The sequence below is a fragment of the Mesocricetus auratus genome, unplaced genomic scaffold (assembly GCF_017639785.1).
Source record: "Mesocricetus auratus isolate SY011 unplaced genomic scaffold, BCM_Maur_2.0 Super-Scaffold_100007, whole genome shotgun sequence".
In the NCBI taxonomy this organism is placed as follows: domain Eukaryota; kingdom Metazoa; phylum Chordata; class Mammalia; order Rodentia; family Cricetidae; genus Mesocricetus; species Mesocricetus auratus.
Window position 1 is genome coordinate 42,890,228 of NW_024429191.1, and position 288,358 is coordinate 43,178,585.

Genomic DNA, 288,358 nt, shown 5'->3' on the forward strand with positions numbered 1-288,358 from the left:
GATGTGGAACCCGCGAATAATAAAGATGTACTATACTTGTACGCATCTCATGACACCGAGACACTTGAGTGGCCCCTTTCCTTCGGCACATTATTAGTCATCCACATTGTGGCATGTCATCAGTACTTCACCGGGGTCTGGAGTTGGACATGAGATCCCAGAGAGCTCACTAGTCTCGGTGTGAATGGACACTCGTTTCATGTCACTACTTGGTGTCATCATGTATTGCTGCCACTCTGAACTCTGTTGTCATCACTACTACTGTAACCACCCCCACCCTCCACTGCTTCTCTTAAAGACAGAGTGAGCCAGGCACTGTACTAAGGATTTTAATGCAATTTTCATCTATAGTTACATAATACCAAGCATTAAAGATGTATTATTCGGCTGATGTTTTCATAGGGCTAAACATTTTTAATGTATTATTCTTTCAGTCTTAGTACAGCACTGGGGTGGGAGGGAGTCTTTCTTTACCCTCAGCTGTTGGTGGGCACTGCCATACTCGCTCTACTCTCTAACACGTTCCTTCCTGCTACTGGCTACTTTCCAGCCCTTGACCAGGAGTCCAGGCATCCAGACTTCCTAGGGCTTCAACAGACAAATTGCTGTAGGAGTGTGTTTTTATTTCCCAAGTTGTAAACTGCACCAAAATAGATTTTACACAATTTACAATGTGTTTGACAAGCAAACAGGTTGTTGCTGCCAAATTCTGATTTTTAATTGAACTTGTATTTGAGTACTGGGGACAATAAATATGCTACCCATGGGGGTATAAAGCCATAGTAAAGGCACTGGAGATCTCCTGGGAAGGCCAGAGGGCAGTGAGCATGCAGGTTTCCAGGTGCTGCACTGTCTTGGGTTATTTGTGGAAATGTATGTGAGGGGCCACAAGGAGCTGAGGGACTCATGGCCACCATTCTGATAGCTGTCGGGCAATAAGACAGCTATGACTTATATATATGTGTAAAAATCCATTCAAGAGAGAAAACACGCAATGTTTGTGTTTCCGGTCTGGCTTAATATACTTAACACAATGACTCCCAGTCATGCTTATACTTTGTCAAATGATATCATTTCACTACTTCTAACGGCCGAGTAAAACTCCATTGGGCATGTATACACTGCTTTACTTTATCCATTCATCTCTCAGGGGCTGTTGTATTAGTTACTCATCCGGTTGATATGACACAATACCTAACAAACTTAAGTGGAGAAGACTTATGTTGGCTCATACAGCCCATCGTGGAGGGGAGTCACAGCTGCAGGCGGCTGAGGCAGCTGCTCCCAGTGTGTCTGCAGTCAGGAAGCACAGAGAGATGAATTCCAGCATGTGGCTTGTTTGCTCCTTTTTTCTTTTTTCTTTTTTTTTAGTCAACCGAGAAATAATGGTGGTCTTTGTAGCTCTAGTACCAGAGGCCCCGATACTGTCTTCTGGCCTCAGTGGATTCTACTACATATGGTGTACAGACATGCATGCAAGCAGAACACCCATACACATTAAATGAAATAAAAAGTCTATATAAGGAGACAAACACTTTGCCACCCACTCATACAATGCAGCCCTTGTCTAACTGAGATTCTGTGCCCTTTGACCACCATAACTTCAGTTCTGGACTCCGCGTGCCCCTGCAGCCACCTTTACAGTCTTTGATACTATGCCCTAAACTTCTTTGTCTCTATAGGTGAGAGCATGTGGCATCATTCCATCTCACTGAGCATGTCTTTGTTTTGGTGTCCATTGATGAATGGGCAATGATGGCAATGATGCTGATGGTGACAGAGATGAGACTCATTCTCACAACAGGACTTCCTTCTGACTTAAGGGTAGCTAGTATTACCTTGTATGTGCTTGCAAGTTGAAGCAGCTGATGGAGTTGAGAGAAGGGATATTCATTAGATGACAGACCATCCATAACATAAGGAAAAAGGAGTCGCGGTCCCAGACGTAGTTAGGAAATAGGACTTTCTAGGGACATGAAACAGCTCCTTCAGTGAACAGTCGAAGTGTGGACCAGGCTGTGTAGCATGAATGATAAAAAGTCAGAGACAGATATTGGGGTTAAAGCTAAAGATCAGAGAAGCAAAGTGGCCAGCCACTAGAGAGTTCTACCAATGCTTAGACTGAAAGGGTAATCCTGTCCTCAGATTGCATCTCCAGACTGCACTGCTCCTCAGACTGCACTGCTCTCCACCAACCTCAGAATGCAATAATCCCTATCTCCTCCCACCTTATATTCTTCTTTAGAGCTTGAATTAAAGATTCCAAGTACTGAGTTTACCTTTGTGTGAGCTGTTTCTCTTTTAGACTGGATCAATTTCATATATCTCAGGGTAGGTAGCCTTGAACTAAAAGAGATCCATCTGCCTCTGTCTCTCAAGTACTGGGATTAAAGGTGTGTGCCACCACTGCCTAGTCTCTATGACTGACTAGTATGGCTGTTGCCATGCCCTAATACAGTCAGGCTCTGTGTCAATGTCAGTGGTTATCTATTACCACTGAATGCTATGCAGATGCCTGGTGTATGGTCCAACACCTGAGGCCACATTGTTGCCTGAGGGTCACACTGACATATAGATTGGAATGGACTGTGCTGTCACCCAGGGTCATGCTGATGTCCCAGCCCAGGCCAACAAAAGACCATGTCAGGATCCATGGCCCTACTGCAGCCAGAGGCTATGTTGATATACGTGGCTTCTGTTACCATCGAAGGCAGTACAAAAATATGGGGTCTGGGCCAAAGCCTGAGGTCATGTTGGTGTCCAAAGGTCATGTGTCCACTGTGGCCATGCAGATCTGAGAACCCTTTACAGCAACTTGGGGCTATGGTGACACCCAGCCCAAACTGCACCTGGGGCCATGTCTGAGTCCAAGGCCTGCTGCAGCCATGGGCTGTGTTGTCATTGATGGCTCTGCCTCAAATTTAACTTAGTATATTTGTTGATGTCATCTGCAGCTGTGTTTGTAGATTTGTGCAGGTCTTTGATGCAACCTAGCCTTCCTTTGCAAATAGGAGGTGGGAGAATCCTCATGACAACCACCCACGATGGTTAGTCTTCATTGTCAGTTTGACTGGATTTTTTTAATCACTATGGAAACATGCTTTTAGGTGTCTGTGGGGTTCTTCCAAGAATGATTTAAGTGGGAAGGAAGCAAGCCATGCTGCATGTAGATAGCAATATCCTGTTGTCTGGGATCCTGGACTGAATCAAAAAGAAATAGTGGGCTGAGTGTAACATCCACCTCTCTCTGCTTTCCAACTGTGGATATCATGTGACCAGCTGCCTCACATACCTGCTGCCATGCCTTCCCCACCATGATGGACTGGACCCTCAAACTGTGAACCAAAATACAAACCTTTGCTTCCTTAAGCTGTTTTTCCCCTAGGTATTTTGTCAGAGAGATGTAACAAAAATAACTGATATACCTCCCGCCCACAAATAATAAATGAATAAAATGAGCAAGGGGGAAATTGACCTATGAGAAGACATGGGTAGCTCCTGGCAACTTCTGATAGTCCAACGTTGTGACTCGGTTTCAATTAACTGAACTCACAACTCAAAAAGGTGTTTGTACACTCATGTTACCAGCACTATTATGTACAACAGCCAAACCACAGAAGCAACACATGAATCAATCAACAGGTAAATGGGAAAACAAGATGCACCATGGTGTATCTCACAGCAAATGCTGTGTACAGGCGCCACTTCTGACACATGCTCTAAGGACAGGCCATGAAGAGAGTCACTGAGGGAAGTAAGGCACCAAGGAACGAGCAAGTACCAGATGTATGCGTGGTGCTTAGGATAATTAAATCTTCAGAGTTAAAAGGGAGGATGGAGGCCTCTGGGTTGTAGGGAGAAGGGAAATGATGTGGCCTGTGGGTGAAGATTTACCGCTTGGGAAGATGGCATTTCTGAGGTGGGCCCTGGTGACGCACACACAACAGAATGCAGATGCTAGGATGGACAAGATGGTAACTTTTGTTGTCTGTATTTTTCTTTTATTGTTATTATTATTTATTACATTTTAAATTAGAAACAAGCTTGTTTCACATGTCAATCCCAGCTCCCTCCTCCTCCCCTCCTCCCACACCCCCTGCCAGCACCCTCCCAGCCTCCCACCCCATCCCCACTCCAGAGTCTGTCATTTCATTCATGGCAAGGCATAGACCCCTCCTGCAAGAGTCCAGGCTGAGAGAGCATCCCTCTTTGTGGTATGGTGTTGTCTGTATTTTTACAATAAAAAACATGTTAGCCAGGCATGGTGATTCACAGTAAGACCCTGACTCAGCAAAAACATGAGCCTCGGTGGTATGGTACTTCCGTAGTATCTGCTGGGTCCTAGGTTTGATCCTTACCACAACAGAAAAAGGAAAACTTAAAATGACAAAAGTCAAAATCAGCTCTCTAAACTACAGCCTGACTCCTTGCCCTGAGCTATCTGGATACGGTCAGGTCTGATGCTCTATTTTCTCCTGGTCATCATTTTTGCCCCCCCGGGGAAAAGAAGGGAAGTAAAGCCAATGTGTTATTCTTGCCCTTCTCTATTCAACAGCATATTCTTGGAATTCTGAGTGACAGGGGTCTTTGGGATGGATCTTCCAGGGGGTGCAAGGCCTTGACCCTCTCAACATTGCAGCTCAATGGGATTATGTAATATGGGGAAAGGCACCCCCCACCCCACCCCCGTCTTCCCACCCCCACCCACCCCCACCTGCTTTCTACCCACACACTGGAATGTAGCTTCCTGCACACAGGGCGAGCTGCTTCCGGGTATGGTTTCACTTGGTCTTTCAAACAAAGCACAAAGGCAGAGCTCACCTGGGTGAAGCCAGAGGGAACAATGAGCAGGGTGCCTCAGAAAACATGCTTTCCTCTGTCTCAGAGTGTGTTAATTTGTAGAACGGACGTTCCATGGCAGGAACAGCTGTGTGTCCCTGGTGGCAGCGTCGGAAGCCACTCTTCCATAAATATTTAGATAACCTGATAGGTGCCAAGCGTGGTGTTTGCCTCTGAGACAGGGCACTCAGCCAACAACACCATCAGACACGCATACCAGCTGAGGGACTTCCTTGTACCCACTCAACTGGCAGCCACCTTTTATTATTTTTATTTTTAGATATAGATGATGATGCAGATGACAGTTTAGAGATTCAATAAATGAGTCTCTGCAGATCAAATATGTCTCAGCTATAAAACTTGCCTTTCTTCAGCTAACTGGTTCAATCACCCTGCAACCACCCCCATTCAAGGGAGAAACACACCTCTGAGCTGTCCTTGTGACTAAGCTAATTGCTTCATTTATGTAACTACTGTTTGTTGATGATATTATTGTTGACATTATTACTGTTTGCAAGGTGCTTGCTGTGTAATATATGTGTGTGTGTGCGTGTGTATGTGTGTGTGTGTATGTACAGACTTGATTCCTCAGGGTTCTCTAGAGGGACAAAACTTACACTTTTATATAAATTAAATTACAAAGGGGGATTTACTAGGTCTTTCCATGTGGTAGAGGCTGGGTCCCACAATGGAACATCCAGAGAGCCTGGAGGTTGGTTGTTCAGTCCAAGCAGCTGGGAGTTTCAGTACAAGAACCCAGTTAGAGGCTACAGGCCCAGGAGACTCCTGGGGAATGTCTGAAGAAGCTGGAGTCTGATGTCCCAGACTACTGCTGAAGCAATAGGCACACTGGCTAGGGAGCAATAGTGCTTGCACAGGCTGCCTGGAATGGCTTCCATTCTTCTGACCTATTGGATGATGCCTCCCACATTCAGGGAAGGTTTCCCCCTCTTAGTTCCTACTCTGCATGACGATGGCCTCTGGAAACTAATCCCCTTGTAATGTCTCAGTCCACTCAATTTGGCAATCTAGGTGCTTGTGTTAGCTGAGATAAACAATGGGCTTATTCTTGTGGCTAAATTGTGCTCCTATACAAGCCCATCTCCTCCTGGCTCAGTAACAAATGGTTACAGCCTCACACCAGAGACAGCAGACCACATTTTGAGTAGCCAGGGGAACCCAGTCGGCTATCCTTCCTCTTCACTTACCACCCACATGTGTAAGATCAGAACCGTTCACCAGAGATCTTAGGAGAAGGCAGCGCAGGCCAAACACTATCAAAGTGTCACAATTGCAAAGGAAACCTTAAAGGAATGAAAGAGTTTCCAAGTCCCAGCCAGCCCACCCATCCCAAGCGGCATTTAATATCTCTCAGGTACGCAAGCCTCCATGGGAACAAATCCTTTCCAGGCAGATGTGCAAAAGAAACATCTTCCAGAGTGACAGCTGAAGTCCTCTGTAATTTTGCCTAGCTTTGATGCCACTCTAGAAGCACGCAAAATAAGCCCAATTATGGTTACTATCTCAAAGAGATAAGACTTCAAGATTTATCTTTTCTTTTACATGGATAACCTGGAGCTATAGCCACGGGAGAGTGTTCAATTACAAGATACTTGAAATAGAATACTGTTTCAGTCAGTCAGAGAGGGTAGAATTTGGACTGAAGAAAGTGAAATCCACGTGCCAAATGTGGGAAAGTAAAGAACCACAAGCAACAATTTGAAGTAACTGAAATTTGGGAGCCGGAGTAAGGAACTTACAGAGTCCGGAACTCAGAGGTCTCCAGAGAAGTACCTGGTAATTGCAACAAGTCATCCTGACCTCTTGCAAAGCAGGTGTCCTTTAAAGACTCAAACCCCAGCAAGGATGCTAAAGACAGCAGAGTTTAATAGACAGATATGGGGTCCGGGTTAGCTCCGGCCCTGCTGCTTATGGACCTGCGTGAGGACCTAATGCTCCCTGCTTGTGCTTCTGTCTCCTTACCTGCCGTATACGACATCTGCCCAATCAAGATCATACGAGAATTAACTCAAATTTTAAGCAAAGTTCTTGGCATTGGGTATGCATTCCATAGAGTTAATGCTAACTTTAAACATAGTATGTGTGCTTGTGTATGTGTTCATGTATGAGTGTGCGAGCGTGTATGCAGTTGTGAGCAGGTGTGCAGATGCATGCAAAAACTAGAAGTCAATGGTGAGTGTCCTCCTCAGTCATTTTCCACCTAGTTTTTGGAAATAGGGTCTATCACTGGGTCTTGGGGTTTGCTGACTCATCTAGACTGACTGACCAATGAGCAGAGATCACCTGTCTCTGCTTTCCCAGCATTTACATTACATGTATCACTATACACAGGTTTTTACAAGGATGCTGGGGATTTCAACAGGTCCCCTCTACTCACTGAGCTATTCCCTCAGCCTCTAACCCTGGGTGAGTGTGTGGTGTGTGTGCATGCATACATGAGCATGCGCCTGTATACATGTCATGTGTGTGAGCACACATGTTGCAAGTGTGCATCCACACATGTGCATGTGTAAGTGGAAGCCTAAAATTGATATCAGAAGAAGTTGAATGCCACTCCAACTTATTGGTTAAGTCAGGATCTCTCCGTTGAAGCCAGAGCTCACTGATATAGCTAGTTTGGTCAGCCAGCTTGATCTGGGCATCTTCTGTTTCCACTTTTCTAGGTCTGGAATTCCAGGTGGCCACCATGTCCACCCAGCACTTATGAGGGTTCTGGGATCCAAACTCTAGTCCTCACCCCTGCACAGCAAACATTTTTCACTCTGAGCTATCTCCCCCGACCGTAACCTTGATTGCCAATGCATCACTGCTGCAGTAACAATCTTCTTTCCAAGGCCTCGGTTGGTTACTTCAGCTGGTAAAGAGAACCTCCTTCCTTCCCAAGCCTCATCTCTTTAGTTCCCTAGGATGTTTCCTTGGCATCACTTTTCCGTGATTCTTGCCCCACCCATCTTCAGCAGAGGTTTGGCTAACGTGGAACCCGGCCTAAGATACTGACTCTGATTAAGTTGACCCTGAAGAGGAAAGGAAGCAGCCACAAGGGAGCCAGAGCAGGAAGCAGTGATGTGCACATGTGTGAGTCCTTGAGCCAGGACTCAGATATGCATACACAGGAGAAAGGTCAAAGAGGACCATGGGGCTGCAGGGCAGTTGAACATAATCTAACCCAAACAGGCAAATATCAAAAGTGCTTGGGAACTGAAGGCTTTTCAGCACCATGTGTCCTATAGTCATTTTCCAAGCATTTTGTATTTCCGGTGTTCAGATTATAGATGCTTAGTCTATAAAAATGTTTCAGTTTCTGAAGAGTTGAGAAATTCGAAGCCTAAGTGGTTCAGAAGAGAGGTAGGTACTCTGTGTACCTGCCACGAGCATCACTGTCTTCTGTGAAACCATCCCACCTAAACTGCAAATGTCACAGGCACCTGCTAAGTTCATTAAGAGACTGAGGCATTTCTCCCAGATTCCCAAACAGCTGTGATCCCCATGTTCCAGACGGGCTTTGTCTTGGGCAAATAGAAATGTCTACAAAATGGCTTTTTCCTTTCTCACACAGACCCATTTGCCACCCATGTGAAAACATATTGGACAGAACCAGATCTGTTTTGCCTGGAACTAAGAATGTACTGAAGGGCCTTAGGGGATTTTCTCATCTACCTCCAGCACTGAGATTCAAGGTTACAGTTACCTCTGAGAAGGCAGGGCTGCACACCCAGGGGTGCAGAAACCAGATGAGGCTTTGGCCATGACCCCACACACAGCAGGTACCCATCTCAAAGAGCCTGACAATTGGTGGTCCCAACTACAGTGCAGGTGGGCAGGAACTCTGTGCTCATCTCAAGAAAAGATTATGCATCCCTTATCCAAAATGCTTGGAATGAGGAGTGTCCCACAGCTAGCTCAGATCTGGGAAGAGTTTCATTGATTTTTGCCAGTTGAACACTCTTGAACTGTGTGTCTGCCCTGAGCCTTAAAGGCAGAGATGGAAAGTCAATACAGTTTGTGACTTCAGTGCCTGTGAGGTTCAGGAAAATTTCCATCAGCTTCACTCTTTGCGGGGAGGGGGAAGAGGCTGGGGTTTGGGGTTGTTTACCGAAGCACTTCACATGTTAGCCAGATGACATGCTTCAAAGTCTCTCAGAGTGACATGAATCTTAACTATATGCCTAGAATGTACAATTCTAGCACCACTGTGTTTGGTATTTGTTTGTTGTGACAGGGGCTCATGTAACCCAGGCTGGCCTCTAACTTACTTTACCATGTAGCCAAGGATGACCTTGAACCCTTGATCCTCCCATACCCAATGGTGCGTGCCAATGCAAAGGTCACGTGTGCTTTTTATGATGATTTCCTTTGTTTTTCTTCCCCCTTAAGGAAAACCCATCTCTTGGTCATTGTTGCCTAACCCAGCCTTAGGCCTAGCATAAGACAAGTTCTCAAAAATTAGCCTGTGGAACAAATAAATGAATATTCATTATTAGTACTCATATTTATCAGTGACTTATAGACTGCATGGTCCTGAGCAAATTTCTTGTCCATAATCTATGGCAGAAGACCTTACTTCTCAAAGTCTTTGGAAGCATTAAAAAAAAACTCAATGCCTATAAAAAGCATCCTGTGGCCTGTCCCTCCTTGGTGGGTACCTCTTACTGTGTCCAGTTCCCTCATGCTTATGTTCAGGCACAGGGCAAGACACATGCTCTTGGGAGGTGCATCTAAGAACCTAGGGTCTGTTTCTCAGACAGGAAGAACCCCCGCCATAGCCCTGTGGGGACAGTAAATGTCCAACAGAAGGTCACTCACCCACACACCTGCATGTTTTCGCATCCCTACCTGCAGGAGATCCACCCTGATATTCCCAGGCCCTATACGGGCTTCCAAGGACTGCCGGATGGAAGGCGAGGTGGAAGTGGCTACCAGTAAATAGAAGGGGAAACAGAGAAATGAGATTGCTTCCCCCTGAAAGGTTCCCATGCCATTAGAAAAGAAGAGCAGCGTTCTCATCCTCACCACCAGAGCCAACACCCTTTTAATCTACTGTGCTGTCCAACTGTGATTCTCAGTGATTGCTGTCTCTCCAGCCAACTTCAATTCCCATAAATGCTTTACTGAGTCCAAAGAGGACAGATCTTTGAATCTTCCTAATATTATTAATAAATGTTAAGAGGGTATAACATGAAATTAATGGGCAAATTTAATAATCCCCCTATTAGGGCTGCCTTCCCACGTGGTCCCCAGGGGGAATCGTGCATGCTTAGTTTCTGTAGACGATATTGTTTAACGGAAACTTTGCAAAAATGAGAATGAGGCCTTTGGTGAGCAGGGATCTTTAATTTAATTTGTTTTTACTGCCAGAACACAGGGAGTTACTCACAGCAGATTGCACCAGCAGGCAGCCCAGCAGAATTAAGTTTTGCTGTCAAGATCACCAGGGTAATGACTTCTCCAAGGCCTGGTGTTTGGAGAGAGCAGTGCTTAGTTAGTGTGGGTATTGTAAATGGCATTAGCAAAACCCTGAAGGAGCAGTGACACGGCAGAGCCACCTTGTAAATACAGAAAGCCAGGTGGGTCTTCGCTGACCTAATGGAGAAGGGGCTAGCTGAAGACTGGGGGAGGGGTAGAACCCCACAAAGGAAGCAGAGGGAAGGGGGAAGAGGGAGAGAAGGAGCTTTGCTTTGCTTTGGCTCTTTTCCCTTAGTGCATGTCTCCAGCTTGAAACAAACTAAAGCCCGCTGCTGCAAATGCCCAGGAGCCTTCCTGATGTGGGCTCCGCCACTCCCATGCCTGTGATACGGAGCCAGCCTTTGTAGAGCGAGACTGGAAAGGGAAGATGAAAAGCTAAGTTGCATGCCTCTACATTCCCTTCCCCTTCCCCAAGAAATAGACAGAAAGACTCAAATACTTGCACATTCCTGTCCCTTTTTTACGGTGACCAAAATTTGGTGGAAATAACTGGGAAATCCCAGTTGAGGAAACACATCGTGGTAAAAGCATACAATGGAACATTAGTCAGCCTTTAAAAAGAATGAAGACCCCTGATGGTATTGCACCAAGTGAGCAATTCTGGTGGTCAAAGTTACATTTTAAGTTTTAATTACTATGCCTAGGAGATCCATGAAACAAAAATGCCTCTGATCTACAGCCCCTTGCTCAAGGGCAGATAGTTCTTGAAATATTGGAGGCTATGGTTCATGGGAGATAACAAGCCACATGTTTTACTCCCCTGAATGTGCTTAATCACATTGTGGACAATAGGTTCACAGGCAGGAAATACATCAGGATGTACACTTGCTCCTGATTGGATGTAGGCTAGAGGTACATCAGGACGTATGCTTGTCCTTGATTGGACCTGATGGGAAATACTTAAGCTGCTGTAAACCCTGATTCAGGGTCATTTTCTGGAAACCCAGAGATGGGCCTGGCTAGAGCTCATCCATCCAGCCAGTATTTAATTAAAGCTTGCTTCAAATTTGGCTTTAAATTGTGGTAGTGGTCTTATTCTCCACCAGTGGGATTAACATAATATTAAACAGAGGTTTAAGACAAAATTCTCAGCTCTGGAAGACCCAACAGGCTAGCCCCAGTCACCCCAGCATACAAATTAAAAAAGAAATAATGGAGCCAGGCGGTGGTGGCACATGCCTTTAATCTCAGCACTCAGGAGGCAGAGGCAGATGGATCTCTGTGAGTTCGGGACCAGCCTGGTCTTCAAAGAGAGTTCCAGGACAGTCTCCTAAGAAATACAGAGAAATTCTGCCTTGAGCCCCCCAACCCCCAAAGAAAAGAAATAATGGTACAAAAAACAGAGAGAGAGAGATGTATGTAACCAGGACATGTGTTTGCAGGATTGAATAAAGAAGTTCAGTGAAGGAGGTGTTGGGGAGTTGGGGGGTGGCATACACCTTTAATCCCAGCACTTGAGAGGCAGAGGCAGGCTAGCCTGTTCCACAAAGTGAACCTGGTCTACAAAGTGAGTTACAAGACAGCCAGGGCTACTCACAGGAACCCTGACCCAAAAACCAAAAACCAAAAACCAAATGAAATTTAGGTTTAACTATAGGATGCCATGGGAAGAATAAGAAAGCAGTTGTGATCAGGGCATGGCCTGGTTGTTGCCTCCAGTTGGTTAGACAAGGGTGTCCACTAAGAAGTTGCTGTATCTCCACTTGACAAGACAATCATGTTGCTCTTACATAAGCACTCGTGCTCCATACAGCAGCCTCTCCCCCCTAGGTATTCACTGTCAGCTGGAGAACGAGCTAACCAGCTGTTCTCGGAACCCAAGGCCAGGTCTAGGGCACCGACACTGACCTTTGTGCCTTCAGCTCTGGTTGGGGAATGAGTCAGGCAGGCATTCCTTGAGTGATGAGCCTGCCTACAAAGAGTCAAGCAGGAGTCTGGCCTGGAGTTAAAAGAGAAATAAAGAACAGACTTCCATTCCACTCTGAGGTCCCTTGCATGGGGAGTCGGTATTTCTCAGAAAAGCAGTTTGTAAGTGCCTATGTTAATAAACTAAACCAGTCACACAAAGGCAAACCTATATGATTCTACTCTCTTGCAGTGAGCCCAGGCCTTAAAGACAGAGTCAGGTTGGGAGAGCCTGGCCGGGGAGCGGGTAGGGAATCAGTGTTTAGTGGTCATGGAGGTCCTGAGCTAACAAATAACCTTGAGAGAGAGCTAGTGCTGAGTTTGTCAACATTGAGAATCTGACCAGTACACACACACACACACCACAAATGGTTAAAACCATCAATCTTATACTATATATTTTGACATAATAAAAAAGGGGCACCCACACTTTGGGAATCTACTTCCTGTTTTCCTCCTTCCTGTTGCATCTACCTTATTTCCCTCTCCTTCATTTCTAATTCACCGTCCCATGCCCATACAGGGAGCTGAGTACACATGCCTAGTTCCCAGTGGATGTTCAGTGAGATAGAAGTTTCCCTCCCACTAGGCGTCTATACAGCAAGGAAACTGTAACAACACAGTCAGCATCTTCCCTTCATTCTCTTTTTAAAGATGTTTAAGGTTATGTGCACTAAAAGGCGCAATGCTTCTATGAGAAAACACATGATTTGGAGCGTACACCAAGATGTGTGTGCTAACAACCTCAGCGGTGGGAGCAGGCTTTGAAAGATAATGCTTGTTCAGAAGATAGTTTCAGTCAGAATTTGGTTCAAAACAAATAAAACCAAGGAACTAGATAGCAGTTAAAAGCACTGGCTGGTCTTTCAGACCTCGCTCAGTTTAGTTCCCAGCACCCACATGGCAACTCACAAGCGTCTGTAACTTCAGTTCCAGAGGATCACACTCCCTTTCTGGCTTCCACAGGTACCAAGCACAACACTGTCTGCTTCTATCCATATAGTCAAAACACCCATACAAATAAAATGCAATGTAAATAAAAGGAGGACTGATGAGCAAAGGAGTCAAGACTGGACTAATTTAACCCACAGAAACAGCTGATCTGAACAAGGGGGAACTCTTGGGCCCCAGACTCATGGTTGGGAGGCCAGCATGGGACTGAATCAGATGCCCTGAATGTGGGTGTCAGTGAGGAGGCTTAGGTAATCTATGGAGCCTTGGGTAGTAGATCAGTATTTATCCCTCACATACAAATTGACTTTGGGTGCCCATCCCACAATGAGAAATGCTCTCTCAGCCTGGACTCTTTGGGGAGGGCCTAGGTCCTGCTCTGAATGAAATGACAGACTCTAGAGATCCTCTATGGAGGGCCTCTATGGGTGGGGGGACTAGAGGGATGACTCCGGCTGAGGGTCCTTGCTGCTCTTCCAGAGAACTTTGGTTAGGCAGCTCATAGCCATCTGTAACTCCATTTCCAGAACTTTTGATTCCCCTTTCTGACCTCTAAAGATACCCCCACACACACATACACACTCACACACACTAAAAAAATAAAAGCGTAAAGGTGTTTTTTGTGGAACAAAAGCATGAACCTGGAGATCACCATGTTAATAGAAATAAGCGAGACTCTGAAAGATAAATGTTGGAGAATCCAGATTTAGAAAGAGAGAGAGAGATGAAAATAGACAGGGATCTACTTGGGAAGAAGGCAGCCAATGGAGAGGGAAACAAGATAGGGTAATGGGGTTGATTATTGTATGTTGTATACCTGTATGGAAATATCATAATAAAACCCTGTATTTTGTACAAAACACATACTAGTAAAATGGAGGAAGAATTGGCACTAAAAAGACAAAAGAGAAATCAACTGTTTTCACCCCCACCCAAAAGACAGGTCCACTTCTAATTGGCATTAGTCTTCACAAAAGCCAGAAACTGAATCTGGACCATATCTCTACCCCATAGGGACAAATGCCCAAATCTATTGGCCTCATATCAAAGAAACCTCAGTTTGCCTCATGTCTGGAGAAAGCATCACCAAGTGGAGGGAGGGCCATCTCAGACACAAAGTCAAGGCTGGTGCATGAAGGCTTTGTTATTGAGTTCCCTGTACTCAAGAAGAACCTGCGAAAACTTGTGCACACTTTTCAATTATAAAGGCTCCAAGCTGGACAGTGGTGCTGCACGCCTTTGATCCCAGCTCTTGGGAGGCAGAGGCAGGCGGATCTCTGAGTTCAAGATCAGCCTGGTTACAGAGTAAGTTCTAGGACAGCCAGGGATACACAGAGAAACGCTGCCTCAACATAAATAAACAAACAGACAAATAAATAAAAAGACTCCAATGTACTGAGAGTTAGGAACCTACAGACAGCTTTCTGTCACCTTTGACAGGATTTTGAGTTAGCTTTATCCTTACCCACACACTCTCTATGCTTGCTTTGTTTTTCAAATTTGGCATGGTCGTTTTCTTTCACAGTGAAACTTATTACAACAATACTCAAGAAGTTGCTTAGCACATATGAGATTGGCTGTTTTGATAAAGGGCAACATTTCCGAGTGCAAACCTCCTACATTAAAACCTGCTCTGGTCTGTATCTCAGACCACCATGCAATGGTGGTTATTTAATGGCTGACAAATAACCTGGCTCTCCCTAACACCTGGTAGTTATTTGTAACTAGATTTTAAGGAAATTTAACCAAGAGTTTCCTGGACAATGGGTTTAGGAGAAAATGCTTATGAAATAATGAAACTAGACATATGAACGAAGAAACAATCAAATACATACATATTAAACAAACAAATATGTAAATACTAATATTATATATGTACTTATACATCACCATTTTTACAGGTCCAAATTAAGGCCAATAGAGAATGTACATCTTTAAAAGATTATGTTACTTTCCACTCCTTTGTGATTCAAAATACAATAAAAACACTCATAAACTTCCCTTATTGCTATGACGACTGAGGCCTTGGTTTGAACTACCTGGTTTGGTGCAGGATTAAATGACACACGTTGGAAGCCCTAGTCATGGGCCACCCAGGTGCCAAAATGAGAGGCAGGTGTCAGGACCACACTTCACATTCCCACAGGCAACCTGCACTGCAGGAAATGCAGAATCGGAAACAATTGATCCTTCATTTTCAAACACCTTGCAAGGCCCAGTTGGGTGGGCCGTTTGAATGGAACTGTCTCATCAAGTTGAGCAGCCGGTCAACTAACTCTACAGATCCCTTTAGCTGGGGCTCATGGCTTGTTTGATATCTCACATGCACACCACTGTGATGACTAGGTTGGACCAGTGCCAGCACTGCGTTCATCGATGGTGCATACAGTCCTCTAATGACTGAGCTTCCTACTTTCCTTACATACTAAACTAAAACCAGCTAAGATTCTATCCCATCTTGTGGCCAGAAGACCCTGTTCTGGGTCTGGAGGGCAGCAGGTCCCAGATTCTAAAACTTTAGTGCAATTTACAGTGCACTTCAGATAGCAGGCACAAACCCGGTAAATTATAGTCCACGACGCTTGGTGTTGTGCAGGTGAAAAGCTGCAGGCAAACCACACCACACTAACCCTGTATTCTATCGACCATGCAGCCAGAACACTATAGTGATACTGAGGGAAGTCTGGCAGGGCCTCCCTCACTCCCTGTAGCTGAGAATATTTGGATGTCACTACAGGATCTATTCTTGATGAATTATCAATAATGGGACTCCATTTTAAGAGCCAGGCATGCCTATAATCCCAGCACTTAGGAAGCTGAGGCAAAAGGATTATGAGTCTGAGGCCAGCCTGGGCTACACTGCTGATCCAAGCATCATCATCATCATCATCAAATATCTGTTGTATTCATCTGTTTAGGAAAAGTATCATACAACAGCTAGCAATGTGATGGTAAAAGCCTTCCAACTGAGCTTCAGTTGGAAGATATGCAGGGCATTTGCTGACCAGTAGTTACCAGAAGTTAATGAGGACTGCCTTCCAGCTCATCTCCCTGTCCATACAGATGTCTGAAATAAAGTCTAGCACACTTCATGGGGCATTCACTAAGAGCATACCCCAATGCTTTATTGAAAGGCCACTGTCTGAAGGCATCTCATCCATCATCACACACATACTTATTGAGATGCAATGATGCCAGCCTCTGAAAAAAGTAGCAGCAGACATGGTCCCTGATGCCACAGGGACCATGCCATTGCTCAGCTAGTCATCTACTGGAGTGTGCTATGGAGAAAAATAAGACAAGTGCTTCTGGCTGATGAATAACCAGTGTTCCCTCGTGGACAGAATAGAGGTGAGTATAATTGGTGATGCTCAAGCCAGCTGAGCCAAGGGACTGATAAATTCGCATGCAGCATCTGGACTTTCCATAGTGGAATATTTCAGTAAGACGGTGAGTTAATTGTGTTAGCAGTGAAGTTGGAAATAGAAAAGTTGAACAGCAGTGGTAACAGTCCAGACAGGCATGTGGACAACAGTAAAATATAGTCCTCATCAGCGTGCAGGTAAATATTCTTTCAGATTAAAAGACATACTGAAGTTAGAGATGTGGGGATGGTATAGAAATTCATAGCCCTTTGCCCGTAACTAAGCTCAGCAACCTCAAGGTGTCATTAATGGAAGATTTTAAGCAGAAGGCCAATGAATACACTATGTCATGTGTTAGGTGTTTCCATTAAACCTTAGAAAACGTCCAAAAAATTAAGTCCCCTGAATGGGCCACTGGAAAAACAATGGAAGAGGAGAAAGACAGAAGAAGGAGGGAAGGCAGAAAGAAGGAAGGTAGGAGGGAGGGAGGAGAGAGAGAGGAAAGGGGAGGGAGGGAGAAGAGGCGAGAGAGTGGGGAAGGAAGGAAAGAAGGAAGCAAGCTTGGTAACAGGAAGTAAAGGTTGGTGCTGGCTGGGCTTGGCAGTCACTGGGGTTTAGGCAAAGGTGCCACATCCATGTGCCCCACAGATCTCAGCACAGCAGTACCATGCCGCCACCACCGGGCTACCCCTACGTTTTTATGGCTGCTCCCTGTCCACTTGACCTTGGCCTGGCTCTATATCAGTCACCTGGATTCCAGGGATAAAGCGGCTGCATGCTGGAAACTTGTCACCATCCCTCATTGTCACTGTGGGTTTAGCAACTCTAAATGTCTTCAACTTGTCTTCTGGAATAGTCCTCAGGATGGGAATTCCTGAAATACACTAATTTATGTGTCTTCTGGCAAGACAGATGATAATCAAATGTATTTAGTAAGTTGATTTCTTTGCCTTTCTTTTGGTCTAAACTTCCTAGAATCTGTATCAGTGTCAGTTACTCTGAGTTGATAATCTCAGGAATATGGTCTAATATCAGTGTAAGTGATCCTGTTTTTATCCCCAGAGCAAAGCAAAACTACGGGCTAGAACTAATAATTGTCATTCAAGGCAAGTTTCTTGAACTATGCAGATTGGAGACTGCACATTAAAAGTCACCATATTCCTGAGATTATGGCATTTCCTTATAGCAAGTGTTCCAAACCTGAGATTCATAAAGGAAGGGATATTTCATGTGCTCTACTGAGGCCAGTCCTAACTCTGTCTCCTTACTCTGCCTTGAAAGTTGCAAGCCACCAGTATGATCTCCACCGTGCTACTTCTGCCTATTAGAACTAAACATTTTTATTATCTCTCATTCATAACCAGATTAGATTATTTGACTCATCTTCTCCCCAAGTCATTTGTGACAAGGACAAAATGGCTCAGCGCTTTTGCTTTCCACGTTCATCCTCTATTATCTTAAAAAGAAGTTGTGAGAACATTTTCTTTGGGGCTTTACATGAGCCCCAGGAATACTGAGATATTAAAATGAAGCTGTAGTACCACTCTCCGCATTGGCTATTTCTGTGATGCGCTGACTAAGCAGCTGACATAAACAACCTGAGGGAGCAAGGCTTTACTTTGGCTCAGGAGTCAGCGACTTCTGCCCTTCACACTGGGGAGCCATGCTGGCCTGACTCAACCCTTAGTGGAGGGGTATATGGAGGCTTCAGAAATAGAAGCCCCAGGACAGGAACCAGGGGCCCGCTACAATCCTCAGAGGCCCTCCCCTAGGGACCTTCTGCCGGCCAAGCTCCACCTCCTAAGGCCCCAGAGCCTTCAAATGGTGCCACCACCCGAGGACCAAGATTCCAAACCGCAAGCCAGTGAAGAACGTTCCAGATCCAAACCAGAACATATACAAGAGGTTTTCTTTCTTGAACATTCCTAATAATAAATACTCAATTTGTTGAAGGGTCGGGAATGGTGAGCATGGTTTACTGAGCTCCTGAGTCTAGAACTGGACACTCTGAATTCAAATCCTTACAGCTGAGTGATTTTTAAAGAAGTTATTTAGTACTTCACCCTGTTTCTTACCTGGGAAGCAGGGCAGCTAGAAAGCAGCGCTAGCATTTCTGTGAAAATGAAGTGAGTTAATGCTCAATAAAGATGCCTAGCTCAAGCCAGCCCCTGTAGAGGCCATTCTAGCTATTAAAGCAGTCTCTCTCCACACAGGCAGCCTTCAGCTTTCACACAGCACACTTTGTGATCGTTTGAGTGTTTGGATTCTTCCGGTTCTGAGGATAGCTTAAAATAATATTAAATAAAGGAGCAGACAGTGTCTGAGCCAGCAAATGGGTGTGAACGTTTGGGCCGCTCACAGTCCAGCCAGCTAACAGAGCAAAACGTCCTTGGTTTGGGTGGGAATGTAAAGATCATGAAATCCAGAGAGTGTGGCATCCCCCTCAGACTGGGATGATGTCTTCCTCACCACAGAAAACTTCCCGAAAGCACATGGGTGAAAGACTGGCCTGATGTTAGATGTTCTCCGAGGTTCTCATTATCGAAAAAGTGTGACTTCTTCTCACACCTCATTTAGACAAGCAATCCCCCTCAGCAGCAAGAGCACTGCTGACAAACCCATTTGTTTGGGAGAGCAGAAATCTTGACAGCATCCTTGTGCAAACACTTGGAATAATCCTCTGGAAGCAGCCCTGACGGAGGCTCTGGACAGCAGGCCACTTGTGAACTGACATAGCTACAGGTGGACAATACTGGGGGGGTTCCAGGTGATTTCACTGTGTAGAGCAGACAAAACCAGCTATGGCAGTGGGCTCAGGGAGCATCAGTAGGGAGGGGCTGCTTGGGAGTAAGGAGATTCAAGATTGCTAGAGGCAAGTCTGCTCTTGGTGGTGGTGCTGGCCCAAACACTGTCAATCAGTGTGTTCAGCCACTCAACTGAACAGGTGGAAATTAATGAATTAGTAATCGTCATGTAGTGTGTGCTACACCGTAGTCAAAGACAATAGTGCCGGTTGAGCATCCTATGTCGAAAATGTTTGGAATATCAGATTTGGGGCATTTGCATAAGCGTGATGAGGTATTTGAAATGTGGGACCCAGGCAAAAACCCCAAATTCGTTTCTGCCTCCTATGCTCTTTATGCCACACAAACGGAGGGCAATTGCGCACGTTTTTCATAATTGTATGCCTAGATAAGTCTCAGCCGAGGCATTTTGCACTTGCGGCATCCTGTCGGCATTCAGAAAGTTTTGTATTTTTCATTCCCAAATCAGGGGCACTCAATTTGTAATTAAAAGCAAAATTCAACAGAGTCACGGTAGGTTCCTCATTCCCTCTCTCTACAAATGTTAAGTACAAAGACATGGTCAGGTCTGAATATGTCATCGGAAGTTTGCCCAGCTTCAACTGCTGCTGAGCAGGCTGTATTCACTTACCCAGTGCACAGGGTTGCTGCTCAGCAAGACCCCACTTGTAGGTCTCAAACCTAAGACAAATGGATACGGTGCCTACTTATATTAAAGTGGACCTAGCCTCCAGCAAGCCTGCCTTACAAACCTCCCAGACAGAGCCATCAACTGGGACGAAAAAATCAAATACTTGGACTCACAATAGCAGAGAATCCAGTCCATCGTGTCAGGGAAGGCATACTGAGTGCAGCATCTTGGCAAGAGGACCATGCGCTCAGCAGAGCAGGGAGAAGAGAGCCTGGGCCCAAACCAAGGCCCGGTGATCACCGTAAGGCCTATCCTGTAGGTTTCAGAGTCTTCCAAGCAGCAGTACCAGCAGGAGACCAAGTGTTCACACAAGAGTCCTTTGGAGAACATTACACACCAAAACCATGACAGTGTGTCTATTAAAAACAAAAACAAAGTTTAAAAAAAAAGAGGCTGGGGGCTGGAGAAAGAGCAGAGTGGTTAGAGCACTTGCTGCTCTTCCAGGGGACCCAAGGTAGGTTCGTGTTGAGTGGTTGGCAACTGCTTGTAACTCTAGCTTTAGGGGACACAATGTCCTTTCTGGACATTACTCCCACACATGTGGCATACACTCAAACAAACACACACAGTTTAGTGGTTAAGAGTGCTGGCTGCTTGTAGAGAATCTGGGTTTGATTTCCAACACCCATATAGTTGGTGGCTCACAACCATCTAGTCCCAAGTGATGAGAACACGCTTTGGCCTCTTTGGGCACATATACATAAAAGAAATATATTTTGAAAAATCCCTAAAAAAGAAAAGAAGCCTGGGTACCTCCACACCTTTGCTAATCACTGCATCATACTTCCCAAGAAATCTCCTGGATGATTTCCCTCTCATCCACGAGTGCCCTCCCAGAGGCACCTGTTGAGAACTGGCTGTGTCCCCCTGCCTGTCAAAACGCACATCCTATTCTCGCAAAGAGCTCTTTGCCAAGAGTGTTCTCAGACAACCAAGGGCATGTAATTGAGCTTCTGAAAGAACATGCCCTCGGGTGAGTTTCAAAGAAATGCTACAAATTAAGGTAATAGATGATTATGTAAAACATGAGTCAAAACTGTCAGAAGACCACAATCGCGGAAATTATGAACTTGGCATGTGGGTCTACGTGGCCCCATGGCTGCCCACTGAGTTCCCTTCCTCCATCACTTCAACTAGAGGTTTGGCTGCCTTTCGAGGTTGCTGTAATTTATATGTCATTGCACTATAAGCTTGAATTTGTACGAAAACTCATGAGATATATTCCTGAGCTGAGGGTAAAACCCGTCCGAGCAGGTGGCAGGTCTGGTGATCAGGATGTCAAACGAAGAATGTGTTTTTGACCAGTGAAACTGAGAACTTTCATGGGGGGGCTCCTGAGTGCCTCTGGAATCTCACGTTTACTCATTGGGCAGAACTCTGCCACACTCACTAACCAGAATGGCTCCCACCACTTCCCCTCTGCTTTCTTTGAGGGCTCTTCCTGGCCACTAGAGTCCACGTGGACAAGAAAAGCCCAGAAAGTCCCAACCCCAGGAAAATCCCTAGAGGATGACTCCAGGAGCTAACGGACTGCCCTTCCCTTTCTCCTGGGAGAGATAAACTGCTCTCCAGGGTTGTTGGGCATTCCTGTGGAAGTTTGAGCCCAGTGGCCCAGCGTGCAGTTCCGTGCAGCAATGCACACTATGTCAGCTTCCAGCTTCTGTTTTTTAAGATCACCTCCAAGCAAACTACCCGCACAGCAGCTTGGCCTCAGGCCCTGCCTCTGCACACTAAAGCTAGGACCTCAAGAAGCCCACACCGAAACCTGCCTCTTCCATTACCTTGGCCTCTTTCTCTGGTTCCTGTTAGACATGGCTGAGAAGTGATCAACCAACCCTCTCAGACGAAGCACCTGATCTTGCTGCCTGGGCCTTCTCTTGGGGAGAATCCAACTGTCCCTAGGACAGTCTATCAATAAAGCACTAGCAATAAAGGACTCTTTCCCAGAACAGTCGTCGGGCATTGCTTTTACCAGGCCACAGCAGGGCACTGAGCTCACCGGGACTGGGGATTCCAGCCCCCGAAACGTGTACTGTCAGGCTGTATCCAGTTTTCTGTACCTCCGGGGTCTCCAAACAGAAGCCTCAGAGGACCCGCTCCTGGGTTGGGCAAGCAACTGCCTCCATAGCTCCAGCAACCTTGCCTGGGTGGCTGTAGGCCCAGAGGGCTGTGTAGCTTCCTAGGCCCAGCCACACTCATGGTGACCAGGGGGACAGCGTAGGCTCTGGCCCTAGTTATCTGTGTCCCTTGATCTTGGTCTGGTCTTTTGGCCTTTGACCCGGCTGTCTGCTGGTTTCAAGCATTACCCTGTTCTTGCTGTTGCAGTCACCCCTTTGTTCTTGTCGTGCTGGACTGAACTGGCTGTCAACACCACAGCAAACACGGGAAAGGGGCGGGGTGGGGGAGATCCACTGGCGCAGTCGAGTGGTTAGAGAGAAAGGTTGCTTTTCTTTGTTTCTTCTCGAAGCAAATAACTTGTTTAACTTGGATTGATTGGCCATTTGACCTAGGCTCACAGGGGCCCTGGGGCAGCCTGATAGAGTCAGTAAATAGATGGGGAGAGTACGGGTTCAAGGCCTCTTTTCTTCATCCTGCTTCACATCTGCTACAAAGAAAGAGGAAACCCCACTGCCTTATCTTCCTTCCTTGGAGTTTGTTAAACGTTCTGCTCTAAAAACATTTTCAATATTTTGCTTAATAATCAAGATCTCCTAAGGTCTCCATCCAGCCTTAGGTATTACACTAGGCCTTCAAAACTTACTCTTCCAGATAAGCAGGGTCTGTGGCCCCTCTCACTGTACCACTAACTCAGTCTTCTGGCTTAAAAAAAAAACAACAACAACAACCCTTTCTATACCCAAGGTAGATAGCAAACACGGGAGGATGGACCCTGGATGGCATGAGCCACAGACATGTGTACACAAAGGTACGTGCTCCCCTACATGAGTCACACAGGGATCAAGGCCAATGACCAGAGCACAGAAAGTGGACTTGGCAAGAAAACGAGAAAAGGGGAACATCTGGAAAGAGCAGTATCTTTTAGCTTAAAATGAATGTGTTAGAAATCTCTGTGTTGAGTCTGGACAATTGCAACTTATTGTTTGTTTGTTGTTTCATTCTCTCTTCTCAGTAACGAAAACGAAAACATCTAGCAGCTCTGAGTTTATACAGATTCAGTTTTCAATTTTATTTATTAATGTATGGGTCAGAGTGGCAACGGGCAGAGGGTTCGTGCTCTCCCACTACCTTGTGGGATTCAGAAGTTGAAGTTGGATCTCCAGGATTAGGAGCAAGTGCCCTTACCTGCAGCATCATCTTACTGGTTTAAATAAATTAATATAACTCAAAGCTTGGGTGTTTGGAGCCTGGACGGTAGGTTTGTAGGCCTGCTCTCACTCCACAGTCCAGGCTGGCCTTGCCTCTCTAAGACCTCCCACCTTGGTGTTGTACACCTGTGATTGCACACCAGGCTCTACGATTTTGAATTCATATTCATCCTTCACATTTTTGACAAGTTAGTTAAAAAACCTTTAAAGTGCTCATTCCTTTGACCCAGATATTTACACTTTTTTAAGTCTATGCCAAGAAATTATTTTACACTTATTTCTCTCAAGATTCCCAGTGCTGATCACAGCAACAAAAACCTGGAGGTGACTTACATTTCCATTATACAATTAGATTTGAACACACATCATGGCACAAACCGTCGCAGAATGTAAAGTTAGACTTGAACACACACTATGGCATATACTGTCACAGGATGCCATTCAACTATCAAAATTACCATGAAAATTGCAATGCACAGGGAGTGATTTTAGTAAAAACTAAGAAATAAAATCAGGTAATGTGTGGTTTGGAATTTGAGAAATATGCACCCATGTGTGCTTCTGTACACACATAACCTCAATGTACCTGTATGTAATGTATCTATGAACACTCACAAGGAAGGGACAGGAAGCCTGGGGATTTGAACATATTCCCCAACTGACAATTAGTAGCAAAGAACAGAAGATTTTGTAGTAGCTGGAGCCTGTTCATCGGCTGGCTGGGAGCATCTGCTCTGGTAGCATATCACTGACACCCACACCCCTGCATTTTTGCAGACTTCTTGAACACAGAGGATTGCAGACCTGTCGGGAACAGAAAGCAGACAGTACACTGAGGACTGTCAAAGGCTGACCAAACCCGGGGCTCAAAATACAAGAGGAGGTTCCACTCCAGCAGTTACATTTTCTCTGGAATGATATTTGTTACATAAATATGCACCCCATGTATGCATGTAAACAAATTAACAAATGTTTTGTGCATTTACCTATTATATTGTCCAGTAAACCTCTTATCGTTGTTTATAATTCAAAAGTCACATCCAACTATAAAACTTGCATTTGTGTTTTAAAATGAAGCAGTTGTTAAAATGCATTTCTGTGTAAGTGATTGCCTCACAACGGTTCAGACTTTACAAGCAGAGCAATGCAGTCATGGTGTCAAGCTGCCAGGACTTCTAGAAAGTTCCAGAATTAGCTTGTTGCCTGCTGTCTTGGCTGATACTTCTGTGACTGTTAGAATGATTAGGAGGGACACAAAAAATTTTAGGAACTTGTCACTATGCCCAATTTTTAAAAAAACACTTTCAGCATTCACTCAATAAGTCATGCTAATCGGGACTCTCTGTGTTTGGAATTCAAAAGAATTTTAATCCCCAGAAAAAGTCAAGCTCCTTGCTCCTTGTTATATGCCTGCCTACCTTGAGCATCTCCTACACAGTATCCATCACAATTATGCTCTGTGCATTCCTTTTCTCTTTTAAAGCAGGGTCTCACACAATAGCTTAGACTGTGCCTCAGTCCTCCTGAGTGCCGGGATTTACAAGCATGCCCCCATGCATGGCATATGTGTGTCTTTGCTCATAGCCTGTCTCCTCTAATAGACAAGGACAGGGTTGGTAATGTTTCTCCTTTTAGTCCACACACTGTTTGCACCTGTCTGTGACCTGCACTAATATGCATTTGTCATTTCTCCTGGGACCCTTCAGGATTTTCTAGTTCTTCTAAAATATACCATGAACTGTCATAAACTCCAACAAACTCACTGTCCTACAGAAAGTAGAACTAATTTCTCCTGCTAATTTTACCTTGGTTCCCATCATCCAATCATTATCTACAGCACTCTTCCTTGCCTCTCTTAACCACAGGTAACCACTGTTGTATGCTCTACATTTTCACTTTGACAAACCAGTGAAGTCCAACTTTGAGTGTCCGGCTAATTTCAGTTGGCACTATACCCTCCAGCTCCACCCACATGGCAGAATTTCAACTTCTTTCTGGCTAGTCCCCATCATGTATTCCTTCCAGATTCCTCACCAGTCCTCTACCAATGAATGACTTGACTCATTCTGTATCTTGGCCCACACAGTACACATACTGCAATGAGCTTGGGAGTCCAGCTGTATCTTTGACATAATGGTCTTTGTTGAATATTGATTTAGTGTCCCACCACATCCCTGGCACTAGCACAATACAGGGTATCAGATGCTGACAATGTCTAGGCCCCTAACACCGTGAATAATTTTGAGTTGGCATGTGACTTGACAACATTCTACTTCAAGTGGTCACTGACATCTAGAGTGGTGCCATAGGACACAGGCAGATCAGTGCCTCCCAGATTAAGTCTCAGCTGCTGAGGGTCAGGGGTTGATATCTCACTCAACCTACATCTCCATCCTTTATATAGAGCATACTGAAATGATCTGTGTGTTTTTCTTAGTGACCACAGCAAGACTGAGCTCCTCTCCAATTTGATCATCATGGACTCCCATCCTTGTAGTCCTCCATTTCAACCTATCTAACCCTTGCTGATGAGTGACATATCAAATAGCCCACCTTGCACCCTCATTCCCTGTCTCTAGCCCTGCCTAGAGGGTGAACAAATGTGAGGCATTTGGCAGACTGTGGGGATGAGACAGGGATTTGTTGAAAGGGAGGATGATTGAATCCATTCTCACCATGCCTGATTGAGGAGCAATGTGTAGCAAAGCCTTTTCTGGTATATAAAATGACATTATTCATATAAACAAGCCCATGAGAGAGATCAATAAAAGCAAACTCAAGGGTGAGCTTGCATCCCTTGACGCTCATAAAACAATGCAATGCTGTTTCCAAGTTACACGCTCAGCTAAACAAAACAGGTCCCTGGGAGCCCAGACCCTAACCCTATGGCTGCTTTCTTCCATTAATGGAAGTATTCATTTCACCCAGGAAGAAGGCTTTGTTCAAAAGACTTTATACAGACTGAGATGGTTGTATTTATGTGTTTAGGAATATGTGTTAAATGTGTGTGTGTGTACATATAGCAACAATTAATGAATAAGAGCCCATGAATTTAAAAGAGTATAAAAAGGGGCATACAAAAGGCTGTTGGAGAGAGAAAAGGGGAAAGTAAAGGATAAATAATCAAACAATCTCAAAACATTATAAAGAAAACAGTCCTGTCCTCACAGTGTTTCCTCAGACCCCTACTACTGACCAAATAAAGGTCACTATTAAAAATTAAAACTGAGGTGGAACCAAATGGCCCATGTTTGATTTAGTCACTAGGAATGTATCTGGGGCTTCACCCTTCACAAGTCTCCAAGATGCTCTGGATGGTCCCTTTCAACATCTGTGAACAGCTGGAGGGATGGCCAGGGCTGGGATCAGCTCTTCGAGGCCTAACGTAAACAACTGGGAGACACTGATTAATTTCTCAAGAACTGAAAACAATTAAGGTAGCAATAATCCTTTGTGCACATACACCCCATTTGTACAGCCATTTAAGGGGAAGTGAAGGAAGTCAGCCATGACATTGAACCCAGAATCCCCATCGCTGCCTTGCTGACTGCAACAGTCCCCCACCTTGAAAGTCATTATGAGATCACCCTGCTGCCTGCATTTAAAACGTCTCACCCCCTGCAAATCTGAGAGATTTCCACTCCCAGTTTATGAATTAAGGAACAGTGTGCTTTGTGGTCCCATGGTGTTCAATAGCAGGAATATATCCCTAAAGAATAGTTAATGGTCTACAGGCTAAAGAATTAAAAGCAAGGGCTCTGTTGTTATGCTCCATATCCCTAGTGGCATAGCTCACCCCATGTCTGCCAATCCAGTACTGTGTAAATAAAATGTGGCAAGTGCATCAGTCCATCGTCACCAAAGGCCTGAGGCTGAATACGTGAGAAGAGGTCTGTTTAGCTCAGTTTTAGAAAGCTCACAGGCAGACAGCACAAAGTGTTTGGCTTCTGAGAGGCCTCTCAGCCATGTTAGAACAGGGTGGAGAGATGAAAACACTAGAATGCCAGACAGAAATCCAGAGAAACAAGAAGCCAGGGGACTCGAGGGCCAGACTCACCTGATCTTAAGAGAATGAGTGTGTTAGAAAGGATGTACTGATCTCACTCATGTAAGCTTACCAGAGAGCCTTCTCGTGCTTTTAAGAGACCAAAGTGAAGGTTGTGTGGCAGGGGGACATAATTATTCCCTGTGACTCCCAAGAGAATGCGCAGGAGAGGGCAACATGTGAGGACCCCCTATGCTAAAACCCAGGAACCTGCTTACAACAGCTGAGGAGGCACTGAAACTGGAGGGAGCTGACCCAGGTCTAAAGTGTCCCTCCACTTGCCTGGAAAATGAAGATGATTAAAATAACCCTTTGTAAGCTGGATGGTGGTGGCGCATGCCTTTAATCCCAGAACTCAAGAGGCAGAGGCAGGCAGATCTCTGGGAGTTTTAGGCCAGGCTGGTCTTGAAAGAGAGTTCCAGGACAGTCTCCAAACCTACAGAAAAACCCTGTCTCAAAATAAATAAATGAATAAAATAATTAATTAATTAACTAATAAAATAACCCTTTGCCAGGGAATGCCAAACAGTATGTACCATATCAGACATTATTGTGTCTCTTTTTATTAAAACCTCCTAGAAAATATGCAAGATTTCAATTTGGATGCTCAAAACTTTTGGAACTTTAAACTAGGTGGGAAATGACCTGCACATACCCCACGGGGTCTCTCCTGAGCAGCAAAAGTGCTCTAAAGGAAGCTGCACCAGCAAAGTAATGCGGGGAACGCCAAACCTCAGCAGCACACGTGATTTCTAGAGCTTCTGATGGCTTCGTACACATATGTGGCCACAGCATGGCCATGGTGATAGTTTTAGAGGTAGAAACAGGAACAAGACCCTCTTTGGATTAAGACTTTATAATATCAAGGGCTAGGGAGTGGGCTCAGCAATTAAAAGTTGCTTTTGCAAGGAACTGGGTTTGATTCCCAGCACCCACATAGTAGCTGACAAACATCCTAACTCCAATTCCAAGGGATCCAGGACTTTCTTCTGAGCTCCAGAGGCATCAGGCTTGCATGCCCATGAAGGCAAGCATTCATACACATAAAACTAAATAGGCCTTTTTTAAAGTGAAAGCCTTTCCCACAGTGCTCAGAGACAAATATGAACTGTGTGCACGTGCACTGCTCTTCCCAGACCTCTGGCCATGGCTTTTGTTGTTGTTGTTTCTTTGTTTGTTTTTGCTTTGTTTTGTTTCTGTTGGTAGCCTGAACTGGTTTCAAATTTATGATCCTCCTGCTTCAGCCTCCAAGTACTAGAAGTATAGACTGTGGTGACTTAAATACTTAAATGAGATTTGACCCATAGTTTCAGAGACTGAACTCTTGATACCCAGTTGGTGGTACCTGTTTGGAATGTGTGGCCTTGCTGGGGGGAAGTATGTCACTGGAGACAGGCAGGCTGGTTTCAAAGAATTGGGATATCCCAGCTTGCATCTCTCTCTCTCTCTCTCTCTCTCTCTCTCTCTCTCTCTCTCTCTCTCTCTCTCTCTCTCTCTCTCTCTCTCTGCTTTGTGCTTGCCATTGAAGATGTGAGTTCTCACCATCATGCCTGACTGCTGTCACTCTTCCCGACGGTGATGGACCCTTATCCCTGAGGAACTGTAAACCTAAATAAACTCTTCTATAGGTTGCTTCTGGTGATGGTTTTATAACAACCATGGAAAGGAACCAATGCACAGGCCAATGTCACATCTGACCAATTACTTTCCCTCAGTCCCCAAGCAAACCAAGTCTTTTCCTGCCTCTGGAATTTTGCAATTCTTCTGAGCTCTGTCCAGAACAATACTGTTTCCCTCCTTTCCTGACCAGGCCATCTAAAGCAAACTCCTCACCACCTGCTGTTTTTCCTCAAATGAGCGGTGTGTAAATGGGGGCAGACCTTTTCTTTTGTCCCAACCGTCCATCCCAAATAAGCACACAAAAGCTTGTATTAATTACAGAATGCTCGGCCTTCAATTAACTCATTTCTATTCTACATTTGCCACTTGGTTTGTGGCTTTACCTGTCCTCTACCTGTTTCTCTGGTGGCTGGCTCGAACCCCGCCCCCCACTCCGCTCTTCTTCCTCTCTGTGTTTTCAGCTTGGCTTTCCTGCCTGGCCTTATTGTGCCTTGCTAGAGGCCAAATCAGTTTTATTACCAACCAATGAGAGTAATACATATTCACAGAGTAGAGAAGGATTATCCCACGGCAGCAGTGGGCTCATGACTTATTTCTAGAATTGCTTCCATTCTTTATCATTCACAATAGTCAGTCTCCATTCACCGGGCACCTTTGTGTGCTTGGCTGGCTGCCTATGAGAATGACCTGGGGCCGTCCTTTGCATGATAACAGCATGAGTGTGCACAAAGCACAGGGCCACTGAGCCAGACCAACCAGGGACTTGATCTCCACTTTGTCAAGTGGCTTCTTTCATCCTGAGCCACTCCTGAGGCTCTTCTCTGTAAGTCATGACTTATAGAGAACTAGGCTAGAGTATTGGTGCCCCACCCCTCCTTCAGCTGACAAGTTCGAATACACTGAGTCAAGCTGATATTCAGTAGCACTTCACCATAGCTGTAGTTCTATTTATTATGAAGCAGACCCGTAACAATACTGTTTAGAAGTCTCTCAGTGTCATCCGTGGACTCCATAAGTAACCATTAGCCCACTAGATGGCTGGTTAGAACCACAGAGGACAACCTGGGGGACTTCCTGGCACTGAGGGAGATACATGTGGCCCTGGTCAGCCGTCAGGTGTCTATGTGTTTGCTAGAGTAACAAGGAGGAATGAGAAGATGCAACCTGGAGAGTGAGTGCTTGGAGATCCCAGAGCTTGTGTCTTGATCTTGCATATCTAAGAACTGGGACTCTGAGATGTGGACAGAGGATGGAGTGGGAGTGTGGAGGGAGGACATGACTTCAGAACCTTGAAAGTTAAGCCTCTTGATTTTGCATCTAGAGACACTGCCTTTGCAATGCAGTCACAAGACCTGAGATTGAAACTCAGAACCATGGGACTCTGTCACAGGCTCTATATAAACAGAAGTATAGAGGTGGTTGCCAGGCAGTTGAGAGTGGGCAATCTACCATAACTAGAAGAAGGCGGGTGACTTGGAGAAGTCAGGAAGGTTGGTACTAAAAGGAATCCAGCCTGGGTCCTGAGCCTGAGCAGTGACCAGAAAGGGGTATCATGGGAAGGAGACTTGGTGGGGGGTGACTACATTTCTCAGTGGGAGTCACTGCTGCTTCTAGGTTCTAGCTTCTTCTTGACCCTTGCTCACTGTCTTTCTATCCTGACAGTAGGGTCTTTAAGCAGAAAAAGCCCCCCATGAGTCTCAGCAAGGACACATGTCCCCTATAAGCATCATCTTCAAGAGCCTACCCTCATGCCTTGTTCTCCACCTGGCATTCAAAGCTCGCTGGTTGGTAGCATTCTACACATTCACATTTCCCTCTGTGAGGCTTCGCTGGCTACCCTTCCAGCCCATCCTTCCATCTGCCTTGGATAGATGCTTGCACCCCTCCTTATTTGATGTTCTAAGTCTGTGCTGAATCATACACTTCTCATACTGGTGGTTAAGAGTGAGTGGCTCTGAGTTCTGTGCTGGCCTGCTGGCCTCAAAAGCTAAGGAGCAGGGTTCCATCAGGCCAGGCATGCCTCTGCTGTCCAGTGGGAACAGTGGCTGCTGCACACACTGAGCTTAGTGATCTTCTCTGTAGTTTTTTCTTTCTTTCTTTTCCTTTATTTTGTTGGTCAATTTGTTCTTATAGAATATTCCACAATGCATTCTGGGAATCATTTGAAGTACACAGTTTGGTGGCATTAAGTATGTTCTGCAGTCATTACCACCATCCATCTCCATAAGTCTTCGTCTTGCAAAACTGAAACTCAGGGTTCATTAAATAAAAATGAACCCTCTCTCTTCCCAGCCCTTGGTAATCACTGGCCGTTCTCCTTGCTCTCCCCAGGACTCTGGTTGCTCTAGCCAATCAAGAAAGTGGAATTATAAAATGTTTTTGTTTGTTAGTTTGTTTGTTTTGGATTTTTGTTGTTATTGTTGTGTGTTTGGGGGTGTCTTACTATGTAGCCCTGGATGGCATGGAACTCACTGTGTAAACCAGACTGGCCTAAAACTCATAGAGATCCTTCTGCTTCTGTATCCTAAGTGCTGGGATCAAAGGTGTGTTCCATCACACTCAACTAAGCATTATTACTTTGGTGACCTGTTCATTTCACCTTCCATGGTGTCTCCAGGTTCACTGTGCTGCAGTGAGATTAGATATTTTCTTCTTCTGGAGGCTGAACGACATTCCATTGGGTGCTGCTGCAGCTGCTTGGGTGTGACTTCCGTCTCCCAAAGGTTGTTATGTTGGGAGCTTGGTACTTGCTATGACAATGCAGAGCTGGTAAACCCATAGGATGAAAACTGGTAGGAATAATTTGGTCCTTGGGGGGCAGAACCATGTTCAGAAGAAACTAATGCAGTTCTCAAGAAATCCCAGTTAAGTTCCAGGGAAGTGAGCTATTGTAAAAAGAGTGAGCTTCTTGGATGAACCTCATGGATGCCCCACACCTGTCCATACATGGTGGAGCTTAGGATCAGTGGATCATTTTTAAAAAGATATGGAGTACAGGGTTTGAGGGTTATGGAGGAGTTGAAGGAGGGCAGTGGTGAACATGATCTTATTTCATTGTATGTGTATACAAAATAATCAAAAACAAAGGAGAATAGTTAAAAACATGAAAAGAGTCAACCTGTCCCCGAGGTCCCTTGATTTCTCATTAGACAATCTCTCTCATCCACACACAGCGATTTCCCCATCACTACACCTAAAAATGTGGCTGCTCTTTAAAAAAAAAGTTTTCTAAATAAAACATACTCAAACTTTGTGAAAGTGGCATGCAGAAAATTCTTTGATGGAGTTATACACAATTCATTGCTTATTTTTCTCCGTGAATCTAATGGTTCTTAATCACACGTTGACCTAATCCTAACCGACTCCTCAGCCCCAGCAAAGCTCATTTCAACTCACCTTGAACTGTTTTTTGACATGATTAATACCCAAAATCCTCCGAGCCTTCAGCACTCGTTTGTGCTCACTCTAATAAAATGGGATCTTAAGGTAATTTGGCATCAGAAAGATTTAAGAGAGATGAGATGCGAAGTAAGTCTCAGAATGTGTAGCCTGCCTCTGAGGATTGGAAATAAGTAACAGGGGGCAGTGTGGTTTGGGTTAGAAATCACAAAGAAGCACCTCAAAACAGAACAACAACACAAAAGGTTGGGGGGGAGAAGAAAAGAAAATAGTTCATTAAAAGTTAAAAATAACAGAAGCCAGGTCATGGTCAGAGAGGAGTGTAGTGTATTATGTCGGCACAAGAAGTACCATGTCAGCATTTTGTTTCAGGTGCAAAAATTAATTAATTTCTTTAAAAACATGAAAGTAGAAGGATGGCTGGGCAGTGGTGGCAGATGCCTTTAATCCCAGTACTTAAGAAGCAGAGGTAGGCAAATCTCTGAGTTTAAGGCCAGCCTGGTCAACAGAGCAAGTTTCAGAATGGCCAGGGCTACACAGAGAAACCCTGTTTCCAAAAACAAAAAACAAAACAAGCAAACAAAAAAAGTAGAACTGTGTGGAAAGAGGGAAGAAACCAAAGGAAAGAAACAACAAAGTGTCATGAGGGAGGGCTATTAATTTGAACAAAGTACATTATACATTGGACAAATATGTTGGAATGATAGTCATTGTTTCACAGAAGAAAAATGCACTAACGAGTGTGTGTGTGTGTGTGTGTGTGTGTGTGTGTGTGTGTGTGTGTGTAAAATAGGAGTCTGGGAGATGGCTCAGCTGTTAAGAGCACATACTGGTCTTCCAGAGGACCCAAATTTGATTCCTAGCACCCGTATCAGGCAGATCACAACTGCCCAAAACTCCAACTCCAGGATACCCACTGCCTTCCCCTGGCCTCCGTGGACACTGCAATTGTATGCATACACCCACGCATAGAGACACACATGCAAGCATAATTCAAAATAAAATAAAACCTTTTTTAACTTGCATGACCTGTGCAAGGTGGTTCATGTCTGTAATCCCAGGGTTTGAGAATTGGAGGCCAGGGGACCAGGAGGTCAAAGTCATCTTCGATCTCACAGTGAGGCAGAGGCCAATGGGGCTACAAAAGACCCTGCCTCTGAGCAAATGGAAACTACAAAGCAACAGCGTTAACAAGACAGTGTCATGTGAGGACAGGTTCAGATCCACCTACCGGAGGAGTTATGACTGCCAGGAGTGCACACAAGCAAAAAGGACCAGGGACATAGTAACAGTCCCTTGGAAGCATTTTCCCCCAATGTTTTCTCCCTGCTTTAAGTAGTTAACAAAGAAGATGTAACTTGGCATCCCACTTCTTCAGAAGATGTCATGAAAGTATTTTTCCCTCAAGTAACTATTACTACAAAAGAAAAAACAACGTTGGGGGAGGGGATGTACACATCTGTTATCCCAAGTGAAGCTGGCCATGACTAAAACAGAAACAGCTACCTCATACAGTCTCTGTAAAAGAAAAGTGATTGGACATTCATCCTACCAAATTACTTCTATCCTGACTGAGAAAACTATCCAAATTGGTAACACAAACTAGTCATTAAAATACTGTTTATAATAGTAAAAGTAGAAAATCAGGAGCATTTAGAATTTCTAATAACACAAAAAAAGGATAAACAAATACATCAAATATATAAGATGGATAGTCTGAATGCCATAAGAGTTGTTTTCATAGAACAATAATCGATAGAGGGTAATAATTTATGATATAATGTTGGATAAAGTAAAATCCAAACCCATGTTTTTCCAGTTTTGTAACCCACATATATAAATTCATGTGTTACCATATATTAAAAAATAAGAATATTGACCTGAAGGTGTTCACCATGATTACTTCTACTTACTTTCTAATGACTTTTATGTTCTCAGTATTTTTCTGTAATTTCTAAACTTTGTGTAAGTGGACATTAATTATTTTTAATCTGGAAGGAAATAGATGACTTTGAAAACGCCTCTTTGGATTACGGCACAAAGATCATTAGGGTTTTTTGGGGGGTGATTAACTCAGAGCATCCTACTGTCCTCATAAAGGAGAGCTGTCAGTAAATCATAGCTGTGTGGCAGTTCTTAGTTGGGGAGAAATGGTCGTACTTCAAATGAAACTTTCTTGGGTTTAGTTTTAATCTTCAGTCTCATAATCCCAGGATAAGCACCAGGGCTGTCAGGCATGTGGCTCAACCCTCCTATCCAGGCTGAGTTTTTGGCAACATTTTGAAATGTGATTTCACCAACACTGGGACTGCAAACGATGATCAAAGACAATGGAGAACTGAGTTTTACAAACTTTTCAGGTCAACTTTTCCAGTGTCCTGATTCTACTCCTAAGTAACGCAATTCAGCCGGCTGACAGGATACCAGACGCAAGAAAAGACGAGATGGCCTGTAGAAAGGCGGAATGGAATGCATTTAAGCATCTGTAATGAGACCCCAAAGTAGCAGAGAAGAACAGGACGGAGGAACCCTCCACATGGGGGAGAGTTGCTGGAGGTCAGGGCCAGACTGCTGGACTAGAGGGGACACTGTCCTTTAGAATTTGCAGTCAAGCACTTCCTACTGGGTCTCCTGTGAGCTCAGCGTTCACACGATGGGAATTCCAGAAGACCAGAAGACTGGCCATCACTCTGCAAGCATACGGTTACTGTGGAGGGCCTCTAGGAAACCCCCAAGGTCACATCAACACTGAGTGGGGACTTGGCCTGTCAGAAAGAACAACAAAAAAGAATGGGTGTCTTGTTGAAATCCACAATCCCCAGGGTACAAAACATCCTCAGGGGCTGATGAGATGGGAGCTGCCTGGCCAGTAACTCAAGACCCAGAAGATGAGTTCCTCTCTTGAAGAATTGGCCCTGAACTTGTGTCAGTTTCATCTCCCCTGATCCAGGAAGCCACAGAAATGAAAAAGAAGCATGTGGGATGAGTTTTGGATGACATTGGTGTCTACTCAAATAGGATGGTTCAGCAGGCTGCTGAGCAAGGGGCAAGAGTTTCCAGATTGTAAGACCAACGTCTGACACTTTAATGGTGCAATAAAGTTTTTGTTGTTGCTTTTGCTTTATTGGTTGTTGTTGTTATTCTTTTTGAGGTGAGGTCTCTTTATGAAGCCTGGCTCTCCTGGAACTGGAAATGTAGACCAGACTAACCTTGAACTCAGAGATCCACCTGCCTCTGCTTCTCATGTACTGGAAATAAAAATTTGAGCCAACGTGTCTGGCACTCTATACTTTTTTACGTTTTACCGGGTAGTAAGCTATATGGGCACAGAATCAGACTTAAGGGGTTCCCTGACTCAGCACCTTCAAAGCTGTTTAACTTCTTTCCTGCCTGTCATTCAACACTGAGTGTGTGTGTGTGTGTGTGTGTGTGTGCGTGCGTGCGTGCGTGCGTGCGTGCGTGCGTGCGTGCGTGCGTGTGTGTGTGTGTGTGTGTGTGTGTGTGTGTGTGTGTGTACGTGAGGGCTGAGAAGCCAAAAGAGGACATGGGATCTCCTGGAGCTGGAGCTGCAGGCATCTGTGAACCACTTGAAGCCCTCAATGTGGAGGTTGAGAATTTAATTTAGGTATCCTGCAGGAACAGTGCACCATATCCTTAACTGCTGGGCCATCACTCAAACCTCGTTTTTTAATAGTCTATACTATATTATTTTATTTTTTTAAACAGGGTTTCACTAGGTAACCCTGTCTGTGCTAGAACTTGCTATGTAGATCAGGCTGGCCTCAAACTCAAGACTCACAGAAATCCATCTGCTTCAGCTTCCTGGGTTCTGGGATCAATGTAGTCACTGCCACACCCAGCATAGATTAGACTCATGGCAATCCTCCTGCCTCAGCCTTCAGAGTCATGTGATTAGGGTTGTGAGTTACCACATCTGGCTATATAACCTCATGATTTACTTCACCTCTTTGATATGTCCAGCCTGTGGCTAGAGAACATCAGAGGTTGAAATTGGCAGTCAGAGTTGCCTAGGGTATTAGGCATCTGATTTCATATGGGTATGGAACATGCCATGAAGACCACTTGCCTTCAACTTGATTTGATTGGATGGTGGTGTATACATTTAAGAGGTGGATCCTGGGGTGCAGAGCAGTCAAGTCCATCGGGATCCCAGCTTGATAAAGGTTGTAGGGTGCGTCTGTCTCTGTCTTATACATTCCAGCTAGGAGGTTAACAGGATCTTCTCTGTCACATGCTTTCACCACAATGTGCTGCTAGTGATCACTTATTGATGTCTCAAAACTGTGGAGCCTAAACCAATCTTTACTCTCTTTATGTTTATTATCCCAAGTGTTTTGCTAGCAACAGAAAGCTGACCAATGTAGGGCTCAACCAGAGCAAAGTTCAGAGTAGTCTCTAATTCCAGAGAAAATGTGAAGACTTTTAAAACTCAATAGTAAGAGAAGGGGCTGGAGGTCTGTGAGGCAAGAAGACTTGGGTGGATATGACTTCAGCCAAGGCCACAAACTGTATCATGAAGGTTTTCTCTGGACAGATCAAAAGCAGCAAGAAGCCCAATAATGGGGACATGACATCCAAAGACTTCTGCTTTGACTCTATCCCCACTTTGACATTCACAAAGAGATGCTAAAAGATGAGGTGTTCACCCTCATGTACCACAGCTTCCTGTGTCTCAAGCAGCACCTCCCCCAAGAACAAGGTGATGGCATGAGCATCCTTTGCATGTTTGCCATGGAGGCCAGGCCCATAATGTCTTTTGAAATGATTGTTCTCTGACTATACTGAGATCTTCAAAGCCAGAAACATAGACCAGGTGGTGATCATCATCAAGGACAAGGTGGAGAAGGTAGACATCTTCGTGTTCAACACTACGCTACATACTTGTGACAAGTGGCTGGAACCGAATGCCTTATCTTCCTAGACATGGCCACCCTGCCTGCTGTGGACAGCAAGGACCAGCAGTACAAAGACTACAAAAGTCACTGGTGGGAGAGAGTGTATGACGTTAGTGTTCTCTCCTCTTCCCAGACATATCCATCAAGGAGCCCTGGAGAGTATGATCAACCTGAAGCAGCTGGTCACCAATTCCAGCTTCATAAAGAAAGTGGCTTTTACACCATCAGTGTGGAAACCCCAAGGAAACCCCAACCTTTACCTCCTGCTTCTACCTGCAATGAAGCAGAATGACTGTGTGCTTACACCGGTAGCTTACTTAAACATTGAATTTACCTTCTTTTGCAAGCAGACCAACATTTCCACCAGCCCCAAGTCCTCACACATGCCCTGGAAGCAGTGTACATGAAATACTTCCTGGTGGTGAAGATGGCAAGAACTTTTGATACCTAATTAGTAAGTGACCTAACACCAAGAACAGCTATGACTTGGACTTCTCCCATCAACCTGGACTTTGGAACTCTTCTGCTCCACTGACTACCGGATGTGCAGAGGTGGCACCTGGATGACCGTGTGGAGCCTAGAGCTATGGCATTCTTAGCAGTTTTAGAGTTGCCTCTCCTGGCCCTCCCACAGAGGAGGCCTCAGAAACTTGGGCTGTAGGGATTGGAGACACATTGTGACTATTTTTCTGGTTTTTCATTACTTATTTTTTATATGGTTGTGTTTATGTCAATAAATCCTCAACTGGGAGAGCTTGGCTTCCTGGGACATTGTTGGTTAGAGTTCCCTCAAACACACACACACACACACACACACACACACACACACACACACACACACACACAAATCAAAAGCTGTATTTATCTGTGTGTGTTTCTACAGACCCTGGTAGGCTAGTGTCAATGTCTGACTTCTGATGGTTCTGCTTGAGTTTCATCTCCTTAAGCACTATGAGCTCCTGTGATCTGACAGTGCCCATGCTGGGACATCTGAGCAGCAAGCCAGCTGGGAAAGCAAGGATTAATCAGCAAGTCAGAGCCCTGCCCAACCAGCTCCCATTTCTACTCTTAATGTCTACATTACTGCCACAGCATGCTCCTGCACTACTTTCCCATCAGAACGCTGCTCTCCGCCCAAGGGTTTGAGTCATAAGCCCAACCCATTTGTCCTCCTGGGGACTTTTTACCCCTAAATTTTCCACTTTGCTTTCTGTGGTTCCCAAAACTATTGGCTTCCCTCCATTTCCCACTCATTTCCATATCCTGGTCACCACACCCCTCCTCTGAGTCCTTGAGAGTCCCTAAGGGACTTCTTTTGCCTCATTCCTAATTCTTCAATCTATTCTCTAGCGCTGCCAGCATCATCTTTCTAAAGTGCTAATCTGATTGCAACACGAGCCTCCCCCAAGTCCCGCAGCCTTCCAAGTCCTTGTTTTCTTTCACAGCCAAATAAAATAACCAGACTAGAACTGCAGGAAGGCCACGCTTATCTTTCGAATTTGAGGCTCACATCTCCTGGGGGTCTTGCCGAGTATTGCCTCAAAGCTAAAGTCTCTGGTATTCTATTGTAAAGGGTCACAAAACTATCACTGCTCAGCCAGGCTCTGGAGTGCACACTGGAAGGAAATTGGAGCACCCTCCCCTCCCCAACAAACCTCTGAATCTGACTGCATATTGAAGTGCTAACCCCCAGTACCTATACTGTTTACCTTATTTGGACATTGAACCTTTGCATACGTAACTAAATTAAGATGAAATCATTCCCTGAGACCTCCCTTCCTTCCTCATCTAATCTAGTACCAACTTTCTGCTTCTGCCCACAATGAAGAAAAATCACTATGTGTTCACACTGGTAGTCTACTTAAACATGGAATTCCCAAACTAACCTAAGACTATGGACATTTTGCCTACTTGTGAGACAATTCTTCCTATACAGCATAGCTAGCTTTGAGCTCACAAACTTGTGATCCTCCTGCCACAGCCTCTTGAGTACTAAGGTTGCAGGCTAGTACCACCACCCCTGGCTTAAACTTTCTGATGGGGGTGCAAACACTAATTGTTTTTACCCATAAGAAAAACTAGCAAGTATTATGGGGAGTAGGAAGTCATGGTGTAGAGAGGAAGCTGGGGTTTGACAGAGAGTAAATTAGCCAGTGGAGGAAAGGATGGTGGGGAAAATTCATCTTCCTTTGGTAAATGGCCTCTTCTGGGAGATGAAACCTCACTGTGGTTAAAGCATGGGGACCAAGGAAGAGAGGAGGCAAAATAATCCTGGATATAGATATCCAAAATGCAAAAGGAACTAAGATTTAGTTATTATATGTATTAAAAGACTTGAGAAGGGGGATCCAGGTTGGCCTTGTTCTCCTGTACTCAGGTGATCCTCCTGCCTCAGTATCCTGATGAGCAGACAGTATGTCTGGGATGAAATAGGAGGTTAGCTAGGGGTTTTCACTGAGAGTTCAACTGGTGATTTAAAGGTCCCTAATCTGTTGTATACGGAATCGATTGGAAGGCAGAGGGGACTTGCAAGGGAGGTCATGGAGACGGCTCCCATCCACAAGAGCTCAGAACACAGAACAGTGTAGTTTCAGAGGAGACAGAATGGAGAGAATGGATTTGGAAGCTCATACGCAAGTCATCCTGACAGGACTTAGTGAGGACTGAAAATGGTGCCAGGGACAGAGGCAGAAAGTGACCAGGAGACCTCGGCTCATCCACTTAACCTCCCCTCTCCTCTTCTGGGAACACTGTCCACACCGCATCCTTGTTGAGTGCCCTGTAGTTCTACCTGGCCATAGTGATGCCTAGACAACTGTGAGGCTGTCTCCAGGGAAGGTGGTCATGGGGATGGGCAAACTTAACCTGAAAGCCCTGACTGCTATGATTGCATCCTACACCATTCGTTCCTCTGGGAGTCTTGATGAAAGAGAAAAGTGGACTGAGAGCAACTCTCTGACTTGTCCTACATGAGATTCCCCTGATCCTGCCTTTAGAAGTCAGACTCCCTGGTCCTTTGGCCTCTGGAACTTGTATCAGTGTCCCTCCAGGGTCTGTTGGACTTTTAGCCTTGGACTAAAGAAGGCAGAGTTGGTCCTTCCACCGCCCCATTTCTGAAGTTTGTGGCTTCATAGACTGAGACACACTGCCAATTTCCCTCTCCAATGGCCTGAAGTAAAACTTAGCCTTTGTGATCTTCTGATCCAATCAAAGAAATATATTTATTCAATGTTGCTTCCTGGAGAACATGATAAATATTTGGCAATACCCTGTTTCCTCCTAGTCACAAGGCACTCCAGGGACACAGTTTATGGGCCCTGCCACTTCACCATGGGGAGTAAATTCCTTAAGACAGGATGTGCATCCCTAGCATAGCATAGCAGGCCATGAGTGGACCAACTTGACTCTGACCTACTCTTGCTCCAGTTAATGGGGAAACCATCTCCTCCATGTTCTCCTCTCACCTGGGACCTCCTTTTATGAGTCTCTAGGAACTTCTAGCTGTTTCTTGCTCTAAAGGAGGCTGCAGCCCCTCTTTGCTCTTAGAGACCACACCACATGAGAATCAGGCAAGCCCTAGATGCTCCAATGTCAGAATCTTGGGGATAAATTATGAATGGTGTCTCCACAGCAAAGGAGACGCTAAGGAGGAAGCTGGAAGGGGTAGGAGTGGAGAAAGGGAATATTTTAAAGGGATAAAAGCAGGTTTGAGAGAATAGTCTCAATTCCTTGCTGTTGCTTTTCTGAAAAATCCTAACCCATGGAGGACTTTCAGCCACTTTCAGATCACTCACTCACACACACACACACACACACACACACACACACACACAAGTATCAGATGGGAATGAAAACATTCCAAGTCCTCAGCTGGGGAAGGTTGGGAACAAAGCTGTAGATATGTCTACAGTTGACTTTGTGTAGTTGTGTAGGTACTTTGTCATCTGTGCACATAAAGATAATGAGTGAGTTAAACTAAATGCCAATGATGGGGATTGCAAATAGAGAAGCATATTATCCTGGAAGAAGGCCAGAGGACCAGGGATTCTGTCACCTCAAATAGCCAATCAGTAACGTTCAGTTGCAAGGGATAGGATGTGATAATGATAAGTTATCGATTATCCACAAAATACCGGATGTACTGATGAAGTCTGACTCTGCAAAGCAAGGAAAAGCAAAATCTCTTCTGAGAACTGCCTAGGTCATGACTCCACTTTCGCCCAGTTCTAGGCACACATCATACAGACAGCTTTAGCCGTGTACTGGGTACCATCGGAAGGCTACCAGCCAACAGTGTGGGGATTCTCCTTAAAGGAGGTCCATCTTACAAGGGGTGACCTCATAGCTCACCCCCGCACACACTTTTTGATGTAAAGCACGTAACAGAGGAAAACATACTTGATTTAAAAATTGCAACTTTCTATTTTTAGCATGATATGATGTCTGTGTTCAAGCACTGGGGTTCTTAAACTTCTGTGTCACCCTGTGGTTTGAGGATGGGCATTCCCCCACAGCGGCATGTGTTTGAACCCGTGGTCCCCAGCTGGGCGGCACTGTTTCAGAAGGCTGAGGGACCTTTGTGGAGCCTTGCTGGAGGAAATGGGTCACTGGGATAGGGCTTTGAGGGTTTGTAAACAACCCACTGCCCGTCTGCTTCTTGGTAGCTCAGTGAAATAACTGCCTCTGTGCTCCCGACTGACTTCACAGTCCTTCTGTGGTGGGCTCATCCCTCCCTAAAGTGTGCATCAAGGTGAACCCTTCCTCCCTTAAGTCAGTTTTCATCGACTATTTAATGGCATGCTTGGGAGGTTGCTGAAACATATTTTTTTAGTTAGGATTCAGGCGCTCTGAGGACATGCCTGCCATGTTTCCCTGATGTGCTGATGTCATCAGGGAACCACACTTTGAGGACAACTATGTACAGGTGACTCTTGGCTGTGGCCATTAGGGTCATGAAGACACTTTAAGTACAGACTGAGCGTCTTTATCCAAAATATTTGGAGTTTTTCATATTTGGGAGTATTTGCTCCTGAATAGTGGACTATCTAGGGAGTAAAACACAGATTTAAACAAAGGTAGTCTCTTGTGTTCCATATAGACCTCATGTGCACAGCCTGAAGATAAATAACACTCACTCCCTGTACTTGGGTTTTGATGGTGACCAGTCATGAGGGCATACCTGGAATCACTTACATGGGACATCATGTTGGTGCCGGAAAGGTTTTGTTTTCTGAAGCATTTTGGAATTTAGATTTTTAGACTAGAGGTACATCACCTGACTACCTATTTAGAGTCTCAGCTCTTAAAGATGCTAAATGTAAAATGATCTGGGGTCTGTTTGAACTTTAGAATTGAGGCTAGGTTGTCTATTGCCCAAATTCAAAAGCTTCTGTTCTAGCATGCACTGTCAGGTCCATGAGTAGATAGACTGTCCACCTGCCTCATTGCCTCTCTGTATAAACTCATGGGATGGGATGCTGAGTCACAACATGGCACAGGTCACCTCATGGTGTATTCCTATGTGAAGGAGCTAGTCTCCGTAAACGTGAACTGTGGCTGACCAGCTTGCTTCTTCTTTTCTCTCCATCTTCCCCAGAAAACTTTCTAATTCCTGTCTCTGTGACTACCCAGGGGGTGCTCTTTATGAGAGTCAGTGCTTTCCAATGTTGGAGAGCTGAGTATACAAATGATTTGGGGTCTGTTTGAACTTTAGAATTAAGGTCAGGTTGTCTATTATCCAAGCTCAAAAATGTGTATCTGGGTTCAACACCAAACAACACTGAGCTGGCAATTTCTCCAATAATCTTATGGTCTTCAGGCAAGATCCTGAGTTCCATCAAGTGTTCATCTTGCCAGCAGTACCGCTGCCAAGAGTAGTGAACCCAACCAAGACCAGTGGGGCTTTTGCTACACTGCCTGTGCATTAGTAAGTACTATTTATTCTCAAATGCTTTATTACATCCTTGGGGAGCAGGCATTGTTTGTGGGGTTCATGCTGACTTCAAATGCACAGTTCTACCTCAGCACCCGAGGATTGGAATTGATAGTACTCCATCATGCCTGGGTGGCTACCAACTTTTCATATGGCTAGTACTCATGGACTTCCACTTAAAATTGTAATATTCCTTTTGAAACTGAGTCAGATGACCCGAGTTCTATATTTAAGTCCCATGAGGTAAAGGGGAGAATTACTTCAAGTTGTTCTCTGAGCACACACACACACACACACACACACACACACACACACACACAAGCAAATATAATAGTTTTTAAAATTAAGGTTTTGTTTTATGAAACTACACTTGAGTATAGTGTTTTGCAGTTAGGGAAGCAATGACTTTGAAGGCAGTCAATTTTATGTCTTGTTCAAAGATGAAAGCAGAAACTAAACAACCCTGATTTTCAAGTGGTCATTACTGGTTTATCATTTAGGTTTTGTGAAAGAAGTACGCTGGTTTCACTCTGGCCTTCTTAAGGAAGCAGGGATGGCTCCCCATGTTCTGAGAGTTCTTCTCTACTCTAAAGCCTGTTGGTAGTCCCCTCTCTCAATTCCTGGGTCAAAGTGAATTAGCCCCTAAGTTGGAGCCCCTGAATCTGTTGTTTGCAAACAATACTAATACCACTAGGATAGATGTGCACTGTCTAAGTTTTTTCTGATAAGCACTATCCATCTATAGAAAATCACCGTGACAAAGCAGCTCTGGTTTGATCAGTCATTTTGTTTATGTGGTGAGTGTATGCAAAGTGGATCACTTGATGAGCTGACATTTGCACCTGGGATACACGTTTGTGTTTATATGCTGTTGGACAGAAAACCCTGTACATACTGATGTTACCTTACGATAAACATTTGTGTTTACACACTATTGGGCAGAATGCTCCTTATATACAGGTGTTGCCCTGTGATACACTTTTGTGTTTACACACTATTGGACAGAAGGCCCTGTGCATACAGATGTTACCCAGTGATACACTTTTGTGTTTACACATTATTGGACAGAAGTTCCATACATACAGATGTTATTCTGAAGCAATATTTGTGAAACATGCAAACTTCTGTATCTGAGACAAATAAAACAGGTTTTCGTTTTTTAAATTTAGTACCATAAGAATCACTCAAGTTTTGTTGCAGTTGTTGTTGGTTTTTTTTAACATTAAAAAATCTATAATCATGTAGATGTTATGCTATCTCAAAAAGAAAATAAAGTGGTTTGGGAAAAATTGAAGATCTAGGTTGACTTGCTCAAGCTCTGTCTTTACCTCACAGAAGTGTGAAAAAGGAACACTGTTATTTAAATTCACCCAGTATGGGTGCATGCTCACACCAGACCTTTATAGGACAGGTGGCTGCTCATATGTCCTACCCACTGTGACTCTGGAAGCCCTTGACATGGTGGCTTCAGTAGCTGTTAGAATCCTGAGTAATGGACGATATAAGGTGGGGTGGCGGAAACTTCCCCCAGAGCACAGGGCTCTAACACTCTGTCTCACTATAACAGCCATTCACCAAAAAATCCAGCAAAAATATTTACGGGGCAACTGGCGTTTGCTTTTTTCACCTTTAAAATCTGAAAAACCAGGCTGGTAAGATACCTCAGTAGGCAAAGGTGCTTGCTACCAATTCTGATGACCAGAGTTCAAGCCCTAGGACTACGTGATAGGAAAGAACCAGATCTTGCAAAACACACACACACACACACACACACACACACACACACACACACAGAATTATTTTAATGTAATAACAGATTAGGCTGACAAATCAACCCCATCTATAATTCCAGTATTCAGGAGGCTGAGGCAGGATTGCTGAGTTTGAAGCCAACCTAGGCTATAGTGTGAGACTCTCTCAAAAACGTAAACAACAAAGAGCCTGAAAAATCTATCCTTCTGCCTCAGAATGACTTTGTGCGTTGCAAGCATGGCCATCTGCACATGACATTATTGAAAAATATCACTGTCTTCTCCCAGTTGTCACACATAGCAAATGAGGAACATACCCACATGTTGGTAAAATATATTTTATTTGTTCATACAAAGGAAAAGTATGAATTACCAGAATTTCATTTGCCTAGAAACATCTTTCTCTGTGTAAAATTAATTTGTGTTATACATAGAACAAAATACTTGCTTTAATTCTTTGTACATATTGGCTATTCTACCATCCACATTATAGAAGACAAACTGCTACAACTTGCACAGCATGTTTGATTACTGGGCTGAATGAAACTCAGTCATAAATTAATGTTATAAAAATGAAAAAGAAACTAACCACACCTTCAAAACTCATTAACCATTCTTTCTGGAAAACCGAAAAGGGAAATGACACTGACGTCTGCATCAACACTTCAGATGCTCACTGATGTGGTTTTGGAGCCTTCTGTTTTCCTCTCTTTGGAAAACAGCCAGGCAGGATCTGCAACTGAACTTCCCCCATGGACTGAAGTGCATCAACCTGTCACTCAAAATGACTCCCAAAGAGCCCCCTCCCCCACCATCCAATGAAGAGTTTATTCCGTAGTCATTCTGCCTGAAATACCTTTGTGGGTACTACAGAGTAAGTGAACACACCTTCTTGCAAATGTCCCCAAAGAAGGCTTTCCATGGATAGGAATAATAATAATGATGGCAATAACAAAATCTCAAAACTTTTGTGGACTTTGTGTGTGTGTGTGTGTTGTTGTTTTCAAACAAGGAAAGAAACAAAACTTTTGAGAAAGAAAGTACACCAGGAATATGTCAGAGCTTTCCTGTAAACTGGAAGAAAGCTCAGACATGTGGTGGGACAAACTGCCAAGAGGAACTGGTGCCGCCCAGCAGCTCAGGAGTGAAGCTCAGGGGCCCTGCAGACGGCCAGGACAGGAAGAGACCATGGCTTAATTTTCCATGTTGCCTCACTTCTGCAAGAAGAGGCCACGTGGGTCACTAATAACTTTCACATGATGAAGCAGCAGCCTGGGCAGATGCAGCATCCGGATCAGTTAGGAACTGTAAGCAATCGGGGGCCGAAGAAGAGGCACACAGGCTGTTTGATTTATTTGACTAACATTGAAAAACCTCACCCTGCTCCATCAGTACTAATTATCGACATCTGCTTAGATTCGAGGCCTTAACTGAAACAGCATCTCGACTCACTTCAGTGTTCCATTAAATGACCCTCCTATCTCAGCGTGTCCTGTCTTTGTTATAATCTAAAGCAAGGTGTAAACAGCTTAGTTTTAAAAAAAAAAGTGTCCAGCTTGGGGAGAGGGCAGGAAGGCTCACACGTTTTCCTCCCACTTGGCTGGGTACGGTTCTCCGAACTCTCTGCACTTCTCTTTCATGGGTTACATCAGACTCTGAAAGCAGCCAGAAAACCTTAATGAAGGCCTCTGACATGGCCTCTCCTTGTGAGCAAGACTCTGCTGTATGTGAGGGAAGGTGTGGTGAGCGCCTTTCACACAGGCCTTCCACACTCAAGCAAAGGCAGGCGATACACTACTGTATAGACAGAAGAGAATGAGCAAATGACCATGAAATGTGCTGGGGATGTGGTTCAGTGTTTGCCTAGTATGCAACAGGCCCAGGATTCTACCCCCAGCTCTGCAGAAGAAAAAGAAATGGGTGTAACATCTAAGGAATAAACACAGCCAATGACCACCTTCTTCCTCCCCTAAACTGCCCAGGGACTATTTTGTTGCCCAGAATAAGCTAATTCAAGCTGGGCTATAACTTATAGAAAAATCACAAGTTTGGTTACCAAAATATCCTTATAGACCATGGACAACCTCTCCGTAGTTTGTAAAGGTATAGACGTACTTTCCATGTAATTTTACTCTTCCAATCAAGTTAGCCCATAAAGTGTCCAAAATAATCTTTTGAAATATCATAGTGCAGTCATTTCAACCACCTAAGCATTTGTGATGGAAGTCTAGCTCAGGTAACATTCCTTTTGGGGTAGAAGCATTCTGGTTCAGGAAGTTGAGGATTAACTGAACAATCATGATGCAATGTCACTACACAGTTACATAACCGCCACTAACCAGCCAAAGGACCCCTCCCCCCACAAGGATCCTGCCAACAGAGGGAATCATCTGCACATTAGTAGCAGAACTGGCAACCTTCCCGATAAGACCCCACTGTCTTCAGGGGGAAGCTGCACCCTTCAGACTTGAGTACCTACAAGTAACATGGAGCCATCTTTCCTAGCCTGGGCCCTCTAGGACCATCCTTCAGACCCTGCTGTGGTCATTGCCTACAAAGCATCTCTGGGATGGCCTAGGTATGAGAGAGGTATCTGGCTTCACATTCCCCTCTTCTGGCAGGCTGCTTGTCATATCTGCGTGTTTTGTTTTTTTCTCTCTACTGAGGCCGTGAGCCTACTGTCCAGCAACAGTTGGGTCTACATGTAGCGACACCTCTATAAATGCTGATGTGATCTCAACATCCAGCACCCTAGGTTTGTGCCGGTGGCTCTGGATGGAAGCCTGGGAGACTCTTTGGTGTGTCACTGTTTGACTGACTGACTGAAGAAAGGAACAAGGTGTGGTACACTCTTATACAAATGAGATATCACCTTTTTTTGTAAAGCAGCATCTCACTGGTAGGATCCGGGAAAGGGGTCCATTGTTTTCACACATTTCCAGCTGGTTAAAATGAACAGAGGGATAGAGCAGACAGGGTCATAAGGGCATGGGTCCCTGTAAGGGAGGTGAGAGAAACTCACCTTGGTGCTACATCAGAGAGGGTGATGAACTGCTAATGTGAATGTGACACAATGTCACTACACACTCATCACCACACTTCAGGCTACAGCATGCTGAGGCAGCTCAGTGCTTCCAGAAGGTGCCCAGGCAAGAAAACAATACAATCAGCTGAGGCAGCCAAGACCCACGGAGATAGCAGGTGGAGAACTCAAGGTGATTGAAGGCTGAATACCCGTAACGAAAATCTCAAGTTGTGCTTTTCTTCTTCTTAAATACAATGGGGAGGGAAGGAAAACACGGAAGCACCATCAATTGTGAGGGACAGAACAAAATATCGGAGTTAAACACTTTGGAATGTTAACAGACCGTGACTCGAACTCTCTGCAGAGTGTGGCTAGGCAGCTTAGTGAATTAATTGCTTGTGAATTAAAAATAAATTATTATAAAATAGATTTCTGTACATTTTACATACATATACTCTTTCTCAATAGATAAGCCCCAAGGGAAGATTCAGTCCCAGCCAAAGTCGCGGCCGGTCATCTGGTAGAACTTGCGGTTGAAGGGCCGGTAAAAGTCACGCAGCTGCCTCAGTACCTCCCGCGCAATGACAGGGTGCGCACGACCCTTGGTCTTGCCCAGGCAGTGCGGCTTGCCACTGCCCTCTGCCTTCTTGAGGCACGGGAAGCCCTTGGTCTGGTTGAAGTAGAAGTGCTTGTCAGTGATGATGCGCTTGAGGCCCAGGAAATCCTGCACACGGCGCAGTTCACCCGCTGGGTCGCTGACCAGCCGCTCCCCGCTCACGAAGAGCATCTGGCCCAGCGGGAAGTGGCGCAGCCAGGGCTCCAGGTGCTTGGCATACAGGCCGATCTGGATGGCGCTCCAGGACGTGTCGATAAGGCCCGCGCTGCGGTTGCGGAACGTCAGGCTCTCGAAGCTGGGGATGTCCGGCCGCTTGGACAGCGTCTGCGTGTAGTCCGAGATGGCCCTGGTCACCGGGTCTCGCACCACCACGATGAGCTTGGTGTCCTTGGACATGGCTGAGATGCGCGCGGGTGCCTCCCTGGTCACGAAGTAGCTGGGCGTCTTCTCCATGGTGATCTGGCCTTCCAGGGTTCTTGGCATCAGGTCCCTGCAGGAGGCAAAGAAACAATCTGGGGTCAGAAAATGGAATTTCTTTAGCCCCCCCCCCAGTATCACATCTAATCCCGGCTCCCTCTTATAACTGAGGCCGTTTTTCAAAACAAAAGTGAAAACGGGATTTTAGAAGTGGGGTGCATTAATGCGACTCCAACCCCAGGCTTGAAGGTCTGAGAGCTCCCAGCTGAAGCTAAATCATCTTCCTTCTAGACAGAAGAACAAGGTGCTGGTGTGGATGTTGCCTCTCCTTAAGTTAACTCAAAGTATCCGGTTTTCACAATGCCCCACCCCACACACACCTGATCAGTCCTTCACATGCCCACCAAGCCCAGAAATGTAACTTGACAAAATGGCCAAAATCAACCAAGCAGGCTTATCCAAAAACTCAATGAAATCAGTATAAACTGACAAGAAACATACCACATGAAAATCTCAAGACACAATTAGAGAAGCTTCAAAAAAAAAAAAAAGCTTAGATTCTAGTAGGGCATAATAGTTACAAGATATCTACCAGAGTATTAATTTCAGCAGAAGCACTAGATAAGCACAGTCAACACAGGGTCATGGTATCTGGACTGAGTTTTTGCAGTGGCAAATGATAACCATTTTGACGACATAAATCAGGGATGTATGTAGCACCTTGGTTACAAGACGTGAAAACATAAGGCGGATGAACTGGCAGCCATTTGTAGTAGCTTGTGTTATTCTATAGACTCTGCCATGTGGCCATGCCATGACTGCTCTGAAACTGGGGGGTGGGTGGGGCCAAGGCCTGGATCTAGGATTGAGGAGTCTGGATCCTGCCAGTCTACTTGAGAACGTTTTCAGTAGATTAGACGAAAAAGATAAAGGAAGCAAAACAGCAGCTGTCAAAGACAAGCAAAGGGGAGAGAAAGAACCAGGAACTCTGGGTAAGGAGGGTGACAGGCAAGAATGAGACCATGACCAGCAGACATGCCTATGGCAACACCTTTGCCGGTGGCAAACTGAAGGACATAGAGAAAGAGAGGCGCTGAGTGACACATCGTCCTATGATGAGATGTCCAGATGTCCAGACAATTCTGAAAAGGCTCCATGATGGCAGAGGCCACGCCCCCCAGCACCTTTGAGCAAGCGAGCATGCACACGCCCCCCCCCCCCACACACACACATTGATCAATCCCTAGCGTTTAACATGGTACACAGAGTCACCACAGGTACCCACTAAATAAACAGTGATGGGTAAGTGGTCTTGTTGATTGGTAAGCTCCAGCTTATTAAAGGCAAACATCTGAGCTTTGTTTCCCAGTGTGAGTGAGCTGGACTGGGAACTCCTCTCTACTGCTTCACAGCCAGGAAATGACTTATTTAACATCTCTGAGCGTTGGTACCCTAATGTGCAAAACAGGAATAATGCCATCTACCTGCTGAGTTGTCAAGAGAATTAAAGGAGGCTTTCAGAGCCACAGTGGTTTAGCTTAAGGCTTGAAGGCTGTGGGTCTAGAGGTCAGGTCTAGGTTCAGATCCTGGCTTTGCTGCTTGTTACCTTGACCATCTTAATTTGGAGGACCTCTTCTCTTCCTCTGTGAAAATGAAAATAGCAGTAGCTAGCTCATGGGGGGCTAATGAGGTCAAAAATAGTAATCAACATGCTTAGAGCATACATGACATGCTCACCGTGTCTGGTGCATGTCTGATAAGATCACTCTACCCCAACATTTATTGTCCCCATGCATGATTCCTGCCAGTGTAGCTATATCAAAGGAGGAATGTTAATTAACTAGACACTAGATTTGGTCACAGATCTAAAGTCTACTATTAGATGTGGGGTAGAGATTCTAATTTGTTTTCGCCTGTGCACAAGGATGAAAAAAAAGAGACAATTTTCATATCATTTTTTAAAAACTTTTCCTTCTCAATAGAACATTCTAAATGTCTAACTTCAAGCCATCATACGGCCTCCAGCAGTAATCAGAGCACATTTTTAGAAATGACGGCACAAACTTCATTACATAAGGCAGAAAAGCTTTTGGTTTGCTGGAGAGCGCTGCTGCTCCTCCTTCTAGGACAAGCCCACTGGGAGTTCCACACCAGCACACTTCACCTGGCCTAGAGGAAGCACCGCACAGCCCCGCTGGGTGCTAAAGCCAGATTAACCCACTTTGCCCACTTAGTACAGGGTAGCAGTAGCAGTGCCATCAGGCTAAGGTAATCAAGGATTAAAGAGTGCCAGCTCTCAACTTACTTAGCCTGTCTCTAAAAAGCAGGTCAGCACACACACGGGCCAGGTTTCTTTGTGCTGAGCTGTCTGTGCCTGGAAGGCTTATAAGAAATCAGACTCAAAATGAAAGCAAGATGGTCCTGCTGAGAGGCAATCGGAGTCGGGGAACCCCCCCCAAACACACACACACACACACACACACACACACACACACACACTGAGCAGAGCCACTGGGAATGGGAGGACCTAGGGTGACGTCTGTCTTCAGAGATTCACTCTGACTTGACATAGTCTTTGAAGTCCGGCCCTGGTGTAGCTCTCAAGACCATGGTGTATTAAAGTGTGCGTAACCCTGGATGGTGACTTGCCCATCTATGCGACAGCTTCCTCAGCTGAACACTGACAACAAGGATGATGTCCTGCTCATATTGGTGTTTAGGAAACTGGGAAGCTGACCTTGGTACCTAGACTGGTGCCTCACTGGCCCATCACCTTCTGCCAGGATCCTGCAGAGCAGAATATCTGCACACAGAGCTCTGGTCACTCAGCCAGCTCTACCCACAGACAGCAATGGATACAAGGATCTGCTGTCAGTCTGCCTGACTCTACAACATCCCTAAGGAGGGCCTGGTGGTAACTGAACAAAATGTCCCAATTTTCATTTGTGAGTAGGAAGCCACGCAGCAGGAGTAGTAAAAAGGAATCGTGGGTGTGTTACAAAGTCCCTGAGTTATGGACACTTCCTGTGCCTAAACCCCTGCTAGTCTGCTAGAGCATTAGGGGATTCTGACTGAGGAAACCCCTGTCTCCAGACATGCCTCATAGGACACTCCTCGGGCTACAGGACTTTTAGAGTTGTTAAAATAACAGAGCCAGGGCTGGGCGTTGGTGGCACATGCCTTAATCCCAGCACTCCAGAGGCAAAGGCAGGCGGATCTTTGTGAGTTCGAGGCCAGTCTGGTCAACAGAATGAGTTCCAGGACAGGCTCCAAAACAATATAGAGAAACCCTGTCTGGAAAAACCAAAGGGGGGTGGGGAAGAGCCAGGGGACCTGGGACACTCAACCCCCATCCCCACTGTGACGGAATCTGAGGCTGCTCTCCCGGGTGGGTTTCATGAAGACAGTGGGTAGTCAAAAGTGAGGGTGGATTTGGGTTCTCCACCACTAAATGCTTCCAGAACCCCTCTGCAGACTTCAGGCCCATCTATATCAGGTCCTGGAGCTCTGACAGACCTGGCATGGATCTCCATACACACAGCTACAGGTGGGCCTAAGGGAAGGCTCAGAAGCCTGAGTCAAATTTAGTCAATTACTGAACCTTCGTGACACCAAGCAGGGAACAGAGCACTACCTAAGAATATGAAGAACTCCTTCCATGGAACTTTCCAGGGGCTTATAGGAAAGTGCTTTCCCTCTACTTGGAGCTGTTCTTTTCCCCACATCCAACCTCACCAGCAGGTTCTGAAGCCAGGTTCTTCCCATGCACCGCACCACACACACACATACACACACACACACACACACACACACACACACACACACACACACACACACACACACCTCCTACAACTTTCCTGAGCTCAACAGTGGGACAGAGAAGAAAGGATAGACAGACAAGGGTAAGACCTTCCCTCTTGAGTAGGCTGCCTACCCACCCCAGGCATCCCAGAGGCCACTGCAGCCCCAGGCTGGCCCCCACAGAAGCACATCCCATGGGGTAATTGGGCTGCTCATTACGAAAGCCAGTTTCTCAAATGGATAGTCACAGCTAATAATTATGCTGTGCTTTGGAGGCTCACAAAGGAACTTTCACATGCATTATCTGATTTAATCCCTCACCACAGGCCTTTGAGGTAGGTATTGTAATCCCCAATTTACTTATGAAGAAGCTGAGTCTAAAGCAAAGAGGGTGATGTGGGGGTCACGGTGCTAGGACTGCTGGTACACCCCATTCCATCCATCCCCATGTCTCCCTTTCAGTAATCCTTGTGTCTGAACAAGACTAAGAGTGCACGGAGCTTGGTGTGTCTCTCTTTTAGATACCTGTGTTTTCGTAGATTAAATACCTCTGGTGCATAGATTAGAATCTTAATGGTAGATACTTAAGTCCCAATCAGACCACTGCTGATCATAATTGCTCAAAGAGGTATCAGATTTCGAAACAACAAGCCTCTTTGGCTCACATAGCTCCATTGTTATGGTACCTGAAAAATCACCAGTGGTTCCAACAGCCCCTGCCCTCCAGTACCCCTGACTCAGGCCCTCCTCTGCTCTCTGCCACCGGGATGGGAAAGTACACCTCCCTGAAAGCATAAAAACCTGGTACACATCATGAATCAATGCTTGTGAAGCAGACGGCACAGATACCTCAATCCAAGGCTAAGAAAGAAATACTACCCATAGTACACTCGTGGAAAAGCCTCTTAGGGTGGCCTGGGAGACACTGTCTTGGCATGTGTACATGGAGACAGAGTGACAGAGAGCGGAAAGGATCCACTCCTCCAGTGAAACCTGCAGAGCAAGGCAGGCTTGTCACCCTATCTTAAAGTCTAGATGTGTCCAGGAACTCCCAGGGACATGGGTAGCCCGAAAGAGCCGGATCTCAAAGCAGTACACTGCAGGCGAGGTGGGCTGAGAGGGGCACGGGCTTTGAGTTCATGGGAATCTTTACAAGGAAGTCGTGTGTGTCTCAGTGCTGGCCAGGTTCTCCTCTAGGTACAATCAGAACCACTGAGGGTGCTTTAGCGAGGACTAAATGCCTGGACTCCACCCACAGAGACTGAAAGAACCAGGCCCCGGCGGGGCGGGGCTCCAGCACAGGACTCTTTTTGACAATTCTCCTGTAGAGACAGGATGGGGAACCTATGGCCTTGGAGTCAACCATACGCTTTGTTCCCCCCTCGCCACCACTGGCTACTGTGAAGAAAAGAGGGTGGTTCACAATGAAAATCCCAGTATTCTGACCTGGGAGCTGGAGGCCAGCTTTGACTACACAGTGTAGTCCAGGCCAGTCTGGGTTTGTGTCATCTGATCCTGTCTTAACAAACAACCAACCAAACAAGCAAAAAACCCCAAACAGACAAAAAAGTGGGGAGGGGGCTGGAGAGATAGCTTGGTAGTCAAGAGTGTGTAATGCCTTGGAGAGGACCTGAGTTGAGTTTCAGAATCCACATCAGGAGGCAGCTCACAACTGCCTGTAGCTCCACACAATTTGTTCTTATCCAGCCCCAATGGACACTAGTAAACACACACACACACACACACACACACACACACACACACACACACACACACACACCACACCACACCACACCACACCACACCACACCACACCACACATATGCATATTTGGGCACACATATATAAAAATGAAATGAGTTTTTAAAAAATGTTCATAGGGTGCAATGTTGTAAGCAGACATACAAGTTATTTGGTGAATCTAACACTATCTAGGTCAAAGTCCCAGAGGTCAGGTGGGAAGAGGGACCCATTCTCTTGGCTGTCATTATACTTAATAAGAGTGAGGTTGTACACTGGGCGGTGGTGGCGCACGCCTTTAATCCCAGCACTCGGGAGGCAGAGGCAGGCAGATCTCTGTGAGTTCGAGGCCGGGCTGGACCGACAGCCTCCAAAACAATACAGAGGAACCCTGTCTCGTAAAACAAACAAAAAAAAACAAACAAACAAACAAAAAAAGAGTGAGGTTGTATGGTCTTGTAGGCAATAATATATAAATACAATCAAGCTTACTGCAAATACAAGCAAAGAGTGCTCCCTGTCATTTCTCTCTCTCTCTGTCTCTCTCTCTCTGTCTCTGTCTCTCTCTCTCTCTCCACAGATCTGACTATGAATAAAATGAAGCATACCCTTACTCATGGGACAAAGAAAAGCCAACAGGTAAATCTCCTCTTTTTGTTGCCAAAAGTCAGTGCCAAATCAAAGAAAGTATAAACTCCATCACCCCGTTTGTGCTATTTCTCGAAGTTGGTAGTTTAAACCTCCCTATTTCTAAAAGTCCCATAGAATTCAAATAAACGTAAAAATTGGCAACTAGACCTGGGCATGGGCATGGGCATGGTGGCACATGCCTGGAATCCCTACACTTGGGAAGCTGAGGCAGGAGACTGCTTCCAGTTAGAGGCCAGTATAGCTGCCCACCACAAAAAGCAAAGTGGCGGGAGGGGTGGGGAAGAAAAGGCTATTGAGCTGTTTTCACTGCCTTCCTTTCATGGTGATGTTAGACATTGAACCCAGGGTCATGCATGTGCTACCTAAGTGCTCCATCACTATATTATGCCCTATACCCTCTTTTAATTTAGATGCAGGGTCTCATTAAATTGCTTGGACTGGTCTTGAACTTGTGATCCTCCTGCCTCAGCTTCTGAACTCACTGGACTTAAAGGACAGTGTAGACAGGCTTGGTCATCCTTTCCAATATTCAGGCAGGAGGAAAAGGTGAACTAGTGTCCCAGCCTAGGGTCAGGGTAGTAAGTACTCAGTGCCATTTTCTGCAGATGGAGAACCCAGCACAGGCATGGAATCCATGACTGCCGGTTGGTTTTCCCCAGAAGAGATTCAGAGCTCACTAGCAACATCTCATGCCCTAGTAGGGCTTCTAAAACTGGCTAGAAGCAGGTTGTTCAAAACAAAGCCCAAGGGAGTAAGAAATGAGAATGGAACAGAGAAGTTCTACAAAGCACCGATTTGATGTTTCCGAGGCACGAAATGCTGCCCCAATATCTTCCTTTCCCCCTCCAGCAATACCCCACCCCCATCTGACCATTGGCAATGGAATTTATTGTTTGACTGGGAAAAGGAAGATTATTAAAAATGGGTGTAACCCCCTCGCTGTAGCCTGACAGATGCTGGACAGTCACACAAAACAGCTGAATCGAGTTAATGACCTTCAGAGTGTGGGATAGGTCTGGCCTTCAGGCAACCGAGGAGAGCTGAGCAGGCTGGCAGGGGCTATGGTGACCCTTCTTCCTCTTCCACAGACATTCACATCTTTGCCCAGTTACAGAAATACCCCATGCTTTCTGAATGTCAATGAATACTTTTTCTTCGTCTAAAACTTTGACTTTTTAAACTTAAAGAAAAAAAAAGTCCATTTGTGACCAGTACAAGAATGTTGACAAATACGCGGCATGAAACAGCCACCAATACAATTACCAAAGAGCAGCCCCAGCGTCCCCGAGCTCCTGTGTTGCCAGCACTTGCTCACCATCCCTTCACAGGTCCCCTAATACAGGGCCAAAGGCTGACCACGTCCTTGATGCCATTCCAGGGACAATCAATACAAGTGGAAGGAGAAAATGGCCACTAAGCATCTGTTGGTTTTGATAAAATAGGTATGACTTCTGAAGCATTGAACTAAAAGTTATTCTGTGAGGCTCTCTGCTTCTAATCAGTATGACCTCTTGGCTATCTCCCCAAATCCTCAGGCCTTGAATTGCACATCTGTTAATTAGCCAGCAGAAGAAGCCAAAATGGCTCTGCCCATTCAGTTCCACAGTTCTGACGGAAAATTCAAGGCCCAGGCCAGGAAACTGATGAGCTGCCCATTTAGCATTTCCAAGAAACCCATGTCTAGCCTGTGACAGTTCATACACATGTAACAGATGAACCAAGGTTTCTAGGAAGTCTATGTCCCACACCCCTTCCAAAGGAAAAAAAAAAAAAACCCGTTCCCCCAGGAGGTCCCAGCAACGAGGAAGCTGCCTCTAAAACTGGGAAAGTGTTCTTTTTGAGTATTTTGCAAACCCATAAACACTAGCAACCGAACTAAAAATGTCCTGGGGTCTATGGAGGACTAGATGGGAGTTGTTTCAGGGCAGGAAAGCCTCCTAGGACACTAAAAGAGTGGGGATTGGAAGTTTTAGCCAGCTTCCCATTGCTGCGAGGGTAGGAAAGGTTGGTTTGGCTCATTGTTTCAGAGGTTTCATTCAGTGGGCCCTGGGCCCTCTTGCCTTTAGGCCTGTAGCAAGACAGAACATCAAGGCTGTGGAGGCTTGTGCCTGAGGCTCAGAAGCGAGGATGGGGTGGGAGAAGGCCAAAATCCCGCTCAGGCCCAGCAACTCAGCTTCCTTCTACAAGGGTAACATTCTGAAAGTTCCAGCAGCTCCCAACAGGGCAGAAGGGTTTAGGCAGAGGGCAACGGGTTCTCTAGGCAGGCATGCTCCAGTGCTTTTCAAAAGAAATTCTAAGGAAGACAATGCACCAAGGTCATTAGTCCTCATCACAGGATCCGCCTGTGAGAAAGCTCTCCTCTGAAGGCCTGTCCCCTCCACCTGAAGAAGGCTCCCCCAGATTCTCTGCTGTGTCAGCACTGGTGATATTCGAAGTCACAGGGGGTGTGAGTGAGAGGACCATCCTCCCTTGTCCTCTTCTATTGGAAGACAGTACCCAGCCAGGGCTGTGAAGGGAGCTAGGCTGGGAAAGCTAGCAGGGACAGTCAATGAGAAATGGAAGCTGAACCGGGCTTGTTTCTTCTTCAGACAGCCTCCTCTCTCTTCCCCGGGGGTCTCCATTTGGTGGAGGAGGACGATGCTATCAGTTATCAGTGTGGGCCTTCATCTGGGCCTTCTCACTTCCTCTGAGGTCTGGAGTCCACCAGCAGCTGAATCCCTTCAAAGGGCCACAGTTCCATAAGTAACTGTCTCCCTTTGGGCGAGATGTTTGCATATCAAAGCACTCCTTGGGAGAGTTTAAAATAATTTCAAATGAAAGTGTAAATAGTCTAGATTTCTGGTCTGGCGGAAGTGATGTCATGATTCTTTAAAAGTTCATGGGTCCTTTCACTTTTTTTTTCTTTCAAGGTAATGGATTGGAAACAAGAGAAATAACAAAGGGTAGCTCCCCCTGTCCGGGCCCCAGCCCCTGCCCAAGGATTTGGCCTCCATTGTCCTGGAGTTTCAATGCTCTTCTGAAATAAAAGCTTCTCAATGCTGGGGGTGGGGTGGGGTGGGGGTGGAGTGGGGGTGGTGGTGCGAATGAGCATCTCACTGCCTGGCAGCTGGAGCCCCCTTTCCTTGAGGCCTTTGCCTGGGTCTTAGCCCCCACCTTCCGGGAAGGGGCTGGGTCTTGGAGGGGGACTGAAAAGCTAATGGGCTTTTGTGTTCCAGGTCCCCAGGCTTCTGCTTCTGTTTTCTGAGTCTCACTGAGGCCTGAGAGGGACAAATCTGAAGGATCTGTGTCCTGTTTCCTGGAAATAAAGAAACTTTAAAAACCATTAGAAAGAAAGATTTTTCTGGCCAGCAGACTTTGTAGAAAGCAAAAGCAAAAACAAACAAACAAACAAAAAACGAAGCAACTGGAGACCCAGAAGGAGAATGAAACGGCCTAAGATCCTATTTGCAGAGTCTCATCACACAACCATTGGTCCCTAGGGTCAGGAATACCTAAGGATGAATGCAGATCCAGCCCTGTGACTTCACCTTCCTACTAGGAGCCAAGCTTAGGCAGTTTGCTGTGGTTGGTGTGTGTGTGTGTGTGTGTGTGTGTGTGTGTGTGTGTGTGTGTGTGTGTGTACAGACTCACTCAAAAGCTTCAGACCCCGTGGGCTGCCCTAGTCAACACAGAGCCTGCCTGTGCACCAGCTGGGACCTTGAACTAACCATGTCAAGCCTTGGCCTCAGGTTTTCCATTGTATGCATATGCATGCAAATGATTAGCCAGTGAAAATATTCCCCAACACCCAGTTCCATGACCTGAGTTCAGTTCCGGGAACCAAAGGTAGACGGAGAAAACCAGCTCCCAAAATGTGTCCTCTAACTTCCACATACACAAGCAGGAGCATGCAGGCATCTACATATAGACAATGACAATAATCATAATAAAACAAGTTTTTTTAACTAATGGATAAGTTTAAAAGTTGTGTGTGTGACCCTTACAACCAATGCCTTCACGTCTGCCTTCTCCTATAGCGAGCATTAGGTTGACATAAGCCGGAGGAGGGGGATAAATAGAAACCATCAACACTTGATGGTTGAGTCCTCTTTGGGGGGAGGGTGGGCATCAAACAAATTCCAAGAAATGTGACCGGGGAAAGATCAGCCCCCCCATTTCAGCATCCATGACAGGCTAACATGTGCTTGCCTGACCTTGCTGCTCCTGTCCTGGTCACTAGAAGGTCAGATGCCCTCCTTGTGGCAAGGAACCAATCAGAAGTTAGCTGGCAGGGCTGTGCTTTCTGGCTCCGGGTGTGCTTTACAGACAAGTGCATAACGAGCTAATGGGTTTATCCTTAGATAACTCAATAAAATACTCTTTACTTTTGCATCGAAATGGGGTTCGGAATTTAGGCACAACAAGACCAGTGTCAAATATACCTTAGATCTAGGCATCCACTTGTAAGCTGTCTGTTTGTAGCAGCAAGGAAAGTGTTATGGTCCAGGTCTGTGAAATGGAGACATTGGTTCCTCTATTTCCTTCCTTCCTTCCTTCCTTCCTTCCTTCCTTCCTTCCTTCCTTCCTTCCTTCCTTAATCTTTCTTTCCTCCTTTTTCCAGCCTTCATATTTTTCTCTTCTTCTCCTTCTTTTTTGTCTTCTATCTAACACAGTTTGTAGGTGAACATTAAAAGCAACAGAATTCTCTCAAGGTGGGTGGGGTGGGTTACTCTCATTCCCTCTGATGTCTCCTAGCTCTGGAGTGAGGGATGGACAAGTAGAGAGAAACAGACACTGCACAGGTTCAGTTCTTAAGTTCAAAGGCGTATTTAAAAACAAACATTTGAGAGAGTTCTGATTTCCTGTACCCCCTTTCACTCCATGCCCCATCTTCGAAACCCCACACAGGATGCCAGCCATAAAGGTAACAGAGGCAGCTTTTAATACAGCAGATAGCCAGATGGGGACAGAGGTCCATGATAGGCAGGTAAAATGTCATAATCCAAGCCACCAGCCTCCTGGGAAGTTAAGTAGGTGATAATGGCTAATTCCCTCTTCTCCTCCCCCTCTTCTGCTTATCCAGCAACCCTCCCCATCCAGCTTTTTCTGCTTATCAACCAAAAGTCTACAAGGAAAGAGCTTCAGGGAATCGAATGCAAGTCCAGTCCTTTTATTGCTGACTTTAAAGGACCCGAGGACTTTTTAGAAAGCAAAGTAAGTATCTTCCAACCTGGAAAGCCTGGGAACACTGCTACCTGAGGACCAAGGACCTGCTGCTGTCTCTCATCTTGCACAGCTTCTCTCTGGTTTACATCCTGGTAGGTTTGTCTGTGCTCTTGAAGCTGATCAAGGAAAACCCTTAGTTTAACAGTCACTGGAAGCCCCAGCCAACCTCCTTCTAGATGAGAGACCATTTTCAGCTTACTCTGGTTGCAAGGTCCCCAGAGTCAGTATTCAGCAGGGGGAAAGGACTGGGCACCCCATCCGGGCTCACTTTTTCATTGTTGTAGTCAATCATGATTTCTAGAAGCTTGGTGGATTTGCAACAGATCACTATAGACTCCAATTTGCTTGGTATATTTCACATTGGAAGACAGGAGAAAGAGAAAGCTTTGGTGACTGAAACGATATCTAACTACTGTACAGGATCTGACTGTGCCCGGTCATCATCACTTATTGTATCCCATGGAAACTTTTTAGAAGGTGGGGCTGCCTGACTGGTGAGTCCTCAGTTAAAATCTCCAGCATCTCTTCTGTGTTCAAAAGGCAGCATCCTCATCCTGCCCCCACACCCACTCCAAGAGAACAAAATTAGACACAACAAGGAAATCAAGTATCACCACACAGTTACTGAGGCAGCTGTTTACCTAGCACAAGTCTCACTGAAAAACTAGCCTGGTAACTTTTGTTTTTAAAGTCCATATATCTGGGTTTTTTATTTCTTTCTTATTTTATTAATCTGGGTGTTTTGCCTGAATATATGCCTGTACACTACTTTCCTGTCTGGAGCCCATGGAGGTCAGAAGGGGTACTGGATTCTCCTGGAACTGGAGTTACAGACATGAGCCATTGTGTGGGTGCTGAGAATTGAACTCAGTCCTCTAGAAGAACACCCAGTGCTCTGAACAGCTCAGTGCTCTGAATCGCTTGGCCACCTCTCCAGCTCCAAGCCTACTATCTGAAAGCAAATATTTTACTGTGTCTTACTGTCTTTGTACCTATTAGACTGTGAATATTTTTGTTTTTTAAACTTTTTTTAATTTTATGTGCATTGGTGTTTTGCCATAGGTCTTGGGTCCCCTGAAATTGTAGTTACAGACAGTTGTGAGCTTCCATGTGGGTGTTGGAAATTGATCCTGGGTCCTCTGGGAGAGCAGTCAGTGTTCTTAACCCCTGAGCCATCTCTCCAGCCCCTGGACTGTGACTCTTAAAGACATCTATCTTTGGAATAACAATCAGTAAGATAACAAAATATCAGTGAGTACTTGAAAACTGTTGAGGCATCCATAAGGAAGCAGTGAGCTATGCTTACAGCTCAGAATAGAAGGTCATGGGGGCAGACATGTGAAGAGAATTGGGGGCAACCTGGAAGGATAAATTATCACGAGGCCTCAGCCTCCAACTCTCAAAGATGACACATTTATGTATCACCACTCCCATTACATTAAGTGACACAATTACATTAAGAGGCCATCAACATTAAGAAGGTCCTGGGCTTGAGTGTCAATCAAAAGCAAAGAATAAGTGTGTTCTGAGATCAGAAGACCTATGCTACTTGAGAGGCATGAGCAAACAGCCAGCAAGTGTTGGCCGGTAATAAGCTATGCCCTTTGGTTCAAACTCATAAAAAACAATAGTTAGTGACAGCAAAGAAGATGGCTGTAGAGAGCAGCCACAAGATGTTCCATTCTGCTTAAGTTGTCTTTTGTTAACACCAATTTATATGCCTGGGCATCCATCAGGTGATGGCCGGCTAAGATGATCAAGATCGGGACAGCAGCAAAAGGGAAGCAGGCTGACCTTTAAACAGCATGGCCTCCATGGAGGATGAGCTGTAAGGCGACTTCTAGGATGACTGTTCCACAAGCAGGAAGCCTTCCAATGGATTGAGCCCATGTGGCCTCCCAATGGATTCAGCCCATGTGGCTCAAAATGAGGAAAAGCACCCACAAGGGTGAAACTAAGTTCCTAGAAAATGTCACACTTATGTTGGAGACTGAAGACTGACTGACTTGAAATTTGTGACTATGAGAAGTTGGAATGTTGCAGATTAAAAGCTTAAATAATCATGGGATATCTTTGTTCTCGATAGTCAACTATCACTCACCCCTTTATTTGAATTGATATTCTTTTGACAATCAGACAAAACCTCTAAATGTACTAACTTTACATGCCACCACATGCCATCAACACCCAAAGTAGGAATGTCATCAGAGAGCCACTCAGACCTATAGCAGAACTCTCCTACCCCTCCCTACTGTGCTGATTTCCCCACGAGTGTATCTGGAAATGCACTGACTCATGACAGTGTTCTATGACTATAGAAGCATATGCAACTGTTTTAATGGTAGAACATTTGAGGCAACCTGAATTTCTGTTGCCAGGCCATGATAACTCATATTTGGCTCAGAAAAGGAATTTCTTCTCTCTTTCTTTCTTACCCTTCATCCCTTCCTCTGTCTCTCTCAATGACAGGTCCTTGTTTTGCAGCCCACACTGACCCAGATCATGGTCCCCATGCCTCAGCCTTCCAGGTGCTGAGATTACCTGTGGACACTAGCACACCAGGCTTAGAGAACAAACTGGTTCTTACTTCCTTCCCATCAATGTTGGGAAAAGACTGAGGTTGCCCTCACCCACCCTGCACATCACTTCTACTCGATAATTCTATAGACATCTTTTTAAAAAGACAATTCTAAAACCCTTCTAAGCCTTTCACAGTGTTTTAAGAATGGATTTAAAATGCTCGCTGACCGCATGGCATTTTTCCAAGTGAGCTACAAGTTCTCAAGTTGTTCCCTCTTCAACCAATCAAGACTAGCTAAGAACTGTTTCTTCAAGGCATCATGATGTTCCTTGCTCCTGGAAGGCCTTCCACCCCCAGGAACAGCCTAATGAATCTGTATGCAGCCCTTGCTCCCTTAGTAGCTGTGATCTCCTAATAAGCATCAATCCTCACCATAGTCTTCATCAGTGTGCTGTGTAGACCGGGCTGTGTGTCTTGTTTGCACTCTGAGGAGGATGAAGGATTGTCAGAGAAATGAAGAGTAAACAGACAAACAAGCAACAGGTAGAATCTGCTTTTGCTCTCAGAGGCAATGAGAAGTCACACAATGCAGGGGGTGAGTGGCATGAAATAACAACTCAGGAGTACAGGGGACACCAGGAGGTGTCTTCAGAAGATTTGAGATTTTAGCTGATTATCAATAGCATGGGCCTGCCGAAGACTAGTATAAAATAATAAATAAATACAGAAGGGCAGAAAGGAATTTGGAATAATAAGCAAACATTAAGAGATGTCCCCACTTGAAAGGTGTGCATTGTCAAGATTCCAGCCTTGGTGACTTGGGTACTCCAGAAGTTGCAGACAATATGTCCCATGGAGATGAAGATCAAGTCTCTGGTCCAAGTTCCATGGATCCTCCATCCCACCTCTCTATGACAAAGTCCATCATCCATTTGTAAATTTATGCCAACATTCCCTTACTACAAGGAAACGGACAAATTCTTTTGACTTTTCCCTTAAAGCCATAAGATTCGCCTGTTTCCTTCACTAACAATTGGGTGAGATGAAATCCTTAATGTGGTCTTGGTCTGTCTGGAACATGAGTCATGCTCCTTCCTTCTTTCCTCCCCTCCCTTCCTCTCCCCTTCTTTCGTCCCTCTCTTCCCTTCATTATCCTGTAACAAAAAAGGCTGGACGAACTTTGAGGGTTAGCTGTGTGTGTGCCAGTGGCCAGCCTCCCATCTCAATACCAGAACAGTCAGCCTTCCTTTCACCCAGACAGGCGTCCATCATAGAGGGGAAGCCATAGCCACCAAAGCTCCTGTCTGTGAAGAACAGAAATGAACCTCATTAAATATTACAGCAGGCATGGAACCTGAGGCAGGAGGATTTTGAGTTGGAGAAAATCCAGAGCTGTGCTACACAGCAAGACTACACTTGCATAACTGCAGCTTGCCCTCTGAGGAAGGCTGAAAAGCTGTAGTCACACCAGAGGCAGGAATTGAGGTCAATTCCTGGTTCTTCTTCATATCACTAACTATTGGACTTCTTTTAGTGTCATATTTTATATGCTTTACCACACACGCGCACGCATGCACGCACGCACGCACACACACATGCCACTTTACGGACCTTCCCAAGAAGGTGTGTTAAATGAAATGGTGTGAGCCTGAAGGTGCAAGGCATGGCGCCTATGTGCTCTGAATTCGTCCACCTGAGGAGCAGTGCCCCTTCCCAGGAAGTTTTGGGGGTGGAGTCATTCAGGAAAGATCATAGACTGAGAAGATTCAGGCTCATGGCCCAAGAGTGAACACAGAAATGGACAGAAGACTAATGCCATACCAGATTCTAAGCTACCAAGCTGCTGCAAAGCCATTTGGACTTGGGGGCGAGCAGAGGCGCCGGGAAGGGGGGGGGGTTATCTGGTCTGAGCTAGGGATTGCCTCCCACAGAGAGGCGCCACTGAGCCTCTGGGTTCTCTGGGCTCTGACAAAGGCAGATCAAACTTCTTGGTGTTCTCCCCTGGGAATCCACTCCCAAGTCCCTGGGCTGAGAACACACACTAAGCCCATAAGTAAACACCACCTAAAGGAAGGATCAGAGCCCGCTTTCCTCCGCCCCATTAGCACGTTTGGGAAACAAATCAAACTGAAAGCTCTCCTGGGTTTGCTAAAGGCACAGAGTAACTTGTCATTCCGAGGTGTCAAAAAGCCCAAGTGACAGACAGCCAGGGACCAAGCACTGTATGAAGAGGCCCTGATCCAGCCTCCTCAGCTAGAGTCTTCCAGTGTGGTCCTATCTCCACAATGCTGTGGGTTAGTTGTGCCTTCATTGATGCTATGAAGGAAAGGTCTGTTTCTTCTCATGGTTTGGATTGAGGGTACCGTCCATCACAGAGGGGAAGTCATAGCCACTGGAACTCCTGTCTGTGAAGAACAGACATGAGCCTGATTAAATGCTACAGCAGGCAAGGAGGGTGTTTAGTCAGGTCTGGTGGCACGTGCCTGGAATCTGAGGCAGGATAATTTCAAGTTGGAGAAAATCCTGAGCTATGCTACACAGCAAAACTCTTGCTTGAAAAAAAAGGGTGGAGAAAAAAAGAAAAAGAAAAAGAAAAAAAAGGGTGGGGTGGGGCAGGGCAGGGGCCAAAAAACAAAATGAAACTAATTAGAGCAACTGGATTCCGTGCCTTGGGCCAGAGTTCCTCGACCTTTGGGAGTTACAGAGAACCTTTTTGCAGCAAATAAATGGAAATTGGTCCTTAGTTTTAGGGGTGCCCAGACACAAGTAAAAATCCTGATGTCAGCCCACCAGCTGACCACTGGACAAGAGCCTGTTCACATGCCAGAGTGGCCATGGATGGATTCACCTGAGTGTTCAGATCCTGTCACACTGGGACCCGTGGACTCAGCTCATTGTCAGATTTCTGTGTGAGGCTGGGCCATTGCATTTTATTAAGCTTTGAAAGGATGAGGTCTGCATGGTTCTGGCAAGTCTCAAAGACACTGCCCTGCATGATACTCAAAGTCCCCGCTAGGGAAATACAGCAACCTGCCTATTACCATGGAGTCCGGCAGATGAGCCATGAAAAGGATGGACACCAGAGGACCCACTGGTTCTTTTGTTTTAAAGGTGGGGACAGTGCAGCTCAGAAAGGCAGGACTCAGACTCTAGGATGCTGAATTTCTAAGGGTCATGTTTATCCTAGGGCTATGGCTCTTAAGAAGGGTTATGCCCCAAGTAGTGGTAATCTGAGCTAGATAGTTAATGAGCTAGAATAAACCAGCCTATGAGATCAAAATGTACAAATACCATCATCACTCTGACCCACCCATTATCACCAACCTCCTTTCTAAGGATCTCTGCCCTCCCTGCCTGCCAGTCAAACCTAAAAATGTTTGATTTCAAGTTAATGCTGCTTGTAATGATAAGGACCACACGTTATAATAAAACAAATTCCATTTATAAGTATATAGATGGAATTACACATTCATATCCATGAGATGGTATATTTGAGATGGTATGTGCATACAGCAGGGGCTGGTTATCAACAGGCTATGTATGTGACAGGAGTCCCATGTGGCCTCAGTGGGTCTTGGGCTATATACCAGGTGGGTATATATAAGCGTACTCAGATGCTGACCCAAAGGGTCTGATGGCATAATGAAGCATTTCTCAGAACATCATTAAGTGGAGTGTGGTATGCATGTGCGCATAAGAAAGACAGATTAATCTAGGAAGCAGGAGCTGTGTGGCCTTTCCTCAAGCCAGCAGTCACAAAGCTAAAAGCCTGCAGCTCTGCCTACCCCAGTCCACGAATCCCTATTCCACAGTACAGGCTTTCACCCTTTTCTCAAGTGTGTCATCGTTCTACAGAAGGGAAACACTTGCCCAAATGTAGAGACAGAATTTCAGGCCAGAATTGCTCAATGCTGGCTTGGCTGGGGACAAATGCCTCTGAAATAGGGAGCTGGAGGAGTTTCACAGGCACTGAGGGCTGGCTGGGCAGAGGAGCTGGCCTGAGGCTCTCTGTGTCCCCAGCTCTCCTCCTCCCTTCCACTCAACCCCAGCTGCAAAAGGAAGAGAGAGGTCCAAAAGCTAAGGCCAGAAGCCAGAGCTCAGTTGGTCTATAGAAGAGGGGAGAATCAGGAAGCTGTGCCAGACAGGCTGGGCCCACTCACACCAGGAACAAACGGCTAATAAATCAGTCCTGCTAAGCCACTGAGGCGAGGAGTGAGACGCCATCCCATAGGCTGGCTCTCCTTCTAGCTCATTAACTATCTGAGATTAACACCAAACGGGGGTGGGGAGTGGCCTCTGAGCTGAAAATTAAATTAGCCTAGCTATAAACCAGAGAGTGGATGTGTCTGTTGAGGCAGTGATCCCAGGGAAAACCCAGCCACTGGCTATGTCCCTATATCATCTTGTCCCCTGACCCAGCCTCTCCTTTGGTAGTCAGATAAAAGTGAAAGTCGAACAGGTTGTATCCCATGCAAAAGAATGGAGAGAAAGAGCTGTTTTGGGGTGGAGTTTGCACCAAGTACCCTTGATTCTGAGATGCTCCTGACTGCCTACCAGGTGCTGGGAGTACAGGCGTGTACTACCGCTCTTGGACACAATGTAGAGTTGACATTTTAATAGATATTTGGCACAGAGGCCTGAGGATGATGACTCATGCCTATAGAACACTTGGCTAGCATGTGCAAGGGCCTGAATTCAATACTCAGAAAGACGTCTAGCATTGGGGGAGGAGGGGACAATGAAAGGATATTGAGATCAAAAAGAAAGGAGGGGGCTGAAGAGATGGCTCAGTGGTTAAGACCACCAAATGCTCTTCCAAAGGACGTAGGTTCAATTCCCAGTACCCACATGGCAGCTCACAACTGTCTGTCACTCCAGTTCCAGGGGATCCTATGCCTTCATGCATACATCCAGGCAAAACACCAATGCAAAGGAAATATAAATAGATAAATATGAAAGACAAAGAAAGGAAGGAAGGAAGGACCAAGAGCATGGGGTTGAAAACGAGGAGCCAGTAAAGATGAAGAGGGAATCGAAACAGCTGTATAACCACCAACCCCTGGCTCCTGCAAAGGGGAGGAGGCTGACCACACCCTCAGTACAGGTGGTAACCTCAAGAGGCACCCACTTACTGCCAGGTGGGTACCCTGGCTCCAGCACCCCCCTCTTCAGCATAAGGAATGCAGTCAGAGTCTGCAGCTGCTCCGGCTGCAGGTCCCACTTGGAAGTAGAATTTCTAATTACAGGGCTTTCCTTTAATGACAGGCTCCACCCCAACAAGCAAAAGAACCTCTTTGAGGGCATACGCCCTCTCCCTCATCATGAAGGCTTTCTAGCAATGGCCTCTTATTCTGGGCACCATCTTTTTTGCTCATGAGAAAACCCAGTCCGTGCTAAACACTGTTCAACAGAATTGCCATTTTGGCTTCCAGGTTGAAATACATGGGGTACGGGGATGCCACGGGACAGCCTGCATTAGTCACCCTATTCTCGTCACTCAGCATGGTGACCAAATGATGATGAGAAGCAGCTCTAGAGAGGAAGGGCTTATGAGGGGACACAGCCTCCTACTGAGGCAAAGGCCTGAAGGCAGACAGCTCCTTTTTGTGATAGGAGTATGCAGGCAGGAACCCTCACCTCATATCTTGGCAAAAACACACTGGTCAGAAGGTGTTCCATAATGTTCTTGAGACAAACAAAAACCAAGTGCTCAGTGACTTACAAAAAATAGCAAGCTGCAACTCTCTCGGTCCTGTTGCTAAGATAAAGTGCCCTGAGCAAAAGTGACTCAAAGGAGAAAGTGCTTGTGTGGCTATAGTTCCAGAGGGACACACAGTCCATCATGGCAAGAAAGGCATGGTGGCAGGAACAGCAAGTTGTCTAGAAGGAAGTACAGTGTGAACACAGGAAGTACAGTGTGAACAGGAGGTGGAGCTTGCTAAAACACTTCCTCCAACCAGGTCCCACTTCCTGAAGGTCTACAATCTCCCAAGCAGCAGCAGCAGCAGTGTACAAATGTTCAAACACGGCCTATGGAGGGTGTCTCACATTCAAACACTATAGAAACTATAAAGAGCAAAGCCTAAAACAGGGGACATCCAGATCACAAGCAAAATCCCTGATGAAAACCCCTCATGCCTTCCTGCTTCCTGGGCCCGTTGTTGGTCCCCAAGGTAGTCCTCTGGCAGGGAGAATTCCACAAGTTATTCTATGGGGGAATGAGAAGCAGGGATTTTTTAAACTGGAGGAAAATCCCAACAATTCCAAATCAGAACACAACTGACAGGAAAGCATCAAGTGGAAAATTCTGTTTTTAAAATAAATGTTATTCTTAAGAAAATATTGAAAATAATAAGCAAATCACACACCATAATTAACCAGACCCAAAGTCTATGTGACTTAATGGACATAGACACAGTTAGAACTATTATTTGAAACAAGCTGTGAAGGAAGTTTCACACTAAACTTTGCACTTTCAGTACCAAGTATGTTATTTTTTAAGATTTACTTATTTATTTATTATGTATACAGTATTCTGTCTGCATGTATGTCCACAGGCCAGAAGAGGGCACCAGATCTCATTACAGACGTTATGAGCCACCATGTGGTTGCTGGGACTTGAACTCAGGACCTCTTAACCTCTGAGCCATCTCTCCAGTCCCCCAAGTATGTTTTATACACACCCTGAACCAAAAACCCCATGAGAATTTGTATTAGAAAAAGTTAGTTTTATTTCCTCTCTCATAACTTATGTCTATCACTTGCATTCAGTCTTTTCTCATCCCCTAATATTTAGCATATTTAGCATCCTTCTCCTTCTCCTTCTTCTTGTTTTTCGAGACAGGGTTTCTCTGTATTGTTTTGAAGGCTGGCCTGGAACTCACAGAGATCCGCCTGCCTCTGCCTCCGAGTGCTGGGATTAAAGGCATGTGCCACCAACGCCCAGCTCTTCTTTTCTTTTCTACATTTATACTGTTACCCACACATTTTTACACACACGTGCGCACGCACACACACACACACACACACACACACAGAGAGAGAGAATTAACTAGGTTCTGTATATGAGAGAGAAAATGCAGTTTTCTTGAGGTTACATGACTTTACTTACTATTATACACATTAGGTCCATCATTTTCCTGCAAATTTCTAACTTTATTTTTCTTTGCAGCAGCTGGCTAGTATAGTATATAGACATAAATATGTAGGCAGATACCAAATTTTCTTATGTAGTCATCTCTTGACGGGCAATTAGGTGGATTCTAATTCTTTGCTATAGGGAATAAAACAGCAATGAACATAGAAATAAAGAACTAAATTCTTTATAAAGGTCACATGGCAAAATAAAAGGCCAGCTCTTTACTTATTTATATTTGGCAATGCCTCCATGCAGCCTGACTATTGACTGCTGAGCCTCCTGCCTTGGCCTGCCAGGTGCTAGGCCCCAATGTTGATCCTGTCAGGTGACCTCCACCAGCTGCTCCAGCCTTCCACATCTAGATCCACAGGACCCACTATCTACTCCCCAAACTCACCTTCCCCACAGGAGGCCACATGGGTAAGAAGAGGTGGCTTCAAAGTTTTCCAAAGGAGAGAATGCCCATATACCTAAGTAGGCCGCTCTTGGCAAATATTCTTTATTCAGAACACAAAATCCTCAGGAGCCTGTTTTGGAGTTTCCAGTTGCAACTGGAAGAAATGCAAAACTAAAAATAACTAAAAATGAATGAGTGGTCATGCCCTGGAGGAGATGGTAGGAAGGGAGGCAGGGGTGGGGCAGCCCTACCCAGGAGCTACACCTCTTCTGGGGTCTCCTACAACCTCAGCACGCCAGATACGAGGGCATAGTTCTAAGGCAGAGCTAATTAGCAATTGCAATCACTTTCATATGCCCCCATGGAAGGTTCCAAAAAGAACTGAGTTACTCTGTAGTCAGGGCAGGGACAGGCCTAAGTCATGTAGGAAAGAGAGCAATTGGGAGCCAGTGTGGCTTCTCCAGGCCTCAGAAGTCTGAGACATAGAAACAAAGGTTGGCTTTGCCCATGTGGCATTCCTTCACTGGCCTCCTGGTTCACTGTGCTGGCAGAGAAGCCCTGCCCAGGCATGCCGGAACTCTAGCCCCACAGCAGACTATGACCCGTGTGCTTCTGCCCATCCCGGCTCTAGAGAAGATGGGAATAAGAGACTGTGGCCATTCCCTGCAGAGCCTCAGAGCCCAGGAGGAAGGAGACATCCATGGACCTAGAGCACTTGGGTACCCAAAAGCTATGCATGAACATTATGGTGAAAACAAGGGGGAAGAACACAGCATCTGTCCAAGATGCTGAGCAAGTCTGGTCCGGCAGGCTTAGTGCCCGCTACCTCAGGGAGACACCAATTTTCCTGTTGACCCTGCCTTGACATATCAAATGACTTCATTTCCATCAAAGATACATAAGAAGAATTCAGACATATAGTTCAAACAAAGCTGGTGACAGTCCTTGACATAGGAGAATCTGGTGGCCTGAAAACTCCCTATGACTGGTAAAATAGAGGATTCTCCTGCGTCTAGATGTTGCCTATACCTAAACTCTGGCTTTTTGTGTGTTCCAACAGACCTTCAGTATTCCACCATGACTTTCAGACCTGAACCCTATCAGCTTCCTTAATGACCTGCCACTAAACTCATATCCACCCTTCAAAATTCTACCCAGTAGGATCTTTTGCTTGGGTCTGCTGCATTTCTCTTTGTCCCATATGCCTCTCATTAAGTCACCCTAGTCAATACTGTGAGCTCCCTAAGGATACAGAATAGTCAACAGTTTGCTTACTTACTAAGGGCTTACTTCCGGCCTGATCCAGTTTAGATGTTCAAAGCCTGGTGGAGAAAATCATGAATAAATGGCAGGTGTGAGAGGCATGACTGGTGGTAAACCTAACCCTGTAACTGCCTGAATCTCAAAAGGCCCCAAGGAAAGAGAGAGAGGGCATTCAGTGTCCCCGAAACAGACATGGAACTTTAGAGGAGCAGAAATGAGATAAACATGAAAAGCTAGTCAAGGGCCAGCAAACAGGATCCCGTTGTGTGCCCGGCTGCTCACTCTCTGCCCTGTGGACTGCCTCTGCCAAATGTCTGCCTCTGAGCAGGGGGTGGGTGGGGGGGGGGCATCCTGGCAGGTGTTAGACTGTCACCAAGTAGGAGGAGCCTACCTAAGACAGTGAGCCAGGAGAGAAGAAGGTGATCCCAGCAGGCTGAAATGCAGACACCCCTGAAACCTAAGTGTATATCAGCAGTAATCAACCCCAGGTTCTCCAGATAAAAGGTCCCACCTGCCTCCTGTCCTAATGACACCTAATCTGGGGAGAGCTCCTCTGTTTCCAGTGCTGTGGGACTCATGGTGCCTTCCAGCACTCTCTATGGCTGCAGACACAAAAACAGAACATGTGCTTTTTTTTTGTTGTTGTTGTTGTTGCTGTTGTTACTGGCTTTGTTTCCAGCCCGAGGCTGCTGGTGTTTCTAAGTGCTGTTCACATTATTTAGTGAAGAGCTCAGTACTGCGTCCAGGAAGAACAATGATCTTGGGACCAGGGCAAAAACACACGGAGACCACAGGAACACTGTGCTGAGCAGGGTGGAGACTAGCTCCATCATTTCCAACACAGGCAAACACCCTGCTCTGTAAACACCACAAGACTCGCCTTTGAAAGCAGACCTAAGCTGTTCATGGAAAGCGGAACCTGCAATTACTCCGCTCTGGAGAACAGCAGCCAGAGGAGGCCTGTTAAAGAAGCTGGTGGCAAGATCCGACTTGAAACCCCCACTAGCAAGCCTGCTTCCCACCTCTCAGCTGGCTGCTTCCTAGCCCTGCCTTTGATTTACTGCCCATTGCTTCTCCTTCTTTATTGTTCATTTTGTAACAAATATTTTGGTTGCATTACATCTTAACAGATACCCCTAGAGGTAGGCTTATTTATATATGGGTTTTGATTCGAACAATGGGAAGGGGCTACCTATTCCTAGGGTAAAGATGGAGGGGAGAAAGCAGGGAGGGAGAGAGGGAGAGAGGGAGGGAGGGAGGGAGGGAGGGAGGGAGGGAGGGAGGGAGGGAGGGAGGGAGGGAGAAAGAGAGATAAAAGCAGAGACTGAGAACAGGATCAGGAGGTCAAAGAACTGCAAGAAAACGCAGAGGCTTGTTCCACCAACATACTCCAAATTGGCATCCAGACAAACACGTCACAAGATGATGGTTGATAAGAATGAAAACAGAATACATACAGGATACTGGCTCAAAAGGAGATGCTGGGTTAACATATATATCATATATGTCATATATGTGGACAGAGAGAGAGAGAGAGAGAGAGAGAGAGAGAGAGAGAAAGAGAGAAAGAGAGAGAGTTGCACATTCCTATAACGCCAATAACTTTGGCCAGAGATCTCACTAGACAGAGAGCAGGCCGATGTGCAGTGTGTGACCACTCCATGTGGCAGGGTTGGAGGCATAGGTGTGTCCCCCACACTGTGTCATCGGTTCAGCCACACTGTTGGGTCCGCCTCAGCTGTGGAAAGGGGATGCTGGCATCGCAGACAGGTGATCTTCTTGGGTATAAAAGTGTCTGTAGCAAAGAACTGACCATAAGAGTTACCAACAGCTGGGAAAATTCTATTAGGGAACTAAAAATTTCAAGACAGAAGTTTCTCACTGGAATCAACATGGGTAGGGCACCTGGCTAAGTAGGCCTGTCCCAGGATGGTTACCAAGGTTCAAAATTCAAATGAAGTGAAATGAGTGAGAAGTGATACAAACCCCATTCAGAAGGTCTGTGAGGAACTGGGCTGTGGAAATTTAACAATGAAAAGTGCGTTCTTGACATGGACCAAGGCATGCAGTTCCCTACAATGCCAGTTTGCAAATGAAGGAAATAGGCTACATGTGGGATGACAAGGACAGGGACAGAGATGAACAAACTGTGTCCCATGCCCAGTACAGTACTCTCTGGACCCGTTGCCAAGGTAGCACCAGATCTGACTTGCTGTACACAGTTCCCAACCTCAACACGGGCAGGATGTTCACAGGCTATCAACCCCCTATCAAAAGCCAGGCTGGTGGCAAGGCCCTTATTCAAACCAGCACAGGCTCAGCCACTGTAAGAAATGCACTCCTTGGTGGAGAATAGGTCTTGGAAGAATGATGTATGTGTAAAAGTGAGGATGCATGGAAAATCTCTGTGCTTTACACTTGCTTCTGTTGTGAACCTAAGGCAACTGTTCAATAAATATGCCCTCGTTAGATCAGTGGGGAGGGGGACGTAAATGCAATTTATAAGAGCACATTCATTATTCGTTCAGTCTGGTGGCACACACCTCTAACCCAACCTACTCTGTAGCCAGAAGGACCTCAAGATAAAGGTCAGCCTGGGTGACTTGACTGGAGCCTGCCTTGGAATTAAGCTTTGCTCCACTGCCTCCCGCCCCCCCCCCCCCCCCCGGTTCACACACAGCCACCCACCCGCTTGGAGTTTCTGAGAAGCTCATGGGTGGAAACAGGATGTTTCTTCTTTGTGTATCTGTGTTAACTGGCGGAGCTGGCATATGCTAAATGCCTGGAGCCTCTGGAACAAACATATGGGAGGGCTCCAGGGACTAGCCAAAAAGTAAGCCAAAAGTAACGACTGGGCTGAATGAGGACCGGCTTCCAGAAAGCCCTGGAAGGGATCTGAAGGGATCGGTGTTTCTGATTGTGTCAGCCTTCCAGCTTTCCTCTCTTCCAGAGAGACTGCACTTTAGAGCAAGAATGGGCTGAATCTTGATTTTTTTTTTTCAGCGCCATTTGCAGCAATAAGCAAGAAACTCCTCCCCTCTCCTCACTCCAAAATGAAATTAGTTTCAACTGAACGCTTACAGGCCAGTGTCCTACAGGTGAGTCTAATGTGTCAGTTACACAGCGCAGCAAGGCTAACAAGAGGCTAGAATTGGGCAGACATCCAGAGGATCGCTCCGAGAAAGCCTGTGGGCGGGCCGCCGTGCAGACCCGATGCCATTGGTCTCTCGGTAGCCCTCCCGACCAATCAGCGCGGGCCGAGGCAGCTCCGCCCGGCTCAGCCCCACAGGTGAGGACCCGCCAGAAGCGCAGGCGTAGCAGAGACCAGCTGGAGTGGCCCCATTACACACAAATGTCACCAGGCCTGGAAAGGGGGCAGGGGTTCCTCCCTTATATCAGGAGAGGGCGTGGAAAGCGGCTTCTCTCGGCTCCTCCCCGTACAGTTTTCACTCTTCACTGGCTACACCCAAGTCTCAGTGCTCAGAAACGTCTTACAAGCATATGTGTTGGGGGGGAGGGAGAATGGGGAGGGCTCTAACTATAAGGCTGCAGGAAGCTAAGCGGCAAATTCTGGAACCCAGAAATTCTAGATCCTACACCCCACTAAGCCGCGGATACATGGAATGGTTACGTTCTCACCCAAGAAGGTTCCAAGCAGTCTGGATGGACTGAAGTGCCAGAGACCTGATGTTAACAGAGTGCTCAGTGTATATATATCTGCCCTGCTTCCAAAGAAAATGTTTCCTTCTAATAACGTACATCGTGTTCTTTTAAATATGGGGAAATGTGAACTCCTCTTCATCAAAGGTCTTTAATCGCGTCTATTTCCATGGCTACACACTAAACTTGTACATTTGGTTTTTGACTGACAGCATTTGTATGAAGTCATGAGGATGAATGTGATGTCTTAATTCCTGTATACACTAGGGTTGATTAGCATATCCATCACCTTAAGCTTTTATCATTTCTTCGTGGTGGGGATATACAAGTTTGTCCTATTCTGTTATATAACCCATTATTGTTAACTGATTTCTCCCTGCTGTACCACAGAACTTAATAACTTTGTGGGGCAAAAAGGGAGGAGTACCGGTTCATGTATGCATGCTTCTTACTTGTCACAGTGAAGTTTCTTACATGTCACAGTGACTCAGTAACTTAAGCTATTTTTTTTAAATATTTGTCAAACAACCACAAAATGTGTGAAGTGCATGCATAAAAGAATTTTAAATAGCTATGATAGAGAGCCTCTCTTCTGGCTCAAAACTGTGCTGTGGGGTTTCATGAGCAACAGGGATATTGTAACATGTAGCCTCTTGGTTATAACGGAATTTACTATCAAGTTACTAAGAAAATTATTGCTCCTCAAAGATAACCTCCCCATCTCTGAACAAGAAAATGAACTAGCCTGATGTGCACAAATAGCAGTTTTATTTGAGGTTAGTCTGAGAGCATGGAATAAGACAGCCCTAACAAGGTAACAATGTAGATAAAAAAGTTTTCTGGCCTACTAGTCTCCGATGATACTGGTATCCCATTTCTTTTTTCTTGTCACTTGAGGAAGGAGGCTCTCATTACCCTTGATGCTGTGCCACATACTCGGGGGAGTCAAGTCTCTCCCACCAGCGCTGCCCTAAAGTTTCTGTTTCTCTCTGGAATAGTCCTATTACAGGAAATGCATTGAAACTGTCTTCACTGGACTAGAAGCTGTCCTTGTGCTGGGCCTGTAGCATGGGCATTCCGTGCTCACAGAGCAAGAACACGAGGCACCCGAAGGAACTCAGAGCAGTGAGCGAGAGCTGTCTTGGTCCTGGGCTTCATTCAGTTCTGATGCTATGTAAACACACCACCTCCCATCTAAGAGAGCTGCCAGTTGTTTTTGTTTTGCATGAAAAAAATGTTTATTTCCTAGTGAACTTTCAATTGTAAATCATTCTAGTGACTGAAATAGAAATTTTGTAGAAAAAGAAAACCTCGGGTCTCACAGTCTCTTTTAAACTGAAGGGATTAAACTGAAGCATGTGTATTTAGAATGAGAATTAGAGACATACTGATTTTTCAACACACACAAATCAGAAAAAACGGGAGCTGGGTAAGATCACTTGGCACTGGCAAACAGAATACTGCTGACTAGGAAAATACATCTCGTCATTATTAGTGTACATTAAACTGCTGCTTTTTAAATAATGATATCCTTAAAATGCAAAACTTAATGTGGTCAGCATTTAACTCCTATTTACGTAGTAGACTATCTTTTAAGAATGTCTCCTATGATATGGGCTGCAAACTAATTTTCACAGATCTGCTGCATAATAACATACCATTTGGAAGATAATAAGTGTAATTTAATTCATACATTTTGGCATTTTATTTATCTAAAACTAATAGGCTGCTATTAAATATTGACAATTTTATTAACTCAGCATCTGGAAAAACACTTATGATTAGGTTAATTTATGCTATATTTTCCCCCCAACTTGTAAAAGATTAATCAACCATTTTATAGTGTAATTTAGGTGCCTAATTAAAAACAGAGCTCAACATATGCTACGCTGTCTTGCTGGTAAATCTTGACAGCATTCTAACACAATGGTTTGTGTTTCAAATTGTTGCATCTCAATGCAGATGTCTGACTTCTCCCAGCAATCTAGAAGTGAGCCTCATACTTGGTTTAAATTCCAGGATTGAGGAAGTGCAACTATTTAGAAACAGATTATCTCCAGTGAGATCTTAGCCTCTAGTGAATCAGAAATAAGGCTGGGCACCAAGTTTTTAGAAACAGACTAGGCATATGGAGGTGGAGATCAGTTAAGAATATAAAGGAAATTACTTGCTATTTTTCAGCTGTCTCAGAGACATTTATTGCTGGGTTTTAGGACCTCTAGGAAAATCTCAGAGTTCTCGCTACATCTGCCTTTTGATTAATAAGCACAAAGTCATTGCTGTGTCCTTCTTGACTTGGAATCATTCTGTCTTCTTAAGTGAACAGATTAATTCCAAGGAGCTTGAGAACATGTCACTTAACCTGGGCCTCCCAGTCTGAAAGGGGCAAATGGCATTGAATAGACCACTTCCTCCGGGAGACACTGGCTGTTTTCTCAGTCACTATACTTGAGGGGTATTTTTGTCATTTTAATGACTCCTTTGATTCTAGCTGTCCTGTGCAGAGAAATAAAAGTGCCAGAATGGTATGATTGTCCTCATCTAGTTAGAAACCAGTGCAGGATGGTTCCAAGTCAACTGTCCCAGTATTTGAAAAGCTTTAAGATAAATGACAAAGTGGGCACTCTGCACGGTGGGGGTGGGGGAACTGGGGGTGGGAAGGAAACCCTCAAACTCTATTAGAACAGAAATCACTTTGAATAATTGCACATGACTAACGGCATGTTTTGGTCACTAAAATCAGGGAGCCTGGCACAGAAGGGCCTTCTGTGGAATAAGACCTCTGGCACTTTCTAGCTGTGAGACATTGAGCAAGTTGATTAACCTCTCTGTGCCTGTTTCCTCGCCTGTCAAAGTATCCACTTTATGGAATGGTAATGAGGATTAAAGTAGCTAACTGGAAACAGTACCCGGCACAAACATTTAGTACAGTGTAACTACAACATCATTACACCCCCCACCCCCCCCACACACACACATGCACGCACGCACACGGGGGGGGGGGGGTGGAGGGCAACAGCTGAAGTGCCAGCTTGTTTTGTACAACTGAAATTGAAAGGGAAACCAGTCTGTGAAGGGAGTTCCCACCACTGTAAATTCCGTGGAGCAAATGACAAACAAGGACTACGTTAATTCTTAAAGTCGGGTCATCAAATTCGTGGAAATATACAAAAAAATATATACTTAAGCCGAATCAAGAAGAAATGGTTGTTTTTTTTAAAACGGTTTCATTAATACTTTTCCAGTTTAAATCCGGGTACCACACGGGTTGGAAATTTGCTCCACCTGAGGGTTTTAAGTTCCTGATCCCCCCCCCAGCCCCAAACCTCTCAGATACCACATCCCTACATGAGGGAAAAGGCCACATCCTCTTAGATATCACCATCGGGCAATCACCGAGTTTGAAGAGTGATTAGAGAAGCCGGGGTATGAACTGGAAGGTCAGCTCAGAACTCTTATACAAACTGCGACTCAAGCAGCCAGAGGCTGGAACTAGCTCGCATTAGCTTTGTGATTTTTGCAAACTTGGGCGCTGTAAAGAAACCCGATGTCTGGGTGGTGATACAATCAGCTCCAAGCTGCCACCTCTGCAGGTTCTGGCCTCCCTGGAGTCTGGGTCACCCATTGGCTGATGGTTTCTTGGTAGGGAGATACAAGGACCGCAAATTTGCTGGCATCCAGGAAAAGCTACTAGGCCCTGGGTCACTGGTTAGGTCCCTGGCGGGGCTGTGTATTAACCCATAAAACTCGCTCAGACACAGTCACGACCTCATTCTACAACCGATTGCCAGCTGACCCCAGAACTCAACCACCCATTCCACACCCCCTCCCTTTTTGTGTCAAGTGCCTTTAAAAAGGCCTCTCCTCGCTCACATTCAGCCTTTGAGTACTTGTTTTAACCATGGTTCTGCCTTGCAACTCTGGTTAATTATTATTTATGTTGTTCTCCAGCGCTAGCCTATCTCTGGACAGAGCAGGAGGGACCCTGCAGGTCTGAATTGGAGCGCAGCCCTGTGAGCCTGGTGGGCTCCAGTCGGCCTAAGTGCAGCGCTCTGGGTCAGCATTTCCGAAGCTTTCTGGATTTAAAGTTTCAGAGTTGCTTTCAAATTAATCATGAAGTCCTTACATTGGCCCAGGCACCCAGAATAGTCTAAAATGATTTACAGATTTTAAGTAAACAGCATTTTAAGCATTTTTTTCCCTTTAAGAAAATGTTCAGTAACTGCCCGCACGCCGATCCCTGGTGGGACAGCCCGGGAAGGCCGCGTTCAATAAGTACACTTGGGCCATGGCAGTTAGATCCAGCAGGTCACCCGCTATGGGGCCTGTGCCTCCCGGTGCCGTCAGAAGGAAAAGGACCCTGGTCTACCGCGGCCTGGTTGAGCGCGGTGGATCAGGGGCTGCTGGCGTTGGGGCTTCGCGCTGGTCCCTGCCACTCTCTTGGCCTGCGCTCTCCGCCCGTCCGAGCACAGCCAGGGCCTCCAGCGCCCCATGGGCGGTGGCAGGTGGAGACAGCCACCTCCGCCTCCGCCTCTGCCTCCGCCTCAATCTTCCAGAGGGGATTTCCACCTACTGCCCCAGGTGCCTCTAAAACCCTCAATGGTGCGGTGCTTCGCCTGCCAGTTCCTCCCAATTCGGCCTCAAGTGGGTCTGACCAAAAAGGCCTGGGCTACCTCGGGCTCCGCTCTGCCAGAAATGGTTCTAATCATTAGCCTGCCACCCGGTCCTCGCAACATTATCCCAGTAGCGGGGTGTGTATGGGGAGGACAGTGGGATAAAGGCAATATTAACACATCGATGGCAATAGCCTACGCTTCAGCGAGGCCCCCAAGGTAAACTGCAGCTGGCTACACCGAAGTATTTGCCCAGGGCCCACCCAGAATCCGCGTTATTCCCAGTGCCCGATAAGAGAACCCAGGCCCACTGGACGTGAACCGGGGCGTTGTATGTGAGTCCCCATTCTTAACTCGCAGTGTCCTGGGAACCGCGAGAAGGGCAGCCGTCACAGATGGCTCAAATCCCGAGGCTTGGGCAACTCCTCACAATTAAAAAAAAAAAGCATAAAGGACAAAGGGGAGGGGGCTAGCGAGGCTGGGAAAGGAGATGCTTTAATCCTCGGGGGTCAGGCCCTTTCATTCGCCATACCATCCGGGTCCTGGAAAGTATGGTCGAGGCAGAGAGCGGGGTTCGGTTCGTGTCTCTCCTTGTTTTCAGAAGTCGTGACCCTCTTTGAAAGTAATTGGGACTGGAAAAAAAACAAAAAACTCGAAGGAGACGCGAAGGTTGGGTGGTGACCTAAGGGTCTGGGGACCCGACCGGGTTTCCGGAGACTGGAGTGTGACCCCTCCAGCAGCTCACACCAGACCAGCAACCCGGGATGCAGTGGGCAGAGGTCGCGATTGTGACCCCGGAGTCTGGGTCCCTTAGGAACTGGACTCACATCCGGAAGCCACGACCTCGAGGCAACCCCCATTTCTCAATCAACGGTCCAGGGATTTTCTTTGAGCCCGGACATGCACTGGGTCCGCCGAAACTCGCGTCCTTGCGGAGGCTCTCTCGGCAGGCACAGAGGCCCGGGAGCCTGCGGACTGCAGTGCGCGCCTTTGCCCGATAGGGACCAGCACAGCTCCACGACCAGCGCGCTGCAGCCAGCAAAGCGGCGCAGCCACCTCGCCACCCTCCCAAACACAAGAGGCTTGCTAGCCAAGCCGGTAAGACCCCCTTCGGGTTCCGGTAACAAGGAGAATTGTAACAAAAAGTTAACAGACTCTAGGAGGCCTTGGCGCGGCGCCTTAGCCTTCGCCCTTCTTCCCATCTGGGCAGCAGAAGCTACTCTAGCGGTTGGTGTATGGAGGAGGCTGCTACCCAGAGGCGCATAACACTGCCACAGCACTCCTTCCCAGGTCCCGGGTTGCGAGAACGACAACAAAATCCTAGCCACGCGAGTTATTCGAGTGGAATGTCGCCACCGCCGGAAGGTAGCCGGTTCCTCTGGCGCTTTCCCAGTAGCTGCCCGGTATCTTTGCAGGTCGCCTGAATGATTCTAGGGCGCAGCGGACCACGGAACCACCGGCGTCCCGATACAAGTTTCTGTAAGTTGCTGTCACAGCCTAGCAGGGCGCACCCAGATTCTCTGCCACCGCCCACCCGCAATGTGAGGTCGCTCTTTGGTCCCTACCCTCCTTCGACTGCCCGAAGTTGTACCCCTGCTACCTCCCCACCTGACAAGTAACGGCTCCATGGGGCTCACGGTAGGGATCGCGGCCAGCGCAGCGAGAAGAAACTTACCGGTACCAGGCGAGACCCTTGTGGTAGCTGCGGTCGAAGAAGTGGGGCTCCGCTCCCACGGCGCGCACGTCGGGGTGCACGCGCAGGAACTCCAGCAGCGCCCTCGTGCCGCCCTTCTTCACGCCGATGATGATGGCCTGCGGCAGCTGCTTGCTCCCGGAGCCGCTGAAGAAGCTGGAGATGGGGCTGGGGGAGTCCGGTGTCTCCGGACTTTGCTCCTCCTGGCTCCCGGCGACTACTGTCTTATCGTTGCCTGCAGCCAGTGAGTTGGCCGGTGGCGCCCGGAAAGGCATCTTAGGGGATGTCTCATTCGAAGCTGTGACCAAAGCAGGCTGAGCATGAGCAGCGCGGGATCCCGAGCCCAGGAGCAGCAGGCCGGGCGCGGCGGTGCAAGAACCGGCGCACGAGTACAGGAACATGTAGAGCCAGATGCAGAGCATGGCGAAGAGCAGCGCGAGCTTCCTCCTCACCGGCGGCGGCGGCTGCGGCGGCTGCGGCAGGAGCCGGCCCGGGACATCGAGGCAGGACCGGCCGCCGCTCAGGCGCTGCCCCATGCGCGGCCCGCGGGCGCGGCCAGGGGCATGGCTCAGCACATGGCTCAAGTCCTGCCGGAGCAGAAAGCACCGGGAGGGTACCCTGCCGCTCTGCGCCCAAGAGATTCGGTTTACTGCCCTCGTGTGCGCGCGGCTGCCGAGGCTGCGGCTCTTCCCCGGGTGGCGGCGGCAGCTGCAGCAGCGACGGCTCTTGACATGTTGCCCACCAGAACCCGGCACTGGAGCGCAAAGTCCGGGCGGCGGGAACTGCGGATAGACTTGCTGAGGATGATGTACCCCGCACCCCGGATACTCTGGACGGGGCGCACGGCAGCTCGCCGGGGCTGCCTCCTCGCAGCCAGGAGATTGAGAGCAGCCCCGGCGCTTGCCCGCAGAGGCTGCGGAGGAGAACTGCGCAGGAAGAGAGCCCGGCACTGAGGTGGAGTGGGCGGTCCCGGCCTTCCGAGTGACGGGCGGCGCTACCTACCAGGAACCGCGAGCAGCATGCAAATGTCAGAGCTTCACCCAAGTCGAAACATCCAATCCTGTCTCGGAACGTGGGGGTGTGGAAAGGGCTCGAAAAGGGGGGGAGAGCAGTCTGGGGTTACTATTGGCTTCAGAACCTAAGGGGCGGGCTCGGGGAGGCGGGGCCACCGGCTGGTGACAGGAGCAGATGGTGAAGATGCTGGAGTGACCCAGTGCAGGAAGAGGGCCCACCCAGTTGAGTGCCGCTCCCCTGTACAGGCGCGCTTTTCTGCACTCGATCCTGGAGGCACCCTTGGCTGTAGTCGCCTTATGCAGTCCCCATCCAAAAGTTCCGCCATCTGGTTCCTGAGTTGCAGAGCCGAGATTGGGATGGAAGAGGGAAAGCCTACTGGACATATATCAAACCCCAACAGTGGCCCCAACAGACCCCGATTTAGGAAGTTTAACCAGGGGAAATCTGGGCGAAAGTCACTGACAATCTTTTCCCCAGTCTATCTTAATATTTGTTGAGAGCGGTCTCTTTGCGCTTGCTGGTTAACTGGGGCCGGCTAAACTCTACTTAGTGCTTTCCAAACTGTCTTGAAAAGGCTGGGGAGGGAGGTGGTTTGCTTAATTTTAAGACCCTAGCTGTAATTTTAAGTCACATTAGGAGGTTTTATATGGGTATCTGTTCCTTGGCAACACTAATTTGATAAATACTCTAACTTCCCTTTCTTTTGAATAAATAATAGCGCCAACATCTGCCCCTGCTTAGGAAATTGTTTGGTTTTCTGACCTATGACATTGATTCTTTGGCGTTTTTCTCCAGTAACTTTTTTTATTTGAATGTCAATATGAGGCACATCCACCAATAGTTAAGTGAGTAGCACTTATTTAATAGTGAAAAGCCATTCCGAGGTTCTTCCTAGTTTCTCACCTTTGCCCAGGAGAGAGGCGGGGAAGAGGGTCTTCGCAGAAACTGTCAGCGCTGGTGCACCAAGCCTGGGCGCTAGTGCTCCGCGGTGCCCAATTCCTGCGCTGGCGTTCAGAGTGAGGAAGGTTGGGATGCTGAAGTTCACCCGAGTGGCTTGTGTGCCTTTCAGTACCTGGAACCCACTCTCCACAAGGCCGGCGGTTTCAGAGCAGAATTTTCATTCCTTCGGACCCCCCCCCCACTCCCCGCGCGGGCCAAGGAGGCCCAGGAGGTGACTCACTCTGCGGCCACCAAGTGCTGCTCTTCCCGGTGGGTACAGGCTGGCTAAGCGGAACAGACCTTATCCCCCACCCCCACCCCCAGCTATCTGGGACCAATGTGCAGGTAACCAGAGCACATACTTTCCCTTCCGGAATAAATGTCCCCAAACCTCCGGAGCTCTTGTCGCTCCCACGCAGTCCGCCTTCCGGCCACTGGGACCAAGCTGAGAAAGTGAGTTTGAGTTACGCACCTCGGATTTGAAAGTGCATCCTAGCCATAGCAATGACCAAAGAGGGAACCGATGACAGAGCGGTCACCACCGGACCTGTGCGCTTCTTCTATGCTCTTTAGACATCCCTATGTATCTAGCTCGAGCCCAAACCAATTTCTCACAAAAGTGCTGCGCGAAGGGGGAGGGCATTTGGTCGGAGAACACTTTTCTTTCTTCTCGTTTATTGCAGCAGTTAGAATTCCCAGGGTTCTGTGCCATCGTCCCCCCCCCTCAACCCCCGCTGCCGCCATCGCTACGATGTTTGTTTTTCGAAGTGATTTAATCGCTCTCGTTTTTAATCGGTAAATTTAATTTTATTTTAAATTTATAATACAGAGAGCAAATGCATTTGTGAGCAATAAACCGACTTTTTTTTGTTCTGAGATCGAGGGGAAAACATCATCGGTGTCTCCGAAGGGAGCGTTTTCAAGTTCTCGTTGTTTAGATGGGAAGGAAGTTGCTGATTTGTGAGTAGTGAATTGTAATTCCCACGTGGCTCCGTTCAGGCCTGACTGAGTGTGAATAAAAATGGTCCCTGTCCTGTGGGTTAGCAAAGGCCATTAACTGAGCAAGTGAGCGATTACAAATCGAGGCCACCGGATATATATTTGGAGTCTCTTTTTCCGGGGGTGGAAGGAGGAAGGCAGCCAGTGGAAGTAAAGACGTGGGCGTCGGAAATTGTCAAGAGTGTGGCGCTGAGCTGAGCGCCCCAGGGCTAAGTCGCAGCCTGGCTCACTGGGTCCCACTGCAGAAAACAATAGGGGAGTTCTCCCTTTGCGCCTCGCCAGGGCATCGGCAACCCAAGGTCAGATAGTGGGCGGAGTCAGAATGGCAGCACCTGCAAGCTGCAGTCGGCAAAAGCACGCTTTGGCCATTTTGCCTTTAGGCTCTTCAGGAGCTGTCCTGGAGCCTTTGGGAGTTAGTCCTGTGCCGCTGCTCCTCTCGACTACAGCCTCAGCAGATGTCATCTCCTGCATAGCCTTACGGCCCGCAAATACAAGACCGGAGGTTCGCTCCTGGGCAGAACTGAAAGCCAAGCTGACTGAGAGCCCAGATGGACCCTCTTCCCTCATCTGTCACTCCTGGGCATCCTACAAGAGCCACCACCAAAACCGGAAGAAAAGATTGCCCTCCAATAAACGTATCCACAGTGTTTGCTCTTTGGAAAATACGTTAGGGAGAGAATTCAACTTCAGCACACCTGTGGGGTTTATGTTTTATTTGGGTTCCTTTATTTATGATTACCTAATGGAGACGCGTAACCAGGGTCTGGAGGGCGGTTCTAATTTGCAGGGCAGCGGTGATCATTGCCCTCTTCTCCCTTGTCCTGTTCCTAGCAACCTGTTGTGACCCCAAACTTTCTAAAAGGATTGGCTTGAGCCAAGATTCCGACAGAACACGTTCCCGAGCTTCCATCCAAGGCTCAGGACTGCTGGTCTAGCAGCTGCCTGTGCCAGCCAGCTAAGCCTGCGACCAGCCTCCTTTCTGGTGACTCCCCCCACCCCCGACTCCGCGGGACAGCAGAGCAGGCATTTCCTGGGCGGCCTGAAATGGCGTCCCAGGGTCCCAGTTCCTGCCACCGGAACCCTCAGCATCTCCCTTTGCCAGCTCAATCGTCCCAGTGACTGAGCAGCTGCGAGCTGGATCTGCCTTCCGTGGTCAGGCGGGAGGGAACGGCGGTGGGTGCGGCCGCGGGTACCCTGCCCGCCCGCCAGGGAGCGCTCCGGCCTGCGCCGCTCTGGATTGATGGCCACAGCCATCTGGACTCTGCAGCGCCTTAAGGAAATGCTTAGACTGGATACCTGTGGCTTCTGGCGCCTCCTGGATGTCACAGGCACCGGGATCCTCTCCGTTTCTTCCAAAGGCTAAGCATAGGGAGGGGAGAGGGGTGAGGAATCCCTGGTGATGGCAGGGTGGGGTACAGGGGGGCGGTGGTTCGCCAAATAGGCCAGAAAAGCTTCCAAATACCAGGTCCCTTTGTGTGGGAGGAAGAGCCAACATCAGCCCCAGCGGGTAGCTGAGCCCAAACTCTGACTAAATAAAGCCTGGGGTCATTGGGGGGGGAGGGACCCAGCAGCCAACCTCACAAGTGAGATGGTGTCCTCATTTCGTAAGAAAAAGATGTGTGACCCCCAGATTGAGCTAGTGGCCCGTGAAGTGAGGATGAAGTGGAGTGCTCACTCCACAGTCGTTCAGTACGGTGCACCAGACCCTGGCTGGGGATTCCTAGCATCCTGGAGACCTGAGCAGAGAATGGAAAGCCGGGAGGCCAAGAGATGCGTCCCTGTTCTGGAAGTCAGTTTCTGTCAGGAAGTCCTCTTTCCACAGCCTGGCGGTAGGCAGGTCCCACCCGGTGGGCTGTTCAGACTGAGGAGGGCAAAGAGACCTTTACTGGGCTGTGCCTTGCCAAAGCGGGGCCCTCCAGGCCCCTTAAAGACTTCTCCGATTATACTTTTCATCAGAGCTCTCAATGGAAGGCCTAATTCTTCCCTGCCAGGACTCAGGCCTGTGCTCTGGCAGTTCTGTAAGGCTTCCCCTAATCTGCCTCCCACTTCCTGCCTGCGGGACAGTAGAAAGCCAGGAGGCTCTACTGAGCCTTGGGACACCAGGTCCTCCGTTTGTCTTCAGTTCCTTCCTCTTACAAGTCGACCCCCAACACCCAGGCCAGTTCTGTCTTCACTCTCCCAGTCAAGACGCTACCCTGATGGGGGTCAGAGGTAGAAAAGACCAACCCCATTAAATTTTCCCACCACAAACTGTGCAACAACCCTACTAAGCGTCTTCAGGATGTCTACCTCCCCTGTGTCTAAAACAAGCTTTCTTCTTTTATTTGTTTATATTTTGTTTTGTTTTGATTTTTGAGACAGTGTCTCACTGTGTAGCTCCGACTGTGTAGAACTCACTATGTAGACTATGTAGACCTAACTCAGAGATCCTCTGCCTCTGTCTTCCGAGTGCTGGGATTCAGGAAGTGCTAAAAGAAGCTTTGCCTCTCTCCAACAAGATGAGGGGTTCTGGAGCTTCACTGAGAACACATGGACTGCCCGGCACTGAGCACGCCTTCACTACCAAGCTCCTACTACCTGTCCACCAATTCTCCCCTTCTTTGTGGGATGTATGTAGAGGAAGCTTCCGGCTACACAAGAATGACCCCAGCAGTGCTCTAAACCTTAGCATTTCTCACCGGAGAGATGTGTCTTTCTTAATGTACCAGCCAAGGGCCAGTTATCCATTCACCTGCCCTCCCTGATTGCAGAGTCTCTACTGAAAGCAGCAGGGTTTAAGGGCAGGCAGGTGCAGTCACAGGGGGCGGGCCCCTGGTCCCTGATTGGCTGAAGCCTTCTGAGCTCCAGAGCCCGCTCTAGGGTCAGCAAAGGATGAAAGATGTGGGCCCCTGTCCCAGCTCCACTTCTGGTCTCTGTCCAAATCTGCTCCCTGACTATTTTACAGTGGGGATCGGGGGTGAGAGGGTGGAGCAGGGCACTCTTCTTTTGCTTCCTGTACACTTTAGAGTACCCACCTGTGGCCACCATCCCTGGTATGGTTACCTGTGGCCACTATCCCTGGTATGGTTCATAATCAGCACCCAGCTGCTCCTATCCATAGCAACATCTATATACAGTTTCTATCCCCTCGCCTGTTCCTTTTTTGTTGGGCTACTTTTATTTATTAAGGATAGAAAAGTATAGAGCTCCCAAAAAGTCAAAGGTGTAAGAAATACAGATTATGTTTCTTTCAGAAACAAACCTTGAATCCTCTTTCCAGACACAGCCATGGTTGCTAAATACACAATGCCATGTTTACACTGTTCAACATTTGTTTTTACGTGTATGAGTGTTTTGCCTGCATGTATGTATATGTACCACGTGGGTGCCTGGTGCCCACAGAGGTCAGAAGGCGGCATCAGATCTCCTGGAGCTGTAGTTAGAAATAGTTATGAAACACTATGTGGGGGCTGGTAACAAAGCAACAGGTGCTTTTAATCACTGAAACATCTCTCCAGCCCTGCACTTCATTTTTAAAAGCTGGGAGTATCAAATAGCAACTCTAGCTTGACATGGGTGACTGTGCCCTATCAGTGTGTGTGTATATAGGTAACTTCAATGCTACATTATTGTTATGGTTGATGGCCAGTATAGATAGGGCATTAACTAAAGAACCACAGTTTGCATTGGGCTTTGGCCTTAGTGTTGAACATTCTGTGAGGTTTGACAATTGCATAATGACAAGAATCCATGAGTATTAAGAACTCACAGAACAGGTTCCCTGCTCTAAAGGTCCAGGATCCTGACTGCCACCCCGCCCCCGCCCCAACTTTTCTCTGTAGTTGCATTTTTTTCCAGCTGTCACTGCAGGGCTGTCTGTGATTTCCTGAACATCCGTACCCAACTCTGTCATTAAAGAGGTGTGGCCTTGGGAGCCTCATGAACAGGACTAGTATCCAGGAGATAGGGCATCACAGAAAGTTTATCCTTTTTGGCCCTTCCCCCCCATCTCTTTGGTCACTTAAGACATAACAGTCCTCCTCCAAGGGAGAAAGCAAGGAGGACTACTGCTCCTGCCAGTGCTTCTGCCTTGGAATGTTGTCACCTTCATGATGAAAGAAATAGAGGCCATTTGGAGTCACTGTCTCTTTTTACATTTATTTATTATTTATTCAGGGGGGTAGGATGCATGTGTGCCATAGCACTCGTGTGGAGGTCTGAGGACAAGCTACAGAGGTTGGTTCTCTCCAGCTTCCATGTGGGTCTCAGGGATCAAACTCAGGTCCTCATTCTTGACAGCAAGCACTCTTACTCTCTGAGTCACCTCATGGGACTCTGAAGTCACCCAGTTTTGAAGTGGATTCTTATGAAGCAACTGGTAACAGGATCAAAATATACCCTCAAATTTGAAGAAATTTTAGATTTTTTCTTCTTTTTCAAATATCTGGTTGTCTGTAAATGTGTTCGCAGGAGCTTGTGGCTGACAAGGTGTTCTGATCTGCCTTCCTTCCCAATTACCTACAAAACTCTTCAGTGTGAAGACTCGAATCTTCCAATTATAGTGAATTTAGTTTTTCAAAGATTATTTTTATTTTGTGAGATTGACTGTTTGCCTGCATGCTTATATGTGTACTCTGTAAATGCCAACAAAGGCCAGAAAGGCCACCCTGGAGCTGGAGTTACAGGCAGAGGTGAGCTGCCGGTGGATGCTGAGAACTGAAGTCGGATCCTCTGCAAGGGCGGCTATTGCTCCTAACCACTGAGCAACATCTCCAGCCCGTAGCTTTATCACCAGCACTGCTGCTTCCCTTGCATTTGTTCTGCTCGATTTCCTGTTTCTGGTGCATCTGCGGCAGCTGGATGCTTCCTTTTCGGAGCTCCTCTTAGGCGCTCCTGTACAGGTGCCGCTGAGAAGCCACACCCTCCCTGCATGAGGGCTTTCTTCCTGGGGTGCTTTACTGTATCCCCCTCAGTTCTGCTTGATGGGTTTCTTCTCTAAGCTAGGACCCCCGGGGCATTCCCTCTTTCCTGTGGCCCCTCAGTGGAGACACCTCCTGCTTGCTGTGGCTGTAAGCCGGCAGCAGGGCAGTCCTGAGTGATGACAGCAGGCCCTGTCTCTGTGTGCCTGCAGGGAGGTAGTGTTGTCAGTTTCTTCCTTGGAGTGGTCAACATGGACAGGGGACTGGGATGCAGTCTAAACTCCGCTCATCTCATACCACCAGCTGTAGCTTCCCTCCAGAGCGGGGAATCTCAAGTTCCGCCCCCACTCCCAGAGCCAGGGCTCTGTGGCTTAAGCCTGTCAGTGCTCTGTGCTCTACCACTAAGCCCCATGCCCAGCTCTACTACTTCTCTCGTGGGAGAATTTGGAGCTGAACACATCTGAGATAGCATGTTCCCAGAGTCCCATTCCACAAGGTAACCAGTGGATGCTTTTCTGTCCCATCTCTCCTGAGCTGGTGGCATTGAGTTCAAGCCTAGCACTGTCTCCTCCACACTTGGGGCTTTAGTTGTTTTTGTTTTCATCTTACTTCACTGTACCATGTCCTGGCTTAGTCCTCTTTTATCAGCTTTCCAAATGTCAGCATTGTTCCAGCTCTCCCAGGCCTCTTTCTCTGCTCAGTCAGTCCCACTCAGGGCTCATTTTTGTCTTCACTCCTACTCCAGTGACATTTAACAATTTATGGGGACACTTTTTGGTTGTTGCATCTGGTAGGCAGACCCTCACTCACAGCTAAACATGCTGCAAGGTTCAGTAAGCCAGCCTTCCCAAACAAGAATGCCTTGGCTCCAATGCCAATGCCCACAGGAACACAAGGGACCATACTGCATAGGGATGCAGTATGATTCTGTCTAGCCCAATGACCTTAAACACTCTACATGTTCTAATGAACCCCAATGCGCATCTGTAACCCAGACCTGATCCTCAGAGTAGCCACCCAATGGAATTACAACAGTTCCACTTCAATTTCTCAGGAAAACATCAGAACAAGGATGGACATCTTGTTCCACCCTGATTTAAATTGAGAATTGTTGGGGTTTTGTGATGTTACTCTCTTTTTAGTTTTGATTGTGGCTAACACAAAATTTACTTGGTGCATGCTAGAAAGTGCTAGTTCAGTGAGTTTCACCTTCAACTCTAATGTGCAACATTGCTGTCAGTTTTTGTGCACAATTAAGGACTTAGTACATTCCTGTTGTATGCAAACTCCAGGATTCTTTTTATCTGGAAAAACTGAAACTGTGTCTCTTCATGTACTGCTTCTATTCCATTCCTAACTGTGGGCCACCATTGTGTCTCTGATATGAATGGGCTGCCCACCTTCACATGAGGGCAGCCATTCAGCTTTGCCCTATAATGGTTAATTTCACTTACTATAATCCTCAAGGTTTACTCTTATGACATATGTTCCTCCCTCTATTTCTTTCATTTATTTTTGTTACTTGAGGTTAGACCCAGGGTATTTCCACCCCTTCCCTGATACAGTTTCTCTGTGTAATCCTGGAACTCACTCTATAGACCTTGTTGGCCTCAAACTCAGAGATTCTCCTGCCTCTGCTTCCAGTGTGCTGGGATTAAAGGTGTGTGACACCATGCCTGGTTTTCTTTTTTTTTTTTCTTTCATTATTTCATTTCCTCCTTTCTTCTTTCCTTTTTTCTCTCGTTATTTGGGGAGGGAGTGACCCAGGGTCTTCTATATGCTGGGTAAGTGTTCTGCACCCCACCAAGAATCCAGGGCTTGTTGTCACAGGTCTGTAATCTCACCAGTCAGTCATGAGGCTGAGACAGAAAGATCAGGGGTTCAAGGCTAGCTCATAGTGAGTCATGTTTCTTTAGTAGTAGTGGTCCTCATGGATGTGAGGTCCTCAATATGGCATTGGTTTTTGTTCCCTAATAATTATGGTACCCAAGGATGCTTTCTCTCCTTTCTTTTCCTTTCTTTCTTTCTTTCTTTCTTTTGCTTTTGTTTTGTTTTGAGACAGGGTTTCTGTGTAACAGCACTGGCTTTCCTGGAACTCACTCTGTAGACTAGGCTGGCCTTGAACTCAAAAAGATACCCCTGCCTCTGACTCCCAGGTGCTGGGACTAAATGTGTGAGTCACCACCGTCCATAGAGGATGCTTTCTTTACACAGGCTATAGATTTTTTTTCTCCAGGCCCTTAAAATTTTGGACCAGCCTGTATTTTTCACCCATAAAAATTAGCCCTCTTCCTGTCTCAGTCATCAGAGCCACAAAGCCTTCTACCTAAGAAGGTGTTAAGAATCTGCCTTCATTGGCAGATCCTCCCCACAGAGAGACAGGGAACTGTGGAGCCACACCCAGGAGTCCAGATGCCTCAGTAAATTGCTCAGGGAATCGAAGGAGCTTTTGAAGTAGCAGGTGGCAGTTTGTGAGTCTTTGAACCAGATTCTATTTACTTATTGGCGAAAAAGGAATCGTGGTGTTTTAATCGAAGGGAAAATCCTCAGAGGTACCTGGAGCATCAGAGAGGTTCTTATAACATGTCTCCCCAAGGTCTGCGTTCATGTATCCATTCACCATGAAGGGGAGAGCAGCATGCTAAGTTGAGGCATGAAGATAATGAGGGAATGCAGGTCAGTTTTCCACTTAGCAATACCACAAAGGATCAGTCACTCCCTGCTTGACGTGTAGCCTCTCATCCAGCCACCTCAGTCACCTCCTGTCATCCCCTACTCCCAGCCCTTCAGTTCCATTGGTTGGTTGCTCTGATGAGCGCCTGTCCCATCATGGATTTGAGAATGCCATCCACCTTCTGCGTCCTTGTCTCCATTCTCTATGTGCTCTTCGCTTTCCAGCTACCTGTCTTTCACACATCCCCAGCAGGAAAGGAATTGTAGGAAAGCAGCTTTCTCATTCCTCAGAGCCTCACTCATCCCATTATGTTAGCCTTACTTTCCTTGTGGTGCCCACTAGGCCTTGCAAAAGACACTGTATAAGGACAGGGATTGTATCTCTCTCCTTTGTGCTGATGTCTCTCTCATGCTTAGAGTCACATAGAGAAGGCACCAAAACTGTCATTGGTCTTCTTGATGTGAAAGAAGGAGTAGGGTGTCCTCCTCCAGGCATCGTTGAACAGACAAGCAGAAGCAGACAGAAGCAACTCTGTCAGAACCCTGGAAACAGCTCAAAGCTTTGCACTAATTATGTGAATGACAAATAATAGCAAACAATGTCGTCCTATCTTCAAAACTGGGAAAGCAGGGTGTGCCACCCAGACTCAGCTGAGCTCCTCCCAAGAACACTGGCAGTCTTGGTCTTGAAGGAGCAGCAGCCTGACTTCCCACTTTGGGACTCTAGTTTTTTGAATGGCAGGAAACAAATCAGAGTGCAGGTGAGTTCTAACTTAGCTGGAGGAGCTTGAAGGAGGGTTTTTTATTGACTCACCTTTCTGGTGGGCAGAAAGGTGGGCACCACTTATGAAGCTAGAGGGTGACCTTCAAAGACCCATATATGACAGCAGTCGCTAGGGTTTGCCTATGATCCCAGCACTAGGGAGAGCCAGGGGCAGGAAGAGACTGCAGATGGAGACTGTATCTCAATAATAATAATAATAATAATAATAAACCCCAAAAACCAGACTGACCAACCAAAGACCCAGAAATGTCTGGAAGAGACATGATGGGCTAGGACTTACAGTTAGACCACCCAAGGCTTACAGGAAACAAAGACATAGGAAACCTGCTCCAGATATGGCAGGGTTTAAAGAGTCACACACATGCCTTGGGCTAGCTGAATCTGGGAAAAGAACAAAAAGGCTTTAGGATTTTGTCTTAGTCTCCTCCATCATTTAGAGCAATCCTTGTTGAGAGCTGAGGGAGTGTCCCAGAACAAAGTCAACAGCAAACACCAGCAGGACCCCTTCTCTTTTGTGTGCAAGAGTAGTCTGTGTACACATTTTACTTCAAGCCATTCAAGGAAATCTATGTCAAAACATTAGCTAAACACAAGCGAAAAGAAGAGGCCAATGCCCACACACAAGTAATCGTCTTTGCAGGGTGACTTAGAAAATAGTAGTTGTTGTTTTTAAATGAACAATTACAGCCTTCAACAATCAAAGCAAATGAGCAAAACCCAAAGAAAACAAACAAACCAATAAAAACCCAAGGAAGGGAGATCATCCGATCTCTAGAATTACAGCACCATGCAGTTAAACACCCAGTTGTTGGAGGCAACAAAAACATAAGGCACCTGGAGACAGGAAGACTTGACTCACTGAAAGGCGCAAAGTTAGGAGACAAAATACTCCCAAAGGAGCCCAAAAAATCATATCTATTTAGCAAGGGTTCTAAAGCAACTATCTTAAATATGCTCATACACAAACAAGAACTAAAATAAAACAACAAATGAACTAAGTGAGAATATCATTAAAGCATAAGAAATCTTAATTTAAAAAAAAAAGAGAACCAAATAGAAACCCTACACAAAAACCTCATAGAAGAGATTCAAAAGCAGATTTCTCAGCTCTCTCTTCTCTTCGTTTTTGGAAGCAAGCTCTTGTTGCATAGTAATGGTGATCCTCCTGCCTCAGCCTTCTAAGTGGTATGAATACAGGTATATACCACCATACCCAGACCCAAAGCAAATCTGAGTAAGCAAAACAAGCAAACAAATAAACAACCAAATGCATCAGACTCAAAGATAAAATTGCAGACTCTTGAATAAAAAAGAATGAAGAAACATGAACATGAGGGGCCTGTGGGCACAGTGAACCAACACCAAATAAAGGAGTCCAAGAATGAGGAAGAGACGGGAAAGAGACAGAGACAGAGAGAGACAGAGAAAGATTGGCATCCAAAACATGACGGTGGGGCTGCAGAGGTGGTTCACTGGTTAAGTGCACTGGCTGCTTTTACTGGGGGCCCAGGTTCAACTCCCCACATGGTGGTTCATACCATCTGTAACTCCAGTTTCAAGGGGTCCAGCGCTCTCTTCTTGTCTTGCACACATACACTACAAAGACAAACATGCAGATAAACACTTATACAACATAAAATAAAAGTTTAAAAGAGAGAACACAATGAGAAGCCATGGCCCACATTTGACTAAACTTATGGACCTATAAATTGAAGACTTTAACAAACAGGGGAGCATCAAGTGTGGGTAAAGGTGGAGATTTCCACAATGGAAGCCCCTGCATGATGCTGTTGAGAACACTGCTGGGAAAACATGGGCAACTCCTCATCATTTCACCCTGGGATTACTGTGGGATTCAGCAGTTCTGCCATCATTAGTTGTATACCCAGAAGAACTGAGAGCACGGACTTAAAGATGCTATGCTTTATTATGACAGCAAAGAAGAGGGAGGAGGCTAGCTCTGAGTCTATGACTCGATGGCATGAAACACTGGTGTAATGACATTGGCATGAAGTGGACAGCTGGGTAAACTCAAAGTGTCTCCTTGTGAAGGGCACCGTGGTGCAGTCTGAGGATGCCAAGAGCATTGTCTTAGGGTTTCTATTGCTGCAATGAAACACTGTGACCCAAAAGCAAGTTGGGGAGGAAAGGGTTTATTCAGCATACACTCCTACAACATTGCTCTTCATTGAAGGAAGCCAGGACAGGAACTCAAACAGGGCAGGAACCAGGAGGTAGGTGCTGATGCAGAGTCCACAGAGAGGATACGGCTTACTGGCTTGTTCTCCATGGTTTGCTCAGTCTGCTTTATTATAGAGCCCAGGACCACCGGCCCAGGGATAGCACCACCCATGATAGACTGGTGCCCATTTTCTCAATCACTAATTGAGAAAATGCCTTCCAGCTTGATCTCATGGAGGCATTTCCCTAGCTGAGGCTCCTTCTCTGATGACTCTAGCTTGTGTCAAGTTGACACAAAACCAGCCAGTGTAAGCATGTTCAGAGGGGACCCCCAGAGGCCAAGGGCCTAGGATGCTGCACTAAGGTAAGCCCTTTAAGGAGCAGGATACCGTCCACTGCCCTGACTGCTGGCTTACTGTGAGGACTCAGCAGAGTGGGTGTGGGGGTCACTACTACCACAGCGCACCACCTGTGGTCCGTGCACAGTGCACAGTCAGCCTCATGGCCCCTCTGCTCCCTTCCTCTCCCAGCTGGCTGCTTCTCTGGTCTCTGCAGTCTGTCCTCTCCTGCAGCACAGGTTCCCACAGTGGACCCCAGTCCAGTTATCCCCACCAGGACAGCCAGGCCCCCGATGGACAGAACTGCAGCTGTGGGACACTGGCAGGTCTCACTTCTTCGATGACCCTGGTCTGTCCGGACAATTCACAGGGTGCGGGAAGAAGCAGCCTTGGAAATAGCCAGGTGTTATCGGCTGTAGTTCTTCTCTTGAGAAACACAGAGATGGAGGGATGATGCGCTGTGAAGTGGAGAGATGTCTCCTCTATGAAGATCTCTAGGGACAAGCAGTGGGCTAACTGAGCACACAAGCCTTTCCCGGCAGCTTTAAAGTTGGCTATGGAAGGGAGAAGGTTATCTAACCAGTGTCCTCTTCCTGCTTTTCACTGGCCGGTATTCAGTCCCACCTTCCTTCAGCCTGCTTCCAAACTGCATCATCTTCCTCCTGCTGGATATTTATGACGTTGGGTCCATGTGCTTCACAGAGTATGCCATTCAAATTTGAAAGTAAAGATGTATAGGGGCTTTAATAGTAGCCCTCCCTGAAAAACATTATGACCACTCATTACCAGGATGTACTCTAGTGAGAGGGGTCCCTGTAAAAGAAAGGGAGACACAAAAGATGGTTATGTGAAGGTTGAGATGGGAGTAGCGTTCTCACAAACTGAAGGGCAGCTGGGACTACCAGAAGCTGCAGTTGGGGGATAGATTCTCACCTAGGCCTTCAGATCAAATCTGCAGGTCCCACACTGGAGAAGGCTTTCACTGTTTCAAGCCACCAAGACGATGGCAATGTGTTACAGAGCCCCTAGGCAAACACGGGACAGGGGATGAATGCACAGGTGTCCTCAGAGACAGAGTAAGGGAGCATTGGAGAAAATGTGACGGAGTGACATTCACGTCTAATGTAAAACTGCTGCTCCAGCCTGGACGGATGCAAGAACCAGCTAAAGATCAGCCATGCCTGGGGGTGGCAGGTGAACAGCGAAGCTAGAAATCCAAGAAGGCTGGGAGGCTGAGCCTGGAAGATCAAAGAGAGACATTTGTTCATTAAAAATGGATGATGTTGTCAATGGGGATTACTTCAGGAGACAGAGAAAGGAGAAAGAGTAAATAGGTTGAAATGATCTAAGAGGGAGAGATGCATTCTGGGGAAAAGGGATGGTAGCAGTGAGCACTTGTCAAGATTTGCACAGGTGAAAGGCTTGGATTTCAGGTGAGGCTACTGGGAAGCAAGAGAAGTGATTGCCTTAGGAGAGGGGAAGGGTTTGGGGATGGAGCAGGAGCTCCAGGCAAAGATTATGGGAAGCTGGGCAAGTTTCCCTTGGATAAGAAGAAGGGATCTGGGATGGATCAGTTAAGGCCAGGGCCTCCAAAGGCCAGACTGAGGTCTAAAGTAAGGGTCAGTTTATCCTCAGTACAATAGGGCCTGACCAGTAGAAGGAGGTAAAGGGACTGTTTGGTTTGCCATTTAGATCACAGCAAGTGGCAGGTAGTTTAAACTCGGTTAAATTTGGGGGCAATTTCTTTCTAAGAAGCAAGAGTTGGTTTCATGAATGTACAGGTCAAAAGTCACAGAGTTTACCCATTTCCCAGTGGTTCAAAGGCAGCATTCAGTAGAGATGTTTTGGGGTTTTGATCTTTCCCTAGGCTAGTGGTATGCAGGTGTGTGTTCTCTGGCAAAGCTTGGCAGTGGCAGTGCCTCTTAGGTGAGTCCCTTAGTTCTCCAGCAGGTGAGAGCTTCTCCCTGGTTTGGGGCTTTCACCCAGCTACACCACTCCTGAGTAGGTAGATGCCTGAAGAATTGTAAATCAGCATTTCATAGAGACACTTGCACATCCACGTGTATTGTGGCACAATTCATAACAGCTGAGATATGGTATCAACCTGGATTCTCAGGAACAGGTCAGTAGATAAAAAAACAGGGGCGGGCACACACACACACACACACACACACACACACACACACACACACACACACACACATATATTGAAGTTTCATTCACCAGAAAGGAGGAAGGATGAAACCTGTCTCATTCTGTACAATGAATATGGCTGCTAATAAATGATTGGCAGACAGTGATGGTTTTAAAGGGAAAGAGCACTAGTAGAATATTCGAGTCTACTTTAGGAAGCATTGGTTATCTTATGAAGGAAGCCAGGGTGGGGTGACCTGGGGTTAGCATTAGCAGAAGTAGAAAGGGCCTGATGCCCAGTAGTAGGGAAAGCAAAAAGGGAAATGCAGCCAGACCCTCTACGGGCAAACATGTAAACATGTCTACACCCTGCGCTCATGGTATAATGACTTAAGCCAAAACTATGTTCTACATCAGAGCCTCCAGCTGTGTCTACATGAGGCCAAAACAACTGAATAATTCAGCCAGTTCTGGTAAGGATGACCTGCAATCCCAGTGACTCTGGAGGCTGAGCCCAGAGGATGGCAAGTTCAAGGCCTGTCTGGTGTATAGAATTAATTCAAGAACACTCTGGGCAACTTAGTGAGATCGTATCTCAAACTGAAAAGAAAAAGTGAAAAGACTGCTGGGGATATGGATCAGTGGTAAAGCACTTAGCTAGCATGTTCGAAGCCCTGGGTTTGCTCCTCAGTACCCCTCCCCTCCACACACAATTGTATAAAGACAGGGTCTCTCTATGTAGCCTTGGCTAGCCTTGAGCTTGATATGTAGACCAGGCAGGCCTTGGATCACAGAGATCCTCCTGACTGTGCCTCCCAAGTGCTGGGACAAAGACAGGCAGCACCATACTTAACTGCTTTGAAACTTTTAATTAGCAAAATCATGCTATAGAGATGTGATATTGTGATTTATAGTATATATGTATGTGCATGTGTATACATACATATATATATATTTTTTCTCTCTCTCTCTCTACACACACACACACACACACACACACACACACACACACACACACACACACTCTAAAGGTGGAGGAAGTATCAATGACCACAAAGTTAACAGGACACCTTGGCAGTCTCCTTAGAGGTGAGGGGCTGGCTGCCAGGGAAGCCAGTTATGTATTGGATGGGTTGGCTTCTCCATCTCCTGGATGGGCTGAGGGGTGGGCTGGATGACATCATCACCACTGGTCTATGCCACAGCCAGTCATGCCTACATAAACTGAAGGCTTCAGAAACAGAGCCTTCCAACCCAGTGAGCCTAGGAGATGCTGGGAGGTGATGTGTCCCAGGCAGGTGAGCTGACTAATACTTGAGTCACCTTGGGAGGTGGGAACTTCAGCTGAGGAATGCCTCCACCAGATGGTCCTGAGAACCTATCTGTGGGTCATTTTCTTCATTGAAAATTGAGACGGGAGGGCCCGGTGCATTGTGGAACATACCATCCTTAGGCAGAAGGGCCTGGACTACACAGAAAAGGTAGCCGAGCAAAACAGACTCTCCTCCCCAACTCCCCACATTGTCATTTTGGGTATTTTAGCATAGCAACAAGGTAAACAAGAAGAGCAGGTAGGGAGCCCTCATGCTCCACACCCCTGGTGTCTGCTATGTACCTGGCCCTGCGTGCACCCTTGCAACTTGTGGGCTGTTTTAGCGAATGAGCAAACCAGAGGAGGATGTGTGGGTGCTTATCATTTATAGATGCTTGGCCAGAAGTACAGACAGTAACCTCGGCCACAGAGTAGCCTGTGGATGAAGGGACCAGCCTCCTGCTTTAGCAGCCATGACAGGCTGCAGGAAAGGCATGTGGCATGTCCACACTGAGGAGGGAACTCTGCTTTACTTCAGATTTACACACTGATCTCACCCAGAAAACACACACACACACACACACACACACACACACACCATACCTCCCTACATCATAAAAACTACACATGCATCACTCATACACCCCACCTCTCCATACACCACACAAACAACACACACACACACCTCTCACACATGCATACACATCACTCACACATCCACACACCATTCCCCACTCCACACAAATTACTTACACAAGCCACTCATATACACAAGCATGCACCACCACCACCCACACACTACACAAACTATACACACAAATCCATACAACACACCACTCACACATACACACACCACTCATACACCATCCCCCATACCACACAAACTACACACATATTCACACACACACACCACCCCATACCACAAAACTAAATACATGCACACACATACACATACCACTCACACACACACACACATCCTCCACCACCCCCACATGCCACACAAACCACACACACAAATATACACATACACTACCCACATCACACAAACTACACACACACCCCATACCACACAAACTACATACATATACACACATGCAAACACCACTCACACACACATGCACCATCACCATCCACACACCACACAAACCACACACACACAAATATACACATATACCTCCCACATCACACAAACTACACATATACATATACACACACACCTATACCACACCAGTTATACACACAAACCACTCACATATCATTCACACACACCACACCACACAAACTACATATATACATACACACACATACAAACACCACTCACACACATATGTACCACCACTACTCACACACCACACAAACCACACACACACACACACACACACACACGCACAAATATACATATACCTCTACACACAAACTACACATACACACACACACATATACACACACCACACAAACTACACACACACACCCCTAGAATGTTTAACCGAAAGTCTGGCACCCTGTGGTTCAGTCAAGTTGACATATAAACCCTCCCACTCTCCAGGTCTAGAGGAAGGTTCACATTCTCCTTCATGTGTCCACAGCTTAATCCTTTAACCAGGAGCATCCTTGCAGAGTAATCATTTAAAGGGAGGTGTGTTCAGCCACCTTCAGTTACTATAGAAAACACCCAGGCTCATCCACTTCCACTGTTCGCTAGTTTCTCTCCGTGGTTGACCCACGCCATTGTTTATGTGGCTGTCATGAAGCAGATCGTGATGGAGAATTCAGAGTGAAGCAAAGATGCTCACCTGATCAAGGCATGAAAGAGAGAAACCGGAGCCCCACTATCTCTTCAGGACTGTGTCCTGACAGACCCGAAACCTCCCTAAGTAGACGAGAGTTGCTGGGAGGAGGCCTTGCACTGGATAGACATTACTTGGGGACTCAGATACTGTCACTGGGAGCTGTCTCTCACCTTCTCTTGTGTTGGCTGCATTCCCAGACAGACTTACCCTCTGGGGTATCAGGATGGCAGCCAGGAATTCCAGGCTTATATTCTCACAAGTGCATGGCCAGGAGTTCAAGTGGAAAGCCTGAGCACTGCTCTCAAGGTCAATACCTGAAACACATACTCAGTGCTGAATAGGTCATTGTGGCCAAGAGGATACTATACACTCCCACTATCAATCCCATGTGGCATGTCACCTATGGCACCTGGTTAGTATCAACTTTATCCAAACCCTGTCAGCTAAGAACAGAATAGGGGTGTTTGTGCCCCAGAATGTCAGGGTCACTTTAACAGAAGACACATGGGTGAAAAGCTGGGGGCTGAGCCCGACTGTGCATTCACAAACTAGATTACAAAAAACTGTAGCTCTTTGACATGGTAGTTTTCCCTGGGGGTGGGTGATTTGTCCCCAGGGTAAAGGAAATACTTCGGTTTGTCATAGCTAGAGGTGCCGTAGGAGTGGACAACTGGAAGCTGCTAAAATCCTGTGCACAGTGGACAGTGTTTCCAAAGCAGCATTATTCAGTGCAAAGTGTCAATAATGCTGAGGAGGAGAAGCCATGCTCTAGGACTGGAAACACAGCCAAGAAAGCCGTGATTCATCGCCAGAAAAGAGGACCAGATAGCCAGGTGTGCTGCAATGCCAGCAACTGAGGAGGCTGAGGCAGGAGGATTGCCACAAGCTTGAAGACAGCTTGTACTGACTCAAAGAGACAAAGAGTGAGAACAAGTAAAAGTGAGAAAGAGAGGGAGCGAGGGACGGGGAAGGAGAGGAGGAGGCAGAGGAGGGGAAGGAGAGAAGGAAGAGGGAGGGGGAGACATCTGTGTGGTGTGATTGTGCAGGAATCATACCTGTGACTAATACTTGTTGGTATTTCAATGGGGACAAAGCCTGAAATCTATTCCTGATTCCCTTAGCTCAGCCATGTCTACCATGTCAATCATTAAAGTGACCATTTTAGATCCAAAGAAATTAGGTAAGAAAATCCTAGTGGGCTTTCTATAAGTCAAGGTTATGGGCAATCTTTAACACAGCAGATAGTGAAGACTGGGCAAGGACCAGCAAGTAGCTACGGTTCTACATGCCCTGCTTGGAGGAAGCCAGCCACCACCTGTTGTCAGTGCTTGTTGACAAAGGTGGCATCCGGGTCAGAGCTTGTAGCTCACGTCTCTTGGAGTTTGCTATGGCTGTCTACCCTGTGCATCCTGTGTGTACTGTGGGAAGCTAGGTCTTTGTTACAGTGCCTGTTGCTGTCATAAAATGTTATGATCCAAAGCAACTTGGGGAGGAAAGGGCTTATTTCAGCTTAAATGACCTCCTGATCACAGTCCATCAGGAAGGAAAGTCAGGGCAGGAACTCAGGCAGGAACTGAAACAGGCCAAGAAGGAACCCTGCTTACTGGCTTGTTCCTCCTCCTGGTTTGCTCAGACTGTTTTCTTATACAACCAAGGACCAAGTGCCCTGGAGTATCACCCACAATAAGCTGCTCCTCCCACATCAATCATCAATCTAGAAAATGCCCGGCAGCCTTGCCCACAGGCCAGTATGATGAAGGAGTTTCTCAGCTGAGGTTTCCTCCTCTCCAATGATTCTAGCTGTGTCAAGTTGTTATAAAATTAGCCAGCACCACTAGATAAACACCCTTGCAATTCCCCTTCATGGTGTCTACCAGCATGCCCCTGGCTGCCCAGGACTATGAACCAACTCAAACTGTTTTAAACCACAAAGCAATGGTTTACTATCCCACCTAACACCAGGTTCAAAGGTTTTGGTTTTATTTTGCTGTGGGTCTCCCTGCTCCACTTGTCCCTGCAGGGGCCACAGGTATCCTCTCCAGGTACCACATGCCCACAGGCAGTGGAGAGGTCCTGTTCCTTGCAGATGAAGAGACCATTCCAGAAGCTTCTCACATACCCCATTCAAGTCTTACTAGCTAAAGGCAGGTCATATGCCTGTCCCCAAACCAGCTCCTAACAAATGAAGTGTGCTCACACTGGCTAGATTAGGAGCCTAGTCACTCAGATCTGAATGGAAATGGAAAGTCTATCTAATGATCACCATTCCCGTTTATCAAGTGGGCCTCCAAGGTTGCCTTCCCTGGTAAGTCAGCTGCAGAGGCTGGCGGAATTTCTGTTGTTATGGTTGTAGGTTTTACAACCCTGGGTGATGAAGAAGTCACTCATCACAGCTCACAGAAGGGCATTCAGGCCTTTCATTGGCGTGGTGTTTGAAAACATTCTTCAAGGATGGATATCTCTAGCTGGGTGTGGTGGTGTGCATCTGTAATCCCAGCACTTGGAAATAGGAGGATCAGGAGTTCAAGGTCATCTTTGGCTATTTACTGAGTTTGAGGTCATCCTCGACCATGTGAAATCCTATTGCAGAAGACCAACCTACTCCCAAATGGGTATAATTAGCAAAGCTGGTGCTAGAGAGATATTTCATTCATTAAATTCACTGGCTGTTCTTCCAGAGGACTTGGGTTTTATTCCCAGTACCTGCAGGGCAGCTCATGACAGTTTGTAACTCCAGATCCAGAAGATCAGGCATCCTCCTCTGGCCGCTCAGGGCACCAGGTACACATGTTGGACACATGCACATACATACACGCAGGCAAACACTCATATATATAAAATAAAAATAAAATAAATCTTTGAGGAAAAAAGAATATCAGGGCTTGGATTGTAGCTCAATGATATAGCATTTGCAAGGCTCACACAGAATCAGAGTTGAAAGAAACTTCTGTCAGCAACTTTTTTTGGAAAAGTTGTTTATAACTCTTTGCCTCAATAAATTTTGGGACAGAGTTCTAATAGGGAAAATACATTAGGTATCCCAAGCACAGACAGAAGGAACCCCAAACACACATTTTCCCCCTTGTGGCTGGGTGAGGCATTTGGAGCCAAGTGAGGTGGAACATTTGGATGCCTAGAGAGACTGCCTGAGCTTTTCTTTTCCTTTGCTCCAGAAAACAGTAAAATGAAAGATAACGGCCTATTAGTCTAGGGACTGTTGAAGAAACCTTAGTCGCCTGTGATGAGCATCTGGTCTGAGCTCCAAACAGAGACAAAAACAAAACAAAACAAAACAAAATTTTAGGTCAGGCATGGTGGTCCATGCCTTTAATCCCAGGAATTTGAAGGCAGAAAAAAGGGGAACTTTGCTAGTTGGAGGCCAGCATGGTCTATACAGCAAGTTCCAAGTCATCCAGGGAGATGAGAGACCCTATGTCAAGCAAAAAGTGTACTTTTAAAAATAAATAAAATAACCAATAGATTTAGAGGGAATTTGTTACTGTAGATAGCCTAGCACAGCAAAGATGAAATACCTTCTAAATTTAGGGACAAGCAAAGAAGTAAGCTGAGATGATGCTATGTTCCCAAGATGCTGGCACCTGATTGACAGTAACCATCAGCTAAAGGCTGCCTTCTGGAGAAAAGGGGACAAGAGTCAGTATAAAGACCAGACAGCAGGGGGAATGGGGTTAGGTGGTAATGGGGCATTATTCACCTAGGGCTTCGGAGGCCATTTGCACTGAGGGAACTGGGGAACTAAGTGTAGAGCCTACATGTGGCATGAGAAACAAGATTGTCAATGATCCTTCCACCTCTGGTGCTAAGAAGAGATAGCAGACTATATACAGGGTGAGAATGAAGAAAGCCATTGGAGCAACTCAGGTGAGATGCTGTTGGTGGCTCAGTGGAGAGTGGCCGGATTCGGGGCACATTCCAAAGGCACCCAGAGAAGGTTCCTGAAAGTCAGGCCTGGCACTGGATGGAAAGATGAATGTGTAGAGACTGGAGTTAAGCAAATGCAATCATGCAGTTGCTTCCACTGGGAGGTGGAAGGCAGAGATCAGGACAAGGAAGGCACGGGAATTTGTGATGTACTTTGGGGACAGTACTGGTCTAACGGAACTGCAGATGGGGTTGGACAGACAAAACTAGAGGTAAACAGTGACGTCTGAGCTGTTACTAGCAAGCAGATGGTGTCTTTGCTTTCTTATTTATAATGCGTACCATAGAATAGGCTATTTACAAAAAATAGATGCTTATTCAGTTAGCACTTCTGGAAGCTGGGAAGTCCAGGAGCACAGGGGCAGTTTACATGTGTCAAGGAGGGAGAGCAGAGGGTAGCATATGGGAGACAGAGCAGATGTGCAAGCTCATGCTTGCTTCCTTTGACAGAGCTACCAAAGCCTTCATGGGAGCACCGGTGGCATAGCTTCCCCTACTTCTAACTGACCCCCAAAATCACCCCTTCCAAATACTGTGAACTGGAATTCTCCAAATACTTGAACTTGAGGGTTACATTTCCAATATATAAGCGTTGAAGGCAGCATTCAAGCCATGGTAGGCTCAAGACTTGATGGGAACAATGGAAGTCTGAGTAGAGTCAGAGGACAAGCAAAGGGCAAGCTCTGCAGCCTCCATCACTGATGGAAGCGAGGATGAGTCAGCAGCACAGGCTGATGTAACGAGTGTAGTGTGAAAACTTGAGAAGCTGTGAGATGATGGTTGGCCCCATGCTGCCAAGAGGGCAAGGAGGATGAGGGGCCGTGTCCACTGGACTTAGCTGTGTGGAGGTCACAGTGAACACAACAAGACCTGCTTCAGCAGAGTGGTAGTTCAGGTAGCTGGTGGCTCTTGGGACCATGCCAGAATTCATCCGTCAAAGTCCTAGCCACAAATGCCTTTGTAGTAGGGAGGAAACTAAGGTTAACTGAAGACATAAAGGTAGGGCCCTGCTTGTTAGCAGTAGAATTGGTGTCCTATGAGGGGAGACACCAAGGAACCCCCTCCTGCCCTCAGCAGACACCAAGAAAATGCACATGAAGACAGAGTAAACAGGTGGTTTTCCATGACTCAGGAAATGGGGGCATTTGCAGAAACAGAATGGCTTGACCTTGGACTTTGGGACTCCTGATTGAAACCAGGGCCCCACTCAGCTGCATGTTGGGAAGTGCACTGTCACTTAACTGAATCTCCAACCCTGACATTAACAGAGGGTATCTGAAATTAGCTAGTACCAACAGTTCTTGTGAATTCTGCTGCAATGGAAAAGAAATGAGTGGCAGTCAGCTGAGGAAGCAGAGCTAAGATAGGGGTTGCCTTGTTTGTACTTAAGCTGGGAACAAAAACAAAATTTGTGTATGTTTGTGAGAAAAGACCCAAAAGAAAATAAGAAATTCATGTTGTAGAAAAGGGAGAGGAGGGGGTTGTGGACAACTGACTGGAGTATGTGAAGAGCAGGAGGTGAGACTCACCAGGAGAGAATGGCTTTCGGTGAACTCAAGGACAGTGGGCTGAAGAGGAGGAGAGGAAGGGAAGGGGTGAGGTCTGAAGGACGAAGAGTGTGCTACCTGCAGCTGAGGAGGGAAGCCAGGGCGGGGTCCAAAAGCTCGAGACTTGACTTCTGTCCTTCAACAGGAGAGGTGGCGAAGACAGGCAGTCTGCATGCTGGGCAGTTTTCTAGCACCTTCCTCAGCCAGATGCAGGTTGGGATTAGAACTCTCCCCAGGGTCAATTCCACTGCCCAGTGCACATGATAAAGCTAGAGTGTCAGCTAGCATGATGCTGGCATGGGCTGTGCTTGGGTTGAGCTATGAGAGAGCTCTATACATTTTGGGACACAAAACAGTCCCTCAGCTTCAATCCTCACTGTGCAGGGACAGTGTGCGTGAAACATGTTTTTACCTGGCTCCAAAATATACTGGGGCCTCCACATTCATGTGTCCTCAACTCACCAAGAAACTCAGTATGTGACAACTATGTCCCGGAGAATGTGGGGCCTTGCACAGTGGGCACCACTGTAGGTCCACTAGGCTCTGACAGGAGCTAATGGATGGGGCTATGTAGGCGTTTGCAAACGCACAGATGCATCTAACTTACCACAGGCAGGGCCATCATGTACCATGCAGGCTGAGGAGAAGCACAAGGAATACAGAATGTGGGGTGTGGGTGGACCAGGGTTATGGAAGAGTAGAAATGAGAACGTGAGGCCTGTGGTACTGATGGCAGCAGGCAACCCAGGGAGTCCTGGGCTACCCTGGACACTCCATAAATTAGGATGGGTATCCTGGCATCTGTCTGTGGCCAACACTTGATGCGTTTTCCTTTTGGCATGGGATGGGGGAGGGGCAGGTGGCCATCCCTGTGCATTGGTTTGGAAGAGGCTTTGAGGTTGGAGTAGGTTTAAGGACTTGAAGGTACTGTATTGGTCAGGGTTCACTAGGAGGACAGAACCAGTGGGGGTGAGTGTATGTGTATGACCGTATTAGCTCAGTTTTAAAATAATACCAGTGGATCATACCTGAGAGGCTGAGCCTGGTAGTTACTGGGTCCTTGAGACTGGGTGCCTCAGCGGTCACAGAAGTCCCACAAAGGCTTGTGTCTCATTGCTGGGGACTGGGGAGGGGAGACAACCAGTAGTTGCTCAGTCTGCAAGGCTGGCTGCCTCAGCAGTTCCAATCTGCTGCCAAGATCCTGGAATGTTCCTGGGGAGCTGCTGGTCCCTAATCCATGATGAAAGCTTGGACATGCTGGTTCTGATCAGCTAAGGAATCAGAGGCAGCGCAGGGTAAATCATCTAGACAGCAAGAGGAAAGGCCAGGCCAGCAAAGGGGGAGATGCTCTTCCTCTGCCACACCCTTTCAGCTGGGCTGCTACCAGAGGGTCTTCATTCTGTCTTCTCACATCAATCAAGGTGACCAGAACAATTCTTCAGGTGAGACTCCTTACTGGGTGATTCAAAATTGTGTCAAGTTGGCATTAAAATCAACCATAATAGACACTATCTGCTCAACAGGGGCTGAGCAAAGCCCTACTCCACCCCGCCCCTCACCATGGATCCTCCTTCCTGTTGGCACAGGCAGCAGGAGGACTCAGCCACCGACTCGTCTGCAGCTCCAGAGACTCAGCTAATTACAGACTGGAATCGCCTAATTCTTTCTGTCTCCAGCTGTCCAGGCTCGCTCTGTTCTAGCTGTCTGCTGGAATGCCAGTTGCACAAATACATATGTTAGGGCCTTTGATCTTTGAGTACAATGACACAGATTTATCAAATGTTTGCCTCTTTCTGCCTCTTTGACAAAGGCTGATTTATCGGATGCAGCCTTCGCCTCCCTGCCTCTCTTGAAATATGAAGTGTTGGTGAATAACCAAGGTAATATTTAATATCCTGCCAACCAGCCTCTCGCACTTGCTAACAAATGAACTACATCCCTGCCAAATGGCCCACATCTGTTTGGCCTCCTCTGTTTGACTAAACACATTAGCATTAAAATGACTCCTGGAGAATGCCAAGTGTCCCTTTCTAGATGAGGGAGCAGGGACAATTCTGAGGGAGAGGACCATTTCCTGTGGGGAACCTTGCTTGTGGCAGGTGTTTTCCTCTTTCCTGGAGAGTCTGGCAATAGCTGTCCTTGGTCCTGCTGACAGGCCCAGGACCAGAGAGCATTTACTCCCCTGCCTGACTCCTCATGGCAATGCCAGGCCACAGGAAGGCTGAAAGGTGGACCTTGCCTGTTCTCCACATAGCTTCCCTCTGAGACCCCGGGGGAAGCAGGAGACCTTTGCAGGCAGTGTTGTATTCTGATAAGAAAGCTGCTGAAGTTCACATTGGCGTGATGCTCTTGACCCTTGGGATGTGACTTTAGCCCGACTCTGGTCCCTGAACACTGCTTTGGCCTGGGAAATCTCAGAAGGGGGTAAAAGGCATGGCCTGTCACCTAGTCAATGACCTCACACCAAGTTCACCTTCATCTGGGCTGCTTCTTCTTTGCAGAGAGTGCTGGGGTCCATAGGTGGGAAAGGTCAAGCCTTCCTGCCTTACCTATGGCAGGAGAGAATGGGGGTGTAGAGACCAGTGTAGCTTTGGTTTGACTGGCATAAGTCTCCAGGCCCCAGGACTCTTTTCAGCACCCATTTCCTAAGTCACTGTGGGCATCAATCTAGAATGTGTTGTCATTCTCCTACCTTCTTGGTCATGGGAAGGATGACCATGTGTGTGGGCTATAACTGACAGGAGCCAGGTTCAGTCCAAACAAGCATGAACTGGAATCAGGCTGATTCAGGCCTGTATTGCTGTCTCAAGACCTGGGCTCTGTCTTTCTTGGTTTGAATAGAAACTGTCCCAGCCTTCCTGTTCTCCACCATGGTTAGTGGAGTCTTTACATTTTCTTCTGGAGATGCTATAGGCAGAAAAATAGATGTTTATCTGCATCCCCAGCACCTAGAACAGGACTTGGCCTAAGGCAGGCAAGGGAATTATTATTTCTGAGGCTTCAACATTTTAAGGGGAGAGATCTTGCCAAAAGTAGTGCTAACACCTACCTGAGCCCTAGATCAAGCCATTCCTGAAACTAGATGCTGCTTAAACTTCCAACCACAAGAAATGCCCATTTCTCTCCCCCCTTCCTTCCTCCCTCCCTCCCTCCCTCCCTCCCCCCTCTTGTGTGTGTGTGTGTGTGTTTGTGTGTCCTGGAACTTACTTTGTAAACCAGGCTGGCCTTGAACTCAGAGACTCACCTGCTTCTGCCTCCTGAGTGCTGGGATTAAAGGCGTGCACCACCACCACCCAGCCAATCTCTTCTCTTGATTGAGTCCATTTCAGCTCTATTCCTGTCATGGGCAGGATGGATTAAGAGTGAAACCAGCTAGTCAAATGGTTACCTTGTAGGGACACATTGTGCTTTCAGATTATATAGGCTGCATATGATTAGACAATAGACTTTAGCATGGAGGTATTCTTATCCTAGTCTGGTCCTGGGTAGATGATCTGTATTTTGAAGGGAAGTTAGTTCCAAATGGCAGTGTGAGAAACCTGTGTTAATGGGATCCACCATGCTAGTTCCATACACACAATGCACACATCATTCTTGACTGCATCTACCAGACCCTAGTCCCCAGACTCCTTCCTACTTTCTAATAATCAGTCATCTACCCTCAACTGCTGCTTTCAGGGTTGGAATAACCCACATGGGTCTCCATGGTAGCTGCACTAACCACACCCGACCAACAGTGAATCAGGGCTGCTGCTGACCTTGCCAGTGCTTGGTTTGGGGCACTAGCTGCTCTTGCGGGAGTGACATGGATTCTCACTGGTTTGGGTTCACATTTCCTGACAACTAACTCCGTTGAGCATTTCCGAAGTACTTGTGGCCATTTGTGTTCCTTCTGAGAACTGTGCATTCAGATCTTGGGGTAGGCAGGCTTAAGGGAAGCCTTCTCATTCTTCCCATTTGCAAAATGCGTTCTCTGACTAAGTTACCTGGTGGGTTTCCAGCTTGGGGCTCAGGCAGAGGATGAGGAGGGTAGAAAGAGATCCTGTCCTGGGAAGTTTCCAATGGAGGCAGCTGTTTGGTGAACAAGGGCCACCATCAGCCAGGAGGCAGGCAGTACTGGGTCTCCAGCAAGCTGGTTTTCCTTGAGTGCCAACCAGAGGCTTACGTTGCCAGAGTCCTACATGTTGGGAAGGGCTGAAGGGTACACCTGCTGGGGTAGAGATATCCCTGGGCAGCATGCTTCTTCTTCTGACAAGAGACCAGCAACAGAGGGAGCTTATGACTTCAGGCAATAGAAGGGGACATCAGAAAATGCAGAGGAATGTCCTGTGCAGTTAATGAAACCACCCTGTCTCCCTAACTGGAACTCTAGTGATACAGTCTATGGGTCTTGGTCCGGTTCATTTATTTTCTTCCAGTTAAAGAATTAAAAGGCAGGGAACATCTGGAGGATGACAGATAGCAACGAAGAACATTCAAGCACCGCAGACAGAATCTGCAGTTGAAGGAAGCCATTTATCAAGGGTGAGGAGACACACACATGCTGCAGACACAGAGAAAGACCTCTGCAAAGCCGAATCCTATCTTTTACTGAGGGCTGGATGTTTTGAAGCCTTTGATGTTTTCCTCTCCTAGAGAGCTAGGATGGTTGATTGACCCAGAACTGTTGTGTGCCATGTCCTGAGCAGGCCTTGAACTTGAACAGAGGGTCTGCTGGTGGGAGACAAGCCAACAAGGTCTTTGTTTTAAGCTGCCAGATTGTTGTCTCAAGTCAGGAGGGTGAGGTAGAAGCTGGCCATCTTAGAAATTCTATACCTTTATTACCTAGCCAAGGCCCTCTCCCTATATGTTTGTTTGTCTCCCAGTGGGTCTGTGTAACTCCTAATCTTTCACTAGGAATATACCTGGTTCTTATTCCATCCAAAGGCAAAGCTAAGGGTTTCTGTAGGCAGAAGTTTCTGTCCTGCCAACAACTCCCCAACCAATACATGGAGACTTAATCTTGTTTATAAATGCACAGATGACAGCTCAGGCTTATTACTAACTAGCTCTTCAGTTTTACGTTAACCCATGTTCCTTATTTACGCTCTGCCTCATGGTGGTACCTTTATTATCATGGCACGTTCATCTCCTGTTCCCTCTGCCTCTGGTTGGCATCACTTCCGACTCTGCCCTTCCTCATCCCGTCCTTCTTATTCGGCTTTCTGGCCTAACTGCATCTTGCTCAGCTATTGGCCACTCAGCTTGTTTATGAAACCAATCACAGTAGCATATATTCATACAGTGTAGAGGAATATTCCACTGCAGGTTTCCTATCTCTCCCTGTCTGTCCAGATTCAGGCCTGGTATTTCTCACTTGCTTCCTCCAAATCTTCAAGCTCACCTTTCCCATTGTGTGGGCTGAGTTTTCTTCCTACAGCATAAACTTGATCATGCAGCTTAGCTCTCCCATGGCCCCCTATTACCTTTGGGTAAAGTCTATGGCTGCTAAAACGACTGCCTGATGGGGTCCCTCTGCTTCTCTGTTGAATCTCCTTCCTCATCCCTACCTGGTTTTCAAACTCCAGCCATGCTGAGCTGTTCATGCTTCCAGGCACCTGACCTTCCTTCTCCATCTTTGTTCACCACCCTCTGCCACATCCAAGCCCCTGCATTCCTTGTGATGAGGGGTTGCCTATGTTGAGTTCTTTTGTGTAAACAGAAAGCAATGTAATTGACACAATACTGGACCAGGCCACCAAGAAGAGAGAGTTGTAGGCTGACTTCATTTCTGAGTTTGGCTCACATTCCCTTAGAGCTGGGGCTTGCAGCCAGACCCTCCAGATGACAGGCATGAGCCCAAAGGTAAGAAAGGGCAAAAAGGTCAAGAGATAGCTCAAGATCATGGTAAGGCTGAGCAGAGAGGCCACTGTCCAAAGACCTGGGGGGAGAGACCCCTTCTACTTTCTTTTACCACAAGGCCAACACTTTGTCATCCCTGAGAGCAAACTCTGGGATTCAGCTGCCACTGCGGGGCACCTGGATAATTAATTGGTAGCTCAGGATAAGAATGAATGGCTGGTGCTTAGCACACCCCACCCTCCCTGGGTGCTGGTGCTGGCTTTGTTTGCTCTGGGCTCTTCTCTTTGTGTTTGTGTTTGTTGGAGCTGGGAAGGGTGAGGGCGTTGTTTGTGTTTGCCTGGACATTCTTCTCTGAGTTGTTTGTCTTAGGCACCTTGCCTCCCTCTGGGCAGATAGGGTTGGGAGGGGTTACTCAACCACACACTTTACACTCTCAATTACCATGTCTTCCTGCAGCGCCCCCTGGTGTTATCTGAACAAGAGACCAGCTTTTCTGGAAGACCCTGGAACTTCATGGCTTCTACTGAATGGGAGCCACTGGCCTTGTTCTCTGTACCTGGGGTTTCCAGGCTTTTACAGTTGCTCCTCACTTGGTGAACCGGAAGGGTTCCATTTCAGCTGGCAGATGCATGATGGTGGCTCTCATGCACTCTGGAGAGGAGGGAGCTCAAATCTAGTGGTCAGGTCTGGTGCTGCAGGCCCCTGAGGGGCAAGAACAAGATCACAGTACAGGGCAGTGCAGGCTAGAGTGAATTCAAAGGCCAATTTAGGCAACTTAATAAGATACTGTCTCAAAGAAAAAAGTAGATATGGGTTCAGGATACAGTCCAGTGGTATAGTCAATCAATGGGGAAGTTATTGGTCTTCTGTGTGCTGAGTGTTTTAGGTACTGGAGGTGGGGTGATGAAAACCTGTGAGGAGCTTATACTCTAAGATGGTGGTTCTCAAACTTCCTAATGCTGTAGCCCTTTAATACAGTTCTTCATGCTGTGGTGACCCCAACCATAAAATTATTTTCATTGTTATTTCATAACTGTAATTTTGCTAGTTATGAATCCCAATGAAAATTCTCTATGTAGTCCTGTAGCCCACTTTTTAATTGGATCCTTTAGTGTTTTGGAGACTTGTTTCTTGAGTTCTTTGTATATTTTGGAGATCAAGTCTCTGTCAGATGTGGGGTTAGTGAATATCTTTTCTCATTCTGTGGGCTGCCTTTTTGTCTTACTGTGTCCTTTGCCTTACAGAAGCTTCTCAGTTTCAGGAGGTCCCATGTATTAATTGTTGACCTCACTGTCTGTGCTACTGGTGTTATGTTCAGGAAGCTGTCTCCTGTACCAATTCGTTCAAGGGTACCACCCACTTTCTCTTCTAAGAGCTTCAGTGTGGCTGGATTTATGCTGATGTCTTTGATCCATTTGGACTTAAGTTTTGTGCATGGCGATAGACATGGATCCATCCACATTCTTCTACATGCCAGCATCGTTATGCCAGCACCATTTGTTGAAGATGCTTTCTTTTTCCATTGTATATTTTTAGCTTCTTTGTCAAAGATCAGATATTTATACAAGTATGGGTTAATATCAGGGTGTTCAATTCGATTCCATTGGTCTACCTGTCTATTTCTGTGCCAATACCAAGCTGTTTCCAGGACTACAGCTCTATAATAGAGCTTGAAGTCAGGGATGGTGATGCCTCCAGATGTTGCTTTGTTGAATAAAGTTGTTTTGGCTATCCTGGGTCTCTTGTTTTTCCATATACTACAAGCCCTTTCACACCGGGCAGTACCTGCACCTAGTCAGCATCACACATTACATGCCTCTGTGGGCCCTAGGACTAGGGAGTGTCAACACAGGAAGGTTCTGGGCCTAGGAAGGTGAGGAAACACCTGCTTCCATAAGCCTAACCTTTCAGGTTTTAGTCTGAAAGGTTTAGTCCCCGGAGGTCTTACTCTGTTCATGTTTCCTGGGACTCTGAGAGATCTCTAGTGGGCAGGGTTCTTAGGACATGGAACTGCAGGACATCTGAAAGAAGAGAAAGCAGGCAGGCCAGCCAAGAGCCCTGAAGGCTGTGGGAGTCATGGTGTGTGGTAAGTGGGGTCATCCTGAGCACAGGGAGCCTCAGCAGCCTGGTGTGGGGCGGGCACCGCATGGAAGAAGGTGCTGAGCACACTGGAGAGTACAGTGAGATCTGGGTGTCGAGGGCTAGTCACAGCTCTGTGACATCCCGAGTAGGACAGGATGAGGAGACCCTATGGGAGATTAACGGGGATGGTCTGAAGGCAGCTGGGAGACTGCGTGGCTTTGAGAAAATGCTGGATGGGAAGCTGTGTTAGCATTGCAGAATTGTAAGGACTGCGACTGAGGCATTCGGGAAAAGAAGGAAGGTTTATTTGGTCCACAGCGTCGGAGTCCTCAGGTTCTGTAAGCTTTATTTGGTCCACAGCGTTGGAGTTCTCAGGTTCTGTAAGGCAGCTGGTTCTGGCCAGAGTATGTGGCAGACGAATGCTGCTACCTTCTGACCACAGGCGTGATTGACAGGAAGGGCTGGGGTCCTACCATCCCATCAAGGGCTTCCAGAAGAGCCTGTGCCTTAGAGGATCCACCACCCCCACACCCCAGTCTGGAGATCAAGCAGTTAACAGGTTAGTCTTTGGATGCCACCCTAGATCCAGATGCTAACAGTAGCAATTAACAGACAGAGACAATGGGGTCCATACCTACAACAGTATAGTCACATAAAGAGTTAAATTTTACTATCTGCGACACTATGGGGACCAGTGGAAGACTTCTGCTGATTGAGGTAAGCCAGGCTTGGAGAGACCAACAGCATGTAATCTTATTCTGTGTGGCTTCTGCATGATGCAGGTGTGGCATGCCTGCGATCCTAACACTTGGAAGGCAGACACATATCAGGTATTCAAGGTCATTCCTGGGCCACATGAGACCCAAAACTACCATCACAACACAACAAAACAAAAGTCATTTAAACCCGAAACAGAAGGCTGGCGGGCTGGCAAAGGATGAGGAGTTAGAGGAGATGATGGCCACAGTGCATGGCCATACAGGGAGTGAAGGGCATTATTATTATTGTTTTTGTTGCTATTTTTTAATATCTCACTCTGTTGTAAGTACAGTAAATAACACATTTTAAACATCATCACATTTCAAATATCCTCATTATACAGTGATGACCATTTGAGGCAATGGTTATATCAACCAGTTCCACCTTGGACTCATAAATCACATTGCTCTGTGCTCTCTAAGTAGATACAAGTATAATTTGTCAGTTTACAGTTAGGGAAAATGAAAGAAGGAAACACCCACCTGCTGAAGTCTGCTAGCTGCTGGAGGAAGGAAGCCAGTGCTCAGCTGTGGGGCTTGGGAGGCTGAGTAACAACAGGACACACACTCCTGTTTGTAACTGTTTTATTGCGGGAGGAGGAGAATCAACACACTCCACAGACTGAAAGGCTGTGACAAATCACAGATGCCCTTTGCAGACATCCCCATTTCCTGTCCCACAGTAAACAGCCAGGACACAGCCAGGAGGTAATGTTACAATAGGCAGAAAGAGGTACCAGGCACACTATCTGAGTCACTCTAGACGCTACCCCACCCACCCCATTTTTTTCTTGTTTTGGGGAAGTTGCTTGAGATCAACCCCCTAGCGCATGGCTAAGCAAGTGCTCTGCCTTTGGGCCACAGCTCAAGCTTTCCACATTTTGGGGAGAACAGTCCAAATTCAAGACTGTTTTCATGTGGCTTAAACTCCTTGAGGGAATCCCAACAGGGCACAGCTCCCTGGGAAACCATGGAACTCAAACACCCTGCCAAGCTCCACAACTTTAAGGCAACAGGCCTCTTTGTGGACCGGGAGGAGTACAGAGAAGACTGTATTTTGTATCAGAGGCAATGAATTCCCAGAATTGAACCCATGGTCACTAGGAACCCAACTGGCTTTCTCTGAATACCACTGGACATACAGAGGCGAATTTCTGGACTCAGGAGGCACCAGCATGGAAATGCTGTTTACACTAAAGAGGTAAGAATGGGTACAGAATGGCTGCTGGCCCAGCTCATGCTCTCTCCCATTCAGCCCCAAAAAGGTCACCAGTGAATCCTGACACCCACAGCACAACTACAGTGGACTGTGGTGGCTCAGTACCTGAGGGGGTTCTGGGATGTCAAATGCCACCCTTCCAGAAAGAAATGCTCAAACCGTGTCTATACTTCAACGTGAGTGATGAAGACACGTTGTATTTCCGGGGTGGGGATGGGGGTGCAGTCTGGGATCCTGCAGGCAACCGTTTGGAGTCCTCACTCCCAATGTGCAGGCTGTGCTGGGTATTCTGTTACTCAAGGGAATATGTGGTTGAGGATGCTGGTAGGAGAAAGCTAGTCAGGCGCCATCTCCATGGCAGAGAAGGGGTGCTGTAGGCCACAGTATGTGTTCTTCTGAGGCAGCCTGTGAGAGCCTCAGGATATGCAACTACAGAGGCTGGGTTATAAGCACCCGCCTGTTTGACCGGTGGCAACTGTGGTGTGTGTGTGTGTGTGTGTGTGTGTGTGTGTGTGTGTGTGTGTGAAGGAAGGTGTGCATAAGCATCATGTGGGTGAGAGAACACAGGGATGGAGGGAAAGATCATAAAAACCTTCAAGGAGAAACATACTCTTTTTTATATTAACTCACTATGCCAGTTCCTTTCTTATTTGGGAGGCGGTTTGGATATTAATATAAAAAGGACTGTTAAGTGACGACACAGCACCAGATGATCTGTCACCGACTGATACCATCCATTTCTCCTTTTGCTTTCCAGAATCACCAAAATACACTTCCCTCTGGCACAGGGCCGTGCAATGCATTAGTCTGCACGTGTCTGCTCTCAGGTTCCCCACATGCCAGCTTTCAGCTTGGAGCCTCTCCCTTGTCTCCCTCCCGACCTGGCCGCTGCTTACAGGTGAGCATTAGCAATAGGAGCAGTGGTAGGTGCCACAGGCTGCAGAAGAACAGTTTCCTCGAGCTCCGGCGGTCTGCATCCATGTAGAAGCGGAAGCCGAGGTAGGAAATGTACAGGTTGATGGGCAGGGAGATGATGGGGAAGGCCCATGTGGTGATGTCCAGGACGGGGGCAGCAGTCGACAGTGCAATCAGGGCCAGGCAATGCCGCAGTGCCACACGCCGGCAGAGGGCTGGGTGGGTGACGGACATCATGCAGTAGCCTCCTCGGGAGTAGTCTTCACGGAGGCCCCAGCTCAGGGCGTTGAAGTGTGGGAACTGCCAGGAATACAGGATACCTCCCAGAAGAAGCGCTCCTGTGCAGGGGAGTGGGGAGAAAGGGGAGCAGTCAGGGGCTGGGAGATTTCCAAAGGAAGTTTCTCTTGGTCTCAAAGTCCTGCTGAACTTTGGAGGCCTGTACCCAGGTGAGCAGCAACTCATATCCCAGCCCTTCGATCCCAGTGTGCTTTCTACCGCTGTGATAAAACGCCATGACCAACGACAACATCAGGAAGAAAGGGTTTGTTTCTGCTTACAAGTCACTGAGGGAAGTTGGGACAGGACCACAGGAGGAACCTGGAGGCAGGAACTGAATGAAGCAGAGACCATGGGGGAATGAGGCTTTGGCTTGCTCAGCCTACTTTCTTATAAAATCTAGGAGGACTACCTTCCCAGAGGTGACAGAGCTTCCAATAGGCTGGGCCCTACCATATTAATCTTAAAAAAGAAAAAAGAAAAAAAAAAAAGAAAAAAGAAGCCCCAACAGAACTGCATACAGGCCAAACTGATGGAGATCTTTTCTCAATTGTGCTGCTTCTTCCCAGATATTTTATCTTGTGCCAACTTGACATAAAACTACCTAGGACACCTTCTTTGCTCTCCTCTCTGTTTCACTCAGCCTAGTAGGCAAATTGGGAGGTGGGTGTCCTCTAAGATGCTCCTCTGCCTTAGGGAGGGCTGTGCTGCTGCAGAGCGCTTGGTGGGTTAGTGCAGGTGGCTCCTGCTGCCCCTCATGCTTCCCAACACTGTGATATTTGGGAAGTCAGTACCGAGTCCAGTCCTGACTCTAGGTTGGAATCCCTAGCCAGGACACAGGCATGGGAGCAGCATCACTACTTGCTTGGGAGGCCAGTCAGGCCTACTGGCCTCCCCTCCTGGGTAAGGTTTGCTTCCCTGTGGGCCAAATAGAATGCCCAATCACACTGATGCAGAACTGAGCTTGCCTCGGGGCCACACTGAGACTCTGGTTTCTATCTGCATACCTCCTTTACCAGTGAACAACCATTCCCCAGAGCCCAGCACAAGGACATTAAGTAAGAGGAACCAACACAGAGTGTGTTAATGGAGCTCATAATAGGACAATGCCATACAGGTGACAGGACTGCTCACAGAAAGCCTTCCTCTGAGAAGATTTAGGCCATGACCCAGCTAACTGGATGGTAAGCATCCTTGGATCCTGGGAGTAGTCCCAGTTATTTGGAACAGCAGAGAGGCTAGAGCGGGGAAAGCAGCGCTGCAAGAGCGGGCTGGAGAAGGGACCTGGAAACAGATAAGGAGTGGCGTCTCCCTACAGCACAGTGAGGAGAATGGACTCAGGGACTGTGAGGAAGCAGAGGGTTAGGAAGAGAGCAGGGTGCTGGACACCCATGAGTGCATTTAAGGCAGACAAAAGGAGCTATCTTATTCTTGGGCATCTTTAGATTGGCCATGCTAATTTGACACCCTAGCCAGAATGCATTGTGGTTATTAGAACCAGGTACTTTGGAGATGAATTACACATGCTAAACCAACCTACACAACCTACTGTCACCTTACAAATGAGGAGGTTCTAACAGCTCCCTTTATCCAAGGCTTCACCTGCAGTCCAGAAATATTAAATGGAAAATCAGAGAAGTTACAGATGGTTATGAGCTGTTACTTGGGTGCTGGGAATCAGATTCAGGTCTTCTGGAAAAGCAGCCAGTGCTCTTAACTTTTGAGCCATGTCTCCAGCCCAATAGTCACTAAGCTTTAAGTTGTGTGTGTTTCTACCTCACCTAGGGTGTGAACCATCACTTTGTCCACCGTGACTGCCATGTTTATGCCACCTTCCCATTAAGCACTTAGCAATTAATCTCAGCAGGTTTCCTGACAAGGGTACAATAGGGCGTGGCATGATCTGAGGCTTCAGATATCAACCTGGGTCGCTGGTGATTCTTAGAAGCATTTCAAGGAGGGGTGGGGACCACTGGAATCAGTATGGCCCAGTGATTCTTGGCAGTATTGCACATGCAACCAGACTGGGTTGGGGTGAGGGGCAGTTGGGGTCAGTATGGCCTAGTGATACCTGGCACTATTGCATGCAATCAGATATATGCTTTAGGAAATGGTTGCTACACAGGATGTCCAGTAGCCCCCTTCCCACATCAGAGACACCCAAAGGGCAGGCTTGTTGGAAATAACAACAGAGGCATTTTTTTTTAATTCATTAAGGTAAGAGTCTTGGTACCCTTTCCAGTGACAAACACTTATCTTAGTAAGAAATCCTCTCGAGGAATTCGAAGGCAGGGAGGCAAGGTTGGGTTACCCAGTTGCAGCTGAAGGAGTAAATGGTGATGGACCCAGACTTCTTTGTGTTTGGATGGAAAACACAGCTAACTCTGTGACTGTCAGATGGCAGAGTCTCTCAGGGCACATGGTGGTGACTTTAAGGCTCCTGAGCACCACATGTGGGAAAGTCCCAGAAGAACTCATGAGTTGCCTTGGACCCACAGGCCTTGAGTTGAGTATGATATGCATTATGACAGCCACAGCATGGGGTGTGGGTTTGACAAGGGCAAGAAGTGTTTGTCTTGTCAAGAAAAACCCATTGTGGCAACAGAGCATGGGCAAGGAGAGACGGGGGACTCATGGGAGGGATGGTAAGGCTGAGCTCCAGGTGGGTTTTATCCTAGAATTGACTGAAAAAGAACCAACTTGACATGGTTAAAACAGCAGCTGCAATGGGGACTCTTTCTTCAAGCGCCCCTACCACCTCCACCCCCTGCCACCTTTGGTGTGCCAACTGCAGTAGTCTGTGTTGTGCAATAGGAATTTTGGACTGTGCTTCTACTTAGAACAAGACAGCTCAGGCAGAAGCTCAGTTCTTGAAGAGCAGCAAGCTGTTGCTTTCTACAGGAAATTGGTAAGTGAAATCACTTTAGGATTCACAGCTTAATGGACTACAGTCAGAAAACCACCCACAGTTCTGCTGGGCACGCTTCAATTGCTGCTTCTGCTCACAGAGAAGGGAAACAAATCGCTTGCTTCATCAAGATAAGGTGAGTTGGGGCAGGAAGGCCTGAGTCAGCTCAGGGCTGTGTGGGGCCCACCTTCCTGGTGGGTTGAACAAAGAACCGGCTGAGAATTCAAAGTGCCCTGCACATCCCCTCAGCCTCCACTCCCCCAAAGAAGCCTGTTTTTATTGGGCCTGTCTTCCCTGACAGCAGATACCAACTGCCTGCTGGGGACTATCTACTTTGGGGGGCAGGGGAGGGGGGATGTTCCTCTGCTGGGCTCTGTCCAGGGAAGGAGACCGCACAGAGTTGCAGTGCATGGTGAGTAATGCCTTAGGGACAGACAGGGATGCAGGCCATACACAGAAGACTTGGTCGGGGAGCGAGGGATGGCCACAGAAGAAGCACTTCAGAGTGAGCTGGAACTCAGTCTCTCCTTCTCTTCCTTTCTTCCCTTTCACCTTTTGGTTTTGGGAGACAGCGTCCTATTCTTAGTCCAGGCTAGCCTGGAGTTCTCTATGTTGCCCAGGGTGGCCTCGAACTCAAAGCAATCCTCCTACATTAGCCTCCTGAGTGCCAGGATTACAAGCACATGCCACTATGCCTGTCTTCTGCTTCTTTTTAAGTGCGTGTTCCACGTTTTTCCCTTTAGCCACAGTAGAGATCTATGGGCCATCTGTGCATCTGTGGGCGTGGTTCTCTTGGACCTCCTGAGACTGTGATGCTCGTTGCTGGCAACCCCAGAGAGTATCAAGGCACCCAGCACATTACTAACCCTCTGCTTTGTGGAAGGCAGAACATCAACAGTGAAGTATGGATAGCAGAAGAGAATGTTGGCCCAATCAGAGTCCTGCTTTCTCTCATCAGTGTCTCTCTGGTGACACTTGGGAATGTTTTTCAGCTCTCTTCAAAACACCCAGTTATTATTTCCACAAGAAACAGACTGGAAGAGCATCTCCCTCATTTCCACCTCTGCCCAAGTCCAGAAATGTTCTATCGATCACTGTTGACAAAGAAAGCTCAGCAATTCAGTTGCCCAGTACCTTCTCAGATATATAGTCTTCCAAGGATGATTTCTTCTGGGGAGGCCCATTCACTGGCACCCACCATTCACACATGGCTGGTCATACTGGTGCTTTCAGGGTTGGACAACTGCGGAAGCTGGTGGAAGCAGAGCCGTCCCGGAGCTTCAGGATCACAGGTTTTAAAGCCTTTCTTTTGAGCACTAACACAAAGGCGCTTGTGAAGTGGTTGGCCTCACTGCCATAGGCTTGTATGGAGAGGCAGATAAAGGGAGCAGGATGCGGGGCCAGTTTATCAACTTCACCAGAGAGACAAAAGGACAGATTAAAGGTCCTCTGGAAGCAGGAGGAAGAGTGAACACTTGCGATTTGGAGACTTTTTTGCAAGGGACTTGGGGTTGATGAAGAGGATGCATGGCAGGAGTTTGGAGGTTCTCTCTAACCTTGTGAGCATCCTACCTTCAAGCACAGACACTGGGAGAAGCTGCATTTGAAGGGGAAAAAGTACAAAGCTTTGGCCCTTCTGTAACTACTTCGCTGGAAGTTTGAGGCCCCCACAGCTTCTTCCCAGAATTCAAACTCCCCTTAGCGCACATCCCAAGCTCTTCTCAGCCTCAGGCTCCAGTTTTACCTATCATCTCCAGTGCCAATTCTATGGGCATTCTGCACTAGGCACTGTGTGCATCTGAGGCTGTCCAGCCAAGGCCTGCTCTATCCCTGCACCCAGGAGGCACTGGAATGGTACCCTAAAAGGTAACATCACAGTCAACAGTGATATTAATAAGAACTGAACAAACAAGCAGTTAGTTTGCAATTATAATTGCAGATGCACATCAGCAACACAGTTACAGCTACTTTTTTCACAGCCTTTTTCTGTCTTAATGTTGGACACCGTGTAAATTATAGGGTTCTGAATATTGTTTGCTAATATTTCCACAAAAGTCTTCCTTATTTTATTTTGTCTTTTAAAATAGCATTTATTGATGGTTTTGGTGGTACAAGCTTTCAATTTAGGGACCCAGGAGAAAGAGGCAGGCAGATTTCTGTGGGTTCAAGACCAGCCTGGTCAACACTCTGTCCCAGTCTCCACCCTCCCCACAAAAGAAGGAAAAAGAGATGCCTGTTTATCTGAGTTCAGTTGGGCTCTAGGCCTCTTAAGGTAACATCTCACAGAATAGGCACTCATTTTTGAGTGTGACTCAAGTGGCAGCAGGACTTTAAGGGAAATCTCTACAAATGCTTGGGTTCAACAGTACTGGGTATTTAGAAAGCTTTTCATACATATTTGTTGAGGTAGTGAGTGAATGACTCCCCTTTGGCTCCCTTCTCTCATCTGGGACTACAGGAGGTAAATAAAGTAGAAAGGGGGTTAAGGTTTTGCAGTTTACCAGGCGAGGTTAAAACAACTCACTTTTTGTAACTAAAGCCATCCATCTGCCAAGTGTCACCTCCTGATAAGAGCCCATTTCAGGAGTCCTCATTTGTAACTGAATGTTGGCTGACATAATTAATGTTTACCACAAAACACCTGAATTACAAACCAGACTGACAACAAACTCTAAAAGGCCATCACCATCAGCACTGACCATGGAGGAGGCTGCAGTGATGACTCCCAAGACAAGGGGTTTCTTCAGATTTAGGAAAATGACAGCATAATCCCAGCATCTCTAGGAAATGGGGCGATGCAGAGAGGTAGCACTGGGCGGAGGGGGGGGGGTAGGGAGCAAGCCCGAGATAAACTGTCTCTAGAGATAAACACTGCTGAGAGGCCTAATGTGTATGGCTCCAGACCGCTGGCTGGGGGCCGGAATGTCAGCTGCCAGCCACTTATCTGAGCAGCCCCCACAGGGACTCCTTCAATGGGGTTCTGGCAGGTCACTTCTGTCATTGCCATCCCTGCTCCTCTGTGTATGGGACCAAACCAAGCTCTTCAGCTCTTAAGGCGCAGGTTAGCTCTACCGGCGGCCAGAGGCCATCTTCCTAAGTTCTAGCTGTAAAGCATTTTTAATGTTTCCTGCTAACAGTACTTAGGCTTTAAAAAAATTAATAAAATAAAGGCAGGATAGTTAGGTAGGTGGGAGGAAAAGGCCACCTCTCAAGCCCCAAGGAGATGGGGCACAGGTAAAATCCCATCACAGTGGCCCACTCTGTAGACAGAAGGGCTTTGTAAAAGGCAGGCATTTCCTGAGCACACAGAAGCAGTTGGCTGCTGCACCCTGACTGCCTTGATATGACAGCCACAAACAAAGCCGCCGGCTGTGTGACGGGGAGAGAGCTGAGTGGTTTCCAGTCCTCTGTACAGCTATAAAATAGCAAGGATCAAGAACAACTGACGTTTGTTTAGCTTTCACGATTCCTGCCTGCTAATGTGCTTAATCCTCTTCACCACCCCCAAATCCTACCTCACTTGTCCTGTGATGGACAACGGCCGGGCAGATCCAAAGCCCGTCAGGGACCTTCCTGACTGGGGTACCCTCAACACAAATTCTTTTCCACCATCTGGTCCAAAAAAAAAAAAAAAATCAAAGTAGTTGTGGGAAAAGACTCAGCATCCCATGGCACATGCTCACCCCATGTTTCTTGTCCTTACAGGCGAGGGGGGAGGCCAGGGAAGCACTTCAGTGCCTGGTAGCCTATGAAGGGCATCGCCCAGCCTGTGGCCAGCCAGACACTATAGAAAAATCCATGCCAACAAGGAAGGAAGCAGGCTTCTGGAATGGTCCTCACCCTTTCTCTACGGGCTACTGTGGCATACAGGCTTCCCACACCTGTTGTCTGCTTCATGCACTCCCTCCATGTAGGGTCACAGGCCTTACACTTCATATACTGCCCAGTAGCTTCCTCTCCAATCTTGACCTCTATGAAGCCCAACTAATCTTTTGCAGAGACACAGTCAGGGACACTAAAATATTGCTGCTGGCTGCTGTGGGCACTGGTTCTCTGAGGGGTGGGGATGGGAGATGAAGGAATGGAAAATACTCAGTCAATCTGCCTCCCTTCAAACAGCCTTTGTCTATTCCCAACTTGTTGCTATTAGCAAATTTCTCTTTCAAAGGGTGATTAGACTGATGCTTCACTAAAAGAACCTGTAATATGAAATACTGATCAGAGAGGATGAAGGACAGGCTTTGAATGGGTAGAGCGTTGTAAGGAAGGCAAAGAGAGTGAAAGGGAGTGTGTTGGAGGTGAGAGAAGGCACATGGGCCTAGGACAGCAGTGAAGGCAGGTTCTATAAACTCACTAGTTTCCAGTACTGCAGGAGAGCCTGCTGCACATCGCTATGTAAATAACCCTGGTGCTCTGCTGGTTCAACTGCCCATGGGTCTCTACCATCTCTGAATGCATCATCCATATCTCCCAATATGAGAACCCTGGCTGTTGTCAACCTCTGTAGACAACACACACACCACGGTTCCTACAGCTTGAACAATCATCAACACCACTCTCTAGGTATTTCTGAGGTCCTGAAGGCTGGGGCTCTTCAGGATTCTGTCTTTGTGAATATGAAGAGTGTGGTTCCTGGAGCAGGGACATCATAGCACCTGGAAACTTGTTACATGTGACATTCTGAGCCACATGCTCAGAAGCCCAGCAGCTGGGCAAACTGGATGGGCACTGAGCCTGTGAGTCAGTGCTTTGGTTTAGCAAGACAGGAACAGGTCCATAGCGTACCCATTGCTAAAAGGGCACACACTTCATGGAGTGGACACAGTTTCAGAAAGATAGTCTTTCTTTGTATCTGGGCAGTGCTTTCTAAATGATCTTCCTACTGACAGAAATTGTGTTACCTTTATATTGATGTGACGAACACTGAGATAAACAAAAGTTGTATCACAGCTCACAATTCAGACCAGAGTCTGCCCAGTCACTTTGGGCCCTGAGCAGTATATCAGGGCAGCAGGCAGTGGAGGTTGCTCACTGAGAGCAGCCAGAAAGAAAAATGAAGCCCTGGCCCCTGCAAAGATGGATTCCCTATGACCCACTTTATCCAACTCTGCTCCACTTTCTTTCAAAGCTCCCACCACATTGCTATGTTGCTGGCTACTGGGGAGCAAGCCTTCAACCTTAAGCACTTTAAGGGACATGTCAGATCCAAGTCTTTAACAAAAGGTTCTGCTCTGTGCTGTCCATGGCAGCTACAAACCAGTTGTGGTCCTGGACACCTGGATCATAGCTAGTGGGACTGAGGAAATTTAAGTTTATTTGATTTAAAAATCAAACAAGACACCCATGGTTTGTAGCTACCATCCCAAACAGGGCAGTTCTAGAAGATGACTAAGGCGCATTAAATTACATTCAACTTAGCTCCTAAAATGCCAGCAATAGATTTTTATAACACATTCTCTTAGATTCTGTCTTATGAATGAGAAGACAACTCCTCATTGATTTGCTCATTCTGATCTTGGCTCTGTTGGACAAACACTGTGAACTTTCATATACAGAGCTGTTGAGACCTTTTCTGTACAAACTCCTTAAGAGCTGGGTACATGATACATCTTTTCCCTTTTTGAAAGTGTTTTGCTAAGGTTGGCCTCAGTCTTGTGGTCTTTCTTCCCCAGTCCCCAGAGCAGTGGGGGTTACTGGATTCCAAGACGAAGAACAGAAGTCAATGTTGAGAGTTGACAGGGGAACTTCTCCTGGTGGCTTCAGAAATCTTGTGCTTCATACAGGTTCTCTATTATTTTCCAGACTGCTGCATACTCTGTGAACAAGGTATGTCTGGCCCCTCAGCTACCCATCATTAATAAGTCTGTATACAATTAAATTATGGGTTATAGAAAGACCATGTCAACTCAGGTCATCAGGCTTGGTGGCAGATGCCTTTACCTGATGACCTAGTGGCTTTGCTCTTAACTTTGGATGTCCCGGCTCCTATAACTGTATTAGATGAAATTCTTTCTCTTATAAATGACCTAATCTGGCTGGGCAGTGGTGGCACACACCTTTAATCCCAGCACTCTGGAGGCAGAGGCGGATCTCTATGAGTTCGAGGTCAGCCTGGTCTACACAGTGAGTTCTAGGACAGGCTCCAAAGCTACAGAGAAACCCTGTCTCGAAAACCAAACAAATAAAAAAGGACTTAATTCGGTGTGGCAGCACAGGTCAGACTACAGTAACAACCCATCTGTCCTCAGAATTCCCCTGCAAAGAGAGACTGATGTGAGCTATGAATGGGAGATGAGAATACTGGGAGAAAGGTCAAGCTCAGGTCCCAGGTCAGCAGCAAACAGGGGCTCAACTCTGGCTCTAAAGCTCTTTGCTTCTGTTGCCTCCCACACGGATGAGGCTAGAGCTTAGTTTATCACAGAGCACAGGGGCACATACGCTTTAGAATGCTGTATTTGTATATTCATTAAAACCCACCACTTACAGGATATTAAAACCATTCTAGGAGACGATCATGGCAAAGGTGTAATCGCATTTGTGCTTTTGCCAAATCAGAGTGTATGAGCTTTTATGAAAAGTTTCAGAAATATGGCTTACAGGGCAACGGTTTATGGCCAACTGCCTTTTGATCTCTCATGTGAAAAATATGTACTTACATATATTGCAGGAAACCTCACCACTTCCTTCCTAAGTGTCGGTCAAAACACTAATTACTTGACTAATCAGACTGTGACACTCCCCTCACAGATGGTAAAATGAGCTATTTTCACCCCACAAATCCAGCTGTGACATACCATCAAAATATGGGGGCCCATTGAATGGTTTTACTGTAGACAGCAGGAACAATTTAAGCAAATCATGTAAAAGTAAACGAGGAGCTAATGAAGATAATCTGTCCTTTCACAAGGGAAAATGAGCCTATTCCAGGGGAAAGAGGGAGGCTTGTCAGCTAGGTACCATGGCTTTAACAGGGGCCGGGAGGCCAGTTCCACATCCCTTCCCCACAGACTGGGCCCTCCCAAGCAAATCAGCCAGTCTTCACGTGATCTGATTTTCCTCACTGTTTTCAGGGTTTTTCCTCACTTTACCTGCCGTCCTGGCTGAGGCAGCATTGCCTACTGTTTTCTCTTAGGCCTTCCCTATGTCTACCATGTCAGGGTGACATGGACTCCCTCCAGCTCAGGACTGCCCCATCAACACAAAGAATCTTTGGAGTGAAATGGAACTGTAGCAAGCCCCATGGACTGGCGAGTGCTGAGCTCACTTGGAAGACCCGAGCTCTTCCATTGGGCACTCTCAATCCTGTCTGTGGAGAAAAGCCACAATGTTGCACCAGGAGACACTCACCAGCATCAAGGCTTCCAGTTGCCGCCGTCCAGCCCATGACAGGTGGGATGGCTCCAACCACGGCTCCCACCCAGGTGTTGGCGATGCTGATCCTCTTTAGCGGTGTGTAACAACAGGTATACAGGAAAATGTTGAAGACGCCCAGAGCCCCTGTGAGTGGATTCACTCCCCAGGTCAGAAGGGCCACTCCTGGCACAGCGCAACAGGTGGCAAAACACACAGCTAGCAACGGGCTGGAAGAGAGCAGAGGACACAGTGAACACGTTCCCCTTGGCTCTGGACAAGAGCCCGCACTAATGAGGAGCCAGCACCTTCACATCCACTGAAGGTGATGGGGCCTTCTTCCCAGCTGTGGGAAGTCTTTCTGAGACTGTAAAGAAGCTCAGGGAGGAGGTGGAGCCCCCTGCATTCCTCATCTGCAGGTCTCTGTCACTCATCTCTTACAGGGCTGAAGTGAGGGCTTATACAGGGCTACATTTCAGGGCTCTATTCTAACTTGCTAAATAAGGGACAGATGAAAACAGTACAAGTTTTGGACAAAGACAGGATCCCTCTGGAAGCCATCCTATTCAGTTGCTTTCACTTTAGTGTTACCAAGTCAATGACACCAAACAGTAATGTCTGCTTCAGGGAACCTGCAAGTACACCACAGGCTTAAGGTCCTACAGTTCTGTGACAACAATCAACGCCAGGGGGCTGATGCAAACTATCACTGATGTAACTTGGTTTGTGGCTATGACTGGCAATGGGAAGTCACAGAGGGTTTATGTATGTAAAAGAACATTCTACAGTGTGGAAGACTGTGGAGTCTAGAAAAACTGTGATTTCCTGGTTCCTGCTTATATACATGGATTATTTTTTCTTAGAATCAATATAGGTTACTCAAGACTGTGCTTTCTCTGCAAAAGCTACAATTCAACCCCCAAGAAAATCATGTTTGCAGTGTCAAAGACCCACTCAATTACAGGGCCCCAAAATGCCTCATGAGAAGTCCTAGTTACCAGTTAGCAGCTTCTGGGGAGTTCTGGTTTTAAAAATGTCGTTTCTTCAAGGGAGGCAATCACTTGAGATAATACCCTTCTGTTGCCAAGGCTGTGGTGTGCTCCCACTGAGGAGAGGTGCTCTCAACTGTGAGTTGGGCTCTCTAAGAAGGACTAACTTACAGAATGATGTTGCCTTTGAACTCCTTCTCCCCAGCCCCAAAGGAGATGGGAGCGGAGGAGCAGGATGGCCCAGCAGCTCAAGTGTCATGTAATACCAGAGCCACAGAGCTGGGGCATTAGAAAAGAAATCCCACTCTGACTCTCACTTAGCTGGATCTCTTTCCATCAAGGGGTTGTGGCAGAACAGAGGAGAGTGGGGTTCTGAGGAAAACGGGAACACACAGGGGCTGTGGCCATCATGAGGTGACGGAAGAACCATGGCTATCACTAAGATCTGAGTGCATCTGCACCCACCTGTCCCCTGGCCACCTGTTTGGAAACCATAGTCAACTGACTTCTGAAATACTTGGACACCCCTATTCCTCTCCAATCTGTCTGTCCATCATTCCCACCCCAGAATTTCCCCTCTCTGTGACACAGCTATTGTTTCTGCTTCTGCTGGGAAAGATTCTAAAAACATCCAAGAGGATGGTTTACTATCACAGCACCTGGCTAGACTTGATCTCTAGCCTGCGTCTTGTGTGACCTTGAACTCACTGCCCGCCTTTAGCACTCAACAATGGGGACAGACGTCTTTCCTACTCTACACTTCTGCTTCTACTCATTTTCCTTCCTAATCTATTTTATTTTTTAGTCTTTATGTGTGCACTGGTACTTGAGGAGGCCAGAAGAGGTCAGACCCCTCTGGAACTGGAGATGACTGTGAACTGTGTGGCTGCTGGGAACTGAAGCAGGGTCCTCAGCAAGAGAACTGAGAGCTCCTAACTGCTGAGTCTCTCTCTATCCCTGCCCCCATCATTTGCTAAATCTTACTGCCTCCCGATGCCACACATCCTCAAACAGATGTTGTTCCTATCTTCTCATGGAAATCCCACTATGCACACTGTCTTCAACGTGAAGATCTAGAAGGAGTGGGAATCTAAATTGGACATAATACACTTCTACCTCCTCCATCCTGCAATTTCCCATTTCCATTCCTGAAACAGACTTCTTTCTCTAAGGCTGGGACAGACACTGATGGACCTGGAACGGTCTGGAATTCTCCAGATGGAAGATTAGGAAGCTGCCTAGGTGTTATCACACATGCTCAGAAAGGAGAACAGAGGTGGTAACAACTAGGAAAGCATTCGAACAGTTGTTCTTTCAGGTTATAAGAACAGGTCTTCCCATACACCAGACTCCAAAAGGCTAGTTTTATTTGGGGTGGGAAAAATGTGGCTCATAAACATATTTATTTTTCCTGAATTGGACCCTGTGTTTAAAAAAAAAAAAAAGGAGAAGAGGAGGGTTGTTCCCCTCTCTAAGGGCCAGCAGGGAAGTAGTTGGATTCCGGGTGTTAGTGCTATGAAAAGCCCTTTCAGAGACGCACACATGAATTTAATTTATTGAGATAGGCAATTGGGGGTGGAAGTTTAGTTTCTGACCTGTGTTAGAATCACAGAAAATCATGAGGCTTGATCTTGGCATTTAAACCAATGTGCTCAGGGGCATGAATGAAAACCAAGTAGGCTGACAGGCTGCACAAACAAGAATGAAGATATTTACCCAGCATACCCTGGGAAGCCCAGCACAGGAGAGAGTGCCCCAAGTGGCAAACTTCAGAGTCCTTGGGTTCATTATCCTGTTGTGTTTCAGTTTTGCTAAAATCCTTATTGTAAATGTGCATTATGCACATTTAAATCAGAAAATTTGCAACTATAAAGATAAAAAAGAAGAAATTATAAATGACCCCGAGACAGATATGGTTTACGTCTCTCTGGCCTTTCCTGTGCTACAGTTACTTTAAAAGTAAATACACACTCAATTAAGGTTTTGCTACTTCCTTAATTTCCATAAACCTTCATGGTCCCCATGTCACTACTTGGTTTACAACATTAGACAGCTACAGAATGGCTTACTCTATGGATATATGACAACTAAGTTAATCAATATGCCCTTTCTGGGCACAATATTTTTACCATTTTAAAAATTCAGATAATGCTGGGATGAATTTCTTATGGAGACTTCTGCTCATTGCTCCACTTGGGAGAAACTCCTAGATATGAACCTGCTGAGCTAGATGGCATGCACTATCCTGTTATTTTAGAGCCACTAGGCTCTGATGTTGATATGCATATTGTAGAGGGGCATGATATGACACATGCTGCCAGTCTGTACTGCATAGGTGTCACTCTCGCCAGTGGCACAGAAGAGCACCCACCTCCATAATCTACATTAACACTGTGGCTATGACCCTAAAATTGAAGCAAAACCAAGCCAAAAAATGCCAACAGGAGAGGTGGAAAATAGCATCCTAAGTTTCAAAAACAATAATCACAACCTCTCCCACAACAACAAAATCAACTCTTAAAATTAATAAAGTATATTGAGAGAGAATATATATAGTATCTCTTCATTTTTTCTGTTGAGAGTAAGACTCAGTGCAAGTAAAAGAACTTAGCAGGTGGGCCTGGGCTTGTGTTTAAAGGCCCAGAGCTTCCCAGGGGTCGGCTTAGGTCTGTGGGTTCTTGTCAGTGGGGACTAGTCTCCTGTATGAGTCCCTTGGGTCTTCCTCATTGTTCACCTACTTCACTTCCTGACAAGGAAGCACAAAGAACAGTTATCACTGAAGTACAGACACAGGCTGAAATACAGTGAGGAGAGAATGCTCCCTCACTATTGGCTGTAGCAACAGATGAAACAGGGTAACATGGGGTGCCCACCTTAGTGAGCCACGATGGGAGGACAGAGTGGAAATGTTTCAAGGAGGGCGTGAATCTATCCTATGTTTACTTAATTACTAACTAATGCTGGGATTAAAGGTGTGCACTACCACATCTGACTGGAAGTGAAAGTTTATACTGAAAGCCCATGATGGATGAGCGGGGAGGACAGCAGAAACGGCAGAGGAGGCTCTGGGAGGTGGCTAAGTGGGGAAAGTACTGTCTCAAAGCCAATGACCCGAGTCTGACCCCAGGTCTCTTGGTGGAAGAAGGAACAACTCGTGAAAACTGTTCTCTGATTTATACAGTGCTCCCCCACCCCTCTAAATGTAATTCTAAAAATTAAAAAAAAATGTATCCAATGTAACTCCAGCATGACAGGAAGCCAGTAGTCTCTGAAACTTCGGAGGAAGAAGTAGACAAGGACAGTGGTTTCAGGAAGAGAGAATGCAGCTGCTGGTGGCCACTGGGCTATGTTTCAAAGTTCAATTTACCAGGAAAGTGGCAACACCACAGCAAAGTTGTAGAAGTTTGGCACTTTCAGCTGTGTATGTGGTGTTAGGGCCCAGCAAGGGCCACAAGCAGCGAGCCTAGTGCTGTGGGAACACACCCCCAAACTCAGTTTCAATAGACACCTATTTTTCATCTAGAGAAAGTGATCCTTTGTCATCTTGTTAACTAGAACAACGACTCTCTGCTTACATGATGAGAGTGAAGTACCACAGGTCACAGACTGAGGGCAGCCCTTCTTTGATTTCAGGCCAGCTGCCCCGTGTGCTGTCCCCTGATCATTCCCTTAGCAACCGCTCAGAAGGCCCACCTGCATCTCCCGCCCAGGTGGTATCTACACCATGAAGATAAGCTGAGGCAGGATGTGGAAGCCCCTTCTTCCTGTCGCTTTATTCTGCACTGAGAACTGTTTTAAACTTCCCTGTTGCCGTTTTGCTCCTTCCATCCTTTATTCCATAGCAGTCCACGTCCACGTGGAGTGCTACATCTGGCTCCAGGGGTAAGCTGAACAGAAAGGCTCTGGGCCCACCCTCCACAGTGGTTCTGGATGGAGTTCAAAGACTAGCACCAGTGACATTACCTTGGAACCAGGTAAGACTCCAGCCAGGCTTGCTACAGGTCACATATGCCACCCCACCACCAACACAACACTGGCACTCACATGGCAAAGCCCTACTCTCTGGACCTACAGGAGCCACTAAACTCAGTGCTCACTTTGGCTGGCCAGGACAGGTCACCTACTTTTAAGTGCCTTGTGATGTAAGCCTCTTGACTTGTTCCAGCAAAAAAGAACATGGGGTCATGACCTAGAAGCAGTAGTTGCTAGCAGAGCAATAGCATGTCCCTTGATTTTCCTGACTCACCTAACATGGCTTGACTTAGTCAAACAGCCTCAGCTGTGTGTACCATTAAAAGCACTGTTGTGGGATATCCTTTTGTACGCTGTGAAGATGTGTCACTGTGATTGACTTAATACAAAGCTGAATGGCCAGTAGCTAGGCAGGAGAGAAAAGGCGGGATTTCCAGGCAGAAAGAGAAAGTCAGAGGGATGAATCAAGGCATGAGAGATGACAGCAAGATGAAGATCAAATTAGACATATGGTGTTGGAGAAATATTATTTTGTTTATGCTGCATCTGTTTTAACTCAGTGAAGCTGTGATTCTTTGCCTGTCTAAAACACCTGATGGTCTAATAAAGAGCTGAATGGTCAATAGTGAGGCAGGAGCAAGGATAGGCTGGACTGGCAGGCAGAAAGAATAAATAGAAGGAGAAATATGGAGCCAAGAGGAGCAGCAAGAGAACAAGAGGAGGAGGACATCAAGGGCCAGCCACCCAGCCATCCAACTACACAGCCACCCACGGAGTAAGAGTAACATTCAAAAGGGATCAGGAAAAACCCAGAGGGAAAAGGTAGATGGGTTAATTTTGAAGTAAAGAAAAACTGGCTAGAAGTAAGCTAAAGTAAGGCAAGGCATTCAGAAGTAATAATAAGACTCTGTGTGTGATTTACTTGGGAGCTGAGTGGTGGGCCCCTCAAAAAACCCAGAAGAGTAAAATATCACGCAATAATACAGTACAGAGGAGAGGTAACTGAGTCACATAGCAGAATGTAGGTTAATAGAAGCAGGTTAATTAAAGCTGTAAGAGGTAGTCGAGGATAAGGTTTCATAATTAATGAGTCTCTGTGTGATTATTTGCAGGTTTTTGGTCCTGATGAGAAAGCATAAAGCACCATAAGAGGAAGTTGAAGGGGGTAGTAAAAGTGTTGGTGACTGCTAACCCTGAGTCATGGGAGCCCTAATTGTCTCCACTCTAGTGCCTGTTAAACATTTTCATAACAAAATTATTTTAACGTCTTTAAATTTTATTATTATTGTCTGCTTTCCTGATGACAGAATGACTAAGCACACTGGCCAGGATGCAGGTACTCTGAGACTAGGTCAGACCTGGATGGTTAACCACTTATGAATCAGCGCAACTGTCTGTTTGAAGCTGTCTGGCCCTTGTTTCCTCAACAAAAAGGTGGGGTGGTGTGAGGGCTCTTCCCGTGTTGTTACTGAAGTTAGAGTCAAACTCATTTAGGTAAAAAGGTTCAATAGCAAGACCATAAGAAAGGAAAGGGTCTACTCCATCCAGCTGTGCCACCTTGTGCCAAGTTCTTCTTCTGTAATTCAGTTAAGCAGGAAATAGAAATACTTCATGGAACCTCTTATGGAGCACAGAGCACTCACTAGCTGTGCAAGGGGCTTCACCTGTTTGGTTGTTACACATTTATTCCCATTCACCATTGCCTGGACAGTTGATCACTACACTGCTTGGCAACAGAACAGACAGGAAAATGGGGACGTTTGATTTGGAAAAGAAGCCAGACATTAAACACACAGACACAAGTTCCATGAGATCTCACTGTAAAATAAGCTACATGAAAGAACACATCCAACGAGAGAGAATTATTTAAATAGGATATAGGGAGGGGTTTTGAAAATCAAAAAGTGATTCTTTCCCTGGTTTATTTCAAAGCCTACAGACAAGGATGTGTGTGTGTGTGTTTTATTTTATTTACATACAGGCATTTTTATTTGCAGTTACAACTTGTATAAGAATTTAATTTTCTTCTATCAAATCACAAAAAATGAACTTGCAATAGGCAAAGTTGACTGATCTTCAAAAAAATGTTGGTGTTTCTAACCTTCTATCACAGCACCTGTAACAGTGTCCAGAAGGACCAGAGGCACTAAGGTCTCTGAATGGTACTGGTTGGAATGACTCTGTATGAGAAAGATCGGAAATGAATAAGCAGAGGGTATGACAGTGACCAAATTTCAGTAATACAGTCAATAACCGCATGCTGATTTGAGGGTACGAGCATGTGTACAGACAAGGCAAGCAACCCTGTCTGTCTGACAGCGTGGGAGGATGGACACATCAAGAGTGCTCCTTCATACTCAGCCACTCATGCAAAGAGTTCAGGGTTCCTGGCTCACGATGAGGACTGAATGGTATTTCAAAACTGACAGGGCAAGAATGGGGTTTATCCACACATTTCAATGGGCCATACTTTCTTCCATTGGAATGGAACATGGCTTTGTTTACTAAATACTAGTCCTGATGTAGCTCTATTGAAGGAGAAGTTTTTATAGGTATTGGCAATGAGGAGAAATACAAGCTTTAATTTTCCAACTTATTGCACTTAATAAATAAAATTTGCTGGGGAAACTGGGCCCTTCTGTTTAAGCAGTGTGTTGGGGGGGGGTCCAGAAAACAGTGCACTGAATTAAGCTTTATGTTATGAACACAGGTAATTGGCCTATATAAACATTAATCTCATACTTCTTTCCCATTCTTCCCGAATAAATGATTTTTAAATTACCAAATAAAATTTCTTTTCTTCAAAAACAAAAGAAAAGCTTAAACCTTCACCAAATCAAGCCAATTTAACTCTAATTTCCTGCATAAATCCCGCATTTGAGATTTGAAATGGGTTTCTGGGGGAATGTCTCTACAGATAACTGTTCTGAAAATGTCTTCCTGGAATCTTATTAGGAATTTTCTATTTCTGATTAAGTCTCAAGCTGTAGATTTGATAAAGCAGCAGAACACTGGTATAATTTCAAAACTTAAAGAAAATGAGATAGAAAGCCTATTTTAAAACACTAAATTTTAAGCCATATTTAAGAGGGATGTAAGTAATATAACAAACATCAAATATTCCTACTTACTATTGATTATACTAGGCCATGGAAGTTGTATTATATGAAAAAAATTTGAAGGAAGAAAACAGTATATTTGCTTATACTAAAGGAGTTTCAAAAAACCAATTGAAAGACTCTCTAATGTGGGAAGAGAAGAGTGGTCTGCTGTTTGAAATCAGGCAGTAACAAAATATAACAAAAGAGTGAACCCTGTACCGAGCTGACCTCTATGGAGAGCCTATGAAGATGTCCTGAGTGAATGTGTGCTGACACATGGTTATGCCTTTCCCGTGTGAAGATTAGACAAACGGCAAAGCCTTCCAGTGGTCCAAATATGACTGTTCACTAATGTCTGACCAGTGTGTGCTAAAACCAGCAACTATGGCTCCCTCCTCCATGACTGTAGCCCAAGACTGCCCCACACCCTCCTCCATGACCGTAGCCTGAGATTGTCCCACAGCCTCCTCCTCCATGACTGTAGCCTGAGACTGCCCCACAGAGACCTTACTAAGCTCCTCCTGGTATTTATACCACCAAGTTTCTGTATTAAATAAACACCTGCAGCCTACCAGACCCTAGCTTTTCTGTGTGTGTGTCTATCCTTGTCCTTTCTTCACTCCCTTGTCACCCCAATTAGGTTTCTAGGGCCAAGTTGTGTAAGTCATGGCAGACTTCTTCCTTTTTTTTTTTTCCTGAGACAGGGTTTCTCTGTAGCTTTGGAGCCTGTCCTGGAACTCGCTCTGTAGACCAGGCTGGCCTTGACTTTTACCTCCCGAGTGCTGGGATTAAAGGCGTGAGCCACCAACGCCCAGCACCAGGGTAGACTTCTGAGCTAACCTCCTCAGACACAAAGGGTGCCACATTAACTCATCTAAATTACAGGAAAAGCATTTATATAAAGACTGGAGTTTCAGGGGGAGGGACAGGTGATCCCAATGCTGTCTTAGTTACTGTTTTACTGCTGTGAAGAGACATCATGACCATAACAACTTGTAAAAGGAAGTATTTAATGTGGCCTTGCTTGTAGTTCCTGAGGCTGTGTCCACATCATGCCAGGGAGTGTGGTAGTGGCAGGCAGGAGGCATGGTGCTGGAGCTGAGAATTCAAAACTGATCTACAAGCACAAGGCAGGGAGTGACACTGGGCCTGGCATGGGCTTTTAAAATCTTAAAACCCCACCCCCAGTGACACACCTCCTAATTCTTCCTAAACAGTCCACCAACTGGGAATAAAACATCCTAACACATGAGCATATAGGGGCCATTCTTACTCAAACCCCCACAAATAGCTTTGATTCATCTATGAAGACCAGTTCCCAGTGCAGAGGTACAATCTGAATCTACTTAAGCCACTGGGCAGGGTACCCACTGAAGCCCCCGTTCTTACTCATCCTCCGACATCCAGTGTCCACTGCACAGGAGACCTGTACTTTTCCTTTTTTACTTGAGCTGGATGGTTTAACTTTATAACTCTCCCTTTAGTTTTTAATTTATAGGGGGTTATTAACTTGTGCAAAAGAGAGTTAATGGATTTGGAGTCTTTGCAAGACTTTAATAAACACAACTTAAAAAGTGAAGGTGGGCCTTCTGTCCCCACAAGTTTGGAAGTGATGGGGAGCTGTGTGTGCTCCTAGTGATAAGCATTACCTTGCTCCTGCTCCCTCCAACCTGCAAACTTAGTCTGGGACAGCGCTTGCAAATGAAGACACAGCAGGAAACAAGCTGCCCACAGGAAGGAGGCACATGGCCTTACTTAAAGAGAGGGAGCTGTAGAGGCTGAGCCTGGCAGACATGTGGGGGTGCATCACCTTGCTCTGGGAATGTAGGCTTTGCAGTGAGTTTTAGACGCTGGCAACTAAGGCAAGTGTAGCAGGCCCATATAATCTGGGCTTGCTCTGATGACCGCTCCATTGTTTGCTCTCTTGGGTTTAGGAAGGAGAGAAAATGCTCTCCCCAGACTTTTCTCCATCTCACAGATAGACAAGAGCTAAGGGTAGAGCCAGTATACGAATGGCTCTCTAGCCTGCATGGAGCTCTAGTTCATCCTCAGCACTTCCAGAAAACAAATGCTATGACATAGTAACATAGTAACACCAATAAAACCTTTCCAAGACCATTTTTTTCTTCTTCTTCACCTTTCTCTTCTTGAACCCCTCCACCTGTAAGAGGAGAACCCCCATGTCTGTTCTGGGGCTTTTGTGTAAATAGGGTCTGCCATCCTGCCTGCACATGTCCCAGGCCACATTTTTGGTGCAGTGAGTCTGCAGTATCCAATTTGATATTCTCTGTACCTAAAAGTGGTGCCCAATAAAGTCCTACAAACCACAAAAGAGACAGTGCCTAAGCATGCACTCACAGCCACCAATGGGAGCAGCACTCATTCATGCCCAGTCTTCAGAGGAGGGACACCAGCCTCTATGAATCTTGATCACTGTTAAACAAAGCAAACAGAAAGCCGGGAACACAGAACAAGGGCCTAAGATATGATAGCTCTTTATTCAAGTGAATATTAGAATACCTGGGTGTCTTACAGCTGTAAGACGGGACACAGGACCTTAAGGGCCCATCACATAGGGCTGACATCAACACTCGGAACTCAGAGTGCTTCAGTCATGCATGCCTTTTCTGTTCTCCCGACTTCCAGGGAGACTGTGGCGTTCAGAGACTCTCAGTGTACCCCCTTGCTTATCCCAGCAATGACTAAGTCTGATGATACATACTAAGACTTTCCGCTGACTCCTAAACTCCATGCTTCATGATACCGAAAGATCTTACTTCCAGAGCAATCTTCATGACATTAACACCTCTGCAACTAAGTTGAGACCAAATTTGTTTTTCCTGCTGCTTCAAATCACTGGTTAACGTTACCCAAAGAAATTTCTATACTTACCAAATGTTTATGTTCTTATTACATTAGCAGTGTACACACACTGAGAGACTAATCATAACAAGCCTTCGAAGCTGTGCAGGCCTGTGCCTGGTCGGGTCTGTGTCCACTAGACCAGCATGACTAGGTAGTGACTAATACTCACAGCTCCCCTGCAGCCCACACAATGTTTACATTTGCTTAAGTGCTTACTGGTAAAACCTTCAGTAAATTTGAAAAATGTCTTCTGTAAGTCTCTATAATACTTAAGCTAAACCCTGCTCTTTAAGTTATAATGCCAACTAAACAATCCATTCATTTCATTCTAAAACTCAATCTTTATCATTCATTTTCAAGACAAGTATGGCTGACCCCGATTCCAAGGGTTTCCATTTATCCTTTCCAAATAACCTTGTGCTCGGCTCTTATCAGGCAATCTCCCCTGCTTACAGCCCACACCTAAGCTTACACATCATGGATCACCCTCATCTGATCCATTAACTTGGAAAAACTAATGTTGACATCTATTATTTCTGTCAGCATCACCAATCTGGAAAATGGAAAATTCAAAGGAGATGCAATCAAAATACAGATGTCTTTCAGAGTAACAGGAAGAAAGGCTTAGCCCAGGACCCCTTGCCAGGAGGGCTGAAATGTCCATTCTGTCCTTTTCTGCTGTAACTTCTCAGAGACCTTAATTTCATTTAGCTGCCCAGCCCTGTCTGCTAAGCATTCTGTACATCTAATTTCCCCACCCACTTTACAAAGCTTTCAGCATCACATAAACAAAACACACCATGCTGTTAACACCACGGGTAATCAATACATTCTTGATGAGTGGAGTTAACAGGGAGAATTTTAAAACATTTAGAAGAAACAATGGGCCTTCATCATATTAAGAAATATGTGTTTAGCAGGGCAGACCAGGGACAGGGAAATCACTGAACTACCACCCATATAGGTACATTGGAAATTTAAACCAGAAAACTTCAGGTTTGATGAAGATAGTAGATTACAAGTGTGTACATCCCTCTGCACTCTGAAAAACAAAGATTCAGCTTTAACAGAACCCTGAAACAATACTAGGGAAGATATGCTAGATGGAAGAAAAGAGAGAAGAGGATGAAAGCCTCCACTTCCTAGGAAAAACAACCACAGTTACTGTTAAGTTTAAGACTCTTCAGCTGGGTGTGGTGGCACACTCCTTTAATCCCAATGCTTCGGGGGCAGAGGCAGGCAGATCTCTGAGATTGAGGCCAACCTGGTCTACAAAGTGAGTTCTAGGACAGCTAGGGCTACATAGTCTCAAAAAACCCCAAACCAACCAAACAAACAAATAAAACCCCTTTAAGTTTTGAGTATAAAACAGTGATAGGATTTGATGTAAGCATGTGCTGAGGAGGGAGAGAGACAGATTGCAGCCTCAAAGTTACTGTATGGAACCAAGGCCTGAGATGAGCGTCAGACTAAGCCTAAGGTGAAGTTAGGCACAAGCTTCCTAAGCACAGGCAGCCTCAGTGTCCCCTGCCCATCTCTATTGGTAGCTGCCATTGTTTGCTTTTCTGTTGCCCCAGGGATCTGGGTCAGGGGGGAACTACCAGGCTCCTACTTGGGCTACCATGTTTTTTTCTCATGGAGGTGAAGCTTTGTCCTTAGAGAATGGAACTGAAGACTTTGAGGGCTAGGGCTAAGATGGCCAACTTTGCGGATGCATGAATTTAAGGGAGAAAAGGATGCAGAGGGTTGGTATTTAGAGAAAATGCAGTGTGATGCAGAGAAAAGCAGAGGTGGCTGTGAGATTGGAGGTCAGCTGCACCCAGCAAGTGCGAGGGGCGATGTTCTCCCTAGGAGGAGAAACAGAAGGGCTGCTGAATAGGGCTGGCAGACGTCTGTGTAGGAGAGAAGACCCACATGTCCAAGTGCTAAGCCAGAGAAGAGACCCAGGGGCAGCATGGCTGGAAGAGTACTGGGAGAGACCTCAGGGTGAGTCTGGGCAGAGCCTGGAGGACTATTCAGTTCCCACCAACTCCTCCTAGGCACTGCAGCTCTAATCTGCTGTTAGATAACTGCTTGTTCCTATCCTCATAGGAACTGAAGTAAATCTTGGGAGAAGATACTGGGGATATTCATTTCAAACCACTCCTCCAGCTACTTCTGAACTACTAAATCCATTTTATCATATTAGGACCAGTGTACAGGGAGATTGGTACCTCACTGAGTGGGGGCAGTTCAAGGACATTGGACACTGTAACCTAAGGGGTAGGAAGAAACAATGGACTAGTGAGAATAGGAAAACAGAGCCCCACAGACCTTAGAAGCAAACCACCTCTTAACTTTGTACATAACAAACCCTAGTTGTCAACAGAAGTGGTCATTTTGAAGCCGGGGATCACATGCTCCCAGGGGAACATCTGCAGTGGTTTGGCTCCAATTGGGCTACACTCATGGAGATGACAACAAGGTTAAGACAGCTCCATTACGAACCCCCTGGAGCACTTCTCTGCAGACTTCCTTCCAGGCAGATACAAGAGCTCTTTAGCCAAGAGCACCGTGGCTCCGGGAGGCTTCATGTGCATCTGGGACACTTCCTGAGTGATATGCTCATAGTCACATGGTGGCCCCCATGCCACTAAAGAGACTGATAAATAATTCTGCCACAATGGCCCCAGAGTCAGAGGAAAAAGCAGAAAGCCACAGGGTCAAGTGTTTCCACAGGAAAGACATAGAAGCTATAAGATGTGTCTATTAAGTACCTATACTATTGCAAGACACCACAGGCCCAGGAAAGACACTAAGGGGCAGAGCACCATGTCTATATGATTTAGGATGAGTCCAGGGACCCATCTTACCATAAGTATACCTTTCCTTTCACTAGTGAAAAAAAATGGAAGCAGTATTTTCTAAATGGGGTAAGATGAACAATTGCTTTTTTCTTTTTTAAATTCTTTTTAAATTGTAAGTGATAGCAGGGCAATAAAGGAAGTGGATTTCTGGTGCCAGGAAACCCAGGGGTGAGCATATGCTGAGCACAAACTAAACCACTGAGTTAGAGCTAGAACTAGCATTTTGTTGTATTTATTGTATTGTGAATATTTGGTGTTGCAATATGGTCACTGTGTAGTCCAGGGTACCTTCAGGTTGTGATCCTCTCCCTTAGCTTTGTACCACCAGGATCATAGGCTTGGGTCACCATGCCTGACTGCAATTGGCATTTTACGCAGGCCACTGGCAGATGATAATACTGAAGTACCTACTGCCCTCTGTACTTTTCTTAGAAAGGTGAAGACAAAGAATATTCTCATTAAAATGAAAATTTCCATGTCTAAAATATAAAGAGTATGTTTTTATTATTTAAAAACATAACTTACTATTCCTTACTTATCATCTACATCCATTATATCACCCCAACCCCCCAACCCCGTGTAAACAAGGCAACACATTATAAGGATAGGTGAGCAGCACTTGGGCTGCTAAGGCTGTCTTGGGCCTGGATACATGATACATTTTCATTTTGAAGCATGTGGAGCCCAGCCCTACAATGTGTTCAGTTTATGTAGGTCAGGAGAAATGTATTAGACTCTAAATTATCCTTCAAAATCCCCTGAAGTCATCCACAAAGGACACACAAAGTTATGTCCACACAAGTCTAGGAACAATGGCTGTCTGTGCTCACTAAAGTTGGAGACTAGCCTAGTGAAGTTGCAGGTGGGACAAAAGCACAGACTCAATGCATATGGCAGCAGGAGGCCTGCAGTGAGGAAGGAGGCCTGTAGACTCCCTCCAGCCTTTAGGTCTAGCTCCAAGTGCAAAAGAGTTATGAAGAGTTATTCTTTTGCTTGGAGGAGGTTTGTGGACTGGGCCCTACACTAGATCTGAAAGTTCTTGGCCATTACATTCTAATTCTTCTTGGCTCTTTTACCTTATGGATTACCTGAGACTGTAGGTAAACCTGCAGGAATTGATGAAAGCAGAGTACAGGGCCATGTCAGAGAGAAGAGATGTTCCTTGGTGAACAAGGATTGTAGAAGGGGTTGGGATGAGGCACAGAGGTGGGATGGGAAGAGTCCATGTGTGGAGACTCATGGTCCACAGAGCAGGCAGAGGCTTGGGAAGTAGACACCCATCACCCCTTCATCAACCTGGTCAGAGCCACAGCAGCTTCAAAACTACAACTCAGCAACCACCCTCACCCCACCCCACCCCTAGCTATCATTAAGGTCTTTTGGGACATGTAACAGGCCTCCATTTATTTCCCTCCTGTGATCTTTGGCTCCAGAGTCCCACACTTATGACTGGCTTCTGGGTTCCCATGTTACAGCAAATTCAAATCAGTTCTTGTCATGGTTTCTTCTAATTTCATCTCATATCACTCTATTCCTTCTTAGTATATGCCATCTGTTCTACCCTGTCCATTGTGTTCAGTATTGTCTTTGCTTAACACTTTGCAAATTGGGGGTCTATTGGTTTGTCAAAGTGCACTACTCTTGTTTCTAAAACATTTACAATTCCATTTATTTATATACTTGTCATTTACTATTTATTATGTGTTTATGTATACATACCACGGTATGCTTGTGGAGGTCAGAGAAAAACTTGTGGGAATCAGTTCTCTCTTTCTACCATGTGGGCCCAGGGGATTGAACCGAGGTGGTTATGCTTGGCAGCAAACGCCTTTACCTGCTTTGCCAACTGGTATGCCCACCCTCCTCTAATCTTAAAGCTCATATATTCATTCTTTACTCCCGATCTTCTCAGGGCATTGGCATTCTATGCCATGTGTGCTTGCTTGACTGAAATGTTAAGGGGATCAAGAAATACCTAGATTTCTGTATTTCTCTGACATGGGAGATTATTTCTGTTTTCTATTGCCTGTCCACCTCTGTTTACATATTTGCTTATCTGTTCATCATTGCTGTGCTGGCATGCTGGCTAGCTTTCACATGTTTCACATAAGCTAGAGTCATTTGGGAAGAAGGACTCTTAATTGAGAAAATACCTCCATCGATTAGTCTTGTGGGCAAGTCTGTTGGGTTATGTCTTGATTAATGATTGATGTGGGAGGGTCCAGCTCTCTGTGAGTGGTGCCACCCCTGGACTGATGGTTCTGGGGTGTCTAGAAAAGCAGCCTGCCAAGCCATGAGGAGCAAGGCAGGAAGCAGTACTCCTCATGGTCTCTGCACCCATCCCTGCCCTGAGTTCCTGCCCTGACTTGCCCTAGTGATGGAATGCGACCTACAAGTATAAGATGTAACCCTTTCCTCTCAAAGTTGTTTTAGGTCCAGGTGTTTTATTATAGCCATAGAAACCCCAATAAAGACAAATGCCACCAGCACTTGGCCACATGTGCTATGCTTTGTCTTTGTCAGCTATGTTCACTGGCATATCACATGGTTTGTGTCACACAGTGACAATAGAGAGGTCTCACAGTGCAATAGAGAGGCCCTGGGAAGCAGGACTAGACAGTACTGAGCAGTGCTGTGACATCAACATGCACTAAAAGCAATGGCCGACACACAACAAAGGTTCCCAGCGGCATGCCTGGCAGACAGGAAGGAGTGTGGCATGGGGGTGAGGGCAGATGAAAACAACACAACACAGCACTCAGCGCTCAGGATGAGGCTGAAAGGCCTGCAGGAAAGTATACCGAGAAAAGACCTCAGGTAACACGGTAAAGAATTAAAACAAAATTTTCTGTCTAATTACGTTTTGTAGAAAGGTTTTAGGCCAGAACCAATGTGACCATTTAAGGAGGATGCATCTGCCAGCTGAGTGGAAGTAAGAGAGAAGGAGAATAAAGGCAGGGAAGCCAGCCAGGCTACTGAGCAACCTGCACCAACTTAAGGTGGTCCTTGGCAATAGCCATGAGCAATAGGACACAGATTCCAGGACAGTCCAAGAGGCTAAAGGTCAGGAGCATTAAGCAATAAAGAGAGGGGTAACACCAAGTCTGTTGCCTGGTTTTAGAAAACAAATGAAGAAATGAAAGGAAAAGGAGAGAGACAGAGACACCAGCATGTGACGCCTGCAGGGCACCCAACAGAGATGTCCAAAGCTTCTGGGTTCAGAACAGGGATCCATACTAGAGGAATAAACAGGGTAGATGGGACAGGAGAAGAGGAAGATACGGTGGGTTAGATACTCCTTTCTATGTTTGCACATCACCTAGAATTTATCCCTATGTAGTATTTGGCACATTCTACAAGATGCTTAAGAAGTTGGTATCCTCATTGTCCTCAGAGTCTATGATAGTACCTGTCTGGTTAGAGCATTAAACAAACAAACAACAACAAAATCAAACAATTTTCTGGGGATCATCCATGGAAGGGGAAATATAAAATACTGTCATAAAGAGATGAATAGGAATGTAGGAGGATTAAATGGGGAGAAGATAGGAGGACAGAAAGAGGTGGAAATATGGGGATGGATAACTAATACTAAAGGCCTTTGGAAAGCCATACTGAGATCTACTGCTGTAGAAGCTTCCTAAAATACATACAGGTATAAATGGAATTTAAATGGACTTACCATATAATGGGGAAGACAATGTCCCAACTAGACATTTTATACTTCCAAGTAAAACCCTCAGTACCATTAATGTGTTACATCTTTTTGAATTTTGGCCAAAGGAGTCCCAATAGAGCCAATGCTATTGGTTATCCTCTACAACCTGAGAGTAAGACCCCATTGCTGAAGACACCACTTACTTATGACACAGAACATGAAAAATCTAGCTGGTACTCTAGATGCTTCACCTCTACTGACTAACATTGTTCATAATGCCAGAAGGTACTATACATGCTATTGGAGGAGGAAATCAATCATCAGTCTTACCCTGAGAGCTACAACAGGGCCTGCATGCATGATATTGGTACAACAGTGGCACAAACATTATGGGAATAGCCAACATTTTTTATTGGATTTGAGGTTGACTGTATGAGTGAACTCATATCTGATAGTGATAAAGAGGCCAAGAACCTGAGACTAAGTAAGTAGTGGGACTAGGGGAACACTTACTATGATTATTCTGCTAAATAGACATAACAATACAACAAGTTTCAGGATGAATAAGTCAATGACTGTTCTAGAATGTAGAAGAGGATTAATCATGATTTACCTACCTGATCTGTCCACGAACCAGGGGCCTGTTTTTTGTTCTATTCATGTTCGAGTCAAATGGCACCTCAAAAAACTAAAAAGAGAGAGATAAAAAAACAACAACAACAAAGTATTAGACATCATTTAAAACCATTCTGCTTTGGTATTGAAGCTTTTCCACAGTAAACTTTTGCCCTCTTCACTTCTTTTTTGGTGGCAGTGATGCTGCTGGAGATAAGATACGGGATCTTTCAACCACTTTTCTCATCTCAATTTTGATAACATGAATTAATACTTGGCCCTTTGTTAAAGAAAAAATTCTCTGAGACAAATTTTTTTAAAAGATGTACTGTTAAGAATACGTATTTTCATTCTCTTTGAAAACTTTGCTAAATATACAGTTACAATCATTAAAGCTGCTGTTCTAGGTTTAAAGCAGTAGAGTCATTCACACACCCCAGAGCTAGTGCATCAGCCGTCAGTACTGGGCTGAGATCAGGAGGAAATTAAGTGCCCAGGGAAAGAACACAGGTGAGGCTATGATTCTGGATCTCTTGCTCTGCCCGGCACAAGTTGGATTTCCTGTATTACATACATATAGGGTTATGAACATAAAGCTTGCAGCATCCCAGCCTGGACAACACATTCAACAGCTTCCCATACACTAAAGTGCAGTTTTTGCTGTTTACCCATTAAAGGCAGTGCCTAAGAAATTGTTAAAACTTATTTTCCAAACCTTTGATAAACTGTATAAGTAGGTAGTATAATTTGTTATCAGTGCCAACTTGTCAACTTTAGGGGTATAACAATAATCCAAAATCTGGCCAGATTATTTGAGAAAAACCTAGACTAAATGGGCTGGAGGCAAATCAGTAGAAGAAAACAGTAACTCAATAGAAGTTAGTCTATCTCCAGCATGTTCCCTAATAACCCTGGGAGCTGCTCCCACAATGACTTAATGGTCAAATCATATTAGTGCGATAAGGAAGGGCTCTGAAAATACTAACATGAATAAATCTAATTAATGCTGCTTACTCAGTGTTTCCCAAAACTAATTTGAGCATGAAATCTCTTTTTTTTTTCTTCAAGAAAAACATGTTTAACACATTTCAGAAATGTCTGGTCTGAGTCTACTTCAGTGATAGGAATCACTTAAACATGTGTGCAAACCGTAGCTCCAAATGCAGGGCTCTGCACTCTGAGCCTGCTACAGATTAGAGGAAAACACTGCTGCTGAGAGCAGTGTAGGAAGGCCTGGGGCACTTACATGAGCCACCTGATGTCACCTATTAACTGGCATGCGTGTCTTAGTGTGCCTTCTATTGCTGTGATCAAACACCATGACCAGCGACTTGGGAAGGAAAGGGCATATTTTGGCTTATGACTCTCAGATCACACTTCATTATGGAGGGAAAGGAAGTCAAGGCAGGAGCTCAAGGCAGGAACCTGGGTGTTGCAACTGAAGCAGGGACCATGGAGGGATGCTGCTTACTGGTTTGCCTAATCTACTTTCTTAAGGTACACAGGACCACCAGCCCAGGGGTGACACTACCTACAGTACACTAGACCCTCCCACATCAATCATCAAAATGCCTTATAGACTTGCCTACAGGCAATCTGATGGGAGCATTTCTCAGCTGAGGTTCCTGTTCCCAGATAACACTAGTTTGTTGACAAAAAAACACCAACAGGGACAAATGACCTCTTGTCACCTTGACACACTAATATCTTTCCTTTCTTTGTTTATATCCAAGATCTCATACTAATATCAACATTGCAATATAAAACAGATCCCAACTTTTGAAAGTCCCATAGTCTTTAAAAACTCAAACACTTTAAAAGTTCAGCCTAGTAAATATCTCTTTAAAATCCAAAGTCTCTCAAGTGTTCCTGTAAACTCAAAACAAAGTTACATACTTCTTACTCTAAGAAGGAAGAATCAGGACATGGTTATAAACAAATCAAATGAAAACCAAACTCCAACAGTGTAAATTAAATCCTGCAGCTCACTGTTTTGCATCTGGGATTCACTCATAAGGTTCTAGGCTCTAAAGATTGGGCAGCTCACCCCCCTCAGACTCTGCCATCCTCAGCACACAAAGCTAGTCTCATAGGCTCAGGCCAGCTCCACCCCATACTGCCCTTGGTAGTCTTCTCATAGTTCAGTTGTCTGCAATATGCCAGGGTCTCCACAGGCTGTACCTGCATCAGTAACCTCTCCTGGGCATGCTTCATGGACTCTGATCCTGCTACATGGTGTCAAGCTCCAATTTCTCTCCATGACCCCTTCAATCCTAGTGTTTCCACTGCAACTCAGTCTGCATCTTTATAATAGCCTTTCTTGGCTTCTCAGAGTGCCAAGTCTCAGAGATTTTCCACAACCCCTTCTTGCCTTTAAAAATTACCACCTGGTAGACCAAGTTTAGACTAGCACGAGATACAGTCTTGGCTCTCTTTGTCATAGCTTCTGTATGCTGAACTTGAGAAAATTAACACAGAAGATTTTGCCTCAATGATGCTTGTCTCTTATAGTCAAAGCTGTTTTTCAGTCCAGCTAATCACCATCTCTTGTTCCAGTAAAGCAAAGGTTTCATTGCCACAAATTCTTAGTCAACAATCTCAACAAAGAGCCTTGATAGTCTTTGCTTCCTATGAAATATCACATCAGTATTCAGATCTTCTGAGTTCTCACAACAGCTCATTAAGCTCTGAGCACTCCATGGCCTTTCCAGCCCAAAGTTCAAGCACTTCCTCCATCCTCCCAAACTTCCACAGTCAGGTCTGTTACAGCAACACTCTACTTCTGGTAGCAATTTCTGTCTCAGTTTGCTTTCTATTGCTAAGAGCAAACACAACTTGCCAAAAACAACTTGTGGAGGACAGGGTTTATTTCATTTTCCAGCTCTTGGTTCATACCCCATCACCAAGGGAAGTTGAGGCAGAAACTCAAGTCAGCGACGTGGAGGCAGGAAATGAAGGTACAGACCATAGAGGAACACTGATTCCTGGCTTGCTCTGCTGGCTCTTGCTAAGCTTTCTTATAACACCCAGGAGTACTGCTCAGAGAGGGCACCATTTCCAATGGTGGAGCCCTCCTGCATCAATCATTAATCAAGAAAATGTTCTACAGACTTGCCTAGAGACCAATCTGATGGGGGCATTTTCTCAATGGGGGAGGGGGTGTGAGGGGTGGGGGAGTGGGTCACCTTTGACATAATGCTAGCTTTTGTTAAGATGACAAAAAATAACCAGGACACACACATTAAGAATCAAGCAAGGGCCAGGTGGTAGTGACTGTGCATGCCTTTAATCCCAGCACTTGGGAGGCAGAGGCCGGTGGATCTCTATGAGTTCAAGGCCAGACTGGTCTAAAGAGTTCCAGGACAGCCAAAGTTACATAGAAACTCTGTCGTCCACCCCCACGTCCCCCAAAACATGAAAAACTGTATTCTGAGCTATTTAGGAAATCCAGAAAGTCCCCAAGTCTTTAAAAATCCAAATGTTTTAAAAGTTCAGTCTCTTTAAATTATCTAACATCTCTTTAAAAATTCCAAAATCTCTCAAGTGTTAGTTTTTGGCTTGCTTCTCACATATTATTTACTGTAAGTTATGCAGTATCAAGAAGTCAAAAGGCTTGAAGAAAGTGGATAGCATCCTTTGTGTGGTGAATATGAGAGCATAAATGACATTTTGCTATGTTCTATTTGCATCTGAGTGTCATGCTCAGAAGGATGGGCTATGATGGCTCCCTTTCATGTCAGTTTGCCTATACTGGAATTACACTGTTCACCGTCTCTTCCTGCATAGCTGTAGGTTGCCACAGGGCGGCCTGAGTGACATTTAGAAGCAGTAGCAATGTTGATTCTTGGAAAGCTGGTAGGGTGTCAGGTGCTATTTGTAGCTCACACTCAGTTGTACATCTGGTGGCAAACTGCTGGCTTCCAGCAACACCAGGCCTGCAGCTTCTCCAGCTCCTGCCAGATCTCCCCAGGCCGCAGCTGGATTCTGAGTTCTTCCAGTGTCTGAAGATCCTGGGCCAAGCTTGTGTGATGCTCTCTGGCAAAATGTACCAGTTCTTCTGCAGGTCACCTGGAGCATCAGAAGCAGCTGCTTGCAGGAGTTCAGATGGTCTAGTTTGAACTCAGTGACACGCTGGAGAGCACACCCCAGACAGTTGCACAGGTCTCTCAGGGCCCAGTCCTGGGCCCGAGATGCTCTTTTAGTAGCAGGTCCTACTCAGGGCTTTTGTGGCCACAGGGTTAGTCAAATCACTTCACTTTCCAACACAGTGACTGGTCCTGAGAGCTTATCTGAGGTATACTAGACCAGCAGAGACTCTTTGCCAGGAATAGTACAAGGCAGAGAGTGCCCAGGGAAATATGACTGTTTTCTCTCTTACTGCCAGTGGCCACAGAATAACATGCGGGAAAAATGAAATGGGAGGAGAGACCAATGCAGATTCTAGGGAGCAATGATCTGCAAGGTCCTCACCTCTCCTTTCTCCATTTAGGTGAAAGCTTCATGTGTCTGTACTCCAGTGTCCCAGGAGCATGAGGAAGGAGAAATTTCAAACATTGGAGCCATGGCTACCTCACTGTTCCCCTCAGCAGATAACTTACCTTCTGTCTAGGTTAAATTCTCAAAAGATGTTTTAATTCTCAGTCTGTGCCCCACCCCTCCCAGTAGAAATCCATCAACTGTTTGGTCATTTTTTTGTTCTGAACTTTTCCTTTCTTCCTCAGGCTCACAGGCTTCCTTTGTGACAGCCCTCAGCCATAGGCTCCCTGCCCCCCAGCAACCCCAAGATTAGCTGTAGTGCTCACACTCCTAGATTCTACAGCAGTAGAAACAAAAGTCAACCTAGTCTGAAGGACAGGGCCTTGCCAGCTCTTGCACCTTCTGCAAGAATGGCAGATTCACCTTCAGATGATGTTAGCCATCACTGTTCTGGCTCTAGTCTGCTTTGTCTATTCCTGCATGTACACTTGTTCCAGGAAGCGGGAAGTAGGCACTGGTGCTCTCTGGCTTCCATCCCAGTATCTCAAACAGGAAGCTGAATCCCTGCTCATCTGAAGACAAAAGTTCAGAACCAACAGGGAGGGTGCTGGTGGAGACAAGGTGACATACTGTTCGCAGTCAAAGCACAAGAGCTAATTTCTATATAGTAAAGAAAAAGTCCAACCTCAGAAGAAAATGGCAAGATGGCAGGCATAGAGGTACCTGAAAGCTATTTATAATATACTGTGATACTACTACCCAAATCGTTTCCTTTTGTGTGTCCTATACCTCCAAAATACCTTGCCCACAGGAGGAAGGGGTATTCCCCATTTAAGTATCTGATGGGTTTTAGTAAACTTATAAGGATTTTTATGTTGTAATCAGCTTGGGAGTCAAGCCAATAGTTCTAGAGTAGTAAAGGTGCCATTTTATCCTCTTGCAGTTGTACAATGATAACTATTAGATGCTGACAGTGATGTGTGTGCTTTTCTGTTATACCATGGTTTCCCATTAGTGCAGAATTTCTGTTAATCCAGACCGGTGATGCTCAGAAACAAAATACACTTACTAACTAACCTTTCTCACAGACAACACATCCTAAGGTATTCCTGAACCCTGTGAGTTGAAATCACACAGACACAAAAGAAGTTAGGAATACAGCTTGGTTCAACTGATAAACTATTTGGCTATGATTAATTATATCCTATGCAAACAAAAAGAGAGACCTTTATTCTAGAGATGTTTGTAAGCCTGGCTGAGGAAAATATCCAACTAGATAACAAGGTACAGCTTTTCTTCTCTTGCACTAAACAGTGAGAGCAACATTCCTCCAGAGGGCCCCCAGAAGAACAGACCCTGGAGCCTGCTGGAGTTTCGAGCTTGTTTCTCCATCCATCTTCTCAAAAGCTGTCAATGTGTGTTTGTCATTCCAACCTAGCTCACAGCTTTTTACAGCCCGAGATAATATCTCCATCAATCTTGGACCAGATTAAAAGGGATGTTAAAAAAAAAAAGTTCAGGGGGGCACCATGCCCAGCAGGACCCACATATCATTTCTTCTTACAAGTCAGGTAAGAGGCCTAGTCAGCCCTCACTCCTTGTTACCAATTACTAGTCTACCTCCAGTAAACAAACTAAGACTCATTTCCACTGAGCTTTTTCCCAAGAAGAATTTGAAATAGCAAATGTGGGCAATCTGGCATTTATCAAAAGTGGTTATCATATGGGCCATCTCTCTTGAAGGCTTCACCTTCAAAATAAACAGACAAACAAATAAATAGATAGATAAATAAATAAATGGGCACAAAAGGTAACCTAGCCCATAGTAAAGGTGAGTACTGTGTCCTAGAGTCAAAGCAGCAAAAAAGCCCAGCCTATGCTAGCTCTCAGAGACCCTGCTGCAGAGCAACCTTTTGTTCCTGCCAGGGGGAATGGCAAATTGTAAACACGACTTTCTGACAAAAGATGGAAGGAAATGGAAATATTTATAATACCTCTCTCTAAGTAGTGAGGGAGGATGATTTATTACTCTTATCTTTTCTATTTTTCAGTGTCTATACAGACCATGCATTTTCTATTTAGGGAAAAGAAAGGTAACTGAAAATAAACCCAAGCCAGGTGTGGTGGTACACACCTTTAATTCCAGTCTTGCAGGGGTGTCAGTTACAACTACACTGACTGACTGCATGACCAAACCCTGTCTCAAAGCTCAAACCAAGCATTTCTATCTAATTGACACAATACCTAGATAGCCCCTCTTTTGGTTAACCAAATAAAATAATTACTAAACTTATCTACTACAAAACCAGCATTAAGGGACTCCTAGTCACTAATAGCCTGTTCTTACGTCAGAGACACATAAGAAGATGAAACTAATCTCATACACAGTCACTATCCCATCCCCAGGATGCTCCATGGACTCAACCCTCCTAGCCACTTTCCTACCATCACTCTCCCCCAAGCCCTGCTCTCTTTTAGGACACTCCCCCATGCTCCCTTTTGTTTTACATACAGCAGTTAGTGATCTTTCTAGAAGCAAAGCTGGTCATGTTTTTTTGTTTGTTTGTTTTTTGCTGTTGTTTTCCCAGCATAAAACCCTTTGTCCTTGTCCTGTCCACCACCCAGGGAGTGAAGTGAATACTCCAACATGGCTCGAAAAGTTCTCATAGCCATCGCATCTCCGGATTCTTTGGTGGTGCTTTCTAAGCAACTCACCAGCCCTTCAAAGGCTTTCAGCAGTGCAAGGCCATGCCCCTGCCTGTGGGGACCTGCTTACCTACAAGAGGGCTGATTAAGATTCCCTAGATCCATGTTCTGGACTGTGCCTGCATAGAAGCACTTCACTGGGAAAAGTTGCCACGTGGCGGGGGGGTCACCATCCTCAGGGCACTTGTCAAGGTTCACTGGGTCCTCACTGCTCATTGGCAACACCACTGCACCTCCATGCAAGTCCAGTGCTGCGGCCTGTGAGGAGGTCTTTCATCACTCCCAGCCCTCAGGCACCTGGTGCTCTTCCTCCTCCACCTCATCTCTAGTCAGGGCCTTCTTTGTTACTGAGCACTGGACTCCTCTAACAGGACAAACTCCTTTTCCAACTCTTATCCCACCACCATGTGTTACCTCTTCTCCTAATGCTACTAAGCCATGGCTGGTGTCCCTGGTTGAGCTGGCACTCCTGTCCCCTAGCTTCCAGGATCAATGATTCCTTCAGCACAGTTAGTTTATGTCTTCTGTCAATGGGTTATTCTCCTGTGCCTCTAAACGAGCTCCGTTTTCCCCATCCCAACCTTTCCTGTTGGCTTCACTTCCAAGGGCATATCTAATATCTACTTCAGCACAAGGTGAACTCCTGAGAGGGGCCGGTGAGTTGAGTTCACAACGCAGCATGTTTCATCAATGGGGGAGTTCAAGGTTAGTTAAGAGCCTTCTAAAATCTCTAAGAAAGCTCTAAGGAATTTCCACTCAAACAGCTGCCAAGAGGCTGTAATTCCCTCAAAGTCTATTCTTAAAATAGTGAAGTCTAGAGGCTGTTTTGAAAAGTAAATAAATGCACCAAAGTCTACTCAATATTAGTGACACCAACAGAGACTGCAAACCAAAAAAACCCCCTCAACTTTAAAAGATTAGAAAAATGATCAAATTAGTACTACTCCAGTTGTGATTTAACATAGATGTAAGACTTGAATAATTAATAAAATCTTTGCAGAGCTCTCTGCAACTGTGCATTACATAGGCCTCTTATGCATGGTAATGAGATTAAACAATAGGACAACATTTTGGCTCTGAATTGGCTCCCTAAAATACAAAACATTTAAATGTTATCATTAAATAAAGAAAAGCTATATCATAAGCTGTGCAATGAAATTGGCCAACCTGCAGAGGTTTGAATGCTGCTATAATACACATCTGGCCACGGTGGGTGGGGTGGGAGGCTAGAGAAATCATTAAGCAATCTGAGAACTCCCAAACAAAGACACTGTAAAATTCTGTACTATAAAGCAAAGGAAACACTTAATCCCCAGGAGCTGCAGTATGTATTTCAACTGGGTTATCCCTTTCTTTGGAAGGACACGGCGATACACCAAAACCTGGGGTGACACTGGATCTCCACTGCATGCATGTGACACAAAGCCAGCTTGCCTTGCTCTCCTGGCACCTGTTGTCAAATCATCTGTAAGAGATTATTCTAGGCAGCAATGAGGACAGGCAGAAGGAGGGAGGGGGGGGCAGAAGGAGGGAGGAATTGGAGAGGGGAAAGCGAAAGTCTTTCTTGTCTCAGCAAATACTGTGGTACACACTGACCACATTTGCTTTCTATAAATTGCCCCAAACATTACAGTCTACCTATGAAGCTGTAGAGGGAAATGATCTGGTTATTAGGAGACACCAACATTTTATTCCTCATATCTCTGAGAGGCTGTCCTGGGAAAGTCACAGCACACTTCGATCTCAACAAAATTTCTCTGCTATCCATTTCCTCCACAATACTGAAATATTTTCCTCCCAACTCCCGAAAAGTATTTTGAAATAACTACAATCTATGTTTAAAGAATAAGCAGTTTAAGAGTGTTACAAAATGTGTTTCCTTGTGAATCCTAGTGGAAAACTACAACAGTAAATAAAAGCAACAGATATTTACTTGAAACAATAAATAAAAATAAAATAATACTTGCTTTAAAGGGGAAAAGAAAGTATGAGACCATTTCTGAAAGTCCAGGTGGCAAAGGGCGTCACTGACAGGAATACACCAACCAGGTTTTAACAACTGCCCCTGCCCTGTGTTCCCTCGCTTTCACTCTGACGATTGAAACTGCCTCTGCTGTGGCTGGTAAGCTGAGTTCATAGGAGATGTGTGCTGGGACGCCTGTGTGTAAGAATACGGTGGCAGTTCCTACTGAAAGATGTGGGAAGGCTGCAAATTCCTACCATAGGGCAAGACATTTGTCATGCATGATGAGTAGGAATGTTGGATAATTGCCTGGAGCCCTCAAAGTTTGAGCACACCATAGGCTTTTCTCTCAGAAGCCACAGAGAATCCTTGGATAAGCGGCATGTTGTCCTAGAGAATGTATTTACCACCTCACCAACAGGTCTGCTGACAACAGCATGGCCAATCAACCCAAGCAGGAAAAGCTTGAATCAACGCTACATATCTCCAGGCTTTGTGCTAACGTAAATGGTGAAAATGTTTGCTTTTTTTCCGATATGTGGATAAATATAAAATATTAGGTGTTGCTAGGGAAGATGAAGTCATGATAAGGACCAAAGTTCACAATCGGGTTTTCAATGATTCCTTAACTTTAAACTAGTTTTAATTCAGCTTAACAAAATGGCATATTAGGAATTCATTTCAAATTTCTGCTAAATAGCAATTTAACTCCATAAAACAGACATACATTTTTAAGATTTGTTACTTTTTTTATGCGTACGAGTGCATTGTCTGTGTATGTATATGTACCATGTGTAAATGCCCATGGAGGCCAGAAAAGGGTGTCAGAAACCAGGGAACTAGAGTTACAGATGGCTGTGGGCTTAGAACTAAACTCAGGTCCTTTGCAAGAGCAGTAAGTGCTCTTAACTATTGAGTCATCTCTCTATGCCCTAGGTAAACATGTTAAAATGCCCATAAAGTATATATAACAGCAGTTTTTATTAGCATGACTCTCCAGAGAGCTGATGTAGGTTGACTTTGGTACAAATCTTAATATTAAGAGAATCACAATAAGTTTCATATTTCTATGTCATCTATCTAATACAATTCTTTTGGTTTTTTGTTTTATTTATTTATTTATTTTTTGAGACAGGGTTTCTCTGTGTAGTCCTGGCTGTCCTGGAACTCCCTCTGTAGACCAGGCTGACCTCTGCTTCCCAAGTGCTGGGATTAAAGGCATATGCCATCACTACCCAGTCTTGCATACAATTATTAAGATATGAGAACTAAATATGGTGTCCCTTCTTAGGTATCTGTGCCAAATACAAATTAAAGGTAAACATGTTTGTGTTATCACTAAATATTCTGCCAAAGGAAAGGATTTAATAATAGGCAAATGTATTTTGAATTATTATTTTAATATTTGAGAAATTAAGATAATATAGTCCTCAGAAGGGTTGTACCATTCCTGGAGGTATTGTAATAAGTGGTGTACAGAATTGATGGAGCAAACCTCCATTCCATCTCTTTGTTCCAAAAAGTCACTTATATAGTCCTTAAAGAGAGCCTGTAGAAGACATTAAACTTATTAAATAGATACTGTGCTTGATCTTTGCTAAAAGGCCAGGAAGCAATTAATATTTTGAATTTTGAGCACTGAATTTCAATTAGTTGGAAGATGCACCTTGGTCCCAGCTGGAGTTTGAACCTGGAGTGCTGTGCATGCTCTAGATAAATACTCTACCAAAAAGCTGTGTCCAGTCTGCTCTTAATTCTTATTTTAAGACAGGGTCTCAGAAGTTACTCAGGTTGGTCTTGAAGCTTCCCTGTAGCCCAAACAGGCATTGAAAGTGGAATCCTCTGTGTCTCATCGCCCATGTTCCTGGGATTTCAGGCCTGCACCACAGATGGGAAAGATGGCTTTCTAAGAGATGCCTTGTTTATGTGCTTGAAGTGAGGGGACATTGAAAGGAAAAAAAGGCTAAATATGAGCAGAGTATTTAATAAAATAAGGAACATGGAAAGGTTGACTGATCCAAAATGTTAAATTATGTGTAGTAGCAAACAATACAGATAAAACATTCTGCAGCATATATAAGTACATTTACACCAGAGACTTGACTTCAGAAATGTCACATGAGCTGCAAGGTTCATTCTGATGGGACCATATACACACGTATTTACTTTAAAAAATAATCTTAGCACATGGAGGCAAAGACAGGTGGATTTCTCTGAGTTTCAGGCCAGGCAAAGAATCTGTTTCATAAACAAAATGAAAGAAAAGAAAATTCTAGTTTCATGCCATCTGTTTATTTGTGTGTGTGTGTGTGTGTGTGTGTGCGTGTGTGTGTGTGTGTGTGTGTGTGTGTGTTTGTTTGTGGGCACATGTGTGGCAGTCAGAGGGTAACTTTTGGGAGCTGGTTCTCCTTTTACCATCTGGGTTCCTGAGGTCAAGCTCAGATCACCATACTCGGTGATCAAACTCAGATCACCATACTCAGTGGCAGGTGTCTTTACCCACGAAGCCATGTCACAGCCCTGAAAATCCCATATTTAAAAATCTTCCATGTTATATACTGTTTCTCTTTAGTGCAGGAATGAACTTCTATTTATTTATTTAAAGTGTATACATGTGGGTGTGTGTCAGAGGACAAACTCTTTCCGCCATGTGGGTCTTAGAGCAAACTCAGGTCATCAGGTTCTGGTGACAAGCACCTCTACCAGCTGAGCTGTCTCCCTAGATGTGAGACAATGGAATTCTAAGGTAAACATGCCAGAAAAGAACATTAGCAATAATCATGACAATGTGCATAAAATGTAAAAGAATAGAAAGGTAAGTAGATTAACTAGATATAACATGGTGTATAATATAAGGTGACATTAGAAAATAAATGCCTTATTAGAAAGCAGTCTGTGATGCCAAATTCTATAACAATTACCATGCTAATCCAGATATCAGTAGCTTTTATTCCATAAGGAGAGTAAATTAAAACAGTCCCTATTCCTACAAGGGGCAGTCTGTAGATGTAAAATATACATGTCAACTGACATTTAATAATAATTACTTTTAAACATTCTAATATAAAAGTGTGATCTAAGACAGATAAATTAATACTACAAGTTATAGCCATTCAGAAAGTCCAAGGAAATATTCAGGCATGAAAATTTAAATAATATATGACTAGCAGTCTTTAGAGAGGCCCTCATGTAAATGAATGTGATTTTTCAAAATGATGATTCTAATAAGTAACTATATTTGAGGCATCATTTCCTTTCCCGTTTATCATCATGGTGTGACATTCACTCCACCAAAAGTTATTTTTAAAGGGAATCTGCTACTCCATGATATATTGCACAGCATGGTGGCAATTATTAGTAATATGTTAACTATTTTAAGGAGCCAAGAGTGGACTGATGTGGTCTCCTCGCTAAGGGTAAGCATTTGTGGTGAGGATATGCTAATTAGACTGGCTTGGTCACTTCTCAATGCATACATATATAAAGCTATCAATTACACAACACAACATGCTATTATTTATCAATTAATAATAAAATTAAAGTAAGAAATAAGAAAATTATCGCAAGTCAAATAACTGAAAACTATTCAGCAAAGAAATCAGCTATAACAGTGAATTAAATGAAGGAACTCACCGGCGATTACTGATTGGGTACAAAACACTTACAAAAAAATGGCAGTTAATAATCTAAATTTTGTATTGCTTTGTAACAGACCAAATAGATTACTATTAAAAATACAAGGTGCTGAAGAACGGAACAAGATTATGGAAATAAGATATCACCCGGGGGGAAAATCACACTGATGGAGGGAAGAGGGACAATGGGTCAGCTTGTTGCTAGAGATTATACTTGTGAAGCTACAAAGGAGGGCAGCTACACCCGTAGGGGCTACACAGGGCAGAAGGAGGCATGTGCCAGATAAAAGCGTCCAGTGCCGGATTGCTCTGATCAGGGAAAAACGGTAAGAAACCCTTGAGGAGTGGGCAGCATGTGGGGAAAACGACTTAAAACACCAGGAGACTAAAAACAACTAGAGACACTTTAATAGTATGGGAAATGGCAATGCTGTATTTAGAGTCAGTGTTGGGGTCAGAGCTGTGGGCTACGAGTTTTCTGTTTGTTTTCAAAATTTCCTTTATTATGATAAAGTGGAGACAAGCCATAAACTGAATAAATAACATAGATAGATGTGGCTATGTGTTTCATAGAAAGGATTGTAGATGGTTTGGTGTGGGAAGTTTTTTTAAAAGTTCAACATTACATTTTTAAAGCCACATTAAGTATAGATTTTCCAAAAACACATTAGAAATGTAAAAATTTCCTCACCAACCCCTTTGAAGGTCAGTGTGAGGAGGGTCTTTGCACAGATGGCAACTCAAGCTGCCTTGGAGAAGGCGCTGCCTTTTCAGTGTTTCTTTGCTTCCCAGAGCCGTTATCGAAGTACTTTCTACAGAGTAGCTCCTTTCACCCCGGCAGAGCTCTCCACATCTGTGTGCCTCGGAACCTTGGCTCCTATCATCATTATTTTTTCTCTAATTTGTTCAAGTTATACAGCACAGCAAAACAGGCTGATAAGGACTGCAAGCAAAGCAGTTTCTCTGTGTCTCTGTCTTTTCACTTAAATCTGTGATGCTTATGAGTGAAATGTCCAAGTTTTCCAATGTAACTTGAGATCGTGCATGTGTTTGTACACCTGTGGGTGTATGTGTGTGAGGGTGCACATGCACACATGAGCACATGCATGTTGAGGTCAGAGGACAACCATCAGGGGCCATCTGCCTTAGTTTGAAACAGGGTCTCTCACTGCTCTAGAACTTGCCAAGCAGGCTGAGCTGTGCTCAGCGATCCCAGAGATGTGTTTGGTTCCACCTCTCCGTGCTGGGAGTGCAAATCACTGTACCCTGCTGTTTGTCTCATGGGCTCTGCATATCAAACATAAGCACTTTCTTGAACCAACTGTCCACCAGTCCACGATGTAAGTTTTATACCTCTATGCGCTTAATTTAATTGTTTATTTCAACAAAAATGTAGTGAGGTTACTTCTTTAGTTTTATTTATATATGTGCAAGTGCCCCAGGTGGCCAGAACAAGGTGTCTGATACCCTGGAACTGGAATTACCGGCCGGCGTGAGCCGGTGGATGCTGTGGGTTCTGGGAACTGAATTCAGGTTATCTGAAGAAGCAAGTCCTCTCACCTGATGAGCCATCTTCTTCACCTGTGCTGAGGTTATATCATTTGAAAGTCCTAAAGGAAAATTTCACAAATAGTCTCAGGTACCAACATGCTCGCCAAAATCTTGTCTTAATCAACTTTTCAGTTAAAAAAATCACATATATTCTCACCTATGGATTATACAATTAAAGAAATACTATTTCTAATGAGTTAAGAGGCAAATTTGTTTTGAACAAATAATTCATTAGAATTATGAAGTAACTTCATGAGGGTTAATAGGTTAACTTAGGATACACATTCATAATGTCATCAAAGCAATGAGAATTTAGTTTATGGAGTGCTGGAATAAACATAAAGGATAAGTAAACCAAGGCACACCAGTGTAGCCTGCAGTGCCTGTATACTAACAGGCTGCAGCAAGGCACTGGCTCACCACTTTCAACCAGAAATAATTTCCCAAGGGCTCACTAACACCAAGGATGAAGAGAGGCTTTTGTGTATTATGTCAAGAAATCCTCACTCCAGCCCTATCTGGTACTATTGTTACTTTCACTTTAAAAATGAAGACACTGGGGGCCCAGACAGTCAAACCAGCTGAGACCTCAGCACTCACCTCTGCCCCTCTCGGATACTTTGGTTCCCAGTCTCTGTTCCTCATCACTGCTTGCCCTGAGCATCGTGACCCATGCTGGATTGCACAACAGGATGTGGGTAAAATAAGAGCTTCTAAACACACAGCAACCAAACTTAAACACAAGATGAGTCTGGTGTCTTCTGGTGGTGTCTGCACGCTGACTTCTGGACTCACCCACAGGCCTTTGTGCTGCACACCGGCTAGTCATACAGCACTAATGCGAAACACCACCTACAAGGAGCACCCGAGACACCTCAGCTGAGGTCCAGCCTACTGCACAGGACTTTGCTCTTATGGAAACGTACTGGTATAGTTATGGGAAACAAAGACTTTTAACATTACATTTTCCTAATATCATTTCTTTGTTTAGTTCTAGGCCAATGCTTCCTTTTTCTCTACCTCCATCTGTGAGCTCTTACTATGTTAAATTTCTTCTGTCATTACTTGAAAGAGAAAAATTTAAAAACTAGGTGAAGCCAATCAACCAGCCCCAACAACCAGAAGATTTTTGTCTGCATAATCAACAGGATTGTTTTTGGTAGTTCTGGACATCTGGTCCACACCCTTCGCTACGCTGATTCCTTAGAACCTCCTGAATTCCTGGTCATGGGTTTTCGAAAGCTGTCAAATGAAGTGCACAGGTACTATGTTCAAATCTAAAAGTTCCCATGGCTTAAAGACGAAGACTATGAAAGACAGCGTTTTCAGATTTGTACGAAAATCTGCGAATGAAATGATGCTCTTTGTATATACAATCCCATCAGTACTCTGCCTCTTCAACAACACAAGGCCAGCAAGCCTGAGGACCTGGTGGCCTGCTCCTCACAGTCTAGCTCTTCAAGAAGACACAGATCATATCCTTCTGCAGCTCTGATCCAGGTATTCCTCACAAATACCAAAATTGGAGAGCTTTTAATCTAGCCTAAAATAAGTGACCAGTTTGCTAAGCACTAATGAATACAGCTTCTTTTTTTTTTGTCTTTTTTTATTGAAATTAGAAACAAGGTTGCTTCACATGTCAATCCCAGCTCTCTCTCCCTCCTCTCCTTCCACATCCTCCCACCAACCCCCATCATCCCTCCCTCCTCCAACCCCCACTCCTTTCTCCAGGGAGGGTGAGGCCCTCCCTGGGGGATGTCCATAGTCTGTCATTTAATCCAGGACAGGGCCTAGGCCCTCCCCCCCAAGAATCCAGGCTGAGAGAGCATCTCTCATTGTGGGATGGACACCCAAAGTCCATTTGTATGCCAGGATGAATACTGATCTACTACCCAAGGCCCAATAGATTACCTAGGCCTCCTCACTGACACCCACATTCAGGGGGTCTAGATCAGTCCCATGCTGGATTCCCAGCCATCAGTCTGGAATTCAAGAGCTCCCCCTTGTTCAGGTCAGCTGTTTCTGTGGGTTAAACAAGACCAGTCTAAACCTCTATGCTCATCAGTCCTCCCTCTCTGTCACTGGGTTCCTTGAGTTCAGCTCAGTGTTTAGCTGTGAATACAGCTTCTTATCCAACACAACTCCATTTAATATAAAAAATTAAGTTAACTAGCAAAAGTACTAAATAGATATCAATTTTATAAAATCTATATACAACTGATAAAGAAAGATTCTAATAAAGTCTGCCAAAAAAACAAACATTTTCAAGATGCAGCAAGTCATTACCCTGCTGAGAATATTATTCTGAGATTCTGTATGGCATCATCACTGGGGAAACGTGGACCAAGGGCACACAGAGCTCTAGTTTTTCTTATAGCTGTACATGACTCTCTGATGCTCTCAAATAAGTATTTTAATTGAAAATACTGAGCTGTCCACATCCAGCTCACACTCCGAAGCAGATTCATCCCAAGGATTCAATGACACTTCTGTCTTGTAGCTATTTTCCTCAGTGATGTTCTGCACTGCAGGCTGTCGTGGAGAGCATGCTCAGTGCCTTGTATGTGCATGCTGTGCCTTTCTTGAGATAGAAACGTCAATGGCCATACACAAAGCTAGACACCTTACAGGCTTGCTGTGGGCTCTGAAACACTCCCTGGCAACAGGGCGGACAATTTCATCTTTCAGGATGAACAGTCATTAAAATATCTCAGAACCAGATAATTTTTTTCAGAAACAAATACTTTTGAGTATAATTTTCTTACCAGATTTCTTGATAGCTAGTTTAAAAAATTCAGTACAGAAGAAATCTTGTATGTTTGTCTCTTCATCTTTAAAGTGCTTTTGGATGCATATAAGCATATCCTGGTGAATACTTCCAAGGCCACATGTATGGAGCAACCCAATAAAGCTTGAATCACTGTATTCTTTAAGATTTATATGGATTTTTAACAATCCCGATGAATCATTCTTTTTTTCTTCAGTTAATCACACTTGCTGAACTCAAAGACATTATGGAATCTATATAATGAGACAGTTTATTGAAGAAATTAGAAATATTATTTATGAACTAAAAAGAAATTCCCTACTAACAAAGCAAGAAGCATACAGAACCCACCGTGACTCAAAGAGCACAGTGACCACAGGGGCATTCTGTAAACACCAACTCAGCTTCTCTTGACAGGAAACATGCTATACCAAACCGAAGGACCCTGTGTGTAACATCCAATGTCATGTGTCCTATAACATTGATCCCACGAAGCCTCACTGGGATTATTTTGGAACTAATGAGAAATTGAAATCAAAGACAAGTTTGAAACAAAAGATATTTCCTTAATTTCAATTATGATAAAAGTATCTCAATCTATACTTCATAGTTGGTGATTTTTTGAACATTCATAGTGATGGTAGGATATAAGGGACCCCAAATTAGCATTTTTTATTAGGCAGGTACATTTTCACAGCTAATATATCTGGTATCAGTGATGACAGGCATTTAAAAGGTATCTTGAGTATACCAAGTACCTTACATCACACATTGAATATGACCATAATTTATAATTTGTTAATTCAACAAAACCAGGCATGTAAAATAGATATAAGACCCATGCTTGGGGATTACTCTTAAAGTAAGAAATTCTTCAAGGATCATCGTTCTAATTCAATTTTAAAATAACACTTTTTTTTTCAGAAATAGTCTATGGCTGATCTTTTCACAAGCACTGACAGTCTAAATTTGCATACTTTGGTTATAGTTGGTATAGAGTAACAGCCAAAGGTCCCTCAAAACTTACTTTAGAGAATGGCTGATGGAAATAGTTCATTATCAATTCACTTGTTTCAAAGTAATCGTGCACTTTTAAAGCACCCCCAGGACCTTGAAAACAGCCGCTCATGGTCTCTACATCTTGTTTTCAGAGGAGTACAAAACTGTCTTTAGCTCAATCTAACTGGATGAGAATACAGATTCCTACACATTACCACATCACTTCTGATAAAATAAGTAGTGGCTTGTTTAAATACATGCAGTTTATTTTTTTAATGAATCTAAGGGGAATTCTAAAGCATTTTATTAAATCAACTAAGCCAAGGGTTGCTAGCATTTGTGTTGGGGAACTTCACAAATGTTCCACGCTATACATCGTCTCAAATACATACTCCCCACATGGTGCCACTCATCATGTTACACAGCAAAACATTTCAACAAAGCTCAAATTGACGGAGTTGTAATCTTTCAGAGTTACAAATGAACTGAACTTAAAATAATACTTAACATTCTGACAGAATCTCTTCCACATTACTTGAAAATTAAATTTTTGCGAGTAACAATGCATAATTTTTTTAGTATTTTTAAATTTAATATGCCAAGCTATGATATAGCTTTAAAATGGACATAGGAAAATTAAAGGAAGCCAAGAATGCTCTATGGCCCAGCACTTGCTACGAAGAGATACCCCTCTCCCTTTCTACGAACCAGCTGTTCAGTTGTTCAACTAAGGACAGCATACTACAGAAAATTAATATTTCATAGGAACATTCTAGTGAGAGTCATCTATTTTTAAGACTAAAACACATGCTTTTATGGCTTGGAAAACATTCCAGACAGAACATTTAAGAGAAGAAGCCCCTGTGCTGCCATGCTGCCACTATTCTGGGCTCCAGTCCTCGCAGCCCAGAGGAAGAGTGCCGAGGCAGGACGAGAGGGTCTAGACTATACAGAGCACACCTCCACGCTGCATGAGCTGAAAGGTCAGTTGTTTTATTTCAGACAAAGCTTACCAAAGTATATTTGACCATCTCCACAACTTCTCTTTCTCCGGAATGTAAAGCGACAAAGTCATGGCACCTGGCTTCTATGCGTATCCCAGGCACAAGTGACCGCACAGCTGCAGAAAGCTAAAGCTCAAATAGCAAAAATTCCTGATATAATAAAATGGTGTAAACTTAAACCACCCATTTCTAATCCAATTACTTTATCTCCTCACCTCATCGACAATGATTTCATGATGTTTGGCTGGAGAATGGTGTGGCATTTGGTTTGTGATTAAATTCTATCATGAGCTATAGAAATATGATGGGCATTAAAACCAAAACGAAGGCAAATTTAAGTATTTTTAACATAGACGCAAGTGATGAAAAGGTACATTATTCAGGGAAACTTCTCATTAGTTAAAAATTATCTCAGAAACTGCCAATGTTGCCAGCACTTATGATTTAACCTCAGTGTTTTGTTTTCCATTTAGAAGACGCCCGAGGATGAGGAGACTTCAGTCACATTCTCCACATAACTACCTCCAAGAACAACACAGTGTGGTGTTTCCCACATCCAGTGGATATTGGGTACCCTGATCTAAGCACTCAGGGATTCCTTTGATACAGGCACGACACCAAGAGATCAAGTTAGAAGCTTGCCATTTTGGCTAGGCTGGAGCATCAGCAAGCTCCTGGGTTCCACCTGTTTTCACCCCTTAATGCTGAGGTCACAGGCACATGTACATGAGGGCCTTTTCCCAAGGGTGCCAGAGATCTGAACTCAGGTCATCCGGCTTACGCAGGAAGCTCTCTTCTTCACTCAGTCATTTATTTCCCCAGCCGCCGCAATCTATTTTTATAAAGCATCATAAATCTTTTAGCTTCACAGAATCATTAAGGAGTTAGTTTAACCATCATTTCACAGCTTCCATAATTTTTCACACATATGAATTTGAAATAATCACTAATAAGATGGATAAACTTACGCTACTTTTTATATCTGGGTATTTCATCTCATGCTGCTTTTACATTTTCTCCTGGGTTAACACTTGAGTGCACAGAACTTTCTGGGTGGGGCATTAAAAGCTCTCTTATAACAGATAAATGGATCCACTTTATGTCATATACTACAAAAACGGACTGAGACTGTCCTTCCAGAGATGCACCAAAACGTACTTTAGAACAGTCTCCCCTGCCTTCCCTTATGCTGCTTTTTGGTTGCTCTACATCACAGCAGCCATTTAGACAAGGCCTTTAGCTTTCTCTAGAGTAGTTGGCCACTTGAGTGAGTTGAATACATGCAAATCACACCCTATTGTGCATTTTCCATCTGAGAGGAACTTCAGTGGTGATCTAGAGCTCAGTGGTGGCTCAGCAGCAGTGCCACCCGCCGCTATGGGAGCTTTTAAGGACTTAGGCCAGTCAGAATCACCATGGCTGGGGAGAAGAGGAGCAGAGCAGAGGGGAAAGGGAGTGGGAGAGGGGGTGCAACAGATGAGGAAAAACAGATTGCATAAGAGGGAGAGAAAGCAAGGCTCAGGATGGCAATGCGGAAGACAGCGCGGCTGTGCACAAGGCATCTCCTTGAAGGAGGCGGAGCTCAGCCATCCCTAAGATGTTTACAGCTCACACGTAAAGTGGAGGCAGAAACCCCTCATTTATGTCAAAAGGACAGCTTTAGTTCTGATGTCTTGCTGAATCCCACTGTGGCACTGCTGGCTTCAGCACCTTCTACTCCCAGGGGGAGGAAAAGAGGGGACAAAGAGACACCAGAGACACCTGGAAACAAAAAATATAATCAACTCCTTCACTGTGTTTTCTTTCTTTCTTTCTTTCTTCCTTCCTTCCTTCCTTCCTTCCTTCCTTCCTTCCTTCCTTCCTTCCTTCCTTCCTTCCTTCCTTCCTTCCTTTCTTTCTTTCTTTCTTTCTTTCTTTCTTTCTTTCACTGGGAATTGAACCCAGGTCCTCTGGAAGAGCAGCTAGTACGTTTAATCACTGAACCATCTTTCCATCCCCTATCGGGTTTCTTAATATGTGGCTATAGTGTTATCTCCAAAGGCTGGTAACATGGCTGAAGGAGGAGAAATAAGCAAGTTTTCTGATTTTTCATTAAATAAAGACAACACTGCCAAGCATATATGGTTGCTATAGACTCTATAGGCCTGCTTTTCAGTATGGAGGCCTGCACCTTCCTATCGTTTGTTAAGGAGCACAGAGCTTAGAGAACTTACAGAAGATGCTAAAAATGATGGTGGTAAATTTTTTCAAGGGGTTTTTGAAGCAAGCGTGCACACGAGAGTTGTAGGAACTGTTTCATCTACCTAAGTCCAAGCAGAACAGCCCCACTGGAATCAGCGCAGCACTGTGGACTGGTTACAGCGCTTATGTACTGATGCAGTTCTGACATACGTCTTGAAATAGAAAGTGCTATTTAGGCAGAGAGAGGAAACTTCATTGCGAGATTTAAATACAATAGTAGTAGTATCTGAAAACAAAGAGGAATAGTTTTTATAAATAATGCAAAATGAGTGTTAAAAAATAAACACAGCTTCAGAAATATAAGTCAGACATGTTTTCTTAGGAGTTTGGTTTCTATGGTCTTCCTGTAATTCAGTCCAGCTTGTGCAATCATGAATTTATCCATAATATACCTAACTTATCCCTTTCAAAGCACCCGGTTGTTTTTCCCCAGTACTCTTTTTATCTAATTATCTGAGTATTTAGGGTGAAAGCATTTTTACAAGGATTCATATATGCAAGTAAAACAGTGACATCCATACTCTTTGTACACATACTTATTACAGTAATGCTGGGTAATTCACACTCTAAACCATTAAATTCTAACAGATGTTATAACCAAATAAAAATGCAAGCATAGACAGCTCTTTTCCAGAAATGTAAGAGTAGGAACACAGGTAGACAATAATATCATAATGAAATAAGATAGATATCTGATAGTATTTGAAACTAATCATTGCAGGGAGGGCCCTTTATGAAATAAATCCCATTTCCAACATTCAAGACAAACATTTTAACTCCATAAACACAAGGGAAAAATTACAGCTGAAAATGAAAATGCAAGCACTCAAAGCTGCATCATTAAAATGTAGATCAAATAACACTATTCTATAATCCATTCACATTTTTAAGTCTATGTCTTTAAGAATTCAGTTCAGTGGATTCTGTGGGTAAAACAATTAGGGGTAACAAAAAGTAAAATTAAACATAAGGTGTCAATGGTCAATGCAGTAAAAAGAAAAGTCAGATTTATAAGCGGCATCTACAATAATTTTCAGGTCCTGACTAGTGTGTGCCCGTGTCTGTGCATCTGCATGTGCGTGTGTGTGCACCTTCGAAGTTCCATGTAGTAACTCAAAAGCCCCCCTCTCTCTCTTAGAAAGGTTCAAGTTACTACTAAAAATACAACTTTCGGAAAACAATTAAATACATACTTGGAAGGTAGTTAGACACACATACTTTGATGTGACCACCTTACTGTTTTGGTACTTGAGGGCAAAGTAATAACTCTTCAGTAGTACACAGTTATTAGACAGACATCTAAGTATACAAACCAGCACCTTTTACTTTTAAATTTAAATTAATATTTTAATTTGAAGCAAAAAGCAAGTACATAAACTGTCAAGGTAACACATTTACATTAATAAATGCAATACTTATTTGATGAAAATCAGTAGTGTTATAATATTCATAGCTCTGATACACATAAATGTAAGTGGAAAATATTTAGATACTTAGACATTTAGATATTTTTCTCGACAATCTTAAAAATTCTTATTTTACAACCAATATAATCTGCTTGCCCCAGCACATAAACACATGTGAAGATGGAGGTTAGAATACACTCCATGCTTATGGCACAGGGTGGCCAACCCCATTGGAACTACACTTAGTGACAACACCAGAAGAGACACAGGAAGAATATTCAAAAAAGAATCCAGTCAAATCATCAGATTTAAGAAAATGCTACCCACAGTACAGAAGTTGGCTCAGTAAAGAAAACAGCTTAAGTTTACAAGTTACTTCATAGCCTACTCTACAGTAAACTCTTTAAAGGAGCCAAAATTGCCCCTGCCTTTTTAAATTAAACCATTTTCTTTCAAAAATTTAAGTTCAAAGATTAAATATAATACATAGATTATTCAGCCCTTTACCCAGAATACATTATTTTATTTTACAAAGAAACACAAATCACAGTTATTCACAGCCCTTTTCTAAAGTTAGAGACACATGTGAGACCAAATCAATTCAGCCTACCATATTTCAGCAATGCTCACACTCATGAATACTGAAAGTATTTCCCCACAATCTTCAAACACTATGAAAACATCAAGCAGGGTGAGAAATAATCGCAGACACTGGTGCTTCAGCAAGGGCTTACAGAATAAAGTAAAATCACATCTTTTTACAGGAACATGGCCAAATCCTCATTGTCATGGAACACTTTTTGCAAGCCCGATCAGCAGGCGTCTCCCTATGCTCCCACCCTCACACCAACCAGCTCAACAAAAGATGATTTTCATAAAAATAGTAAGAAAAACAGAACTGTGAGCACTGTCACCATGAAACACATTATTCAATTAAACAGCATAAGATATATGCACACAGAAACAGAGAATACTGTACAAAAACCTGATCCCATCCACAACAAAAAGTATGAAATTTGCAAACAAAAAAAGGGGGGGGGTTCTGTTGTTAATTAGCTGTGGAAACAGGATGTTTATTAATACTGGATTTATTTTTAAAATACACATTATACCTCTTTGAGACTAAAAAGAGGATTACAGAAATCAGAAACTTTTAAAAGTGTTTGAATGCAGTAATTCAAGAGTTTATGCTGAACCTTTTATTCAATGGTTTAACTAAAGGAATTTAAATCAGTGAGACCCAAATGGCTTAAGTTTAAATGGATATTGATGGAGAAGTAAACATTTGGGTCCACTTTAAAATAAAGATGAAATGGTAAAGTGCCTTCAAGCTAAACATATTTAAAATAATAAATAGAAAGTAATGAAAGGCGCGTCCTTATGTGGAACTGGGGGAAGTCCCAGGGATGAGTCAACACAGCGCCCCTTATTTAATCTCAGAGTGTTGTTAGAAGCATTTTTCTAATTGACACTGAATTAGCATTTACTATCCCAGGGAGAGCTCTCTGTGGCAAACACTTTAATGGAGGTTGTCTGATGGCTTTGGCTTGTATTAGAGGTGTAACAAAATAGATCTAGTGAGCAGAGTTAGTTGTGGTGGTGCAGGCAGCACCGGAACCGCCCTGCTCCTCACCCACCGCACAAGCCATGCATGAAGCTCTCTCCCCTGACTAATATATTAGGTCCTCTAAAACAATGCATTAATTATGCATTCCCTGAGAGTCAGACACTGTGCTTAATATGATTAGTGCTGCTGTCTACCCCACTTAAGTCCTGACATGTATTTTAAAACCTGAAAGCGAACTGTGTTTTGGTACCCAGAACACTTAGCTGTGGGCTTCTCAGAGCACACAATAACCACGAAGCACACAGACGCTGAGGCTTGCAGGCGGCTGGTTTTAGCTCCTCAAACTCTGTGTTCAGCTTTGTGTGTCTCTCCAATGCATCTACCTCATGAGGAGCTGCAGTCCATCCTTCACCTCTGAGTATGTTCTAAGTTGTACAGTGTGCTTTTCAGTATTGAAAGCAAAAATATATATTTATTTATTTATTTTTGGCTGTCAAGATTTTTTCCTCTGGGTTGCAAATGAAACCACTTGGGGAAAGCCTACCTTGGCAAAGCAAGAATTTAGTGCTCTAAACATTACTGGAAGACCTAAAGCCCATCCTCATCAGTTACAGGGTTTCAGTACATTTCTGTTTAGTGAGATGACAACGCCGCACACATGACTAAGCTCTTGCTTTATCAGTTGTTTTCTGAACATGTTGAAAACTACAGCCTCCATGAAGGTTTCCACTGTTGGTGGCTAGATAAAAACATTCCTGCTGCCTTCGCCCTTGTGCATTCATCAGTGACAACCTGTGTAAATATATTTAAAGACGAAGTTCACATTTCATTGTTCACATTTCAAGGGGAAAGCCCAGCCAGCATCTCATAAATCAATTTGTCACCTGCTTTTACTGGTCCTTTTCTAGTGGTTTTCAAACCAAGGCGAGACCTGGGAAAGTGATAGGAAGAAGAAAGACTGAAATCACTTCACACAACAGAGACATTTGTTTCTAGTATAACTTATAACCGGCTCAGCATTACATAAGTAGGAGCCATCATTTGCCACATTCAGATAGCACTCAAAGGCCAACTCTGGCATGTCCTTCAAATGGGAAAGAACACTGTGCATTCTGCGATGAGAAGTCTACAAGGAAAAACAGACCGTGCTCCAGAAACCTGAATGTCTCTCCCAACCCTTACCAGCATGGACCACCCGAGGGGGAGAACATGGCAGGCTGTTCCTCCTCCTCATGTAATTCCCATAGGTAATCACCTAACAACCGGGTGTTATGAAATGACTACACCATCTTAATTACCAAGAGGCCCATTAACAAATTACAGGGGCAACAAGAGCTGAGAAGACAAACACAGGCCAAGGAAGGCCAACAGACACACCAGCTCTCCCCGCAGCCATTCCGAATGGAGCAAGTAAAATGATCCATGAGGTGACTCTTAGGGAATTTAATCTACTATTTACTTTTATGCTGAAGGAAATTAGAAAAGCAAAGGGAAACTTGCGTGGAATGTTCTTAGGATGTATCTCTCCTCTCCTCACAGAAACTATCGCACTGCTCTATCTCTAATGAAAAGGCAATAATACAGTACAATAAACTTTAAATGCAAAGTCCTGTCAGCAGTGGATGGACTGAATGTTATAGGGAAAGGATTAAGCAATTTTTTCTATCAGTAAAACCACCGTCAAACTAATGAGAGTGGTCACCTTGCAGTATTTGATGCAACCACTAACCTATTCATAGCTGAACCGAGCAGAACACAAGAGTCAGGTATCCTGATTTATTCTTCAGAGACCCGCTATCACCTTGACAGGAGGGAGAAATGGGAAACTAACCACCATGCAATCAACTGTAACTGCTGTAAACATCTTATCTCCTCTTAAGTAACAAAAGAAGCCTAGTTTCACAGCTGGCCCTGGCTAAGACTGAGCAACAAGAAGAGGGGGAGTCCTTGATGCTGAAAGGGAAAATGTCTAGGTCTGCACATCATATGGTTTGACTTAGAGCGACTGATTAAAGATATTAAACTACTCTGAGCATAAATTGCACGCACCTGTTGTTCTCCTGGTGGCAGCCCTTACACAACTGCCTTGTGAGCATGAGAATTCTGCCATGGACAGAAAGCCCTGGCCGATTCCATCTCACGTTGCCCAGCACTGGAGGAAAGTGGATTTATTAATCAATTTCACAGTTTCTTTGGATACACTGTTTACAATAAGACGTGACACCAAATAGACCAGAGACATTTTCTAGTCAATGTCTTTCATTATAAGCTGTCTCCCTAATTTTATGATTTGTATATATATATTTTTTTCAACTGGACAAATTAGTTTCATGTGTTTTCATCATGCTGCAGGCTACTTTATCCATCCTGGGAAAATAATCCTGAATCCCCCCCAAAAGTTTTCGTTTTCACAGCTCAAATATTAATAAATTGCCTATGTGAGTCCTGCTCCTCTAATATCTTAAGAAAATGGCCAAATTAATGCTGCTAAGAGATCCTTCTGATGGATTGTGAATATGCCACTCAAAATCACAAGCTCACAGTATGTTCTGAGAAAAGCCAGTAGGCTCATGACTAAAGAAAATGGAGCTGAGGTCTGGGATGCGGTGCTGAGGCGACATGCTGGATGCAGCCTCGGGTGCCTAGTCTGTACTTACAGAACTCTGGGGAGATCAAAGGCCTGGCACAAGACACAGTTCTCTATACAGAGCTCTACAAAGGCAAAGCCACCTGTGATCACTGCTACCCCCTCCCTATGCATCCAACCACCACAGGCCTTAGGTCCTGTCTGGGCTTGGCTTCTGCTCAGAAACTTTCTTTGAAGCAGGTGGACACTATGCAGGAGTGCCCACAAAGGCAAGCTCTTGGTTCCATGGTGACAGGTAAAATGGAGTTATTTTCTGGAAGAGGTGTGATTATGAACAGATACTAATCTAATCTGATTTACTGAAGCAATGACTCTAGCATTGATGTTTATGAGACAGTGTAGTGCATTTTGTTGCCAGCTGCCACCAGTCATAGCATCACTCCTCTCATGACAGGTGCTTTGTTTGGCCAAGAATCTCTTTTTCCAGCCCCAAGAGTCCCAGCAATCACTGTCACTAATGAAAACTTCAGTCAGGTCTTCATGTAGAAGAACTTCAGATACAGCAAGGATGAAATTGACACACAGAGCATCATGAAACCAGTCAGGCCCAGAAACCTGTGGCAGCAAGACAAAGGCAAGAACCTTGGCACAGGTGATCTGTGTGTGGCAGGCTTGGAGTCGGGTGGCTAAAACAGGTTGACTTCTAGCTCGGCACTTGGCCAAATGACCTTAAGCAGTTTGTGTACCTCCTCTGAGCATCCATTTCTCAGCTGTCAGGTGGGTGATAACAGTAGGGAGCACACAGTTACTAGGAAGATAAAATCAGATGATAAATGTAAAGTTCCTGTTGACCTCAAGTGAGAGCATTGTTATCACCATTTTCACTTGAATACAATTATTTGCAAAAATAATTTGCAAAAATTATTTGCAAGTTAGAGTGAGAGCACTCCGCGAGTGTCATCAACGCACAGTACAGGGGGATTTGCTCCTTGCAAGTTGGGCAAAGTAGGAAGTTCAAAGTTGAACTAATTTGAGCAAGAACTAGGAGGTACAAGAAATCAAAGGAGGGAGAAATGGAGCCTGTGCTCCCTTACCCAAGCCCTGTGGCATTAACGCTAATAGAGGCATGGGAACAGAGTGCACAGAGGATGCAGCTAGATTATGGGAGCTCCCCTTACTGAAGAGAATCATTGAAGACTGAGAAACGGCAGCAGCCTCTATTGGGTAAATGCTAGCCAGATGTTACTCTGCTAATGGTGCATCTGCCTGGAAATTGTTTTCCCAGTTTGGGAAAACTAATTTGTCTAATGGAAAAAAATTATACAAATCACAACTGCTCACATGTACCCACAACAGCACAAACTTCCCCTGGAACAGATACACTTCTTACCATCTCACCATTCTTCCTGTTTCCAACTGGAAAAGTGCTAAACAAAATGCCTACGTGGGGAGTAGCAAGTCAGGCCCTCACAACAGTTAGTTGAGTTTGCTCTCCACCGGCTTGGTCCACCGACCATAATCAGCACTGGACATGCTCACAGTTCTACAACCACACTTCAACTTCAGGTTGGAGTAGGAATGTGTAAGAAATTACCATGCCCAAGCAAATCTACTCCACTGTAACAAGCACAGCTTTTAATATTTTTGAAAATCCCATTTAGCAAAAGCTCCAAAATATCATGGAAGCCATGATTTAAAGGAAAAGTTCAGCATTTCCTTTTTCAAAATAGGACTACTTCAGAAGAAGGGAAAAGGACACTTGGAGTTGGTGAGACAGCTCAGTGGCGAAGGCCTTACCAACCCCGTCTGATGATCTGAATCTAATCCTTGGGTACCCAGATGGCAGAAGAAGAACCAATTCCAGCAGGTTGTCCTCTGACTCACCCCATACTCCCTACACACACATAGCACATGCCCCTCACTCTAAATAAACAGAAAAAAATTTAAAGAAATACATCTCAATTTCATGTAAAAGTATTGTTAATTATTTACTTGTTAGAGATACAGAGAACAATTTATTTGTAAATGTATTAAACATCTCTCATTTTCACTATTTTTAAAGAAATGTGGCTGAAAGGTAGCATATATGAAGTAGCCAGGTAGAGTATGGTAAGACCAGAGATCCTGATACCAACGCACTTAACTGGTCAAGGGTGCCTTGCAGGGCATGGAGAAGATGCCACTAGCACATGAGTTTTCCAAGGAAGGGACCTGAGTGACAAGTGTTGTGGACTGAGATGTGTGTCTGCAACCTAATGAAGCTATCTAGTCAGCCTTTTCAGAGTGAAGGCCCCCTTTCTCTAACCCATTTCCTATTGGAATTATCTCCAGGATTTGCATTCTTCTTTCTTACAGCTGCTGGACTGTGATGGCAATGTCCTAAGGTCAACATGCCTTAGGCTTTCCTTACTCTAGGCTCCATATTTCTCACTGAATCAAATCGAGCTCTTATACTGGCAATCATAACATTCAAAGAGGAACATGCTAGCTTCTTCCTCCTTGCACCCTGGTATATTAGAGACCTCTGCACACAATATCCATACATGTGCATGCATGCTTTCCAACTTGTCCCCCTGGCTGGATTATTTCTTTTCTAAAACTCACTTCTCCCCATCTTTAAGTCATGAACAGCGCACACAGTTGAGCTAAATGGGTGGTCTCTCTAAGAACTTCGATAACTCTTTTTCTACCTCAGAAGCTAGATATAATCTTGTCTCTGTGATATCATACACCACTTTATTTCTCTTACATGTTTTCTGCCCTGAGTTGCTGTTATCTGCAAACATTCCTTACTTTGCCCATCCTGCTGCGAGAGGAGAGATAGCGACGCCACATGACACAGGTAGACTATACAATGGTGTCTCCCTTCTACAGACAAATCAAAATAAAGAAAACTTACATCATCTCCAGATGCCACACAGCTGGTGACAAGACTCCAGTTTATGTTCTTAGGCATCATGGCATAGAGCAGGACACTGTAGCAATTAACATGCTATTTTCATGTTAATAGTTGCTCCAACTATCAGTTTGCTTAATTTAAAGACTCAGTGTCAAAGCTGTAGTCAAAACAGTAATGGGTAGGGTAGTAGGATCCATGCCCCTTCCACCACATTCTTCCACCATGTCCCTCTACCAATTCTGCTATCAACACATTGGTTTTTTTCTAACTGGTTTCTTTTTTAAAGTAAACTTTGTGTACAGATGTTTACTTCTTTACTCAAAATGAAATTCAGGTAACACATCCTGACATAAATAACGAGATGAGGCACTGAGGAATAAAAAATAAAGTTGGAAGATATAAGCAAATAACTTTAAAACAATTATAGAATTGAGATCAAGACTAGAAATACACAAAAACAAGACCTAATAAAAAGTAAGTCGGACGGTGGTGGTACACGCCTTTAATCCCAGCACTTGGGAGGCAGAGGCAGGCAGATCTCTGTGAGTTCGAGACCAAGCCTGGTCTACTGAGCGAGCTTCAGGACAGTCTCCAAAACAATACAGAGAAACCCTGTCTTGAAAAAAAAAAAAGTAAGTCAGGCATCAGGTTAGGAATCATCACAACTTCTTCATCCAGTCACAGAAGTAAAAGAAGTAAAAGAAATCAATGACACAGAAGATGAACAGTGACAGAAAAACAGAAACAGTGCCACAACAGAGTCAGACAGAGAACTCCCATACTAATTCCTGCATTGCTAGGGATCTAATGTTTTCTTTTTAGAGACAAGCTCTTTCTGTGTCACCTCAAGATGGCCTAAAATTCAAATCCTCCCATTCAGCCTCCCAAGTACTTGGGTTTACAGACATGTAGCCACCATATTTGGTTAAGCTTTAAGGTTAAAATGCTGTGAGTTGGAAAGAACAAACCCGGATGCTCTGGTCAGTTCTCACATGAAGCTGCAATTATCATTCACTCTGTTTCATCACCCTGCCTTCCCCTCTCTCTTCTTGTTTCCCATGGCCACTGTGCCATTTAATTCTTGGGCGTGCTGGCCTCAAACTCATAGATCCACCTGCCTCCACCTCCTGAATGCTGGGATTAAAGATGTGCAACATCGTGCCCAGTTCAGCCAACATAATCTTCAACAGCATGATGATACTTACTCTCTTCCTTGAAATGCACTCCTCTGTTTTCATGACATTGTTTTCTTTTTGTCCTCTTCAAGGTCAACCTCTACCTTCCATTGAACAATGCAATTCTCAGGCCACAGCCCCTTCATCCCACCCACAAATGCCCCTAGTTAAAATTACCGTCTCTAAGCAGATGACTAAATGTCTACCTATTACACTGTTGGGGTGAAAGAATGTCTTCTTGGCCTGCCATGACCATCAGCCATCATGGAGCAGAGGTTAGTGTGGTCTATAGTCATGACAGTGATGTAGGTCTACAACAGCAGAAGGGAGAACTGTAACAAGCCCATGTGCACTGCAGAGTCAAGGGTGTCTCACGGGTGTAATTTCTGTGAGCAAACACTGTGAATGCTGTCCTTAGTCTACTGGGCAACAAACAGAAATGACAGTAGTGAGATGGTCACAACTCCCCAAGTAAGAGGAAGAGAACAAAAGGAGAATAGGCAGGCAGTGGGAGTCTGTTTGGGGGGAAAATGTGAAAAGGACTTATTTTCTACTTAAACATTATAACAGAAGAGCAATGGAGGGCACAACAACACAGACATGGGAGAAAGCTGCCTAAATATAGGGCTGGTGAGATGGCTCGGCGAATGAGAATACAAACATGGAGATGTAAGCTTGAGTCCCCAGCAGCACACTGCCTTGGTGCCTGTACCTCCAGCATGGAGTGAGGTACACACAGACAGATTCTGAGAACCTGATGGCTGGTTAACATGTGGAAGAGCCTGTCTATAGAAATCTGGGTGAGGAACAGGAGAGGAAGACACCTATTGTTCTGTTTTGGCCTTTGTAAGTGCACACAACCTCACATCCACATGCATGCACCATGAAAGTCACACACACACACACACACACACACACACACACACACACACACACACACAGAGAGAGAGAAACAGATGAAAAAGAACTATTTTAAAGACGTTAAAGCTCCATCAATGACCATTTGAAAAATATATTATCTAGATGAGGCATGATAACACATATCTGTAATCCCAGTAGTTAGGAGGCTGAGGCAGAAGGATGGCCGCTTTGGCCAATACTATTCACAAAGTGAATTCCAAGTCCTCCAGGACTACAGTGTAAATAAGACAGTGCCTATGGAAACAAAATGGGGCTGACAAGACAGCTCAGTTGGTAAGAGTGCTTGCTAAACCGGACAACCTGAGTTCAATTGCTGGACCTCATGTGTATAATAAACTGTCTCACCAATCTTAACTTCTTTTTTTTTTTTAAAGATTTATTTATTTATTACATATATACCAGATTGAATTGTAGATGGTTGTGAGCCACCATGTGGTTGCTGGGAATTGAACTCAGGACCTCTGGAAGAGCAGTCAGTGCTCTTAACCTCTGAGCCATCTCTCCAGCCCCAACTTCTTTTTTTTTAATCCACAAGTTTACATGCTCTTTCTCAAGGAAGAACAATAAAATTTACATGTTTAAATACAAGGTTTCTCTATACCCTAGATTAACACAAACATCAAGGCCAAAGAAAAGGACAGCCTCAGAAAAATATTCACAACAAAGGGTTAATGTTGTAAAAAGAAAACTCTTGCATGTCAAAGAAAAAAATGTCTTCAAGCTAACATGAACCAATAAATTACAAATGACTTTTTGTAAGCAAAGCCATTATAAAGTCCTTTGCTCAAAGGGCCTGGGAGACTGGCAGGTTCAGAAGCCCAGCTTACATGCTGAGAAGGTCCCCAGTACAAGATGAGACTAGTCCAGGACAGCTGAAGCAGCACCACTTCTTGGGAGACAGACAACAGCCCAGACAAGGAAGAGACAGAACTGTGTGGAGAACCCAACATTGGGACATTCTCAGAGGGTGCCAACAAGCATGTGCACGCATGTGCATGTTATTAGCAGATTTCTCCACGATAAGGGTGTAGACTAGAGAAAACCAGAAGCCATCAGCAACCCTGAAGCTTTTGGCCTGAGCAGCCAAGAGCTCAACTGTCTGCACCTGGGAGAGGTTTCTGGATGGTGTGAGAATGGGCTAGAAGCAGAACTGGAGACATGGCTGTGGTACACTGACAAACTGAATGCCTGGCTTCCTGATCAGCTATAGTTTCCAAGGTTCTAAACTATTGCTGGGATGTTACAAGCAGTTCTGGATACAATCCCACTAAGCATGTTGTAACTCACCTTGTTACCATCAAATCATTTTGGAATGCCAATTAATAAAGAATAATATTTAAATTTTTTATAACTATCTCAGTTGTTAACCTTTCAGAGATGACTAACAAAAACTGCACTCACTTTAATCCCAGTACTTGAGAGGCAGAAGCAGGAGGACCCCAGTGAGTTCTAGGACAGCCAGAGCTATACACTTAAAAACACTTTCTCAAAAACGTAATTTCATTTTAAAGTGGCAGTTTAGATGAGTTGAAGTTAGGCTTCCTTAACTGTAGAATTTACTCTCCTCTGCTATTTCTCATCCACCCCAACCATTCGCTGCGCATCTAATTGTCAAATAAATAAAACCAGCTCTTGTAGCCAGAGGGGTGAACAGGTTAATGAGATACTCAGATAAGTCCAAACACAAAATGCAAATTAAAATGTAACAAAGTTATATGATCTCAGAAGAGAACAAGTTGAAATTCAGAAAAAGTTAAATCATGCCATAACTTAGGAGTTTATGAAAAACAAGAATTAATTATCGATTAAAAGGGATCTTAATGTAAAACCAGAAATGGTTTTGTGTTACCACATAGTAATCCTTATCATAATTTAACAGTACCTTTAAGGTATTTCTGTATAATCTCTGATTTCACCAAATAACTCCAACATACTCACCAGGTGCCTCTGCTGGCTTAGTTTATAGAATGTGTAATATTAATGTTGCCCACAGGCAACTGAGATGTTTTCTAGCATACCACCAATGATATGGTCAGAAGCCTTTCTTCATCAATGAATTACTAAAAGTTAACACTGAATTTTTCTTATTATACTAACCTACACTGGCAGTTAGAAAGTAAGAATTCCACGTTCAACTATGACTGAGATTTCAATTTGAAAGAAAAGTTAAAAAGATAACAATATGCTGGGCATGGTGGTGCACATCTTTAATCCTAGCACTTGGGAGGCAGAGGCAGGTGATCTATGAGTTTGAGGCTGGTCTGGTTTACACAGAGAAACCAACCAATTAACCAACAAACCAAATAGACAAAAGAGATAGCAATAAAGTGTGACAATGAAATATGGATGATAGGTTTAACGAGATTTGGATTTCTCTTTCTGTAAAGAGCAGTGGAGTTAAATGACTGAATGTTCACTCAAGTGCTTCTGAAAAGTCCACGAGAATTTTTAAATCTATTATTAGAAAACATTAAGACATTTGGAGTATCATATTCAATGTATATGAGGACATTTTTGGGGGAAATGGAATAATTGTTTCTTCAGTCAAGAAACATACAAATATGGAATGGTATGAAATATAATTTAGCTTTAGGACCTAGTGTTTTAATTTGACAGCTGTCTGACAACTGCCAAATGGAAAACTGACCTCGGACAACTGCCTATAAGCAACGGAGCTTTAAGCTCAAGGATCTCTCATGGAGTGATGCATGCATGCTGTAGTAACTCCTCACATGGGAATAGACAAACACAGGCTGGAATTTATTGTCTTTGAAGGTGCTGATATTTAACAGACTTAAATTTCACAAAGAGCTTCATATGACTCTACCACAATTAATGGCTCTCTCTGAAACACGATGCCATCAGTAGTGAGATAATTGTAAACACATCTGCAACTTCCAGGTGTTTCTTGAAGCAATTTTGAGTTGACCCTCTTGGACTTTACCTTTAGAGTGCTAAAATACTGATATACTCACCCCTCCCTTACAATTTAAAAATAAGGAGGCCTTCTCTGGTAGGTTACAGCAGGTCAGCAGCTCAGCCTATAAGCTCAGGCTCAGGGCCACACCTCCGCTCTCACAGATTACTGAGATACTTTGCCTGGTGTTTTTAATCAACATGAAATGGGAAGGGTGACTCCATTATTTTGTTATACAGATTTTTCTTTTCAAAATGCAGATCTTTCTCCTCTTTGGTAAATGATAATATAAAAACTGCCTGTCTCATTTCAACAGGGTCGAATTGGGGGTAGGAGCCCCAAGTTACCAATAGGGGCTCTTTAGTATAGTGTGTAGGAAAACTGTGCTATTTAAAATCATCAGAGTTTAGAGAAAAACCAAAAGCCTAGTTATTGTTGAAAACTGGGCCTTCATTTGCTGAGACCAGTCATGACAGCTGCTCCCTCTGTGATGGCTCCAGCATGCCAATCCACCACAGTCCTAACATGACTAGAAGTCTTCTGATTTCCTGAGAATGAAGTGTCACCGTGGGGAACAGAGACAGGTTCCTTGAGACCAAAGAACAACTTATAAAAAACAAAACAAAACAATCTTATTTCTGAAAGTTGCCGATACTGCTTCCCAGCAAGATACTCTTTCCATATACTAACAATCTCAGACATCTAAAAGCTACTTTATAGTCCTTTCTTTTCCCACAAGGACACACAGTGACACTCCTTCCAGCTCAGCTTCTCCACTAAGAGTGTACCCTCAAGATCATATGAAATCAACTACTTTTTAACAGAAAGTCTACCTCCCCATCTCATTCTCCCATTAAATATTTTTCAAGGTAGCAATAATTGTCATTACTTGTATGCTTATTAATACAGGCTCTTATCTCAGACCTATAGTGGATTTTAGACTCTTGGATTCAGAACCGAGGTCCTGTATATCACACTAATAGATGGAACTAATAGGTTAATAGATAGAACACAGATGTATTTATTCCTTTACTTATTTAAGACAAGGTTCTGTTATATAGACCATGCTGGCCTTGAACTCACTCTACAACCTAGACTGGACTCATTCACTGACATCATTCCTCAGTTTCTCAGGACTGGGATTACAGGCCTGTGTTACCACCCTGGCTTTGTCTGAGCCACCTTCCCAACCTTCTGCACACGCACATGGTTATCACACGAGGGATACTCAAAGAGCTGTGAACCTGGAGAGTGTAAACACCATCACAACAGAAGAGGAAGGTAGAAAACACTAGAGGGAAATGAGATGAATTTGAAGATAAGTGGATCCTTAGGAGGAAATGGGAGATAGGATGGTTTATGCCAAAAACTGTCAGTGTGTGGTGCCAAGTCTACTGAGATTAGAACAGCTAGGGGGAGGGGACCTGTGAGAACTGAGCTCCTCTGGGATGCTCTGATTTTAGGCAGACAGGAGCTCAAATGCTCTTGAGTGTGTGTGTGTGTGTGTGTGTGTGTGTGTGTGTGTGTGTTGGGGGTAATTCCTATAGACCAAAGTGGTCACCAGTACCATATCCTGGCATTAAAAATACTGAGTTCATGCTATCAACAACCTTATCTATTTGCAGATGAGAAAAATGCAGGTTCAGAAAGGTTATGTCAACAACCCAAAGCCACAGAGCTAACAAGTGGCTAACAGGTGGCCTGGCTCTGAATGAACCATTAGGTGTCACTGAGCATCTCATGTGCCAGGGATGCATGACCCTTTCAGCAATCACAGGCCCAGACAGTTCCCACCCTTACTGAGCTCACAGTCAAATGGAGAAGACAGTAGCAGCTGAGAGCGCAAGCTTCTCAAGCTTCTATCTGAAGAAGAGTTGTACTTCTTGACTTGAGGAAGGGCTGCCCACGATGTGGGGTGTCGTGTCAGGGCTGTCTCCTCTGAGGACCCCATGATGTTACTTTAGCTGATTTTTTAAGATGATTTATACACACTTATTTTATATGTGTTTTGCCTGCATATGTATGTATGCACACTGTGTGCATGCCTGGTGACCACAGAGACCAGAAGAGGGTGTTGGATCTGCTGGAACTGGAGTTACAGATGGTTATGAGCTAGCTGCCATGTGGGTGCTGGGAGCTGGACTCAAATCCTCTGCATGAAAAGTATTGGTAACCACTGAGCCACTGCCCCCGTCTTCTTCAATTTCGTTCATTGTATGGATCCTTGCCTGACATTTTCTTATTAATATATTAATAGCTTATCTTTTCACTATAACAGTAGGAACTGACTGTATCCCACCTGAGTACTGTGCCTGTAAGAAAGAGTTTAGGAAGTGCCTGTTGAATGGATGACAAGGAAGCTGTAACAGTTACAGAAAGAAAGGTGGCTTGAAAAGGTTTTGTTTCTATCCACAGAGAACAGAGGGCAGTATTTGTGTTAGGTGGCCTTTAAACTTCCCATTTTTGGCCTGGCACACTGGGTAAACCTGGCTGCTTTGGTACACAAGGTCCTCCATGGTCTGCCCCTTCTGTGTCTTTCACCCATTCTCATACCTTACCCACCTTGTACCTCAGGCTTCTGTAGCACTGCCATGTTTGCAGCTGCCAGAATCTTCTTCCTGCATGTAAATAAAACCTCTTGCCTCTAGTCTTCACTCACCATGTTCCCTGAGCCTTAAAAAACTCACCTACCTCACCCTGAATACGTTGCCCACTTCCTGAGCTCCCCTGGCCTGCCAGGTGGAAATGACCACAGAGATGGCTTCCTTTTTACACCTTAGGCACTTCCTGGCTTCTCTGAGTGCCAGCACATTTTATTGCTTTATTGCACACCCCCTGTGAATGAGGGAACAATCTTTTTATCTCTAGCACAAGCAATCAATACTTATCTAAGGATAGACTCAGATAACAGTAGCAAACAATGTAAGTCCACTACTTAAAGACACCTGGTTTCCAGTCCTAGCCAAGTCACAGGCCAGGAAGGGCAGGAGACCAATGCCTTTCCTACCCCAATTATTTTAGTCTGTATTGAGGAGAAGAAATGATGTTCTGAGAGAAGCCACATTTTCCTGCCTCTCAAAGGCACCAAAAAGAAACACTTACAGCCTGAATACTCACTCACTGAGTCACTCTGGACTCAAAAGGTCATTCTGGAGCAACCTGACTTTACTTAAGCCAGAGCAGATGAGATGATGGGAAACGTGCAAGCATTTTTTCCTCTTGTGGGAAAACACATTAGACTTGGGATTGGGGAACTGTCTACAGTTCTATGTTCAAATTTAACTACATGCTTGCTTACAAATGCTGTTTAGCCATCAGGTTAGTCAGTCACTGAAGAGCAAGTGAGATCATTGAGAGAATCCAGGCTAGTGAATTCAGTTCCATACTCATTGACAATTCCATAAGTATTTTAATAACTGAGAGTCTGGTCTGAAGATATGTTTATGTTTTTCAGGTCAGAAGTTGTACTTAACCCCCATTACTTTAAATTAGTAGGTGAAATAAATCGCATTAGGTGAAGGACCTTTTCCATCTTAACTACCATGAGCTGTTTAAGGAATCTGTACATAGCACTTCTTAATCCTTTTTATTCTGTTCACCCAAGGGCAAGGCATACTTCGATAAAAGCACCAATAGAACAACCATAATTTTACTCAGCTAATAAGAATGTTAGGACATTAGACACTGGTCATCGGTAGTTTTCTTTCTTACACACTAACAGATATGTATCTTCTCTACTCAGGAAATCTCAATCAGGATAAAAGCTAAGACTGCCTGTTTTCTTAGCATTTCAACAGTTTAAGGTATAAATATACTCTAAATTTCTCTTTTGTTTCACTCTATCTCCACATTCCATCACTCAAATCCTTGGACTTCCTTTGTTCCCTGTGATCAGTGCTTCCGGGAGAAATCTGGCATAGGATCTGAAGGAAATGCCACAGTGAAATTTTCCTTAAGATTAATCACACAGGTAAGTAATTTCCCCTTCTCACTAAACAATATTTTCTAAAACTTCTTAGTAAATTGGTAAGATGGGATTGAATGGTCACAAAAAATGTGAATCTTAAGGCTGTTTTAAATCATACACACTCACACTGCAAAGGCTGAACAGCTTGCCCACTCTATCCTGGACAGCCTGGGCCTCCAGGACTAGCCAGAAGCATCACAGACAACTCTCAAGGTGCATGAGCGAAAGAGGTTCCACTGGCTATCCTCCTGCCTCCAACACCCCAATTCCTATTTCTACCCTCATCCGGGAGCTCAGTATGGAGGTAAGAGTCACTTGGAGACTCCATTTTTAAAGTATAAATATACATCAAGGCATCAAGAGCTTTTGTTTTTTATGTATTAAAAGCTGTGTGCCACTAAAGGAGTGCGAGGCAGTGATAAGGACACAGTCTCTCAGGCCTCGGCCACACAGCTTGCTTTTCCATCAGCACCATCAGTCATCAGTAAACCAAGAGTCAGCCTAATAGAGAAAACGGGGAGGGAGGCATCTGTGGAGGAGAGCAAAGAACCACTGGCTAATGGGATTCAGAACAAACTGACAGGAAAGGCAAAACACAACCAAAGATCAGGAAAAGAAAGAAAGATATTCACAAAGAACCTTAGCTTGACCTCTGCTATGTGGGGGTGACAGAGAGATAAGCAGGAAGGAAACGAGCCACCCAAGGCAGATTTTATCACACGCATAGTCACAAGCCACGAATTCTGACTCCAAAAGTCATATGGTTACCACTTGCCATCATCTCAACTAAATGCCTGCCTAAAAAATTAAAATAAGTAAGTGTGTGTGTGTGTACAAAAATATGTATGCGTTTGTGTTTGCTTGTGCACAGGTGCTCACAGAAGTAAGAAGGTATCAGATCCCCTGGAGTTTCAGTTACAGAGGGTTGTCAGACACTCAATTTGGGTGCTGGGGGAACAGCAACAAGTGTGGTGATATTTATAATTTATTAAAGCTTGCTCAAGGATTCAGAAAAGCAAAATCAGCCACAGGTCACAGAAGCCAGGCACACACCTTTAATTCCAGCAACCAGAAGCTAGGAGGTAGTGGTATAACTTTTAATTCTAGGACTCAGGACTAAAAGGTAGAGAGATCTCTGTGAGTCTAAGGCCACCAGATCTACACAAGATTGAATCAGTCTAAAAGAGAATTATAGCTCACACCTTTAATCCCAGGATTCATGAGGTATATAAGACAGGTGTAAGGTCTCAGTATCAGGAATTCATTCTCCTGACACACTGAAGATAGGAGGTATTCATTCTCCAGAAAGACTGAGAATAGGAATGTCCCAGCTCTGTCAGAGCTAAGAACTATCGGGTAGCTTGGCTGCTTTGCTTCCCTGATCTTCAGCTTGAACCCCAATATCTGTCTTTGGGTCATTCATTTATCATGTTACATATTGGCACCCAAGTGCTCTTAACTCTTAAACACTGAACCATCCCTTTACCCAGCCCCCATATCTACTTTTTCATCAACCTTTTCGATACTATACACATAATTCAATAATAGCTATTTGTAGCATGATAAATAAAAGACCCAGAGAATGCTATTGGGGTTCAAGCATGAAGATGAAGATCAGAAACACAAAGCAGCCAAGCCAGTAGCTCTTACCTCTACCTCAGGCTGAAATGGCTGATCTGTCTCCATGAGCTCTCATCAAGACTCAGTCTGCTGCCTCTCCTCAGTGTGGCTGGAGAATCAATGTTTGCCTGTCCTCAATGTGGCTGGAGAATGAATTAATACCAGATGAGACCCTGTTCCTGTCTTAAATACCTCTCATGAGTCCTGGGATTAAGTATGATCCCAAGTGCTGAGATCATCTTTGTGTGAGTTGTTTCTCTTTAGGACTGGATATATTCCGTGTAGCTCAGTGTGGTCTTGAACTAACAGAAATCCATCTACTTCTACCTCCCAAGTGGTGGGATTAGAGAGGTGTATAGATAACTAGTATGGTTGCTTTGCTATTTTGATCTCCAGTAGCTTTAATAAATCATAAACAATGTATCACCACAGCTATTCCCACAGTCACATATAAACAACAAGCATACAATGTACACATACTTGAAATAAATACATACATATGTTCACATACATATTATAGTTTGCAAGCACATCTGGGAAACCCTAATCCAAAAATCTAAAAGCTGAAACTTTTTGAGTGCTAAAAATGAAAATTCCTCACCCACCTGAGTAAAAATGTAAAATTTTAGGTAAAATTGTCTACAATTATCTTCAGACTAATAGATAAGATATATATGAGACATTAGTGAATTTCATGTTTGATTTGTGCTCCTCCCCAAGATATCACACACACACACACACACACACACACACACACACACACACACACACACACACACGAGCGCAAAGATAACAAAATCTGAAAAGATCTGAAGTTCAAAACATTTGTTTAATCCCAAGTATTTCAGACAAGGGAGAACCCATCCTCAGGCAAGTCAAAGAAAAGTACACTGTGCCTTTCAATTCTTGAAGACCCTAAGTGGGATAACTGGAAGACAGCTGATGATTCTGGAAGCATGAAGATTGTGGTCAAAACTGGCAAGCCTTTCTTTTAATAAAAGCAGAAACAACTGACACAGACAGAGCATTGGACTGACTTGGGCATTCAGTGTTCCAAATCGTCCTGATCACTCAAGATGGATACATGGCTGCCTGCTGGGGGACTCCACCTCCTGCACTCGATAGCAGTGTTGTAAGCTATCCTGGGGGCAGAGAGACTGGCTAATGAAAACAGCCTGATTCTAAGGTGGTGACTAGATTGACACTTTGGCTAAGAAGATGAAGTTGTGAGGTGGGTATACAGGCTCTAATCCTAGTTTGGCCATTCAAATGTGTGATCGACCACATCACCAAGATTTATTTTATTTTATTTTTTTAAACACAGAAGTAAAGCCATCTTACAGACTCTCCACAAGAAGCAAATAAAATAACAGCCAGTTGATGTGGCTGCAAATTACTTTAAAAACCTATCTACAAGCATCATGTTCAAATCATCATCTCTGCATCTGCTGGCAGGACTTCACCTGGAATGATTTTGGCAATGAATGCCAGTGCCAAACTTATTCCACTTAGATCGATCATTCTGGACAGGAGAATCAAATGCAATTTAGGAGCTATTTAGGGTTATATAAATTCAGTAAAATAGACTGCATTTAAAACACACTTTCTTTTTGACATTGTTCAGCAATGGCCATCATTCTCCTCATATGTAAAAGCCATATTTAGTTGGAGACTCTCCAACTATATTCTAAGATCCTCTCTGTAAGCCTGATGTGGTACGGTAGCTTATCTGAATAAGCCACAAGCTGGGACCTCCAGAGGCTGAATGACTGCAAGTTCAAAGTCAATACACTTCTCATTGATTTGTCCTGCACATATTGTGTTAAACAAATCCTCTCACCGGCATTCACTAACAGAAGTCTTCTAGAATACAACACTAAACTTTATGACTGCTTTTGTTCAACATGGAAGATGAAAGTCGATTGCTATTGCTTTGGGCAGACGGCACAGTCAAAACAAAAGAGACATCAGAGAAAGGGGAAAATGCAAAGAGGCATTAGATATTAATCTCATATTCACCAAGAAAAAGAATCTTTGCTTGGTTCTCCTTTCAGAGTTTAAAAGGCTATGAATTTCCTGTTACTCTGACCACCCTATAATTCATAGCTCTTTATCCAAAGCCCATCCTTTTTACCTCATTTCAGCCATGAAAGTCGTTCAAGTATTGTTAGTATCAAACAAAAAACATGTTTCTTCTTGACCCGATTTTATTCACGCCTCTTGATCTCTTTCATTTCCTTCATAAAAAATTGTCAACATTCACAGGTACACTAGATCCCAAAGATAACTTTCCTTATCACACTAACCTTTCTAATTACAACCTACCACTCAGATCTGAGACTATTTATGTTTTATGTCTTTCTTGTAATTTTCGCTAAAATAAAGTCTCTAAGAACATCAATGGTTCCTTTCAAAGACAAGTCCAAGTTATGAATTCATTCATCATTCATTTGATCTTTCAAAAGTGCCATTTTTTGAAATCCTGTGAACATAGACACAAATACAATCTAATGTGTATATGCTTAGAAAATTATTTGACACACAGCAAGTGCTGAATAAAGGTTGCTACCTGTAATTATTATTACACTTCTTTCTCTATATGTGTCTTTAAAATGGCTTCCTCCTGTGCTATCAGCAGAGGTGAGAGATAGATGAAATATGTAAGTCACTGTCATTCATTTCAAGGAAGTTACCAGCACTCTAAAGAAGAGAATACAAATAAATAATTATACTGTCCAGCAAAAGTGTCTATTAACCACAATAGAAAGTGGTGTGCTGCAAGCACTGCCACATGGATGGAGAAAGGACACCCAGATTCTCCAACAAGGAGAACTATGACCAACAGGCTGAAGGTGTACGGTGGCAGATTAGCATTCAACACGAAGAAAAGTTAGGAACTTCATGGTTGAGCACCCAGAGAGCCTTAGGAATCAATGTGCCACAGTAATCAAAAGACAGTCTACCAAGGACATTGTAAACAGGGATATAACACAATATTCAATCTAAACTTACAACAATTCACTGATAGCAAAGTTAGCAGGTGTAAAATGATCTTTAGAAGGTGTGTGTGTGTGTGTGTGTGTGTGTGTGTGTGTGTGTGTGTGTGTGTGTGTGTGAATACTGCAAGCCCATAGTCCAAAGCTTTGAAGACAAAACTGAGGGTAGCAAGGTAATCTAGGCTGCTGTCCAATGGGCATACCAGCCAATAGAAAGGTCAGCAGAAAAGTATTTCTAATTGTGCTGTGAACAAGTGAAAACCTAAGTGGGTTATGAATAGTAAGACCGTTAACTTTTTATGCAAATTGAGACCTAGTTAATATTCTACTATTATAGAATATTATTTTAACTAGGCAAAGATGAGTTACATTTTTTTATGCTGCAGAATATAACTTCAACTGTGGAAAGGTGTGTTACTTTTGTTTATGCTGCATTTGTTTAACAATGTAAGTAAGTGTCTTTAATATGTAAAGATCAGTTTGACCTTGCCTGTTTAAAGCACCAGATTGGTCTAATAAATAGCTGAATGGCCAATAGCTAAGCAGAAAGATAATAGGTGGGGCTAGCAGGCAGAGGGAATAAATAGGATGCAAAATCTAGGCTCAAACTGAAGAACAAAGAATGAAGGAAGAGTGGAAACACCCAAGGCCAGCAGCCAGGAGGTCACCAGACAGACAGAGAGACATAGAGACAGCAAGAAAGTAATGAAAGGTAAAAGGTCCTGAGGCAAAAAGTAGATAAAGATAAAAGAGCTAGCCTAGGCTGAGCATTTAAAACTAAAACTAGAAGAAACCAAAACAAACAACAGCAACAAAAAACCCGAATTGTACCAGCATTTTCCTTTTAGGCCACCAACCAGCTTCCAAATGATGACACAGAGACTTATTATTATTGAATGCTCAGTCTAGATGTCCACCTACACGTAAAATAGGAATTTCTTATTTTAGCTTTTTTTAAACAAAAAATAAAAAACAACAACAACAAATCTTTGAATACAACAAATCACTTTTAGTAACTTAACAACACAAGCAAGGAAGTGTGCAGGATTTAACTACAAGAATTTTAGCTCATTAGAGGGATGGTGGTTCACGCCTTTGATTCCAGAACTCTAGGGAGAGGCAAGCAGGTCTCTGAGAGTTGAGAGGACAGTCTGATCCAAATAGAAAGTTTCAGCACAGCTGGGGGTGCATAGTGAGACCTTGCTTCAAAAAAGGGTATCTGTGGGGACACTTCAATTCAGCATTTGAATCTCCAAACACCAAATAAGGAGAAACTGATTAAATAAAGCATATTCACATGCAACAGTCATTCTCCAGCATTTCTGATGTGGAAGACTATTCATGGTATATTCTTAGAAAGGATTTTGCTCACATGAAAAAATACAAATGGACCATATGCGCTGTATTAAAAAATGTTACTTTTGCTTAATTTGGTCACTGATTCACAATGAACCATTTCATAAAAACATTTTAACTGTTGCCTTAAAAACCAGAAATCAACAGCAAAACAAAATGTTTTTTACAAATAGGAAATTGTGTCCCCTACTCCAAAGGGCTGTTTAGCATTCGATGAATGTACGATTATCTTAAGATCACAGTTCTGAAGTTAAAAGTTTTAACTGTCCTTTGGTGGCCTTCTCTATCAGCCATTCTGTTTCTAGAAACCTGTTGGTTAAAGACAATGAGAACCACATGCAGAGTGAGTGGCATAAGAAGTAAACAGGACTGGCGGGATACAGAAGCTGAGGCAGAGGCAGAAAGTGGAATACAATGTCATCGTTCAATTTATTATAGTAAATTATATACAGAAATAAACTCACTAACATACACAATTATGGACACAACCTCTCCTAAAAAGCCATGTACAGCAGCCTACCTCTTATCTGCAGGGAATATATGGTGAGACTCTTACTGGATGCTTAAGAATTCAGCAGACCTCTGTATACATGGTATTTATATCCCCATGTATACATACTTGTGATAAGGATTAATTTAAAAACTAGGTACAGCAAGAGTAGCATCAGTGATATTAAAACAACATGTAATAAGCTTTTTTAAACTTATCAATTGTTTATTTATGGAATTTACAGTTAATACCTTCAAAGTAGATGATTGTAGTTAACTGAAACACAGAAAGGAAAACTCCAGAGGAGACACTGTGCACATAAAATGAGTAAAATAATCCCAACTACAGTTTATTACATTAAATACTGAAAATAATTCTAACTTTTCTGACAACTTTTCTTTTTTAAATTCTTCATTCAGTCTACTCAAATTTATTTGGCTATGTTTGTCCTCTCTCAAGATGTGATCAGTCAAAGGCATCCACAGCATTCTGCCTTTCAGTTGTTAAATTGAAACCACTTATGGACTGCTTTCATCCTTTGAAGGCATGCCCACTTTAAAGCAACGCTTGGGTTTTGAATGGCGTGTGTATACACATTACAGAACCTTCTAGTGCTTTGCTTTTACATGTCAGTGTCCGTGGTTTCTCGCACCCATCTCCTAAGTACCGCTCACCGCCTTGTCATTCAGAAACTGAATCCATTTTCTCTCCTTAAAACAAATGGAAGAATTGCTTTTCAAAGCTTTACTATTTTCGTCTTTCACAAAGAGATCATAGAAGCTGAATGCAAAGAAGAAACGGTGCTAAATGAATAACAGCTCAAATAAAGCACATAAAAATTAAAAATATATGTAAGATGTTATTTGAATCTTTTTATAAATATGGACAGATTTCCCCCCTCTCCTAGATCCTATGAGTAGCTGACACACTCTTCAATGTGAACACTACTTTCAAAAACAAACTGTATCTTTGAAAGATGTCTCAGCATTTATGAGCACTGGCTAGAGTGGACCCAGTTTTAGTTCCAAGCATTCACCTGGCAACTCACAACCATATTTAGCTCCATTTCCAGGAAATCTGATGCCTTCTTCTACCTCCACAGGTACTAGGCATGCATGAGGTGCACAGACATACATGCAGACAAAACATCCATACACATAAAATTAAAAACAATAAATCTTGGTTTAGTGCCTACTGTGGTTGTTCTTTGTTCTGCTCATACTATTTAAAACTGCTGGTAAAATGGTCCTGTACTCCTTTGTTTCTTAACTTTATGAAACTGCCTAATAATAATGAAAATAAGACACAATATTGGATTGCTGAAAAAAGTATGGCAGCTTGGAAAGCTGGTAAAACCCTAATAACACTAGAATGCTGTGGTGATATATTTTTTATGATCTAATAAAGCTTGCCTGAGATCAGAATGCAAAACTAGCCATAGCCAAAGAGGCCAGGCAGTAGTAGTACACATCTTTAAGCCCAGCAGCCATACTAGTAAACCATAGAAGCTGGGCAGTGGTGGTACACGCCTTTAATCCCAGCACTAGAGAGATTTATAAACCAGGAGCAGGGTCTCAGACCAGGCAATCAGTCTCCAGCCACATTGAGGACAGGATAGCCCCAGCCTTAGCAGAGCTATGAGCTCTCTGATGGCTTGGCAGCTTTGCTTCTCTGATCTTCAGCTTGAACTCAATATCAGTCTCTAGGTTTGTATTATTTGTGCTACAGAATGCACTATGCTGAGAATCACCACAATGTTCTAAGTACTACTTTTCGAAATCCAACTAGACCCCAGATAAATGGAAGAAGGCTCACAACAGATACAAGAAACAACACCACTCACAGCACTGAAGAGGGCTGGTAAGGCCCAGTGACACATGGGGAAGAGCATGACAAAATGTCCCAGGAATGAGGGAGCAGTGTGAGGGGGATGCAGGACTGAAAAACAAGCTGAGAAGGAAAAATCACCACAGGGGCAGACACCACAATTGCTTGGTACCAACAGAATTCTATCATGAATTCTGAGGCTTTCCTAGTGTTCTTAAAATCTTACAAAATCTAGTCCACCCCTTGTAGCAAACACTCAGGTATGGGCCTGAAGCGGAGCAGCTAAAAATCAGTCCTGTAAAGCTTCTAACACCTCAGCTGGAGCCCATTTCCTAACAGTTTCTGCCAAAGTGAACACCAGTGCCCTCTTTTCCTACAGATGCTTCCTTGAGATTGTTTTTCTTGTGCGTGTGCACACATTTGTCTGTGCGTGCACCTGTGTGTGCACGCACATTCATGGCAGTCAGAGGCCAACCAACTTTAGGCATTATTCACCGGTCTGTAACTTGCTATATGGACAGCCACCTAGTTTCATGGATCTGCCTGCTCCCATCTCCCTAGAACTGGGATTACAAACCTGCCGTCACACTCGGCTCCTTTCACATGTTCAGGGGATCAAACACAGGTCTTCTCGCAAGCACTTTAACAACTGAAACTATTTCCCCCACCCCTAACAGCTCTGTATTCATAAAAAAATACATATCCTTGAGCTAACATTTTTGGAGGGCTAGGGATAGGAAATGTGGGTGAGGAAGTAGTTCCCAGTCAAAATAACATTTTTAAAAATTACATTGTATTTAATTGTATGTGTACATGCGTGTGCATGTCCCTCAATGACTGTGTGGAGGTCAGAGAACACCGTGCAGAAGTCAGTGCTCTCCTTCCGTCATGTATGTCTTGTGATCAAAGTCAGGTCCTCAGGATTGGCAGTCAGCACCCTTATCCACTGAGCCAGACTCTCACTGACTCACAGCTTTTATATTTTATAATATTCTGAAACTTACAAGCATTCTGATACTTTTTAGTTGCTTTTATATTCCTCAAATCCCACACATTTATTTTGAACATTTTCTTTGAATTTATACAATTTAAACAGAAGACAATAAGGAGTCTTCAAGATATATGCAGTTAATTTACAAAAGACAGGCTAGAAACTGACAAGTACCCCTGCTTATCCTTTTAACATAGATGTGCTAACACACATAGGCAATGATCACACATGGAGACAGACTCCAAGTGGAGCCACTTTATGGAAAGTGTCATAAATGGCTGATGAAGTGCCTCGCCTCACTACAGACTTCATTTTTTGAGAATGACTTCAGCCTCCCTGATGCTGGCCTTGCTATGGAACTGTTTTGACATTAAAAATAACAACCAGCCAGTGTATATAGTATCATATGCCTTTAGTTCAAACTCTCTGGAAGCAGAGGCAAGAAGATCTCTGTGAGGTCTCCATAGTTAGTTCCAGGCTAGCAGAAATACATAGAGAGACTGCTTCAAAAGCAACAATAAGATCCCTATTTGAAACAAATAATATCCTCCATACAGTGGACACTACATTATGGAAGCACATGGTTGTAGCATGAATTCTAATTGTTCTTAATAGTAAAAACTCACAGAGTCAGATACTGGGGTTAATGCTGAAGATCAGAGAAGCAAAGAGGCCAGCCACCTCTACCAATGCTCAGACCAAAGGGGCGATCCTGTCCTCAGATTACATCTTCAGACTGACTGCTTCAGACTGACCTGCTCTGCAGACTGCATCGCTCCCTTGTTTCCTCCCACCTTATAGTCCTCTCTCAGCCCAGACATATCCCTTCTTCTCCTCACCTCCTTAGTACTGGAATTAAAGACATGTCACTCCAAGTACTGGGATCACCTTTGTTTCTCTTTTAGACAGACTCAATCTTGTATAGTCCAGGGTGACCTTGAACTCAGAGATCTATCTGCCTCTGTCTCCAGAGTGCTGGGATTAAAGGTGTGTGCCACCACTTCCTGGTCTCTATGGCTAACTAGTGTGGCTAGTTTTGTACTCTGATCTTCAGGCAAGCTTTATTTGTTAGATCATAAACATGTCACCACACATGATTTTAAGTATTACCAAATTACATCCCCATATTATAGAAAATAGCTTCTTCTATATGGTGTCCTATGAACATCAAGCTGGCTCCTGGTGGTGACTTGGATTCCTATTTGAAAACTGTGCCAACTACTCCTGGGTGTTCTGGTGATGAGACAATTTTCCTTAAGTGTTAGCCAAGGTTTTTTCATTACAGTATCTTATGAAGAAACCACAAAGTCAAGAGACACCACAGTGGCCAGGCAAAGGAAAAAACTATTTCAGAGAATCATTGGGATGCTTAAAATAGCAAGAAGAAAAAGAAGCCATTAAAAATATGTAGCAATTAATTATATGATATAATCTGGCTATACATACCAAATAAGCAGTAGTGCTGAACTACTGGTTTTTTGCTTGTTTTGTTATGTTTTGAAGGCTGGATCTGTTCCTTTAAAATATTCTGGGGCTAGAGAGTTGGCTCAGAATTTCAGAGCACAAACTGCTCTTCCAGAGGACCTGAATTCAGTGCCTAGCACCTGGAACTTAGCTCAAGCTGTGATGCTTCTGCCTTCCCTTGACACATGTATTCACATGTAATAGGCATGTGCAGACACACACACCTACATATAATTTAAACTAACAAACATTGAATATTTAAAACACCGTGTTTTACACAGTGGTGGCTTAAAATGCAGAAGCTGTGCATGGTGGCACATTGCTATACTACTAGCACTGAGGGAGTGGCAGGAGGATCCTGTATAGTGTGCTTAAATCTCCCTTCGGTGACAGAGCCAGACCTTGCTAAAACATAGACAAACAAATAAATAAAAAGTAATATTCAAAGAAATAAAGCTACATCAACAGCATATAACCACAATGAATTCAAGGAAATGCTTCTGAAATAAAGAGAACACAAGGTTCTGGCAGGTTTCACTGTTTTATAACCCATGAAGCCCCGCCACTTCAAGTACACACTCAGCAGCACTCGGTAAATTATTTGCCTCAAAATCAAACCAAACCAACCAGAGCTCCACAGACCACCTCTGTGGGTTCACGGTGCTTCTCCAGCAGGGCACAGGATCTGGGAGTTCTTCAAACACAAAGGCACAACCAGCCAGCAAGTGACAACAGCATCACCTGCTCAGAGGAGAACTGACCTGATTGATGGAGTTGGCAGCACAGGATGCGAGGCCGGTTCCAAGGGAAGTAAGCAGGAAACAGGGCCAGTTGAAAGGGCCTGGAGCCAGCGCAAAGCCTGCTGAAGTGGTGCTCACGACGAGAGCTGCAACACAGCAACAGAAATGCCGGTCAGAAGTGGGATTTCCAGGCTAAGGCACAGGTACAGGTGCAGTCAGTCCCTCCCCACACCAGACGATGATCCTTCAAACTCTGGGTGGATGTTCTTACATCTAAAAACTCCATATTCTGGGCCAGCAATATAGCCCTGTGGAAAAAAGCTCGCGCCACCAAGCCTGATGACCTGAATTCAAACCTTAGGACTCACATGGTAGGAGGAAACCAACAGTAAGTTGTCCTCTGAGGGCCACATAAACACCAGGGTGCGCGCACACACAGAAACACACACACACACACACACACACACACACACACGTAATAATTTTTTAAAATTTGCTTTTTTCTGATTTTAAAATTATATGTATAGATTATATAAAATATTTTCTTTTAAATTCCACTAGACTCAGGGTAGGAAAATAAAACAGGTTTTCCAAATTCATCATTCACTTATTCATTCAACAAATATTTATGAACTACCAAAATTTGTGAGCAATATTGTGCCAATGCCAACAACTATAAAAGGTAAAGCTGTGCTCAGTGTTCTGACTACAGGGAGAGATGCACAACACCTGTTAGCAACTGAACCACATAGCAGCAAACAGTGAGTGCTTAAACTCTGTAGTAAAGTCCAGATAACAGTAATGGAGGCCTTGCCTGAAACAGAGGAAGTTCCTGGAGCCAGAATTCTCAACCTGTGGGTCACATCCCTTGGGGTGGAACAACGGTTTTATATGGGTCACCCTAAGACCATTGGAAAACACAAGAAATTTACAGTTCAATTCACAACCGTAACAAAATTACAGCTATGATGTAGCAATGAAATAATTTTATGGTTGGAGGTCACCACAACATGAGGAACTGTATTAAAGGGCTGCAGCAATAAGAAGGTTGAGAACCATTGGAATAAAGGAAGATGGTATCATCACAGCCACCTACGGGGTGCAAAACAAAGCCACATAACTCATGTTAGCACTGAGGCTGCTCCCCCTGGGGAGCTTTGGTGTTTCTTTCTTTAGGTTTACAAAAGCTGATAGGACCAAGAAGAGTCTATTAGAGGCATGGAGGTTAATAGTAAGAATTCCGCAGACAATCCTTTAGGATTTATGATAATCAGGAGAGCTTCAAGATAGCATTGTACTAACCTTTGGGAGGGAATGGAGAAGAGGAGGGTGTGATGGGGTCTGCAACACGACAGGGAGATGGGAATGCTGTGTGCTCTACATGGACAATGTGTTTTGAAGCAGCACAGTTTTCAACTGAGTGGCTTTGCGCCCTAGGAAACAAGTATGTGCAGGTGCATGCATGCACTGGCGGTCAGAAGACAATTTCATGTGTGGCTGTAGTGTAGGTGTGGCTAATATGGTTTTTTTAGACACAGTATCTACCATAACCTGAGACTTGGTAAATAGGCTATGCAACTAGCCTGTGAGCCCCAGGGATCCTTCTGTCTCTGCCTTCCCAGAACTCAGATTATAAATGTCCACCATGTCAGGCATTTATCTATCTATCTATCTATCTATCTATCTATCTATCTATCTATCTATCTATCTATCTAGATTCTGGGACTAAAACTTGGGTCCTCAGGCTTGCTGAATGAGCCATCCTCTTAGCCCTGGAGCTTGTTCTGGTTGCCATAACTGGAGGTAGAGATGCCGCTGTTCCTGGAGGACAGAGACTATTGTTCTTCTGCCTATATTTCAGTGAGTGCACAGGAAAAGCCCACAATGAACTTTCTGGTCTACTCTAACTCAGAAACTCTAACACCCTGATCTAGTTCCAATCTGTCACAAGGCAGAGGGGACAGAAATCACCAGCAGTGTGTATCCTGGGAAGGCGCTCATGAAAGACATCAGATCATCACAGCGTGGGAGTAAGCATGGAGATGAGAATCATGAAGATGAGATGCACTCCTGAAAATCACATGAGATGCCACAGCAGGGCAAGTTCATGGTGTCACTGGGAGGATATGGGAGAAGAGAGGCTGAGGGATCATAAGGTTTCCTCTCTAACCATCAAACTAAGACTGACTTCATTCATAGAGTAAGTCAGTCAAAAATAATTTGTGACTCTACTTTGGTTTAAGGTTTAAGCCTTAAACCAAAAATAAACTACTCACAAACAAGAATAGTTAAATGAAAACCCATTAGAACACCATCAACATACAACTAGTAAACTCTAGAAACACCAAAAAAGAACAAATTTAGAAATATGTAAATGTACAGTTCAACTTTTTATGTTGTGGATGGCAGCAAAAGACTGGAATCCCAGCATTTGGGAGGCTGAGATAGGAGGACTAGAAGTTAGTTGGTAGTTAGCCTGAACTAAAGGAAGACCCTGTCTCAAAATGAAATAACAGAAGCCAGTCACCATCACAGTTGCTGACAAAGAGCTATAATCAATGAAGTGTCAAAATCAGAAGTAGCCTGAAGACTCTGCTTAAGCCAAGAATGGTATGCAATGATAAGAAAACTTAGGAGGGCAGTGATGGCACATGGCTTTAATCCCAGCACCCAGCACTCAGCAGGCAGAGGTAGGCCAATTTCTGAGTTCAAGGCCAGCCTGGTCTACAGAATGAGTTCCAGAACAGTCAGGGCTACACAAAGAAAATTGTCTGGAAAAAAGCAAGAGAAAAAAGAAAAAGAAAAGAGAACGTAATCAGAGGAAGAAGTATCATAGTCTTTTTCATTCATTCCATAATTTGACTGGGTGGGAAACCACAGAAAAAAAAAAACTTCTGACCTATAGGTCTATCCAAAAAGCTGAGAAGACACAGAAAATGATTTGCAAAAGACTAACAAAGGAAATGGAAAAGGTTTTAGAAAAAAGTAACAATGATAAATTTACAGAATGGGCTTAAGTTTAGAATGAGCAAATTATGAATGGTAACACCCAGAAAGATGACAGTAACCACTCATTATTGTGGCAGAATTTGGGATTTGTAAGACCTTTCTAGAAAGGATCACAAGCCAACAAAAGAATGCATTTACTGACTTCATCAAAGCAATTAATTGAAGGAAAAAGGAAGAGAGAGTTGATGAATTGTATAAGAAACACTGAGCAGAGCAATGTCCTTATACAACGCAGCTGCAATTAAACTTCACATTGATTTCCTGGGATTCATTACATGGAATCATTTTGTAACACCAGGATCTCATTAAAAGTGAATGTAATATATTCTTTCATTAATAACTCTTGAAATTATATTTTATTTGGTAATCTCATATTCTGACCCTTCACAAATAAACATAAAATCAATGCTGCCAACCAAGCATGGCCCATTCAGTCCAGGAGCTGCACTGCAAGCCAGTGCCTGGGAAAAGGAAGAGTAATATCCCACTCCTCGGAGCTTAACCAGCCTTGCTCCAGAGTGGGTGGTCAGCCAGAGAACTCCATGCTTCCCCTTGAAGAGTGAGCAGCAGCTCCAGTCAGCTGCCACCACTAAGGCCCAACTACAGTCCCATGAGTCAGTCTGTTGTGAGCCACCCACTAGACTAGCCCACATGTGGCCTGGGCATCCTGTTTCCAGGCCCATCATTCACAGGTTCACTTGTATACCTGCCTCCTTCAGGGCGAGAGGAACAATTTCTGTTCTCTATAGTTAAAATGTTTTATTTGTAAGAATCACAAGCACACCCTGACTGGCCTGAGGAAACAAACACCCTGCCTCAACTTGCCTATGACTGCCACCTGCTGAAGACTTCCAGGTGGCTTCTAGGAATTAAAAGAGGGACACAGCAGCTGGAAGGGACACTGGGCCCTCAGTCCACAGGTCGGAGGACAAGAATTCTACCAAGCACTGCTGAACTTGAACCCTGAGCTTCAAAAGAAGATGATGATTCTGACCAACAGACACCTTGACTGCAGCCCAGGAAGAGCCTGGTGGAGAATATACCACACCAGGTCTGAACATCTTCCTTAGAAAAATGGCGAATAACAACTCTGTCTCAAGCTGCTAAGTCTGTGGGGAGGTCGGCGCAGTAGCACAGGGAGCAGAGGGAAATGTACTCAGGGACCACTCCCGGACCACTGTAGCATTCACGGTGGGAGCCTCAAAAGTCTGTGCCAGGTGGCAGCCATGTAAACAGATCTCAGGTCTTCATTACTGAAAAAATATGAGCAGTTAGATACAGGAAAGAAACGACAAAATGTTAAGAAGGAGAATTATAAAATGTTAAAAGGGAGTCAGCTAGTCTAACCTTTCTCTTGGGACAATGCTAACCCCAAATCTGGTGACAAAAAGCTACTACTCCCTGACTGATCCCTTGGGGCTATCCTACAGTGCCCTCACATATCCAGTCCAAAACAACATCCCCGACACACCTACCTAGAGATGTAGTTTCTGTCTCAATACTTTCTTGGTACAAAGCTTCAACTATGCACAAGTCTCTCTCTCCTCTTAGTGAAGTATCCGTGGTAACCAACCATGCTTGGATTCCAGACTCCTGTTACTGTTGATGCTAAGGACACTTTGTGGAGGCACAAAGGGTTTTCACTTCATCAAAAGCACTCAGCACAGTGATGGTGAATATCAAGGGCTTAATTAAATGGTGCTTTGGTAATTACTAACATGAGCTCCCTAGTATTCCAGAGTAGCCCTCCTCAGGCCACTCAGCTTGGACTTCACATACCAAAGCATCATGTAAAGGGACTGAAGGAAGCACACCAGCCAAACTCTGCTCAGGAGGTGGGGGTAAAGGAATAGGGTAAACAATTTACAATGCCAAAGTCAAAACGTCTTCAGGTGTATTCAAGCATCAAAACCACTATGTTCCAATGGCCACCCCAGAGACAAGGTCTCTCTCTCTCTCTCTGTTTCTCTCTCTGTCTCTCTGTCTGTCTCTCTGTCTGTCTCTCTGTGTCTCTGTCTCTGTCTCTGTCTCTGTCTCTGTCTCTCTCTCTCTCTCTCTCCTGGGAACAGAACCCAGGACCTCACATGCTAACTAAGCACAACTCCAGTTCTTTCTTTTACAACTGGCATTTTGCACATCTTACAGTGAATCTATCAGTGTTAAGAAATAACTGTGTCTTCTGTGAGGTTTGTATGTAATAAATTATGCATATATTCCCATACAGTAACACTTTCCACACAAGGAAGGTAATAAACAAAGTTGGAGAAGCCTCCTCTAGACAAGCAGCAAAGGAAGCACAGGGAGTGCGAGCAGTCGGCTTTATAAACAGGAAGCGCGAGCTATTGCAGGCTCGGCAGGAATCGTATGGCAGTGTATTTAGTCATCTGCTTTATGGAAAATTCTCCAGTAAGTGCTCCAAAGACTCATTTTCACGAAGATGAAAATCTCACTAAATGAAGGGAAGACACACACTTGCCTAGCACATTCCAACATCATAAACAGGCAGTCAAGCTTTAAGACCCCATCCCCTCTATAGGGCTCACAAGAAATTCCACAGACATCAGGAGAGTTTTAAAGGGCCACAGAGGAGAAACCCTAACACTGGCAGTGCATGTCAGGATTCCCAGGTACACACTGTCCGCTGGGAAAGAGGTGGTTTTATCTGTCACTGTAAACTGCCGTTTTCGAAACGAGGCAGAATTAGCCAGCATCCCTAATTCCAGCCTCACAGTATACTTCCTAAAGGCATTATAACCCCAGGGAAGGTCTTCCCTTTTCTGATATGCAAGGAGCTTCCTTAGAAACTAAATTTCATTAAAATGTTTGGAGACCTCTACCCCGAGACTCACTGGTCTCTGAACACAGGCATAACCAATGCATGTCCTTTCCTTTCTCAGATTGCCAAGTGGACCTCAAGGCTCATGGTCTACCCTGGTCATCTACATACTGATTTCCCATAAGCTCTGCCTCTTAATGCCCTTTTATTTTTTAATATTCACTCCCAAAAGAATTAAGTGAAAAGCAAAATAGTGATGAATCAATCTGGACAACTTCTGGTTACGACATACTATCTAGTAGCAAGAGTAAAGCCAGTAATAGCTAAATGACACTTTGAAATTTTCTATAGACTTCAACTTCCCCATAGATCTAATACATCTAACTGTCACTTGTGGCAGACATTGTGCAACATCATAAGCCAAACTCCACCAACCTAAGTTGTGTTCTCCTTAAGGCTTTTTAAGAAGAAGTTGAGAACAGGTAGCTAATGAGTTGGTATGTGTATGCCTGGGCAGTGGTACAATGTTCGGTTAGTAGATCCAAAAGTTCACTGTGATGTGACTTAATTCAGAGGCAAGAAGTAGTCTCTTCTTTTACTATTGAGACTGACTTTTACTAAGTAGCTGTTACTACAATAGTCATGTTTGTCTTTGTTTCTATTAACACCCTATGCTTCAAATGGCTGAATTTCTAATTTAAGTAAGGATTTTAGGCTTCCCTAGGTGGCAGCCTTCTTGGAACTTCCTAGTATAGTCTTCTCATCGGCATCCCTATCAAAGGGGTAACAATTATTAAGGGTATTGTTAAATCTTGATGAGAAGTCAACTGATGAGAGACATATTAATCAGAAGTAACTGATAATCTACAATCACTTTGGGTGAAAAGATAAAATGTTTCATAGAGATTTAAATTAACAGCTGCAAAAAATATACTAGGTTCCATATCGCCCTCCCCTTCCTCTCTCCCTCTCCCCCCTTTCCCTCTCCTATATACTTAATGACTAAGTCTGGTCTGAAAGACCTAGGACTAAATTAAGCCTCTTACCTTCAAATGTACTGAGTCACACTGCTGCCAGAATGAACTGTTTCAGTATGGTTACCACGGCAATTCACCAAGTGGCATTTGGTTTGCATTTAGAGTTAGCATTCAGCAAAGGGCAATCAAGTGTCCCTGAGCCCTCATGAAAATATAAATAAGAGCTGTTTATACACTAAGCTAATGCCACCAACAAGTGAGACTGCCCGGATAATGTTTTCAATTAGAGCTTTTCTTTGAACCTAAGACCTTTTCTGCTTTGATACCCTACTCGTAGGCCCCCCCCCACTTTTCAATAAAGAACTATTTCTTTTCAATACATCTTTCTATACTCAATAACTTTACAACCTTCCTTTGACATACAATGGTCAGATACTTAACCTTTCCATAAAATGACCCTCCAAAGCCAAAGCTCAGGCACAAAGGTTAAACTTCTGAGAAGTGGAGGCATGGTCCCCGAAAGAGAGTTTGGGAAGAGGGAATTGTTAGATAGACAGTTTCCACTGCCACAGTGACACTTTTCTCAGTTTCTTACCCAAACTGTTCAGGCAAGCATTGAAAACAAATGTCTTCATTCTGTCTGACAGTACTCAGTACTTTCCTTCAGCTGACTACTGCCGCAGGACCAACTCCTTGCTCTCTCTCCAGGCCTAACTCCACACAGACTTGGCTGTTTCAGGACTCTACTAAGCCACTGTCATCCCCTCCTAATGATGAAGTGGCAGTGATGATGCAACAATGCTAACTGCATCATCATTCCAAGCAGCTGGTACAGCTTTCAAACAAGGACAATCTTCAACACGCTGATGACTAACACTTGGAAGGATGCTCTTACAGACAACTGTCTTTAAGTAAACTTGGATACCAACAGTTGCTTGCCAAGCCTAGTGGAATTCACTTGTAACATTTATGTTTATTACTTATCAATTCTTAATGGAAGAATACACATCATTTAGAACAAATCAAAGTTTTTGACAATTCTATGAGCTCAAAGGGCATAGTGTTCACAAATTTGATGAAGATTTTTTTTTTAAAAAAGTGGTAGACTACAGACTTCAGGACACAATGCCAGTAGTAGACAAACTAAGGGCCAAGAAACACAGTAGCCTAAGATCACTGGGTTAGAAACAGTATTCCTTAGCTATCCCTCAGCATCAACCCACTACAGTACAGTAAAATACAGTCATGGACCACATTACAGACTTCAGACAAAAACAGATCACATATGCAATGGTAGTCCCAAAAGATATTTGTGGTGATGCATTATTTATGATTTATTAAAGCTTTCCTGAGGGTTCAGAATGCAAAGCTAGCCACAAGCCACAGAGGTCAGGCAATGGTGATGCATACCTTTAATCCCAGCAGCCATAGTAGCTAGCCATAGAGCCAGGCAGTGGTGGCACACACCTTTAATCCCAGTAAGGAGACAGGAGGATGGATCTCTGTGAGTTCAAGGCCACCCTGGCTTACAAAAGAGTGAAGAGTAACAGAGCTTACACCTTTGATCCTAATACTTGATCACATGCCTTTAATCCCAGCACTAGGCAGGAGTAAACGGGACTGCCAATTCAGCTGGGTAGAGGTAAGAGCTAGTAGCTTGGCTGCTTTGTTTCTCTGATACTCAGCTTGACGCCTGAACCCCGATATCTGTCTCTGGGTTTTTATTAATCGTGTTATAGATGTTATCACTTAGTGACACTGTGCTCACTCTGGTTTGTGTAATTAGCACTCTGTGATGTCTGCGCATCAAATTCACCTACCAGAAAGGGTCATCACTAAGCACTGTAATCTTATAATAGATGGCTTGTCATTAAAAGGCTGAGCTGCGACCGAAAATCCATTACACTTTCTTTTACTGTTGAGCAGCTAGTTCCTGGTCAACCCCTTGTGTGCAAGGCACTAGACACTAACCAAGTGAAAGATGATGGTCAACAAAGGTTCAATCTAGAGAATATTCTACAAGGCAGCTCACCATACACTTCACACACTGGTAATGGAGCTTCACTGTGTGACATCAAGAACTCTGTAAAGAGCCACAGGGCTGGCCAACCTACAGGGAGGAGGTGGGGTGTGTCCTGAAGACAGATGGAAGCAGGGGTGGCTCAAGAGCTCCAGGATGAGAGACTGGACCAGCCTCTCCCCACCCAGAAATGAAGTCTCCCAGAAGGCAAATATGGACCAAACTACACCTCTGCTTTACAAAGTCACTGGACACACAACAGAACTTCCCTTTGTATTCCTGACACCCAAGTTTACTATTACTTCACATTTGTGGTTTAAAAAAGACATTTGTAAAATTTCAACTACAGCAGAGTTTAGAAAGGTTTCCAAAACAACACGTGGACAAAATCTTTCTTCAGCACTTACAACCTGGGGACATTCTTTTCATACTTCTGTTAGTGTTTCAATCCTTAAACTTAAAAAAAAAATCTTCTTCATTTTATTTATTGTCATTGTTTACATATGTGCATGTGCACATGTGTGTATGATGTGTACATGCATGTGTATGTGAGCTATGGTGCAAGAGTAAGAGGGAGGACGACCTTGTAGAGTTGGTGCTCTCATTCCACCTGTATGTGGATTCTAGGAATCAAACTTAACTTATCAAGCTTGCAAAAAAGAATTGTTACCTAGTGAACCATCTTACTGAATCCCTTAACCTTAACAAATGGGATGCTACCATGTTTTGCTTTGAGCTAAAAACTGAGCCCTCAATATTACTCCCAAAGGGTAATTATGCTCCCAACCAAGTCTAGCATGCAGACTGAGAAGGAATCCCTAGGTACCCTCAGGAGCTTCGGACAGCCTCCTCCTAGTTGGTGACCTGTTTGGAACTATAGACTCTAATAGTAACTCAGGTATCTAGAGTAATGGGTGGGGGTTGGGTAAACAGGTGCAGGGATAGAAAAATAATGGTGTGTTGGAGTTGCCCTGTTGGACAGAAACTACTCCTGTATTCAGTGTGGAATGAGAAACAAGACAGATTTCTTCGAGTTAAGAGGGATCCCGAGAGGAGCTCAGCACTTTCCTCCTTAAGCATGTCATGGGAACCTTCTGTATCAGGGTCATCATCTGAAATTAAGATTCCTAGGCTGCAACTCAGATTAAGAGTGAAGGAATTCTGGGAGGACATACCAGAAACTTGCATGAAAATAAGACCCCAAGGATCTCAAAGGCATAAGAAGTTAGAGAAACAGTGGAGAGTTTGTTAAGCTGGGATTTCGAAGCTGGGGCTTTTACAATGATGAGTATTGGAACTTGGCCACACTTTACAATGTCCCTTGGGGCTGGGTGCATGCTACACAACCTGGCCAAAGAGGCAGCAGAAGCTCTTGTCAGCAGCTTCCCTTCCCCATCTTGTAAAGTGGTTCCTGTCCTTCTATCTTTGCCTAGAGGACAAGGAGGGTGTAAAAGACATCTTGTGGTCTTAGGGTCCCACATCATAAACCAATGAGAGAGGGAAAGAAGCACAAGACATCATGGCAGTATCATGAAACACTAACTCCAGCCTCCTTGACACAGTGATGGAGCTGCTGCTCCAGACTTCCCGCACAGGCAGCTGAGCCCTTTCTCAGTTCTTCTTCTCCCCCCCATCTCTCTGTCTCCTTTAAAGCTGCCAATATTGTTTGAGTGATTTTCATCCTCAGAAGAAATTTATTTTTACCTTTTTCTAGCATCAACTATAGCATTTTATATTTAACAACCAGTTCAATCAACATGAAATTGAATTTAAGACAAGCAAATCCCAAATTAATAACAGAGCAAGCTAGCTAAATGCACTTTCATCCATGTAAAAAGAAACTGGTTAATGGCTAGAGAGATGACTCAGGTGGTTGAGAGGATGCTGGCTGCTCTTCCAGAGGACGCAGGTTAGATTCCTACCCACATGACAGCTCACAACTGTCTGTAACTCCAGTTCTAGGGGACCTGAAATCCTCACAGAGACATACATGCAGGCAAAACACCAATACACATAAAATAAAAATAAGTCATTCAAAAGCCAAGGTTGTCTTTTTTATTTTTTTAAGGACAGGGCCTTTCCTGAACAAATCCTCTGTGTGACAAAGCAGGTAAGGCTTCTGAGAGCCTTCATCCAATACAGCAGGTCACTCACACCCACCACACCTTGGCACAGTATGACAATCTTCCAACTCCAACTCAGCAGGCAGTGCATCAGAGAAATGGCTGAACACAGACACCCATATTTCCTGAGCAAAGGGAGATAGCACTAAAAACCAAGGCCAGGACGAACGACACTGGTACTGTGGTTTTCAGAAATATCAAGAGAATATCTTTTTGAGAAACGGTTCCCTTTACAGATGCTGCTTCCACATTTGCCTCCTGACCACAGAAATGTCAGATCAAGAATGTGAAGTGGTGAACGCTATTCCTCTAAATTACTATGTGACAGAAGTCCAACTTCACAAAGAAACTGTACAGACAGGTTTGGTTCCACAAATTAACTTTTAAACATCAAAATATTGGCAAATGAAAAGAAGCAAATGACAAACACACATACACACACACACAAACCAGGATTGACTACAATATAGAAAGAATCTTTGCAAACAGTAGAATAGACAGAAAAGAAGGCTGGAAGACAGGTGGGTTGCAATCAGTAAAACTACAAATCACCAACAAACATAAACAATCATCAGGAGTTTTAAATATAAAACAAGTTTATGTGCCAATTTTTACATATTTGTGCACATTATTCATAAAATTACAGCATTAGTCAGCAATAACTGCTGAAGGTATGGTAGGCTGGCCACTCAGGCCACAGCATCACCTGGTAAACATTTCAGGGAAATCCACCAATCAAAAGCTCTGAAAGTATGCACATCTTAGCCCAAAAGACACTTGCATGTATCTGCCCTGGAGAATCATCACAGATAAAAGACAAAGATACTCCTTACAGCACTGCCTACCACACTGATAATGAAATGAAAACTACCAAGAGAGAAGGGAAGTAAAAAGCTGTGGGACAGCTATGCAGGGGCATGCCATCTGCTCTGTCTCACTCAAGTAAGGGTTGGGGGAAAAAGAGAGGACAACAGGTGGCTGAATATACCCGAAGTACATGAGATGCATGTGAAATGACACAATGAAGCCCATTAGTTTGAATAATTAATATATGACCATAAAAACCAGAAAAGGTTTTATTTCTAGGGACCTAACTTTCAGAAATAAACACACACAAAGATGTATGAATGATGGGGGACGTCCTTATATATACTGTGAATATATGTTCCTTTTATTGATTGATGAATAAAGCTGTTTTGTCCAATGGGCAGGCAGTATGTAGCCAGGCAGGAATATAGGCAGGGTACCAGACTAGGGGAGTTCTGGGAAGAGAAATGTAGAGAGTTGCCAGGGAGGTGCCATGTAGCCACCAGGAAGGTAGGATGCCTGGCCATTCTCCAGTAAGTCACATCACGTGGAAATACATAGATTAATAGAAATGTGCTAATAATTAAGAGAGAGCTAGCCAATAAGCCTGAGCCACCAACCAAACAGTTATAATTAATGTAAGTCTCTGTGTGTTTATTTGGGACTAAACAGCTGAGAGACTGGATGGGACAGAAACCTCTGCCTACATTTGAACATGGTATTAAAAACTATCAAATGTCCTGTACATATATTAACATGGCATAATAGTAATTAACTTTCCTTGAACATTAACTAGGTGTCGTAGTAAATTGTTCATCTGAATTATTTCTTATAAATTTTACAATAATTCTCAAAGATGGACTTGCTTCCATTTTATAGCTGAAACTAAGCCTTTAAGACATCAAAAAAAAAGTGTCAATAATTTTATGGACAATATATCACAAGTGAGGCATTCCAGCTCAGTCAGTCTAACTCTATAACCTGGACTATTAACTTTAGACAGAGTATGCACAGGTATGGACTAAAAACTGTACAGAGCTGCTAGATGACTCAAATGGAGCTCTTTATATAGCATTTTCTATCTTTTAAAAAGAGTCATTTCTTTTTATGTATATGTGTGTTTATGCACACATGTGTGCATGTGTGTGTGCACGTTTTGTGTGTGAGAGTTTTGTGTGTGTGTGTGTCTGTGTGTGTGTGTCTGTGTATATGAATGTATGACATTTGCATGCTCGTTCCAACAGAGGTCAGAGGAGGACATTAGACCCCTTAGCACTGGAGCTAGAGGCAGTTGTGAGGTATCCAGTGTGGGCTCTAGGATTTGGTCTCAGGTCCTCTGGAACAGCAGCAAGTGCTCTTAACCACTGAGTCATCTGACTAGCCCTCTTATTTTATATTTTTGTCTTAAGAAAAATAAAAAAAAACAAAAACAATCTAACTAACCAAAATCAGAGTAATTCTCATGCAAAAAGATGAGTATGCTATTAAATTCTACAAGTTAATTTACCAAAGTCTATAAAATGACAGTTATTTTGACACAGTAAAATTACAAGAGAATTTCAATCTTTTTTGATGGTTATATAACTTAAAATACTAAAGAAAGATTTAAGAAGTATTACTGCCCACCATTCAAAATGTAACTCTCAAGAGATCCCTCTAACTCTGCAAGTAGAATGGCATTACTGTGGGAGCACGGGAGTTGCTTGGTACAGCTAACACCAGAGACCACAGTAAGCCACACAAAGCAATCTAAAATGAGCCAGTGCTGTTTCTACTTTTCCTTGAATAAAAAGCAACATTTGGGACTGTGGGGAAGGTCTCCTCACTGTGATCTCTATCAGCTCTAGCAACAGCTTCATCTATTGGTTCCAATAAACAATGTATTTAGTGTGCTGGCCTTGGGAAATGTAATTTTTCAGCACAGATGTTCGTCAGGAAAAGTCCTACTTTTATTGACCTATATTCAGTCTAAACTCAGTTGAGTCACTACAGCCTCTTATGATCCTAATCCAAATAAAATTTCCTCACCCTAGTGTGGTCCCGGCAACAAACTGCAAAAACATTATTGTAAATAGCTCAGCTGGCAGGGGGCTCAAGGGAGGCTTATTACTCCTTAATAAACTCAGTTTTACTTTCTTACACACACACACACACACACACACACACACACACACACACACACCTTCAAGTGATATTCACATCAGCAAAGGTTTGGCCCGTGTCCTAGTAAAAGTGCCAAGGATTCCGGCTGCAGCTAGCCTGCCCTCCTACAAAGGAAATCTAAGTTTGATCAGTACAGGGCCCTTCCTTGGCATATTACAGCTACAGAGGAAGCACAGAGAAGACTCATTCTGTAACGTGACTGCTGGCTCTCAAAAATTCCTGCCTCAGCTGCCATTAGCTAGAAATGGATTGTCTAAGATGTTAAAAGTCCAAGAGAAATCAATTTACATATATCAGGGATCTACTTAAAGAAGCATTCCTGCTGACTCCAGGCTGTGTGAATTCGAGTAATAAACTAAAGAGGAAAGTACAAGGTCAGTCAGATGAGAGGGCTAAGGGTCACAAAGGGTGCTACTTCTTTAAATGAAATAAGCAGAAGGAAATGGCTTTAATGCAATTAGTCACATGGGATAAATAAAATCATATGAGGGAAATTTATGACCCAGGTCTCTTCCATCTGGGGCTGTAGGTGAAGAGGTAGCCCCCTTTCCTTGGAACATCTTGCTTTTGCATACCTCTCTTGTGTGGTCCAGGTTCTGTCCAGCTGCCTTTCTTGTGGTCAGCTGTCCTACCCTCCAGCTCTGGCTCTCAATAAATGAACTTTCCCTACCACTAGTCTGACCAACATGTCTGGGACCGAGTCTGATGTCTGGGTACTGCTTCCATCAGGTTTCTGAGGTGTGTTCTGATCACCTGCACCCGGGGTTACATATCAAACATTCAGATCTCTCGGGCATGTCTTGAACCCAGGGAACCTGAGTCCCCAGCACAGTGGCAAGGACTTACCATTTCAAGCAGTATGCCATCAATGCTCCTTACCCTTTGACACCCAGGAGCCAGTGTACCCATGCACACTGAAGAATAATTACGATATTACCTGCTTAAGATTCCAGACTCAGGTTTTACATATTAAATCCTACTGTGTCTGGAATGCCAACTCAGATATACAACCACATAAGCCACATAAAAGAAAAAACAGTACAATAGCCAGAATAAAGGAAAGTTGTAGCCAAACAATCCTGACCTTAAATTAGTCACCCTTTATTTGTTACTAATGAAATACTCGCCAAAGCGGCTCCTGTAAGCATTTAGAAGAAACACTACTTGCCATTTCCTGACTCACCAGGTAGTGGGCACTGACTTCCTGAACCTTTCCAGCCATGCTTCTGAGTGGTCCTCCAACATTTGCAGTGTGGTCCAAGTCCTTCCTGTAGGGAGGGGACTGCATCTCTGCCTGTGACAGAGTCCTTTCTTGTTTCCCCTCCTTGACCATGTGTTTCCTTGCAGGATTATTACAGGCCTTTCAGAAGAACTAGAAGGAACGATCTTAATGAATTGCCCTGGGCCCTCTGCTCTGTTTGCCCTACATACCGACCCCCACCACCTGTTCTTTCCTGTGACCACAATGACAACTCCATCTGAAGACCCCTAGTTCCTCCACAAAAGAATCCCACCAGACCCTGTCCTTTTAAGCAACATGCTCAAAGAATTCTCCAAAATCAAACCCATCTTTCCCCCATACTCACTGGACAGCCCTGGCTGACCTTTAACTCAGAGACCAGCCTGCCTCAGCCTCCCAAGTACTGAGATTAAGGGTGCAACTGAGCACCAATGAAACCTTATTTAAGGATACAGGAGACACACAGGCATAACAGGATTGTGAGCCATGCCATCTTACTGTGAGAAATGTCATCCATTTGTTGTGAAAAAGATACTGGATGATACTAAATCCTTACAGACTGAACAAACATACACGCATATCACAGGAGCCTTGAACTAGGACTTTATGACATGTGGCAGTCAGTCCTTCCTAACCATAAGTAAGCCAGGATGCATCTGAACTCACCAAATGGAAAAGCTAAGTGGAACAGAGAAAAAGAAAACAACAAAGCGTCATGAACACTAACCCAAAGAATGTAACAGAGACACTTTCAATGAGCAGGACTGGTGGTAAGATGATGCTTTTCTCTGTAATTATTTGGACAGAAGGAAAAGCTACTTTGCTCAGGTCATAGTGACAAAATTCTGGGCATAGCACATCCCGGAAGAGGAGCTACTTTGTTCAGTTTGGGGGATTCTCTTAGTTCACAGTTTTGTGGTCAAAGAGGCTGTGTGCAGCTGATGTGCGGCTGGTGTGCTGATGTGCGGCTGGTGTGCTGTGTGCTGTGTGCAGCTGGTGTGCTGTGTGCTGTGTGCAGCTGGTGTGCTGTGTGCAGCTGGTGTGCTGTGTGTGCTGTGTGCACTGTGTGCAGCTGGTGCGCTGTGTGCAGCTGGTGTGCTGTGCGCTGTGTGCAGCTGGTGTGCTGTGCGCTGTGTGCAGCTGGTGTGCTGTGTGCTGTGTGCAGCTGGTGTGCTGTGTGCAGCTGGTGTGCTGTGTGTGCTGTGTGCGCTGTGTGCAGCTGGTGTGCTGTGTGCAGCTGGTGTGCTGTGTGCAGCTGGTGTGCTGTGTGCAGCTGGTGTGCTGTGTGTGCTGTGTGCAGCTGGTGCGCTGTGTGCAGCTGGTGTGCTGTGCGCTGTGTGCAGCTGGTGTGCTGTGTGCAGCTGGTGTGCTGTGTGCAGCTGGTGTGCTGTGTGCTGTGTGCGCTGTGTGCTATGTGCAGCTGGTGTGCTGTCACAAAGCGCACAACTCAGCACTGTCTGAAGCTTGGTTTTGACTTAGCCTTCAGATTTAATGGCAACTAAGATACTTAAAAAACAGAAAGAAATCACAAAGTGACCATCTTTCTGTAAGGAATCTTCTTGAACTTGTTACCACTGTGGTTTATCAGTGCAACTCTTCAGCAGACTAAGTGCCCATGTGACACTAGCCCTCCCAGCACCGCCCTTACTTGATAACCAAGTGATATATCAATTTTCTGAATGTTCCAGGATGCAGCCTCTGTTCAGGCTTCTGCTGCTGCTTCTAGTCCCCCTCATCTCCCTGCCAAATAAACCCTCACTCACCTATACAATCTGCATGAACAGAAACAATTCCCCTGGAAATACAACACATAGTCAGTAGACGCTTAGATATTTACCCATAACTATTTGCAAACATCTTTCAGCACCTCCCATTTGTAAGGAACAATGCTGGGTGGCTTTAATATATTTGCAACTAAAATACCTCCCTTACACATTTGTAAGTTATCTCAAAAAGGTGAAGAAAAATCACCTAAAACCTCACTGGGAGTAAAAGTCTAGCTAGGATCTCAAGACTAGAACGCAGTGCAGGCTTCCTGGAAAGGCCTGAAAGACATGACTAGAAGTGAGATCAGTGTCCCATGGTAGCATGGAATAGGTAAGCTAAGACACAAGAACTGGCTGTCACCACAGTATATTGCCTTAGGAGCAGAAAGAGCTGGGGTAATATGTAGACACAAAGGCCTCTTGTGTAGGTTAGAAAAAAACCAATTGGAGACAGTATCTAGGGAACATAGCTGGCAGTGCTAAGTGACAAGAAATGCAGTGGGGGTGGAGGACGTCAAAGGGACAATTAAAAAAAAAAAAAAACCAAGGGGGCTGGAGAGACAGCTCAGTGGTTAAGAGCATTGGCTACTTTTCCAGAGGACCATAGTTCAGTTCCCAGTACTTACAAGGCTGCTCACAATCCTCTGGAACTCCAGTTCCAGGGGATTGGCCACCTTCCTTTGACCTGTGGACATCATGCATGCATTTAGCACACAGACATCCATGCTGGCAAACCGCCTACACACACAGCCTTAGAAATACATAAATCCCCCAAAAACAATGGTCCTGGATGTTCCCAACCTGAATTAGAATAGCAGGTGTATACAGAAAGCACATTTTAGAGGCACTGCTGGAGGTTCTTATGGTTACACTCAGATGTTTTACTAGAGCTGAAAAAGACTGGCTGCTTGGCTGGGGGGAGAACACTGCTACTATTCCTGACACAGACAGCATGATAAGAGAAGTAAACTTAACAGCAGGTTGGGCGTGTTAAATGACACTATACAAAGAAGACCCTGCTGTTGACAAGGGGCCACTTCTGAGGCTGACCTCTTGAAAGGCCCCACTTCTTAGGTGACATCTGTATGGCTATAACTTATTGATACTTGTTCTTAATATGTCAGCAGCATGGCACCCAGACCTCTTGCAAAAATCACTAAGCACAATGCTTTAGAGGTGAGGTGGGTCTTGCTTAGCTGGAGCAAAACATGCAGACACGTCTCCAGGCAGAGTTAGACCTGTTGTGTTAGTCACACTACAGGATTCTTGCTAGACTCTATCACATGCACTATGTCCATTCAACGCCCCACCCCAGTTCCAGCAAAAAGAGAATTTTCTTTAAATGGGTTTGGTCCCTATGGAAAGAAGTTAGGCAGGTCACATCCTTCACCCTAGATCTTTGGTGTCTGCACCTTTAGAGACAAGTGGAACCATTCTTTCTGCCATCCTTCTCTACAGTCAGTGCCTTCATTTCCATGCATCCATTGAGACTCCACTTGTCACTTTTTGCCTTTAAAGAGCACCAGGTTTAACCTGATCACAGCTTGCCATATTATCCCTTCACTTTCATCTAAGAACAGGGCGCAGGTCTCCAGTCTGCCAGGTAGCCAGAATACTATTAAACCAGCTGTCACAGAGCTGTATCTAACTCTAGCTATCAGACGACACACAACTATGATGTGCCTGGTTCACAGGACAGTCCATATAACAAGCAACACTATTATAGACTAATACCCAACTGGATGCAACGAGATTGGATCTAATTCTGGAATTAGAAGGGGAAACACAAACCGGGCATTGGTGGCGCACGCCTTTAATCCCAGCATTCAGGAGAGTAGGCGGATCTCTGTGAGTTCAAGGCCAGCCTGGTCTACAGAGCGAGCTCCAGAACAGCCTCCAAAACAATACAGAGAAACCCTGTCTCAACCCCCCCAAAAAAGAAGGGGAAACACTTCAAAACATCCTTGGAGTAATCTAGTCTATAGCCCCGCACACATAGGATAACCCAAGAGGTCCCACAGGGAACAGAACACAGAGTAGCTAAAGTCCCCACGGTCATTGTGGGCTTAGACTACACAGCACAGTGCAGCTTTCTGAACTCAGGTACTGCATTTTAAAAGCAGAGTGGCTGTAAACATAGTAAGCATAAGGAAACAGGCAGGGTAAATGTCTCCTTTAATTCACATGTGATCAATTTGGGCATAAAGGCTGCACAATCCTGTGGAAGCAGAATTCAGAGTATCTGAGTGGGAATCCTAATTAGAGGAAAGAAAAATCTTGAGTTTCCAAGTTGGATAGAGTTAATAAACACAGCTTAGGAGAAATATTTAACAGTCTCAGAAAACCAGGTACCTGTGAGTTTGATCTTGGACAGTCGAGCCAAAATGCCGGGCAGATCATCAGCGTGCACCTTCATCTCTTTCCACTGCTTTTCCTCCTTTGTCTCTTTGGCTATGTCTAGAGAACGGTCTACTATGGAGGCAGCCTCCAGCTCCACCAAGTCCTCATTTGGCTTCCTGGACAAAGGCAGGCTGGGGACGAAGGGAGATGGCAGCTCATCCACTTCTGCTCTAGCCTGCCCTGAAGACGTGTGTTCAAGGAATGGAGAAGCCGCTGGCTCTGGCTTTGGTTTGACTCGCTGGCTAAGGCCCCTGTGCAGCTGTGTGACATACTAGAGAGACAGACAGACAGCATGCATTACTAAAAACAAGGGTGGTGTTTGACAGCTTTCACCCCTTGACAGAGCTTCCTACATCTTTAACATTGTTAGCACAGCATGCACCTACAATGTGTGCAACACTGACATTAGCAATTAAAAGATAAAGAGATAAAGTTAATGTGTTGGCCATGGTTTTAAATTTGTGGTCTAGAAAAATCTAGGAAAAGAAGATACATCTGTTATCCAGTGATCTTCCTGAAGGTTGAACTTTCTACCCTAAATATAATGAAACATCTACAGATAGCTAAAGTCAGTTATTGACCACCTGAGCTCTTAAGCAAACATCTTGAGGGGAGCCCATTGGAAGGCTAACTGGACCACTAGAGTGGGAAAAAGAACTCCAGTTTTAGAGTCAGTCCCTATCACTGATGGGCAAAAACTGGTAATTATTAGTAACATTATGCAGGCCCTTATTTTTCATATTAATATATATTTCATGTAATCTTCACAACAGTATTTAAAGATAGCTCTTTATTTATAACTCTTTTATTTATAGATGAGGACACCAAACTTCTAAAATTGACAAAACCAATACACTGGATTTGAGTAAGATTTTACGTTATTTAAATTTTAAGTTAAAGTGAGATTTTAAATGGAAGGGTGCGATGTTTCTAAATAGAACATTATACAATGACTTGCTATTCTTTCACAGAAGCACTATGAATTTCCAGCTGTATTACTATTCTATGACCCTTTTCTAGAAGACAGAGTCATCATGTTGTCACACTCTCATAGTGTATCAACATAGATACAGGCTTCTAAGAATTAGATCATCAGTGCCGCTATAAAAGCACTGACATATTAAAAAGTCTTTATTTTAGTCTACTCAGAAATTGAGTGTGTGTTCACATGTAGTGAGGGTACAAACACAAGTCATATGTCAACCTTCAGTGTCCCTCCTCAGGAGATATACATCTTTTTTAAAGATTTATTTATTATTAATATGTATAGAGTGTTCTGTATGTATGCATGCCTACAGGGCATCAGATCTTATTATAGATGGTCGTGAGCCACCATGTAGTTGTTAGGAATTGAACTCAGGACCTCTGGAAAAACCTCCAGTGCTCTTAACCTCTGAGCCATCTCTCCAGCCCAATACGTCTGACTTTCTAAGACAGTGTCTTGGTGACCTCTGGCACTCACCAAGTGGGCTGAGCTGGTCAATAAGCCCCAGGGATGCTAAGTTTGCCTCATCAGAACGGGGGTGAAAAGTGCATGCATACTACCACACCTAGCTTTTATGTTGGTTCTGAGGATCATACAGAGTCTCATGGTGGCAAAGCAAGCACTTTACTAAGTCATTCTCCAGTCCCTCAGAAGTATTTTTAAAGACTTTTCAAATGCACAAATGGTCTAAGAAAATAAGAGGATCGCACCACTAAACAACTACTTCTGTATTACTGACATATTTACAGAACTTCAAAGAATGTCTAAAAGTTGCACCATAGAAGTTCAGCTTTTCCTAATTTTAGCCTGGACAAAATATGCCATAAGTTTTCAATCTTTCTCCAAACTTAATCAATAAATTCAAGATCATATATTTAACCTCAAATGCCAGAATTATTCTGGTTTCAGTTAAGAATAATTAAAACAAGAGATTAAAGTTTTGGATAAACTTGAGAGAACACTAAATAAAAGCCCCCTCAAACAGTACTTCCTAAAACTTTTCTTCTGACAGGAATCTCTGCAGTTCCCTCACCCAGAGAAATGCAGAGGCAGAAAGCAACTGAAGGAAGGCTTCTACTTACCATGCGCTTGAGGAAGCTTAGGTGCTGGACCATAACCCACTGATTATTGACATTCCTGAACAGATGCGTGACCCTGTGGGGCAATCCCTGTATAGCTCTTTTCTCTAGATACCAGAGACATCCTCCCACCGAGCCTGCAACAGGAAGACAAAGAGAAAAGGCATGTTGAAATGGCGGCTGCTCACTCAATAGTGCCTACATCAAAGCCAAGCAAGATGCTGTTGTGGGGGGCTGGTCTCTAAAGCACCTCTAATTCGAACCTGGGAATAAGTGTCACTCATCAGTGCTAGGCTTACTTCAGGAATGAGAAACGTCACTTTCACATAATTATACTTATAAGAATTTGGAAGACTACCACACTGTAGATGTTTTTAAGAAGAAAAAAACAACATAATGAGCTCACTTTTTATAAAGTAGAAAAGACAGAGCCCATCCTTTCTCACTAAACACTGGTAAACTAAAATGAAGGTTTACATTTCCTTTGCATAGTTAAGATAATTACAAGGAAGGGAAAATGACTTTCAGTAATATATGAGTGTCAACCCAGTTAGGAATGTTAATCTCTTTATTAAACCTCTCAAATCAACAAATTCAGAGCTTGTCTCAGGCATCATCCTTATCTAGCACGTGACTGCATATACACTGCAGTTATCCCCTCGCTTACTTCCAAGTCCCAGCTGATCTTTCCTAAAGTGTCTCCTCTCATGGCTTCCACAACCTAAAGTTTCTCTATGCTCTGTTTTCTGCTTCTTAGTTTCCTAGTGTTTTCCTAGTGTAGTCACTTCCATGGAATTTAAGTATTCCTTCCTAGAGGAAGCCTTGTAATACTCAAGAAACTAACAAACCTACAGGGTTCTGGAAGCTTAGAGGAGAAGGCCTCCTCCCTGGGGTCATATAAGCAGTAAAACAGTGGAAAGGTAATACATGCAGATCACACCTGTCCCTTTTTCTATTCCTACTGAAAGACTCCTATGAGCTTATATTGGAGCAGAGTAATAACAATTAGAGTGAAGCCAGTTATCCTGCCCTCATGCATCTCCTCTCCTTTCCAACCCATGTTTCACAGACTATACGCTTAAACCTCCCCAGAAGCACCACTTCTGGGGAGGTTCAAATGTCTTTGCCTATATTCAAACCACCACACCCAGCACATATTACTAACACAAACCTGCACATCTACTTTATCACAGCAATACTGCCTCGTGACCTTCCAACTAAGCACATTACACACTGGATCAACTTTATTTACACTGCTTCCTTGTATGTAATCTTCTCTCTACCTTTCAAATTTTCAGTCTCTTTCACTATTCTATCATGTTATGTTTTATGATGTCACTTATTATTTTAAATTTTTTAGTTTTCTCTGATATATTATATCCTGACCAGTTTCCTCCGCCTCCTAGTCCCTCACTTCACTCCTGTCCCTCCCCCAGATCCACTCTCCCACCATTTCCCCTCAGAAAATAGCAGGCTTCCCAGGGATATAAATCAACCATGGCATAACAAGCTACATTAAGACACATCCTTATATGAGGGCACACCTCCTCATATAAAGCTGGACAAAGAAACCCAGTAGGAGGAAAAGGGTCCCAAGAGCAGGCATAAGAGTCAGAAACAGCCCCTGCTCACACTGCTAGGAGTCCCACAAGAACACCAAGCTACACAACCATAACATGTATGCACAGGACTTAGGTCAGATTCATATAGGCTCCCTGATTGTCACTTCAGTCTCCATGAGCCCCTATGAGCCCTGGTTAAATGATTCTGTGGGCCATGTTCTGGTGGTACCCTTGACCCTATGGCTTCTACAACCCTTTCTCCCCTCTTCCACAGGTCTCCCCAGTTTCCTTAATGTTTGGCTGTGGGTCTCCGAATCTGATGATAGCACTTCTTCTTTTTAATGATTTAGTTCTTTCTATGTGCATGTGTATATGGTGTTTTGCCTGTGTGTCTATGTGAGAGTGTCAGATCCCTGGAGGAAGAGTTACAGTTTTAATCTGCTGTGTAGGTGCTGGGAATTGAACCCAGGTCTTCTGGAACAAGTCAGTGCTCTTAACTGATGAGCCATCTCTACAGTCCCATGATAGCACTTCTTAATGCAAACTGTTACCACCTGTTGTAGAATGCAGCCCTCTCAACAAAGCAGTCTCCATCCTCACCAGACCAGCTATGTCTACTTGCAAAAGTCTATCAGGAACCAGCTTGCTAGCTGTTGACATTCCCTTATATACAAGGGCTGGGGAGAGGTTGAACTCTCACCTGAGATTCCAGTCACTCCTCACAAGCATTTGTTTGCAATTCTGCCTTAACTGCATGTGGCCTCAGGGCTTAGCTGTGTTACAGTAATAGGCTGGGGAAAGGTTCACTAAAGGGGCTCCATTGATGTGGCTATGGAGAAGCCATCACCCACACTGGGTACAAACTTGCAAGTGCAGCTGCTTTGAGATCCCCTTATTCCTGCCAGTAACCCCTCACCCATGCTGTATAAGCAACTCAATAAATACATTGGTTCCCTTGGTTTTTTATTAGGATCTTATGATGAGTGGGTAGGCACTGTTTCCATCTCCCCAAGGAAAGAATTCTTGAAACACCATCATCATAGTGTTTAATTTCTTTCATGACAGTCTCTCCTTTAGTCACCTCTGCTACCACAGCTACTGGACACTTGCCAGACAATAAAGTGAAACGATGTTTGGTGACTGACAATCCCAGGTAGTCTTCCTGAACTGTGAGAGTAAGCCCTGCCTTTAGAAATACAAGTCCATTATCTTAAAGTAGAGGTGAACCAGCTGGCACCAAAATCATATCCTCAATCCACAATTATGGCATGCTCACTTTCAAATGGATGGTGTTTGCCTTGGAACCACTTTGGAAATTCTTTAAGAATTAGGTGGGCCAAGCTGAAATTTTTACAGAATGGCAGTAACAAGAACCAGTTGGGGGGTGGAGGGAAGGAGAGACACAACACAGCTTGGAAACTGTATTTGTAAATTATGACAACACTTGGTTTAGACAAAGTACGTCATGTGTTCATGAACAAATACCTAGAAATCTGTTTCAGGCCTGGGTAAGCACATGTACACTTCAAGATATCCAGGGCTTACAACAACTACATTAAAAATCTGGAGAGATGAGATGATCCTAACACCACTACTCACTATTATCACTAGACTGTGTCTGTAGGGCTTTTAAAATCAGCTAAGGAGACAAGGTGCTTGAAAGTTGCTGAGGCTTACTTAATGGAAATGAAGACAATTTGAACTTTTATAAGCAAACTCAAAGTAACTCCTAGTTATCTAACAAACCTAATGGTCCTCCTCTGGCAACTTTCCTATCAAATTTCTGAGTGGGATCTTTCATAGATTCACACGGAGCAGATTTTTCTGAAGATATGCTCCATTTTAGAAACTAAGCTATTAGTTCCCTCTCTTCCACCAGTCCAGAAACCGATCCTGGGACAGGAGGTCATATGCAACTTATCTCCTGCACTGTGGATCTCAGAAGTCAAAATAAAATTGTCCTGTAAGGAGCTGAAACATAGAATGGAAAGGTAGAAAGAAAGGCTTCTCTGAGGAACACACACGGGAGAAGCTTCCATACAGAGAGGATAGCCAAGCACCAAGAAGAGACGAGCCCTCTAAAAGAGTACCAAGGATCAGGATCAAGGATCACAGCAGGAATGACACAAAGTAACAAAGAAGTGACTCAAAAAGGACTTGTAATCCAAAAAATAAAAATAAAACCAGCAAAAACGCCCCACAAACTTTCAGTATGGAAAATAGTAGCCATAGAAAAACAGAGGCATCCAAGGATTCCCCATTACTTATCCCCCAGCTTCAACAATTGCCCAATACTGCCCAACCTTGCCTCTTCTACTCTCCCTTCCTGCCCTATTTATGAGCCAGAAGGGACCTATGAGATCATCCCACTCAGTTACCTCATGTATATACAAATAAATGTTTTGTTATTGAAAAGGGGAATGATCTGCACTGAGATCACAGAAACCCAGGGGAGAAAAGAACTTCCTAGAACCACCGTGATCAACACTGTTGGACAGACACTGTGGGCAGCTTGTATGCGACAGTGAGGCCCACAGGATATTTCTGTGATGTGAGAAGGTAGGTACTACCTTGTTTCTAATATGAACCAACTAGTCATCATCCATGGATACTAACAACAAAACCAATCTCCTCTTAATATTTCTAACAGGAAAATCTCATTCATTCACAAATGACTAAGCATCATCAATATACATAGGAACTGTTCTGGCCATGAGGAATACAGTGGTGAATTAGAGAGACAGAGAATCTCTATCTTCACAAATCTCTATCTCTAAATGGGAGAAACATACTATATTGATGTATGTAGTGCATGTGTATGTGTGAACAATTACAACATGAGCTAACCTTGATAAATTAATGTGATCTGAGAAAAGAAGGATATAGGCTCCTAGTTTAGGTAGGGTGCAGAGGGTGATTGGTCTCTCTGAAAAGGTACGATATGAGACCTGTTCAAGAATTTGTGATAAACATTTGTCAAGTCCTTTTAATTGAAAGAGCCATATTGAGGGTACAGAGCTAAGTCTCAATGGGATTCAGTCTGCAGTTATGATCGTGACACGTAAAGCTGGAAGGCAGCTTCTTGTCTTTACAAGGCAGAGGCTAGCAGCGGCGGGGCTCTCATGTCTGAGGCTTGTGTAGCCCCCCGGTTTACCCCGCCCTCTAGCTCGCACTGTCTGAAACCCACCCCCAAAAGCACGAGACACCAAACGTTACGGAACCCCAGGCCTATGGTACAAAACGGGCCCACATCTCCGTGGCCTGTCCCTTCAGGCTACCCCAAAGGTCACCTCCTGCCAGGTGACAAGCCAAGGGCTTCCAAGGTTGCAGCCAGCTGGAACCACGGTGTCGCGCGTGGCAAAAAGAAAAGAATTCTCCCACGGCCGTGCCAGACCTGGTACAGTACCTGTGAGGAGGCGCGAGGAAAGGGTGTGCGGGGACGCGGCCATAACACACCGGTGCAGCTGTCCCCTGGATTCCCGTGTCCTCTCACCTCACCGGCTCCTGGGCGCCGCCATCTTCCTAGCCCGCCCTATGAGCGAGGCGGGACTTCCCTGTCCGTCACTTCCGGCTCCCGGTGCACACTGAAAGCTGCGCTGCGGGAGCTTGTGGAGGTCCACAGGTGGTGTCTTCACCTGCTCCTCGGGTGCTCGGGGTCGAGGCTGGGTGAACGGATGCTCACTCCCAGGGCCCGAATCGCTGGGGCTTGCGGGCGGAAGGACGCGTCGTGGCGGGGTTAGGGCTGCGGAGTCGGTTCCGGCCGAGCGGTCCTCCGTGCTTGAGAGAATTGAAGCCTCCTGAATTTGTCATCCAGGCTGTTAGTGCACAGCCTCCGGCTTTTGGGTTTGGGAAGTAAAAGAACGAGGAAGAAAGGAACTTCTTAAAAGGAAGAGCAGAGCGAAACCTGTCTTTCAAGGTCAGTTTGTGCCTGCTTTCTGCGATGAGGTGAGATCCCTGTGGTTCACCTCAAGTGCTAGGCAAGGGGCACTGAGAAGACGCGCCGATTGTGGAGGAGCACGCCGTGTACCTCTGCGGGTAAGAAAGAGGTGGTCAGTCTGATAGGGATAGGGTAGAAAGCGCCAAGGAATGAGGGTGACAGTTCTGTGAGTCCGACTTTCTGAAGACAGGCTTTGAAGAGCCAACTTGCTGCTCAGTGGGAGGAACTATTCGCCTTTTCCAGCTTACAAGGAAGACAGAGCAGAGAATGGATCGATTCCCTGTGGCTAGTTACAATTCATCACAGTGTCCTCATCAAAGTAATGTTAAACTAAGAAGAGAACGGATTCCTGGAGAGTTACTGAAAAGTCAGTAATAACTTTGTTAAACGCACTGTTTTGCAAGCACTATAAACATGGCCTATTCTATGAGATATCATCAGGTACAAGCCTTAAATACACAAACCAAGTGCACGATTTTGAGTTACAGTCATACCAACAGCCTTCTATTTTGCAGCCATCTTGGATAATTAGACCTACTGCTCCTGGACTGGTTCCCTTCAATGACATTGAAGACTCTGCCTTTTAATTATCATAAATTAGTAAGCCTTTTACAAACTAGACCTCAGATATATGTTGGATGGTTATATGATATGGAACCTGAGGGCTAGAGAGATTAAGTGATCAAACAGTAGAATATACACCAAAGTGTCCTGTCTCTTTATATATGTCTCTTAAAATTCATGTTATAAAACAACAACAAAAAATGGTAGAACAGCATATTCCCCAAGATGTCTATATACAAAATCAAGCAATAGCAGGAATTGGCAAGTTTGTGAAGAAATACGAATCCTGACACATGAGAATATAAAATATTGTAGCCACTCTGGAAAACAGTTGAGGTGTTTCTCAATAAGTTAAGCACAACACTACCTCATGACTGAGCTGTGCCTTTCCCAGGTATATGCCCAGGACAAATGACAGCATTTGTTCACTCATAATATCCCAAGTGGTTATAACCTAGGTGCTCATCAACTGATCATTCTTATGATGTATGTCCACATAGTGGCCCTACTTGCCATAAAATGAAAATAAAGTGCAAATACATACAACCATGAAAATAATACTAAGGTAGAGAAATCAATCACAAAAGACCACTTACTGGATAATATCCACTTATATGAGAAGTCCAGAGTGCTTAAGTCATTAAAGAGAGAAAATGGGTAAGTAATTACTTAGTGCTAGTAGATGGGGTAGGGAGAAAAAAGGAGTGATTGTTAATGGGTACAGGGCTAATTTGAATAGAGGGAAGAGAAAAACAACCCAAAATCAATTGTGAGGGTAGTTGTAAAACTCTGAATATACTTACAATCATAGTGTAGTCAGTTGATACCTTTTTGTCAGATTATGAAGACAATGGGCATTATTTTTTATAAAAATACACTAAAGACTCCAACTGTTTATCCTGCTAGCTTCTCACTAATTATGTGTTTCCCAGCCTCTGTTTAGTATCCCCTGGCAGAAATGTGTCTCGCCTCTGCAAAGAAGACTTAACAATAGGGATAAGTAAAGAACAGATATATTAATGGACATGAATGGGAGTGCTTCCTTTGTTCTCCCGGTACTAAGGGTTTAACCAAGGCAAGTGCTCCTAAGCTCTACCTGCAGCCCCACACTGATTCTTTAAACAATAAAAAGGAAAGAAAACCTTCATAAAGGCTCAGCTACTGCTAGAAAGTGATAGGAGGTGCTTCCAGGAAGTACAGGCAGATGAGAAGCAGAGAGGAAGAGAAGCTAGTCCCTTCTCCCTGAGCTTCTCTTGCTGTGTCTACTGCATCGTGGCCCTCATAGGCAGAGCTTTGCTGGGCACCTGCAGCAAGGTGGTTGACTTGTTTCCAGTTCTAGGTACATAACGACAAGGTAGCTACATAGATTACTGATGCGAGTTCTTTAAAGTAGGTGTTTTACCCTTAAATAATTGGAATTTACAGCTTCCTGTGATCTTGATCACCCAACTTGTTCCTCTAGGGTGATGGATCACATCAGGGTAGGGTCATCTCTAGGATCATTCCAGACAGATCCCTCAGGTGAAGTCTCTCAGAGTCTTTTCCTTCTTAACTTTCCAGGGCTAAACTCCATATGTCAGTTTTAGGGTACTAAATGTGAAAAGTACAGTTATTTAGAATGGAATAAGTTCTCACCAACACCTTTGTAATAAACTGACCCTGACTGTATTGAGGGAAACAAAATTTCCAATACCAAGGAAGAATCACGATTGCTTTGAGACAACATAATTTTGTTCATCCTTACCTGCCACTCAGTTTTCTAGAGCTTCCAGCAGTAGGATGGCTGTGCTGCACAGATAGGAGAATGAAAAAGAGAAGCTAGTGACGTTTTGAAAATTTTTGTTTACTGTTGAGCTGAGTATGTAAAGTGAGGTGTTCTTTCTGCCTTGCTTCTTTTATTCTCAGGAAGCAAGGTTGAGATTGAAAATTCTTGAAGCCGAGACAGCCATCCCGAAGCTCTGCAGTAACGAGCCTGAAAAATAAGTAAGCTTCTGTTTCTTGCATCCTGGGTGATACATTCAGTACATGGCCTCAGGGGCTGAACAACATGTATTAGAGCTTGCTGAAGATACATGAGACAGAGACAACTGAGACTGTGGCAGTACTCCAATAAGAATGTCATGCTTAGTGAAAATAAGACAAATTCAAACATAATCACTTGGTTTTCTTAGGTTATTTTTTTGAGATGCAGTCTCAGTATGTAGCTCAGGGATGACTTTAAACTGATGCTCCTCCTGCCTGAACCTTCTGAGCACTAGGATTGCAGGTATGCACCACTAGGTTGAGGTGGTAGCTGTTTTCTAATATAAAGTAAATCTATAATCCTCAAAGTAACACTAAAAATAAAAGGCCATTTTTGTATTGTACGCCCATCTCTTTTGATGATGGTAAGCATCTGGTTTACCACATCAGGAAGGCATTCCTCTCCTTGTTTGGTCCTTCTCAGCATCTTGGAGCCTAGTGAAGTAGATAGTGAAGCATTCTAAGCATAGAAAACAAGTCCTATGTTTGAGAAAACCATGACCTTAAGAACAACCTAAAGCAGTTCTTTGGAGGAATTCTAAGGAAATGGTTATGGATTCTGGTAATTGAACTGTCAGTATAAAATACTATACAAGTGTCGGGCGTTGGTGGCACATGCCTTTAATCCCAGCACTTGGGAGGCAGAGGCAGGCAGATCTCTGAGTTCGAGGCCAGCCTGGTCTACAGAGTGAGTTCCAGGATAGTCTCCAAAACAATACAGAGAAACCCTGTCTCGAAAAAAACAAAACAAACAAAAAATTACTATAACAAGTCCAAAGTACAAGGACCTGTGTAAAAGGCAAACCAGCAAGCAGACCTCTTTCTATCTTTTTCTGGAACCAGCTACAACTTCTCATCAGTAAGCCTCTTTTTCTCTGCTTTTGTATCTTTAGCCCAACAGCAAGTAAAATGTATTTTATTTTAGTGTGTGTATGTGTGTGTGTGTGTGTGTGTGTGTATTTATGTGTGCCATGGCATAAGTGTGAACATCAGAAGACAACTTTAGGGAGTTGGTTCTGAACCCTTCTACCATGGGTTCATTCCCCTAGTTGAACTCAGGTTGTCAGGCTTTCAGGACAAGCATTTTAACCAGCTGAACCATATCACCATACCAGAAGTCTATTTGTTATGACAATGCATTGAATATTTGCAAAACATCTTTTAGCACCCACTGTGCTGTTTCATAACACTTCTTCATGTCAGTTTTGTTCCTTTATTTCAAGAACTCTGAAACGTTCATTGGCATTTCAGATGTGTCACCCATTTTTCCAAATTCATACTCTAAAAGCCCGTCTAATCACAAGACACGTGTTTTCAAGTCTGCTGTACTATCCCATGTTTTATGTATTGAACAGTCTGTTACACCTAGTATTTTTTTTCATTCTGTAGAATTATTTGTTTCATCAAACCAGTGAAGTTATTGAAGTTCAACTTTAATAATTTGCTTAATTTTTACATTTGCTGACTTGGGTTCAACTTCCTTTGACCCAGTTTTGTATATGTACAGGAAAGGATACTAATACCAGGTCTACAACTTAAATTACTCTATACTGTGAGTACTTAGTGTTGTTCTTTTGCTGCAGCGACGGGCAATGAAACACCACGATTCAAAAAACCCACATGGAGTTTATTGAAGGGAAAGGGAAGAAGTGAAGGGGGTGTTGGCCACCCGGGAGCAGAGAGAAAGAGAGCAGCAGAGAAGAGGGGTGGAGAAGGGACAGCCAGAGAGGAGAGAAAGAGGGGGCAAAGGAAGAGAGGGGGGAAGAGAGAGATGAGGTCCTCGCTTAAAAGAGGAAGCTTGCGTATGCATACCGAGTCCTTAAGCAGTCCATATTTGGACCTTTGCAAGAATACCAATTTCTACCTAAGACCTCTTAAATCAAAAGTTTTGATTGTGAACCTTGCAATTTAGCTTTAAAAATGATTACAATTTTCTGAAAGTCATACAAACTTTATTTGAAAATAAGAGCCCATGTAGTACTTTTCTATTGCTATGATAAATTATCATTACCAAAGCAACTTACAAAAGTCTTTAACGGTATGATTCCAGAAGGATAGAGTGTTCTGGGTTCCAGGGGGACAGTGGCATCCTGGTGGGGAAGGTTTGGCAGCAGAGCAGGATGTTAAGAGCTCAGCTTAACTGGACAGAGGAAGCAAAGAAAGCAAGAGGGAAAGAAATGTGGTGAGGTTATAAGCCTTCAAAACTAGCTCCATGGGAGCCAGGCAGTGGTGGTACATGACTTTAATCCCAGCACTCAAGAGGCAGAGACAGGTGAATCTGTGAGTTTGAGGTTAGCCTGGTCTACAGAGCAAGTTCCAGGACAGGCTCCAAAGCTACAGAGAAAACCTGTCTAGAAAAACAAAACAAAACAACAACAACAAAAAAATAGTTCCATGGTCAGTGACCTTTCTTCCAGCAAGGAGAGCCTCCTAAAGGTTTCAAAACTTCCCCTAAATAACATCATCAGTTACATACCAACTATTCAAATATATGAGCCTGTGAGGAACACTTTTTTTTTTTTTTTTTGGTTTTTACGAGACAGGGTTTCTCTGTATTGTTTCGGAGGCTATCGGTCCAGCCTGGCCTCGAACTCACAGAGATCCGTCTGCCTCTGCCTCCCGAGTGCTGGGATTAAAGGCGTGCGCCACCAACGCCCGGCAGCGAGGAACACTTTTAATTTAAACCGCTACATTTGGCCCCTTACTCCCTATAAGCTTTGGACCATCCCACAAAATGCATTTAGTCTAACTTTGAAAGTCTTCATGGACATTATTGTCTCCACACTGTTGAAAAGTCCTAAGCTCTTTTGAACCTCAAGGCAAACTCTTAACTATGACCCTGTTAGAAGAAGGAGAAGGAGAAGAAGCAAATTACATACTTTTGACATACAATAGCACAGGATAACAGATTGGACCAAAATCCCACAGGGCAAACACCAAATTCATGTCCAGTCTATGTCCCATATTTGGGGTTTCAGGTTCAAGAGGCTTAGATGACTCTGCTCCTCCAGCTTTTCTCATAGTCTGGTTCTGTTCCTTGTATGCAGCTCTCCTTGGCAGTTGTCTCATGACTCTAACATCTCCAAAATATTGATGTCTCCACTGCATCCCAGTTTTCACCCTTAGAGCTTCACACAGTGGTCTTCCAGGGCATCACAGGAACTCTAAATCTGCCACACATTGCCTGAACTCAGTAGCTTTCTGAAACTTCTAAGGAAGAATCCATGACCCCCATCAATCTTGCATCTTCCTCAAAATGAGACAGTGCCAACCTTGGATGGACCTTAACCTACTTGTCCACATTTTAGCAGCTTAATTCTGTGTCATTGTTTTGCAGGAGCAGGAAACCTCTTAGGCTCCCTTTTACAAGTTGGGGCCTTAGATATGTTAGATCTTACCTTGAGCACAGCTTTCCTATCTTTCCAATGCAAACTAAAAGTCATTGCTTTAATTAAGGTAATTTTAATAATTACAGCCTATTCTAGCACACCACATAAAACTGTCTCAAAATCTCCTCTGCCAAAGTTCTTATAATGGGACAGAATTCAGACAGATTTTTGTCAAAATATCACATGAATGACCAGTTGCCAATAGAATTCTCCTTCCTCTCTGCAACCTCATGAGTCAGGCATCTACTATTTGCTTTATTCTTTGTACTACTGTCTTCCAGTCTCCCACTGGAGTGACTTGTTAAGCTCTGCTTAAAGCAGTCAGTGGCTTTCAAAGTTTTCCATGTTCATCAAATAACATGGTCAGGTTTCTTACAACAGCACCCCCACTTCTGGTAGCAGTTTCTCTATTAGTTACTGTAAAGAGAAGCCTTCCCACCAGCCTGGTTCCAGAGCCGCATCAGTCCCAAAAAAAAACACACAGGAGGCTATATTAATTATGAAGCTGTTGGCCTTGCTTGTTTCTTACTGGCTAGCTCTGACTTAAGTATTTATCCCATAATTGTTAATCTAAGTATTTCCCTTACCAGAGAACTTTCCATGCTTCTTATCCGTATGGCAGTTACATCTTGACTCCTGTGTTCCTCCTACCCAGAGTCTTCCTGGACTCCTAGTCCCACCTATCTTGCTTCCCTATTGGCCAACAGTGCTCTATTAACATATACACAGGACTTCCCCCATCAAGTTACTTCCCTGTTTCTGTGATAAAATCTCATGACCAGAAGCAACCTAAGAACATTAATTTTGGCTTGTGGTTCCAGAGGGATAGGGAATTCATCATGGTGGGAAAGGCATGGCAGAGTGACAAGCACACCTTAGCCATACACAGGAAGCAGAGCAGGAATTGACGTAAAGCTCTAAGCCTTCAAAGCCTACCCTCAGTGACACACCTCCTCCAGCAAGGCTCTACTTCCTAAAGGTCCCATAACCTCCCCAAACAGCACCACCAACTGGAGACCAAGTGTTCAAATACCTGAGCACATGAGGGGCATTACTCATCCAAACCTCCGCAGTACAGAAAACTCATTTCTGGAAGGAGTGCGCTGATGGTGGTAGTTCTGGTGAAGGTGAAGACAACTAGATGACTCATTTTTACTTGATAGCATTTGCCACATTTATGCATCATGTTCCATTTAATGACATTTAATCTCAATAACCATAAATTTAGGTTAATTACATTTTGTAAAGTAACAAGCTGAGAGTGTTTGGGAAGTCTTTCTTGGCTTCATAAGGCAGCTATATGCTTTCATAAAGCACCATAGACTGGGTGACTTAAAGCAACAGATATGTATTATCTCCCCATTATGGATATCAGAAATGTCTGTGGGGCCATGCCCTTTAATTGCTTCTATGGAAGCAGCCTTCATTTTCATTTCAGTCTTCTAGAAATTCCTGGGCTTTCCTTAACATTAAGCAGCAAATTCCAGCCTGAGACCCCTCTTTTCCTGGCCATTTTCCCCCTGTGTGTCTTCATATGTTATTCTCTATGTCTAATTTTAACCCTTTTTTTGTTGTTGTTGTTTTGCATTTTTCAGACAGTATAGTGATTTGAATGAGAAATGTCCCTCATGGGCTCATGTATATGAGCACTTGGTCCCCAGTTTGAGGCACTGTTTGGGAAGGTCCTGCAACCTGGCAGGCATGCCACTTCTTGCTTACTCTCTTTTATCTGCTTCCTGCATGTAGATGAACATGCCGTCAGTTGGTTTCCTTTCCATGCCTTCTCTGCCATGACAGACTCAATCCTTCTGGAAACATAAACTAATATAAACTCTTCCTTGAGTTCCTTTTGTTGGTGGTGTTTTATCACAGGGACAGGAAAATGACAAGTACACAGAGTATCATTGTGTAGCACAGTAGTCCTTCTGCCTCAGTCTCTCAAGTGATGAGAGAATTACAGGCATGCACCACCATGTCAAGCTTTAAATTTAACTTCTTGTAAAATTACCTGCCATATTGATTTAGACTCCATTGTAACAACTTCAATTTGTTTATATCTGCAAGACCCTGCTTCCAATTAAGATCGCATTAGAAATGGAACATGTCTACTAGGAAGACATACACCAGCCAGCAATTCTGCACAAAGTAAAGTATAGAAAAGCTTGAACTTGGGAGGTACTAGAAGTTTTCTCGGTAGCATGTGCTTGGGAGAGATGTGTACAATGTCTACAGGAGGGGAGAAATGTAAATGTAGGGAAGCAGGGAAATCAAGCATTAGGTAGAAATTTGTAAGAGAATAAAACTTTGGGTTGACCTCAGACATTTCCTCTCCAATAGTTGCATGCCAAATGACTCCCCAGGGTTTCAAGGAGGTGGGAGTTATGACCTAAGATCATTACACCCAGCAATTTGTCTTTCAGCAAGACAGGCAGGCATTCTCAGAAATGAAGGGCTTGCCAATGGGTCTACTAATTGGAAAACTATTTGAAGATACATTCTGGTGGCTCAGAGGGTTTGGAATTATTTAGAGCAGAAAACATTTCAAAAATAAATTTGAAACCAACATAGAGTTGCCAACTTCTAATGTTGTAAGAGTGTTTAAAGTAAATCAAACTATCATCTAACACTGTAGCCATTTTGTAAAAGACAAATCATTTTAATGTCAAAAATTATTCAAAGGATATAACCCGATAGCTATTTACATTGGATAATTTAGTTTCATGAAAAATATCTTTATTTAATATCTGCATGCCCCAGAAAAATAAAGAACTTTTTTCCATAGATAAGATCTCACCCATGAATGGGGGCTTGAAATTCAGGAACTGATGGGAACATGAACAGCAACTGAAAATGAGCACTGGCTAGTACTGTGTGATTTATGCAACTGCAGGAAAAATAATATTCAAAACTAACTGTAATTGTTTCCATTTTCTAAGGAAAGTTTCAGTGGGAAAATAAATCTCTGAAAACTACTCCCTTGCACATAACAGAGGATGGAGGGGGGCAAGAGATGGCAACTTCTTCCTTTAGTCAACATCTGGGTTTCCCGTGTTTTTCAAATGTTCATGGAAATATGTACATATTGAACCCACATTTAAAATGACTTGGACATTTAATTTTGACAATAAATTCTCCCCTCCCCAGTTCTCTGAAAGCATGCATATAAAACTGGGTTGTGTCCTTTTTGGCTCTAATTTCTAAGACTTTCTGAAAATTTGGTATAGATGAGATCACATCAAGAGATTGGTCTATTAAGGTATGATTAGTGGCATATACCAGGTGAGACTTACCTATGGAGAATGAAGAAAGGCCAGTGAACAAAAACCAAGAAGTACCCTTCTTCCCAGACTCGGTGTAAGAGAGCCAAGAGTCAGGACAGTGGAATTGGAGTTGAATGCAAGGAGGCTTGGGTGATTTCCTAGCTCGCTGGAGAAAGGCATAGTGCCTATAAGGCTGTCTTAAAACTGTTGAATGGGAACCGGAGACATGCTCTTCCAGAGGACCTGAGTTCAGTTCCCTAGCACTCAAGTCAAGCGCCTGATTTCACCTGTAACTCCAGTGCTGACGCCCTCTTCTAGCTTCTTTGGGTACCTGAACACGCGTGATAGATCCATATAACTAAAACTAATAAAAATGAATCTTAAAAGGCAAACAAACAAAAAAACCTAAGGAACTGGGTGGACTTGGAAGGTTTGTTATGAAGCATTGGCCTAAAGCCCTGGGAGTTAGAACCACAAACAGGAATAGAAATCACTGGGCACAGCCACAGAATCCTTACCCCAAATCTTCACATTTGCTGGCATGTGGAATACTTCAGGACAAACCTCCGTTTAAGACCACAAGCTCTGAACCCTGTCTAGTTTTAAATCCATGCTCCTCCTTTTATGAATTCTGTAACTTGCAGAGATATCTAACTACCTTTCTGTCCTTCAACTATCTCATCTTTTAGTGGAGACACAATAGGGAATTATTGGAAAAGAGACAAAACTTGTTATACCCAGTATATTAATTTTTGTACCATGTAACAGTTCAGTCACTATTGGTATTACTTATGTTTTCATGAATATCTACATGAAATAGATATTATTAGGCCCATTTTCTATACAGCTAAACCAACATTCAGAATGAGTCTTAAAAAGATATTTAATTTTTAAAATGTTTCTCAATCGTTTCTTGACTCTCTCAGATAAAAAGTTGCAGATAGCCTTTATCTCACAGCTGACTTGTCAGAACTAATCCACTGTTCCCACTATGATTACAATATAAGGGAATCTGGTGCAAGTGAGCACTAGACTAGACAGTGAGAACTTTTGTGTCCTAGAGATATAAAGAATAAAAAGAAGATATATATCTTCTTTATTAGATATATATCTTTTTATTAGAGGTGATACTGAATCATGTTAATTTTCCCAATATAATTCATAATCTCAGACGTTACCAATAAAATGATTCTAAAGATTCTTGTAAAATAAATAACTTTTTGTAAAATAAAGAAGCAAGAAATATTCAAGAACAATTATAAAGCTGTTGTAGGGCATTATATCTCTCCACCCCACCCCACCCCTCCACTCCTGAGCAAAGCAAACAGCTGACTTCTTCATCAGCTCATTGCTCTGCTTTAGAATTGGGAGCTTCCCCAACCCTCACCAGAGTAGCCAGCCTCTCCTTCCACCCATTTGTGTGTAATTCTGCCCTGGTTGCACATGACCTTGAGGTCTTCGGGAGGAGCTTAAGTGTATGGGCTAGGGAAGGTTAACTAAGGGGGAACTTCGTTTATGTAGGTTCAGTGACCACAAAAGTAAACAGTTGCTTTTTAACTCGTTAGACATTGAAAACAGGCAAGTGTGTGTGTGTGTGTGTGTGTGTGTGTGTGTGTGTTCATGTGTGCTAGAGAGAGAGAGAGAGAGGGGCTAATAGTTTTGCTGTTGAAACAGGATTTCCTGTAGCCTTAGCTGGCCTAGAACTCACTATGTAACCTAGGCTGGCCTCAAACTTTCAGTGATCTCCTGGTTTGACCTCCTGAGCACTGGGATTATAGGTCTGTGCTAATATGCCTGGCAAATATCATCGACAATTTTACCATAAGAGGACAGATTCAAATAAGTTATTATGCCATCTGCCTTTTGAACTGGAAAAGATGAAAAGGAATGATATTGAGTGCCGGTGAGTGTGGGAGGGGGATGAAAATTATATACAATATCTCTTGGAAGCAATTTACATGAAAAGTCTCCAACATTGTATATTCATACATCCTATTACTAAACATTTGTAATAAGGGCATTAGAAAAATAATGTAAAATATGATAATCATGCAGGTTCAGTCTGAAGGGCTGAAACTGAACATTTCTTGAATATAACAATAATTCTTGGTCAGTGTTCAATAATACATGTAGACTGGATAAATGCTGTATCCACATGTACAAACACAGTGACTCTGTGGAGGATGCCTATAGATGCTAAGAGTGTGCAGGCTGTATTTGAATTGTTTCCCTCAATATGACCCTATCTTAATTTTGAAGAGTATCTGACCTAAAATGCTTTAAAGCATTTATTCAGAATTACAGTGCTTGTTAGAATTAATACAGGCTTACCTTTCCTTTTGATTAAATTTTTTACAAATACTGTGCCATAAGCATGTCTTACTTGGTTGAGAAACAGAGAAGTAGAGATTGAAAAGCATGCTATTCCCGGCATACTCTGAGCCAAGACATGCCGCGGGGATCAGCAGGAGAGGAGGGCTGTTTTGCCCCATGGCTGCCTGAACGTGCACCTGTATTTCAGAGCTGCCTGCATTCTTTGTGGTAGTTTTGTATCCCAAGAACTGACTTCGGCAAAGCTTAGCAAGCACAGTGTGTGCTCTTCAGGAGGTTTTGGGCTCATCGGGTATGAGTAACACTAGCTCATTCATCTTCGACTGAATCTGTGTGGCATGCTGGGGTGTTGACAGAACCTGTACTGATAGCAATGTTTATTTATATCTGCACACAATAATTCAAGTCTCCTGAAATCTAGGACTTTCTCCTGATTTGCTCACCACTTGCAAACGTTGGCAATTCTTTCCACTGGTGATCCCTAGTTTGCTTTGGCTGGGTTTGGATAAATGAAAAGGAACTCAAGACAGTGAATGGTGCTGAGTGCTTTGGTTCACACATTGAACGGGAGCATTTGCTTATGTGATGTGTCAGAAACACTGAAACTTCAAGGTTTCTGGTTTGTGCCGTCGCGACTGATTAATACCACGTTTGCATTGCTGATGCTAGAAGATGCTTTAAACCGTATGACTGGGTGCCTCTGTGTGTGTGTAAGACAGAGAGAGAGAGAGAGAGAGAGAGAGAGACAGAGAGAGACTGTGAATGTGTGAGTGTGAATCTCTCCTCTCTCCTCTCTCTCTCTCTCTCTCTCTCTCTCTCTCTCTTTGTGTATGTATAGTCAGATCAGACAGAAACTTTTGAAGTTCTGGTTAGATGCTGAGCCATTTTTTTTTACTGTTTTGATTTGTTCCTTTTTGTGGTGTTGGGGACTGAATCCAGTGCCTTAAGTCAATGCTGAACTATCTGTAACTGTTTGATGCTTTTATGGAATATGAAAATTCCTGCTAGCCTCTTCAGGAGGAGCTCAAATGTATAGAAAGCAGAAGTTAATATCATGGCTCCCTTCCAATGTGAGTCAGTATAACCCCTGGCTAATCTTATTTTCTTTGTAGTGACAACCACTTTCCACTTTCCTACCTCAACTATTAGTCACTCCTAATGCCAGAAAATATGGAACTCAAGTAGAAAACCTTAAGCTTTCATGAGTAATGGTGACTTGTATGGTGAAAGAAAAATAGATCAAGCCTGACTACTGTTTTGATTGATCTTAGGCTAAGCAGCCTTTCTTTTTTAATTTTTATTTTTAAATTTTAATTTTAATTAGAAACAAGGTTGCTTCACATGTCAATTTCAGGTCCCTCTCCCTTTCCCTCCCATCCTCCCACACCCTCCCACCAACCCCTCCAATATCCCCTCATTTTCCCAGGGAGGGTAAGGATCTCCATGGGGAGTGTCCATAGTCTGCCATTACATCCAGGGCAGAGCCTAGACCCTCCCCTGGGAGTCCAGGGTGAGAGTTCATCTCTCATTGTTGTATGAGCACCCAAAGGCCATTTGTGTGCCCGGGATAAATATTGATCTACTACCTAAGGCCCAATAGATTACCTAGGCCTCCTCACTGACACCCACGTTCAGGGGGTCTTGATCAGTCCCATGCTGGATTCCCAGCCATCAGTCTGGGATTCAAGAGCTAACCCTTGTCAGGTCAGCTGTTTCTAGGGGTTAAACCAGCCCAGTCTTAACCCCTTTGCTCATCAGTCCTCCCTCTCTGTCACTGGATTCCTTGAGTTCAGCTCAGTATTTAGCTGTGGGAGTTAGCCTCTGCTTCCATAAGCCATTGAGTGAAGGTTCTGTTTCCCAGACTCTCTGGCTGTGGGAATGTAGACTGGCACTCCCCAGATCTATGTCTAAAATCCATATATGAGAGAGTACGTACCATGTTTCTCTTTTTTGTGACTGGGTTACCTCACTCAGGATGGTTTCTTCTAATGCCATCCATTTGCCTGCAAATTTCAGGATTCCATTGTTTTTTTTTCTGCTGAATAGTACTTCATTGTGTAAATGTACCACATTTTCTCTATCCACTCTTCGGTTGAGGGGCATCTAGGTTGCTTCTAAGTTCTGACTATTACAAATAATGCTGCTATGAACATAGTGGAACAGACATCCTTGTTGTATGAATGTGAATCTTTTGGATATATGCCTAAGAGTGGAGTTGCTGGGTTTTGTGGTAGGCTTATTCCATTTTTCTGAAGAATCTTTATACTGATTTCCAAAGTGGCAGTACGAGTTGGCACTCCCACCAGCAGTGGAGGAGTGTTCCCCTTTCACCACAACCTCTCCAGCATAAATTGTCTTTGGTGTTTTTAATTTTAGCCTTTCTGACAGGAGTAAGATGGTATCTCAGAGTTTTTTGATTTGCATTTCCCAGATGGCTAAGGATGTTTCTCAAGTGCCTCTCAGCCATTTTAGACTACTCTATTGATAATTCTCTATGTGGTTCTGTAGCCCACTTTTTAATTGGATCCTTTGGTGTTTTAGAGACTTGCTTCTTGAGTTCTTTGTAAATTTTGGAGATCAGCCCTCTGTCAGATGTGGGGTTAGTGAATATCTTTTCCCATTCTGTGGGCTTCCTTTTTGTCTTGCTGACTGTGTCCTTTGCCTTACAGAAGCTTCTCAGTTTCAGGAGGTCCCATTTATTAATTGTTGATCTCACTGTCTGTGCTACTCGTGTTATGTTCAGGAAGCAGTCTCCTGTACCAATTCGTTCAAGGGTACCACCCACTTTCTCTTCTAAGAGGTTCAGTGTGGCTGGATTTATGTTGAGGTCTTTGATCCATTTGGACTTAATTTTTGTGTATGGCGATAGACATGGATCTATCCACATTCTTCTACATGCCAGCATCCAGTTATGCCAGCAACATTTGTTGAAGATGCTTTCTTTTTTCCATTGTATATTCTTAGCTTCTTTGTCAAAGATCAGATGTTCATACATGTATGGATTAATATCAGGGTGTTCAATTCGATTCCATTTGTCTACATGTCTATTTTTGTGCCAATACCAAGCTGTTTTCAGGATTACAGCTCTGTAATAGAGCTTGAAGTCAGGGATGGTGATGCCTCCAGATGTTGCTTTGTTGAATAAGGTTTTTTTGGCTATCCTGGGTTTTGTTTTTCCATACAAAATTGATTATTGTTCTTTCAAGGTCTATGAAGAATCGTGCTGATATTTTAATGGGGATTGCGTTGAATCTATAGAGTACTTTTGGCAGGATTGCCATTTTTACTACATTGATCCTACCTATCCAAGAGCATGGGAGACCTTTCCATTTTCTGGTGTCTTCTTTAATTTCTTTCTTTAAAGACTCAAAGTTCTTGCGATACAGGTCTTTGATTTGTTTGGTTTGCGTTACCCCAAGGTATTTTATGTTGTTTGTAGCAATTGTAAAGGGTGATGTTTCTCTGATTTCTTTCTTAGCCCTTTTATCATCTGTATATAGTAGGGCTACTGATTTTTCTTGAGTTGATCTTGTATCCTGCCACTTTGCTGAAAGTATTTATCAGCTGTAGGAGTTCCCTGGTAGAGTTTTTTTTTATCACTTATCTAAACTATCATGTCATCTGTAAATAATGAAAGTTTGACCTCCTCCTTTCCAATTTGTATCCCCTTGATCTCCTTTTGTTGTCGTATGGCTCTAGCTAGAACTTCAAGTACAATATTGAAAAGGTATGGAGAGAGTGAACAGCCTTGCCTTGTTCCTGATTTTAGCAGAATTGTGTTGAGTTTCTGTCCATTTAGTTTGATGTTGGCTGTTGGTTTGTTGTATATAGCTTTTATTATGTTTAGGTATGTTCCTGTTATCCCAGATCTCTCCAAGACCTTTATCATGAAGGGGTGTTGGGTTTTTCTGCATCTAGTGAGATGATCATGTAATTTTTGTTTCTCAGCTTGTTTATATGGTGGATTATATTGATGGATTTTCACATGTTGAACCATCCCTGCATCCCTGGGATGAAACCTACTTGATCATGGTGAATGATTGTTTTGATGTGTTTTTGTATCTGATTTGCCAGTATTTTATTGAGTGTTTTTCATCCATTGATGAGGGATATTGGTCTGAAGTTCTCTTTCTTAGTTGTGTCTTTGTGTGGCTTGGGGATCAAGGTTATTGAAGCCTCATAGAAAGAGTTTGGCAAAGATCCTTCTGCTTCTATTGCATGGATTACTTTGAGAAGAATTGGTATATACTGCTCTTTGAATTTCTGGTAGAATTCTGCACTGAGGCCATCTGGACCTGGGCTTTTTTTTTGGTTGGGAGACTTTTGATGAGGACGCTAAGCAGCCTTTTTGAATGATATCTATAAAATAAAAAATTGTATGTTGTAAATTATAGAATTATAATTTAAAGTTATAAATTGAACCCATGGTTTCCCCAAAGAACCAAGTATCATCCTTTATATCTAGACAAAACACCATCTTATTTTGCTACTGTTTTAGCATCTATGCTCAAACTCCTAGAGATCTGCTGTCCCTACCTCCCCAATGCTGGGATTTCAAAAAAAAAAAAAAAGGTATGTGCTACCAGTCAGCTTTCTTTTTTTACTATTGTCAAGTACATCACACTAATATTGACTCTAATTACTGTGCTTTACAATAGGTGTCTTGGAGTCATTGCTCCTGTCTATATTAGATTTCTGTCTTTTAATCAACATCTCCCTCAACTGAGTTTTTAGTCATGCCTCATAAATAATTTAAAACCTGTGGCTAGTCATTCTGTCCCAATGACTTTTCTGTCCCAATGACTTTTCTTATCAGTTTGGCTTTGGAATTTGTCTGTCTTCTGATAGAGCATAACTTGTATCAATTATGCTTGCAACAGTCATCGACTCCCATGTATCCTCCTCCAAGGAAAGCCCTGACAACTACCTCCAACCAGGGCAGCTCACTGAGTCAGTTCCTCTTCCAAGGTGACTATAGTTGATAGCAATTTGACAGTAACCAATACATTATGCCAAGCATAAAAGCAATCATAATTTTAAATGCTATGTCATTATAATACTTTTCTTTTATCTTGGAAAGACTATTCCAGAATTTTATCTACAAGGACATACATATTTCCCTTGTTTAGGTCTTTTAGGAGTGGATGTACTTTTCTTAGCTATTGATAGGGAACACATGACTATAAAGGAGGAATACCTACTACTATTACCCTGCTGAAGGAACATAGCAATAAAATGATTCCCCAGATAAGTGCCTCACTGATCAGAGAGGGAACTAGCATGTGTAGAGAGTGAGAGACCTGGAAGCAGTCAGCCCTACATAGAATGTCTTTATCAGTCCCCTTCTTCTAAGGCTCAGGGAGCTGAGAGAAAGAAGAAGACGAAGATTTAAGAATCCAGCATTGTGGATGTCTCCAAGGAAGTCTTCTAGACTGGAAGGTGTGAATCAGTGCTAATAGCTGCAGCTAGTGACAAAGATAGTGAATGTTTGACCTACCGATTTTAGACTTTAAGTCTGATTTTGTGTGTACACCAGATGTGAATTTTTGTGAAATACAAAGTTAAGAAATATGCAGTGTCCTTTCTTTTCACTTATGAACAGAAAAGATGTTTTCTGTATATAGACAACCAAAGCTAGGCACAGGCATCCAAACACAAAAAACATCACAGCCATCCACATTACAAAGGGAAGCTTGTCTTAATTAGGAGACAAATGTCACTGCATATCCCTCACATGATAACTAAGTCCATGCCCCTCACATGATAACTAAGCTCTCCATAAATCCTGGAGAGCTGAAAGGGGTGAGAAAGAGCCAAATGGAAAATTACTGGCTCCAAAACAGTTTTTATTCATCCCAAGCCTTGCTTCATAGAGAAGGCCAGAGACCTGTATTTACCAAGCCTGTGTGGATTTACCAGGTGGCTGCTTCAAACTAGGTCAAAATGTCCTATTTGCTTTGAACATTTTTTCATAAAACTTTTCGTTTGGTGTCAAAACTAATTTGTCCTTTAAAAATGGAAAGGCAGAACCTTGGGGCTTAGACAGAGAAGCTAATGTGTTTTAAACATTGACAGAATAAGCAATTCTTAAAATTGATTATTTTACCAAGAAATATGAATATCTATCCTGTTAGAAAGCTTAGGATACTTCCCTACTTTAGGTGTTCAGGCATTTTCTTAAGAACAACTAACGAGTTTTTTTTTAAGAACTATGCCATGTAAAAGAAAGCAAGAAACATCAACCAAAAAGTGCCTAATTTCTAATGATTTACATTGTCTTCAAAGTTAAAACAGAAATAAGGAGCTAATGTTGATTTTGAAACATGATGTAAGGGCTGCTGATGTGGCTCAGTGGGTACTTGCCACCAAGCCTGATGACCTGAGTTCAATCCCCAGGACCCACACGGTGGAAGGAGAGAACTGATGCCTGAAAGTTGTCCTCTTTTGTCTGTGTGTGCTTACTGCCCCCAATAAGTAAGAACGTATAGATAATTTAGTTCCTAAAGCACGATGTAACTTAGTAGTCGAGTGCCTGCCTCATAGCTATGAGGCCCCAGGCTCGATCCTAGTACTGAACCACAACAAAACAAATGAAAAGAAAGCATCACCCTGTTGAACAGTCACAGACATTTCTGCTAAGCAAGATTCTCAACCTTGAAATACCAGAATGAGCCCCCTGACTCTTCCAGACAGCCTGTTTGCTTGGATGTCCCAAGTTTCTTCTCAGCTGTGGTGGAGGACGTTTCAGATTAGTCCTCCCTGCAAGTTAACTGCCCTTTGTGTGGCTCTACCCCACTGCTGATACAATGAGGTGTTCACTTACAGGGGGCAGAGGATCTGGGGCATGGGTGAAGAGCGCATGCTTTGGTGATTTTAGGTTTTGGTAATTTTACCACCATCCTTTGCTTTTACCGCTCGTTACACTGTTCCCTTGTCCTTGACTGTCACAACTGAGTCCTACTTCTGTCCTTCTCTGAGGACTCTCTAGGTCAGGGTTCTCAACCTGTGGGTTATGTCTCCTTTGGGGGCCGTAGACGCTTATACAGGGGTCACGTAAAACCATCAGAAAACACAGATACTTACACTATGATTCAGAGTAGCAAAATTACAGTGATGAAGTAGCAATGAAATAATTTTATGGTTGGGGGTCGCCACAACATGAGGAACTATATTAAAGAGTCGCAGCGTTAGGAAGGCTGAGGACCTCTGCTCCAGGTTCTGCTTGCCTGCTTCTGTTCCATGCTTGAGGCCCGGAAAGTGCAGAAAGCTGAGGACCCTCAGCACAGGTATACTGCATTAACTGTTCCTTCTCCAGGTACCAAACACTGAAAGCTCAGGGTGTTCCGTCAGCATGTACATCTGTCTTCCTTCTTAGCAAATGGGGATTCTAGGTATCAATCTGTGGAACTGTGTTAAATGACATCATGTGTGTAGGAACATGAACTGGGAGTGATATTCACACTGAAAAAAGAGAAGACTAATCACTAATTTACTTTGGATATGAAAACTCTCAAGAGAGCATATGAATAAGGCTGAACCTTGTAGGAAATGCCCAAGCTTTGTACAGAGTCACCATAGAATGCATTGTTCAGACTGGAACACTTTTAAACATCCTTTAGCTGCTTTATTTAGCCATTGTTCCCTTATTGGAGAATAACAGACATGGAGTCTACAGAATATAAGTTGATGCAATTTACTTTTAAACATTTATGTTTAAAGGAAGTGTTTGCTTCATGCTTCCAAAGAAAATCGGAGCAGTCAGTATTTATCCACCAAGAGAAGGAAATCTAGAAAGAATCAGATAAAATCTAAGTACTGAGTTAGAGACAACCAAAAAGTGGGAATCTGGGAACAGAAAATGCAGCAGCTTGAAGAAAAGGTTCAATAGTTTCTCCCAGAACTTAGAGGCCAAATAACTGATAGCAGTTCTTAGAAAGAGAAAAAATAAGAAATGGTGCCCTGGATAGTTATTTACAAAAAATGGGAGGGGTGGGATTCTAGACACAGACCTTGTACTTTTCTTAAAAATTAACTCAAAACTGGTAGGAAGAAATCTGGGTGCCCTTAAATTTTGTGATGACTTTTTAAAACTACACTCATTCTGGGAGAAATAAAAAGATTAAAAAAAAAAAAACACCTCAACCGAAGAGTGGATAGAGAAAATGTGGTACATCTACACAATGGAGTACTATTCAGCAGAAAAAAATAGTGGAATCATGAGATTCGCAGGCAAATGGATGACACTAGAAGAAACCATCCTGAGTGAGGTAACCCAGTCACAAAAAGAGAAACATGGCATGTACTCTCTCATATATGGATTTTAGACATAGATCTGGGGAGTGCCAGCCTGCAATCCTATGGCCAGAGAGTCTGGGAATCAGAAACTTCATTTAGTGGCTGATCGAAGAAGAGGCAGACTCCCTTGGTTAAGTACTGAGCTGAACTCAAGAAAGCCAGTAACAGAGAGGGAGGACTGATGATCAAAGGGATTAAGACTGGGCTGGTTTAACCCCCAGAAACAGCTGACCAGACAAAGGTTAACTCTTGAATCCCAGGCATCAGCCTGGGAATCCAGCATGGGACTGATCAAGACCCCCTGAATCTGGGTGTCAGTGAGGAGGCCTAGGTAATCTATTGAGCCTTGGGCAGCAGATCAGTACCCATCCCAAGTATACACACGGACTTTGGACTCCCATAGAACAATGTGAGGTGCACTCTCCCCCTGAACTCTTGGGGAAGGGTCTAGGCCCTGCCCTATATGAAATGACAGACTATGAACACTCCCATGGAGGGCCTCACCCTCCCTGGGGGAATGAGGGGATAACGGGGGGGGGGGGGGGAGAGGATTGGGGGGAGGGCACGGGAGGAGGGGAGGGAAAGGGAGAGGGACCTGGAACTGACTTGTTAAGCAACCTTGTTTCTTATCTAAATTTAAACTGGAAAAAAAACCCAACAACAACAACAAAACAAAACAAAACAAAAAACACCTGAAAATACTGTGTTGGGGGCGGGGGATGAAAAGTTACAAAGAATCTGAGAGGAGACACATGCTAAGAAGCAGATGGGGGCAGCTATGAATGAATGAGGAAGACAGTAAAGAAGATACAAATTAAAGTGATCACTGTTGCTATGGCCAAGAATCAAATGTAAACAAGAAGACTAATTAAAAGAAACTGCATGTTACATGTCACATCATATTTCAATACCCACAACATTAGATCCATCAAAAATGTGGTAAATCTCCAAACTTGGCAACTATACAGACACAAAGTGCAAAAAAAATGTCAAACAACAGAGGCAGAAGAACACAAAACTTAAGGCTTCTTAGCCACTTAAAGTGTTCCTAAATGCCCCAGGTTGTCAGAAAACAATGACTCTTACAGAGTTATATGTCATGAATCTAGATTAAGCTTACTCCAGGTTATTACATTAAGCACAGTGGAATAACAACCGAAATTCCCACTCTGCTCACACTGGAGAGGACCTTGTTATTTATTAGGCTGTGACTAATGAGAATGAGCTGTTTACCTTCTTGTGTGTGCCCTGTTAGTTTCCCTGTGATACTCAACTCCACTAGGAAGGCTTGAAGAGCTTCACCTAGACCACTGCTTCTCAACCTGCTAATGTCGTGACCGTTTAATACAGTTCCTCGTGTTGTGGTGACCTCCCATGACAACATTATTTTCATTGCTACTTTGTAACTGTAATTTTACTACTGATATAAATTGTAATGTAAATATCTGTGTTTTCTGATGGTCTTAGGCAACCCATGTGAAAGGGTCTATGATCTACCCTCCCAAAAGGGTCATGATCCACAGAGTGAGGTAAGTTTTCCCTGTGTTACTGTAAGAGGTCTGGTGCTAGGCAGTGTCTAAAAGAAGAGGTTTGCGTGATTAATGAGTCTAGTAGGTGGAAAGTTGCAAAACCATGACCCCAACATCTCTGACAAAAGCCCTCTGGGTAGCCTTGAATGATAATAGTATGTGAGAGAGGGATGAGGAGGTACTTGAAGAAGAGATAAGTTGGGGCAACAAGAAATTTTGTTATAGCAACTAGATCCTGTCAGCATAGGCACAGGGCTACACTCTTGGAGAGAAGCTCTATTAAAGAGGCCGGGAGGGATGTAGAAGTTAATACTTGGGTTTAAGCTGGCAAAGGGAAAAGGGTATGTGCCCACAGAGGACACAAGAGTCGGGAGGCATCTGTGGAGGCTGAGAAGGAGCTCCTGGGGGTGTGAAGAGGAGAGTGTGAAGCAGAGGAGCAAGTGTAGACAGTAAGGTGCCCAGGTTCTGAAAAGCCGCATGGCATGAGTGTTAGCATGAGCAATGGGGAGCCATGGAAAGTTTCTAAGAGAAAAGTGTGATCCGATTTTTTCTAAAGAAACGCTGAATGCAAAACAGGAAAACTGGTTAAGTGGGATAATGGTGGCAGGAAAGCAAGAGTCTGGTGAAAGCATTTCAGATAAGAGACCATAGGGATATCAAGACAAATGTGTGTGGACGAGGCGGTTCTCATTCGACTGGTTAGATGTAGAGGACACAGGATGAGGAGGAGTCAAACACATTGCTGCATTTTCCGACTAAGATTTCCAATGCAGACCGTGCTTCATTCACTGAAGAGAAGGCAATTTAGAGAGGGATGAAGAGTTTCTAGAACGAAGTCACAAAGCCATGATGCAAACATCTGCAAAAACTCTGTTCCAACAACATGGAGGATGGCAGACCTGGGAGGTAGCTGCTGTCTAATGGCAGTCTCTTCCAGATGTCTGGCTGTCTGGCTGGTATGTGACTGCAACACAGCCATCATGAGGAGTAAGCCCACATACTGTTTCAGGAAATCTCAGCAGATAGGAAAATGAAGCAAAGGCAGCTACCATCCGAACACAGACAGGCAAAACTCTGCACAGTGGGTTTCCTATCACAAAGGGACAATTCATCACTGTTTGATTATACAGTGATCAAGAGATATTTGCAAGGCATAGTCCTTATTCAAACAAACTGTAAAAAGTAAAGTACCATGGCAATTTCAACACGTCCTGGGCATTTGAAGGGGAAGCATAACTGTTAATCTCTTGGGTCTGATAAAGCTATTGTAGTGCCATTTTAAACAACTGTAGTCTCTTTTAGGGATGCATAAAGAAATATTTACAAAAGATGATGCAACATCTAGGATTAACTGCAAGATATTCTCGTGGGAGCAATTATGGTGTGGACTGAACAGGAGTGACCATGAGATGGTAATTACTGAAGTGAGATGATGAATGGATGGGGATACATGGAGGCCACTCCATTCTGCAAATATTTCAAATTTTCTATATTAAAGATTAAAAACACAAGACAAATTCCCTCCTTGCACTCCACAGACAGATTCAGGCAAAAGAACACTTTCTATCAAACAAGATCTTATGCAAGAATTCAGCATGTAAAGAACAGGTTGAATGACAGATGCTCTGCACCCGGCTGAGAAGTCAAGGCCCATAGCTCTCACTACCTAGTCCCTGCCTGCCACTAGGACTCCTCAAACTCTATTTCTTTCCCAGAAGATAGTTGTTAAATAGATTAACCAATAGCAAGTTTACAACGAACAACAGTGTTGTCAGAGTACACTTCAACCCCACTTACTTCCATGGACCCCAACTCGGAGACTCTGAGCGGTGTCATATAGCTCAACAGTAGATATCAGATTGGCCTTGAGAGACAGTCAGTTTCTACAGTGTATTCTGCAGTCAGGTATGACTCTGTAACCATCATCAGTTTCTCTCCAGAGAAAACCATGCTGTAGTTTTTGTCATATGGAAAATGGATTTCTTGAAAGTTTTTAGTTTTAAATTTGGTCATATACAGTAAGTTTTTACTCTCCAGAAATAAACATGCAGCAAATATACACTGAATAATTGATGTGCTTCATGGTATATTAGTGAAAACAGAAGTGAACAGATATCATGGTGTCCGGGAGCTTGGACATTCTACTGCATGGGTGGTCATTATAGCTGATAACATTGTATTATTTACTTGAACTCTGATAAGATATTGGATCTTAAGCATTCTCAACACATGTGTGTGCAAGAACACACAAATGGTACCTGGTGATGATGGATATATGCGACTATATTTGTTCAATTAAAATTTTAAAATAAAAGCCAGCTTTGTAACAATTTTTATTCCTCCCTCCGTCCCTCCGTCCCTCCCTCTCTCTTTCTTTCAGAGCCATACAACAAAAGACAGACCCCACCTGCCCCAGCTGGGTGTGGCAGCAGTACTGGTGTGTTTTTTAAAGGACTGACATGACGTTTAAACAAATTTATACTCCTCTAGACACGTATGGAACTGAAGCCATTCCTTTCTGGGCTGCTGTCTTCCAGCTGCGACTTGGTGTCCTTCGTCTCCCTTGGGGTCCCCATGCGAGCAGAGTGCCTGCTAACCACAGGTTCTCCTTGCCCTGGGCATGTTCCCTGCTAACAAGATGCTCACTCACTCCAGGAGGGCATAGGTCAGCTGCTCTGGTTCAGCTCCACATTCTCTTTCAACAATAAATTTGAAGATAAATCATCCAATCAGAAATCACCCCAGTCACATGCAAATACGGCAAGGACTCATTAATTTAGTCTCACTAATTATGAGTTCGTGGTGATTATTCATGAATGGCAAGATGATTTAAGGAAAGGAATGAACATTATAACTTTTGCCCTGGATTTTCAGTTCACTCAGGGGAAAAGTAAATCTATTCAGATGTTGGTAGCAATTTCAAAAGCAAGATTAAACTTATGAAATTGAAGATTTGTCTAAGACACGTTAGGATCCAGTGAGCCGTGTAGTGAGGGACTCTGCTATTTGCTGCACTACAGGTGCCACAGCATGATTTGCTACTTGGTTGATGGTATGTGATAGTATGGACCACCCCAGAGAGGAGGGGGAGTCACTTCTTTAGAACTGATGGAAACATTTAAAATTTCACTGTCAACTGAATTTTAAACTCCCTGACTGTTAAGATCATTCATCCGATACCTCTTGTGTTCCAATGCTCTGCCAACCTCTGCCTTCCTTGGGGTCTGGAAAGGTCAAATGTATTAGGCTCTCATTTCCTAGCACATGAACTTTGGAGAATGTGTTTAGATGACAACAGTTGGGAAAAGACTGCTAAATACAGCCACCAGTGTCTGCTTCAAGCAATTTCTTCAAAGCTTTTGCTGGAATTATTTTATTACTTTGTTTTTATAGCAGTTATTATTTGTTATAATTATTATTTTGTTACTTATTTACAGTTATTATTATTATTAATAATTATTTTATGTGTATGATGTTTTGCCTATATTTATGACTGCACATCATGTGTGTGCCTGGTGCCTTGGAGTTCAGAAAAGCATGTTGGATCCTCTAAAACCAGAGTTACAGACGGTTGTGAGCAATTATGTCAGTGCTGGGAACTGAACCTGGGTCCTCTGGAAGTGCAGCCAGTGCTCTTGCCCACTGAGCCATCTCTTCAGCCTTCAAGAAATATCTTACTGAAGATGACTGAGTAAACACTATATAGCTTTGTTGTTCCTGTTTTCTGCCTTAGCCTTTTCCATGGGAGACTAGTCTGTGCTTCTCTTTGTGGCTCCAAAATTCCTCCGTGATGACACACACTGTTTTCTTTAAAGGTGAATTTTATTATTTATTTATGTATTTGCATGTCCATGTGTACCTGGGCACAGTGTGTCCGGAGCCAGGAGAGGGCGTCAGATCCTCTGGAACTGGAGTTAGAGGCCATTATGAGGTTCAGACATGGGTGCTGTGAACCAAACTCTGGTCCCTCTGTAGAAGGACCTCTCCTCAAAGCTGAGCCAGCTCTCTAGCTCTGCATTCAACTTTTGTTTAGGTGAAGGTGGCAACACACTAAAAGATGATCCAAGGCCCAGGGATGCATCTGAGCTAGGATTTGGTTGTGTTTCCCATTTAGCATGTGTTGGAAAAATCAGTCCTCATTGACAACAGTGTGAGGAGATGGAATCAAATGGGAGAGATCTGGGTCATGAGGGCTCCACCCACAGATGGACTGAGGCTGTCATCTAACCCGTGTGATGCCTTCTGCCTGGTAAGACAAGTGAGAAGAAGAAATACCTATTGTTTCAGGTTTTGATGGATGCTGTTAGGCAAAATGTCATGATTGACATGTAGAAATACAGACACAAAGCACTTTACTATGGCATATGCATGAAAAAGGACACATATTTCCTTTTTATGTTAAAATCATAGCTGAAGTCTGCCTCAGGCAGAAAGACAAATTCATGTATAGGGAAGCCAGCCTCAATAAATATCCATTCAAGAGTGAGTACATTTTTAAAGGTTACTGAACGGTTTTCCTATGGAACACTTCTCTCTTTAGCTACCTGTTCCAGCTAAGTAGTCCCCTGATACCGCCACACCTAAATGTGCCATCCTTCCTGGAAAATGGCTCTGTACATTGTTCCATTGCTTGGGCTCAGATTTTCCTAGAAAGGATTTCTTTTTAAAGATTTGTTTTATTTGGAGGGCTGGAGAGATGGCTCAGTGGTTAAAAGCACTTGCTGATCTTCTGGAGGACCCTGGTTCAATTCCCTTCACATGCATAGTGAGTTGTCTGTAACTCCAGTCCCAGGAGATCCAATGCCCTCTGTTTGCCTTTGAAGGCTATGCACTCCTTGCATAGAGACAAAACACCCACACACATAAAATAAAAACAAAAATCTAAAATCATCTTAAAGATGCATTTTACTGTTAATTATATGTATGTATATGTTTGTGTTTGAGTATGTGCACGTGAGGCCTTTGGAGGCCAGAAGAGAAAGTTGGATACCCTGGAACTGGAGTTGCAGGAGGTTGTGAGCAGTCTGATGTAGGTGCCTGGGTCTCAACTTAGGTCCTCTCCAAGAACAATACATGGGAGTCATCCCTCAATCCTGAGAGTATTATTTTTTTAACTTTCCTGGAGTTGTAACTAACTAGCTACCAAACACTTGCACAAAAATATGTATCCACAATTCCTTGTGCTCAGTTATTCAAGACACAATGCAGTTTCCACTGTACTACACAGACCATCATTTTTTTAATGAGAAACTCTTTCCATCTAGGAAGTATTTGAAGCACACCACAGAGCTCAGAGAGTTCTGTGACAATAGCTATGTTCTCAGAAACTCAGCTGTGTGCTCAAACCCAGGTTTAATGTATGCTAAGGAGCAGCTGTATTACAAATGAGAATGTGGCTTTACCTCATTCCCTTTACCAGGTGACGATGATGGTGAGTTCCTGTCTGTCACTTTACATACATTAACTTCTTTAATGCCCATGGCATATACATATGTATGCCCTATATCACTATCATCCCTTACTTTTGTAGATAAAAGGATTGAGGAAGGAGTAATTAGGTAATTTATCCATGACTACATAATTGGTAACTAGGTGTGTAAGGATTATAACCCTGGCAATCTGTTCCAAGAGTATCCCCTGTGTTCCACCACTACACAAATTGGATCTGTACCCATATATACTTTCTTTAAATATGTACATATCCATAATAACCATGCATAAGATACATTTGTAGAATTTCTTAAAGGACCACAATTTTATTACATTACGACAAGTCTTTTGCCATTGCAAACAATGTATTGATAAGCTGCCTTGAATGTGTCACCTGTGCACCTGTCACTCCAGGCAAAATACCCAGCAATCAGAGTGGTAGTGGTCAGGTTTTGCACACCAAGCTTGCAAATACCTTCCTGTGTGGCCGTTGGATCATCCCTCTCTATCACTGTCGTACATAGACATTCTTAGCACCATACAGTTAGTTACAGCCTCGGTATTTTCTTTTCTCAACACTGTTTATGATTTTGATGTCATAAGTATATGGTGGCATTAGATGCCATTACACCGTTCTCTTGTATTTTCTTTCTTTCTTTCTTTCTTTTTTTTTTTTTTTTTTTTGAGACAGGGTTTCTCTGTATTGTTTTGGAGGCTGCCCTGGAACTCGCTCTGTAGACCAGGCTGGCCTCGAACTCACAGAGATCCGCCTGCCTCTGCCTCCCGAGTGCTGGGATTAAAGGCGTGCACCACCACCGCCCGGCGTATTTTCTTTTTAAATTTTGCTTTTCATGTTTGGAAGAGGTCCGTGAATGTTGTGACACAGGCACCTAGTTTTGCTCCCTTCCCTACGAAACTATTGTTTTTCTTGTCATTTGTTGCCACTTTATCTATTGAATGCTTTCTTAGCCTACTGCGTGTGTGCCAGTGTCTTTGGCATCTTTCAAACCTCCCTAGCTAGATGGTTTGTTTCTAAACTCTCCCCCGCGGCAGTATCACACTGTTTACATTAGCGTGGGTTTGCATGATGATAGGGTGTTAATATTCAAAAGCAGAGCTCTCTACCCCGCCTCCCACACTTCCTCTTCTTTGCGATTCTCTAGCCTCTTGGCTTTTCTCTTTAATATGCATTTTAAATCATCTCAGAAAATCCCACTGGGATCTTTATTGAAATTGCATTCAATTTAAGGGTGAGTCTGGGGGAAATTGTCATCTTTAAAATATGGAAACCTCATACCTATAAATGTGGTAAAAGACTCTTTCCTGGTCCCCTTCAATAAAGTTTGGTTGTTTCCCCATAAACATCACACACATGGTTTGTGACATTTATTAATGAGCACCTAAAAGTTTTTACTACCATAGTTAATAATGTCCTTTAAAAAGTACATTTAAAAAATAACTATCGATTTTCAGGTATTGATTTCTGGAACCCTTGCTGAACTTTCTTATTAGGGCTAATATTTATTTGTAGATTCTCTTAAATGTTCCCTGTAAACAATTATATCAGTGGCTAATATCTTTTCCCAACCTTCAGTTTTTTCAAATGTCTATTCTGCTTTGTAGCATTGAGATATAATTACCACAAGACAAAAAGAACAGATCTTAATTATTCGGATCCTTCAGCTTTGATAATTGCATACACTCATATAATTAACACCCCGGGTTGAGACAGAGAGTGCTTCAGTCACCTGTCCTCCCCAGTCACTCCCCCTGCCCTAGGCGACCATGGTCTTCTGTGTTAGAATCTGTTAGCTTCCCTGTCCTTGAACTCTGTACTAATGACATATGAAGTACAGATGGCTGCATGTGGCATGGTCTCACCTGTAGTGGCAGCCCATTCTTTCTGCTATGACTTAGCATTATTCCACGGTACATAGGACATGCTTTCTTGTCCACCCCTGTTGATGTTCATTTGGATTGTTCTGAGGTTACTGGCTTTTGTGACTAAGACTACTATAGACATTGCTGTGTTTCTTTTTCTTTTTTTAAATTTCGCCTATCATGTTGACCAGGACCTTCCACATAGCACTGAGTACAGAATAAAGGCTATTCTGATTATGTTTTTGACACTATTTTGATACTGACAACCCATGTTTTGAATGATACACTTTGTTACATTAAGGAAGTTTCATGTAGTCTTAGCTTATTAAGATAATTTATTTGGAGATCTGTTTGCTTAATCAACTGTACTTACTGAATTGCATTAGATATTTTAATCCGGTAGAGCAATGATTTATATTAATAGAACCCATTTTTATGAGTTAAAATCTTAATTAGGGCTGATTTAAGAAATTTAGACTAAAATGGGGTGTTTAGTGTGTTTACATGACATTAGACTGCGGCTTTTCTGTTTTTGTTTTGATGTTTAATAGAATCATAAAATAAGCTGAACAGATTTCTTCCTTTTCCTGTTCTTCTGAAGCAATGTTATTATGTGGAGCTGTACATTTCTTGAAGGAATAACTTACCTGTAAAACCAGCCAGGCTTGGAGACTGAATCCAGGGAAGGTAACAGCAGGGTGTGCGGATTAATTTACTGTCCTTGAGAGTAATTTGTATACTCACGCTTTATATTTCTTTTTGAATCAGTTTTCCAATATTTTTCTGGAAAATTGCCTTTTTAATCTAAGGCTTCACATTTGTTGCCAGTAGGCTGTTTATCGTAGTCACATTTTACTTCTCCTACAATTTTATTACATTTTTTCTATCCAGAATATTGTGGGTTTTTTTTATTTCTACTTCTCTTTTTTTGACCAAGTTGGTGTGATGCTTGCTTTGTCTCCTAGAAGAATATTTTTCTTTGATAAATCATCTTCCCAATTGCTTGTTTTAATGTTTTTTTAAAGATTTATTATTTATTTTTATGTACATTGGGTTTTTTTTTTTTTTGCCGGCATGTATGCCTGTGTGAGATGCCAGGTCCTCTGGAGTCTGAACAGTTGTGAACTGCCATGTGGGTGCTGGGAATTGAGCCATTACTCCAGCCACAGGTTTTACAGTTGTTGTTAATTCTCACTGTCCATCACCTTCCTCTGGTTTCTTCAGGTTTATGCTGCTCTCATTTCTCTGGCTTTGATTTGTGTGTTCCACATAGTCATCCTCGTCGTTTCTTTCTGGCTTTGTACATACTTTAAATGTCTCCTCAGCACCTCACAGTGAGGTACCTGAGCTGCTGCCCACACGGCTAGTGCGGGTTGCCTCTATCCTTCCAATGCCATGTTTTGATACCTTGAAATCCATTGGTGCTCACAGTCCGAGCTTTGTCAGTTCCATGGTCAGCGGCTGCTACCTGAGACACAGGCTCTGAGCATTCCTGTTGTCTTAGGGACCTGTTGGGACCTGCCACTCACACATCACTGCTTGTGTCCTAGATCTGCCAGGTTGTGTTTGTCTCATGATTTGGTTCCCAAATTCCATTGTTTCTTCTCCTTGGTTGCTTAGAATTAAAAAAAAAATTCAGATACATTAACAAGCTCCGTTACTTGTTTTAATATTTTTTCTACTTTTATTTCATTTTGCATTCCAACCACAGTTCTCCCTCTCACCCCTCCTCCCTCCCCCCTTACTTCCTCCCACCCCCCTCACCTCTCCCCTAGCCCACCCCTAGTCACATGTAAGGATTCCTACGAGGAGTCTGACATAACAGTTTGGGGCAGGGCCAGGCCCCTTTCCCATGCTTTAAGGTTGAGCATGGCATCCCACCACAGGGAATGGGCTCCAGCAAGCTAGCTCAAGTACCAGGTTTGTAATGTGGTCCTACTGTCAGGGGCCCCTCGGATAGTTCAAGCTTCACAACTGTCTCCCACTTGTTTTATTACTTTCAAAGCATGGTTCTGGGGTTTGATACATGCTAGGCAAGTGCTCTGTCACTGACTTTGTGCCCAGTCTTTTGTTTGTTTGTTTGTTTCTATTGAGATGACCATTGGATACCATTTTTTTTTCAATATTTGTTGGTTAGCAGTAAGTTATAGGATGAATTTTTCTGTAGGTTTTGTATATGCATGAAAGCACATGCATTCCTTAATTCTCCACATTCTTTGCATGTCCTCTTGCCTAAACCTTGTGTTATTTAGATTGCCTGTGTCGCCAATGCTTTTTTTCTGTCTTTTCCATCAGTCACTACTGGTCTACCAATCCTGAGAAAGTAATTCTAAAATCTCCATTAAGTTAGTTATAAATTCTTTTTGTTTATATCAAGTTTTGATTTATATATTTTGTGGTTAAATTGTTGTGACTACAAGCCGGGTGGTGGTGGTACACGCCTTTAATCCCAGCACTCGAGAGGCAGAGGCAGACGGATCTCTGTGAGTTCGAGGCCAGGCTGGACCGACAGCCTCCAAAACAGTACAGAGAAACCCTGTCTCGTAAAACCAAAAAAAAAAAAATTGTTGTGACTACATAACAACATGTAGGTATAGTTATGACTACAAGATCATTCTGATAAGTTTTTCCTTAATTATTAGTAACATCCTTATTTTAGTAATGTCTTTTGCCACAACTATATTCTGTTGTGGAACACTGTGTAGAAACCAGTCAATATTTTCTTGGATTATTTTTTTCTCATTTACTTTTACTATGAAGTCCTGGACTTTTTTTCCCTAAGGAACATATATCTATATTTTTCTCCTTGTATAAGAGTTTCCATTTCACAGCCTGCAGGAATTGAACCTAAGGCCTCATGTGTTTTGAGGTAGTTTTGCTGTGCAGGCTAGACTGACTTTGAACTTGCTGTCCTCCTGATTCCACCTCCAAAGTCCTGAGACTACAGGCATATGTATGAGAGTCAGAGCTTTCTACAGGAAATGAACCAATAGAACGAGTATATATATATATAAAAAGGGAATCAATTAGAGTAGCTTACACAATACAGACTGAGGAGTCTGGCCATGCTGTCTACAAGCTAGAGAGGTTGAGAACCTGGTAGCTTCAATCTATGAGACTGGGTGCCTTGGCATTCCCAGTATGGTGCTGAAGGCCTAGAGGATTCCTGGAGATCCTCTGGTCTTCAGTCCACAATAGAAGAGCAAAGAAGCTGGGTCCTGGTGTTAGTGAAGGATGTCAGAAAAGTAGCAGCAATATAGTAGGCACACTTATCAGCTAAGAGCATACCTGGGAAGACAAAGGCAGTACTAGTATTGCTTTTCAGCAGACCTCTTTATACATGGGCTGCCACTGGATGGTGCTTCCCACTCTGTGGGAAGTCCCCTCCTTTCAGTTAATCCTTCCAGGGAATATCCTCACCTGGTGAGGTCAGCCACTGCAGTATGCAGTCTTCTAACTAATGAAAGTCTCTCCATAGTTTTGTGGTTTGAGTATTTTTTTAACCCAGTCCCTGTAACTTCCTGTCTTCTACAAGCTTGATGGTTGCTTGTCTGATTTTTTTAATCTGAACTCTTACTTTCATGCAGTTAAGAGTAGAAGCTAGTACAGAGGAAATCAACCCAGAATGCAATTTTATCAAATTATATTTTGTCCTTTCTTTGGAAGTTTCAGGTTCTCTCTCTCTCTCTCTCTCTCTCTCTCTCTCTCTCTCTCTCTCTCTCTCTCTCTCTCCATATATATATACATATATATATGTATATATATATATATATCTGTCTCCCTGCCATTACCTTTTTAGCATCTTTTTAACATGCATCCATGACTTGGCCTAAGACAAAAAACTTAGAGAGTCTTTTTCCCTCTAGGATAACTCCTATATTACTTGCTCATTTTATTTGTAATATTTTGGGTCAGTTCTTTGAAGTAATGATCTACATAGAGGCTCATCAACTACATTATTCACTCAGTTCTCAACATTTTATTCTTTTGCTTTCTTTTATTGGTAGTAAGCCTTGGTAGCCCCCTTTAAAATATTTTTGATCATTTAATTTAATTGCTTTTGTGTGTATGGTGCTTTGCCTGCATGAATGTCTGTGTGCCACAGAGGCCAGAGGAGTGAATCAGTCACGTGGTACTGGAGGTACAATTGGTTGTGAGCTGACACGTGGGTGCTGGGAATGGAACCTGCCCTTTGGGAGAGCACCTAGTACTCTTAACTGCTAAGCCATCTCTCCAGTGCCCTGCTAGCCCTTTTATGAAATATCTGTATTCTACCTCTACTTTCTAGTCATACAGTTCATAATAGAAATCTGAGCTCCTGGCTACTTCCCCCCACAACTTTGAAGATATTACAACAGCATCTTCCAGCCTCTAATGTTGTTGTTAGAAGTACTGTTGCTATTCAAGTTATCTTTTTTTTGTTTTGTTTTTCGAGACAGGGTTTCTCTGTATTGTTTTAGAGGCTGTTCTGGAACTTGCTCTGTAGATCAGGCTGGTCTCAAACTCACAGAGATAAGCCTGCTTCTGCCTTCCGAGTGCTGGGAGTAAAGAAGTGTGCCACCAACGTCCGGCTCAAGTTATCGTTTTACTATATATATATTTTTCCTTCTCAAAAATTTTGATCTCTTTTATCTTCATATAATTTCACTACTAGTTTAAAAACACACTTCTCTCTTATTGTTTGACTTGCACACTTGCTCAGCTTCTTTAATTGGAAGGCATGCTTTTTTAATGAAGTCTGCATCATTCTCAATTATTGTTATTCCAGACATTATTCCCTTCTCACCACCTTCATTCACCTCAACCCATAGTTCTTGGTAGGTCTACATGAGATTTTTCTCCATCTCCAGTCTGTCTTTTAACTCCCCTGCTATACTTCCTGTTTTCTTCATCTTTCATGCTGTGTGCTGGGCAGCTCTGGGCAGTGCTGGGCTGTGGAGCTGACTCCCATCTCTCCACCTTTTTATTGCTGCATCCTATGCACTCATGTAGTGCTCCTTTCCAGATGATTCCTCAGTATTTTACATTTGGGATCGCAGTGTTTACTTTTAAAATTATTCTCTCATTTTTATTAATTCTTTGAGAATTCCACAGATTGCCTTTTAGTCACATTCATGTCTGTCGCACAATCCCCCAGGTCCACCGCCACCCCAGGCCCATTCCTTATTACCTAACTCTATGTTCTCAAGTACAGTTTATACTGCCCGTAAGCTCTTGAATGTGTGTCCTCCACTGGAGCATGGTTGGTTGCACCCTTAAAGAAAACCGACACTCTCTCTCCCAATAGCTCTTAGTTGCCAATAACTTCTTAGTCAGGGGTGGGGTTTCACCCCTAGCTCTCCCTCTCCATGCTGGGTTTGGTCTGGCTTTAGCTTGCACAGGTCTTTTGCATGCTGTCACAGTCATGTGAGCATCTGCCATGCTGTGAAGGAAGACACCGTTTCCTTGTGTTTGTCCATCACTTTTGAATCTTACAATCTTTTGTTTCCCTTCTCTGAACCTATCCCTGTTCCTTGGGAGAAGGAGGTGTAATACAGATGTCCTGTTTATGGCTGAGCATTCTAAAGGCTCTTGTTGTCTGCACCTTGACCAGTGGTAAGTCACTGTCTTGTCATCTACTGCAAAAATTGAACAAAACAAAACAATGAGGGCCAATGATTTACTATTGTACTCAAAGATTAGTGTGTTGGTTAATCCTCATCAGTGAGGATTTTCATAAAAACTCTAGTTTTCATGCTTGCGTTTTCTGTTGATTTGAGTGCACAATGAATATTTTCTTTGTACTGTTTAAGGGGTCTTTCTCTTGCTTTGGGAGTCTGGGCAGTCTAAGTCATTGCAGAATCTCTTTGGGGTGTTTTTGTTGACTTTGAACAACCCAGACCCATCATCTATTTTCACATCACTGTTTACCTCAAGGCTCCCTCATGCCACAAATTCCTCATAAAACAAACTCCAAACACATAGGGTGGGACTGCTACGTTCTGCTGGGAGAATTATTTATTGATAGAGTCTATTTTTCTAACTAGTGTCATGACCGAAACAATTCCCTTACTGTCTTGTGGGGGTGGTGGGCAGATTTCTAGCCTCGGTTTTCTCTTAGTTTACAACACTGGGAGAAATTGGGACAAATTCCTAGGCAGTCTGGCTTGGCTGACTCCCCCACGGACTGAGCATCTTTTGTGGATCTACTTCTGCGATTCTCAGTTCACACTTACCTTCTGACCTGGACATAATGTAGAGCACAGCCTACCATGAAGTCTACTTTACTATTAGTGTGAAGTCACATGTTGCAAAGCCAGAAGTCCTTATTCCTTTACAGTGGTGTGTGTGTGTGTTTCCTTTTTCTGACTCTAGGTCCTTATGTGACTTTTATGTGACTATTTTGTGCATCCATTCAGAACAGTTAAGCTCCAGTATGCTTCAGTGTGTATTCGTGTTTTTCTTTCATATCTCTATTCACGTGTCACAAAGTATGAGGTGTCAGGGGTGCTGGTGACAGGGCTACTCCTCTTGGCCCAAGCCAGGACATCAAACCCCATTGGAAGGACACATGCAGACATCTGTGTACCTAAGGCTCCTTCTTCTTCCAGTACCCTCAATCCATACAGTGCTTGCAGAAGAGTGCTGGTCCATGAAAAACGGACATCTGAAGCTCCTCTTCCTGAACATGCCACACCCCATCATTCTGGGTTTTTTCTACAGTTCCACACTTCAGCCAGACATGTCTTGATCAAAGATGCTACAGATGGTTTTGGATCTTTTTCTCACTCACTTTGATGACTAATCTTGATTGCCAAGTTGACTACATTTGTAATCAACGAAAACCCAAGCTGCTGGGTGCCCCTGGAAAGAACTTCGCTAATCAGGTTATTTGAAGCAGAAAGACCCTCCCTAAATCTGCTCTCAGCCCACATGAAAGGACCTGGAAGAAGAAGCTTTTGCTGTTTGCCTGGCTTCCTTAACTCTTGCTGGCATGTTCATCTATCGTGTTGCTGCATCTGTGCAGCTGGTATTGAATCAAACTTTTTCAGAATTCCAACACAAACTGAAAACCAGCAGCTCTCCAGTACTCTAACATCAGATTAAGACTCCAGAGACATCCAGCCTCAGAGACCGAACAACTCCCAGATTCTTGGCCTTGCTATTGGGAGACAAAGTTGTGGGGCTACTGGGACCATATCTTGCAAATCAGCACATATCTTGCAATATACACACATACACACACACACAAACACACACATGTGGGCACACGTTTGTGCAAGCACACAGGTACACATAAACATAAATCAGTTCTTTTCCTTTAGAGAATGATGGGTAATATGTTCACCAACACTGCATAGCCCTTTCCCTAGTCCTTCTGAAACAGTGAGACTCCTACATCAGGACCAGTGAAACAGGAAGTGGATAAAGGAGCTTTCTGTGCAGCCTGGGAACTGGAGTTCAATCCCCAGAGCCCACACAAAGGTAGAAAGAGAGAACGAACTCCACAGAATTGCCCTCTGACCTTTACATGTAAGCTGCTCTGTGTGTGCTTGACTCCCAGTCATGCCCAGGAACACCCACACATATGTACACACAGCCATGAGTTATAGAAAGAAGCCTTCATCCTTTATTTATGATGTCGATTGTCGGATTTGGACATAATTAGAATGAGAAATATTTTTCAGTGTGAGCTATTCACCAGGCATGTGATTTCTCTTAACCTTGAGAATGTCAGATACCCTCCCCACAGGACAAGTGGAAAAATAAAGCTTAGAAAAATTAAGTCGCTACTGGTTCCATAAACGATGGAGCTGGGATTACAGCCAAGGTCTCTCTCTCTCTCGCTAGGACCCCACATTTTAAATCTGTCTTAATCACTTAATCATATCCATCATTTCTTAGTCCTTCATCTTGCCTCCTTTAAACTAGAATTCCCTAGTCCTGGAGGATGTCTATTCCTTGTGCACATTTTTATCTTAGCATTTGCCACATGTGTTCAAAATTTGCTCAGTGCTCCCAAACAGGAACTTGGCAAATCGAGTCCAGTACAGTGCCTTGTGTGCATGTGCAGGAGAAAGGCCTGTTGAATAGACATAGCATTTCTTTCTGTGTATCTGTGTGTGTGTGTGTGTGTGTGTGTGTGTGTGTGTGTGTCTGTCTGTCTGTCTGTCTGTCTGTCCTTGTATGTCTGTGAATGTATGTGTGTGTTCCTGTGCTCCTGTGTGGATGTTCACATGTGTGTAAAGACCAGAGGACAACCCATGTGTTCTTCTTTGGGATCCCCCCAACTTGTATTTTGAGAAGGATCTCTCACTAGCACCTGGGAGACTCAGTGGGTCTCACTGATGAGGACAGCCTGGCTGGGGGTTTATCTATCTCCCCTCACTGGGATTCTAAGTGCTTGCCTGGCATTTTGATGGAAGGACTGAACTGAGGTCTCCAGGCACACTAGCTTGCGCTGTCTCCCCAGGTGCCAGCATTTCTCTTAATGCTATTTCCTCTCTTCTCTCTCCATCCTGATGCCTTACCTCTCTTGTATTGAATCCGAATGGTGCTATGCCTCAGCAAGGAGCTGTATCCAGCTGTATCCAGGGGAGCTGCCAGACCCTGTACTTGGCTGCAAGGGGCATGCCTTGTTAATTTGGTCTGACTCATCGGGGCCTTCTGTATCCTTAAGAGGGGAAGCACTTTGCATCTTGAACCACTTTATCCTTGTAAACATTGCCCTAGAAATAAAAACAATAAAACCCCTCCCCAGCCTTCAATTCACTGTTTGCTATTAATTTGGATTTTTTCTAATTGTATAAAATAATAGTTGGTATATAACTAAGTTCAAATTAAACAGAACATCAAAATAATTTCTGAAAAACTTTCCAACTTTTCTTCTAATTTTCATTTTCATTAAATCAGCATTGACACGTTTACCAATATCTCTACAATATACTTACAATAAAAATGCTATACTCCATTTGTAAATCCCATGAAATAGCATTGCATTACTGTTTTACTGGCGTTTCCTTTACTCTTTATCTTTTGGGCTTTCTTGAACTCCGTTCAAACACACACTTTTCTTCAAGGCTAGTTCCAAGGTTCTCTGGTGATATCCAAGGCTCTCTGGTGATATCCGACTCTGGTGTTTGCACTCCAAGGGTGTGCAGACACCATCCATAGTTCAGTCCCTGTGTACGGAAGCTTTTGTTCTTTTGCCATTTGATTCCTGTTTTCCCTAGAGTTAATAATCATCTCAGATTATTTACACGGACCACTAATCTGGCTCTAGAGTTTATCCGCAAACTGAAAAACTTCTCTTGAGCTGGAGGATACACCAGGTGCTTCTCATTTGACCAGCTGGGGCCTGGAAATCTAACTTATTCCCAAAGCATACATTTGATTTTTGTTTTGTTTTGATGAAAATGGATCCTTACTCCATTCACTGTTCCTTAAATGATTTTCCCTCCTCTGAGTAATGCATCATGAACATCTTTCATGCCTAAAACAACCTATTTAATGGATGCATACCAACCGATTGCGCGAACTCACCATAATCCATTAAACTAATTGCCCATTGTGACACATTTATGCAGTTTTCAATTTTTCACTTTTATAAACAGTTCTGAGACTCACGCTCCTGAGGCGCATTTTTGCCTAATTATTTGCTAAGATAAATTCTAAGTGAAGAATTGCCGGGTCACGTGATCGATTACCAAGGATTGGAAACAGCCCTCCCACCCCCACCTTCCCCGGCAGAAAGAGTGCTGAGCTTGAGAAATAGTACCCATTCTCAGCTTTGAAAGTCCGTTCTAAATGGGGTCAGTTTTACCACTAATTATTTTAGCAAGAGCTTCTTCAATATCTATGAGACTGTGCGTGTTTTCCTGTGCAAATATCAGTATGTTTTGATTTTTCACTTCTGTATTTTGTGCACTACTTGGTTGTGTTTGTGTTCCCCTCACCCCTTGTGGCTCTTTTGTCTCCACCTCCTTAGGTTTACTGTCTCCTAGCTCTTCACTGCCGCTCTGACCCTGTTTTCACGTTTAAGATTATCACCCAACATTTAGTCATCTTGCCTCAGTCTTCAAGGCATGCTGTAGGACAGAGCATGTGTGCTCTATGGAGCTCCCGTTTTAGAAGAGACAGACAGGCAATGAACTAAATCAGCACAAACAATTGAAGATATCAGCCAGTATTAGAGAGGGTTTCATAACCATGCTAGCCTAGGAGACGGTTGCATGACCTCTTTAGGTTTAGCAGTTTGGAGCTGGGAGGAGAGCATGCCAGGAAGGTAACCGGAAGATGCAGAGTGTTTAAGTCACATATACACCAAGCTGAAATTTAACTGTTTCTATGTTGAGGTCCTAATTCTGTTTCTGGGTTATTCTCACCCACAGAAAACATTCTTCAGGCTCTTGTGGTCTTTCTTGTTTTTGTGGTCTCACCTAACAAATTCATCTTTGGTATCCTATATCCTCTCTCTGAGACCCACGTAACACATGGATTTCATGATGAAAAGGTGAGTGAGAAGAAGCTAGCTACATAACTCATACTCCATGGTGTCCAACACACATCAGAACACATACACTCACAAGCCACCCTCATCCAGACTTCCTCAGGGTTAAGATACATCTTGTGTCGATAGTGGCCACATTCTCTGGTATACTGTATACTCAGTACACTGATGATCAGAAGAGAACATTCCAGCCTTGCGTGCTATGGGACTGTTTGTCTAGCTCAAGTCATCAAAGCCTTTCTGAAAGACCATGACTTCTGTAGACTTTGGTTCAGAAAGACTAGAAATAACGGACATTGCTCATTATGGAAGATAATGAGCTAATTACATATAAGGCTAACATGAAATTTTATTGCCAACAGAGGAAAAATGTCTAGGGCCAAAGTACAAAGATGATAACTGGTGTTTGAAAGGATTAGGTCATTACTTTGTTCGTCCATATGTGTTTGTGTGTGTATGCATGTGTATGCATGTGTGTGTGTGTGTGTTTACACATGCAGGCATGTTCATCCATGAGTGTAAGCGTATGCTCACCTGTGTGTGGAAACAGTCAGCTCCCCTTAAATCATTGGTTTTCAACCATCCTCATGCTGTGATACTTTAATATAGTTCCTCATGTTGTGGTGATCCCCAACCATAAAATTATTTCTTTGCTACTTCATAGTTGCAATTTTGCTACTGCTATGAATTGTAATGTGAATATTTGCTATGCAACCCCCAAAGGGGTTGTGATCCACAAATTGAGAACTGCTGCTAAGTGACCCTGCATATGCAGGAAGGTGTGGATGGAAAGAAAATATGGTTACTTGGAAAGAAGCATATAGTGTATTAGGGAAGAACAGAATATATGCAATAATGCAATTGCTCTTGTATTTAAGAGCCCAAGAGTCCTAAGGAAACAGACAGGTGTATGGAAGCAGATGGTCTACCAAATGGGCAAAGACAGGTAACTAATTATATATTATGTGGGTCTCAGGGAAGAGTTTTCTGCTTCTTATAAGTGCAGATATAATAATCCAGGAACCCAGATATCATGTATGAAATAAAGCTTCTTAGAAAACCTAAGATGTTTGCAGGCTCCAGAGGTGTGAAAACACACTGAATGTTCCCAACCTACAAATGAAGATAATTCAGGTACCATGACACACACTGAGAATCTCATTACTCAGGAGGATGGGACAAGAAGACCAACAGCTCAGCCGGGCGGTGGTGGAGCACGCCTTTAATCCCAGCACTCGGAAGGCAGAGGCAGGCGGATCTCTGTGAGTTCGAGGCTGGGCTGGACCAACAGCCTCCAAAACAATACAGAGAAACCCTGTCTCGTAAAAACCAAAAAGAAAAAGAAAAAAAAAAAAAGAAGAAGAAGACGAACAGCTCTGGGGTAGATTGTACTACATAATAAGACCCTGTCGCATTCCTTCTAAAAAACACCCCAACAAAAAAAAAGAAATAAAGCAATCCTCCCAGAATGAAAATGCTTCATATTATTGAGCTCCAGAGATGTTCATAAGATATTTATACTGGGAAAAGGAAAAATGTTTGCATTGGTTTACTAAATATGAGGAAGGATCGTTAAATGCCAAGCAGGGGGGATGGGAATTTGAGTAAATAAGGGCAGGCACACAGCAGCATAGAAGAAGGAGAGTAAGAACACCTTTGAAACACACATGCAAGTGAGACAGAATGGAATGAATTCTCCTGTCTGGGTTAGAAGCTTGGCTCCAGAGACTAATAGTTACATGGTATCAGTTCTTGTCTGTAAGGTCTTCTTGCTTATGGTTTCTTATCCATGAATTAGACAGAGATTCACTTGAAAAACAATTGCTACAATTGCACTATTCTACTGGGTTTTAAGAGCTGGGCGTGGTTCCTGATTACCTTCCTTAGGGGGCTCTTATGGAATTAGTCGGTGGGTGGGTGAATGAATGAGAACAGAAGCATCATCATTAGATGCAACCATATGTTTTAGATAGGAAGAGAGATGCAAGTCAAAATTAAATAAGCACTACTGACAGCATTGAGGAAATGACAAGAGAGGACAGGAACTGCCAGACAGATCTAGCATCACTGATCTGAAATTCTGGGTCAGACTGTTTTGTAGATTGGAAAATTACACAATACACACACACACACACACACACACACACAGAGAGAGAGAGAGAGAGACAGAGAGACAGAGACAGAGACAGAGAGACAGAGAGACAGACAGAGACACACACAGAGACAGAGACAGAGACAGAGAGATCTTGGGATTACGTCTCAAATCCAGCAGGAAATTCATTTACATTTTGTATTTGCTTTATCTACCTAGCCTAATTGTATCTTTTTATGGTTTTTAAATAATTGTTTGTATGAGTGTAAATTTCATGGTGTGGAATTTTACTCTCATAGTGTCTAGTAGTATTTAGCCAGTTCCAGAACATGGAGACCTTGGGTCCCGAATGCTCTGGTTGGGTATGGTGCTTGATCTGGGATGGGACTGAAGACAGTAAATGCGTGGCCAGATGTGCTTGCCAACCACTCTTTCCTTCCTTTCCTCACTTGGTCTAGGGCTTGTCTGTTTTCTTGCTGTGTTAATTCATTATGCATCGCTTACTCTGTCTTCAGTCTCCAAACAACTTGCTTTGTCCCTGGTCTTGGAACTAGTAACAATCAAGACCTTCAACTCAAACTCAAATTTCTCTTGAATACTCAAAGTTCTAACAGGATTGATTTTATTTTCCTTTCTCTGTATGTTTTACTCAATTCTGCCTTTTGGGTCACAGATGACGGAATGCTTTGGAATGGCCCCACAGTCTTTTAAATGGTATTTGCCTGTAGTGTCATCACTTTACTTATCCTGCTGTTCTCTGTTTTATGTATCCCATTCTCAAACTATTTTAGCTCATGCATTTTCATTTCCAAACACTTTAGCAATTTAGGCCAAACTTTCTTTATTAGGTTCCCCCTTTTGCTTTGAAAGGCAGAAGAGTACAGTATACACATTGGGACATCAGATATATAGTGAATACCATCATGCAATTATAGGAATACCTTCTGAGAAATGCATGGTTGACTGTTGTGTGAGTATTACAGGGTGCATTTCCATAAACTAAGATGGCTGTGCCATCACTAGAAGATATGCTCTCATGCGGGCAGTATGGTGTATAAGGTCCAGCACTGGTCATCTGTCAGGGCAGTATGGTGTATATGGTCCACCACCTGTCAAATATCAGTATGTGCTGTGTGACCACCCTAATTCACTCCTATGCTCCAGAGCTGGACTCTGGCTGTTTTCTTAAAAGAATCCCCATGTTTCCTGTTTGCCCCAAACAATAAAATTCCTTGTAGAGCCAACTCAAAGTCAACATTTCACAGCCTTCCTGTCTATCCCGGCAGCCACAGAGCCACAGCCATGCTTGATGTGTGAGGGTCTTATGGTCACAGTCCTTGAAGACAGTGATGGCGCTCCATTCACTTCTGTGCCACTGCTATATTCGCCCAGTACATGCTGGCTGGACATTTGCTTCTCAAGGGACTAAAAAGATGCATGTTGATTAAATAGAAGTGACCACTGAGGTTTGTTGAAGGCCTTGGTTGTGGAGGGAGAGGCTGTGTTTGGTTTCTTCAGGGTGTTTTTCCTGGGCGTTCCCCTCCACTCTTAGTCCCCCCCTCCTCCGCCTCGCCCCACCCTTTGCCCTGTGCACAGAGTAAGTCTGTGTTTATAGTAATGTGATTTAGACTCTCATGTATTAGCAAATAGCTGTGTTTATAAACTAAACTCAACAAAAAGGGAGTCTTTGCAGTTAATACCATTTGCCCAAGGGAGACTCAACAACACATACTGAGCCCAGACAGGGAAAGAGACTGTTAGTGTGGCCTTACCCCTCTTGCCCTCTCTCATCTTTTTTATTTTGTTCTCAAGGGCATCATTCTGTTGCTAAAGCTCAACCGGACCTGTAGGCCAGGCTTTACCTATCCAGTGTTCATCTATGTTGTTGTGGTGCTCTACTTCTAAGAGCTTTCTGAGCACACAGATGATTCTCGGGGCCTTCTGGTCTCCCTGTGTTCATCCCAGTCACATTTTAGAGCTCTGGTCCCTTAACAGAGAGTGACACTGTGGCATTCTGGTATGGGGGGGACTGGTGTTCTTCTGTGTCTGCTTCATACCTGGCCATATGCAAATTAAAACACAAAATGAGGTCATTGACTACAGCGGGTAGTTGGACTCAAGTCCTTGCAGAAAAGGTAGAGACTTTCAATTAATTTCCTGGCGCTGAAGTGGACAAGAAAGAGCACACTCCCTGAGTGGGAAGATAGTGTGGCCATGAGTGATGTTACCACCTCCTTTGGAGAGAGAGACGGTTAGGGAATGAGAATGAAAAATGAGCGAAGACTCATTTGCTTCCGGTGCATAAAGTGTTCCACTTGGGGATGACTTCTGAGTCAGTGTGTATGTTCTATCTCACTACTCATGATTGCACTCCATTTTTAACCAATAGACGATTTCCTTCTTAGTCAACCACCTTATTCACCAGACTTCATTTTGAATAACTTTTGTTGTTTACAAAAATGAAATGTGCTTTCTTAGCTCAGAGACTTGTGCTGTGGAGGCTCTGTAAGGAGGATGCCATCAAGGTGGAAGGACCTGGAGTAGTCTTGGTACCAAAAACAACAACAATAACAACAGCAACAACAACTTGTCTTATTGTTTTGTAGTCCAGCCTCACAGATTTTCCTGCCTTCCATGAAATTCAAATCTGGATAAAGTATTTCAAGTGCCTTGTCAAAGCGTTGTACTGAGCCTATTCATCTGTAACTAATTTCTTTTTTTACAATCTCTTCTTAGAAAGGAAGGAAGGAAGGAAGGAAGGAAGGAAGAAAGAAGGAAGGAAGGGAGGAAGGAAGGAAGCAAAAGGATGAATGTGAGACACAAATGAAGGTGTGGCTGCTGAAATTGGGATGGATGGAGATGTAAGCGTTTGTGGTGTTTCTGAGTGTGGCTAGTGGCTGAAGACTGCAGCTTTGTGCTCTCAGATGCATGATTACTGTAGAGACTCAGAAGAGAAGTGAGAGTCGCCCATAACTCCACCAACTCTGGGGCTCTCATCTTTCATTCCTGTAGTTCCTTTGCAGGATCATTTGTTTGGCGGCAGATTTAAGATATCCGTGTTTTGTTTTAGTCACCACGCAGTCAGATGCATGCAAAAACTGCCATAAAACATGCAGATAAGGAGGCTGTCTGCTTTCCCTCTCTCCATTAGATATAACTGCTGGCTTGAGTTTTGTTTTTCTTCATAGCTTATCAACTAAGCCACAAGTAAATTTCCTTTTCTTTTTTTCTTGGTATCACTACAGAATCTTGAATTTTTATTTGGTCAAGAACAGTTATTATTCTCTCTGACACTCAAGTTGCAGTAAAAATGGCCAGTGTAGTTTCATCAGGTGTTTCTTGGGGCCTTTAAACACAACCCCACTAGTCCAAACAGGCCTTTACTTTCTGACCTACAGATTTTCAGGTTCCTAATGTAGGTCCCCTGCTCTGCTTCTCTTTGAATCGCTGGCTTCCACTGCAAGAGTAATACAGTCTAGGAGCTAAGATCTGGCAGTTATGCTCACCTTCTTAAAAAATGCTTGCACTTTTAGCTATCTTCAGAAGACAGAGCTGGGAGACACACATACATGTACACAGACACATGTGCACACACACATGTTAAGGCTCATATTGACAGTTCAAATTCAAATGATCATTACTATTTTAGTTACTACCTTTGACTATATAGATGAATATCTTCTCTGTGTGTGTGTGTGTCATGAAGGGTGTGTGTCCACAGAGTAATGTATGCAAGTATGTTGGCTGTGCTTAACAATTCACAGAACAATCATTGTACAAGTGTGGAGTTCTGGATAGACTGCAAAGACAATGATTTCATGGAAAGAAACCCTCAGTGGTATTGGAAAATATTTGGGGTACATGTGGAAGACTTGATCGTCTCACCACAAATTAGTTGAGAATAGAGAAGGCTCTGTGTGTGTGTGTGTGTGTGTGTGTGTGTGTGTGTGTGTGTGTGTGTGTGACAGGGCTGGGCCAGGCTGAGGCAGGGCCTCTTCTTGGAACTCATGTGACTGTCATGGAGTTCCTTGGGAGGGACATGGAGCCTTGTTTACTGGTGGGTCACATCTTTGACCTCCAAAAACAAGGATGTTTTTAAGGAATATTATGGCATTCATGCCTGTAAGAAAATCTCCACATTTTGGTCTAGAGAGATGACTCAGCCATTAAAGGCTATGCTCACAACCAAAAATATAAGAAAATCTCCACATTTTCCTCAAAAATGTGAAATGCTTTTGATTATGAAATTGGGAGTGTGTGTCTCTAAAATAAAATTGCCAGGTTAATATGTATATGAAATTATAAGGGTATGCATGTAGCTCATGCATATGGCTAAATCGTATGACTGAAGAGCCATGTCAATTTCCATCCCTGGGTGTGGAGTGGTGTGGGTTCTTCCCTTTTTGACATTCATTCCTGCTGGGCATTGCTTGTATCACACCCATGCTTTACACTGGGGCTTCTTCTGTGAGCCACTGTAATGTATTTGAGTATCTTTTAAGCAGAATATGAGATAATTTTGTATTTTCAACAAATTCACCTTTATGTTCATGACTTGTCTAACACTTGAGTTGATATCTGTTTCATAGGGAAGATCATTCTCCTTTCTTGTTGATGTTTTTCCTGTAAATTGTGATCATCTCAGATTTTTTTCTTTCTTTTTAAAAGAAACTTCAGATTACAAGTATTATTCTCTTTGTGTGCTCACTTCTCTCTCTCTCTCTCTCTCTCTCTCTCTCTCTGTGTGTGTGTGTGTGTGTGTGTGTGTGTGTGTGTGTGTGTTGTAAGCTTTCAGGAATCAGTTCTCTCTATCCACCTTGTGGGGATTGAACTCAGGTTGGCCAACTTGAAGCAACTGCCTTTACACCCTCGCTGCCCCACTGACCCCAGTTTCTATCAGGCTCTGATGTTAAGTTGTAACTCTATCTTTTACTTGGGAAAAAATGGATATCTTTTGTAAGACGCTTCTTTCCCCCTCTTGTATTTGATCTAAAATTGGGAAAAGCCTACATCATGCATTGTTAACTGCTATTTTGAATCACAAATCCCCTGTGTTGCAACTAAACTTTACATTATTTAACAATGGCATTGGAGAACTCAATGGATTGCTGTGTGGGTGTGTTTTGTTTATTGTTTGGGGAGGAGGAGCTTCTGAAAGGAATGTGATGTCACCTTGCAGGAAGATTACTTTTAATGGGCAAGATATTTGTAGATAAAGACACTGGCTACAAGTTTTAAAAGGCTACAGGAATACATTCTGAAACCAACAAGAAAGACTCAGAACACCATGCAGGATGAAAGACACATCATGGTATGAATTTGTATTTGTTTCTAGTCAATATTGTTTACATATATTTTACCAAATTAACAAGCTTGATGCACTTGGGGTTTGTTGGGCAAGATTTACAACTAATTTTTTCAGTGTTTGCAAGGGGTTCATTTCACCCCCTAATTTAACTTTACAAAAGAGACCTTGAGAAGGAAGTGAGGCAGTTGGAGATTCCCCTGTAGAGCTGATTGTGAAATAAACCCGGTTAATTTTCCTCACTTCCCTTCCCTGAGAAGTGTCATCCAACAGCAAGTATTTCATTTCTCGAAAGCCTAACACTCATCAGAGACCTGTTCTCCCTTGAAGCTTCTTCAGTGTGCAGCTGATGATGCCTGTACACTCATAGGGCATTTGTTGATGAAGCAGGTGCAGGGGGTTTGGAGGGTCTGGAGCCTGGCACCCCATAGAGGATCTCATAGACACAATGCTGGGTAGATTGGCCCTCACACCTGTGGCCTTCCCAATCAATCAATTTACACCCTTAAATATTATTGAGGGCCCCTTAAGAGAATGTGTGCATGTGCCTTCAATATATTGATGCTACATGTAAGTTTTATTAGATGATGTAAAAGAACAATAGTGACCCCTTCCCATGTTCATACAAAAACTTCTGTAATAAGCATATTTACCAAAGCAAATACGTTCAGTGAGCAGCATTGGTCACAGGTAGGGAAATTTCTTTTTCATATCAGCTAAGTAGAAGGCAACAGGATCCTGCAAGTTGCCCCTGCATTTAATCTGCTGCTACAGCAGGTTATGTAGCTTCTGAAAAATTCTACCATGCTGTCAAGAGAGAACACCAATAAGAAAAATGTTGACAATGCTTTCATGCTATCATAAAATATTTCTGACACAATCTCAGGGTCCCTTGCAGTGGTGTAGCTTAGCCTCAGACAGACATAGACTAAAGAGGCAGAAACACACCTCCCCTACCATGGGGATCTACCTGATGAGGCTCTGAAAACTACTGGCAACAGAGGAGGGTGGGCAATCCTGAATAGAGACACCGTTTCTCCCCCATGCCATTGCATATTTGCAAAGTCTGTAAAAATGTGCAAAAAAAAAAGGAATAAAACTACAATTTCAGTTTATCGTTACAACACCAGATTCTAGCCTGCAATGGGTTCTCAAATCTCCATATAGATGAGTCAGAGACAGTCCACACATTGTCCAGAGCTCTGACCTTTGACCCCCAGAGTTCTCCAGGTGTGGTGTGGCCTTGCCTGTTTAGCTGATGGTGATTCTGTCACTGTCAAGGATGAGGCCCAAAACTCCAGAATCACATTGACTCCTGGTGTCCCTGCTCGGTTCTCTTGCTTCCTCAACTCAGCCCGTTCATCTAGCCATTGACCTCCCAAGGCCAGGCACCTTGTGATTGAAATGGTATGTGGACAGATCCTTTGATCCTTAGTCATGTCAGTCACTTTCAAACACCTATAATGTCTTATCCACTGCCCCAACTTGCCTTTGCTGAAATCACTATTGAGGTCAGGAAAATCTTTTGTGTGTTGGTAGTCTTATTAATAAAAGAATTTAGAAACAAACTTGGGAGGAAGCTGAAGGACAATTTTATTACTGTTCAGAGAAAACCAACAGGACAGGGAAGCTAGAGATCTTGGCAGCTGCCAGGAATGTGGAGATGGAGAAGAAGCAGGGCTAAATGACTTTTAAGTTAGAGTCAGGGAAAGCCAGCAAGCAACCCTGTGGAAGGAGGGAAGAAGTGGCAGAGGAGGGAGGGAAAGCTTGATTAGGCATTGGGCCAGTATCTCAAAGAAAGCATGATAGAAAGAAAGAAAGAAAGAAAGAAAGAAAGAAAGAAAGAAAGAAAAGAGTCACTCTTGCATTGGAACTCAGAATGAGTGGGGCAAGCTCAGTGCTGTTGCATGGTGGATCTCTGTGAACAGGGGATTCTGGGAGGGGTAACTACACAATCCCATTAGAGAGTAATTATTCCTTAGTTCATCTGCAGTGAATCAGCCTTCCTGGGGCGTGGTCTCCAACCAAGGCCCAGCTGAATTAGTAGATCAGCATGTCACATCTTCCCATCTCCACCTGGGGCCAGAGGTAGATCTCAGATGCATTCTTTTGATCTGGGGGAAGTAGCTTTCTCTTAAGGGCTTCAACACAGTTCCTAGTCTCTAACATCAAACAGCATTTTAAAACCAGGAGGGGGGCAATTGTGAAGTTTCTCTTCTAGTGTTAGCAGAGAAGCAGGAGGTGGGATCCAAGTGGATCATGATGGGGGTCCATTGTCAAAGGCTCCCAAGCCTGCTAATGTGCAGATGTCCAGACATACCTCTGCCTCAGGCCTTTGCCTAGGCTCGGGTCTTTATAAAGCTCTGCCTCTGATATTTAATGACTTTTAAGTCTTGGGGCAATGAAACTTTCCCACTATGTTGTATTTTGTTTACCCTCTCTGAGAGCTCATATTCTACCTCTGTACTGGACTGCCAGTCTACACCACACTCTGATTTCTGCATTTCCCCCTTTCTCTAAGCACTTACACTCTTCCGCTTATTTAGTCGATGCTATTGTATTGCTCATGCGTATTGTCGGCCTTGCTTCACAAGAATATGGATTCCTAACCAATTTGTTTTGCTGATGTATCCCAAGAACTTAGTGTAATACCTGGCAAATTGTAGACACACAATCAATACTTGTTTATTTATTTATTTACTTACTTAGTTTTTTTGAGACTGGGTTTCTCTGTGTAGCCTTGGTTGTCCTGGAACCCACTCTGTAGTTCAGGCTGGCCTTGAATTCACAGAGATCAGCCTGACTCTGCCTCCTGAGTTCTGGGATTAAAGATGTGTGCTACCACGGAATGGTGACACTTGTTGAATGAATAAGAAATGCAACACCTTAAGAAAAACCGGGATGCCTTGGATTCATCTTACTATTGAGGTTGTTATTAGTTAAAGTTGGTCATCAAGAATTTGTTGAGAATATCAATAACTGAAGGATTGTCTGCTATAAGTGATAACAACCCAATTCATCTTGGCTTAGAGAAGGAAAGAAAAAACTAACATAAGGAGAGAGAGAGAGAGGAGAGAGAGAGAGAGGAGAGAGAGAAAGAGAGATTCTCATTTGTATAGAAGTAGGCTTCAGGCACAGCTGGATCCAGAGGTCTTTTCCTTTCTGTGTCAGTCTCATTCCCATCTTTGTGATGATAAAGTGTCACACTCATCTCTATCTTGGTTTTACTTTATCTGCCACACCATGAAAATGAAGGGTGTGTTTATCAGTGCTAGTGTCTTGCTTATTTGTTCTGGGTGGATACAGGAAGGGAGTGTGTGTGCATGTCTGACTACTTCTGCATCTGTCTCTACGGTTGGAACTGTGTTCACTCTGGCTCCTCCAGGCCCATCCAGTAGCATAGGCAGTAGTTTTTGTTCCTCTCTATCCTGTGTGTACCTTGCTTCTCTTGTAGGGAGATGCTAGGTTTCCATTTCTTTGCTTGCTTATTTGGTTCATCCTTCTGTAGGGAGTGCCCCACCCCTCTTGTCTTTACTGTGTTCTCTGCCCCATGGAGCACCCTCTCCATCCTGCTCACTCCAGCGAATCTCCAGCAGGACATCATACTTTGAACAGATGAGTGCACACAGATGTCCTTGTATCCTACCCACCACAGACATCAGACCCCTCCAGCCCTGGCAGACCTATGGGAAGCATTCCTCTGGCCTTACTCAGGCTCTGACCCATTCCCCTATGCCAAGTCATTCTGAGTGTGTTTTCTCCTTATTCTGGATAGACACTTCCTTGAACTTGGTTACTCTCTATGGAGATGGTTCTTGTACTCGAACTCAGAGTAATCAGAGCTGGCCATCCCAGCTCCGAAGGCCTTTCTTGTCCTAGTGGGTCTCTTTCATACAGCCTTTGGCTCATGAAACCCAGAATACCCTTGTCACCCTGACACCATTGTGCTGCCATGTTTATCCCCATTCCTACATGTATGCGAGCAAATCCTGGCCCATTCAGCAACTTTACCATGAGCTGTTTAAGAAAGGAAGAGCTTTTACCTTCATTCTCATCAGTCACAGGAGACCCCAGCCTCCACACTGCGCATCATTCTTGAGGCTGGAAAGCCCATACTATGCCATGGTCAGTGAGACAACTTGCCACTGCTATTTACCCAGTTAAGCACAGGTTTACCTTTCCTTTCCCATGTGCTTTTTGCCCTGGCCTTTCCCACTATGACTGCATTTGCTTCATGGACTCTTAAATCTCCAGTATTCAGTGTCCCTTTCTCCAGACAGGCACTCCTTCAGGTGTCACCTCTCCTGGCCTGTGCTGTGCTGATGACTTATGGGAATGGACAGGCATGGAAGTAGAGTTAGCATTTATCCATTGCTTATGTTGTGTAGACTGTCAAAACTAATGAAATTTCATGACAGACGGGCAACGACTAGCTTCCTGGTGTTATTTATCTTTCTTGCTTCTGGCTCAGAGAGTCGGGACATTTTTCATTTGCATTTAAAAATGCCAAGAAGACTAAGCACAATTCGCCTACTCATAAAGCTAGCAAATTGTGTCAATGCAGGACCATACTTAATAATCATCAGACACGAGAAATGAAGAGTGGTTAGGCAGGCTAGTCTATCTTGCCAGTTCCCCTCATCTCCTTTTCTACCGCTTTAACCAGTTGCCAAACTCCAGGGGCCATAGATCATGGTTTCCCCCTTGCTCCCATCTGATAGCCAGTATTTACAATGATAAACAGAAGGTCCTGCGGCCAGTGACATGCGTCCCCTTGGCTCAACAAACTTATGTATAACAGCCTTGGAGACATGCTGAAATAGATATAACCTGTAGTAGAAAATGATGGGATAGAAAAAGACAATTGGGTGGAAGAGGGGAGGAAGGTCCTGGGAGACGGTTTAATTCTACACCGACACTACTCCAAGGCTGTGCAATTGTGTTTACAGAACCAGAAGAAACCTGCAGAACCAATTAATCATAACAACCCAACCTATGGCTGGATGGGCTGTGAAATCCCTTTGTGTGTGTAGCCCCTTTATCTTCTCTCCTCACCCAAGCCACGTGATCTGCCTGCTCTTTGTACAGTATCTACCTGATCTCAAAGGAACCCTCGCACTTTAATTCCTTACTCTCCACAAATGACTTTTGGGGGTCTCCAGCACATGTACACTAATCATTTGTCAGGTCTGGTGTCTCATCCCTGTTTTTTTTTTCACTCCCCCTGCTCCTGCTGGAGCTTTCTGAGCTGTGTCCTTAAAGCATCCGAGAGACAGCCTTGTCCTCTGGAGCCCCTGGAGAGTCAGAAGCATGTCACATTTGTCCCGTCAGAAGAGAGCTGGCTTTCCATCCCAGTGTTTTCACAGGGACCTTAAAATTCTGCTGTTTGTGTTTTAATACCTTCTAGATTTTTTTTCTACAGTAAACAGCTCTTGGGTGGGCAGACAAAGCTGAAAGACAAGCATTATGCTCTAAACCCAAGCCCTTGCCGCCATGACTAAGACTTTGTTACGGGGCCAAGCTTTGCTGCCTCACCTTCGCTCCCTCAGGCTGGGTTATTTTCCAGAGGGTTCTTCAATCCTTCCTGCACACTGGAATCAGAAAGGCAAGGCATGTCCTGACATGTCCACTCCACAGTCAAGGGCACTTATTGAATCTCTATGCTACCTTACATGCTCAGGGGATAAAAAAACAAATGAGATACAAGATTTGCCATCAAGAACGCTCTTATACTAACTATGCAATAAATAAATGTATAGCAAAGGAATTGAAAATAAGAGAGGTGTGCAGGCACTGAATAGATGATGGGGTAAAGATGAGAGCTGTGTTCTGCAGGTGGGTCAGGGTTGAGTCTGCAGAGGGAGAGAAAGGAACATATTTTAGGAAGAAGAAACGGTGGGAGCAAGGTCCCCACAAGCTGAAGCATGCCTTATTTAAGGGGAAAAATTAGCGAAATCATGGAAGAAAGGGGTGAAAGTCTGCACACATGGTATCCAAGACCACCAAAGGACATGTGTGTATCTTATTTAAATGTATCCCAATATGCTAATCTGATATGCTAATACTGGAGCCACTGGCCATCCTGGAGCAGAGGGGTGTATTTGTAAAGCAGGTGGGTTCACCTGGATCACAGTGTGGTGCATGAGAAGTAACCTTGGCAGTTGGGAGGTGTTTACAAGTAGCAGAAAGAATGGAGAATGGGATGAAAGCAGGGACTTTGTAAGTGGAGGAAAGATGCCACCCCAGGAGACAGGTATTAACATCTGAATCTGAAATGTTCCACATGGGCTCATGTCTTAGCTACTTGGTCCCAGATGGTGGCACTATTTGGGGGAAGTTCTGGACAATTGAGATAGGACTCCACCTCAGGTCCTTGGGGTGTGTAACCCAAAAGTGCTTCCTTCCAGTCTTCCAAGCTCTTGATTTGCTATGATGAAAACAGCCTCTTCCATGGCTGTGGACTGGGCTCATCAACTGTGTCATCCCCACTGTGATCAGTGACATCTTCGGAATCTTGATGCATAATAAACTCTACCTCCTTCAGCTGCTTCTGTCAGGTGTGAGGGTCACAGTGACACAAAAGTAACTAGTACAATGGCAATGGGAATTAGGGGAAGAAACTAAGAGTCAGCTATCATCAAGGGAGAAAATTATGTCCTACAGAAAGAGACATTGTTCTAGAAGAAGCAACTCTGTAAGATGGGTCAGGTAGAAATAATGGTTTTCGCTTATTTACAAGACAGTGTGGGCTAAGTGTGTGGCCTTGTTATGGGGCATGTGACACGACTAACTCTCAAGCTCAGATTTCAAAATGTGATGCCTGTGTTATTTTCCTCATCTGTACACTCTTGCATTTCTGGCACCCAGGAGGAAATCAGGGAAAACAAGATGGCGAACAAGGAGTTATGCTACTGATGAGGAGATGCATCTCTTGAGGGCTGTGTTAGGGATTATTCTTGAGAGAAATACTGTGGGTACTCCAGGCAGTACCTTATATACTTCAGGCAGTACTATGGGCATGTCTAATCTAATCCAGAAAGGAATTTCCTGGGCCCACGTGTCCGTAATCCCATTTAACTCCACCCAAAGGGTGACCTAATTAGAGATAAATTCCAGTTAATGAAACAGAGTGGTAACAATTGTGGACACACTGGGCATTCCCCTAGAATACCAAGCTGTCATATAATAAATTTCAGAAAAGCTGGAAGCCATGTGGAAATTGCTTTGCCTGGAAGTTTCTGGAAGGCCCACATGCTCAAACCAGGAATTGATGCTGGGCCTCCTGCTGTGGTCAGCTTAGGTGACTGCCAACTGTTCAGGAGCTATCTCTTGGAATTGGAACTTGGAATTTGTCTGGTCCATTTTCCTTGGGGGAGGGAGAGAGTAGAGTGCTGTTTCTCTCTTCAGATGGGAAGGAAGTGACGTGGGAAAGCCGAAGCATATCAATGGCCTGTTTGCCTTTTTGTTGCAACTGGCTTCATTAGATCAGACAAGAGTTGCCAGCATCTCTAACTCTGGCTTTCCTAATTAAAGCTTCACAAGGAGCTTGCTCCACACTCCCACTGCCTCCTAGGAATGTGCTCCCATAACTCAGGCATCTGCCCCTTGAGCTAACCTTTCTTGAAACCAGATAAACAAAGTAATACCAATAAAAATATCCATCTGTGCTTAAAGATAAATAGAGCATTAATATACCAAGCTGAGATCTGGCTTCTTTTGGAGCCAACCTTAATGATATTAGACATCTGTTCTCGCTCGCTCTCCATCCACTTTCCATTCCCGCATTCTTAGAAGTGTCAGACAGCAGAGTGTCTAGGCAAAGTGGGGTTCTGTCTGACCCCTGCCCCTTTCTCAAGTCAGCTCCTCCAGAAGAGATGTGAGAGAAAACTCTGAAAAATTATCTTCCTCAAAGCTTTGTCACTCAGCATGAGTTTCAGTATTGATTTTATGTAGAGGGATCTTTTAAAATTAGACTTTCAAACACCTTAGAAGCCCCTGACTCCTTTGCAGCGGTCAGTAGATGTTACCTAAGCCACATGTATGGAAGTGGGCGTGACCAGGGCAACCGCCTCTTTCCTTTCTAAGCACCCAAAGCTATTAGCTCATCACAACTATTTCTTTTTAGGGGAACTGACCTGGATGGACAAAATTAGATGATAATTATTTCTTTCAACATTTTCAGCATTTGAGAAGAACTTTGGGCCATAGGGCTGAGAATGTGGCTCAGCGGTGGGGCACCTGCCAGCACGCGTAAGGCCCTTGGTTCTGAACTCCAGTGTGTCTACAGGCTATAAATGTGCCGGGGGCAATGGTGCAGGAGGTACTTCTGGGGCCTGAAGACCAGGGTTGAAAGGTACAGCTATGCATGTGCTGCTGGGTCTTCGGTACCCAGCAAAGAGCAGCCGGCTCCAGGTACTATGCTCCCAGTGTCCAGAAGCATTGACTGTTTTAAATAGGACGTTGTTTTCAAACTTAAATCTTACAATAAACTCCATATATGGTACGGATTAAAGGAGAGGTATTTTACCCAGTGCAAGGGTTTCCCATAGTGCTTTGCAGAACACTGTTTAAGAATCTCCCTTCTAGGGGCACCAACTGGTCACATGACTAACATTCTGACTGGGCTTGTAACATGGTGAGAGCCAAATAGTTTAAATTTTTTACACTGTAACTTCATCCGTGTCAACATTTTGTTGGAAACTTTCTAAGCACCCAGAAAAGCTGAAGTAATTGCCATGTTAACACAAGAAGACCAACCACCTAGATGTCTACAATTGTCAATATTTTGCTTTAAAAACAAATCACATTTCTATATATGTCGATTTACTTTATTCTTAGATTCCCTTCAAAACTATAGACCTCAGAGTCTGTCCCTCCAATAGATCAGCACACATATCAATTTTAACTCAGCGCACTATTTGTTATAATTCTATTTTTATCACATTCATTCACTCATTTATTCACACATCCATTCATCTGTTTGTGTGTGTGTGTGTGTGTGTGTGTGTGCTCGCACGTGCACACACACCACAGCATGTGTGTGGAGGTCAGAGGACAATTTGTGGGAATAGTTCAATTTTAAAGGTCACATTTACAAGAAGGAGATGAATAGGTAGAGCATACGGTTTGTGTTTTAAAATACAACCACATAGCTCACGCTGTCAGGAAGACACAAACCAGCTGCCTCACCCCTGGTGGTTTCCTCAGGGCCCTCTTGTTCTCCCCAGCACTCCAGATCCATCCTCTCCTGAACTCCTTTATTTCACCCCAGGTGAGCCTTTCCTGTTCTAGGTTTCTGAGGACTATGGTGACCATTTAGCAAGTTCTTGGTACTCAACTTCTTTCAGACAGCACAATGCTTCTAAGGCTGGCCTTTTATCAGCAGATTCTCCAATGGGTGACATTTGGGCTGTAGACTGAAGGAGCTATGACCTTAGTGATTCTCCCTGTCCTCTGATGTCTAGCATGTGAGCTTACTGGCATACAACCCATCAGTGAAGTGTATGCTGGCACACACCCAATAATAAGCGAGAGAATCCCTGTAACCGGGTGGACTGAACAGCAGGCCTGAGCCATGGTACCACCTCCCACAGTGTAATGGAGGCTCTTGACCTCCAGCATATATCTTCTTAACTCTAGGTCATGATCCCATGCTGAATGAAAGGGTTAAAAAAACTCTGGCAACAGCGGAAGTCATAATGGGTTTGCACCCTCTCAACCCCGAGGCAGAACAGATCTTTCCTCCCTTACCTTGTGTGTCAGTGATCTTGTCACACAGCAAGAAGAAAGATAATGAAGACAGTTGGTGTCTAACACACTCACAACGTTGTATCGCCAACCATTTCCATAACTTGAAACTCAAATTCTATCTGCTAAATACTGACTCCCCATTCCTGCCTTGCCCCTGCCTCCAGCAACTACCAGTGTCCTCTCTGCACTGTGAGTACAGCACTCTTTAGCAACTCATGTAGGCAGACTTACAGTGTTGTTACTTTAGTGTCTGACGTATTCCATTCCATCCACTCAGTAGTATGTGGGAATTCCTTTCCTTCACATGCTGACTGCGATCACATCCTGTGGACAGACCATATCTTGTTGGTACATCCTTTCATCAGCAGATACTTGGCTCACTTTCACCAATGGTTATGTTGAATAACATGGCTGTGAATAGGAATGTACCAATGTTTGTTCAGACATCTGCTTTCAATCTCTGGGGCACACAACCCCAAAGAGTAAAGGACAGATCATGTATTTTGTTTTTAGCTTTTAAGGACACTGTCCTACTGTTTTCCACAGAGGTGATCACATTTCATCTCTTGTTATAGACAAAACTAGAGTGAATCTACTTTTGTAGCTTACAATTGGCTCTATTTGTGAATTGGGCAGCAGTCTGAACCAAAAAAAAAATGGTTGAGCGTACCCCACCATACTATGTGATGAGAATGTATTCATACCAACAAAGGAAACTACAAGTGAGGAACAACCTTTAGAATATGGTTTGAACAGTGGTTCAGCTTGTGGCTGGATGAGACTAGATTAGTCTCTCTAAGAGTTGGTTCAGTCTGTGTACACAACAGGTCAGTCTACAGTTCACTGTAGAGAGAGACCTCTTGGCCACGCTGGAGAGGTATGGGCAGTGTTAGGCCAAATTCAGCCCCCAGCAAGCTTCTGATTTCCCTCCATCCCCAGCAGCATGTTCCTCTCTTGTCCTCTCTGATACTCAACATCCTAATGGAGTGGTATATCTTATTGTGGTTTTAACCTGCAGATCTCTGGGGGCTTTTTGTGTTTCTTCACAGGGTCATGTAGATGTCACATGAACGGTATTTTAAGGGGAAACAGGAAGGTGAATGTAACAAAGGTTCAGGTGGGAGGTCAGCATGGCTGAAGAAGACAGCAAGAATGGGCTGCAGAGGGGAGTAGCTGGCCTCCGTGGACTTGCAGTCTATAATTGAAAGGAGTCTGACTTTGGCTTTAAGTGAGATAGAAACCTCTGCAGGGTTTTGAGCAGGGCCAGACCATGATCTACCTGCATTTTAAAGTGTTCCACTCTGAATTCCTAGTCCATGGATGCTCCTCACGCCAATACACACACACACACACACACACACACACACACACACACACACACGCACGCACGCACGCACGCACGCACGCACGCACGCATGCACGCACGCACGCACATGCCTCATCTGGGACTAATTACCCACCGAGCGTACTTAGCAGCAATATTTATCACCATCATAAAAACATACAGTATAGAGAAGCGATTTACGGTTTACAAAATGCCTCCGATTCATCATTGCACTCTGTTCTTTGGTCAGCTTTTGCAGTCTCCAGTCTCCCTGGCCAAGTGCCTCTTTCAAGTCATCTTCTTAGACTCACCATGCACTAGACACTTGGTGTGTTAGTAGCAGAGCTAGGCATGGCCCTCATGATCACAAAGTGACTTCAATGTCTTTGGCAGCTACAGCTACAGCAATTATATACTGGCTTGGGGATGTTTTTGAGATTAGCCTCTCTGTTTAAAGTTGAGATGTGGTTGCCTGTTCCCAAATCACCCAGTGCTGGTCCACATCTCTCTTCCAGCGCCATTTATCACCTACCCTCAACACAGTGGCTTTTTCTTAGCAGGTTGGTCATTGCTATAGAGCCTTTCTCTGTAGGACTGTGCTGCCTATAAAACATATTCAGGATGATTCTGGAAATCTTTAGTGGCCCATCCTTTGGAAGTAGTGAAGTCCAGGCATACATATGCACATTCTCTCACTGTGGACACACTGAGTGTCTACTGTACGTGGTGACTATGGTAAACATTGGGTATACAGCGATGAATAAATATTATAGTGTATGGTGCGTTCTGATGCTTAGAATCCCGAATCCAGGAAGGTTAGGCAGATGGAGCAGGCATGGAGAGTGTGTGGGGATGTTGTAATCCAGGCAAACCTGGCCCTGCCTCTCACCCACTTGTGCATGGCAGGTGTATGTACCCTGGCTCTTTAAAAGAAAAGGTCCACCCACTTCCGTTATCTACCCCCACCCACTGTTCCTCTGGAGGGCAGACAGGACTTTTCCTGTCACCATCCTTTCTCTTCTGTCCTGTCTCTGTGTTTTTACTTTATTTTCTTGCCTCTCCTTCAATATAAGTTTCAATATTAGTCATGTCTACAGATTTCTGCTTCCCCATCTATCCGCTGTCCATCTTCCTCCGGACTGCGATCCTCCAGGTTCAAATGCAGGACCAGGGAGGGACCTGCTACCTGCAGTCCCAGCCTGCTACACTTTATTCCTAACAGGGGGTGGGCATGATGGTATACAATACCACTGATGTGATCAGCACAGATGATGTACATAGCAGACACTCGCTGTGATGGGAATAATTAGAATTTACACGTGTTTAGAAAGATACAACTTCATTCGGATTCCTTTTATGAGTCACCTGATTGGCAGCCTCATTCACTGGTTGAAGAATGAAGTTCAAGATCCAGAAAACCCTGTAGGAGGAAGATGATCACTTAGGACAATGTGATAGAAAGAAAAACTAAATTTGGGCCAAGAATCCAGATATCCAATAATACACTGTCCCAAGAATTTAGACATATGCTGACTGAAGAGCACTTCCTTCTGTGCAGGTCCTGCCTGCAGATCTGAGAGAGCAGGGTGGGTGGCATCTGGGTGCCTCTGACTGCTGTGATATCCAGGGCACTGGAGGTCATGTTCTAGTTCCTCTGAGGAAAGAACTTATGGCTCCATGAGTTGGGTGCAGGAAGTTGTTAGCTAGGCTACTAAGTTGCTTATGCTACTAAGCTTGGAACTAAGAATGCTATTAAAAAACCAGAGTTGCTTGGTGGCACGGTATGTTGCAGATGAACTCATGCAGTTCTCAGCAAACATTTCTTGAAGACCTACTGTGTTCATTGCACAGTTTGGATTCAGAGAAAGAACACCTTTCATTTGAAACCAACCCTCTCTGCATAGAGATGACCATTTAAAGAAAATTAACAAACACACACCAGGAAATGCGTTGAGAGATGACCAAACACACTGAAGGACACATGGAAGGGCGACAGGGAGAGTGGTCTGCGACTTGCTTAGATGGATGTGAGCAGTGGCAGAAATTTGAGGGTAAATAGCTCGATGGAAAGATCCCAGACTAGCAGAGGAGTGGGGACATGAGACAAGGAAGGGTTTGCTGCCAGACAATTACCCCGCAGGCAACTGGAGCTTAACCCTTCAGGGCCACAGTTACCACTGATGGACAAGGTGTCAAGTGTTGACTGAAGCTGTTCCTGGAACCATGAGTTCACTGGTGCATTCAACTTGAGCTATATGTTAGCAGGCTGGGTACCAGCGGTCAGAAAAAGCTTGAGGCACAGTCATCGACAGTGCTGTCCAGATTGGGGCACACATGGCAAGTGCATGTGAGTAGGGCAATGGGGAGTTTGCTCTATTGGAAATGATGTAGATGAGCATAGCCCCCTAGACCTGAGGATGAGGACAGCAGGCATGGGGAGATAGAGGCCAGTAGCATTTACAGTAGAGGGAAGAGAATGGGCAAAGCCACTGCCATATTAAGATAGATGACAAAGAGTCTCAAGGCTAGTATGAAAAGAGGACAGACCCTCCAAGGCCTGCTGAGGGGAGTGGAGAGGCAGGCAGGGCATGACAAAGACTCAACATCATCCAAATGAAAGAATATTCTAGAAGGGTAGCCTTTTTTGTTTGTTTGTTTTTGTTTTCAGATATCTTCATGGAACCAAATCTTAAGAGTTGCAGGAAGGGATTGGCCACCTGGAGTCACTGGGTAGGAGACTGCAGTCAGGGGAGATCCATGCCCGGGCAGAGGAATTGGAGACCCAGACAATGCCAGTGAGCTTGGGAGAGCACTGAACTGTGGGAAGGGCCTCCCTTTTGTAGTGAATTCTGCTTTAAAATGGAAACAATCCAGGCAAGTACTCAGGCCTATTCTGAGGATGGCCAATCCCTGAAGAAGAAAAACAATTATATAGTAAAAGGATTGGAAAACGGGGAGTTTCCAGGGACCATTTCTTTGTGTCAGTCATGATGCGTTTTGACAAAGTGTGAAGCTGGGAGAAAGCCTCGGGTTTGAGGACTGCCGGGCTTCGCCAGGCAGAGTGGTGAGGAGCGAACAGCAATTGCTTGCAGAGGTCTGCTCCTCCAGTTATGAATTTAGGACCAAAGCATGCAAAAAGAGATTACAGTTGAGCATTCACTATGAGCTTTCAGTGAAAAATGAGGCTGTCATGCAGGCTGGGACTCAATCTACGAGGGAAAGGGAGACACAGGCAAGCTCGGGCAGCGGGCAGAAAACAGCCAGTCTGGAAGCTCAGGGTTTCTATGGCACTGGGCGAGAATTCCTTTTCGCAGCCATTATTCCATCCTTTCTGTGTCTCTGACCCCATGAGGTTTCTTTCCTTCCCTGTCTGTTCCTTCCCAGTTCTCTTCATTAGAAATATGTCACCTGGGTTTCACAACCAGTCACTGACGTGGAGACCCCTTCTGGCCTGTAGCTGGGGAGGAAAGGAGAGCTTGAAGTACTTCCAAATCTTAGAATTATGGAAAAATTTGGAGATTTAAAAACCACCACTGAACTCAAAGCCCTCCTTACGGGTATCAGGAAGAGGTCCAGAGATTGAAGTCACTTGCTCAGGTTCCCACGGCTCTAGTTGGCACCATCAAGGTTAACGCCCAACTCTTGACTTTCATGCCAAGGCTCTCTCTGTGACACCCACAGACTCATTTTTCTCCTTTATTTGTGGGGAAACTTGAGTTATTGGCAGAGCTTATTGAGAGCCACAGACAGCTGGAGTCAATGATCTGCTGCTAAGCTTTGCTCCCCCCCCCAACCCCGGCCCATGCTAGATGCCTGGGCTGTGGAAGAAGGCCTGTGACTTCACAGTCCCACCTCCCTTCCTTGTGATGCACAAAGGTTGTGCCTCAACCTTGGCATTGTTGGGAGCTAGTTTGCTGTTTCTGTCAGTCAATTTTCTATTGCTGTAACAAAATGTCAGAGGCTGGACATTGATAAATTAAAAAGAAAGGTTTACTTGGCTCATTGCATTTGGAGAATCAAGAACACAGCACCAGTGTCTTTTCAGCTTTTGGAGTGGATTTTCTATCAGAGGGCATCATGGTAGGAGCACATGAAAGATAGACATCCCAGGGCAGTCCCTACCTCCCACTTGCTTCACTGAGAGCCGTTTTCTAGGATAGGTTGGAGATAAGGGAGCCTTTAAGAAGTTAGGTACCAGAGCAAACTAAGTAGTTCACCTGGAGCATTGCCCTGGAAGGGATTAATGAATGCTGCATCAGTTCTAAAGAGAATGGGTTCTTATATAAAGTGCCCACGCCTTGATCTCCTCAATTTCTTGTTACACCATGTGTGCTGGCTAATTTTCTTGTTAGCTCCATGCAAACTAGAGTCACCTGGGAAGAGGGAACTTCGGCTAAGGGACTGCTCCATCAGACTGGCTTGTAAGCAAGTATCTGGGATTTTCTCAAAAAATTAATGATTGATGTGGGGGGGGCCCAGCCTGCAGTGGACAGGGCCAGCCCTGGGCAGGTGGTCCTTGGATGTGTAAGAGAGCAAACCACGGGGAGCAAGCTAGTCCGTAGCACTCCTCCATGGCCTCTGCTTCAGTTCTTGCCTCCAGACTCCAGCCTTGTCCACCACCCTGACTTCCCTTCATGATGGACTGTAACCTCCCCAAGTTACTTGTGTTCAGTATTTTATCACAGCAATAGGAACCTAACCAGGACATGTCCTCCTCTGGCTAGGAGTCTTCACCCTGAAGAGGGAGGGAATTCCTGACATGAGTGACTGGCGAACTGCAAAGTCACAGAACTTCAGGGCTGAGTTAGTACCAGAGGCAAATGCCCACGTGTCAGTCCCAGTCATGCCTTTTTTGGGGTTAGGTTTCCATTTTTCTTTTGAAAGATAGGATCTCACTATATACAACAGGCGCATCCTGAGCTCACCTTCCTCTTACTTAGTGCTAGGATTACAGGAATGGGCCACCAGACATGGCTGAGCCAGGCTGTGTGCACTGAACAGATTATTTAGTCCTTACCTGTAACATAGTAGATGTGTCTGCACTCACCATGTGTTGTTATATGTCAATGTGACACAAGCTGGGGGTCATCTGAGAGGAGGGAACCACAATTAGCAAAATGCCTCCATCAGGAACTCAAGCAGGAGATGCCAGAGAGAAAGAGATGCTGTTACTAGCTTGCTCATATTTAAGGTAGTTGTTTGAATAAGATGGCCACCATCATCATGAGAACTTGAATAATTGATCATACTTCTTCCAGTAATGCTCTGAGGTTTCAAAGCCTATTGCTATCCCCACTTTGCCCTCTCTGTTTCCTGCTCGTGGTTTGAGTGTGAGCTCTCAGCTACCATTCTAGTCACTATGTCTGCCTGTTGTCATGTTCTTCACCCTGAGGGTAATGCACTTTTATCCCCCTGGAACTGTAGTCTCCAAATAAACTTATCCTTTTACAGAAAAAACAAGGAAGAAAAGGAAAAAAAGGAAAAAATGCCTCTAGAAGATCAGGTTGTAGGCAAGCCTGTAGGGCATTTTCTTAATTAGTGATTTATGAGGTAGGGTCCAGCCCATTGTGAATAGCATCACCACTGGTTAGTGGTCCTGGGTTCTATAAGAAAGCAGATGGAACATGCCATGAGGATCAAGCCAGTAAGCAGTGCCACTCCATTACCTGCCTCTACATCAGCTCCTACCTTCAGGTTCCTGCCCTGCCTGAGTTCCTGTTCTGACTTTCTTCAGTGATGAACAGTGATATGGAAGATTAACCAAATAAACCCTTCCCTCCCCAGCTTTCTCTTTTGGTCGTGGTGTTTCATCACAGCAATAGAAGCCCTGACTACAACACCTTCTATTGTTGACCTACCACCGCTGGATTAAAACCACACCTATTGGTCATCTCAGTTCTTGTGGCTCAAGAGTCTGGCTGCTTTTCACCTGGGTCCTCTGTGAGGCTGAGACCAAGAGGTTCACCAGGGATGAAGTCCCATTTGAGATTCTCATGAGTACGGAGCCACTTCCAAGCTTATTCTGGTAGTTAGCAGAGCTCAACTTCCTGAGATTGTAAGAATAATGATCTCCTTTCTTCTTGTTCTTATTAGTTTCTTACTCTATGGCTCCCCTGTGGCTGCTTGATTTCTCAAAAATAGCCCAGGGATAGGGAGTGGGGGACACCCTAGCAAGTGGGCTGTGGTGATCTCGGGTAACATAATCACATAGCCACATTCTACTGGCTAGGAAAAACAAAACAAAACAAACCCACAAACTGTGCCTGAATACAGAGATTGGGGTTGAAATGTGACTACCCTCAGAAATGTATCCCAGAAGTCCAGGGACACTGGGCCACTTTAAATGGCTATTTATAACAAAGACAATGCCTCAGGGGCTACTGTAAAGCACTTAGAAGAGCTTTCAGAGACAGTGACTGATCACCAGGAGCTGAACACTGTCCTAAGTTCTAACTTACGCTTGCCTTACCCTGGAAAGCATCCATCAGGCTCAGGGCTGGGAAGATGGAACAATTAGGAAAAGTGTTCACTGCTCAAGCACAAGATCCTGGATTCAACTCCTGCCACATGAAAAAAGGCCAGGCACAGTGGTATACACTTGTAATCCCAGTACCACAGGGCTTTGACCAGTCAGCCTAGCTGAAGTGATGTGTTCCCGGCCAGTGAGAGACCCTCTGTCGAAGAGGAAGGTGGACAGCTCCTGAGGAACAGCCTCTTGCTTCCACAGGTTTCCACACAGCAGTTCATGAGTACTCACGCAGGCACGCACCATGCACGCACGCACACACCATGGAAAAAGTTTCTGTTAGTTATCAGGCAATCTAGAATGATAGGATTCAGTTTGAGAAAACAGAAACAGCAAATAAATGCAATGACACAAATACCCTTCTCACTCATTGGTACTTTCTTGTGGTTGTGTAATGTGAGGCAGAGTTTACAGGTTGAGGGGTTGTGAACTTGTGGGCAAATTGTTTCGGGGTCCACAATGCTGGGCTATCATCATTATCTTCTTGTCATCGTCATCTTCCTCTTTGGGTGGTGAGTTTCCAAATCACTCTTTATTGTGTCCTTCACTGATTAAAACTGACTCATCATGTACCCCTAACTTATAATCCTTATATGACAAAACATACACAAAAGGAAACACTCTTACAGGCTAATAATACCTTTCTCTAGGTTTGCATGTGCTTAGGTATGCAAACACTGTTGGCTTTCAGTTGCCTGTAGTGTTCAGGGTGGTGGCATCCTGCGAAGGACTTCAGTCTGGGAACAGCAGGCCGTGCCATCAGCCTAGGTGTGTAGTTGGTCACATCATCCAAGAGCAGTGGGTTCTTCTCTGGAGCATAGGTGTGTGTAGGCCACACCATCTAGGTTTACAATGTTCACCTTATGATGTTGACCCAGAGACAGAATCAATTAAAGTAGCAGTTTTCAGAATGACTGTTGTTCAGCAATGGTGTCCCTGTTCTTTAGTCTTTAGTGCATCCTCTCACATCTTCATCTGGAGACTGCTTTCCTATGCACAATTGACCTCTGGCTTGGAGTGGGCATGTCTGGGGGCATCTATTTTCTGCTTATTGACTGTACAGACTTCCAGGTAGCTCTGGGCTCCTGCTCCGAAAGTATTTGTGCACTAGAACTTTGCAAAGTCAGCAAATGGGCCTGGGCGGTGTGTGATAGGGAATCACCTTGCAAGCTTTTGGGATGGAGTAAAACTGCTTATGTCCCAGCAGGCTGCAGGAGCACCTCTGCCATCCATATAAACTGGGTGAGCCATCCCATCTTTATCTCTCTTTGCAAAATGCAGATTTGATAGGAAATGGCCTCAGAATCATGGCTGCTGGGTTACTGCTCCAAAGAATTAGGGATAGCAGG

The 288,358-nt window shown here is 44.2% G+C and overlaps 2 protein-coding genes, 2 long non-coding RNA genes and 1 other non-coding gene across 5 annotated transcripts; 2 read left to right on the top strand and 3 right to left on the bottom strand.

Annotated features, from left to right (window-relative positions):
- Positions 1-45,352: 45,352 nt before the first annotated feature.
- Hs3st3b1 (heparan sulfate-glucosamine 3-sulfotransferase 3B1) lies at positions 45,353-82,304 on the bottom strand. Its single transcript, XM_021225791.2, has 2 exons — positions 81,751-82,304; positions 45,353-49,159 (listed from the first exon to the last, which is right to left on the bottom strand). The coding sequence occupies exons 1-2, from the start codon at positions 82,302-82,304 to the stop codon at positions 48,541-48,543; spliced, it is 1,173 nt and encodes a 390-aa protein (XP_021081450.1). The 3' UTR covers positions 45,353-48,540.
- Positions 82,305-115,567: 33,263 nt separating this feature from the next.
- LOC101829317 (protoheme IX farnesyltransferase, mitochondrial) lies at positions 115,568-222,437 on the bottom strand. The gene is made up of 7 exons (XM_005067624.4): positions 222,292-222,437; positions 217,327-217,460; positions 215,212-215,530; positions 196,000-196,124; positions 145,716-145,786; positions 127,665-127,897; positions 115,568-117,471 (listed from the first exon to the last, which is right to left on the bottom strand). The coding sequence occupies exons 1-7, from the start codon at positions 222,332-222,334 to the stop codon at positions 117,065-117,067; spliced, it is 1,332 nt and encodes a 443-aa protein (XP_005067681.1). The 5' UTR covers positions 222,335-222,437; the 3' UTR covers positions 115,568-117,064.
- Positions 117,466-122,371, top strand: LOC121141366. The gene is made up of 2 exons (XR_005878260.1): positions 117,466-120,453; positions 121,061-122,371. It is a non-coding gene; the product is annotated as an uncharacterized LOC121141366 (long non-coding RNA).
- On the top strand, positions 132,358-133,902 carry LOC110340454. Its single transcript, XR_002382272.2, has 2 exons — positions 132,358-132,630; positions 133,741-133,902. It is a non-coding gene; the product is annotated as an uncharacterized LOC110340454 (long non-coding RNA).
- Positions 156,293-156,475, bottom strand: LOC121141706. Its single transcript, XR_005878662.1, has one exon. It is a non-coding gene; the product is annotated as a U2 spliceosomal RNA (small nuclear RNA).
- Positions 222,438-288,358: the final 65,921 nt, after the last annotated feature.

Coding starts and splice junctions, on each gene's coding strand:
- Hs3st3b1 (XM_021225791.2), bottom strand. CDS start 82,304: ATGGGGCAGCGCCTGAGCGGCGGCCGGTCCTGCCTCGATGTCCCGGGC. Junction 49,160..81,750: donor AAGGGTCTCGCCTGGTACCG/GTAAGTTTCTTC, acceptor TGCCTCCTGCAG/GGACCTGATGCCAAGAACCC.
- LOC101829317 (XM_005067624.4), bottom strand. CDS start 222,334: ATGGCCGCGTCCCCGCACACCCTTTCCTCGCGCCTCCTCACAG. Junction 215,531..217,326: donor TAAGCTTCCTCAAGCGCATG/GTAAGTAGAAGC, acceptor CTGTCTCTCTAG/TATGTCACACAGCTGCACAG. Junction 196,125..215,211: donor GTCCAAGATCAAACTCACAG/GTACCTGGTTTT, acceptor GCTGTGTTGCAG/CTCTCGTCGTGAGCACCACT.